The sequence below is a fragment of the Colletotrichum truncatum genome (genome assembly GCF_014235925.2).
Source record: "Colletotrichum truncatum strain CMES1059 chromosome Unknown Contig_0004, whole genome shotgun sequence".
Lineage (NCBI taxonomy): Eukaryota > Fungi > Ascomycota > Sordariomycetes > Glomerellales > Glomerellaceae > Colletotrichum > Colletotrichum truncatum.
The window spans coordinates 1-230,154 of NW_027222401.1; the positions used below are offsets into that span (position 1 = coordinate 1).

General features: G+C 48.1%; 66 protein-coding genes across 66 annotated transcripts; 27 read left to right on the forward strand and 39 right to left on the reverse strand.

The window, feature by feature from the left end:
* Window positions 1-221: 221 nt before the first annotated feature.
* Window positions 222-605, forward strand: CTRU02_206781 (uncharacterized protein; the record flags this gene model as incomplete). The annotated part of the gene is made up of 1 exon (XM_070204774.1): window positions 222-605. One exon carries the CDS (start codon window positions 222-224, stop codon window positions 603-605), a length of 384 nt encoding a protein of 127 aa, XP_070061307.1.
* Window positions 606-4,577: 3,972 nt separating this feature from the next.
* CTRU02_206782 (uncharacterized protein) lies at window positions 4,578-4,889 on the reverse strand (the record flags this gene model as incomplete). The annotated part of the gene is made up of 1 exon (XM_036732996.1): window positions 4,578-4,889. One exon carries the CDS (start codon window positions 4,887-4,889, stop codon window positions 4,578-4,580), a length of 312 nt encoding a protein of 103 aa, XP_036575227.1.
* Window positions 4,890-4,973: 84 nt separating this feature from the next.
* Window positions 4,974-7,171, reverse strand: CTRU02_206783 (uncharacterized protein; the record flags this gene model as incomplete). The annotated part of the gene is made up of 3 exons (XM_036732997.2): window positions 4,974-4,993; window positions 5,050-5,102; window positions 5,886-7,171. The coding sequence occupies 3 exons, from the start codon at window positions 7,169-7,171 to the stop codon at window positions 4,974-4,976; spliced, it is 1,359 nt and encodes a 452-aa protein (XP_036575228.2).
* A 1,942-nt stretch (window positions 7,172-9,113) lies between these two features.
* Window positions 9,114-9,359, forward strand: CTRU02_206784 (nudix domain-containing protein; the record flags this gene model as incomplete). The annotated part of the gene is made up of 1 exon (XM_036733000.1): window positions 9,114-9,359. One exon carries the CDS (start codon window positions 9,114-9,116, stop codon window positions 9,357-9,359), a length of 246 nt encoding a protein of 81 aa, XP_036575231.1.
* Window positions 9,360-10,357: 998 nt separating this feature from the next.
* CTRU02_206785 (major facilitator superfamily transporter) lies at window positions 10,358-12,089 on the forward strand (the record flags this gene model as incomplete). Its single annotated transcript, XM_036733001.1, has 2 exons — window positions 10,358-11,756; window positions 11,818-12,089. 2 exons carry the CDS (start codon window positions 10,358-10,360, stop codon window positions 12,087-12,089), a joined length of 1,671 nt encoding a protein of 556 aa, XP_036575232.1.
* Window positions 12,090-13,291: 1,202 nt separating this feature from the next.
* On the reverse strand, window positions 13,292-14,415 carry CTRU02_206786 (uncharacterized protein; the record flags this gene model as incomplete). The annotated part of the gene is made up of 2 exons (XM_036733002.1): window positions 13,292-13,744; window positions 13,894-14,415. The coding sequence occupies 2 exons, from the start codon at window positions 14,413-14,415 to the stop codon at window positions 13,292-13,294; spliced, it is 975 nt and encodes a 324-aa protein (XP_036575233.1).
* Window positions 14,416-14,939: 524 nt separating this feature from the next.
* On the reverse strand, window positions 14,940-15,332 carry CTRU02_206787 (uncharacterized protein; the record flags this gene model as incomplete). The annotated part of the gene is made up of 1 exon (XM_036733003.1): window positions 14,940-15,332. The coding sequence occupies one exon, from the start codon at window positions 15,330-15,332 to the stop codon at window positions 14,940-14,942; it is 393 nt and encodes a 130-aa protein (XP_036575234.1).
* A 1,987-nt stretch (window positions 15,333-17,319) lies between these two features.
* CTRU02_206788 (uncharacterized protein) lies at window positions 17,320-17,664 on the reverse strand (the record flags this gene model as incomplete). The annotated part of the gene is made up of 1 exon (XM_036733004.1): window positions 17,320-17,664. The coding sequence occupies one exon, from the start codon at window positions 17,662-17,664 to the stop codon at window positions 17,320-17,322; it is 345 nt and encodes a 114-aa protein (XP_036575235.1).
* Window positions 17,665-25,670: 8,006 nt separating this feature from the next.
* Window positions 25,671-25,938, reverse strand: CTRU02_206789 (uncharacterized protein; the record flags this gene model as incomplete). The annotated part of the gene is made up of 2 exons (XM_036733006.2): window positions 25,671-25,839; window positions 25,907-25,938. The coding sequence occupies 2 exons, from the start codon at window positions 25,936-25,938 to the stop codon at window positions 25,671-25,673; spliced, it is 201 nt and encodes a 66-aa protein (XP_036575237.2).
* Window positions 25,939-27,809: 1,871 nt separating this feature from the next.
* On the reverse strand, window positions 27,810-31,178 carry CTRU02_206790 (reverse transcriptase domain protein; the record flags this gene model as incomplete). The annotated part of the gene is made up of 1 exon (XM_070204775.1): window positions 27,810-31,178. The coding sequence occupies one exon, from the start codon at window positions 31,176-31,178 to the stop codon at window positions 27,810-27,812; it is 3,369 nt and encodes a 1,122-aa protein (XP_070061308.1).
* Window positions 31,179-31,201: 23 nt separating this feature from the next.
* CTRU02_206791 (reverse transcriptase domain protein) lies at window positions 31,202-33,904 on the reverse strand (the record flags this gene model as incomplete). Its single annotated transcript, XM_036733007.2, has 1 exon — window positions 31,202-33,904. The coding sequence occupies one exon, from the start codon at window positions 33,902-33,904 to the stop codon at window positions 31,202-31,204; it is 2,703 nt and encodes a 900-aa protein (XP_036575238.2).
* A 1,658-nt stretch (window positions 33,905-35,562) lies between these two features.
* Window positions 35,563-36,405, reverse strand: CTRU02_206792 (HpcH/HpaI aldolase; the record flags this gene model as incomplete). The annotated part of the gene is made up of 1 exon (XM_036733008.1): window positions 35,563-36,405. One exon carries the CDS (start codon window positions 36,403-36,405, stop codon window positions 35,563-35,565), a length of 843 nt encoding a protein of 280 aa, XP_036575239.1.
* Window positions 36,406-37,213: 808 nt separating this feature from the next.
* CTRU02_206793 (sodium p-type) lies at window positions 37,214-40,675 on the reverse strand (the record flags this gene model as incomplete). The annotated part of the gene is made up of 5 exons (XM_036733009.1): window positions 37,214-37,822; window positions 37,906-39,344; window positions 39,396-39,570; window positions 39,645-40,352; window positions 40,421-40,675. The coding sequence occupies 5 exons, from the start codon at window positions 40,673-40,675 to the stop codon at window positions 37,214-37,216; spliced, it is 3,186 nt and encodes a 1,061-aa protein (XP_036575240.1).
* A 5,219-nt stretch (window positions 40,676-45,894) lies between these two features.
* On the forward strand, window positions 45,895-46,513 carry CTRU02_206794 (uncharacterized protein; the record flags this gene model as incomplete). Its single annotated transcript, XM_070204776.1, has 2 exons — window positions 45,895-45,955; window positions 46,017-46,513. The coding sequence occupies 2 exons, from the start codon at window positions 45,895-45,897 to the stop codon at window positions 46,511-46,513; spliced, it is 558 nt and encodes a 185-aa protein (XP_070061309.1).
* Window positions 46,514-47,315: 802 nt separating this feature from the next.
* CTRU02_206795 (TAP domain-containing protein) lies at window positions 47,316-50,639 on the reverse strand (the record flags this gene model as incomplete). Its single annotated transcript, XM_036733011.2, has 6 exons — window positions 47,316-49,013; window positions 49,066-49,355; window positions 49,404-49,780; window positions 49,832-49,945; window positions 49,996-50,226; window positions 50,275-50,639. 6 exons carry the CDS (start codon window positions 50,637-50,639, stop codon window positions 47,316-47,318), a joined length of 3,075 nt encoding a protein of 1,024 aa, XP_036575242.2.
* Window positions 50,640-52,530: 1,891 nt separating this feature from the next.
* On the reverse strand, window positions 52,531-53,351 carry CTRU02_206796 (short chain dehydrogenase reductase family; the record flags this gene model as incomplete). The annotated part of the gene is made up of 2 exons (XM_070204777.1): window positions 52,531-52,841; window positions 52,892-53,351. The coding sequence occupies 2 exons, from the start codon at window positions 53,349-53,351 to the stop codon at window positions 52,531-52,533; spliced, it is 771 nt and encodes a 256-aa protein (XP_070061310.1).
* Window positions 53,352-53,807: 456 nt separating this feature from the next.
* CTRU02_206797 (fungal specific transcription factor domain-containing protein) lies at window positions 53,808-56,252 on the reverse strand (the record flags this gene model as incomplete). Its single annotated transcript, XM_070204778.1, has 6 exons — window positions 53,808-54,275; window positions 54,333-54,747; window positions 54,813-55,241; window positions 55,297-55,546; window positions 55,574-56,073; window positions 56,164-56,252. 6 exons carry the CDS (start codon window positions 56,250-56,252, stop codon window positions 53,808-53,810), a joined length of 2,151 nt encoding a protein of 716 aa, XP_070061311.1.
* A 658-nt stretch (window positions 56,253-56,910) lies between these two features.
* On the reverse strand, window positions 56,911-60,085 carry CTRU02_206798 (glycosyl hydrolase family 35; the record flags this gene model as incomplete). The annotated part of the gene is made up of 6 exons (XM_036733014.1): window positions 56,911-57,098; window positions 57,154-57,903; window positions 57,970-58,275; window positions 58,336-59,885; window positions 59,935-60,002; window positions 60,071-60,085. The coding sequence occupies 6 exons, from the start codon at window positions 60,083-60,085 to the stop codon at window positions 56,911-56,913; spliced, it is 2,877 nt and encodes a 958-aa protein (XP_036575245.1).
* Window positions 60,086-60,921: 836 nt separating this feature from the next.
* On the reverse strand, window positions 60,922-61,353 carry CTRU02_206799 (transposase; the record flags this gene model as incomplete). Its single annotated transcript, XM_070204779.1, has 1 exon — window positions 60,922-61,353. The coding sequence occupies one exon, from the start codon at window positions 61,351-61,353 to the stop codon at window positions 60,922-60,924; it is 432 nt and encodes a 143-aa protein (XP_070061312.1).
* A 494-nt stretch (window positions 61,354-61,847) lies between these two features.
* Window positions 61,848-63,053, reverse strand: CTRU02_206800 (transposase; the record flags this gene model as incomplete). Its single annotated transcript, XM_036733015.1, has 1 exon — window positions 61,848-63,053. The coding sequence occupies one exon, from the start codon at window positions 63,051-63,053 to the stop codon at window positions 61,848-61,850; it is 1,206 nt and encodes a 401-aa protein (XP_036575246.1).
* Window positions 63,054-63,550: 497 nt separating this feature from the next.
* Window positions 63,551-64,618, reverse strand: CTRU02_206801 (arabinogalactan endo-1,4-beta-galactosidase; the record flags this gene model as incomplete). The annotated part of the gene is made up of 1 exon (XM_036733016.1): window positions 63,551-64,618. One exon carries the CDS (start codon window positions 64,616-64,618, stop codon window positions 63,551-63,553), a length of 1,068 nt encoding a protein of 355 aa, XP_036575247.1.
* A 1,773-nt stretch (window positions 64,619-66,391) lies between these two features.
* On the forward strand, window positions 66,392-68,143 carry CTRU02_206802 (MFS monosaccharide transporter; the record flags this gene model as incomplete). Its single annotated transcript, XM_036733017.1, has 3 exons — window positions 66,392-66,930; window positions 66,983-67,116; window positions 67,182-68,143. 3 exons carry the CDS (start codon window positions 66,392-66,394, stop codon window positions 68,141-68,143), a joined length of 1,635 nt encoding a protein of 544 aa, XP_036575248.1.
* Window positions 68,144-70,395: 2,252 nt separating this feature from the next.
* Window positions 70,396-72,000, forward strand: CTRU02_206803 (uncharacterized protein; the record flags this gene model as incomplete). Its single annotated transcript, XM_036733018.2, has 3 exons — window positions 70,396-70,539; window positions 70,828-71,029; window positions 71,165-72,000. The coding sequence occupies 3 exons, from the start codon at window positions 70,396-70,398 to the stop codon at window positions 71,998-72,000; spliced, it is 1,182 nt and encodes a 393-aa protein (XP_036575249.2).
* Window positions 72,001-72,269: 269 nt separating this feature from the next.
* CTRU02_206804 (cytochrome p450 oxidoreductase) lies at window positions 72,270-74,167 on the reverse strand (the record flags this gene model as incomplete). The annotated part of the gene is made up of 6 exons (XM_036733019.1): window positions 72,270-72,464; window positions 72,548-72,797; window positions 72,857-73,024; window positions 73,084-73,319; window positions 73,379-73,741; window positions 73,823-74,167. 6 exons carry the CDS (start codon window positions 74,165-74,167, stop codon window positions 72,270-72,272), a joined length of 1,557 nt encoding a protein of 518 aa, XP_036575250.1.
* A 1,117-nt stretch (window positions 74,168-75,284) lies between these two features.
* Window positions 75,285-75,890, forward strand: CTRU02_206805 (uncharacterized protein; the record flags this gene model as incomplete). The annotated part of the gene is made up of 1 exon (XM_036733020.1): window positions 75,285-75,890. One exon carries the CDS (start codon window positions 75,285-75,287, stop codon window positions 75,888-75,890), a length of 606 nt encoding a protein of 201 aa, XP_036575251.1.
* Window positions 75,891-76,567: 677 nt separating this feature from the next.
* CTRU02_206806 (MFS drug efflux transporter) lies at window positions 76,568-78,635 on the forward strand (the record flags this gene model as incomplete). Its single annotated transcript, XM_070204780.1, has 6 exons — window positions 76,568-76,729; window positions 76,792-76,872; window positions 76,933-76,985; window positions 77,059-77,316; window positions 77,397-78,217; window positions 78,286-78,635. 6 exons carry the CDS (start codon window positions 76,568-76,570, stop codon window positions 78,633-78,635), a joined length of 1,725 nt encoding a protein of 574 aa, XP_070061313.1.
* A 1,583-nt stretch (window positions 78,636-80,218) lies between these two features.
* Window positions 80,219-81,262, reverse strand: CTRU02_206807 (mitochondrial enoyl reductase; the record flags this gene model as incomplete). Its single annotated transcript, XM_036733022.1, has 1 exon — window positions 80,219-81,262. The coding sequence occupies one exon, from the start codon at window positions 81,260-81,262 to the stop codon at window positions 80,219-80,221; it is 1,044 nt and encodes a 347-aa protein (XP_036575253.1).
* Window positions 81,263-81,793: 531 nt separating this feature from the next.
* CTRU02_206808 (O-methyltransferase) lies at window positions 81,794-82,694 on the reverse strand (the record flags this gene model as incomplete). Its single annotated transcript, XM_036733023.1, has 4 exons — window positions 81,794-82,005; window positions 82,066-82,196; window positions 82,256-82,439; window positions 82,490-82,694. 4 exons carry the CDS (start codon window positions 82,692-82,694, stop codon window positions 81,794-81,796), a joined length of 732 nt encoding a protein of 243 aa, XP_036575254.1.
* A 1,706-nt stretch (window positions 82,695-84,400) lies between these two features.
* CTRU02_206809 (bacitracin synthase 3) lies at window positions 84,401-92,182 on the forward strand (the record flags this gene model as incomplete). Its single annotated transcript, XM_036733024.1, has 3 exons — window positions 84,401-84,677; window positions 84,758-90,853; window positions 90,909-92,182. The coding sequence occupies 3 exons, from the start codon at window positions 84,401-84,403 to the stop codon at window positions 92,180-92,182; spliced, it is 7,647 nt and encodes a 2,548-aa protein (XP_036575255.1).
* Window positions 92,183-93,061: 879 nt separating this feature from the next.
* Window positions 93,062-94,246, forward strand: CTRU02_206810 (Dimethylglycine oxidase (FAD dependent oxidoreductase); the record flags this gene model as incomplete). The annotated part of the gene is made up of 1 exon (XM_036733025.1): window positions 93,062-94,246. The coding sequence occupies one exon, from the start codon at window positions 93,062-93,064 to the stop codon at window positions 94,244-94,246; it is 1,185 nt and encodes a 394-aa protein (XP_036575256.1).
* Window positions 94,247-94,523: 277 nt separating this feature from the next.
* On the reverse strand, window positions 94,524-99,321 carry CTRU02_206811 (sulfite reductase flavoprotein alpha-component; the record flags this gene model as incomplete). The annotated part of the gene is made up of 11 exons (XM_036733026.2): window positions 94,524-95,006; window positions 95,053-95,379; window positions 95,427-95,935; window positions 95,993-96,920; window positions 96,971-97,518; window positions 97,655-97,970; window positions 98,027-98,266; window positions 98,317-98,388; window positions 98,440-98,623; window positions 98,694-99,136; window positions 99,187-99,321. The coding sequence occupies 11 exons, from the start codon at window positions 99,319-99,321 to the stop codon at window positions 94,524-94,526; spliced, it is 4,185 nt and encodes a 1,394-aa protein (XP_036575257.2).
* Window positions 99,322-101,310: 1,989 nt separating this feature from the next.
* CTRU02_206812 (MFS alpha-glucoside transporter) lies at window positions 101,311-103,074 on the reverse strand (the record flags this gene model as incomplete). Its single annotated transcript, XM_036733027.1, has 2 exons — window positions 101,311-101,381; window positions 101,466-103,074. 2 exons carry the CDS (start codon window positions 103,072-103,074, stop codon window positions 101,311-101,313), a joined length of 1,680 nt encoding a protein of 559 aa, XP_036575258.1.
* Window positions 103,075-105,148: 2,074 nt separating this feature from the next.
* CTRU02_206813 (L-amino acid oxidase) lies at window positions 105,149-107,177 on the reverse strand (the record flags this gene model as incomplete). Its single annotated transcript, XM_036733028.1, has 4 exons — window positions 105,149-105,758; window positions 105,819-105,863; window positions 105,953-106,716; window positions 106,770-107,177. 4 exons carry the CDS (start codon window positions 107,175-107,177, stop codon window positions 105,149-105,151), a joined length of 1,827 nt encoding a protein of 608 aa, XP_036575259.1.
* Window positions 107,178-108,216: 1,039 nt separating this feature from the next.
* CTRU02_206814 (Sulfide:quinone oxidoreductase, mitochondrial) lies at window positions 108,217-109,677 on the reverse strand (the record flags this gene model as incomplete). Its single annotated transcript, XM_036733029.1, has 1 exon — window positions 108,217-109,677. The coding sequence occupies one exon, from the start codon at window positions 109,675-109,677 to the stop codon at window positions 108,217-108,219; it is 1,461 nt and encodes a 486-aa protein (XP_036575260.1).
* A 527-nt stretch (window positions 109,678-110,204) lies between these two features.
* Window positions 110,205-110,981, forward strand: CTRU02_206815 (metallo-beta-lactamase superfamily protein; the record flags this gene model as incomplete). Its single annotated transcript, XM_036733030.2, has 1 exon — window positions 110,205-110,981. One exon carries the CDS (start codon window positions 110,205-110,207, stop codon window positions 110,979-110,981), a length of 777 nt encoding a protein of 258 aa, XP_036575261.2.
* Window positions 110,982-112,785: 1,804 nt separating this feature from the next.
* Window positions 112,786-114,896, forward strand: CTRU02_206816 (uncharacterized protein; the record flags this gene model as incomplete). Its single annotated transcript, XM_036733031.1, has 4 exons — window positions 112,786-113,273; window positions 113,336-113,472; window positions 113,494-113,623; window positions 113,675-114,896. 4 exons carry the CDS (start codon window positions 112,786-112,788, stop codon window positions 114,894-114,896), a joined length of 1,977 nt encoding a protein of 658 aa, XP_036575262.1.
* Window positions 114,897-115,349: 453 nt separating this feature from the next.
* Window positions 115,350-117,520, reverse strand: CTRU02_206817 (sulfate permease; the record flags this gene model as incomplete). The annotated part of the gene is made up of 3 exons (XM_036733032.1): window positions 115,350-116,189; window positions 116,252-117,162; window positions 117,199-117,520. 3 exons carry the CDS (start codon window positions 117,518-117,520, stop codon window positions 115,350-115,352), a joined length of 2,073 nt encoding a protein of 690 aa, XP_036575263.1.
* A 3,255-nt stretch (window positions 117,521-120,775) lies between these two features.
* CTRU02_206818 (zinc finger protein) lies at window positions 120,776-123,413 on the forward strand (the record flags this gene model as incomplete). Its single annotated transcript, XM_070204781.1, has 6 exons — window positions 120,776-120,922; window positions 121,020-121,442; window positions 121,513-121,866; window positions 121,934-122,253; window positions 122,362-122,721; window positions 122,792-123,413. 6 exons carry the CDS (start codon window positions 120,776-120,778, stop codon window positions 123,411-123,413), a joined length of 2,226 nt encoding a protein of 741 aa, XP_070061314.1.
* Window positions 123,414-124,431: 1,018 nt separating this feature from the next.
* CTRU02_206819 (ferric reductase transmembrane) lies at window positions 124,432-126,391 on the reverse strand (the record flags this gene model as incomplete). The annotated part of the gene is made up of 4 exons (XM_036733034.1): window positions 124,432-125,488; window positions 125,546-125,797; window positions 125,857-125,977; window positions 126,034-126,391. The coding sequence occupies 4 exons, from the start codon at window positions 126,389-126,391 to the stop codon at window positions 124,432-124,434; spliced, it is 1,788 nt and encodes a 595-aa protein (XP_036575265.1).
* Window positions 126,392-127,325: 934 nt separating this feature from the next.
* Window positions 127,326-127,946, forward strand: CTRU02_206820 (ctr copper transporter; the record flags this gene model as incomplete). The annotated part of the gene is made up of 2 exons (XM_036733035.1): window positions 127,326-127,780; window positions 127,832-127,946. 2 exons carry the CDS (start codon window positions 127,326-127,328, stop codon window positions 127,944-127,946), a joined length of 570 nt encoding a protein of 189 aa, XP_036575266.1.
* A 246-nt stretch (window positions 127,947-128,192) lies between these two features.
* CTRU02_206821 (methylcrotonoyl- carboxylase subunit alpha) lies at window positions 128,193-130,478 on the reverse strand (the record flags this gene model as incomplete). Its single annotated transcript, XM_070204782.1, has 3 exons — window positions 128,193-128,261; window positions 128,313-128,397; window positions 128,452-130,478. 3 exons carry the CDS (start codon window positions 130,476-130,478, stop codon window positions 128,193-128,195), a joined length of 2,181 nt encoding a protein of 726 aa, XP_070061315.1.
* Window positions 130,479-131,207: 729 nt separating this feature from the next.
* On the forward strand, window positions 131,208-132,064 carry CTRU02_206822 (pyridoxamine phosphate oxidase; the record flags this gene model as incomplete). Its single annotated transcript, XM_036733037.1, has 3 exons — window positions 131,208-131,318; window positions 131,420-131,594; window positions 131,652-132,064. 3 exons carry the CDS (start codon window positions 131,208-131,210, stop codon window positions 132,062-132,064), a joined length of 699 nt encoding a protein of 232 aa, XP_036575268.1.
* Window positions 132,065-133,298: 1,234 nt separating this feature from the next.
* CTRU02_206823 (methyltransferase) lies at window positions 133,299-134,557 on the reverse strand (the record flags this gene model as incomplete). The annotated part of the gene is made up of 3 exons (XM_036733038.1): window positions 133,299-133,332; window positions 133,395-133,518; window positions 133,579-134,557. 3 exons carry the CDS (start codon window positions 134,555-134,557, stop codon window positions 133,299-133,301), a joined length of 1,137 nt encoding a protein of 378 aa, XP_036575269.1.
* Window positions 134,558-138,080: 3,523 nt separating this feature from the next.
* Window positions 138,081-139,747, reverse strand: CTRU02_206824 (Type-1 glutamine synthetase 2; the record flags this gene model as incomplete). Its single annotated transcript, XM_036733039.1, has 4 exons — window positions 138,081-138,111; window positions 138,200-138,889; window positions 138,946-139,246; window positions 139,318-139,747. 4 exons carry the CDS (start codon window positions 139,745-139,747, stop codon window positions 138,081-138,083), a joined length of 1,452 nt encoding a protein of 483 aa, XP_036575270.1.
* A 1,754-nt stretch (window positions 139,748-141,501) lies between these two features.
* Window positions 141,502-141,657, forward strand: CTRU02_206825 (uncharacterized protein; the record flags this gene model as incomplete). Its single annotated transcript, XM_070204783.1, has 1 exon — window positions 141,502-141,657. One exon carries the CDS (start codon window positions 141,502-141,504, stop codon window positions 141,655-141,657), a length of 156 nt encoding a protein of 51 aa, XP_070061316.1.
* A 1,612-nt stretch (window positions 141,658-143,269) lies between these two features.
* Window positions 143,270-144,576, forward strand: CTRU02_206826 (short-chain dehydrogenase reductase family protein; the record flags this gene model as incomplete). The annotated part of the gene is made up of 3 exons (XM_036733040.1): window positions 143,270-143,340; window positions 143,478-143,616; window positions 143,920-144,576. The coding sequence occupies 3 exons, from the start codon at window positions 143,270-143,272 to the stop codon at window positions 144,574-144,576; spliced, it is 867 nt and encodes a 288-aa protein (XP_036575271.1).
* Window positions 144,577-144,898: 322 nt separating this feature from the next.
* On the reverse strand, window positions 144,899-146,751 carry CTRU02_206827 (isocitrate lyase; the record flags this gene model as incomplete). The annotated part of the gene is made up of 2 exons (XM_036733041.1): window positions 144,899-146,292; window positions 146,349-146,751. The coding sequence occupies 2 exons, from the start codon at window positions 146,749-146,751 to the stop codon at window positions 144,899-144,901; spliced, it is 1,797 nt and encodes a 598-aa protein (XP_036575272.1).
* Window positions 146,752-147,939: 1,188 nt separating this feature from the next.
* Window positions 147,940-149,490, forward strand: CTRU02_206828 (methylcitrate synthase precursor; the record flags this gene model as incomplete). Its single annotated transcript, XM_036733042.1, has 3 exons — window positions 147,940-147,987; window positions 148,052-148,929; window positions 148,995-149,490. 3 exons carry the CDS (start codon window positions 147,940-147,942, stop codon window positions 149,488-149,490), a joined length of 1,422 nt encoding a protein of 473 aa, XP_036575273.1.
* Window positions 149,491-151,686: 2,196 nt separating this feature from the next.
* CTRU02_206829 (uncharacterized protein) lies at window positions 151,687-152,337 on the forward strand (the record flags this gene model as incomplete). The annotated part of the gene is made up of 1 exon (XM_036733043.1): window positions 151,687-152,337. The coding sequence occupies one exon, from the start codon at window positions 151,687-151,689 to the stop codon at window positions 152,335-152,337; it is 651 nt and encodes a 216-aa protein (XP_036575274.1).
* Window positions 152,338-152,598: 261 nt separating this feature from the next.
* Window positions 152,599-153,848, reverse strand: CTRU02_206830 (aminotransferase class i and ii; the record flags this gene model as incomplete). The annotated part of the gene is made up of 2 exons (XM_036733044.1): window positions 152,599-153,309; window positions 153,363-153,848. The coding sequence occupies 2 exons, from the start codon at window positions 153,846-153,848 to the stop codon at window positions 152,599-152,601; spliced, it is 1,197 nt and encodes a 398-aa protein (XP_036575275.1).
* A 2,230-nt stretch (window positions 153,849-156,078) lies between these two features.
* On the forward strand, window positions 156,079-158,202 carry CTRU02_206831 (sugar transporter; the record flags this gene model as incomplete). The annotated part of the gene is made up of 5 exons (XM_036733045.1): window positions 156,079-156,104; window positions 156,162-156,263; window positions 156,328-156,753; window positions 156,811-157,457; window positions 157,508-158,202. 5 exons carry the CDS (start codon window positions 156,079-156,081, stop codon window positions 158,200-158,202), a joined length of 1,896 nt encoding a protein of 631 aa, XP_036575276.1.
* Window positions 158,203-160,255: 2,053 nt separating this feature from the next.
* Window positions 160,256-161,900, forward strand: CTRU02_206832 (N1-acetylpolyamine oxidase; the record flags this gene model as incomplete). The annotated part of the gene is made up of 2 exons (XM_036733046.1): window positions 160,256-160,551; window positions 160,610-161,900. 2 exons carry the CDS (start codon window positions 160,256-160,258, stop codon window positions 161,898-161,900), a joined length of 1,587 nt encoding a protein of 528 aa, XP_036575277.1.
* A 527-nt stretch (window positions 161,901-162,427) lies between these two features.
* On the reverse strand, window positions 162,428-164,026 carry CTRU02_206833 (uncharacterized protein; the record flags this gene model as incomplete). The annotated part of the gene is made up of 3 exons (XM_036733047.2): window positions 162,428-162,832; window positions 162,881-163,309; window positions 163,364-164,026. 3 exons carry the CDS (start codon window positions 164,024-164,026, stop codon window positions 162,428-162,430), a joined length of 1,497 nt encoding a protein of 498 aa, XP_036575278.2.
* A 463-nt stretch (window positions 164,027-164,489) lies between these two features.
* On the forward strand, window positions 164,490-165,590 carry CTRU02_206834 (aminotransferase class I and II; the record flags this gene model as incomplete). The annotated part of the gene is made up of 1 exon (XM_036733048.1): window positions 164,490-165,590. One exon carries the CDS (start codon window positions 164,490-164,492, stop codon window positions 165,588-165,590), a length of 1,101 nt encoding a protein of 366 aa, XP_036575279.1.
* A 526-nt stretch (window positions 165,591-166,116) lies between these two features.
* Window positions 166,117-166,999, reverse strand: CTRU02_206835 (uncharacterized protein; the record flags this gene model as incomplete). Its single annotated transcript, XM_070204784.1, has 5 exons — window positions 166,117-166,232; window positions 166,295-166,411; window positions 166,463-166,526; window positions 166,589-166,764; window positions 166,816-166,999. 5 exons carry the CDS (start codon window positions 166,997-166,999, stop codon window positions 166,117-166,119), a joined length of 657 nt encoding a protein of 218 aa, XP_070061317.1.
* Window positions 167,000-169,806: 2,807 nt separating this feature from the next.
* Window positions 169,807-171,379, reverse strand: CTRU02_206836 (glycosyl hydrolase family 16; the record flags this gene model as incomplete). The annotated part of the gene is made up of 2 exons (XM_036733050.1): window positions 169,807-170,518; window positions 170,574-171,379. 2 exons carry the CDS (start codon window positions 171,377-171,379, stop codon window positions 169,807-169,809), a joined length of 1,518 nt encoding a protein of 505 aa, XP_036575281.1.
* Window positions 171,380-184,246: 12,867 nt separating this feature from the next.
* CTRU02_206837 (uncharacterized protein) lies at window positions 184,247-184,798 on the reverse strand (the record flags this gene model as incomplete). The annotated part of the gene is made up of 1 exon (XM_070204785.1): window positions 184,247-184,798. The coding sequence occupies one exon, from the start codon at window positions 184,796-184,798 to the stop codon at window positions 184,247-184,249; it is 552 nt and encodes a 183-aa protein (XP_070061318.1).
* A 60-nt stretch (window positions 184,799-184,858) lies between these two features.
* Window positions 184,859-187,990, reverse strand: CTRU02_206838 (reverse transcriptase-like protein; the record flags this gene model as incomplete). The annotated part of the gene is made up of 1 exon (XM_070204786.1): window positions 184,859-187,990. The coding sequence occupies one exon, from the start codon at window positions 187,988-187,990 to the stop codon at window positions 184,859-184,861; it is 3,132 nt and encodes a 1,043-aa protein (XP_070061319.1).
* Window positions 187,991-193,533: 5,543 nt separating this feature from the next.
* CTRU02_206839 (transposase) lies at window positions 193,534-195,189 on the forward strand (the record flags this gene model as incomplete). Its single annotated transcript, XM_070204787.1, has 1 exon — window positions 193,534-195,189. The coding sequence occupies one exon, from the start codon at window positions 193,534-193,536 to the stop codon at window positions 195,187-195,189; it is 1,656 nt and encodes a 551-aa protein (XP_070061320.1).
* Window positions 195,190-196,693: 1,504 nt separating this feature from the next.
* Window positions 196,694-197,624, forward strand: CTRU02_206840 (DUF1275 domain protein; the record flags this gene model as incomplete). The annotated part of the gene is made up of 2 exons (XM_036733052.1): window positions 196,694-196,913; window positions 196,966-197,624. 2 exons carry the CDS (start codon window positions 196,694-196,696, stop codon window positions 197,622-197,624), a joined length of 879 nt encoding a protein of 292 aa, XP_036575183.1.
* Window positions 197,625-200,113: 2,489 nt separating this feature from the next.
* Window positions 200,114-200,868, forward strand: CTRU02_206841 (uncharacterized protein; the record flags this gene model as incomplete). The annotated part of the gene is made up of 2 exons (XM_036733053.1): window positions 200,114-200,789; window positions 200,855-200,868. 2 exons carry the CDS (start codon window positions 200,114-200,116, stop codon window positions 200,866-200,868), a joined length of 690 nt encoding a protein of 229 aa, XP_036575184.1.
* Window positions 200,869-202,567: 1,699 nt separating this feature from the next.
* Window positions 202,568-203,505, reverse strand: CTRU02_206842 (GTP-binding protein RHO3 (Ras family protein); the record flags this gene model as incomplete). Its single annotated transcript, XM_036733054.1, has 5 exons — window positions 202,568-202,938; window positions 202,991-203,080; window positions 203,166-203,215; window positions 203,321-203,371; window positions 203,456-203,505. 5 exons carry the CDS (start codon window positions 203,503-203,505, stop codon window positions 202,568-202,570), a joined length of 612 nt encoding a protein of 203 aa, XP_036575185.1.
* A 3,141-nt stretch (window positions 203,506-206,646) lies between these two features.
* On the reverse strand, window positions 206,647-207,939 carry CTRU02_206843 (uncharacterized protein; the record flags this gene model as incomplete). The annotated part of the gene is made up of 1 exon (XM_036733055.1): window positions 206,647-207,939. One exon carries the CDS (start codon window positions 207,937-207,939, stop codon window positions 206,647-206,649), a length of 1,293 nt encoding a protein of 430 aa, XP_036575186.1.
* Window positions 207,940-208,371: 432 nt separating this feature from the next.
* CTRU02_206844 (cop9 signalosome subunit 2) lies at window positions 208,372-209,978 on the forward strand (the record flags this gene model as incomplete). Its single annotated transcript, XM_036733056.1, has 3 exons — window positions 208,372-208,415; window positions 208,482-208,701; window positions 208,764-209,978. 3 exons carry the CDS (start codon window positions 208,372-208,374, stop codon window positions 209,976-209,978), a joined length of 1,479 nt encoding a protein of 492 aa, XP_036575187.1.
* Window positions 209,979-221,103: 11,125 nt separating this feature from the next.
* Window positions 221,104-223,689, forward strand: CTRU02_206845 (Ubiquitin thioesterase OTUB1; the record flags this gene model as incomplete). Its single annotated transcript, XM_070204788.1, has 4 exons — window positions 221,104-221,113; window positions 221,659-222,083; window positions 222,170-222,233; window positions 222,470-223,689. The coding sequence occupies 4 exons, from the start codon at window positions 221,104-221,106 to the stop codon at window positions 223,687-223,689; spliced, it is 1,719 nt and encodes a 572-aa protein (XP_070061321.1).
* A 1,338-nt stretch (window positions 223,690-225,027) lies between these two features.
* Window positions 225,028-226,035, reverse strand: CTRU02_206846 (lipoyl transferase; the record flags this gene model as incomplete). Its single annotated transcript, XM_036733059.1, has 1 exon — window positions 225,028-226,035. One exon carries the CDS (start codon window positions 226,033-226,035, stop codon window positions 225,028-225,030), a length of 1,008 nt encoding a protein of 335 aa, XP_036575190.1.
* Window positions 226,036-230,154: the final 4,119 nt, after the last annotated feature.

Below are 230,154 nucleotides of genomic sequence, written 5' to 3' on the forward strand. Positions count from 1 at the left end.
GACCTGACGACTTTCTCTAGTACGCCGAACTCGCCATCAAAATCGACAACCGCTTTTCGAACGACGAAAGGAAAGGGCGAAAAACGACAAAACCCCAACTCAGGACGCAAGTACCAGTGGCGCCTCAGCACCAGTTCAACAACCGCGAAACGACAATATACCCCGCAACAACTCTGGAACAACCCCCGACAAAGTACTGCCTAGGTCACCACAGTGGACCAATGGACCTTAGTGCTACACAGAGAAACGACAAAAAGAACGACAGTTGGAAGAAAGATAGACAGTGCTATAACTGCCAGAAGATTGGACACCTAGCATACGAATGCAGGTCACCTAAGAAGGAACGCTTCCAACCGTACCAGAGAAACGACAAGCGAGTATCGCCACGAAGACGATCCCTCATGAACAACTCAACTGGACCACCTGCTTCGATGACAACTGCCATATCCACTCTAGCAGTAAGGAACACGCAGGATGGTACCCCCAGAAACCTCAAGAACGATCTGGTTACGACACCACCAACGCACCTAAACGGACCCTCGCTGTGGGATATAGAAGCAACAGCAAAATCGAGCGCAAGACAATCGAACAGCTCGACAGTATGAACGACAACGAGGAATTAGAACAAGACAATCAGCGAAGACTGAACCTCCTCTACGCAGGACGACAAGCCAACCTGCAGCGGATTCAACAGGACTCACAAAACCCTATGTGGCAACGACAACTCGGTGCGCTGGACGCACACATCGAACGACGACAACATGCACAAGGAGATCCCGCACGGATCCGCCAAATCAACCAAGAACTGGAAGAACAGGTCGAATCAGAAACGACCAAGAACACCCCCAACGACTCGGAACACCTCGCGATGTTGCCCGCCAACATGCCCAACTGGAAGTCGCCTTTGAAGTCGCTTCAGTCAACGACACCAGCTCTGGAGAGGACTCTGACGAAGAAATACAGTGGTATCACTGCTACCAAGACCAGCGCCGAGTCCACTATATCAAGAAAGAGACGAAGCATGGAAGAAACAGCAAGAAAACGACGAACAAGGAACGGACGAGCAGTCAAAAAACTAGACTCGCCTACCGAAGACAAGGGACAACGACAGGCAGTCCAGACAAGGTCCCTATGTAGCGCAACGACGCCCACGACACAACGACACGAGCATGTACAAGTCCAAATACAGCTCAACGGAAGAACAGCTACCGCCATGATCGACAGCGGAGCCCAAGGAAACTTCATATCACCAAGAACGGTGAATGAAAGAAAGATAACCTGGAAAAGAAAAGCAGCCGAAGACTGCTACGAACTCAGCACCGTTGAAGGAGAACAAGTCCAGTACGGCGGAGGACGCATTGCTATGGAGACAGCGCAACTCCCTTTGCAGATCCATGGCCGGAATGAGCGACTGAACTTCGATATTACGGAGATAGGAGACAAGTACGATGTCATCCTTGGAAGACCATGGTTATACGACAGTAACCCACGGATAGATTGGAGAACAGGCCAACTCCATTGGGACCAGGATTCAGTCACTGAGAAGCAACCACGGAACGGTGCCTCAAACGAACCTCTCAAGACTCCTGAAGCGAAGAGATTTCTAGCATACCTACGGATAAAGGATGCAAACGCCAGGACGTTATCAGCAACAGACATCGGCAAGGAAGACCGACTTCTGTCTATCCCAGAAGAATACCGGCAATACCAGAAGCTATTCGCCGAAGAACTCGAGACCGGACTCCCGGAACACAGCAACTACGACCACGAGATACCCCTTAAGGAAGGGAAGGAGCCAAAGCTAGAAGCAATCTACGGACTCAACCAGAAAGAAATGGAAGCACTCGACGCTTACCTCAAAGAAAATCTACAGAAGGGATACATCAGACCCTCTACATCACCAGCGGGATACCCAATCCTGTTCGTACCAAAAAAGAACGGCAAACTACGACTCTGCGTCGACTACCGGAAACTCAACGACATTACGATCAAGAACTGCTACCCACTACCGCTCATCTCCGAACTACGAGACCTGTTGCACGGAGCACAGTGGTTTACAGCACTCGACCTAAAAGGAGCCTATAACCTGATCCGGATGAAATCAGGTGAAGAATGGAAGACAGCGTTTCGAACACGCCGAGGACATTACGAGTACCTTGTGATGCCCTTCGGACTCACCAACGCACCCGCGACATTCCAGACGATGATCAACCACGTCTTACGAGAATTTCTAGATGTGTTCGTCGTAGTTTACCTCGACGACATCCTAATCTTCTCCAAGACTCTGGAAGACCACAAAAAACACGTACACCAAGTACTGCGGAAACTGCAAGACGCCAAACTCCTAGTGGAACCCGAGAAGAGCAAGTTTCACGCCAAAGAAGTCGAATTCCTAGGTTTTACGATAGCCCCAGGAATCCTCAAAATGTCCAAAGACAAAATCGCAGCAGTACGAGACTGGCCTACACCACAGAACGTTAAGGACGTACAATCCTTTATTGGATATGTGAACTACTACCGACGGTTCCTAGAAGGGTACTCAGACAAAAACGACCCTCTCACGAGACTCTCGAAGAAAGATGTTCCCTGGCAATGGGAAGAAGAACAAGAACAAGCCTTCAACGAGATCAAACAACAAGTCACATCGGAACCAATACTTGTTATACCAAACCCCGAGAAACCATTCGAAGTCGAGACCGACTCCTCAGACTACGCTATAGGAGGACAACTAGGCCAACGAGACGACGAAGGACGACTACACCCTTGCGCCTTCTTCTCACGCAAGTTACACGGCCCAGAACTCAACTACCAGATACACGACAAGGAACTTATGGCAATTATCGAGGCATTCAAAGAATGGAGACCGCAACTCTCAGGAACCAAGTACGAGGTCAAAGTATACACCGACCACAAGAACCTCGCACACTTCACCACATCGAAAGATCTCAACAAACGACAAATTCGATGGTCCGAATTCTTGTCAGAATTCAATTTCAGAATCATCTACCGGAAGGGCAAGGAGAACGGCAGGGCCGACGCCCTCAGCCGACGACCGGACCACGAGGTCCAGGTACCTGAGGAAACCCGAGTTATCCTCAAAACAGACAAAAACGGAGACCTTGTGCCAGCAGCCAGACTCTTAATGATGGCCAGAAGAGACAGTACCAGCACGCCTGGAAGGATGTCTCCTGAAGCCATTAGGGAGATACACTCCGCACCCGCACATGGTCACCAAGGCGTAACCAAAACGTGGAAACGCATCCGTCAACACTACGACAAAACGGCTACACGACAAGAAGTATCTTTAGCGATTAAGGACTGTGAGGTTTGCGCAAAAAGCAAACCCAGCCGACATCAGCCTTATGGAAAGATACAGCCGCTCCCAGTGCCGCAAACCGCATGGGAATCCATCTCGCTGGACTTCGTCACTAAGTTACCTAAGTCCCGAGAACCGATGACCAACGTCCACTACGACAGTGTCCTCGTCATCGTCGACAGACTCACAAAGTACTCATACTTCATTCCGTACATGGAGTCAAGCACTGCAGAAGACCTCGCCTACAAGTTTCTGCAGGTGATCGTAAGCCAACACGGAATGCCGAAGGAAATCGTATCCGACAGAGACAAGCTGTTCACTTCCAAGTTTTGGAGATCCCTGATCTCGCAGCTAGGATCTGACCACAAGATGTCCACCGCTTTCCATCCGCAAACCGATGGCCAGACAGAACGAATCAATCAGATCATGGAAACCTACCTACGCTGCTACGTCAACTATCAGCAAAACAACTGGGTCCAACTGCTACCTATGGCCCAGTTCGCCTACAACAGCGCAGTAGGAGAAAGTACAAAAGAATCACCATTCTACTTGAACTACGGATTCAACCCGACAGCCTATGGACAACCCCGACAAGGCCCAACAGCTCTGAAAGCTGTGGCAGATATCAACAAACTCAAGGAAATCCAACGAGATCTTCCCAGAGACCTTGAATTTGTGCGCGAACGCATGCGCAAATACGCTGACAAGACAAGAGTTGAGGGACCAACTCTGAAGGAGGGGGATAGCGCATACCTTCTCCGCCGGAACATCAAAACAAAACGACCAAGCGATAAGTTGGACTTCAAGAAACTTGGACCCTTCGAAATCACGAAGAAGGTATCCAACGTCAACTTCAAACTCGCACTACCAGACACTATGAAGTGTCATCCAGTTTTTCATATTTCACTTCTCGAGCCAGCACCAAAAGGATCACGAACTATGGACCACATCGAAGTCGACCCGGAACAGGACTACGAGGTCGAAAGGATCCTCGATCACATCGATCAGCACGATGACACAGAAATACAATACCTAATCAAGTGGAAAAACTACGGACACGAAGAAAACACATGGGAACCCGCATCAAACTTGGAGCACGCACAAGAGGAACTTCAAGAATACTGGACGCAATGGGAAACACGACAGCACGCCAAAGTCATGCAAAGACCAACACACAACCCTCGCGTCAGAAACCCTCAACCCAAGTTTCGACCAACCAAGAAACCCCAGGGCAACAAAACGTTTCTTCGCCTAGGAACACCTAGCCCTGAGTAGCCGAGGAACCTCCAACACTCCCCGCACCCGCGCCATCCACCAGAGGACCCAAACCCACAAACTCGTCACCAAAACCAAAAAGGGACCAAGGAGGATCATTCCCGAGACCCACTGCCTGGAGGTCACTAACGACGAACCTCTCGTAAGCATCCAAGGCAGGTAGGACTTCGTCGTCCGCCAGGACGCCATCCTCCCTGTCAACCTCCTGCATACCACGCTCAAAAACTTCGGTCTGCCGCTCCCGAACCATCTTACGGACCGTCCGAATCCGTTTCAGACGACCCGCAGCATCCGCCATTTGAACTTGCAAACGAGCAAACTCTTGATGAAGCGCGAATAGCTCCTCACCCGCTTTCTCTTCTTTCTCATCCCACTCCTTTTGCTAAGAGTTCAACTTCTGAACTAGAAGCAAACATTAGCAACCCCCAGAACAGCGAAAACACAAAAACACGACTTACGAGTAGACGCCACGAGGACGCCGTCACAAGGTTTCTTCGCCTCGATGCAAGTCCTACAGCGTGTAGACTTCTCGCCAAAACGACACGGGACCTTTGCACGGAAACAACGAGTGCAAGGCATGTCGCTAGCAATCGATCGGGACTCCACGTATTCAATAAGCGCAGCTCTCTCACGATCTTTTATCACAGTCAAGTACGACTTTGTCTTTCGAACGCGACCTGACATGGTGTCGGCATCATGAAAAACAAAGGAAGCAAATTTGTGGATCCCCAACCTGGGACCAACGACCTACCTATACTCAGGTCTCGAGGACAAGACCTTTAAGAGGGGAGCTGATGTTACGACCCGACAGTTAACAGACCACTGACGACGACCCCGCAGGGGCTCAGCGGTTATAGGGACGGCCGTCAGCCGTTACGTCGTAACAACCCCCACGGAACGGAAGAACTAGGATACAGGTCACGTGACGATAAGCAGGACCGACGGACGATAAGCGGTCCTGGGACAGGACCGACGGTGCCAAGGGCGGTCCATGGCGATGGACCGACGTCCTGGGTGTCGGTCCCCCAGGATCAGGAAGTGTTCAGCATGGAACCAGACTTGTATATAGTTGGGACTCGAGTCCTCTCGAGTCCTACCTTTCCTAGTTCTTCAGCAATCAACTTTGTGATTACCCTAACCGGTACTTTCAGCTATACCTAAGTGACGACTACTCTACGACTCTTGTTGAGGCCTTGACTGATCACCAAGACCTTTGAAGATCTACGATCTATTCGACCAGGACCACGGAACGACTGTTACTACTCTCAATCCCTGGCTTACTGTTAACACAAACCCACTGTCAGTTAGCTGGCCGTAACAATAGTGCCCACTGATCATGGCGGCGACGATGCCACGAAATAGCCCGCAGGCATCGCCCACCACCCAAACCGGCGCGTCGAGAAGCCTCAGATTGCCGTCGACCTTCGGATACCATCCGACTCCCTCGAGAGTTGGGCCGATCAGCGTCGCCTCCTCGTCATCTCCCAAGTCGTCGTATGTCCGCGCAAGCCGCCGCAAGCCGTCGGCCATCTTCCCGACCAGCTCCGGGCCGTAGACCCCCTCCATCGCCGCGACAACCTCAGCATCGCCCCGCAGCAGGCCCTGCGCGGGAAGCTCGAAGTGCCCCTCAGGCCGAGCCATCGCCTGGAGCACGCGGTCCAGCGACCTGCGCGCCAGCTTCTCGTCCAGGATCCGCGTATTGAAGCCCGAATTGGAGCGCCCCGTCGGAGCGGGGCAGTCGGACCGTCCCGAGACGGTCCATAGTCCATTTGTCTCCGTCAGGCACGTCTCGCCCTGGCGGCAGACGCAAAACGTGCGCCACTCCACGCCGCCGTCTGTTTCGCGCACGCGGAGCTTGGGGTCGTGCTGCGGCATGGAACGGAAGAAGGCGCGCTCGCTGCGCTGTTGGATGCGGAAGCCAACCTCTAGACGGCGGAACTGGTGGTGTGCAGTCATGTCGCGCAGGCTGACCTGGAGCGGCCCAAAACGTCCTGTTGCTACGAGGAGTCTGTTTGCAGTGAGTCCGGTGATCTGGCCCGTAGCGCGATGCTCCACGGCGACGTTGAAGGAGTCTGAGTCTGGGTGGTACGTGGCGCTTCGGACATGGCACTCGTTCATGACGGCGCCGTCGATGTCGGCGACCATGTCGGCGACGAGCCGCAGGCGGGCGTCGAGGGGTAGGTAGTCCGAGGGGTAGTCTTTAAGCTTCCACTGTTCGCTCTCCACCATGCCAGCTACGGAGTAGGCGTCCGGGTTACTAGGGAAGGGGGGCGTGTCGAGACCGGCGCGGTTCAGGACGTTGCATGTCCAGTTATAGGCCTCACGCAGGTCGGCCCCGCGCGGCAGGGACCAGAGCTCTGAGGCGGATGGGAAGAAAGAGAACTTGCCGTCGGAGAAGAGTCCTGCGCCGCCGTGGCCGCGGGTAGCATCCTCGGGGAGGTGGCGATCGCGGTCCTGCACGGACTTGCCGCCGTCGACGATGGTGAATTGAATGCCAGTGCCCTTGAGACGAGCCGCGGCGGCTAGGCCGGCTGGACCCATGCCGATGATGATGATGTGACGTTTTGGGCTGATGGTCATCTTCGCAGACACCTTTTGGACGATGAAGGAGATCGTTACGAAGGTGTGTGAAAAGGAGCGAGGTTATGAGTAGGGGAATAGAGGAAGAGAGGTGGAGGGAGAGAAGGAAAGCGAAACAAGAAGAGTAGAGCATGAGAGCTTGAGCTTCCTATTATGGAGAAATTCAGAGGAACACATGACGTCTTTATACCCATTGCCCCACGATTCTTGCGGTCCTTGATCCGTTGGTTGAAGAAAACGCATCGTGGTACAGTCATGCACACACAGGGGGCGCAATCCACAATGTCCAAGGTCCATCCCATCGAGACATGACATGTTTCAACCGGGGACTGCGTCAACTGAGCTGACGGTAACGATTGGGGAAGTGTTGGTCATGACCAGGACAGGAGGAGAAGTGCCTCCAACGCCGGCAAATTTGATGATATTATAGACCGCAAGAACGAAACCACTGCAGTATTCTTTCAATATAGATGTTCATATATCCCGAAGTAGCACCTTAAAAAGACGTTAATAGTTCATCCTCTCCAGCAGGGTATGTTAAGACCAGTGATGAGGTGTATGATGGCAGGGTGTTGTGGTCAACTCTGGATGCACGGAGGAATGGCGGACGCCCAAGAAACCCCCCGCAGCAGAACCCATAGCAAAAACATCCTTGCCTCTGCATGTCCGGCGGTCAACACGAAGTACCCTGCGGCATTTTCGTTGCGTAAGTCTGATTACGGAGAGATTTTGGAAGAAAACGGAAAAGATGAGGGCTTGATGCTGTTCGCAGAAGCACACGCATTCCTGTGGCTGGGGTACAGATGAGCGAGCCCTGTCGAATTTGGCGAGTTTGTCCAGATGCGAACGCGGCTTGGACCAAGACACGAGCGGCAGATCGCCGCAGATGGGACGGGCCGACGCCTCCCGTCCCTGCGCGCCTCCTCTCTGTCGGACGTGAGCGGAAGTCGTATACACTAAGCTCCAAGAGGGACGGGGTTTCGTCGCATCTGACCGCAGACTGCATATCACCTCCTGTTCGCCAAGCTTGCTAGGTAGGTGACGAGCCTTTTTTGACCCCAGGGAGCGTTGATGGTCAGTGTTCAGGTGGTCTTGAGTGGCGTGGCTGGGGGACAACTGGTGATCGATTGGCTGAAGTACTTGAGTTATCGCCAAGTCCCAATTTCACATTGGTTCCACGCGCGTATGTGCGGATGCTTCGCACTGCTTGGCCATACAGCTTATAGTACTTTGCAATACATGACAAATTTCGAGGCCCTTCGATTCTTGTAGTTTCATTATGATGATAGCAAAACGTACGTAAATGCTGTACATAGGAGTAGGCCGCGTGAGCCCATAAAGTATACTATATATCAGCTTGTATCTACTATATGTATTACTAGTTTACAAGCTGGCCGGTCGTTACATAAAGTAGGACCTCACAATCCTCTTCCGGAAATTGCACCTTAGACGTTTGACTCCGGCCAGAAATAAAAAAGGGACCAGGGGCCCACCTGTCCCGCTCCCGGCAGGCGACCCACATTCGTCCGGACCACCGACCAGGTGACGACAAAGGAGAGGGGGAAAGGAGGCTGTTGCTCTACACGTACTATACTTCTTCAAGAGCAGGAATTTCAATTATGGGATGTATGGGACCGTCTTTGGACACAAGCACGCTACCTCCTGCCAGTTTGGGAGATGAATGACTCGGAACCAACAAGTGCAACTGTGAACAAGTCGTTTGAGTTGCGAATGTACGCCGACTTTCCCCGGTACCCATCATGGAATTTTCCTTTCAGCGCGTATCCCGTCGCGATCTTGAAACCTCATTATCACCAGCACCAAGTACCATATCACCAACCAACCGCCGTCCATCTGCTCACGCCAATATCACCTCCTCTGCTAACCCGGCAGCAACCCGCGCATCGGCGTCGGCGCCGTCGTCCGCGACCCGGTCACCGGCATGCTCCTCGTCGGGCGGCGCCTCAGCAGTCACGGTCACGGTACCTGGCAGTTCCCTGGCGGTCATCTCGAGCACGCCGGGTCCATCTTCGCCTGCGCCGAGCGCGAAACCCTCGAGGAGACGGGCCTTGCTGTCAGGGTTACTCGGCTCGCCGCCGTCACGAACTCGGTCGTCGTCGAAGTTGGCAAGCATTACGTCACCCTGTTCGTTCTCTGCCAGCCCGTCGACACCTCCGCCAAGCCGTAGGTCCGTATGAGTGCGAGCGCAGGCGTGTAGTTTGTGGTATAGTGAACAATAATATACCTAACCTTGTAAACCAAATACTATAGGCTATGGAGCCCGACAAGGCTGGCGACTGGCAGTGGATGGGGTGGTCCACCATCTGCGACTGGGTCCGCCACCATGACGATAATAGCGGCAATTAGCCTGCGAAGCGTCTTTTTTGGCCATCCGCGAACTGATCGATGGGAATGAGAATGAAACGGCTTTTACGGGTTTCTAGGACTGGCGTGGCATTTTCCGCACGAATAGTTCTCAATTTGGTAGCCAAAACAGCCCTAACACTCTATCTAAAGTCTCTCAAGGCCGCACGGGTGCACTTTAGCTTGCCTGAGGGTCAATGGAAATTTTGTTTCTTGTTGCTTCCCCTTGGAGAACCAAATAGTCAATACCCAATAGAGTTGTGTTAGGAGCTTTACCCAGCTGATGTTAAACCCACGACCTGAATGTAATAGTAACTACATGTACTCTCTTAGGTGGACAAGAATGTAGGGAAATTCTGTAATGACTATTTGTTAGTAGTACCTTCCTGCAGCACAGTCTCGTCTAGCTCGTTGCACCCCCTTACCCTTGACCGTTTGACCACTCTCGCCTGCGGCACGGCACGCCTCTGAGGCATTTTCGGAATACTCCCCGGGTGGGGCCCCGGATGGGGCAAAAGGTGGAGGCACCGGATAGGCCCTGGAAGACGGGGCAACAACCACGTTGGACCCATTTATCCGCGGAATTGGCCGGTCTATCAGGGACCGGGGGGTTCTTATTTCTCATTTTCTTTCTTTGTTTCCACCCCCAAACAGCATTTACACTTAGGGTTAGAAGATGACTCAAGCATCCATCATGTCAACTCCGAGTAACCCTCGCTATTCCACCTTTCTCGCTATCTCCTCTCTCGCTCCCTATTTTTCCTCCCTTCCACTCCCCATCTCTCACCGTTCGACCTGTTAGACTTGATTCGGCTGGCCGATATGGGAAAAGAACCTAACCAGATCATAGAGATGTACCAGCCCAGGGAGACAACAAAGATTTCGGGCACGGATCCGAACACGGAGGGAGTCACAAACCAGAACATGCCCGAGCAAACGGGCGGCAACGTCGACGACCACAAGCTCGCCCCAGCACTACTGGGCCCCGTGACAGACGGTGCCTCCTCCGGCGATGATGCCTCCCCCGACGAAACCGACGTCATGGCCACATACAGCTGCTTCGCACCAAGCCAGCGCATTATCATCATCGCCTTTGCCAGCACCATCGGCATGCTGAGTCCCCTGAGCTCCAACCTCTACACGCCCGCCATCCCCGCCGTTGCTCAGGACCTGCGCGTTTCTACCGACGCCATCAACCTCACCATAACCTCATACCTTGTTTTGCAGGGCATCAGTCCCACGCTCTGGAGCGCCATCGGCGAGAGCACCGGCCGCCGTCCGTTATACCTCGTCGCCCTCACAGTTTATCTCGCCTCATGCCTCGGCCTCGCTCTATCCGGGACCTACCCGGCTGTCATCGCTCTCAGGGCGGTTCAGGCCGTCGGCTCAGCCTCCACGACAGCCATCGGCGCCAGTCTCATCGGCGACCTGGTCCACGTCAGCCGCCGTGGGAAGTACATGGCCAACTACAGTGCCCTCGGCGGCGCCAGCACCGCCCTCGGGCCCGTCGTTGGCGGCCTTTTTGCACAGTATACCGGCTGGCGCGGCATGTTCGTCTTCCTCTCAGCGTTTACCGGCTTCCTTCTGATTTTCACGGCGTTGTTTCTCCCCGAGACGAAGCGCAGCATCGTCGATGACGGTTCCGTTCGTGCCCCCCGGTACCTACGCGCTCCCTTGAAATGGCTCGACGCGCCGAAGAAAACACTGACACCCACAGCCCCCGCAGCTGCCAAATTCCGAATAGACTTCGGCGCCCCCGTACGTCTCCTCATCAAGCCCGAATGCCTGTGCATTGTTCTCTTCACGGGAGTTAGCTACACGGTCTGGCAGGTCACCATGGTCGCCACCGCCACGCTCTACGCCGAGCGATACGGCCTGGACGAGCGGAGCATCGGGCTGACGTACATCTCCAACGGCGTCGGCTCTGTTTGCGGTAGCGTGCTTACGGGGAAGCTGCTGGACCGGGGGTACAAGCGCCAGCTCGAGAGGGAGCAACGGGCGGTGGCAGCCCGGCCGGCAGACGATGGCTCGCCTCGTCCCGCAAACGAAGTACAGCACATAGAGCTTGCGCGTATTAAGCCCGTTATCATCCCCACCCTTGTCTATGTCGCCTCCGTCATTGCCTTGGGCTGGATCATCGAGTCCAACGTCCACATTTCCGCCTCCATCATCGTGGCCTTTTTCGTCGGAGGCCTCAGTACTGTAATCTTGGCCGTCTTCTGTAAGCATCGATATGTCTTTCGTAATGACCACTGTTTAGCTGACGCAAGTGACTGTCCCAGCAACCCTCATCGTCGACATCTTCCGGGCCCAGAGCTTCAGCGCAACCGCCTCGATGAACTTGTCGCGCTGCCTGTTGTCCGCCGGAGGAACGGCCGCCATCGGGCCACTGATCCGTGCCGTCGGCGTCGGTTGGGCCTTTACGCTGTGTGCTGTTGCCGCTCTATTGTCGTGTTCATTTGTCGCGTTGGAGCTGTGGCGGGGGCGAGATTGGCGCGTGAGGCGGATGGCCGCGGCGGCTCAGAGGGTGTCTCGCAAAACAACTATAACCTGAAAAGGATCTCGCAATGTTATAAGACTCTTGAAATGTTTCAGCTCGATGATTTTCCCAGTATCAAAATATGTTTTACGTTAAACTAAAGATTATCTAGTATTACTACACATTGTTGAATGGGCCTTGAACCCTTGGGCAATATCCCATTGAGTGTTGCAAGACGCCATTATCGCCAAGCACTAAAGTTCTCACCTTTAGAGCCACTTTTGCCCCTCACCACCATCAGTATGTAAGCATTCATTTATCCCTATGTTCCCTGTAGTGCCGTCATCATACAAACCGTCATTCTGGTTAATGCTGCGATGTCTTCTAGTAATTGTAATGCCTCTCATGCCTCCGATGCCTCCCGTACCTCGGTACGGAGCACTATTGTTGTTGAGGTCATTCCAGAAGACCTAGCTACCGTGTGTGCTGCTGACTGTACACTGGAGCAGAGGTATTAACTCTTTAGGCATATACTGCGATTTTGGGCTACGCCATTTATCTATCCTGTACAGTTTCAAAAGTTCTCACATAGTAAGTTATAATATCTATAAATAAGGTACTTAGTAAACATTTAACTATATTCTTCCATTGATCTCGTGAACTTTATGAACTTGAAAAATCTTCAGGGAGTATTACAACAGTGAGATGTGAGTAAATAGACCCACTAAACGCATCAGAATCGCTTGAGGACATCGTGACAGTTCACCATGAATTGAAATATTGATTTGGGAATAAACGTAGCCAAAGAAAATATAAAACCGTGGAGGCTGATGACATATCGTCATATATCTCTGTTAAAAAGGGAAGAGGTGGATAGAAAGCTGGGTACTATATACCTGTAGCCAACTAGCAGTCGATGGGATACACTCTTAATGTTCTAGCCCGGGGACCCCGTAATAGTGCTGTGCTCGTTCACTCAGCCCATTTCTCAACAAGGCTCCGAGGGATATACCGGAGATATAGACCAAGCGGGCCTGCTGGTAGTCCCTGTACCTCTCGGGCCCGGGCCGGCACATGAAAGGGAATAAAGGAGCCCGGGGGCCCACGCTCTAGGCCGGACCGTACTATTATCGGTTCGGCAAGTATTGACACTATTGTTACAGTATACGGGAGTTCTTTGCCCTCCATTCACAAAACGGTATGCAGATAAGCACGTGGCCGACTAATAGACAAACTAAACTCAAGAATAACGTCTATGTATTTGCTTGACTTGGCAGCTAGAAAGGAAAGGCCAACTTCGGAACATACAACTCCTCAAGGTACTCCACCTCCTGGACACTTAACTCAATTTCAGAAGCCATAACAGCTTGATCAATTCTTTCACGTGTCTCTAACTCGCAAATGGGTACGCAACCCTTGAAAAGCAACCAAGCCTGGGCAATCTGAGCCATGGATAGACCCTTCTTGGCTGCCAGCTGTTCAACTCTTTCAACGATCGACTTATCGGCGCCGTTGTTTGAGCCGCGGAATAGAAGTTGTAGAAAGGGATCTTTCTGCTCTCGTGGGTCAGTGCGATCGGTCCAGGGGTGCGCGAGGACGCCAGCGGCGAGCGGAGACCACGGGAACAAGCCAACGTTGGTGGCGTTGCAATACGGGTTCATCTCTCGTTCTTCCTCGCGATAAAGAAGATTGTAAAGGCACTGCTTGGAGATGAACTGGTGCCAGCCGTTCTGCTTGGCTACGTTTTGGAGCATATGAAATTCTCAGGCCGCCATCTATTGCATTATCGTCAGCGGAATCTTGAAAAGTTGGCTTGAGGAAATAAGGCTTCTGTATTCTTGAACGAGATAAGAAGATTCGGCGCACTGCAAGTACTTACTGAGCTGGCACCAAGGTATCGGACCTTTCCACTTTCAACAACATCATTGAGCGCCTTCATCATTTCCTCCGGGGGCACGTCACGGTCCATTCGGTGGATTTGAAGAACATCAATATACGTTCCAAGCCGCCCAACACTGCGATACACTGCATCAAGAATGTGCTTCCGAGACAGTCCGACCTGGTTCACCCGAGGGCCTTTGTTGCATGTAAGGTTGGCAGGGTCGATGGGCCCCTTTTCGTCGTCGACAAACTGAAAACATTTAGTCATGATGACCAGCCTCGATCGCGGGATTTTGTATTTCGTGACAGCAGCTCCTATGATTACCTCAGAACGGCCATTGGAGTATGTGTCGGCAACATCCCATGTGTTGATGCCTTTGTCAAAAGCGTATTTTAACACAGGGAGAGCTTCGTCTTTGTCGAGAAGCCACGGCTGCCAGTTCTTATCGCCGAACCTCATACAACCTAAGATAATTTGAGACACCTTTAGGCCCGAATTACCCACACTGAACGAAAGCATTGTTAGAAATATCCCTGGGGTTAAATTAAAACCCTTGCGAAAATACTTGCCGGACGTATTTTATCGATGATTCAGACATGTCTAGTATTATTTGATGATCGGACTTGGCGAGAGACAGAGATGATGCCGGGATAGTTGGCTGATAAGTTTTTTGTGTTCACTCAATCGCAAACCCGTTGGTATGTACACTTAATCCCTTATACGGTATTTTCTCGTGGGCTTTAGAAACTCTTTGATAGCTTATTTTCACAGTTGACAGCCCTTGACCATCATTTCACACGTCGACCGTGAGCTAGTCTGCACAGGTTTAGACCCACAAAGTAATCCAAGTGCATTAGCGCCGTTTGCAGAGTGCCCGGAGCTAAAGACGGGAGATAAGAAAAGATGCTGACAGCCCTGCTAGGCCATTCTCAGACAATTGTTACGCTTAGCTAGAACTTCGCAAATCAAGAGGTGCGTGGCACAGTGATTTTTGCACACCAAGAATTGTTCACAATTGCGTGGAATGTTCTTTATGACCAGTATCATTCTCTAAAAACAATCACCGGCTCCCCGCGTTTCCCTCCCCAGTAATTGGTCGTTTCCAGCAATTCAGGACAATTCCCTACCAGAAATCCCCATTTTTGGAAAAATGCTTCGTTGGCTTCCCAGGCCTTCTGCTCCCATGACTTGCCCCAAACAATCAACGACGGCCTCCTCTCAAGGTCTTCGTCCTTAACCTCCAGGATGTCAGCGCACAGTTCATCATCGAACACCACGCCAGCTTCCATTCCAAGTAAAATATTGTCTCGAAAGGTCGGGAAGGGAAAGAGATCGATCCACGGGTGATGGATTATCTTTCGTTGTAGGCCAGTCGGGCACAAATCTGGGTAGAGACACATGAGTTTTTCATCGAGGCCTGGCTTTGAAGGTCCCATGGAATTATGAAGCGAAATAGAGTCTTCCCGGCAAAGACCATCGGGGGGGGGGGGAATCCTATAGCGACAGCATTGTTGGCCAAAGCAGCAAGGACGCGCAGCCGGATAAGCATATGAAGGGCTGTTGGTCGCGGGCAGTTGAGGGTATAGTCTTGATAAACCTCACTTATGCGGTTGTGAGCAAAATCGAACTTTTGAGGACAAGCTGTAAGAGAACAACCCTCTTGAAGGTTTGCTAGTATGCTATCCTTGCCTGTCTTTCGATTAAGGTTGACTGTCTTTGTTGTTCGCAGGCCCTGGCCATTCAGGCTCTCCTGGATTTGTTTCCTTCTTCTACCTTCTATCAATTATTTTAAGAGTTTTCATCAATCTCATGGTTGATTGACTTACGGTAAGCGCGTTGGTTCAGCTTGTTTTGCAGCTTCTTTCTGTGCGCTTGATCTGAAGTGCTTATCCAGACATCGCTTGGCTCCCAAATATCACAAAGCATCGACATAATAGGCGTAATTTAGACAAGATGTCAACGAAGGCAAGCAATGTTCAGAACCAAACGTTAACGTTGGTCAGGGTCACAGCTCCTCTGGATAGATTTCGATACGTGCAAGGTGTAGGTTGGATGGACCTGCTTTTGTTTAGAGGGAAAAAATCTAAGTCTCAACACGGGGCAAAAAAAAAAAAAAGATACGGGGCTGACTGAGAGCGCCAGCTTACGTCAGGTACTGAGTCGTGCATTCCGTTAGGAGACGAAGCTGCCGCCCCAGCAGGACCAATTTAGGGCGAGGCGAGAAGAAAGCGGAGAGTATAAAGCTGGTAATGAAGGAAAGTAGAGAAAGGAGGGAGATAATTTTCTGGATGCAAGACTAAGTAAACAATATACGCGACACAAGTACTACTCAACCATTACTATGTAAGTGTACACAAAAGTAGACCTATAATTACGGTAGTATAATTTGGTTCACATGCACCATTAAAGCAAGAAAATCGAATATAAAATTAGTTGCTCTTTACTTGTTTGACAGTCTAGTCGCGATTCCGTGTGATCAACGTATTGTAAAATGCATATCACTGACTACTTACTTATTAGTAGTTAACTAACGAATTAAAAAAGAAGATATAGCTGTCTACTAGCCATCTAACATAACTGTGAATTTTTCTCAACAAATATTGTATTCCATGTTAGATGCCCTAAAGCACTTTCACTTTCAAGGGTATTATGGTCTTGTGGGCGCACATGCTTCGCTATACTTGCCTACTGTGACGAACTGGGCACATAGCAATCAGGCTAACAGAGTGACTTGATGTAGAAAAAGGGTATATGCGTGAGGAAGCATATACTTATCCCATCGACTGCGAGTTGGCTACAGGTACATAGCCTGCGGGGTTGTAGCCATTCAGGGATAGACAGTGTAAACCTCCTTCCAATCCCATACCTATTCTCCACGGAGTTTGGAGAAATTGTAGACCGATTTGTGACTCACAATGTACCTGTAGCGAACTCGCAGTCGATAGGATACGTCTACAGTGTGCGTTTCATGTGGCTTACGTAAAAACAACTCAGTCGGTGTGTTTAGTGATCGTTGACAGTATCGTCATACCTACTTTACTACCTAACTAGTTAAGGCTCTAGGTGCCGTAGCTATATAGGATAGAGTAGGGGATAATGGCAACGGGTTGTTATGACCGAACAGTTGGTTGCCCAAAAATTGCGCAAGACACCTGCTTTCTTTAGGTCATATCGCGATCAGACCTAGCCGTATTTACTATATTCGTTTTATAGGAAGCTAAGTTATATTCCTAATAGTCGTTGGAGTAGTAGGTAGCAACGCGGAACCCATTGTCTAATTCCTTTAGTAGGACAAAGTTCAATACATTTTAGGTGCTCCTAGTGGTCATCGGATAGAATAGGCATGTTGCTGTGGGACACTACTATAGGACATAGTGCACTAAATTAGTGACTGGTAGTTATGTAGCATATAGTTTTACCCTGTTAAAGCTCCTTAACATTTTCAACTTGCCAGACTGCTCCCTTACAATTAGGCTCCCTAAATCTTGCCTCTTCTCCTGCCGAACAATGGTATAGGTAGCCGCTGAAATTGGCGCATCCAACTAGAACTGTTGAATCGACTTTGCCAGCTCGGAGCATAAGCTGGCTCTGCTTGTGGACAACAGTAGTTCCAGAATCGCCGCAAAAGTAGACATTGTTTTGTTTTAATACGCAATTCGACACCCTTTTGTATTCCCCGTTGCCATTAAAGGTTCCTTGGCCGCACTTAGCAGATACCTCCCACAACAGGCAGGCCAAGGTAATGATTGAAGCGGTAGAGATATACATTGTGAGTTTTTTTTTTACGTAGGATATGCTGAAGATTGCTTGTAGACATTAATACAATGCCTCTCATATGTCTATGTTGAAAGATAACTCACCTCGTTTAAGTCTGAAATTTTGTCAAGGACTCTTTAGTTTTTTGATGAGATTCAGGGTTAGGCTACACTTCTATTTAAGTTTCTTAGGCACTATTATTAAGGCATGGCTTAAAAGCCTATCCGAGGCATCCGAAGAAGAAAGGTTTATTTAATTAAGGCCTAGACTATTAAAGCTTAGATTATCGCAGTATCGTTTCCTACACCTGACATTTGACTACAGACTGCTTCCATGACTCGTACTTAATTTATGCTTGATTAAAATCTTCTGCAATCTCTAGGGAAGGAAATTAAACTGAATAAAGTACTCATGGGGCAGCTGTCACTTTCGATTACGAATACGATAAATTAGTGTCAATTGGCAATTAATTTAACAGTCAAAGCCTTGAGGGATTCAACATTGCAGTTATCTCGTTCGTCCCTTAGCCCGTCGGACTCGGACTCGGTCTTAGCTACCGAAGGAAGAGGAGGCGCAGAATCGTGTAATAATTAAAAGAAACTTTAAACGTAAAGTACGCATCTATTCTAAGCTACCCCACTTGTAACATCTTAATTCAGTAGACTTGCTCTGCTCTTATATATGCTTAAGAGCCAACACCATCTTCACCACAGGAACAGTTCCTTTCTTAGGCATTTTAGAAATACTTACTTACTTACTTTATTTTAGTTAGCTGAAAACACTTCTAGTTGTTACGAGCTATGCCTAGTTGATAGCTATGCTATTATCCTACTTAAGTATAGCTAAGCAATAAGTATATAACTTATTATTACGTATCGTTTTAGGCGTTTAGCTTAACGGGGTAACACCTCTATTATTATTTTATACTAGAGGCTGGTGTGCGGCTGCTACTGCAACCCTGTAGGGGGGGTCTGACCCTTCACACTGAGTACCAGTTTCCAAGGAACACGTGGTTAGGCAAGAAATATAAACATAATCTAAGTATAACTTTCGTCTGCTCGAACCAGAATCATGTTTAATGTACTAAAAAGACTTTGTATAAACAATGCTCTGTGTTTAAATTGAGTATATTGACTTAATCCCCTACGTGTTACTAAGTCACTGTGTTATTGAAACGTGGTTAAAAGATGTATCTAATATAATAATAAATCTGTCTCAAGTGGTTACCTTTAGAGGCTCTTATTTATATAAACTTCCCGTTACCTCTCGGCGCTTATATAAAGACCTATAGTTTATCTAGGTTAGTAATAAAAAGAAAGATAGATGTTGATTTTGGATCTACACCTAGGCCCTTAGGATAATAACTATAGGTAAAGATTTTTTTTTATAATTATAAGACTATAAACTTAGACCATCTAGAATTTCTAATAGCTCTTGCCTCTGCGTCTATATTAATAACCTTGGAAGGAATTCTCCTGAATTGAATACTCTCTACTCCTAAGTTTTGATCTAAAATAGAAAGAGTTAAGATGTAGATTTAAAAAGTTTATTATGAGGAGCTTTAATTCGTCCGTCAGTTTTGATTAAACAGTAGTTATATTCAAAAGATTCACTAATTACGATTACGACGGTCCTAGAGCTAATATTACATTACCATTATTATCTACCAGCTTGATCTCGCATTAGTAGTAGATACTGCTATATTTTTTAACTTGCTAATCTATTCTCTTTGACACACCACATGCTGTTGATATCGCTCACCCCGCCATTCCAGCACCCCCAAAGTCCCTTGACAAATAGGAAGAAACGAAGACGTCAGTGTTACGACCCGTTGGACATGGTCGCCAACACGACCCCGCCTGGATCCCGGCGGCTAACGCAGGGCATATGTAACCCAGCCGGACAGGTGTAACCAGGGATCCTCGGAACGGAAGAACTATGGACAAGTCACGTGGCCTCGGGGATAACGCGGGGTAAGGACAACCCGGGCTGGATATGTTGGATATGTCAGATATCCAACCGATCCCCGGATATGTTGGATATGTCAAATATCCAACATAGCCAAGATAAGGAGGACCGTTCAGGACTTGTATATAGGATGGACTCGAGCCGGGCTCGAGGACAGACTTCCATAGCTCTTCAGCAATCAACTTTGTGATTACCCTAACCGGTACTTTCAGCTATACCTAAGTGACGACTACTCTACGACTCTTGTTGAGGCCTTGACTGATCACCAAGACCTTTGAAGATCTACGATTCAATCGACCAGACCCCAGAACGACTGTTACTGTTGTCAATCCCTGGCTTACTGTTAACACAAACCCACTGTCAGTTAGCTGGCCGTAACAGTCAGCTTTGGAAAAAGCTCTCATCCTTAGGTGCAGTTTCAATAAGCTCTTCGCGCAAGTCAAGGTCCAAGGCCCCTCGTGGCGTCGATAGCCAGCCTTCGAAAGAAGTCTTGTTGCGTCCCAAAGAAATAACCACAAGCCCTTAGTTACGAATTATCGATGCTCCCAATCATGTGAATAGGCGCAGGAGAATCATTTTCCTGCTTCCCTCCTTTTGCCACCCATTCCCAAGCCAGAATGGGTCCTTCGTCCTCTTCTGCTCTGGACGAACAACATTGGACAGAACATGCATAAATAATGTTTATCCCATTCGGTATGGAGACAGCAAGCCGACAAATTTCATCGTCGCCATCTATTGCCCTTTGCAGGAAGGCGGTAGCGGCTAGAGGACATGGGACATTTTGACCCAAAAGGCGGTACCGCTTGTCCCAATTATCGGCGCGTGAAACTTTGTAGATGAATTGGAGTCCTTGAGAAAGCAACTCTTCCGTGCACAAATCATTGTACTCTTCAGAGTATCCTGCACTATACTCTCCCCACTCGATGTTGTGAACAGCTAGGTCATTGTATGCTATTTCGAAGGTCAAAAAAATTCATATGCTCAGGGTCAGTAGCAAGTAAATGGTACGAGCCAATGCATCCCTAAAGAACTTTAGGTAACTTTTACTAACCTGGAGCAACTAGCCGCCATAGGCTTTCGTGAACACAGCTCGAGCTGCTCGTTTCCCCACGGTGTCGACGCGGGAAAAAATAGCATTTGCGCTGCTAGAAAATCGTCGTCTGTATCCCATCGACCACGGCTGGACCTCATTTTTGCCAAGCCCTCAGATTCCCACTTTTGAAGCCACTTTTACTCCTCACTACACCCAGTACATTAGCATTATGATCTTTCCACGCATCTTCCCTAGTGGCTGATATATAGCTGTGTACCTACGTTAACTACTGGTACTTCTAACACACTGAAACTTGTCGGGAAACGATGTACTCTAAATTTCAGAACATTAGTTAACAAATCTAGGAAACATGGGAGCTCTAATTGGCTATACCATACCCCACGCAAAAATGAGGTCTAGCCGCGGTCGATGGGATAGTTATCTGGAGGAGGAAATATAGTACAGTATAATTCAAATCGGTACAAGGTCTGCTGTACACGCAATACCTCTGCCTTTGAGACTGGCAAATTGCATGTGGTTTGAACGACAGATTCCTAACGTGAGAGATATCCCTCTGCGATTTCTTCTGCTAAAACCATGATAATCTTTTGAAGGTGTATCAAAGCAATACCTTCGGAGAGTGTCCAACGATAGGCGGGTAACTCTTTGCTAGTTCGGTTAAAAAGCTGTTGAACTGCGGCTTGTAAAGAGCGATTTTTGTTATGGAGCTCTCGGGCTACGATGGTACGAACTGCATTGGGCAGAACTGTAGGATGAACCTCTTTTTGAATAACATTCGTAATGATTGGGGCTGGGAACGAATGAAAAGCGTCATATATCGTCCGGCATGATGCGGCAGCAGCCAAAAGGCTACCGAGATCGCATGACCTTGGAAGAATACTGCGCAGAATCTCAGTCGGCAGGGAAATAAGAATTGGCTTGCCACCAGAAGAAGACATTTTCATCGCGAAGAAGTACTTTGGCTTTGCGCTACTTGAAAGTGGAAAGACTTTTAATCCTTTTATGTTGGTAGGAGTTCAACAAGGGAATGTACTCTTTCTCATTTGGGCGCTCAATAACCACCAACCATACGCCCCGCGACTGAACGAATGGTACTTGGAGACGGCCACACCTCACCATTAACTAAGTTAGTGTCCGTGCAGGGTAGCTGTTTTCATAATGGGTCGTCATTAGCTACCCATCACAGGTGCAGGCGATCTTGGACACCTACAACCCTGACCCGGGTTAGGCGTATCGCTCAGCTTGTTACGCCAGCGGCAGTCACTAACCCTCAAAGTAATTACCATACGCAGTATAATTGCGAAATCTGCTGTCATCAAGTGAGTTTAAGGTCTTTACACGCCTAATGTTGCCAGCAGACGTGCGGCCGCAATGGCAAAAAGCGTTTGCCTCTGCTGTGGCCAAACCAACGTATGGAATAGGAAACGTCTCCATGTGCGAATTGGACATTGACGACCATTCAGGAGGTAGATGATTGAAGTATTTAGGTCTGAAGAATGTTCCTTTCAAATTGGACACACGAAACCAAACTACATGCACCTTTAATTTCGAATCCCTTTAAATTACGTTTTCTATTCCCACAAACAAGTATTGAATGCTTTTTGCTGTGCTGAACCAAGATGGGCTCCGCAAACTCCAAAAACAAGACTCGGGGTCCTAACGAAAAGCATGTCAAACCGACGCAAGCCGGCGGCTTCCCCCTGGAGATCCTCTCACAGCTGCAGTCGCAAATACTGGTTCTGCTCCAGTGTGGACTGGTTTCGGCGCAAGCTAGCACAATGACCACTAGTTACCGTAACTCTTCCGCCAAATACCGAGACTCCAACACTGGAACTCTAGAAGGGGGACGTTTGTCTGAAAATGTTTGGTTCAACAGTCAGCATTTACACGGCAAGTCGCTAGATGAAGCAGCCAAAGTGAAGGATCAAACTGTCAAGGCATTCTTGAAGACAGCTGGCCAGACGAAACGTAACCGGGCTGAGCCATATGGCGGCAAACCTGAGGAGTCTCGATCTTGGCACCACAGTGCAGCCGACCAAAGGATACAGGCAAGTAATAGCTGGAATGAGTAGGTTTCTATACTTTCAACAACATAGCTAGATTCTGACCGTACTTTACTCGAAGGTCTGCAGAGGCAAGACAGACGGTAGCAAACAACTTTGTCGGCTACGATTCTCAGCAAGGACATAAAGGTCACCGAGAGAGGATAAGGACATGTCAGAGAAACGCAAGTGTTCATGAGAGGAAGATAGAACCTCATCTTCAACGGCTTCGGTAATGTATAAACTTAGGATAAGATTAGCTACCATTACTTTTTGTTATTTGTCTTAATTAACTCTTTGAGGACGCACTATTATTCTTAAATTTTACGCTTTGTTACCAACATGTAAAGTAGAGTAGAATGGTGAGTAGACAGAGTATCTGTCACCATACAAGATTTAAGGCTGGGATTGCAAATAGGAGTTATTCAAAGCCTGGCCGTATTTAAATAATGTTTAATAAAGTAATAAAAGTACGGAGTGGAGGGTAGTCATTTAGGAAGGGGATTTCAGGGCAGCTACATGAAGGTGTGGGACGTTACCTAGTGGAAATAATTAACCTACATACAAATTTTGAGTTGGAGCATGCTAAATCCCAGTCCGACGGAACTAAGCGCAAGCAGTCTGGGGCTTCAGAACTACTTCGATAATACTCAGTTGGCTTCCTAGTGGCGTAGTAACCGTTTCCACGACCAAACGCTGGTCGACGGTGGCGAACAGACGCTTCCATTCCTCCATGCTTCGCTCCATTCCATTCATTGCCTGTAGCATAAATACATCATGTGCGCGATCTATTGCCTCTTCTCTCGGCCCAACATCCAGGCGACTTGGATCGGAAGGCGGATTTAAAATTTTCGACATGATCAAAAGCCTTGTTGATTTGGGCTGCATCTCAAGCGAAGGCACCAGGCTTGCCAAAATCTGTCGTGCATGTTCGTCCGGCCAGTTTGCCAGGACCTGACGCATAAGAAATATCGTTGGTTGGGAGCTTCCTTTACGGGTTTGTGGCTGGAAGAAATTGTGCGCCTCAAATGTCACGCGAGAAGCGATTGCTGCAGGAAGGTTGGCAGCGGAGAGCTTGCCTTTTTCGACAGGCCCAGGTAGATCTTGAACGATAAAGGAAAGATCCGGATGTGCTTCAGCCAAAGCAATGCTAGCGTGACCCAGGGAGCCACCCATCTGTATCCCACAAGTCAGCAACACACAATCCACGACATTAAAAAGGGGATACTCAGTTGGAAAACGGGGACATACATCAACAACCACTGCTTTGCCAGACTTGGCCCAATCGTAGCCACTCACAAGATGTTTGATATGAAGCTCCTCGCTACCGCCAACGAAACGCATTGCTCCAGCCATCTTAGCCATGACTCCGGGCGTCTGGCTTAGATAGGAATAGAATGATAGGTCTGTGTTTCTGGCTAGGTTGTGTGCCGTATGGATAGTCGACCCTGAACCGTTCCACTTCTCCGTCATATCAGCAAATCGCGCCGCTACGGGTGCGTTTGAATCGCCCATCCACTTCATGGTGGCTGAAAAATCTGGGTTTGTGCAGAAACTCGCTGACATGTCGTTGTGAAAAACTTCAATGTTGTTTTTCTCACTAAAAACGCCGTTGGCAATGGCTAAGCGAACAGCCCGTTGGAGATGGATAACAGGAACCCGAGCCTTTTGTGCTAATTTATCATAGGTAATACTGCCAGTCAGAGGCACATGTTCGGGGATATCAAAACGAAGAAGCCAGCTCAAACAAGCCATCATTTGGTACTAGAAGGATCTCGTCAGCGGAGTGACAATTTCTGCTCTTGACGCACTAACATTGATAATCATTTCCTGATGGAATTCGACTGGACCGGATACAAGCTGACGAAGTTTCAATGCGCCATTGAGAATGGTGTTTTTGGCATCTTTGACCTCAGCGGGCAGAGCTGCAGATTGCCTTAACAATGCCATGGTGTCCGTAGTAGACGCAGATGCATCCCTTTCATGTTCAAGGAACCGGCTGATTGCTTGCGCTGCATCAGAAATGTTCTCACAAAGTTGAATAAGAGGATCGGACGACATCTTTTACTGATTCAAAGTGGTAATTTGTACCAATGCCTGATATTTTCAGGGAGGGTCAGCTATTTATGAACAATGAGCTTTGGGGCTGAAGCTGAAAATGGACTATTTCTAGTGAGACAAAAGTTCCAAGACATGTGATCCAACATTGGGCCAATATTACACAGCCTTCGCTAGTTGAGCAAACGAGGCGTAATCTAGACTTAGTTAGAAATTGCTTTTTTCCGTTCTCCTCGCAGTTAGGCTGTGGTTTGGCCGCAACATTTATTTTTCGACATGTCACTGATCCACGCCTTCAAATAGTATTGTGAGAGTATCATTCGGATAGTGATAATGGCCACGCGGCCGTGGAAAATAACTTGACAGCTCCACATGGCATAAGCAGACGTTGAAATGTAGACTACGTAGGAAATCGCCGACCTACATATTCTATGAGATTGTTCAATAAGAGCAGCTCCCTAAAAAGAATTATTATAGTTAATAGCGTTAATAATTAATCGCGGCAATCAAATACTTTTAAACTACTCAAGATAACTAAATATTTTTAAACTCCTTATTATGGATTTTCAAGATTTATACTAATTACGAACTTAGTTATACGCTAGTAGACTAAAGCTTTAATAGCTAGTATATATAATATTCTAGTAATACCAAGTAAAATAATGGGATACTTTATATAATAAAATAACTAGCTTTAGCCTAAGAGGTTTGATTTACTTATCCCTTACCATCTTTAAGTTATTTATGCGGATCGCACCACCCATCAGTGCCTAAAACCGTTTTACAATGAGATATAAACAATGGCTCGTTAAGATCAATGATGATGTTGCATGTTGTGGCTCCATTATAAGCCCTAGCTAATGCCGGCAAAACCCAAACAATCAGTCGTTTAAAAATTATATGGGAAGGTGGCTAAATAAGTACTTACCAACAGAACCATAGAACGCACAGGCAGCGCGGGTCTTGGTAGGATCGTTACCATTTAATTTATGAACACCGCAGTAGCAATCTTTGATGTCATCATATCCGGGATCGGCGGCGACGACGGCAATACTGGAGAGACCCCTATAGAGGTATATAGTTAGCCAAGTCGCTCCTCGAGATGGTATAGGCTTTTATATAAATAACAGACAAGAGGGTCATAACAGTAGTATAGCAGAGCATTGTAATTGGGTTGACCAGTGAGATGATGAAGGCAGAAGTGTTTAATAATTATTCTTGTGTCGTGGGAGCCGGAACCCCGCTATTTTATAACTCTGGCTTTCTTAGGACTGCTTTTAAAGGAAAGTTTATATAAAACCGCTGGTATTATCTGCGCTTGCATTCAATTAACATTCAAGACTCAAATTTCCGGACAAATCTCCGCCTACTTAATGATTAGGTCGTCACTACTAATCATGCTGGCTTTCCTAAAAAATTATAATTAAGTTTAAACGTATTGTTTCAGGCTAGTAGGGTAATAGAGCTTAAACTAAATATAATTTCGTACTAAAGGTACTAGTTATACTAGTATAAGGATCTTTTATGACTCGGGTTTTTAATACTCGATAGGGAGCAGTGGTTTCTCTTCCTATCAATTTGCTCTATTATCGCCGAAAACTTACCTAGAGGTTGATCAGCAACAATAATATAATTAGCTTTAACTTTATTTAATATTCCTCCCGTTGTGAAAGGTTTAATTATCTATCTACGGCATCTAAGCTTTCACTTAGTTCTACTATTCTAATCAGTTTATTTTTATATTTAAACCTTCCTACAGGCACAGTAACCTTCTCCATCTGTAGTAATAAGAAAAAAAAGGGGGTGTCAGCAGGCTACATTAGCTACGCTGCAACCATAGCGCCCGTCATTACGGGAGGCCGTCACGACGATCGCCTTATAATCTAGGATTTAATCTAAACTTTTGTTAGTATAAACCTTCTTTCGAAGGTTGGTGTTACGGCCAGCTATCTGACAGTAGGGTTCTGCTAACAGAAGGTGCAGTAAGAGACTAACACTGGTTCGTAGAGGTCGTTCTGGTAGATCGTAGGGTTAGGGTAAGGTGATCAGTCTTACACTATGGTAACGAGGTTCTTAGTATTCACAATACTGAGAGGTAAGCTGAAAGTCATTCGAGGATGAATCACAAGTTGATTGCTGAAGAACTATCTAGAAGGCTTAAGCAGATGCTCAAGTCCTGGTCTATATACAAGTCCCGTTTCCCAATGTCTTAGAGAGTCTATAGAGTCGCTCGTCGACTCTATCGACTCTCTTCTGATTGGTCCTTTACAGGAGTCTACAGAGTCGCTCGTCGACTCTGTCGACTCTGTCCTGATTGGTCGATTGTCACGTGACTTGTAACGTAGTTCTTCCTTGCCGAGAGGTTTACCCTTGTTCCCGTGATCCTACGTACATATGTCCTGTCGTAGCCGCCCGACCCAGTGGGTCTGTTAAGTGCATCTGACGGGTCGTAACATCAGGTCTCCCCTCGATGGTCTTGTCCTCAAGGCCAACATAAGTAGGTCGTGGCTTCCCAGGTTGGGGAGTCGTCAATCGTGCTTCCTTGTTTATTCATAATGCTGACATCATGTCAGGTCGCGTTCAAAAATCCAAATCAAAGAACCCTGTGGCTTATAAGGAACTTAGCCAGCTTGTCGATTTGTTCGGGTTCATCATGCCTGTCCCTTGTTCCGGTTGCGCGGCTGCCGGTGTCGACTGCGTCGTTTCCGAAGTTAATTCTTCTCGTTGTTCGCGTTGCGTTGCCGATAAGCATTCTTGCGACATTCACGGTCCTTCCGCGGCTTCCCTCATTCGGGTTCGGCAACAGAAAATAAAAATTGATGATGAGCTTGAGAAAGCTGAAGAAGAGCAGTTAGCTCTTATGGCGAAGATTCGTCGTTTACGAAGGCGTCGCAAGGACATCAATCGTGAGGCGACTGATCTCATTCGATCTGGTTTGCGGCGTGTGGAGGAGGTTGAGAATGAGTATCGTTCCGAGGTTCTTGGTTTGCAGAGTGCTAGCTCGGAAACTGTGGGTGCACTTCATTCCCTGGGTGCTATTGGCGTCGTGGATTGGTCTGGCGTCGGTTTGGACGACTGGGGTCCAGAGACGTCCTCTGGTGCCAGTATTGTTGGAGTTCTTCCTGAGCGTGTTCCAGGTTCTTAGCTGGTTCCCACGAATCGTCTTCGTGTCCATAGTTTTTCCACTTAATGAAGTATTCTGTTGTTTCGTCATTCCTCCGGTGGTCTAGAATGCGTTCTACTTCGTATTCGGTGTCATCTGTTTCCACAATGATGCAGTCTTCGGTGTGTATACCGTCCGGTGCTGGTTCTAATAATGAGACGTGAAAGACTGGGTGACATTTCATTGTTTCCGGTAGTTTCAACTCGTAGTTGACTTCGGAAATTTTCTTCGTGATTTCGAAAGGTCCTAGTTTTTTGAAGTCGAGTTTGTCGCTAGGTCGTTTCGTTTTGATGTTTCGCCGTATGAGGTAGGCGCTACCTCCCTCTTTTAGGGGTGGGCCTCTCACCCTATGTCGGTCGGCGTGTTTCTTCATTCTTTGCCGTACGAATTCGAGTTCTTGGGGTAGTTTTTGTTGGATTTCCTTAAGTTTCTTGATGTCTGCTACTGCTTTTATCGCGGCAGAGCCGGTTCGGGGTTCTCCATAAGCGGTAGGGTTGAATCCATAGTTGAGGAAGAAAGGTGATTCTCGCGTGCTTTCTCCTATTGAACTGTTGTATGCGAACTGTGCGGTTGGTAACAACTTGACCCAGTTGTCCTGGTCGTAGTTTACATAACTCCTTAGGTACGTTTCCAGGATCTGGTTGATTCTTTCCGTTTGTCCGTCGGACTGCGGGTGGAAGGCAGTGCTGAGGCTGTGCTTTGCTCCGAGCTGCGAGATCAGGGATCTCCAGAACTTGGACGTAAAGACTGATCCTCTGTCTGATACTATTTCCTGGGGCAGGCCGTGTTGGCTGACAATGATCCTGAGAAAGGTGTATGCTAAGTCTTCTGCCGTGCTTGATTCCAAGTATGGTATGAAATACGCGTACTTCGTGAATCTATCCACAACCACTAGTATACTGTCGTACTGTACTTTAGTGAGTGGTTCTCTCGATTTTGGTAGTTTGACGATAAAGTCTAGAGAGATTGAGTGCCAGGGTGCTGGTGGTGCTGGCAATGGTTGTAATTCTCCATATGGTTTGTGTCTGCTGGGCTTACTTTTTGCGCAGACTTCGCAATCCTTGATTGCGTCAGCGACGTCTTTTCTTGTTACTCGCTTGTCGTGGTGTTGTCTAATTCGTTTCCAGGTTTTCGTAACTCCTTGGTGACCGTGAGCGGGTGCGCTGTGTATCTCCCTGATCTGGTCGTGTGTCATTCTTCCAGTCGTGCTGGTCTTGACACGGTCGCCGATCATTAAGAGTTTCGCGGCGGGTACGAGGTCGCCATTGTCTTTTTTGAGGATAACCTGAGTTTCTTCTGGGACTTCGTCCTTGTAATCGGGTCTTCGGCTGAGCGCGTCTGCTCTGCCGTTTTCTGATCCTTTCCTGTAGATGATTCTGAAGTTGAATTCTGAGAGGAATTCTGACCATCTGATTTGTCGTTTGTTGAGCTCTTTCGAAGTGGTGAAGTGTGCCAGATTCTTGTGATCCGTGTACACTTTTACTTCGTACTTTGTTCCTGATAGTTGGGGTCTCCATTCTTTGAATGCGTCGATAATTGCCATAAGTTCCTTATCATGGATCTGGTAATTCAGTTCAGGTCCTTGGAACTTCCTTGAAAAGAATCCACAGGGGTGTAGGACTCCGTTCTCGTCCCTTTGGCCTAGCTGCGCTCCTTCAGCTTCGTTCGAAGCATCCGTTTCGAGCTCGAAGGGCTTCTCAGGGTTCGGAATCTGGATGACGGGTTCCGATGTGACCTTGTCCTTGACTTCTTGGAACGCTTTCTGTTGTTTGTCTGTCCATTCCCAAGGTGCATTTTTCTTAGTGAGTTCGGTAAGAGGCAATATCGTTTTGGAGTAGTCTTTGAGGAATTTTCGGTAGAAGTTGACAAATCCTAAGAAGGATAGTATGTCCTTCGGGTTTTCTGGTGTAGGCCATTCTTGCACAGCCTTGATTTTGTTAGGGGACATCTTGATTACGCCTGGCGTGATTGTGAACCCTAAAAATTCTACTTCCTGTTTGTGAAACAGACTCTTCTCTGGTTCCACAAGTAGCTTCGCTTGTTCGAGTGCTTTGAGAATCTCGTGGACATGCTTCTTGTGTTCTTCCAACGTTTTGGAGAATATAAGGATGTCGTCGAGGTACACAACAACAGACTTGTCCAGATATTCCCGTAGTACTTGGTTAATCATAGTTTGGAATGTAGCCGGTGCGTTGGTGAGTCCAAATGGCATGACTAACGTTTCAAACTGTCCTCTTCTCGTTCGGAAGGCTGTTTTCCACTCATCTCCTTCTGCAATTCGGATAAGGTTGTAGGCTCCTTTAAGGTCCAAGGCTGTGAACCATTGGGCCTCGTAGAGTAGGTCTCTTAGTTCCGATATGAGGGGCAGTGGGTAACAGTCTTTGATCGTAATATCGTTGAGTCGTCGATAATCGACACAAAGTCGTTTCTTCCCGTTCTTCTTTGGTACGAATAGTACGGGGTATCCTGCGGGTGATTTCGAAGGTCTGATGAATCCTTTCGCAAGATTTTCGTCAAGCCATTCGTCTAAGGCTTTCATTTCTTCTTGGTTGAGTGGGTATATTTTGTTAAAGGTGGGTTCGTGTCCTTCCTTAATTTCGATCTTGTGATCCCACTTGCTGTGTTCCGGTAATCCGGTCTCGAGTTCTGGTGCAAAGAGTTTGCTGTAGACCCTGTATTCAACAGGTATCTTTGACATTGGATCTTCCGTGACTTTGTCAATCGTCGTGGCTGCTAGCGTCCTAGTGCCAATGTCTTTTATCCTTAGCATCAGGCGTGGTCTTGCTCTGGTTGCTGCTAGTAATCCGCATGAGGCCTTCGTCGAGTGCTTCTCAGAGGCTGGATTGAATTTTATTCGGCCGGTAACCCAATCGATTTGTGGGTTATGTCTTCGTAGCCATGGAATTCCGAGGATAACGTCGTGGTTTCCTATCTCCGTGATGTCGAGGCTGATAAGCTCCTGATGGCCATGGTAGAGCAAAGGGAGTTGCGCTGTCTCCTGATCAATGCTGCCTCCGCCATACTCGACTTCTTTCCCTTCCACATTCCTTAGTCGGTAAGGGTTTTGCTTCTGATTCCATGGTATTTCTCGCTGTTGCACTATTCGGGGTGCGATAAAGTTTCCTTGGGCTCCTGAGTCTATCAGGACCTGTGTGGTGTATCCGCCCAGGTTTACTGTGATCTTCATTTGTGCGTCGTCGTCGAATGTAGCACATAGGGACTTGCTGGGGGAGCTCGCCATGTGTCCCGGACAAGGCGGCTCTCCTAGTTTTTTGAGTAGAGGGCCTTCTCGCCCTTCTTTCGGTCTCTGCCGAGGTTACTTTCTCTGATTCCTAGACGAGGTGGGCTGGGCGTCTCGCCGTCCTGTCCTTGCTTGTCTAGTTCTTGTTGTCGGAATCTCCAACTTTCGCTTTTTGGAATGTAGTGGAGTTTGCATAGGTCTTCCCTGCAATTCCACCAGACTCCCGTGAAGTGGTTCACACACTTCTGAGGGTATTCGACGCTGGGTCGTAGGAATGCTATTCCATTGTTGTTGGTTTTCCATTCTCCGGGTTCTCCCCGTACTTCCCAATATGAGAGTTCTTGTTCCTCATGGGCTCTGCGGATTCGCAGTTCTTCTTTTCTTTTGGGGTATAGTTCGTTTTCTGCTTTCTTTAAGAGATGGTAGGCGCAGTGATCGAAGATGCAGTAGATCCATGCTATCTCCTTGTGTTCTCTGTGCTGTGTCGTAATCCTGGGATCGTCTTCCAAGAATATTTCTTCATCCCGGGTTTGTGTGATTGTTGTAGGGATTTTGTTATGATATTCTTCTGCATGGAAGGCGATCTGTTGGCAGTCGTCTTGGGGGTCGATGTATTTGTATTCTAGTACTTCCTTAATTTTTTCCATTCTGTCGAGATGGTGTTCTTCTTCTGCGTCTTCCGGGTCGGTATCGTCTATCGACGTTCCTTGTGGACGTACTTCCGCCGAGGGTGGTCCGTCTGCGACGTCTTCAGCCCATTCCGAGATGGGTTGAGGAGTAGCGCGGGTTCTTTGTGGCAATTCAAAGGTCGAGTCGCTGGCTACCGTGGTATATGGTGAGCTCCATCGTTGGCTTAGGTTGTCCTTTGCTTGGTATACTCGGGTCTGGGTGCTGGCGTCCCTGAATTGTTGTTGTCTCAGCATTTCATCCAATTGCTCGGTGGCTTTGCGGGCGTATTTGCTGGCTACCGCGAGGGTTCGTTCCGTCTTTCCATCGTTTTGGGGTCGGTAGACAAATTGGGTTGCTTTGTACTTGAGTTGATACTGTCCTCGGGTGTTTCCGCGTAGTGCGATGCGGCGGTCTCGGGTTTTCCGCATGTGTTGGAGGGTGTCTCCAACTTCGCTGTTGTTTCGAATTTGCATCGTGTAGTTGATGGCGTCTTGTATCCGTTTGATGGCTGTCTCGTTTTCTTCTTCGAGTTTCCTGGCTTCTTCTTCTGAGAGACTTTCCGGGGTGTTTACTTTATTCGTCTGTCGATAGTTGGCGAGGCGTGGGATGTCCCATAAGAGTCCCGGTTGGTACACAATGCTACCATCTTGGAAGGCGTTGTTGAGTTCCGCGGCCTTCTTCGCTTGTTCCCAGTCGTCGAGTGGCTCTTGTCGCTGCTTAGTGTAATCCGGTCCACCGGTGTATCGGTCTATCACAGCAATGGCCTTGGGTATGTTGGTGGTGTCGTATCCCGATCGTCCTGCTGGGTTTTGAGGGTACCATCCACTATTCTCTTTTGCATGCCTGTGCGTAGTGCAATCATTGTCATAGCAGGCTGTCCATCCCTTTTCTTCGTGGCTAGGGATTTTGGTTGCAGCGTTGGCTTGCTTAGGGGTTGCCGTAAGTTTCTTAGGCTGTATGCAGTGTCTGGCCATGTGTCCTGGCTTGTCGCAGTTGTAGCATTTGAATTCTCTGCGTCTGGGTTTGTCTTTTTGCGCGACGCTCAGGTCCATGGGTCCACTGTGTTGTCCATGTGCGGTGCTCTGCTGATTGTTGTTCCTGTTGTTCTGGTTTTTGTTGTTGAACTTGTGTTGAGGTTGCCATTGGTATTTCTTTCCTGAGTTGGCTGTTTGACGTTTTTCTCCTTTTTCCTTGCGTCGTTCAAACAGTCGGTTGTCAATCTTAATGGCGTATTCGACATAATCAAGGAAGCTAGGTGGCGTGTCCACTTTGGCCATTTCGTCCTTGACGTCGTCCTTGAGACCCTGGTAGAAAGCGAAGACTTTGCTTTCGTCGGTCATGTCGAGTCTGGCTGCGAGTCGTCGAAATTCTGCGGCGTACATTGTAGCTGATTTGTTTTGTCGTAGGCTCGCCAGTTCTCTTTCTGCTTGTCTTTTCTCATCGGGGTCTAAGAAGAGAGATTGAAGGGCTTTAACATATCCACTGAAGCTGAAAAAGATGTCCTTCACTTCTTGACTGTATCTCTCGATAGGGGTGTCCAGCCATTCTTGTTGGAGGGGTTCGAACCAAGCGAGGGCCTTCCCTCTCAAGAAGGTGGCGGCGTGGACGACACGTTCGGTATCGTTCTGGAACGTGTTGATGTGGAAGGCTTGGTAGGTCCGTATCTGTACCAAGTATCCTTTGAGCTGTCCAGGGGTTCCGTCGAAGGTGGTAGGGGTGTTGAGCTTAAGGCGTTCTCTTCCTTCGACAGGAGCTGATATGACGTTCGCGGCAGCTCGAAGGGTTGTGACTTCCTTCTCTAGTTCTTTGGTGCGGCGGGCTTGTTCCTGTAGCTCCTTGAGGGCTTTGACGTTCTGGTTGAACAGGTTTTTCATTTCCCTGAGCTCGTTGTTGTTCCGCTCAAGTTGCCGCTTAAGTTCTTCATTGTCGTCATCGCTATCGGATTCCTCCTTCATTTCCTGGTCTTGAATCTCTTGGGCCAGATTCTGGGGAATACGTCTCTCGGACGTGGACGAGGTTCCAGGAGTAGGGTTTTCGGTAGTTCCGTGCGAAGACATCTTGTCTTATACTGTTCGTTAGTCTCAAAGGGCAACTTACTGAACAGGAGCAATCAAAGTGTTACGGCCAGCTATCTGACAGTAGGGTTCTGCTAACAGAAGGTGCAGTAAGAGACTAACACTGGTTCGTAGAGGTCGTTCTGGTAGATCGTAGGGTTAGGGTAAGGTGATCAGTCTTACACTATGGTAACGAGGTTCTTAGTATTCACAATACTGAGAGGTAAGCTGAAAGTCATTCGAGGATGAATCACAAGTTGATTGCTGAAGAACTATCTAGAAGGCTTAAGCAGATGCTCAAGTCCTGGTCTATATACAAGTCCCGTTTCCCAATGTCTTAGAGAGTCTATAGAGTCGCTCGTCGACTCTATCGACTCTCTTCTGATTGGTCCTTTACAGGAGTCTACAGAGTCGCTCGTCGACTCTGTCGACTCTGTCCTGATTGGTCGATTGTCACGTGACTTGTAACGTAGTTCTTCCTTGCCGAGAGGTTTACCCTTGTTCCCGTGATCCTACGTACATATGTCCTGTCGTAGCCGCCCGACCCAGTGGGTCTGTTAAGTGCATCTGACGGGTCGTAACAGTTGGTCGCAACATCTTCTTTACGTTGAGATCTATATCACGTGAGCGTATAGTCTCTTCCTATTCTATAGAGTTATTTTTGCTTTTGTGAAACTTACTTCTGATCCTTTCGCAGTGGGCACATATTGCTGTTATGATTCTGGTTTATGTAATTAACCCAGAATCAGCAGCCCGGTATATTTCGCGTGGACATATCGGAAGGGCAAAAGCCGCCTTACGAAAGCTTAACGGTAGTGTGCCTCGTTATGACGTCGATTGTTATTATCGCCCACTCAACCTTGCAATTGAGCATGAGAACACCATTGCTGCTGAACAACGTAAAGAGAACTGATATGCAATTTGTTACTGACGGCCGACGGACCTTGAGAGCCCTCTGGAACAACCTCTCTCATCAGTTTATTAGCTTGAAGCTTTTTGGAACGTCTAGTACCCATTTCTTTCAACAAGCAGGCCTTCAGAATCCGTTCACTATCAAATGCATCACGTCGTCAATTAACATTGTCACAATTATTGTGACTGTATTTGTTGCTGACATAGTTGGCCGGCGTTTAATGCCTTGCTTTGTCACGACTTTGTCCTGGTTCTATTGCATTATTGTTAGTATCTTAGGTGTAGTCCCCCAGATTTAGGAAGCAAAATATCTTTGTGCTTTTTGCCTCTTTGTGGAGTCATCATGGACGTGCTGGTCCCTTAACTATATGATCAATGCCAATAAAATAGGGTGGGGCTTCAAGATCGGGTGGTTTTATGCTGGCATTGGTCTTCTTGCCGTTGCTGGCATGTGGTTGCTTATCCCAGAGACGGCTGGGTAAGTTTCTTTCCAAGTTACTAAATCCAGTTCTCGAAATACAGCTCTACACTGACTTTCGATAGTGCTAGTGTAGCCGCAGACTAATGTGTTGTGTTCAAAAACGGCGCACATGATAGAGTTGATCAACTTACATCCGCCAAGTCTAGATTCACTAATGCTTGCGACGTGTTTAATTGAGGCATGAAAGACTTCCCTATTTTCGAACATTGAAAAGTTTGCTTTGCAGTTTAGTTCATTTAATCCAATTCATTTACAACGTTCTCGACTACTACGTCGCCCTAACTTTGGCTACGCGCTCTCCAATTGCTCGGTAGTCCTCGCCAATCTTTTTCATACCCGCCTGCAGCACGCCCATGTCTTGACCACTAAGCGACCAGCTCGCGCCCATAGCAAACCATTTCTCCAGTAGGTCCTTTCTTGGGCCGATACCACCAATGCCGATAGGCTTGCCGGCCTTCTTACCGGCCAGCACAATCTTAGTCACGGCGTCCTGATACGTTGGGTTGTCGTATTGTCCCGGGATGCCCATATCCGTGGTAAGGTCGTTGGAACCGATAAGGATACCATCGACGCCCTCAATGGCTAGGAACTCTTCAACTAGCTCTACGGCGTCCGGAGTTTCGATCATAGGTATCAGCATCGTTTCCCTATTGAGCAACTCGTTCTGTGCCAGTGTCGGTACGTTCTGGAAATTGAGAATAGGCTGCGCATTGGAGCACCCGCGGGCGCCAATGGGGGCGAATTTGGCATACTTGACGAGATCGCGCACCTCCGCAACAGTCTCGACGTGAGGGACGACAACCGCCGCCGCTCCGCAATCAAATGCCCTGCTGATGTGCCAGTGGGATTTGGAGGGAACTCGCACAATAGGGGAGACGCCAACGTAGTTGCAAGCGAGGACTAATTGGCCCACATCTCGGGCGTCGAGCGTGGAGTGCTCCATTTCGATAAACATGCCATAGATCCCAGCCATTTTGCACATCATTGCTATCTCGTTGGAAATTGCCATTTTAACCGTCATGACTGGGCAGATTTCGCCCGCTAGGATGCGGGTTCTAAACGGGTTAGACAGCATGTAGTTTGTCGCGTTGTGACTGCCGAGTGAGCCCATGGTGAAAGTATGCAGGTGTGAGAGGTGATATACTGAGATGATAAGATGCAAGAAAAGACAAGATGGAGAGGCAGGCAAGTGGATTGATATATAAGGGGTTGATATCTGAGTTGGTATAGAAGAGGATTTTCTGATCTTTCGCAACTCTTTTGAGATAATAAGCCTCTTACCAGACAAGGGCTGGCCTGCAATCAAATAACAATAACCGAGGATACTGGCGATCTGAGGCGCAATTGTAATGTTCACTGGGCTTCGGCCGACTCCCGTCAATTAAGTGAGAGCGTCGGACGACGTCCGCGTCAATCGGACGGCATCCGGTTCAATCGGACCAGGTCCGGGTCTCTCGGACGTGCTCCGGATCTGTCGGCATATCCGACGCCGCCCAACAACGGCACGCTTACACTGAGGTCGACGGATAGCGAAAAATGCCTTAAACTTGAAGAGCCTATAAAACAATGTGCTCAAATAACACAAACCAGAAGTATTTGTTACCTGGGGCAGGAGGTTTACCGTTTCCGCACGGTGAACCTGCCTACAATGGGACGCCCTAGATCACACGGCTCGAGGCCAGTCGTATTGTACACTAAAGCTGTTCCTTGTTGAGCGACAATCCGGACAGAAATAACAGTTACATAAACACCTCACCAGTCTGTTCAAATCTGAAGATAATGTGATGGATTTTCCTGCGGCATGCCGCATTCTCCGCGGATCCTCTGGTATCTTAATGCTTCGCTATAAAATCAAATCTCTCCATCTATTTCAATCCCCCTCCAAAAAGCCTGTACTGTCACATCGATATTCTCATCATCTATTTCTCTTGCGAGCTGTCTTCGCTTGAGCTGTAGAACCCATCAAACGTCCTCTTCTCCAAGTCCTCCTCGGTCAATCCTGCGCTCTTCCTGTGCATCATGCCGTGCCTCCTCAAGTACACTCTCTTTGCCCACTTCCACGCTTCGGCGCCTGCGAAGAATAAGATGCACATGCCAAAGACGATACCCCATTCCTTGTCGATGCCCGTGTGCATGAATACGACGTGGTCAATGACAGGAATGTACAACGTGGGAAAGACGATGACGAATCCAACAATGACGGACCAAAAGAGGAATGGGTTGCGCCACAGCCGCGTAGCCCAAGCTTTTGTGTCATGAACAGCGCCGAAAAAGAACGAGCGACGACTGTCGACAAGTTCCCAGGCGAGGAAAAGAAAGACCCACATCATTGTGGTGTAGCAGGTCGACCGCGCGCGGAAAACGGACTCGCAGGAGCTGGAATACCTGATGTTACAATCTGTGCCAAAGCGACCATCGTTAATGCCAAAAAAGGCGATTGCGAAAGATCCGAGCAGACATGCAGCCATAATCAGACCATAGGCGAGAATGTCGGCAAGGAATTCGGGGGTGAAGACACCATATTTGAGCTGCAAATTGTCAGTCAGTTCCTTATCTCCCTTCTCCTTACATTCATGTTTTTGATAGTGGTAGAATCACAGGAATGACTTACACTCTGAGGTGGCCTGTTAAGAATATCAGGCGAGGCAGACTCGAAGCCAAGACCAGTTTCGGTGAAAGCGCCGGCGACGAGTAGCATGAACAAAATTTCGACAGGTGTAATTTGAAAAATTGACGTCTCACCCGAGTCCTTGTAGATGAGTCCAATCATGAGAGTAAGAACGAAACCAACATTGGCAGCGAGGACGTGCAGCATGAACTTTTGGATATTGTCGAAGATGCGCCGCCCCTCCTCAACAGCGTTGAGGATACTGGCAAAGTTGTCGTCACTAAGCACGATATCCGAAGCTGACTTGGCGACGTCGCTACCATTGAGACCCATGGCAATGCCAACATCGGCGCGCTTCAGACTGGGACTATCATTGACTCCGTCACCTGTCATGGCCACATACTTCTTCCGACGGTGCAGGGCGTCAATCATGCGGACCTTAGTCGACGGAGCACAGCGAGCCACGACCAAGGGCAGCTCTGGGAGAGCATCGATTTCTTGGTCTGTCAGCTTGTCAAAGTCGTGTGCGGTCATGACAAGACGTTCAGTAATATCGGCGCGCAAGAGGTGCATCTTTGATGGCAGGATTCCTACTTCCAAGGCAATGGCGCGTGCAGTTTCAGGGTGGTCACCCGTCAGCATGTGGACGCCGATACCTGCTTGATGGCACTTGAAGACACTGGGGCGAGATTCGGCACGGGGTGGGTCGTAAATTCCAACCAGTCCACGGAAGACGAGGTTCTGCTCGAACTCATCCCGCTTGAGCTGACCGTGGCGGGCCTCTTCGTCCGAAACCGCTCTCACACCGGTCGCGTTGGCCAGAGCTAGCACACGAAGTCCACGCCGGGCAAGTGCCTCCATGTTCTCAAGAATGGTCGCCTTGATGTCCTCGGTCATCTCGGCCACACCAACAGAGACAGTGATGCTCGTGCAGCTTCCGATGACCCTCTCCACGGCTCCCTTTGTAAAAACACTGACTTCTTGAGTTTCCTCGTTCTGGCAAACCACGGACATCTTCTTGACGGACGAATCGAATGGGAACTCGGCTAGCTGCTTCCAAGGGGCAGACAAGCCGGATCGTCCAAAGCGGGTAGCAAATACTTGCAAGGCAATTTCAGTAGGATCGCCGTGTGCTTGCCATTTGGCTTCTGATGAGTTTTCAGCCACCGTTTTCTTAACTGTCGCTAGGTTGGCGAAAGCTGCGACGTCAAGATAATGCTTAAGCGCGGCATGAGCCTCTGCCTCCTGGGCTGGGACTACAGAACCACCATTCGAGCCGCGCATGTCTTTTGGTTGATTCGGCGTAAAGGTGATTTCGCCGACTTCGGGGTCGTAGGGGTCATTGCTGGTGTCAATGGAATAGGTACCATGCTCGGGCATCCAGGCCATCCTGGTGACCATCTTTCCCTGAGTCAGAGTACCAGTCTTGTCGGAACAAATGTCTGGAACTCTGTTAGTATTGCAAAACAGCAAACAACTTTCGGTATACTTACTGGTAACACCGCCAAGAGCCTCCAGAGATCGCATGTTCCTCACAACAACATGCCTCGCGACCATAACCTTAGTTCCGGCAGCCATGGTAATGGTGAGCACAAGAATGAGGGTGACAGGAAGTGTGCCAAGAGCAGTGGCGACAGCATAGATGATGACATCGCTACGGCTTCGGAACTGCATGCGTTCAGTTAACCCTGGGTTCAAGAGAAGGGGAGAAAAAGGGAGGCGGGAAGTTTCCAGGTGCTTACCTTGTTGGCTCCCAACACAATGATGGCACAGACAATGGCAAAACAAAATACATAGAGAAAGAGTCGGGAAAGTTTGCGTTGCAATGGTGTGCCGACGGTCAGTCCGAAGAACTCTCCCAACCAGTCCCAGAGCTTCCCAATTGCAAAAGCGAAGTAAGCCCCGACGGAGGCCTTGCCGTCCGCATCGCGCTTAACCACCCGCTTGTCGCCGCCCTGGTCTTTCAAGGCGGTAGCAATGGCGCCGATTTCAGTGAACATGCCAGTTGCGAAAACAATGGCACGGCCGCGACCCTTGGTAATGATACTGGAGGTGAAAACAATGTTGAGGCGGTCACCAGGCCCAACGTCCTCGTCGCAGACCTCTTGCGGGTCTTTGCGAGCGGGGACGCTCTCACCAGTGAGCAGAGCCTCATCAGCTTCAAGGTTGACACTTTGAACAAGACGCGCATCAGCTGGGACGCTGTCGCCTGTTTTGAGCTCAATAATGTCGCCGGGCACGAGACTGGTAGCCTCAACAGTTACTGTTTCGCCGTTTCTAACCACGCGAGCGGTCGGACAGTTGAGTGATTTCAGCGAGGCGATAGTCTTAGCTGCCTGGAGGTCTTGCAGGAAGCCGATGACGATGTTGATGAGGATAATTGCGGCCAGCACGCCACCTTCGATCCAGGCTTGGATAGCGAAACTTGCGGCAAGGGCAAGGATGAGAATCTAAGCGTCGACATGAGTTAGACTGAAGTTGAAGAAACTAGTCGCTTGGTGATACTGGAAGCACTTACCAGGGTCATGCAATTGGCGACCTGAGCTATAAGGATCTGGATAGGCTGAACGCCCTTATCCTCCTCAAGGGCGTTGGGCCCATATCTTGTAGTTCGACTCGTGGCTTCTTCTGTTGACAAACCTCGAGTTGCGTCTGTTTCCAACTCTTGCGCGACTTCCTCGAAAGTCAAGGCATGCGCCGGCCTTGTAAGAGGCTCATTGGCCTGGCCTGAGACGGGCGCCTTATTGCCCTGTTGAACGTTTGATTCAGACATGGTTCATGTGGCGGTTCTCAAAACCAGCAGGGCGCCAGTGACAATAATTCAGACCAGGCCTCTTGAGTGTTCTTTGCAATGATCAAAAGACAGTATAGTGAGAAAAAAATACCCATCATCGGCCATCGACCCTTTTATGTACTGGAAGAGAAAGAAGAAAGACAAGCTTCATCCCCACACTTAATTGAAAGCATGCAACAACAAGAGAGCCGATCCGCCATGGAATTCCCCCCAAGTCGATGTGTTCCCACAAGGCTGTTTGGAGACTGTCCAATCATGAGCGTAAAAAGTTGCCGTCGAACTCTGTCGAAAATCCATGGAGTGTCCCAAAAAGGCAGCCAAGGCTCATTCAGCACGGATCACTCTGACTAAAGTTGGCCATTACGTACGTGCACTGTCAAATCGAAGGTAGGCCAAGAGTCAGTTTGACTAACAGATACTTCATAACTTGTCGCCGCCACCATTACCATTGTACGCACTTCTGCGTCAATCAATCAAAGCAAGGCCAGGAGGCATATATGAAATTTGGGACATTCAACGGGCCGATGATCAAGTTCTGAGCTTGGACTGTTCGCCGCATTCGAATAACTAGTCCAGCAAGATTTTGCGCTTCAAGTTGTGTTTTCTCAAAAAAGGAAATACACACATACGTTAAGAAAAATCAAAGACTAGGAAAGTGTAGCTCAAGCTCATCAACACATCAATACCGACGGATTCAATGCCCTGGTTTTTCAATGTGCATCACTTCTCACGTGGGTTTGATGTGCAGCAGCGACTCCTATTCGCCGAAGGGCTTAGGAAGAGCCTCCGGATGTGTTTCGGACAAGTGGGCGAAAAAAAGAGTGCAGGTGAATCACTCTCCCGCACCTAGCGTAGGCTCGGGTTCGGCGGCACTCTTTTCTTTCACCCATTTAGGAACTTGCCCACAGATAAAAAAATCGGGGTAATTAAATTCCAGCAGGATGAGTCTTTGTGTTACTCCACAGGCTTCGGGGCTGGTCTAGAATCGAGGTTGATCGGTGGAGTGGGCTAACCAGAAATGGGCATTAACGATCGAATCGTGCATATTCCGCCCCATTGCATCGGGATTACGGATATTGTAGCACTTTTTACCTTTGTGTCTTGAACATCCGACCCCAGGATCCCGAAATACGATTACCAATTTGTTCTTCTAAGTTAACGGTTTTAGTTTTCTAGCAATGGTAACATCGGAAGCTCCCAGAACCAGGATCGGGTAGCATTTGATCTTGCATTATGCCTGAAAAGACCAGTTCTCAGCTTTGACCATAATCGTGATGACAATGATGAGAACAACGTTGAGGCTGCTAACGTGCCCATTCTACTCTGCTCATTAGGAGAACTATTACTATGGAGTTTAGCCAGTCATGCTCCCACTAGAGTTTTCTACTCAAGGTTCACCACATGCTGGGTTGCACAGCCGGCATCCTCGTAAGCTTCCGCCAAAACCTACCTACAGTTTCCGAGTGCATAATTATTACGCCCCAACCAGAGTCTGCTATCGCATGCTGGTAATGTGGTAGGAGGCGTGATACTTGGCCGACTCGTATTGAACTTCAAAACAAACAATCATAATTTCCTATCAAAACTCGTTAGCGGCGTAGCAATACTCGTGCCTCGGGTTTTACTCTTCTACGTTTACATGTTGAATAATTTGCAATCATCCGAGAATCGACTGGTTACCACCTTGCACCGAAGCTCGCACACCACTATCTAGATTTGGGGACAAAACTTGTACGTTGAGAATCGCGACACCATGCCGAAGATTCAATATAGATCGCGTAGCCATTATTATTGCCAGTACCCCAAGTCTACCAGCAGAAGGTGGCGCAGCTAAAATTTCTCATCAATCGCTCACTCAAACTCTGGGATACATGCGTTTAAAAACGATACTAGCGGAACCCGATTGTTCTACAGTCCAGACGCTTTAGTAACTCCTGGACCCGCTACAGGGGATACGCAGACTTTCTTACGACTAAATGTGGATGACAGCAAACTTACCAGCCTGGACCCGTTTCCCCCGCACCAGCGAGGTTCTGCCTGAGAAACCGCCATGGACTGACCTTAGTTTTGTTCCTACGCCTGCGGCCTTCTGGAAGCGACCATCCCTTGTGGTGCAACGATCTCAACACTGCGTACCTTGCTTTACTGGGATCACACTGTTAGGCCGTGTACTGATGATTGTGAAACCTACGCGTGTGTGTCTCAACGCAGGTTGCAGCCATACGAAGGGTCAATGACCGCGCTCATTTGACATCTTTACCAATTGCACCACGAAGTTTTATGAGCAACGACAATGGTCGGCCGCAATTAAACATAGGGCTGCAGACACAGGTAGCGGCTTGTGGCAACTGACCCAGCAACACACCGAAGCCTGAGCCAGACAAAAGAACATGAACTTCCATGAATCTGGAATTCATTTCCGCCTTTGCGGAGCACCTCCTGTTGGAAAGATCATGCGAAGCTTAGCGGCTGGAAGGATCAAAGATGATGGTATCCTGAGGTATGAAAGCCGTAGGAATGGTAAGTTTTACGGGAGAAGTAACACATAGGGGATCATTTCGCGCGTGGAGAGAGGGGACTTGTAGGAACTCTGCCTCGATCCCTAATCTCACATATGAAGCTCAATTCGCACCTAAATGCAACACGGGTTTGTTCTGAACCGACATCTTATCCAAACTGGAGTTGCAGTGGCAGCCGCACAACACCAGTTTTCAGCATCTGTCAAATACAGAAGTGCCATAGCATTTAGTTGAACACGCCAAATAATTTGTAACAGCAGAGTAGTTCTGGACCTATCTTAGCTAGAAATGACTGGGAGGCCCCAAAAGGCAGGGTGACACTACCTGTTTAGAATAAGATCAAGCTAATGTATTGACGTACAAGAGGCTTCTTCATCATGTTAGAGAGGCAATCGGAGACTCGAGTACGATTTAGTTGGGTGGACCATTGTTATGGTCTTAAACTGGCCATAGCGCAAGTAATAACATAAAAAGTTCAATAATACTGGACTTATCAAAGCCTCGGCGATTTAATTAAATTGATAATTTTTTTTTTTTAAATCTTTTTAATTAAGTAGAATTGAGGAAACCAAGTGCCCTAGACCTCATTTCACACCCACTTCCATGTCACTCTAATGCGAGCGCGAACATGTGTCCTTCTGTGGGCATTTCTCAAGGTACACCTCTTTTCGCCTTTTTCATGGATTTCTGAGTTCATAATCTCTTCTGAAGCGATCAATCGTTAAGACTTACACTACAAGCACCATAACAAGAAGAATTGTAAACCTCTTGGAATTTAAGCCAACCTTGCAATTTCTCACTACCTGTCGGGATCACATAGTACTCACTCAGGCTTAGGTAGAGTAACTTCTCACAGTCGTAGTTACTTTTATTGTGTTTGCAATAGAAGCTATCCTATCCTATCGTGTGCCGAAAGGCAAAAGGTACATCATATCCATCTTCACCCACTTCTTACTCCTTACAGGAGATAGGTAACGGTATATTTTCGACCCGCCTGTTCTACTAGCTGCGTTTACAACCACATTTGTAGTTCAGAGGATTTTTAGTGCCTGCTCCATATTTGGAATTTCTAGAAAATAAAGTTACTACAATCCAAACTCTTTGTTTCGCTAGAAATTTCTTTACTACAGCTTGAGTGGCTAGTTTACATCACGAGCATAAACCTTTTGCCGTTCAATCCTCTATAGGAATGGTAAATTTGAATTATATGGGAAATATATCGAATCCATTTACCTGTCAGGTGGGGAGATGGTGTCTTCGACCTCGTTGATGTACGGTGGTTGACAGCCACTTAACCGGACGGCCAGTAAGTCACCTCGATGTATATCTATGAACAATGTAGCACTACGTCGTGTTCTCATCTTTCCAAGATAAGGATAACAGACAGCCAGAATGGACCTATGGCAGGTAACATGACTAATATCGCTACTTAGCCCTGCGGCTGGTAATACCCACATACCCAGGTAATTAAAGAAGCTTAGTCGACTAAGCTTAAGGCTATGGCTGACGTGTTCGCTGGTCCAACGTGTCTTGCTAGCTCTCAGCGTTTGTAATGAGTGGTAGTTCTAAATTGATTTGTAAAAACCTGTCTTATACGTCCTAAGCCCGGTCGTCTATTCAGGTTCCATACAAATGATGGAAGACCCTCTAAGAAAGGTTTCCCTCTTGGATACCTAGTAAAAGCAAATGTCGCACAAACAGGTTACATTTCAGTGGCCCCTAACTACTCCCCTCGAATAGGCGATCTCTATGCTACCTGGAAATACCGTCGAAAAAGTCGGTGAATGAGAAATCGTAGCATTTGATCAACCTCAAATAAAGCAATGTGTTATCGCGCGACTCATCCTGCGAAACATATTACTCAAAAGACAGAAACAGAGCCCATAGGAAAGAGCCGGTTATTTGAATTCTCCACTGAGTTGTTTTGCTTCCAAATAAGATCCTTTTTGCCCTAGTCTTTTTCCATTGTGGACATTGATACCTTATCACACTAAACTCAGTGTAGGTAGAGGAGAATCCTATACTGCAACTCAGTACTTAACCTTTATAAACTTCTCCTTTTTATTGTGGGGTTTCTATGGGTATGTCTAGGATTTGTAATTGGTTTACTCGGACTCTGATATGCTGCTGCCTATCGATTTAGTCGCTAAAGGGCAGTTGTGGCTATTCAGTCGGCTCGAACCGCCACGGCTAAATGCATTCAACGGAAGACGCTAGCTTGGACTCTTTTGACAATCCATCGCCCTGTCTAGCCCCTCCAGTTTCCTATGGCACATGCTTGTGAACAACTGGGCTGATTGGCGGACGGCAGCAATATTCCTTGCCCTGGTCTCCGTGCGAGCATGATCTTGAACCCAAAGTGCCCTGGCCATCAAATTCATACCTTCCAAACAAGGCAAAGTAATTATTCCAGACCAAGTCGATTCAGAGCCTTTATTAAAACAGCTCACCTCTCAGACTCCACTTGTGGTATCATGTTGCAACCAATGACGAAGGTGGACCGCCCGGTTATGGTCACTATGAACCCTCTTAGATTAAAGAGGAAAAAAGCATAAAGACGAACAAATAATTCAAAAACGTATTATAAATAGACGTCCCTTCTTCTGTTCAAGTGGAATGTTACTCAAAGCTCCGCACCATCTTCATACGTTCGCATCCTCTTAAGGATTGATCAACACAATGCATTTCTCCACCGTTGGAATCGTTGCACTCCTTTGTGCTAGTGCAAAGGCTTGGGAAGGTATGTTTAACTTGTTTCCCACAACTCGTTCTGTTTCTTACTTTGATTCTCTTGATACTAGTTACGGCCTATGACAACGTCGCCAACTGCGACGCCAACGACAACACTCGTTACCGCATCGTTTCTGGAGCGAGTAACAACGAAAGATGTTACACCTTCGACTGGGATATGCCGGGCACTTCTTGCACTGAGTTCCAGAGAGGTGGCGCCTCGAAGGGAGGTTGCGTTTCGGGGTCGCTCCTTCCGCGGTCAGTTGTGTTCAAGGGCGGCGCTTGTTCTGCCTTCAACGAGGTTAACTGCCAGGGTTCCAAGTCATCGCACACTGGCGAGATGAATGGCAGATTCGGTTGCTCCAGCTTGGAGAGGTATGGCTGGGGCCCTATTCGATCCTTCAGGTGCCGTGGTTGTAAGTTTTTAAGTTTACATCAAAGTCACAATTTCTCAGCCGCTAATATTCACTACAGAAAGGAGGTTTCGGAAGCTTCATGGGAGGTTTTCCCCCACATAAGCGACCTAAACAGTCTAATATCAAGTGGAAGCAAAAAGAGTATACTGTAGCTTATTCTATATGAAAAATTGTATAAGTTAAATACGTGTCATACTTTCTACTGAGTCTATAAGCCTATTGAACGTGAATTTTCAATACTCCCTCGGAGAAATATTAGCTAGTTAAATCGAACTTTGCTACTAATCTGTAACATCGATAAATTGCAGATGACATCGGATGGAAATATAAATTCAGTCCCTTGTTAGACACTTCTAATAGTGTTGTAATGCAGTATTTTGGGATTGTCTGGCTGGAAATTCAAATGAAAGCAACTAGAACTTACAAAGGTAGGTCGTCGCATTCTGTGATAACCAGACAACCCGGTCTAGATACCTTTTTTCTCCTTTTAGGTTCCAAGGAACTGCACTAGGGCGATTCAGATTTGCCTTTTTTTTCAAAACGCTACATGTTTCTACCAGTGCAGGTGGGTTTGTGTTGTGTCATTAGTGAAGACTACGAGCCGCTAAAGGCCGTTTCCAAACCATGTTTGGCATTAACCTGCACTTAGGGTACATTGGACTACCACCATCATAAGAGTCATTCTTTATTCAATTTAACTAAAACAACTTTGCTATCAAGAAGTCTTCATAAATAAAGAGCTTGGGTTCAACTGAATGTTTTAGTTTATGTCACTTATTTCATTCATTTGACATATTTATGCTGAATGGTAAGCTTTTATTAGCATCCTTAGACCTCGACCCAAGGCCACACATTCACACGAATAGCGCCACACATATCTTGCATTTTATCCACATTTGGTTGAATGGTGATCAGCCCAAGATTCTTGATTATAAACTAAGTAAGGATCGAAATTTACAACAAGAAGAAAACTCCTGCGAGAGCAGCAGACATGGTGAGTAGCAACTCTGCATTTCCAAGGGCGGCAGCCCCAGCAATTTGCACCTTATTGGTCGGGACTGAGGATGCACCACCCGTGGGCTTAGTCACAGGCTGCGATCTATTGACCGGGATCGAGACATATTGCGTGGGGATGGCTGGTGTGCTGGTAAGCTTCGTACAGACGGTAGGTTTGTTGGCAGGTTTGGTAGTGACGACAGATGTGCTTGCAGGCTTGTGTGGACGTGTTTCCGGTGTGTTCTTAACACCCGGTGCAGAAGATGGCTTCTTATTGCATGAATTGCAATAAGTAACGGTCACCGCTGACGGTGTAGCGCAGGCGTCACAGTACTTTACAGTAGTAGTCCAGCCTTGACGAATACCAGTTGGGCGCGCAGTACAACCAGCCTTGCATGTCTCAGTGACGGTAAGCGTTTTCGTGGTCAAGCCGGTCGGGCAGACATCGACGACTTTGGTGACAAAAACGGTTGTCAAAGGTACAGCATAAGTTCCAGTGATAGTCTTTACTTTCGTGATCACAGCACTTGGAGTAGCTGAGTTCAGTGGGCAGGACACGCTCCTAGGACATTGAGTTATAGTCTGAACCGCTGTGATGGTTGAGGTTCTAGTAACTGGAACAAATCCGGATTGTGAAGCCCAAGTCTCGGCTGAGAAGGCAGCAGTGGTAGCTTGGGAGTCACCATTACCATTGGTCTTGTACGATGCGGAAATTCCTCCGTTGTTGTCATCAGAAGATGGCTTAGATGAAGCATTCGGGCCTGAGTCCTTGCCATCTTTTGATGATACCGAGGTGGGGGTTGCATTCGGCGAGCTGATGTCTTTGTCCGCAGAGATTTTGACTGACGACGAAGATGCAATAGGAAGGTTCGAGGAATCATTCACAGGTGGTGTGAAGGACGCGGGCGATGCTGGCTGAGAAGTTGTTGCCTGTGAAGATGCAGCTGAAGCGACTGATGCAAGCGATGAAGCAGATGCTGGCCCAGTTCCAGGCACGTTAAGAGCGGATGCAGATGCAGTTGACGATTGCGAGTCAAGAGCAGGGACCACTGCGGACGTTGCGGACGTGGCTGACGTGGCTGACGTGGCCGACGAGGCGTCTGCTTGTGCTGATACGTGCCCCGACACAGATGCGGAAGCGTGTTCACTTGACGAAGCAGTTGCGGACGATGGAGCTGAATTATCTCCCAACACATGTGATGCAATGGCTGTTGACGAGGTTGATGAGGCTGCAGCAGAAGGCGGCAGTAAGGCAATGGTTGTGGAGCTTGCTGATGCGACTGAGGGAACAGATAATGGTGAGACAATTGCCGTGGAGCTTGAGGATATGTCTGAGGCTGGAGATGAGGGCGAAACAACAGCCGTGGAGCTTGATGCCGTGCCTGAAGTTGAAGAAGCGGCAATCTTGGTACATCCTGCTGGAATAACGGCCGCATCGGCCCGCTTAATCTCAAGATGTTCTTTGTTGAAGAAGGGGGCTTCCTCAAAGGTTGCATCAACGAACGGACCATCAACCGATCGCTTGTTGACTTCAGAAAAGACATTCTTGACTGTTGGCGTATAAATAATATTCTTATCATCTGGGAATTTGCCTTCGTTCAAATAAGTCTTGATCGCCTCGTTCAACTCGGGGGACTCATTGGCAGTGGAGCAATGCTGTGACAATGTTAGCCCTGGTCTTATCTTCATGCGTGATTGATTCACGTACTCCTACTCCAGTAGACTGTAGAACACGGGCTCCGTTAAAGGCGAGAGCCGCATTCTGCGCTGAGATGAGAGGTGTGACCGGGTCATATTGAGTCTGGACGAAGAGAATTGGGGACCTGGTGGCAATGCCAACGAATGGTTTTTGGAACCTTTCCTTTGCATTTACAGTCCAAGTAGAGCATTGGTAAAGACCACGGATGGATATATCAGCTCCATACTTGCTCGCATACTTGCCTGTTGAGGAGTATACTGCCAGCCAATCCTTGAAGTTCTTCTCAGAGGCAGAGAATCCTAGTACTGTGTCAGCTTGCAACTAGGTTTGGCTACATGATCACCTACTCTCAACCACATCGCCGCAAGTAATGGCAACGAGCGAAGTTGCAGATTTCCATGCAGCTGCCTCTTCGTCGAAAGTGGGATCCCAGTCCAAAGCACGTTTCTGGACGGCTGGCGGCGTCGTGTACCACTTAGAAAGAGCGGTGGCGTACTTCTTGAACGCGTCGGCCTCTTTGAAATAAAGAGTCGTGTGTAGCTCTTGACGGATTTCGTAACTCTGTTCTATGGTAATACTCTTCAAGAAATCGTCAAACTTCTGCTGAAGTTGGGCTCCGGTTTTGCCAGCTTCGGCTACAGCACAGAGGGGTTGGCCTGCCTCTGCGCATTGTTCAAAGAAGTGCTTCACTCCCTTGTCCAAGTCAGCAGAACTCTCGTCACCCCTAAAACAATTGTTAACTATAACTCGGATTTACTTAGGAAGGGATACTTACAATCCGCGATAGTAGTCTGTGGGGTTGATATTGCCGTCCAAAATGACTCGATCGACTTTGGTGGGAAACATGGCAGCCACGGTTGCTCCCAACAGCGTTCCGTAAGAGAAACCCCTGCATTGATTAGAGTTGAGTTTTGGTTTTTGAAGCAGTAATAGTCATACCAGTATCTGATCAAGCCATCTTCTCCGAGAGCCTCGGCGATGGCGTTGATATCGCGAGCTGTAAAGGCCGTACCAACAAGGTCTGATCTATACTGTTCTTTGGCGCATTCTGCTGCCTGAGCGCGTGTATAGTTCAAAGCGGTGGCAAGGCCTTCATCCGTAAAATACGAGTTAGTGCCATCGGCTTGGTCGAGTTGAGGGCACTTGTATAACTCCGACTGGCCGACGCCCCTGTAATGTATCAGCTTCATTCACCAAGTCAGAACTTTTGGGACTAACCGAGGATCGAATCCGACGAGATGGAAGTTATTTCCAACAATTTGCTGATACACAGAGCCGCCTCCCCTAACCATGTTGATACCGCTGGCTCCAGGTCCGCCGGGGTTCATGATGATTGACTTGGGGTTTTCTGTGCCTTCAGCAGCTGGCTGGCGGATCAGACGCAATTTCATCTTCACGCTAGCGGGATCTGTCCAGTCTCTGGGCACGTCGAGCGTAGCACATTGAAGTGTAGACTTTGCGATTCCGCAACTGGCCCAGTTGATCGTGGCTGACTTCTCATATCCAGCTGGACACTCCTGGGCCTGCACCATAGCGGAGGAAGCAGCAAGCCCGAAGGCCGCAGCAAGCTGTAAATTACGCATGGCAAAATTAAAGAGAATTAACGAGTGATAATGACGAGCACGAGGCTCAAAAAGAGTGACTGGAGTAAGGAGAGTGGGATCGGCGTGATCATTGCGAACTAAACATTGCAGACGACCTCATTTTTAAACCTTTCTCAAGCAACTATCCAAAGTGTCGAGGCAACGCACAAGAAGCTAGAGTTGAGCTAGTGAGCTTGCAAGCTAGCAAATTAAGTCTAGTTGAGATGTCAACCAGGCGCTCGGTAGCGAGATGGACGGAAGCACCTGTCGTAGACCAAAACGCCCAATTAGGCAAAGGAATTGACCTGGCGCATGTTTATCGACTCAAGTCTGATAAACTCATTTCGGCATTTGCACCGACCCCAGAAACTTTTTGCTTGGTTGCCTTCAACGGCCGCAGCACGAGACAACCGGAAGATTCTGGAGCTCTATATTGGCACGACGGGGAAATGGAACCAGTGACAGCGTAAACAATGGCGATTTTACGTTATTATAAGAGTCATGTCATCATTCAAAATCGATCAATTGATAGTGAAGGCAAAGACCCCATCACTCTTTCATGTATTTTGAGCGACTTCACGACAATGCACTAACGCTCTGTGAATGACATGAATGACAAGACATCAGGAACGGAACACGAAGGCAACTAGGAACCGAAAGGTCTGGCCCGACGCCGGTGGTCCCTGCGCTCTCCCTCAGCTGATGGCGCTACCCCTTTCCATGTGGTGACGCCCCGCATCGAACCTGACTATGTTTAGGGGGTTGAAGAACCTTAACCGCCTGTGGATAGTTGGGTTTTCCCTACTAACACCCAACCTTAACCCAATTTCCACTGGAACCAAGGGACTAAGACTAACTCTAACCGCTAACTCCAGCCCGCGGCCCCTATGTAATTCCAATCGAGGCTATTTCAAAATATGCATCTTTTTACGATTCTTCTCTTAGAAAAAAAAGTAGGGCTAACGTTCAGTGGCATATATTTTATTAATATTATATGGCTGAAATCCAAAAACGAAAGAAAGATAAATATATAATTGGCAAGGCCGGCATGCGACCCGGAACCAGACTAGATACTGGAAGGATGGTCCCAAGTACAATAAGTCAAGGTAAAAGCCGAAATCAGCGTCTTGTTCTAAGTAATCAACCCTCCAAGAAGTCTTCTTTGCCATTTTGAATCAAGTGCTGGTCATATGAACGCGATCCGTGAGCGCTGCTAGCCTTGGTCAATCAAGGCTTCTCTGCTCCCATAACACTGGGTTCAAATTTCCTCATTCATACTATTCATAACGGCAGGGCTCCAGTGCTTATTTATCGGTCTTCATAGCACACCTGGCTTCCCCGGCGGGTGCAATTGCGCCTTCCCTGAACAAGCTGTCGTGAATAAGCCCTGGAGAGTTATCTAGTATGACATTATAAGCCCTGTGCTAACAGAGCCTTTGACGCGAATTCTCCGGATTGGCTCTCAAGGGAATACTTTGGAGACGATATATAAGCAGGAGTGTGTATCGCGCATATTGTTATGGCTATGTTGCGAGAATTTGCGGTGCAATTTCCGAGAAATCTCAGGCTAAGCTGTGTGTTACTCTCTATTACCCTTTCGTGATGCTCTACCCTAGGCCCTGTCCCAGTTTACCATCTTTTTGAGAACTGTCAAACGGATTGATGTGGAAAAGTGTGTTAGAGCTTCTTGTTAGGATAAAGACGTGAAATGTTTGAAGGAGAATCCAGTATCTTATTTGCATTTTGTTTCTACATGTTTAATCTGCGGCGTTGGTGATTTCGGCGCTTACTTGGCGCAAGGGCTGCATATCTCCTAACAATGATTGAGGCAAACCACATGTTTTGGTTGAATTGGGGATAGCTTCGCCAGGCGAAGTACGCCAAGTCTGATTCAAATCCATGCACCGTCTACTGAATAGCAGCTTCCGCTAACAAAAGAACTCTCGGGTCCCAGTAAGAAAAGCACGACATTCGCGACCTCGTCTGCTTTACCCTGACGCCGGAACGCAATAGGTTCATCAAACGGTGCGTCAACTGGTCTATTCACCTCATCCCAGTACTTTTGCATCATTGGCGTGTAAATAGGACCGGGAGCTACTGCATTGACACGAACCTCTCGTGTCCCGTTTTCTTTGGCAGCAGCTCGGGTAAGACCAAGGACACCGTGCTTACTAGCCGCATACGCTCCATGAAATGCCATACCTATGTGGTCGCTATTAGCTTGGACTCAAATGCCCCAAAGAAAATTATTCAGGTACCATTTGTGGCATGTATCGATGCCATGTTCACTATGGACCCCCCATCTTCGATAGATCGGAGTTCTGCTCTGAGGCAGTACATCATGCCAGTAAGATTTACCCCGATGATTTTGTCCCACTCGTCGTCGTCAAGCTCGGCAACGGGCTTTATGCCATGATCCTTTCCGATGATACCCGCAATATTGGCAGCGCCATCGAGACGGCCGAATTTGGTTTTGATTTCATTGATCCACGCTTCCACTTGTGTCTTGTCTGCGACGTTGACTTTAGTCACCAAGTATGGGACATTTGGTGACAAGGTAGCCAAATAAGCGTCGACATCTTTCAGCCCTGAGTCGTCAATATCGGCAACGCAGACAGTCCCTTCTCGACTGGCTATCTTCTTTACTGTCGCGAGGCCGATACCACTAGCAGCACCCGTGACTGCGTATACTTTGCCTTGCAGAGACGACATTCTGGTGGAAATTCTCGACAATTTGATAATGATCTGCGTTGAAATTCAATCGTGTGTTTGCTCATTCGTTGATTATTCAATTGATCTAATACCATCACAGGGATAAGCTTCGTCTGGTCTTGGTACTACACATCGGTTTATTAATTTGAACAATCTTGTGGCTGCCATAAAAAGGGTTTGGTGAAGTGTACGGATGGATGTGCCAACTATTATGGGGACCACCGCGCATCCTGGCCGGGCCAGGTCCGATATCCTAGAAGCAGTGTTCTGTCCGTCGGAGTAAGCTTGGCCTCAATGTGCTGACCATTTAGGTACTTTTCCGATCCGACGGAGCTGCAGGCCCCATTAAAGCATGCCATCGCACGTGGGCATCAAATGAATTGTTGGGCCGAGCCGAACCGTTCATTATCGAGTAAACCTTCCAAACCCCTAAGTCCAGACATGACCTGGGCGAGACTAGGTTAGCCAATAAAGGTGAATGTACTGGGCTGCCCATACCATAGAGTCAAATTGGCCCCAACCTGTCAGATCCTCCAAGGAGTCACTGGGGCTGACGTTGAAGTCGGGAAATCCTTCAGAGTCCTGCATTTCCGCCACCGTCCGTTGCGACAAAAATGCTTCGTCATGCCCATTGGCACCCGCGGATGATGCCATTACGTCTTCCAAAGCCGCTAGGTTCTGGTTGGCATCTCTCGCTTGATTCTGGGGGTTATTCATTTGTCTTGTTGCCTCAGAACGTAGTTCTTCGAGGATGAGACAATAGCGGGATGTTAACGACCCTGGTTTTGCTATGTTTGCTATCTGCCCTTGGCATCGTTCTGCAGCGTCGTAGTGTGGACGGTAAGTCTGGTCAGGCTTATTGCTATTCTGTATGGTGTAGACATATAATATCACCGAGGCCGAGAATGCGAAGTAAGGCGTAAACTAGAAGGAATGGTTAGCCAACCTGCAACTAAAATGCTGTGAGATCTGAAGCCCAACCCAGAATGCCCGATGAAGCTGTCCGGCTTGAATAATGTCATCGACGGTGCGAACAATATTCATGGCTGCTTGTAAGCATTCTTGAACGCTCGCCTCTGTCTGTGCGCGATGGCTATCATTTTGCACCCGTCCTCTCCGGCTTCTGTTTTTCAGCCGGGCAAAATTGCTCAGCAAATGCGGGCGGTGGGTAAGAATCATGTTATGCCAGTATGCCAAGTTAAGGACGTTTCTTTGCCTCTGGAAGATTAGCACTAGCGGCGCGGCGTTCAAGTCAAGGTCGAGAAAACGACTCATGTCTGAGCGCCATGCTTTTAATTCAGTGGTATATCTCGCAGTGTGGGTAAATTTGGCAGTTAAAGAAGTAGGCCGGATTGAGTATACGTCGTGCAGGATTCCACTTTGAATTTTCGAAAGCCTGGACATGTCAATTTCTGGTTGTATGATGTGTTTTTGCCGCATATGCATAAAGGGAGCACTCACTTGGAATATGCCACTTGCCCAAGCATGACAGACTGCCCTCGGCTAGACCGTGACACCACTCCATTAGCCTGCAGGTCATCATCATCTATTGATGCAGGAAGCTCCTGGTCAATGTCGTCCTCATGAAACGTTCTTGGTCTTCCCAGTGCAGTACTCAAGTAGTTATCAAGGCTGTACGCACTCCAGAATGTGCGGCGACGACATTCTAACTGGATGTGGTCTAATGAGTCCGCAACTCTCCCACGGTGAAGACCGATGGCAAAGGCAAGACGTGCAACAGTTCCAAAAAGGCTCCAGCAATGATTTATCCGGCTTAGAGATAATAACCACAAACATTGCAGAAGCCGTGCTTGGATGCTCTCCAGTCGGACCGTCCCCTGCTCTTTGGACAGTTGCTGGCTAGCTGCCATAAAATACCGGATACTCCTTCACGTCAGCCAGGACTGGTTCGCGTAGAAGTAAGGCTTAAGAAAGTGACACCAACCTCATGTCCGAACATACAGATGTTGGCTGGGCTTCCATGTGCTCCTGCGCTATGGCAAACACCATGAATAGGACGGCCGTGCGGGCGGGGGCCTCGTCACGGTTAAGCATGCTACCCATAGTGTTGTGAAATTCTTCAAGCAGTTTCTCCGTTGTAGGTCGATGCAAAAAGCGGTCGACGGGAACAGCAAAGTCAAAGAACCTTCCAACTAGTCTTGCAGTGTTTGCTTTGTCTAACATAAGAGAGAAGGTTGGGTCAGAATATGTCTGAGGACTTTCTCCAGATGCCGCGAAGTATGGAAGCGGAGCGTCTCCAAAATTGAATATCGAAGATCCCTGAGGAAACGACACAGACTCATCCAACCGCTTTTGAACTCGTAAAAGGAAGGATACACCAGATGATGGACCGACATAGTGTCCTTCAAGGTCTGTCTGAGTGGGTTCTGGAGAGGCTCTGGAGACTGGCTCAGGTGCCGAATTTTTAGAAGGGTGTGTTATCGGCAAGACATCTATGAAAGAGTCACTGTGCTCCCCTACAGCATTCTCCTGCAGCAAGCCGAGCGTCGGGCTGGCTCCTTGTACGATGTCGTTGATTGACCCAGTTGCGTACTCTATGGCTTGTTCTTCAGACCGAAAATGGCCGGGAGTCCCTGATGCAGGCCTAGAAGATGTAACTGGCAGCAACCTTCCTCTCAGATAGGCTGCATTGTAGGTACAGGTTGCCGCAGCCTCATCGCAGAGGCGACAGGGCTGTAGGCCAGTACACCTTGTCTTTCGCCTGTTTCATGCATCAATGTTGTTTCATGGGTCGAAGTATTGATTTGGCATCATGGACCGGCCCGAGGGCTGGCCTGTAGCGTTGACTCACTTTTTGCATCGGTCACAGGCACGGGTTACGCGGGCGCGGTTCGCCCGCCTGGTCCGTTTCTCGGCTGGTGGTGGATCTTGTTGTTGCATTTGAGACGGGGAGCTTCCGAATGCTGACATTGTGGTCGTGTCCATAATGATGTCTTCAACCCGTACTGGATGCTGCAAGTATGTGTGAGAGTGTAAGGATGGATCCTGAAGCCGGATCGGCAAAGAACATTTCCGCTCCGTTGTTTTGATCAATGCCGTCGGAAGAGAAGCATGCACTAAGCAGAGAATGGGTTCGACTTATGTGAGGGGGCGCGAGTTGTACATAGTACAAGTGGGCTGTGATTCGTAAAAACCCAGACTATCCTGTGTGTAAAGCTGACTGTGTCTCCCCACTTCTACAGGGGAATCTGACTTTTCGGTTTTACACCCTTACTATTCCGTTTTCTGATTTTACTGCTTGTATATGATAAACCACAAGTGCATAGGTTCATCTTCTCATCGAGCCTACCACTCAAACATCTAAGAAAACAATATTTAAACACTTTTCAGCTAGGACAATTAAAATCAAAGCAGTCACGGCGTCTTTCCCAAAATGTGTTTTATCTATGATTTACAGATGAAGACCAAAGTACATTTGTCATATTGGTTCAGACACTAGTACCTCATACATAGCGCGTGTACCAGGTCAGGGTAACCCTGCTATGCTAGACTGTGTGGATACCTACAGTATCTCGTTCAGGAGGACTTTAGCCTACTTCTAAGCATACTGACTGCGGTCCTCCCAAGCAGGCCGGAGGTATTCGCTGTCGAATGATAGGTCTAAAGCAGACTGATGGACACCAAGGACCTTCCATTTCACCTCGACAGCAGCCCCCGCCATGTCTTGAGACCAAATACTAAGCCCAATGGTGTTGTCGCCGTGATAGTCAAGGATGCCTGGGAAAACTGGACATCGTTAACAACGAGAAGGGGATCAATGCAGCCATGTTGGAGAACTCACCAGGGAACGTAAACTCATTACCGATGTAAGGTAGGATCTTCGCAAACTGGTACCCGTTGACATACAACTGCGCTCGGAGCTTGGCTCTGTTCGCAGTGTGCAGTTCGAAAGCCAAGCTAATGTCATGTCCTTGGGGCAGGTCCAGGGGAACAACAGTGCGATAAAAGCGTGCATCCGCGCCCTCGAAGCCGTCGCTTGGCAAACCAGTCTCCCATGCGCTGTCGTCAAACCCTGGCAAGTGCCAGCCAAGGCGCTCAGCGTGAAGGCCGCCCTCGTTGTATGTGCCGCGCACCGGCTCAATAAGATGGTTTCCGCCAGCATTTCCTGCGACCTTCCACGAATTGAAGTTGAAGGTTGCGTTTTCAACACCCATGAGCCTCGCGGCCAGTATACCTCGAGGATCAGGGGCAGCTTCACGTTGCTCTTTGCCCATCGTGTCCTGAATCACAAATAGAACATTCTCGGAGTCTGGTAGCAGATTTACCCCTTCGAAGGAGGCATACAGCTCTCCGGTCTTGTTAGCCATAGCCCCAAGCCAAGCGCCGATAAACTCTCCGTTTAGATAAGCTGAGAAGCCGCTGGCTAGACCACCAATAACGCGGAGGTAGACTCCTGAAGGGGCATTGTCGACCGAAGAATTAAAACGCCCTCGCCATAAAATGTTACCGGCTTGATAGCCGTACTCATCAGCGAACAGGACAGGAAAAGTGTCCGGTGGGATGAAGTGAGGGGTCGTGTCATGGTCAGCATCTATGCTCCGGGTATCACGTTAGAGCTGAAGTGGAATAGGAGGGGCAAGTGCGGTGGAGACTTTACCAGTCCATCGAGAATCATCATATGTTGGATCGGTCTCGGGGAGGCCGTCGGCGACCTTCCATTCGGTCAAGGGTGGCAGCTGTGCCTCGACGCTCTGAACGGTTACATCCGAGGCTCCCAGTTTGCCAACCAAGGTGCCGTAAGGGGACTGAATTACATCGAGAGCAGCACCGTTGAAGGTAGCTTTGTTCACCGATTTCGGGGCCCAAATCTCCACCTCAGTCTCCCCACTCCAATCGCCAGTGACATGGATTGTGTCTCCGCTGATGCTAGCGGCTCGCACCAAATATGGGCCATGCACCAGGACTTATAAAGAGATATGTTAGTCTGTATTCGAACGTTCCACAATGTGAGCAAACAGCTTACCAGTAGTGTTTTCCCAAGCCAAAGGATCATTGTCCAGAGTTGGAGCCCAAAAGGCATAAGCTGACTCGCGATCAGCAATGACCGCCTGAATGCCATTGTCATAGTTTACGACCACATTCTTAGACTTGGATACAAAGCTGGTAATGATTCCATCCTTTGAGGGAGTGAATTGAACGCTTTGACACGTCGAGTTGCCTGTTTGCTTCCCAGAAGTCGCGTCTTTGAGCAAGAATTCTCCAGCCTCTCCGCGAGGGGCCCAAAAAACTACTACTTGTCGGTCCCCTAGGTCAGCGATAGTGAGGATCTCGGCCGTCGAGTAAGTGATCTTCTTGTCAGTCGACCCGATACGGAAATCTGTAACTAAAGTCTTGGATTGTATACCGTTAAGGGTGATGGAGTTGTTGCGTGGAATTGTAAGATCTCCAATCTCCGTAGAAACGTGTAGATGGAATTGGGAGAACTCAGTGGACGGGGAGTACTCATGACGAACAACCCAGAATGCGGCATTTGTGTCGGGATTACGAAGCTCGGTGGCAAACACGTCAGGATTAGTCGAGTAATGTGTGCCATTGCCGACGCGTTCGACCTTTGCGAAGTCGCGAGCGACACGCATGAAATAGCCAAATAGCTTGCCCTCATTGAATTTGTCGCCAATCAACCGGCTCTCTTGAATAGGTGCAGAATAGTCGTAGCTAGTCCCAACTTCAGGGAAGCCGATGTTGCCCCAGTTAGTGCCGCCATACAGCATATAGATATTGACCGCCGAGACCTTTTGAGCAAGGTTGTGACGGTAAAAGAGGTTGACCCAGGTTGGGCCAATGTTCTCGCCGCAGCCACCAGCGGGTCCATCCCAGGGGTTAAAAGAACCGCCTTGGAATTCCATGAGAAAGGATGGTTGCGTCCAGGCAACGCTCTGGAAGTGATCGTAGTAATTGAAGACTGTGTAAGGCTCAACGGCACCGTTAATGGCCAGGCATTGTTGGAGGTTGCAAGTCCAGCAGGCTGGGTAATGATCAAGTCCGTATACGTCAACTTCACCACCGACATTACTGTAATCTTTAGACCAGGAACGAGACCACATGTTAGGGTTATTCGCAGTAAAGGGGACGTCGATATCCCATTCGCGATGAGAAGACTCTAACAGCTCCATATAATTGATGGCAGTCTGATTTGGCGTCTTCAAATCGGGATTGGTAAACTGGTTTGGGTATTCATTTTCGAGTTGCCACATGATAATGGGTCCCCCGTTGGTTATAAGATAGGGGCGCACGTAGTCGGCAACAGCTTTGGAATATCGCTGCCAGGCGGCGGTGTATTTGGGGTGATCATCACGGAGTGGCCCATACTCTCCTGTTGTGAGCCAACCAGGAAAGCCACCTCCGTTCGCTTCAGCATTGCTGTAAGGTCCTGGTCGATAGACGATGTAAAGACCAATCTCTTGAGCAACTTCAAAGGCCTTGGCAAAGTCGTGGGCACCGTTTTCAAAATCCAGCGTTTCATTGTTAGGGGCATGCCAGCCCCAATGTTCATAAAGTGCAATGGTATTAAAACTTCGCCAAAATTAGAATGATCGTGAACTTTTGTTTAGGTTTTACTTACCCCGCTGCTTTAATCTTTTCCAGGATGTCTCTCCAAAGCTCAGGAACTGGAATGCGCCAGAGGTGTAACTAGGTATGGAAGTCAATAGGCTGTTCAACTTCTGCATCAAATCAACGTGCATCCATTTCAAACGTACTTCACCAGACCACATAAAAAGCCGTTGGCCGTTGACCTTTACACTATAATGATCCCTTGTGTAGTAAAGTCAATATCATGCGGGTTCAGAGCAGGAACAGAGGCATTCCCACCATTGAACAATTTTGTTGAGCCCATTGTCATGTAGTGGCCATCTTTGACCTAAAAGGGCCGGTATAAGATTGAAGAATATGAATAGAAAGAGACTTTTCATGGTGAAAATTTGTTATACTGTGGTTTACATTCAAAGTGAAACTGCCCATGAACACCCTCTTCTTTTATGAACAGCCCGCAGACATTTAAAGATTTTTTCTTCACAGCTCGGATATCACATTGACAATTTCAGATTGCTCGGCTGCCGTAGTCACTTACACCGTTCAGGTATGTGATGACCAGTATATGCCACTATTCCCGATCGAAACCTCTAGCCCGCATCTCATCTCTTCATATGCAGTCTTTCCCCGCACCTTGGCGGCATGGCTACTACGTTAATGCCCTCCTTCACGAAGGTATGGTGATGACAGGTCGTAGTCTCATCGCAACCTTTTTCCGATCCGTTTCCGTGAAGCCGTCTTGCTTCCGACGGAAGTCTGCGGGTCTCATTTTAGAGGGGGGCACTTTCAACCTTGTGGCATATTTTGGAAATACATTCAGGACGAACTTCACCATAATGTAGGGTCTCATCCGATTTCGGTTTGGAAAAGGGGGAGCCAGGCGGTTAATACATGGGTGTACACCACACAGGGAGGAGAAGCTTGGCTCCGAATAACGTCGCACACCCACTTCTCGCACACCCCCACATTTCGCACACCCATAAATTGGGTCATCATGAGGTATTCATCAACTTCATAACTATAAGTCTGATTCGTCTCCTGCAACTGTGATACTATCGCCAGTTTTAATAGGTAATTCAGGCTCGCTAGATTCATCTGAGCTATCCTCAATTTCGCCAGCCTCAATTTGGGCTTTGTGAATTGCCTCAATGTTGGCAAACTTCGAATTTGGGCTCATTTGGACCTTACGCCGCTTCCGTACCATTCCAGCCTCAACTTCTGCTTCCAACATTGCAATCTTCTTCTCTGCTGTAGCCAATTGATAGTCCTTTTCATCAAATCCCTTTTGAACCTTCCGAAACAACAGTCGCTGCGTTTGCTGATCTTTATCCAACTTGCTGAATAAGCTAAGTTGATCATATAGATCAACTGTCTTCTTGGGCGTTGACCAGGCTACTATGGATGTAGCAGATGCCCAGTTTTCGTCTTTTCCACCATCAGAGGCCCTCATAGGCGTAGAATAGCCTGGCTTTGAGTGTTACGGCCAGCTATCTGACAGTAGGGTTCTGCTAACAGAAGGTGCAGTAAGAGACTAACACTGGTTCGTAGAGGTCGTTCTGGTAGATCGTAGGGTTAGGGTAAGGTGATCAGTCTTACACTATGGTAACGAGGTTCTTAGTATTCACAATACTGAGAGGTAAGCTGAAAGTCATTCGAGGATGAATCACAAGTTGATTGCTGAAGAACTATCTAGAGGGCTTGAGCAGGTACTCAAGTCCTGGTCTATATAGGAGTCTATCTACACGTATTGTCTGTAGTCGTTGGAGATCATATTGATCGAACATGATCCGTTGGCCCCCAACTCTTCTTGGATCATTCTGACCTAGAATGATTCATCACGTGACTTGTTCCGTTCTATAGTTCTTCCGTTCCGAGAGGTTACCTTTTGTTCCCGTGGCCCTGCATACAAAGTCCTGTCATAACCGCCCAACCGAGTGGGTCCTGTTAGGTGTATCTAACGGGTCGTAACATTGAGGGCTTGGAAGCATTCTCAAGCAGTAGAGGGCTCATGAGCGGTCGAGCTATCGAAATGGGCCATAGTCCTGTTGCTTTCCAGCCGCTTCTGATATTCTTGCTTGAAAATGCCATCTGGCGTGCTTTTCCATAGCAGGTAAGAAAGTTCCGTTTGCCTACAACTGTAGAATCGTTGTGTTGAATGAGGTATCCAAGCTCTTTTCGATAGGTCGCCTTGAGAGGCCCAAAGACTGCTTGGTCTAGAGGTTGGAGAACGTGGGATGTATGTGGCGGTAGGAAAAGGAGATATATCTTGTGTTTATAACAGAGATACATAAATTCTGTTGTTTCATGACTGCCATGACCGTCTAGGATCAATAGTCTCTGCTCAGAGGGATGATCAGGCTTAGTCAGAGGGATAAAGATGTTCTCAAGCCATTCCACAGCTGTAGAGTCTGAAGTCCAGCCATTCTCAGTTGCTGTGAACTTCCAACCACTGTAAATATCACGTTTATGGATATCAAGAGGAAACCATTGTTGTTGAACCGATTTCCCTCGATAAATAACAAGTGGAGGAAGCGCCTGACCAGTTGCAGAGACACACTCAAGCATAGTTGTCCAAGCCCGAGACCCAGGCTGTTTTTTTCGCATTGATGAGCTTTCTGATGATCCCAGTACTAAGCCATTTGATCCTCTGCCTTCTAGGATACCAGTTTCATCCATGTTATAGCGATGATGTGGTTTGATCGCCTTGATCTCTGGAAGGGCGAGTTGTTGAAACCATTGCCTGATTACATTAGTTGAGGCCCCATTGACACGCTTAGAATCGATGGCTCTAGCTCTATGAACCTTGATTGATGGATTTCTCTTAATAAAGAACTGAATCCAGTTTCTCCCAAGTGGCTGGGTAGTGCCTCTGATGTCTAGGATTCGCTGGGCAAATTCCTTGAGTTGTTGATGTGTTGGCGGCAGCCCTAACGCCGCCTGGATACGCACCCATTCAGCTAAGTGACTTTCCTGTGCTGGAGATAGCTTCTGGAAGCTAGAGAAAGCTACATTTCTTGCCTGTGAACCCTTTAATCGAGACTGGAGGGTTGATGGTGGAATTCCAGCATCATGAGCTGCCTTTCGGACACTCTGCCCACTTGCAACTGCATTGAGAGCTTGATTGACTTCTGTTTCCGTATACTGGCCCATTAAGCGTATAAGAGTAACTATTCAAAGAATTATAATAATCGCTGTAAAAGTGGTGAAGATATTAAAGAATGTTGAAGAGGGTAAAATTCTACATGAGCGATTTATGGGTGTGCGAAATGTGGGGGTGTGCGAGAAGTGGGTGTGCGACGTTACATTACGCAAGTGTAGTAAAAGGTAAATGACAATGTCAGTCATTTTTACGTGGCAAATTATTGCAAAACGGATAGATTCAAATGCTCATGTGCTGGTTAAAGTCAGGTAGCATTGACTTCATCACATCATGGCTTACCACAGTACTGCTGCGGGTGATGTAATGAGGCCGCAATAAACGTAACATATGATTTCGATTTTGAACTGTGGATCGATCCAAAACTGGGTCAATTATTGAAGTGAATGCAGCAAGACTAGGTACTGATGACAAACTCGGATAACATCAAAGATAAAATCCCTTATGGTTATGCTCCTACGGCACACACTAACGACGGCATATCAAAGGTTCAAATGGTGCCAAATACAGAAAGGCTCTCGTAAGCTTTGCCGGTGGAATCAAACATTGGGTTTTGTTCGCAAGAAGAGCCCAGCGATGGGTTCGAAATCCAGCTAGGTTCCCAGTAATTAAGCCCAGTAGCTCCAGGGACCTGCTTAAGGGTGTTTGCAAGCTGGGTGATGTATTGTACTTGTCCCGCCGGAGTGAGTGGAATATTAAGCTGGTCAGCCGGGAAAGGATAATCCGGGTTTGTGCACTGAGTTGGCCAGTTGGTCTCAACCACCTGCACCTCCTTTCCGTATTGGTTGGCAACACTAGTGAGGGTACTTCTCAGCGCTTCGAATGTTGCTCCCTCCCCCCAAAATGGGTAGAAGGAGACAGCAATTACGTCCCAGTCACTCGTGGAGAGAAGGCCCGTCCCCAGAACCATATTGTAAAACCAATGCTGCACCTCACTGTCATAACCGTGCGCAAGATGTGTAACGATTTTGGTGTGGTCGCCGAGTCTGGAGGCGCGTATGGCACTGGTACCAGCTTTCAGCAAACGAGCCAAATTGTTTGGCTCATCGTATTTTCCAGTTGGCCATAGCATGCCTCCAACAATTTCGTTGCCGATAGTTATAATCTCTGGGTATAGTCCAGCCGCCGCAAATGTCTCGCAGAGATCCGCGGTGTAGCGGTACAATGTTGTTTCGAGGCTGTCGATGTCTTCCGGCCACCCTGTGGGGATATCCTGCAATGATGGGTTCGTCCACGTGTCGCTGTAATGAAGGTTTAGTCCAAAAAGGAGACCGGCGGCCGTGGCCCTCTTCGCAAGTTCGAGATTATACTGAATGCCATAGTCGCCTTCAACAGTCCAGACACGTTGTCGCACAATGTTTACCCCAGCTTCGACGAGGATGTGTTCAAGGGGTAATGCAACGCCCTGGGAGTTCTTGTGAACAATTCCATTTCGTTCTTCGACAAGGATGGACGACCAATCTACGCCCCGATACTGTAAACCGACAGTAGTTGCGTTTGTAGAGAGTGAGTCAATTGACTTGCAAGCTGAAACTGCAGAAAGGGTAACCAGTACCATGAAGGAAAAATGGAACAGCATTGTGGTGTCTGGTAATGCTATTGTTTGGCCGAAAAGGAATGGCAAATTGGCTACAAACGTTTGAAAGCTGGATAGAGCAAAAGTTGTTAAACCCATGAAGGGTTGGTAAGATTTATAACTTAGAATATATAAATGCTACAGACGGGATGATAAGCAGCTCAACCTCGGTTGGCAACTTTGGTGCTTCGGATAATTTCCATCATGAAAATAAGTCTGTCTCAGGTAAGAGGTTTGACACCATTATCAGATAGCTACATATCATCTGTACTCGTCGCAAATAAGATCTCAGGATTGCGCGTAATTTCGGCTCGGTTTCCAGTATCCATCGGAGGCTATGTTGTACGCATATGGGAGACGGTTGATGCGGTCTCGGGTGGCGAGGATGTCGTGATCTGAACCAAAGATAGAGTAGGCCGAAGTTTTCTTGCTTCTGTCAAGCTAGACCTGTGTGGAGGAGTCTAAGCTAAAACTAGTAACTGTACGGCGGTGAATCCTGTCCTGCAGATCGTGATTAAACGGATGGGTTGCATTAAATCTCGATTGAGAATGCTCAAGATTTATGTGTACGCGGTACTAATGTCACGAAAGTACACCCAGGCTTCCAAGTATCAAAATATGGTAATCAACATTGACTGTTTCGATGGTATTGTAGCGTTCATGGGTACTGAGCCTGAGCTGGAAAAGGGGTATTTCTCATCCTCCTAATTTGAATGTTTCCCCGTTAGATTCCCTATTTGTGTACAGTTACTACATACCTCATCCCATTAACTTCAGCATGGCGACCAATCCGAGCTATTCCATTTAAAAGCAAACAGAGAATATCCATGCATATTTTATCAAACACTCCGTAATCTGATGCTCGCCGTTGGAGAGAAAATTTACAGTATCCGTATCCGGTTGGCTAGTGCCCTTAGGCCATGGGCCTCTTGCCATGTCATAGCCGATGGGAAAGAAGGGGCTGTTCTGCATAATTCAGCTGTCTTGAGGGACAGTAGTATACTTATGCTACTTACTGCTAGCCACTAATATTTTCAGCATTAATTACGTGTCTGATGTTGGAATGCAGCAGGCCAATGGATACATGTTGCTTTTGGCCTTTCTGGTTGACGCAATACGGAGCATCCGCCTCGGTGTTTCCTCCATGTGGGCCAGCCGGCCCACTAAAACTGCAGCTTGCTGACAATTCCGTAATTCTATTATGGATACGAAAGCCATGTTTTCTTTACAGCGGTTAGACACCCGTCGGAGGTTCTTTCGGAATCGATGCCGCTATCCGACGGAAGAGCTCCGACCACGTTCATCTGATCTGAGAAATCGCTGAAAGCACCACCAAGCGCAACATAGACTGATCAGAATCTGAATCTTGATACCCCAGACTGCTTGTCAAATACCTTCCCCGCGGGGTAAAGGCGGAATCAGACGGAGTTAGCCAATGAAGACTGAAGCCTTCCCGTCGGGAGCTATTGCATGCAGCCAGGCGGTACGTTATACGCCATTATGCTGCAGGTAGGCGTTTCCATGATCAGGGGATCAATGTGTTTTTAAAGCGTAGTGTATGCGGATACTTCTTCGCATTGAGAATATTAGTTCCTAACTCCCCATTGAACTCTCTTCGTGATACTTTCAAAACTCGCTGCCTTCTCAATTCATCAGAGTTTTACCAGACCTTATACTGCGCTTTGGGGATCTCATTTCCATCTTCAGCAACTGTTTTCCCACATTACCTTCAAAAACCTATTCGCATTGTTCAGAATGGGCACAGAACCTGTACAAGGGACAGCAGATTTATCCAAGATTGAAGCGCCAATTACATGGAAAGCATATCTTATTTGTGTCTCTGCAGCCTTTGGTGGCATTTTCTTCGGCTATGACATTGGGTGGATGTCCGGTGTCTTGGGCATGCCGTATTTCATTGAGCAACACACTGGGGTGCAGTATGACTTTGACGCCGGCGTCCCCGTTGACAATTCCCAGCCCTTTGCTATCTCTTCTAGAGATAAGTCACTTATGACCTCCATTTTGTCGCTTGGAACATTCCTCGGAGCGCTTATTGCGGGCGATTGTGCCGACCTGATAGGTCGCCGCCTAACGATCGTCATGGGCTGTGGCATCTTCTCTATCGGCGTTATTCTCCAGATCTCCGGCAACGGGCAGCTTGTTTTGATGACTCTGGGACGCCTGATCGCTGGATTGGGTGTCGGCTTTGAGTCTGCCGTCATCATTTTATACATGTCCGAGGTGGCACCCAAAAAGATCCGTGGTGCTGTTGTATCAGCGTATCAGTTCTTCATGTATGTCCCAGCCTTGTGAGTTGAAAAAGTCGGAATTCTAACTTCTCAATAGCACAATTGGTCTCTTGCTCGCCAACTGTGTTGTATACGCTACCCAAAACAGACCTGATTCGGGATCCTATCGCATTCCTATTGGGGTCCAATTTCTGTGGGCAGTTGTCCTGGCCGCCGCACTTGCATTACTTCGTAAGGTTTCTTCTATCTATGTTTGAGAAGAGACTGAAAGAGCTAACTCTGCCATCTTTTCTTAGCTGAATCGCCACGATACTTGGTGAGAAAGGGTAACATCGAAGCGGCCACAAAAGCGCTGTGCTACGTCCGCGGGCAGCCTGCAGAATCCGAATACATCAGAGACGAACTTGCGGAGATTCTAGCGAATTTTGAATATGAGTCTGCCATGATTCCAAACCAAGGATACGTCCAGTCATGGCTCGTTTGTTTCAAAGGGCCCATCTCCAAGCCAAGTTCTAACATAAGAAGAACTATAGTTGGAGCTGGAATCCAAGCTACTCAGCAACTATCTGGGATGAACTTCGTTTTTTACTTTGGCACCACGTTCTTTCAACAACTGGGCACAATTTCCAACCCCTTTCTCATATCCTTGATTACAACACTGGTCAACGTGCTTACGACACCTCTGGCATTCTGGACCATCGAGCGCTTTGGACGTCGGCCCTTGCTGATTTATGGCGGCCTTGGCCTATTTGTCACACAGTTCATCATCGCTGCCGTCGGCACCGCCCAACCCAATAACGAGGTGGCAGTTAAAGGAATGATTGCGGTCATCTGCTTCCAAATTTTCTTCTTCGCGACCACCTGGGGGCCGGCTGCTTGGGTCGTTGTGGGTGAAGTCTTTCCGTTACCAATTCGCTCCCGCGGGGTGGCCATATCAACCGCATCCTGTTGGTTTTGGAATTGCGTTTTGGCGGTCATTGCGCCATACATGACGGGAGATGAAAAGGGTGCGGTTAACTTGGGGCCTAAAATCTTTTTCTTCTGGGGTTCTCTCTGCTTCCTAAACACCTTGTTTGCATATTTCTTGGTTCCTGAGATGAAGGGTCTATCATTGGAGCAGGTCGATCAAATGCTGGCGGAAACAACTCCTCGAAATAGTGCAAAATGGGTCCCAACCACAACCTTTGCAGCCGAGATGGGCCACTTGCAGAAGCAGAGGAGTGTCTGTAGTGAGACTGTACGGGAGACAGTAGTGTGATGCGTTGAGCAAAACCAAAACCTCATGGATGGATTTTCTTGTAGGATCAGGGTAATTGTTACGTTGACAATGGTTATATGTGAGAATTTCGTGCGTTTAGTTGGATAGTAGCCAAGCATATTTAATGAATAAGTCTAATTTCTGGAACATATTACGACCAAGATTTGTATTTCTCGTTTTATGAAAGCTGAGGTATCGTGTGATATATTAGCCATAATCACGAGTTGAGTCATACAAAACTTTGGCTATGTAAATCTTTCAGCAGAAGTTGTACCTATGAGGAAATATACGGAGTGGTTGTTTGCTAAATCATAGCAAAGACCACATTACACTTACTTCTTGAACGAACTCGAGGTCAGAGAAGCTCTCATGCCTGATCTATCTTTGGAAACCACCTCAAAAGATGCCATACTAGACGTTAACGCCGCAATAAATGCTCGAAAATACCAACTAAGTCAGTGGCTTTAATTGCCCAGATAAGGGCTGGGGTGACAGATCGATCAAGTCACACAAATGCTGAGATTAGGGTCATGCTACACTTGGGTATCAACCTGTTTTATGATTTGTGGTAATTGACAAATACGACCCTACTTGATCCGTTGACACACATGTCCAAAAAGGGTCAATAAATCTATGGGGTCAACAGAGAGCGAGTAATCCAATGATAATGGCTGATGTCGCACAAACAGCTGCATTCTTGGCAAAGCTTCAAACTAACGTGTCAAAAGCATCGTTCTTTAAGGGTAGCATTCATAGCAATATGGAGATTTAGAAAGGATTTGCTCATCTTGAGGACCATATAGCTCGTCTTTCGGATACAGCCGTCGTTCGAAAGTCAAGCGCACATGAAAGAGCTACTTGTCTGAGTTTACCTCGGCTTGACATCTATGTCGTGGATACCGGTCCTGATATGGGAATACACAAAACGGACAACTTCAATATCGGGGAAATTACCCGGCTTGCGACGGGAGTAAAGGCGGTTTTCTTGTGGAGATGTATATGGTAAAGGTTAGCTCACAGCCTGATAGACTAAGGAATCAAGCTGCTCTTGCAACTCTGCAGGTGGCTTATGCCATGATCCCCACTTAGGCGGTTGTAATCAAGATGTATTACAGAAGATGTACAGACTAAGCGAGAAGACGTTCAACGTAGCCCATTACTGAAGTCCACTCTGGGTTAGGAAAGCGGCACTCTTTTCAGAACAAACACCATAAAACAGGGGGGTGTCACATTTTCTGTGCCCGGTGTAATGTCGTGCCCATGGCCCCCCACACCCTCCTCCTCCTCCTCCTCCTTCTTCTTCTCCTCCTCCTCCTCGAACTTGGAGCTAATGCCGGTGGATTTGGATCGGGCCGCAGCTCGGGGACCAGGCTAGGCTGTCTGCAGGTGCTCGGGGAACGGGAAACCTTACGCAATGCACAGTGTTACATCTGGGCAACAGATCGGCTAGGCTTGGGTCGTGTTGTACTATCAGGGTTTCCTCAAGCATCAGCCCGATACATTACCGTAGAAGCTCCTCCTCCCGGAATTCCACCCGTCCACAAGGACAGATTTCCTGCTGGCTCTCAAACTGCCACCCCCCTGTAAAAAGGCAAGCAGGCTGGCTGGCCCCGAAAATTAGCTACGAATAGGAGAAGCTGCATGTCAAACACACCCAAACGATAGCTCCACAGTGGATTTTTTGCAGCGGGATGAGTTGATGCGGAACGAAGAGAATTGGCTGGGCTAGACCAGTCGTGTGGGGGGCAAGTTTGGAGGTGCATGCATGGCCGGTGAAGGCGATTGCGACATAAAAACAGTACGGAAATGCACTCAACCACTAGCCTTTTGATATTCTGTAACGAAGAGCCCGATGCAAAGCCTATTGGGGCGTTCTGGATGGAATCCCGCCAAACAGAACTATGCGATTGGGCTGACTAAGGTAAGCATGGCGCTGGAGATCGGCCAGCGGCTCCTGATTTATGTGTGTAGGTATGTATGTATGTGTGTATACGCACAATACGATACAAGTAATACACGTACGGTAGGGCGGCATGGGCCGCCCGATCGCGCCATGCCACCGCCACCAGGTGACTAATAAATACAAACGAATCGTCTTTTTGCCCACCACCATTTCGGTTCTATTACCCCGCGGTGTCCACGACTGTGTGCAACAAAACCCCCTTTCAACCAGACCACGACAGCTACTCGGTCTGCATATGGGAAGACCAACGTCGATTGTACAGAGAGAAGGTAAAGAGCGGCACGCGATCATGTTTATGACACTGAAAAGCTCCGGCGATGGCGGTAACGCCGGCATGGTGCAGGTTGCCTCGAGGCACGCCGGTGTGGGCGGGAAACGGACGCGTCGGGGGTCGAGCAAAAACTCCGATTACCAGCAAGTCCACACAATGAATGTAAGTTCTATCCAACGCCCAGCGACTACTACTGCAAAGTATGTTGCTTTGGTCGGACCTTTTGCCTCGTTGCTCTAGCCCGGACCCTCTCACAGTGGCACTTCAATTCTCATCTTGCTACGTTTGGGGGCCCGCTTTCATCCCAACATCCACGTGGATGCGGTGGCTATGAATGTGGAGAAGCGACGCCGAGAGCGAGGGAAAAGAACGAGAAGAAGAAGAAGAAAAAGAGAAAATTGAGGCTCACGTCTTCGTCTCATATGTTCGGAAATATGCTAACCTGCATAGACCCGTGCTTCTGCGCGTCCCGAAGATTCACCCAGTTCTTCCAGAGGCTGTGACAAATGTAGTTCGTGCACAAAGTCTCGCAACGGTGCCTTGGACGACTCCATCCGCAGCTCCCTGTCAGATAACCACAACCACACGTTGGCGACTAGTATGGACCATGATGCAGTGGATGCAACGTACCACCGCAACAACCTGCAGGACGGTATGTCGATCTCATGCAATCAATCCCGTTGTATCACCCAGACACGTCTTGTAGTGGCCAACTTAGCAGAGCTTAAGGCTTCGCTGGCCTAAATTTCACAACCAACAGGGCAAATATGTGCTGACTGCGAAGTAGTTCTCAACTTGTCTGAAGCCGCAGAGACACTGACGCGTTCATTGTCGCCAACCATGCCGACTCCGACGTCTTTCGACAGCCTCCTGGAAGCATCAGAGTCTCCCATGCCGCTATCTCTGTCTCTGGATGAGTTTCTTACCTCCGACACGGGAAGCTCAAACGGCTCCGGAGCTTGTTCCTGCACCAACAACTTGCTCAAGATCGTCCAGCAGTTCGATGACGACGACTTTGGGCTGACCTCGCTGTCGTTGGACGAAGTAATGAAACTGCAGAAGTGGATACTCTTTCAGTGCTGCCAACCTCTCGACTGTCCGTCTTGCCAAGCACTGCCAGCCGTTCATACCGTTCTTTTAATCATCTGCGACCGCATGACCGAGATATTCGAATGTATCGAGAAGCGCATCCGCCGCACAAACAGCCAGCCTCACAGGACAAAAGGGCCAAACGAGACGAATTACATGACAGACGGCATCAATTTTACGTCGGTCGAAGTGAGACAGTCGTCAGGCAACCTCTTTGACGCATCCACGGGCAACGTTGCCGGCCAAATGGACTGCAACCCCCACCTCTTCTCGCTCGAATTCCAGAGGGGTTACTCGGACGAGGAGCAGGTCCACATGATACGGGTGTTGCTGAAGTTGCAAATACGCAACTTTCGCAGCCTGCTGGTACGTGTGCACGACGCCAGTCAGGCCTCGAGCAGGGAAGCGCGCAAGTCCAAGGTGAAGTCGCTCACGACGAGGCTGTCGACGGCTGAGATTGGGATTGAGAACTCATTACGAGACACGCTCAAGAAGATAATGGTCAACATGCCCAATACTGACTTTGTGCGGTAGCATAGAGTTTGTTGGGTGGGGTGATGATGGTGCGTTTTTCCAGCAACAGAGAGGGGGGTGGGGTGGACAATTTGATCGTGCGAGTACAGTGTTTTTTTTATAAAAGGCGTCAAAGGGTTACAAGTGTCACATGAAACTGAATATGATGGAATACAGAACGTCATCGATTTACCGCGTTTTAGTGTTTGAGGGCGCGTGATGTGATTTTCTCACCTGCAGCACACTGCATTGTTTTCGCTACCTTATCTAGCACACCCTCCTGTGTCCCTTTACTGAGCACCGGTATTTCGAGGATTGACAACTACTTCGATCTTACTCTGGGGGGTGAACCAAGAGCCATTAATCTTCCATTCTCCATCTCCGACAACTTCGAGGTCAAAGTTGCGATAAAGCTCGAAAGCAACCTTCCACATTTCCAGTATGGAAATACTTTTCCCAATGCAGCTACGTGGGCCATATCCGAACTTTTGGTAAGGAAGGAGAATGTTGATTAGCTCAAGTTCATTACCATGGAATTTGCAAGACGAATAGTGGAGTCAATACTCACAGAAAATTGGTTTCGCTTCATCTCCTTAATTCGCTCCTCGTCACCTTCGATCCACCGTTCAGGGCGGAACGTGTGCACGTCTTCCCCGAAGATGGCCTTGTTTCGATGAATGACCCACGCGTTGACCCCAACGATGGTGCCCTCCTTAAGATGGACGTCGTGCAGGGTAATGCCGCCCTTCGGGACCTCACGTTCAAGAATGAAACCCGTGGCTGGATGCATCCGCATGGCTTCATTGATGACTGCCGTCCTGATGGGGTGAAATTCAAGTCAGTAAAGACTCTGAACGAATGAAGGATGTGGGCTTACAAGTAAGGCAGCTTGACAGACTCCGCGTAGGTGATGGGGTTGGAGGCTCTCCCCTCACGCACTGCGCTATCGATTTCATCGACAAGCTTGATCTTTTTTTCGGGGTACTTGCTCAAGTAGTAGATGACAGAACTCAGACTAACTGCTGTAGTGTCCGATCCGGCAATGCTGTATCGCTCAATTAGCGTCGCTTTCGGCTGCAAGTTTGAGAGGCTAGGGCGACTCACACGTTTGTAGTAGTTATGGCAATGATTTCATCAAGGGTCAGGCCGTCGGGGTCGGCCTTGTGAGATGCTAGGAGCTGGTTCAGGATGTCTTTGCGCTCAACTGGCTTGTTAAGACGCTCTTGCACCTGTGCGAGGGAAAACTGCAGGATCTTGTTCGTCTTTTCTATGCTGGGGAAGAGCTTCGGAATCAACGGGTTGCCCAGCAAAAACTTGTGGGCGAGGGGGATTTGACCAATCTGTTTATGAAGTTAACTGTTGAGATGGGATATTATGGATAATAGAGGTCGCAACTAACCAGGGACACATAGACCAGGAGACCGCTGATTGCGGCAATGATTCCGTCGAGGTCTTCTCCCTTCTCCAGGAATCCCAAGTCTTTGGAAAAGTTGACTTCACCAAGGACATCAAAAGCAAAGTAATGCATCCACGATACCGGGTTGATTGGCACTTTGCCGTCCTTGGATACCTCACGGAGGCGCTGTAGCAAAAGGCTTACACACTTGTCAACATATGGCTCTAGCCCCACTACGGTATCCATAGAGAAGGCCTTGACAGAGCCACGCTTGAGCCTCATGTGGTAGTCATTGCTCCTTGTAGTGAAAAGTGTTGGGAGAAATTTGCCGCGGTAGATGGCCTCGGCTAAAGGGTAAAAGGCCGACTGCGGAGAGATGCATGATGTCAGAAAACACATTCGACCAGGATAATCATGTTTTGATTCTTATCTGTGGGTGGAACACACCTTGGGGAACACGTTCTGAACGCCGTAAATGGCCCGCATGCTCTTTGGGTCCGCCAGCGAGACATGGTTGGGTCCGATCCTGACAATGTCGCCATAATCCTCATGGACCCGCAGATTCTCTCTGTGCATGTTCTGCTTCCATACTGCTTGCAACTTCCACAAGTTGGAAAAGCTGGCGAGCCAGGGCCCCGGTATGTCCTTCAGACCCTGACGGCGTTTCGTAAGGTAAATTTGCGTGAAAACGATCACTAGCAATGTTACCAACGGGTGGCTTTTCACCCAGGTCCATCCAAGATCCAGGTTCGTGGTAGGGATGGTAAAGGAGTCGGTGGTGTTAGTGGCCATGATTGTACTTGGTGGACCCTTGATAATGAAACGATCCGTAGTTAAACTTGAGAGAGTAAGCCAGTAATGCAAGTCTCAGTATGGCTCTGATTGCCCAATAGGCATTCTACTGCAATTATACAGCCGAGATGAAACAAGACTCCTTTGCGCGGGCAGTCCCTTGTTTTGACTGCTTTTCTGAGAAGTAGTCAAGTAGGCCAATATACATCGCTGTACGGTACAAGTCTGGCAGTGTAGCCTTTCACATGCGCCCTGGCTTCTTCCCCTCCGTAACAATCATTGAATGCCATAGACGGGCGAATCGTATCATGTCCGATTAGTGACATGGCCCTGTAGGGAGTACGGATACTGCATCCTGCAAACTTGCCGCGGGCGGATGCCCAACATAGTTATCAGGCTGCATGCAAGATGGTAATATCCTAGGAAGGATCAGCCGCAGTAGGTATCCCGTCCAATTCAGGGATTTAAAGTTCTCGCTGCAAGGCACGAATCCCACGAGATTGTGGCGCCGGCTCCTGGAGGGAGATGACAAAAAATTCTCAACGACCTAATCGGTCATGTCTTTGCTGACAGAAGTCGATTGCCTAATGAGGAAATGCTTTTTCGGGTAAGTGGGGCTCATTGCAGGGATGAGCCGTGTCTTATTACTAACATCAGATGAGGCAAGTCCTAAGTCGTCCACCCCCTAACCCAAGCTCCCGCCTCTTCCCTTTTCGGCAGAAAAGCAGAGGAGCTTGAGGTGATGCGAAGATATGGTTATTGTACGTGTTTTTTGACAACCCGTTTTGTCAAATACATAGCCCTCTGAATTCTCACTATTTCAGGCAAACTTTCGTCTTTTCATTCCGTAGCCGCCCGATGATTGATGGCGTAGACGCTAGGCAAGAAACCCTGCACAATCAGAAGGGCAATAGGATATGTTTGGGCCGAGAGGTGGGCTGAATATGAACGGGAGAATATTCAAATAGTATATACCTATGTCCAGCAAACAATTTCTTTAGTGTTAAAGCCGTTCTCTGCCATCCATAACCATTCTATTCCATTCTTCTGCTGCTCCACTCAATTTGAGTCCACATTATATTTGCTGCCAATCGCGTCATCGAACATCCAACCCATCATGGGCGACAAACCCCAGAGCTGCCTCGTCCCTTATGTGGACATCGATAAAGTGCCCGCCGAGTTGGCTGCTGCCATTACTCGTCTACCTTACAGACGAAACATCTTTTACCTGCTGGGTCACTCCCATGGAGCATTTCCCCCTCTGATGAGCACGTATGCCTCCTTTTTCGATGGCAACAAGCGCACCTTGCCGCTGTTGGACTGGCAACTGGTTGTATTACGCATCTCGGCCACTCTAGATGCTGAGTACGAGTGGGAGGTCAACAGCCCCGTGGCGCGAATCAACGGTATGCCTGAGAGCAAACTTGACGCACTGAGAGCGACCGCACGGAAAGGTCAGGCCGTGGTGGACGCAGAACAAGAGTTCTCAGTCCGCGATAAAGCCATCCTGGCGCTAGTAGACGAGCAACTTGACACGTACAACAACACCGAGGAAACCGTGGAACACGCAAAGACACTGCTCAGCGTCGAAGAGCTGGTGGAAGTTTACATCGTAATTGGCCTCTACGTACTCATTGCACGCATCACAAAGGGTCTTCGCATCGACCTGGACGGGGAAATTCCAGGTCTTGAAGATAGCTTGAAGAAGGTAGTCACCGAGTGATGGAGGCAAATGCCAGATCCAGTCACTGGGTTATTCGGAACGTAGTATAAATGTCATCAAAGCAGAAGAGAAAGACAGATCAATAGACAGTTGCAATGGCTGTTGTTGATTTCAAATTCGAAAGTTGACAAACAAAAGTAAAAAAGAGGCAGAGACAGCTTCATTATTCATGGTCTCACCCCACTGCCAGAGATTAAAAGTGCACCTGCTTTGGGCCTAGCGCTGCCGGGGGACCTGTGACATCCCGCCCCCACCCCTGTAATTCCCTTATTTGGCTCCTGCCCTGCTTTGTGATTTCTCAGCCGAGCAAACACGGAAACCACAGATTGCTCCTGCCAACGCAGGGTGTATTCAGGAATGGCCAGAACAACGCGGATGGGGGCGGTGAATGGTCCCTTATAGGGAAGGCACACGCCACAAATCGTTGTTGCTGAAAATCAATATATCCTACATCGCCGCACTCTTTTTTCCCTCTCTTCAACCTCTACACACACCTCAAGACGACCACAAGACCCGTGGATTGGAGTGAAAAGCTGAACAGCATCTTCCAGTGTGCCGCCATCCACTTTTCGTCTTTCAGCAAACCTCCGTTCCCGCCCTCGTAAATTCGTCTGGTTTTCTCTCCACCTTGTATCGAATACGACTACATCTTTGACATCCGCGATCTGCTATCCACAATGTCGTCGACATCGACAACAGAGAAGCGCTCGGAGGAGCGTGTCATCCCCGCCAAAGCCGACGAGGAAGCTTTTCGCCAAGAGGGACTCACCAAGGAAGGAGATGTCGACGTTGCTGAGCCAGACGCGAATGCTTCGCCCAGGGATATTCATGGCATTCTCGTGAGCAATGCCCGATCACCAATCGATTGACAAGACGGAAGACTGACACGGTTTGGCTGTAGTGGGCATTGGTTGTGGTCTCCATTCTTTCCAGCATTTTTCTGTACTCTTTGGACAACACCATCGTCGCCGATATCACACCGGTATGTCACCTAACTGCGCTGCACCACTTTGCGACAAAAAAAAAAGCTGATTGGACATAGGCCGTTGTAAACCGATTCGGCGATGTTGTCAAACTACCCTGGCTCTCTGTAGGGTAAGTACGGCCGAATTGAACGAGTATGGGCCAATGAGAGACGATGGGCTTGGACTGACACGCTTTCGCACAGATTCCTCCTCGGTGGTGCCGCTGTCGTTCTACCTTGCGCGAAGCTCTACGGACTTTTCGACGCGAAATGGATGTACATCATTTCCTCAGTCATCTTCAATGTCGGCTCCGCTCTCTGTGGTGCGGCCCCCAACATGAACGCGCTCATCATCGGTCGTGTGCTCGCTGGTGTAGGCGGTAACGGCATGTACCTTGGTGTCATGACTCTCCTCTCTGTCATGACCACAGACAAGGAGCGTCCGGGATACCTCAGCTTTGTGTAAGACTTCCTCGACTATTTTCTTTTTTTTTTCTCTTCCTTTTTGCTGTTAGCAGATCACGATTGCTAACCGCTATCAGTGGTCTTGTATGGGGTATTGGTACCGTTCTTGGCCCCGTGGTCGGCGGTGCCTTTGTCGAATCGAAGGCCACCTGGCGCTGGGCGTTCTACATCAACCTCTGCGTCGCTGGGCTGTTCGCTCCCGTCTACTTGTTCCTCATTCCGTCCTTCAAGCCACAGCCTGGAAGAACTTTCAAGGATCTCATCAAGCAATTCGATGTTGTTGGCACAATCTTGAACTTTGGCGCGATCACCAGTCTCGTCATGGCCATCAACCTCGGTGGATCGCTCTACGCCTGGAACAGCCCTCAAATCATCGCCCTCTTCGTTGTTATGGCTGTTGTTTTTATCATCTTCGCCATTCAGCAGGGCGTCCCCTTCTTTACCGCTCTTGAGAACCGAATCTTCCCTGGCCAGTTTTTCCGCAACATGAACGCACTGTTCCTCTTCATTTGCGCATCCGCCGTCAACACAGCTGGATTCATCCCAATCTACTACGTCCCCCTGTACTTCCAGTTCACGAGAGGAGATAGCGCCATCGACGCCGCCGTTCGCTTGCTGCCCCTCATCATCGTTCTCAGCGCTTCCATTCTCGCCAACGGTCATTTAATGGGACGCTTCAGCTACTTCCAGCCATGGTACGTGGGTGGAAGTGTCCTGGCCCTGATTGGTGGCGTTTTGATGTCCCGTATCACGGCAGGCACGCCCACAGCCAACATTTACGGCTATGAAATTTTGCTTGGTATCGGCACGGGCTGCTACATCCAGGCCGGATATGCCGTCATTCAGGCGGTCATCGCCCCAGCTGACATGGCCTACGGCATTGGTTTCATGATGCTTGGTGGGTTTTACAACCATCCTAATTAACACCAGCGCGTGAGTAAAAGAGACTAATATTCTTTTTCATAGGTCAATTGGGTGGCATTGCACTTGGTCTCGCTGTCGCTGGCGCCGTGTTCATCAATGAAGCACTCTCTGGCCTCTCAGCTCTTTTCCCCGATGTCTCCCGCTCCACCCTGCAGCTTGCCATTACCGGAACGAGTGGCGCCTACTTCAAGTCTCTTAGTCCCGAGCTCCGAGAACAGTCGACAGAAGTCATCGTCGCCGCCATCGCCAAGACTTTCATTCCGGTTTACGTCGGCGCTGCCGTCAGTTTGGTGGTGTCCGTCTGCTTCACGGTGAGTGTGTCCAAATTCTGTTTTATGCGACAGAATTCAACTCTAGAACGGCCGGCTAACATTCGATTGACAGAAACGTAAGCTCTATGGGGACATTGTCGCTATCGCAGCATGATCGGTTATAGATAAGGCACGGGTCAGCTGCAGTCCCGTGAGGCCTTATGGGTTGGACAGATGAAATAGAGAAAAGGCGCGTCATTCAGCAACATTGACTGGTTTGTCTATTGCTTGATACAGAGCTGTTTTTATAAGCCATTTTGAGCTTTTTAGAGGAATGTAATACATTGTGGCCAAGTTAAACCGATGGCATTTCGCAAGTGAGATTCTCCGTCTTTGCGAGGTGAGGGCATGTAGAGTTCTCAACACACACGCCGGGTGCAATGTCCGCTGTAGAACGCATTCAAAATGGCATACTCACGCTAATGCATATATCATAGGCTCTTATTTAGTCTTATGAAGACCGAGGATACGTGCTTAATATATAGTGAAGTATGTTGTTTCTACACGAAACGTACATGAAGGTTATCTTCAGCACCTAACCATAGCTTAATGATTTGAATTGAATACTTGCTGCTTTTGAGAGCGACAATATTTATTGCTTCTTTTACCCCAACAGTAAAATTAATCAAACGGTTTTTCTTTTGTCTGGAAAGAGTATCCTTTACTTAAAGGCTATGGCAACATTCACCAGCATCCAAGCATTTAGGTTGCCAAAAAGCGAAGCAAATTATTGTCATGGTAAGCTTTTCCCCCATGTTGATAGCACTATCTATTATTTTTGACTCGTTCGGCCCTTCTTTGGTTAATTTTTACTTGTGTCTTATGGCGAGTGAATTGTATTATTCGTGGGTAGATTAAAGACATTAGGAAACTACATTTGAATGCTCCTGTATGACTCCACAGTCTATTCTCATTGGCTGCATGCTCTTAAAGCAGTTAGGTAAATGGGTTTTTTGTTAATGTATGTGGCTCAAAACTTGGTCTCTTAATCCCAAAAGCAACATGTTTTCTTTATTTTAACGTCTGCCGTTCAAGTGAGTGACAGTTGAAGCTCTCGCAGCAGCCTGAAATCATATGTTCAAGTCAGTATGACCTTCGATAGAAAGCTTGCAAGTAACTTCATTGACTTCTCCGGCAAATTTGAAAGTCCCCTGGCTACACAGAGAGGCGGCAGATGCGCCAGAGCAATAGAACGTCCATGGCACCTTCTTCGCTTCTAACCGTTACCACAACCCGAATAGTGAGCAGAGCAAGCACATAACTGAAAAGTCTGACTGTGGTCAAAACCTCTAAAATATTGGTTTACAGGACCTTCGGCTGTGAAACGGAAAGTGAAATGTCAGTATCCCAACTGAGAAATGTTATGTCTGTCTTTTCTTCACGTCCAAAACTTAAGTAAAAAGTATTCTGATAAAATCCACAGTGAGAAAAACCTTGTGACTAGCTGTGCAGATCCAATTGAAGAAGTCTTCACCCTAAACACACGTTTTGTTAGAATATCATCTTTTCCAATATTCAAGAACAATCAAGTCCTTCAGTTTTCAGATTTCTAGACCCTTCAGGAGACTATGCTAGGTAGATATGGAACTTAGAAAGCCTTTGACACGTAGGGGGGAATACACTGTATTCAAGCTTTTAATTACTAATTTATCACACAAGACCTTCTATTGAAAGTTCCAGACCAGCTTCTGGTACCCCACATCCTTGCTTTCAGCAGTTTTAAGAGACTCTTGCACAATGGTCTCGAGCGTGGTATGATCGTTTTCCCCTTGTGCCCAGTCTACGATGCGGACATCAGGACACTTAAGGCTTCCATCAGTTAGCAGTCGTGCAATCTTGTGGAACAACGCATCTGCATTAGCGGTCCCGAGTCTACTGAGAACCTCAGAGCTTCTGAATGGCAGTAATGAAAGCCTTCTGTGGAACAAGTGCTTCGTAGTTATCGCGAGACTCCCAGCCGGTCCCCCAAGCATGCCAAGGAGTACGTATTTCCCACCTGGCGAGAGCGTCTCAACCAGTCTTTGGCCTACGTCTCCAAAAACGCTGTCGATCGCCAGCACCAGGTTTTCTTGGAATAGTTCGCCCTCGCGGACCTCCAGCTCCGACTCGGTTATGACCTTTGCAGCACCCAGCTTCAGCAGTGCCTTCTTTGACTCGGACACGCCTTCGCGGTCACGTATGACTAAGATGGCATTGATGCCCTTGCGGCTCGCGATCTGAGCGAGGAATTGCGCAACGCAACTTGTCCCCGCCGATACGATGATCCAGTCCCCTTTCTGTAGGGGAGTCACCTCTTCGAGCAAAAGCCAGGCAACCACTGCGGAAGAGCGCAACAGAGACGCCGCTAGCGGGGGTGTTCCGCCGGGTAGCTTCAGCAGGGATCTCGCGGGGAGGACGGCATGGGTGCGCCAGGTGCCGAGGCCCAGCTCCCGCGGGATGATCACGTCGCCGGGTTCCAAGCTGGGGTCCTTTGACTCGACAATAACGCCACAGCCGTCAAATCCAAGAACCGGCTCCTCATTGACAAGGTACCGGGGCTTGACGGGATACTGGCCTGCCAAAACCATCAAATCGACTCGGTTGATTGGGGCGGCAAGAAATTTGACGAGAACGAAGCCTTCATCTTCCTCGCCAAGGTCGGGTATCTCATGTGAAATGATACCCGAGAGCCTAGGCTTGGCGATTTGATGAACGATACTCCAGGACATTGTGAGGGGAAAGAGATTGTCTAATTGAGTACAGTTCACAATGGAATAATGAGTAAATCTTTGGATGGTCGCCTTTCCTGTTGCCTGTTGGCAATTCTGCGTTATAGTACCTGTTTGTGATTGTCACCTTTTTTCAGAGGAGCTTAGAAGCTTTATAGCGGCATCGTGATGCTTCGCGTGTATTACAATTTTGTTTGACATTTGAAGCATTCAATCTCAGATCACAGCCAACTCAGTGTTAATCAAATTCAGCGTTTATATCAAGTATCCTTTTCCGGTATATCCGATAACGGTATGGCCTCAAATGGAAATAGTGTACGGATCTCAGGGTCTTCATCCTTCAGTAAACCCGCCCCACCCACCTGCGCGACGCTGCATGCATATGAGCACGGCATCACCAGGCTCTGTACTATCCCGTTCCACCTGCCCTATCCGCCCCCTGTACGCGCCGCTATGCAATGTCTAACGACTAATCGCCAAGCCGGGCTAACAAATGTACTGATCCGAGTGCGGAAGCCCGCTCAGCTTACCTTAGTTGGGCAGGTCGCGGAAAGACGGGTTGCTCCACTTGATCTGGGTGATGCCGTCGAAGACGGGAAGGATCAAAACATCGACGCGGGGGTCCTGGACTATGCGAGTGTTGAACTCATGCAAAGCCTCGCCGCAGTTGAGCCAGTACTGGCGGATGTGATCGTTGACCCACGGGGCGCAGTCAGCGCCAATGGAGAGTCCTCGGGCGAAGACTAATGGCATCGACTGTCAGTTTCCAGTTTGGTAGATTGGCGAGACTGCCGCAGGCTTACCGTTGTCGCAGTAGATGATGCCATTGCTGGACAACAACTTGCGGTCCAGAATGGTCTGGACGTACGAGGCATAGCCATCCTTGTTGGCATCGACAAAGATGAGGTCAAACTCGCCCTCGAGTTGCTTGAGACTGCAAAATAAGATGAGTAAGCGGGTACCAAACCCCACTTGCAAGGGACAAAAGCCTACCTTTCATCGGCAGGGCCCTCGATGAGTTTGACACGGTCCTTGACGCCAAACTTCTCGAAAGCCTCCTTGGAAGCTGCAATCATCTTAGGGCTGAGCTCGAGCGTGACGATCTCGGCCTTGGTATCCTTGGTTCCCTCATACCAAGCAATGGCACTGTAGCCACTGTAGCAGCCAATTTCCAAAACTGCAAAAAAGTCAGCTTACGACGCCAGCTGACAAGGAGAGACAACTTACCTCGCTTGGGCTTACGATCCTGAGCTGTGAAGATCATCCAAGAGCCTTGGAGACGGGATGACATTTTGTCCGCGTCGGAAAACTTGCCCCGGGTCCATTTCCAGTGTTCCAAAAGGACGTTGGGGATGGGAGTGGATCTCTCCTCACAGTAGTCGCTGACACGGTCGGCGACCTCCTCACTGAACGGAAGAACACTGCCAAGCATCTTGAAATATGTGGTTTTTTTTTTTTTTTTAACGGGTAGTTAAGTAAATCTGAGGAAGTAACTTCGGAGTCTTGTTCGTTTGATGTCTTGCTATCGATGGTGGTGAAGTGAGTGGTGGCTTTGGAAACAATTCAGTCTTTAATCTCAGGATCAACTCGATTTTATGCCTTTCAAGATTTGCTACGACGTAGCTGACAGAGTGCTCATCTAGAGTTTGTCTACACATCCGAAATCTAGGTTTACACACTGAGCCCGAAAGTGGCAGACGCTTTTCTGGGACATGAATGGATCGCAATACCCGTTAGGAAGGGGAAGGCTACAGGAATCCATGTACGAAAAGTCGAACTCCCCAAAGAGGGAAGCTGGTCGTCAAAGCTCGACCTGATCAAAATGGCAATGCCATCAATCGTCTCAGAAGCGGTTATTTTTTCTCCACTTCCTCAAGACGCCCGGTTCACACCTATTACCGTTTTGAGAACATGAAAACCGACCGGTTCGGATAATGCTAGAAAGTCTGGAAGGTCGAAGCCCTGTAAGGCACGCTGACATGAGGGGCAACCTTCATGTCGCCGATGGCTGAACTTAGCGTCTCGTTAGCCACTCTCGCTTAAGCAAGCATAACGCAAATCGGAAGGCATGTTCCGTAAAAATGTGCCAGCTGAAGAAACCTCTGCTGATAGTATATGCAACTGCCGCATAGGCGGCATTGGAAGATGAGATTATCACACATTGCGCCATTATGCACATGCAGGCAAACGGGACTTTGGTCGACTATCACATCGGGCACCCATTAGCAACTACAACGGTCTGGCTAAGACCGCCAGTAAAGAAGAAACAAATTCTACATGTCTAGATGCGTCTCCAGAAAGTGAGACTGGATATGGACACTGTAACACCCCCGTCGCCATTCTCGGGGATGTAGAAACAGGGGTGCCACGGGCAGCGGCATAATTCATGGGTCTCTACTGGCACAGGTTACGAGCACGAAGTCTTGCAATTTGGGCACTGGGTAGACCTGCTATAACCTGAGATCTGATCATGAGCAAAGTAAGATACTGCCTTCGAGTTTGTTCTCCCCTGGCCAGGCCATTGGGCCTGTATTTTGGGTCTGCCTAGTCTTTTCTTATCCTTACTTTTTACGCAAGAAACTTTCGGGAAAAAGAGGGATGTCGAAGGCTTACCAGAACGTTATGTGACATGCAGGCTCGTAAACCTGCACTGAAGGGGGTGTAGCTGTTGTCAGGCGGGCATGGCCGCTTACACACTAACTGCTTAACTGATGCCACAATAGGCTTTGCATTGTGTGGGCAGTTTTGAGACATAAATTTAGAGCATTGCTTCAAAGGGAGAAGTGATGGCAACTACCTTTCTAAGTGCCGGACAGGCTTGCTTCGGGGCCACCACAAAGATCAGATCAAGGAGTATCCGTTTTAGTCTCTTCATTTCCTCTTTTGGGAATTCTCAGTCTTGATCAATTGCAAAGCTTGAACGTAGGTGGCGTAGGGATATGTTGGCAAGTGTAACGAGGTCCGCACAAGTCAGCACAGTAGGCGTGGAGACATCACCCTATTCATCAGAGATATAGAACAACCGTAATTTGAAGAATTGAATCTACATAAGAATGGGCAGTCACTTGTAATAGGAACATCGCTCGTTCATATGTTGTTTCTTAGGCGCTCTGTACATCAACTGTTAGGAGCTTCAAAATGACCATGTTCATACCACTTACACACGAAGTTGAGGTTGAAGTTGGCCAAATATTGAACGATCCGTTCAAGTCTGTTCCTGGGCACCCGAAAGGATGGTCCGTCTTCCATCCTTCGAAAGTCCATCCGGAACTTGAACGCGTCTTTGAGGCCACCCAGGTTCAGAAGGATATTTGCCAGGAGCAGATCCAATGGGCCACTGCGGAACTCCCTCTGTCGAATCCCCTTCCAAGCTTTCAGACCATCGTAAATTCATGGAACGCTTTGGCATCATATCGTAAGTTATTCCGCTTTACATAGAAAAACAAATCACACAGTCCCGCGCGAGTTCATTCCTCGTTGACTTTTTTGTGATAGACGCTTGCCTCCGATCAAGCCTTTCCACGGACTCACAAACTGGCCACACTTTTGTCCGTGTTCTACGACGCATCGAACACATTGCACCGGCTACCTGGCCTACGAAGATTTCGGATGAAAGACTTGCTCATCTTATTTGGGAGTGCACGGATCAAGGCGACTTCAAACTTCACCTTAACTTTCGCAAAGCTCTTCTCGATGCGAAGTCACTCGAAATCATCAAAACAGACTTTTTTCTTCTTCTCGCTGGCCTTCCTCCATTAGAGAGGTTGGGATTCACATCCTACGTGAATTATCTCAAAAAGACTAAGAATGAGAGCAAATCAAAAGCATTTTGGGCAGAATCTTTTGCTAGGACCGTTCCTTCGTCTTCGTCCAGTGCATTGCTCTTTTCTGCCTCTCCCAAAAGCAATCGCCGTCGGTCTTTAACCGTTCAACTCGATGCATCGAGGTGGCAGAATCCGGAAGACCCTATCCTGCAAGGAACTCAAACATACTCTTCCCGTAGGGCTCTCTTCGAGCTCACTTGGGCACTTGTAGTCAGTGAGCATACCGATACGCAAGATGTTATTTTTGGCACAGTCGGTCGTGATAACGGCTTCCTTGGCGTCGATTCGACAGTAGGGTGCCTGGATCACACATATCTTGTCAGAGTCAATGTGTCTCAAGACTCTATTGTGGGCCATCTGGCCGGGGTTATTGACGAATATCATACTGTCGCAGAAGGTCATGCGTTTGTTGGCTTGAACGAAATTCTACGACAGCTGTCATCGCGCAAAACAGTTGAGTCTGTTCTCAACTACACCCAGGGATCTTCTTTTCAATGCCTTGCACCAGGATTAGAAAAGTTCCCCATCGTGCTGACAGTATGCGACTCGGACCATCCTTCAATGACCTTGACATACCTCGAAAGTATTCCTCATCGCGATGCTGAGATTATCATGGATCAAGTTGTGACTGGACTTCATGATGTTTTCAATAACATTGACTCGGCGCATCGTACGCTTGGAGACGTCAACCTTGTATCGGAGAGAGAACGATCCAGTCTTCTTAGTGGAGCTTTCGTACCACCGCAGATTCATCCTCCAACTCTATCCAGTCTCATTGAAAAGTCCCTCTCTCTTTACCCTTCTCGTATCGCCGTCACTTTCGAAGACAAGGGGTCCATCACATACAAAGAGCTCAACGGTCTTGCAAATGGTCTAGCCAGAGCCCTACAATTGCCCAGGGGTGGGGTTGTGCCTCTTCTAATGGAACGCTCAGTTAACTTGGTTGTTACAATCCTGGCTCTTTTGAAGTCAGGTGTTGCATATACCATCCTAAATCCCGATATTCCAGCTGAGAGAAATGCGCAAGTCATAAAAGAGTGCTCGCCTATCGTCATCCTGGCGGACAGGAAATATTCTCATATGATCCCGTCGGCAAGCAGTATCGAGGATCTTCTCACTGACAGCGCCACCCTGTTTACGCAAGACAATGACTGGAATTTGGGAAATAAGCCTGAGCCGGACGACGTGAGCTACATTATTTATACTTCTGGTTCAACCGGCAAGCCGAAAGGTACCCTGATCACCAACCGGGCTGCGGCAAATGGAATCATGCAGCACCAGACTCTTGAGGATACGACCAAAATTCTTCTTTTCTATAGCCCAACAGCTTCTGCGGCGCAAAGAACCTTTATTTCCACATTGGTTCATGGAGGGACAATTCTTTTAGCAAGCAAAGAGTCGCTGGCTGCCAACCTTGCCGGTGTGATCAACAAGTACCACGCGGATTTCATGGAGATTACGCCAACCGCGCTTTCACTGCTCCGTCCATCCGATATACCAAATATCAAGCAGATCACGGTCGCCGGCGAGAACATTCCGCAAGCTCTGGTGGACACATGGGCGGCCAACAAAGACCTCACCGTTCGCAACAGGTATGGTTCTAGCGAATGCACCCAAATGAGTCTTGGTCGCCGCCTGAGGCCTGGAGACAACCCCAGATTACTGGGCGCTTCTGCTGATACAACTATTACCTATATACTACGCGTTGGTTCCAACGAGCTCGTTCCTACAGGCGTGGCAGGCGAACTTTGCCTCTCCGGCCCACAACTCGCTTCAGGCTACCTCCACGAGCCCGAACTCACCCGCAGGGTTTTCGTCCCCAATCCATTTGGGGAGGGGAAGTTGTATCGAACAGGCGACAGAGCCCGAAAATTTGCCGACGGTTCAATTGAGATCATCAGCCGTATCGACTGGCAAGTCAAGATCAATGGCAACAAAGTCGAGCCAGCCGACGTCGATCACGCTATTGTTCAACACAAGAGCGTCGCGACTTGCGCTACATTCGCAGACAAGGTAGGGGGTTATCTTTCTCTTATTACTGCGGTGGTGCCAGCAGATGAGCAACAACCCTGGAGCAAGCTTCTCCCCATTCTAAGAAAGCATGCTCTCGACTCACTGCCCTCTTACATGGTACCGAGCTTCTGGATGCCCCTCCCAGAACTTCCAAGGAGCGTTAACGGTAAAGTCGACCTGAAAAAGCTTCGGAGCCAATCAAGTGAGCTTGGAGTGGAGGGCTTTGCGGCTCTCGCCATGTCAAAGGACGATCAAGAAGAGGCCATAACCGACGACTTGGAACTAAAGATCGCCACCGTTTGGGCGTCTGTAATTGGCATCCAAACGCACATCATCAAGCGCCATCACTCATTCCTCGCCCTCGGAGGAAACTCTCTTCAAGCAATCAAAACAATATCTAATCTCCGTAGGGAAGGTGTTGTCGTCGGGTTCAGCACTCTTCTAACCGATAAGTCATTGCAGCATGTGGCTGAAATAGCCCGCAATCGAGATTATGATGCTGCAGTCCAAACTGAGCCGTTTTCCTTGATCAAGAATGTTGAGTTTCTAGATCGTCTCAAGGGCCAGATGGAAGCAGCAGATGCGTATCCAGCAACTCCACTTCAAGCGGGACTTCTCCCCACGCTAAACGAAGAAGGCGACCCCTACATATACCGGCGCACATGGGATGTCCACGGCTTAGACTTCATCAAGCTTAAGGCGAGCTTTGAGCGGATTTTTCACTCCAATGACATTCTGAGAACGGGATTTGTGTTACACGATCGCTCGTTTATTCAGGTTGTTCGATCGGATCTCAGCCTTCCTTGGAGCGAAGCCAACTCCTCACTTGAAGAGTACATCCAGGCGGATACAAAAGTTGACCTGCCCCTTGAAGGTCCCCTCTTCCGCATTGGACTTGTGGACGCAAAATGGCTGGTCGTTACTATGCATCATTCTTTGTGTGACTTCTGGTCCCATGGCTTTTTATATGCAGATGTTGCCGCAGCCTATCTCGATCAACCAGTACCAACTCGACCTAGGTTTGTTGAGTTTGTTCGCCATGTCGTACAACAGGATTCACCCACTGCCCGCAACTTTTGGTTGTCATATCTTCAAGGAGCATCAAGATCACGACTCAACTTCACACCAGTTGAGCAAACGGCTAGAATTAGCAAAAACGTGAGTCTCAATCTTCATGCACGAGTCCAACCACTTGGTGTCACCACTGGAGCTGTTGTCTATACTGCTTGGGCAATTGTGCTCTCAGCCCACCAGAACTCACAAGACGTCACATTTGCTACCACTCTGTCCGGCAGAGAGTTGCCCATCCTTGACGTGGAAAACATTGACGGACCAACCGTCACCACTGTACCCCAGAGATTCAAGATTGGTTCCCAACAGTCACTCATCAATCTTGTAAGGGACGTTTGCATGTCTGGGTTTGTAGGAGTGACTCAACATGCCCAGATAGGTATGCAGGGGGCTCTCCGGGCTGCCAATTTGCCTTCTGATCATTTCGACACTTTGGTCAATCTTCTAGCCAAAGAAGATGAGGGAGAAACTGCTCGGAAAGTATTCAAACCTTACGGATCGCGGCCAATTTGGGACACACCGTACACTATGCTTGAAATTGTCCCTAACGAATCAGACACTACTATACGCATGTCGGGCAACATAGAGTCATTGAGACTCCAGTTTCTCTGTGACTCCTTCATCAAAGTCGTCGGCGCTATTCTTGAAACCCCGGAGCAACATGCACTAAGCATAGATGTGATGGGGGATGCGGAGCGGACATACTTGAACAACACGTTGTCTAACCGAGACACTCTGCGTACGCCTTCCGCTCGACTTCTCCATTCAGAGTTCGAAAAGCGCACGTCGATGAACCCCACACACACGGCCATTGAATGGGATGGTATCGAGCAGGTCTCATACGCCAGTCTGAACAAGCGCTCAAACCACTTGGCGAATTTGCTGATCAGACGGGGTCTGCAGCCCGGCGACCGCATTGCGCTGATGCTTGACAAGTCTGTCGAGGCTGTTGTTTGTATCATTGGATCTCTCAAGGCTGGTCTGACGTACGTTCCCTTGAGTCCAGAAAACCCAGTCGAGCGTAACGCCTTTATTTGTCGAGAGACGTTGTCTCGACTTCTTATCCTCCACAAAAACGACGAGAGCTTTTCTTCCCAGGCACCTGATTTGGAAACAATGGTCGTCGAGGATATACCGACCTTAGAGGACGAAGAAACACCAGTAGTTGCTGTCAATGGCGATAATCACGCGTACATCATTTACACTTCTGGAAGCACAGGACAGCCGAAAGGAATCAAAGTGCCCCATCGAGCCGCAGCAGCAGCTATTGAGAGCGGTTCCCGCGTGGAAGGACGGTTTGATGGCGAATGGCGCGCTCTGCAAATGGCCAACTATGTGTTTGACGTCTCGGTGCTGGACATCTTCAATACACTGAGCACAGGTGGCACGCTTTGCATGGCGCCAATGGAAAAGCTCCTGTCTGACATGGCAGGTTGCATGAATCGCATGCGTGTGCGTCAAGCGGTCCTAACCCCCACTGTTGCAAGTCTCGTGCAACCGAGCGACGTCCCTCATCTGGATACACTGATCCTCGCCGGTGAGCAAGTACCAAAAACCGTTGTAGACACTTGGAGGCCCGTCTGCAGGGTGCTGAACTCTTACGGGCCGACTGAAACGTCAATGATTGTTTTCTCCAAGGAAATCCAGCTTGACGGAGGCCCTGCGGCAAACATTGGACGCCCTTACCCCACCGTGATGGCTTTTGTCGTCGATCCTGACGGTGATACCCTTCGTCCGTACGGGGCAGTTGGAGAGCTCTGCATAGCGGGCCCTCAGCTTGCGGATGGTTACCTTGACCGAGACGATCTCACGGCAGCAGCCTTTGTTCAGAGCGAGACGCTTGGCTTGCGCATATACCGCACCGGCGATCTAGCTCGCTGGTTACCCGGCGGTGACCTTGAATGCCTGGGACGCAAAGACAGCCAGATCAAGATTCATGGATTCCGTGTCGAGCTTGGGGAGGTTGAATCCGCCATCAGACAGTCAGGGCTTGTGACGGATGCCGTCGTTATGCTTGCGAATGTCCACGAGAAGCCCCAGCTGGTTGCTGTTTGCATATTCAAACCCTCATCTGAAAGCGCCAAAGACGCTACGTTACAAACGTCCGAACCGTCAATCCCGTCAATTCAGCCCGCAGAAAAGCACCGAAGCAACTTTTTAGCGCTTCAAACTCGACTGAATTCTCTGGCTCACTACATGATACCCAAGGTTGTGATCCCCATGAATGATCTTCCAATCCTCCCATCTCACAAAGCCGACCGCAAAGCGCTCATAAAAATGATTGAGAGCTTGGATGTTCTAGAACTCTCTGCCTATGTTCTCGAGACCGCTGGTCAAGACATTGAGATTGTACCCGCGGAGACGCCTTTGGAAAAAGCTCTCGAAGTCATGTGGGCGGAGGTTCTTAACATTTCTACCACGAAAATTGGACGAGAGGCCAATTTTCTGTCTTTGGGAGGCGACTCTATCGCCGCCATCAGCTTGGCAAGTATGGCTCGTCAGGCCGGCTATTCCCTTGGCGTAGCCACCATTCTGAAAGTTCCGAAACTCAAAGAACTCGCCATGAAGATAACTATTGTTGAGAAAAGCGAATTGCCTACAAAGCCTATATTCGAGGTGTCGCAGAAGGTACGAGATAGTATCGCGGCTACAGGGTTGGTCTGGGAAGAGGATGTCGACTATGGTAAGTCTGCTGTATCCTTTATTTAGTAGATTCGCAGGAGCTAATTATCTTGAAGTCTACCCTTGTCCTCCAGGCCAAGTGGAATTTCTTAACCAGGGAGGTCGAGAAGATCAGCTTTGGGTGTTGCACACGGTCAGAAGAATGCCAAGTGGGGTTGACTGGGAGCGTTGGGTCGAGTCTACAACCGAACTTACCAAAGTGGAAGACATCCTTCGGACTTCGTGGATGAAGCTCTCCGAGACCGAGTGGATAGGGATGGTACTTCGCAGTCCCCAGCTCGATCTGACATGTGTTCGGTGCCAGAACGAACAAGAGGCGGCTTCTGTCATTGAGGCGACTTGGAATGAAAGATTCGTCTTCGGAAAGCCATTCATACGGTACACGATCATCACCTACCCCGATAACTCGTGGGATCTTGTTACCAAACTTGATCATGCTGTTTACGATGGCACGCTGCTTCGCATTTTCGACGATCATTACGGTTCCATCTTGCGAAAACAGCCAATCCCAAGACACACCACTTTCAAGGACTTTGCTTTCTACATTTTCGAATCAGACAAGTCAAGGTCTCTCGATTACTGGACCAAAAGGCTTGACGGATGGGATGCAGCCGTGAGTCTTCATCAAGCGTCTTGGGCGAAGGCCCCAAGTCCCTGCACCGACAGCATCATCAGGCGACCTCTTTCAACGGCTGGCGTCGACCAGGCTGCTAATTCTTTGGGAGTCACACCATCCATTCTATTCCAAGGATCATTCCAACTTTGGCTTGCGGGAGCTACAGCTTCTTCTGATGTCGGGTTCGACTACCTGCTTACAGGCCGAAACGTTGACCTCCCTGAGCCACAGACTATCAACGGCACTGTTGCAAACTTCCTTCCGGTGCGCGCAACAGTTGATCCGGAAGAGCACCTTGCCTCCTTTTTGGGCCGCACACAAGACGACTTCTGGGCTATGACTGATCATGGTGACGTTGGGCTAGACCAGATATTCCAAGCTTCGGGGTTGAACCGACAAGAGGTCGGCAACCGTGCCCTCTTCATATATCAGCCGTTTGAGCCTGCGCCAAAGGATGATCCCAATGCCGACTTCAGATGGCTTGTTATGGCAAAGTGCAAGGTACGTATGCCGACGCCATATGTTTTGGCGGTGGAAGTACACAAAGCGGCTGGCAAGACGCACAGTCTTAAGATTTCGTACGACGCGACTGTTATGGGAGTCAAGGCAGCTGAGAAAGCGGCAGATGAGATTGTGGACATTATTCACAGAATGATCAATCTCAAGGGTGACATGTTAGACAAAAGGATCAAGGACGTCCAGATGGAGGCTTAGTACTAGGTAAAGTCGGCAAGTGATGGTTTTGTATGTTTGCAGTTTCAACGGCGGCGTCTTCCAGAAAAGGGACAAGTTTTACAAATCAGGAATTTGACCAACTAAAATGTTACATGGGGGCGGTATTTGCCGACATTTTCATTTGACATGGGGATCTTTTGTCTACTATTATATCTACTATCATGCATTCTTTGTGGAGTCATTTTTCTAGAAGGCAATATAGGTTGCTGTCCGTCTATGCTATTGTCATCAAAACTTGTCGAGCATGTCCAACGGACCTTTTCCCCCATGACTTGGCTTAGACGGGCCCGCAGGCATGAAGCGAGCCCTTGCGCTGTGTACCCCACACTGAGAGACCTCTACACACACTAGACAATTCACGCATTGGCTTCACCGCAGCTACATGGGTAATGATGAAGTGATTGACCGCTCTTGCGATACTCGTTTCATTTATTGCCCTTCTGAGATTCTTATTTCTGGTAAATGGAGAAATAATAGCATCAAATGTTATCAATTTTAGCTACGGATCAACGTCCCACCTGCAAGGGCGCGCCCTGGGATATGATATAGTCGAGCTTCAGACCCCTTTTGGAGTGTCTCCCTTATGTTGCCTGCACTGCTCCACATTATATCGGATCTCTGTCTATCTTGTTATGGGGATGAGAAGATGCCAATTAGGTAACGGCTACAAGCCAGTACGCCCTTGCGATGACTAGTCTTACATCAGCCCCACGCCTCACGCTGTTCGCTTGACCACTTGTTGACCACTTGTCGAAACCGTAATGACATAAATATTTTGGACAAAACGTGAGGATGGTGATTGTTTAGTCGTGACTTATCAAGAAGCTTTCTGAACCTATTTTCATACTTAATCTAGCAATGTCTCAACCACCTGAGACGATAATCATTGTTGGCGCTGGCATTGTCGGCTCGGCTTTGGCCTATTATCTATCCTCCTCCGACACGACCCGCAACATCAAACTAGTTGATCGGTCTTTTCTTCCTCTCCTTGGTTCAACTGGCCATGCCCCTGGCTTCGTCGGTCAATTCAACGAGTCTGAAGTGCTCACGAAGTTGGCTATTGAGACCGTATCGGAGTACACCAAGATTCCAGGGGGCTTCGAGAATGTTGGTGGGTTAGAGGTAGCTTTTCAACCCGAAGGCGTTCGCCGACTTGAGTCAAGATGCGCATCCGCATTGAAGTTAAATCTTTCGGCCGAGATTTTGAGCATCGAAAAAGCCCATACACTTGCGCCGACCTTGGTTCGTGAATCTCAGTCCGGAACAGCCCTCTTCTTCCCCACGGATGGAACTGCAAACGCAACCAAAATTACATCGTTCTATCAAAATGAAGCCAAAAGCTCTGGAGTCCATCTAATTCAGGGCGATATCACTGGACTTGTCTCTTCAGCTGGTCGAATCACGGGTGTGAAGATTTCCAAGGAGGGGTCAGACGAGATGTTCAACGCCGACAAGGTCATCCTGACAACAGGGATCTGGGCCCAAGATCTCTGTCAAGGATTTGACTTCCCTATGCCCGTTGTTCCAGTGGGTCACCCATACTTATATGGCAAGGCTAGAGATTCGCTGCCGCAAAAGATTCCTTTTGTGCGATGGCCGGAATATCACACCTATGCCAGGGATCACGGAGGACGATATGGGCTTGGAAGCTATGATCATGCACCTACAGGATGCAAGCCGCAAAATGGAACGGCTATCGGGGAATGGATTGCTGATTTCAATACACCGTTGAAATCTGCTATCGATCTTTTGCCAGAGGCTACAGCTGAGGAGTTCAGCAATGGAGAATCTTTCAATGGAATTTTCTCAATGACGCCGGATAATATGCCTCTTGCGGGTCCTGTTCGCTCGATAGAAGGACTCTACATGGCTGTGGCAGTCTGGGTAACACATGCTGCTGGTACAGCCAAGTTCTTGACCAGACTTATTGATAATGCCAACGTGGATCAGGGTACTAAGGCGGCCCTTGACCCCGAGAGGTTTAAAGGTCAGGACTCGGTAACACTGGAGGAGAAGTCTCTCGCGGGATATAATTCAATCTAAAAGACTGTATCAAGCGAAGAGAGCAATTAGACAAAGCCCATAATCCAACAATAATTTCCACTCAAACTATGCAGCATAGTTCATCGAGACATATTCATAACTGTCCAGAGAGTGGGTCCTTTCTTTCAGCAAGTTCATGCACTTTTTGAAGCAGTGATCAGGCAAATCTTAGCATTACTTTGATTCTACTGTGGTAAAGGCTTTCGCAACCCTGACTGCAGAAAAGAAAAGAAGCTAACAAAAAAAGAACCTTCTAACTAATGAATAAGTATGAGAACTAAGGAACCGTAAGTTGCGGGTGATTCTTCATAAGCAGAGACAAGCGTTGCATAGTGTCCTCGTGGATTTGAGCCTCGAATGAGGAACCTTCTGAGTTGGAGGCTCGTGCTATGTAAGCGGCTGCAAGTCCTCGAGGACGACTTATGTGCTGAATATGTTCCTCCATTTTCTTTGCATTCGCTTCCGTGGCGATGGTCTCCTTTGCTCGAGAAATGACTTCTTTGAACTTCACGTTGTTTAAGATTTGACTCCAAGATCGGTAATGGTGCGATTCGGCCCCCATTTCCAATGGTTCACAGAGTATGAAGAAAGATCCATCATGAATCTTGGACCGAAGAATATTCCAGCGAGTGCGTGCGGGGTTGAGCTCGTGCTCCGGTCGTAACAGCTGCTCCATTGCGGTTGTCTGGTAGAATGTGTCCAGTCTGGCGGCCAATCGGTGAAGAACAGACACTAGGAAGCTTGCCAGTTGTGCGTGGTCCTAAACAGTCAGCCGGGTAAGAGATATAATACAAGGATAAACATACCTGTTTGTCGTCACCGTTGTCTTTTTCTTTAATGGAATCAAATGCTTCGAGGCCTGTAGCGCAGTAGTCGCGTAAGCTCTCGAGGAATTCGAGGTCTATTTTTGTGACAGCTTGTGCATAGCGGAGCAGACTCTTGATGTGATATTGAACTTCATGGTTGCTGCAGATCCACTTTCCGATCTGGGCAACTTCTTTGGCTACTCTGTCGCACGATGCAGATGCCTGTGCGCGTTCTACTGTACCAAGAACGTCGGGCATCCGCGTGCCTTTGGCCCCTTTGCTCGCAATCACGTAGGAGATCTGAAGATATATCGCTTGCAACTGGGTCTGTGACTGGTCAAAATTTGTCCATAATAATCTGTGGAAATACTTACCCCGAACAAAATGGATATGCCGCTCTTCAGAAGGCGGGACTGGAATTGATAAAACTTCCGAATGCCACCGGAATCTAGCATTCCGCCGGATACCCACAAGGAAGAGCTTTCGAGTAGGTCCTGGACTTCCAGCCCAAGTGTGGTGAGCAACTCAACGCTTGTGCGCAAATATTGAGACCAGGAATCGTATAGTCCAGAAATATCAGCATCGACGAACTTAGGCGCAGGTGCAAGGTTTCCGATGAAGTACTTCGTCAAGAGACTTGCTACTTCGGGATTGTTGGTGTGAGCGAGGTCATCAAACGTTCGCGATGCATCAATTCCTCCACTCGCAGCGACAATCAAAGATCCGCCGGGGTGGAGCGGAAGAAAATCAGTAATGTCGTAAACGGCTCCATGGACACCTATCCACATCCGAGCATCCGGTTTATGCCCAGTGTTTCTGGCTAGCTGGGCGATAGAGATTACCTCTTGCTTTTCTGAAATCTGTTGAGGAGTCATGAAAATATCTGAAAATTCTTTCTTAGTGTTCTTGATCTTTTGAATCAAAATATTCGAGAACTTACCAAGCATGAATCTCCGTTCAGCAAAAGCGGTTGCGACCAGCTCTTCTGCCTGGGCCTTCGTCACATTCTGGTTGTTATACATCGCTCGTTTGAGACCACTCATGACCGTCTCATAGAGAGAAACAGATCCACAGACGTAAAGATGACCACCCAAACCTCCCTGCTTCTTCGGCATGATCATTTCATAGACAGTTCTTCCATATTCGACAATCGCTGCGTCAATACGTCTCGGTTCGGTGTGCTTCTCGTCCATTTCCTTGGTAGAGGGGTTATACTGAAGACCATTGGTGTCTCTCGAGAATGCGACATGGACTTCCAGCTTTCCGTGCCGGGCATAATTGCGGATCTCTTCTTCGTACAAAAACTTTTCGCGGGATTGTACTCCGAGAAAAAGGATATTCCTTCCAGCGCCTTGGGCCCTGGCCTGCCAGAATCCACGGAACGGTGCAATTCCCGAGCCACCAGCGAACATGACAACCGGTGTTGAATGTGAGTCAGGGAGATGAAAATTCAATGGTTGAGAGATGCCGATCAACACAGGCTCTGCTTCGCCAGCATCATGGTTCAAAGAGTTGATCACGGGGTCCGGATTGAGAAAGTCGCTACTGACACCGCGTCCCTGAACAGACTCGCTTTGGTCAATTACCGAAGAAATCTTGAAGCTGGAGCGTGCTACCGTAAGGTCGATAGTAGATGGCAGCAACTCCCTGGAGAAACTGGATATACTGTAGGTTCGAGGGACTTCAACAGGAATAAGATCCAGCAGCCATGAAATATCTGACAACTGAAATGCCCCATTAGTCGATTCAGCGCCTGCTTGAGGTAGTGCAAGTTGAAGCAGATCTCCGAGAGAACCTCTAACGGGCCACATGTCGCTTGCTGAGACCTTTTCAATGATATCTGATGGGGTTTGAAGCATTCGGCGGACCTAAAGAGATGTAAGTAATTAAGTAAAAACTCCTTGTGCGGTCCGCTAACCTCTGCTACGACAGGTTTCGTCAAAGGGGCTAAATGGCCTCGTCTAAGGATATCGTAGACTGTTAAGGTACCGGAGAACGTTTCACCTTCCACCTTTGATAAGTGTGTCGCGAAGCGTTTCCATTCTTTGTGTGAACCTAATGGAACATCTTGCTTAAGTATGTCTCGGAGGCTCAGCGCAGAAACGACCTTCTCAATCTCAGACTGCGAGTTTAACGGCATAACCGCCAGTCGGTCACCAGGCTGGAACGTAATGCCAGTTTTGGCTAAGTCGAACGTAACCATACCTGTACTTCGTACTGGGTCTCGGTCAATGTGGCTCCTTTTAAGAATGCGTGAACTGAAGCGGCACTCTTCAAATGATCCACGCATCTCATGAGGCTCGACTGTGAGATCCTGGTTGTAAGGCTCTAGCCGTTCTTTCATAGAGTTTGAGAGAAGTTGATGCGTTTCTTGCCATAGTGTTCCAGTTTTGCCCGCCTCGGGGTTGCCGTTGGTACCTGCGCGGCCAGTTTTGGCGGCTATTTCAAGAAATCCATAGACTTTGTCTATTGAGAGTTAGTATGAATCTTCACCCAAAATTGGCAGTCTAGTTGTTTTGGGACTCATGTTCGAAGTGAGAAGATTCTCCCAGCCGGTTATAAGCCCAGAAGTGATATATCAGTACACACACAAGCGACTTACATCTGTGCGTTCCCATAAATCCTCGTTCTCCCGCGTAGGATTCCACAATACCATGAAGAACTCCTTTCAGGCAGTGATCCCCAGAAGCCTTGATATAAGCATGGATGGGGTAGTGATATTCGATAGCAGCGATAAATGCGCGCACATTCATAGGCAGCCAAGAGCGGACGTGGAATGACTCAGAGCCTATGAAGCTGTCGTACTTAACCCTGCCCAGGAAAGCGTCCATGAGTTGAAATAGCGGCAGAGCCAGTCCGCTCATCATTGGCACCCTAGTCGATAGTGGTGCTGCCCACTTGGCATATCTCGCTCCCCACTATTGAGTATTAGCATTTCAATGTCTAGGCCACATTGTGGCTGGAATGTCCATACCACCACGGGGTTTGTAAAGTTTTCTCCAGCATTGGGGTTGACGGAAATAGTTTTGTGAAAGATATGGCTCAACTGATCGATGCAATCTTTGATGCCAATCAAAGCATGAAGTAATCCCTTGTTGTCCTTAAGCATGACTTTCTCTTGACAAGTAGCCATGAGCTCAACAAGCGGCTGACAACAACCAGTGACTTCCACAAAGCAAAGATTAAAGGTCTGCTCGGCTATATCATCAAACACCTAGAACTAATAGTGAGCGCGAAAAATTTATAAGGAGGTTAAAAACCTACCGGCCACATGAGATCCATGTTCTCTCGACGCTGAAGATAAGGATCCACAGCCGTGGCATCCCGAACTTTGTACTATTGCCTTATCAGCAGAGTTTCGTTGCCATGCATACAAGTGTAACTCACGTTGCACATGGTGATGTCTGCCATTGACAAGAATGGAAATGGTCGACCAGCTCGACTGTTGATTTGCTTTAAGGGTATTGCCACACATGGTGGCAGCCCGCTTGTTTCTGGGTCATCATTTGCACCGCCATTTAGTTCCAAACCTATGCCGTCGTAGCCATCATTACGCTCTTCATAGCGGAAACTAGTAGCACAGTTAATAAAAGGATTTTGATGGAGGCGACAATACTTGCGTGTGTGCTAAAATTCCCAACGTGACAACTGCAGCCCACAATGCTGAATCCGGGATGACTTCAGGAAGACCCAAGATCAAAGGCAAGGCTCTAATCTGCTCTCGAACTTTGCCACGTGAGACTACCGCAGGCATTCGCTCACACAAGTCCATCCAAACTCGGCCTGGTGACAAAGCCAGTGCTATTCGTGAATCAGATATATCGGGAGCTAGGAAGCCATGCTTTGAGGATAAATGACCATCCTTCCATCCTGTCGAAGGGCCAACAGCTTCCGCACGAAGCAAAACTCTCCGAGCTGGAGCGCCCAAGGCGGCAGCCAGCACATCAGTATCGCTTGGAATCAGTGACTCCTTGTCAATATTTGATGTACTTTGTTTGGTCAAGGGCTCAACATATAGTAAGTCTGTGATGGTTTTACGTTCTTGTTCTTGCAATCCTAGAACAGATTGGGAAAATTCTGTGGGCTATGAATTCGTTAACAGTGGCCTGCTTCTTTTCTTCAGGGAGTTCCTACACTATCAGGTTGGAAGGGCGCATATTCTGATCCAGGACCCGCAAAAACGCATCCGGTAGGGCGCCTCTGGATTGATCCTAAATCGGAACAGGAGTTAGGGGCCCCATTGTGGGGTAAAAAAGAGTATTCAGACATCGTAATCGCGAAATTGTATAGGGTCGAATTTGATGAGACCTTCACGAACGAGCAGCAAAAGACGGGCCGTTTGCACAAGCAAGGAAGGGCGGTCCGACTTTATAAGCTAGTTCATTAGGAAAGAGGAACAAATCTAAGACAAGAGGAATTAATTCTCCGAAAGGTGGTTGTGACTTCACAGGCTATGTGGCCGCTAGAGCATCTAGAAACGGATCTGGTAGTAGCTGGTCTCGATCTGTTCTGCATTAGGTCCAAAGGTAACTCATCACATGGCAGATCTTAATCTCGCATTTAAGCTTGGTACATAGTTGTAGTAGGGGTCCGAGACAAGCCTAAGTAAGATTCACTCGGCGACTACGGGGATTTCTTTTTTAGCGTCACAGGGCAAAAATACCCTGGCTGGAGCTTGAGGGTGGGGGGTTGGAAGCAACGGAATGAAGTCTAGATCGTCTAAGAGGGCCTCTGCTCCAACACACGTGAGAACTATGGTCGTGCACGTGACAAGAGCCTCTGACGCAGAATTAACCACAGTGGCTGGGAAGGGTTCTAATGGCGACGGACATTTCGAGACTAACAGGTGCGGGAAAGAGCTGTGGAATATCATTGGCTCAAGTGACTTCTAGCCTTATCCTGCCAGTGTGTTGGCACTCTTTCCGATGAAGTTGTTAGTGACATAGTAGTGGTTGTGTTTAACCCGAAGGCGTTGGATTTGAGTCACGGTTGCAGATTTGGTTCCTTAGTGCGGAGGTGGGGTAAAAGAAACCTTAAACCTTATTGTTACTTGGGACCCGAAGTTGCCGCGATAGGCGATCGCAAGCGGCAGGATTTGGTAGGCTGGCAGTAACCACCATTCGCTTCTGTATTTCACATGTCAGTGTATCATAATCTGATCTTTCTATAAAGAGTTAATTCAGTTGCTCCCACTCTCACTTAGGTCTTCAACCCTCTCCAGACCTGATGCTGTCCCGACTGTATATATTCGAATACCAGATACTACTAACCCTAAACTCAATGCCTCGTAGAAGGCATGGTTTTGTATTTTTCACTCATCTTCCTATAATGCGGCTCCACTATACTTATAGTCTCTTGGCCGAAAAGTAGTCACTCATGCACGACACATACAGCTTCATCTATTACAACCCAGTGCTTTACCTCGCTTCAACGCACAGTTGCCATGTATAGATACGGCTTCTCTATATGTTTCACCGTTACTATAGAATGTGGTAGCCTTGACTTTTCCGTTGGCTAATACCGGCCTCATTCAAGCGAATTGCACTGACTACACGAAACCGAGGGTCAGTATAGGCAACGTGCCTGCAGGTTGAAATGTCTTGAAACCGGTCAGGTTTGCAGTTGCGACCTACAGCTGCCTCTCGAAGGGTTTCATCCAGGGTGCCGTGCCGTTATGTATAGCACGTTGGGCTACTTTTCTTACTAAGAGCAGGTGCAATCAACTCTTTATATGCATGTCTATATGCGGTGTCTTTGACTACTACTTCAGTTGGCACAACATTTAGAAATGAGATATTCCCACCTCCAGTCATTAATTTATTTAGCGTTTTGACGCTATATACTTATTTTTAAATTTGTAATTGTACGCCACTATGTGCACTTCGTCAGAGGCCACTGTAAGTATTGGCACAAGTTATTATCATATCAATCCAAACACTTCCAACGTTTTTGATTTTTCGCTTTGCCTTTCAGTTGGTTTTTCCATTTTCTATCCTACTCGAAAGGCTACATTTATAGTCTTTTGGATTCATACGTAGACTGTACAGCCTATTGCGAGGTGATGAAACAAATGCAATGTTTCGATCTTGGAGCACACACAAAGAAAACTTGATGGGCTTATCCTCGTTTTACTACAACTTTTTAGAATCTTGAAGACAATTATATATCCTTAATTACTATGTAATTACTGAACTGTCCTATGCTCCAGTAGACATTTAAGGTCCAAGCTATTATATCATCATATGCCTGATCGTAAGATCAGTCACGCTTCTCTCCTCGCGTATCTTCGACTGGTTCGGCCAACTTGTCACCACCAGTAAACTCGAACACTAAATTAGATTTCAAGTCAGCAATTGTCTTTCAAAGTAATGACAACAAACTCTTGGGTCTTGGTATCGGGGTAAAACACTTACAGTCAACGGTAGCAGTCTCGAACTTGCGTGCTGGAACCTTCTTCTGGAAGAGGTAGTCCAACTCTCCGAAGCTACGGTTCTTTGTCTCGGGCAGGAAGAAGAAGATCCAAACGGCCCAGATCAAGCAAAGACCAAAGTAGAACAAGCCAGTTTTTGCTCCCCAGTTCCAGGCGTCGGGGTTGTCGGTGAGCATGCGAGGGTTGAGCTGTACTACAGCGATCTGGCCGCAGACGTAGATGGCACGACCCAAGACGATGGTCTGGGCTCGGACACGACTCGAAGGGGTTTCACCCACAATAACGTAGGTCGTAGGGCCCAAGGACAGCTTGAAGGTCAAGTTGACGATAATCATGACAACAGCCACGGCAATAGAGATGTTCTTCTGTCCCGGAATGAATCCCAGAATACCGATGATAAGCATGGCCAATCCGATTACCGAGGAACCATAGAAGAAGAATGTTCGACGACCAATCCTTCCCATCAGCATGATAGCAATACCGGTACCCACAATATTAACAGACTGGATTCCCATGCTGAAGTTGAAGGACTGAACCTCGGGCATTCCGGCTGCTTGCAGGAAGAGGGCGGCATAACTGCAAATAGATTGACCGTTGAGGATCTGGATGATCCACGCCATGCAGACGATACCAGTGCGGCGCAAGTTGGTGCCGTGGAAACAATCCTTATAGGTGGCGCCCTCGGCTTCGATCTTCTCCATTTCGTTGGTGTGTCTCATGAAAGCCAGAGTCTGGGCCATGGTCTCTTCGGTATAGTGGTTCTTGCGCGCAAGACGTGTCAGGGACTTTTCTGCCTCAGCCAATCGGCCGCGGCGAATAAGGTACCAGGGGCTCTCGGGCGCAAGGAAACCAACGATGAACAAGGGGACGACCCAAACCCACTGCAGGGCGTAGGGAATCTTCCATCTCAAGTCGCCATCGGGCAGGTCAAGGGCGCCTCGCAGAACACCGGCTGCCAAAAACGAACCGGCACCCCAGCACATAGAAACCCAAGCCGTAAGATATCCACGCAGAGCAGCAGGGCAAATTTCAGCAGCGTAGGCGGTAGTCAGGGTCTGGAAGATTCCCCAAGGAATACCACACAAAACGTTGGCGGCGAGCAACATCTGGACGTTGACGGCGAAGAACAGCAGGAAGATGGTGCCTCCCATCGTCGCCATCGCACCCATGTACACCTTGCGAGATCCGAAACGGGACTGGAGCCATCCGTTCAACAGCAGACCAATGATGCTGCCCAGGTTCTGGCCGTTACCGATTCCAGCCTGCCACGAAGCAGAGATGTGCATTTTGCCGCTGGCGTCAGGCCAACCGAACTTTTCCTTGTAGGCCCTCTGTGCGAAGAAGTTGTTGATCAGACCGACATCCATTCCCTCCATAACCAGAGCCATACTCAGCAGGGTACTGTAGACGACAGCTGGCCAGTAGCGAGAGAAAAGCTCCTTGCGAGGAAGTTTGGCTTCTTCAGTACTGGTTGCTGCGGCTGCCTCGATGAGAGCCACGTCGGGAGTGTAGGCTCCATATTCATTGTGGTCGAAAGACTTGGACCTTGCTTTGGCCAAAGATTGGGGCTGGCCCTTCTCTGTGTCGGCCATGGTGTCGAGAGGGTTGGGTCGGCGACTTGTTGAAGGAATTGTATTGATGTGGTCGATGAGAGAGAGAGAGAGAGAGACACAGAGAGAGAGAGAAATGGAACGATGAAAAGAAGGAATCAAGCAGAAGATAAACGCTTTCGCGTCCATGACCCGAATGTCTGGTAATCCCCTCGCCAAGTTGCCAATCCTTCGCCAAGTTGCATCCACGAATCACCTGTGAACCATGATAGAATGACTCGCCCAATCTTACCCCGAATTTCGTGTGCTCCACGGTACCCCGCATTCCCCATGGGGTTCGTGAGTCCCTTCCTCCCGGTGGGTCCACGAATCCCCTCTTCCTCTAGAATATCATGTTCCTCGTTCTCCAAGCGTGCAAACCAAACTCCAAAACGCCACACGCTTAATTCAGCTCAAGATAGTTGATTAGCTTCGGTCATCGCGTTATAGATTTCCGAAGCAAATGCATTAATAGCCAATTGCAGAGAGGCCAAGAGGAACTATTGAAGCCCAGACTTTTGCCTGCCACACCTCGCCATGCTTGGCACCATCTCCCAAGAAGGGCCAAGGGTGCCAACTCCAGGCATTATCACTCAATTGGGTATTCCTCCGTGAATCGTTGGTGGTGGCGCTTCAAGCTCACCAGTACACCCTTGTGTGTGTTTGATCACCAGGGCACCCAATACTCATCTCGGGCAACCATCCTTTGCTCAAAAGCAGCCAAGCTGAGCTAACTTGCATTTGGGCAAACTCATTTCTTTCACGCAGCTCCTCGGACATATGTTTTAACGGCCCGAACACGTTTTCTCGTTCCAACTGATCGCTGTACACACACCTGCCACCACTCTGCCAAGAGATTCGTGCCAGCAACTCTTGTGAGATTTTTACGTTTGAGCCAAGCATGCATCTCGGCCGTCTTTTTTGCGCACAAGATTACTACACAACGTGTAACTCCAGGGTGTCGCCTCGGATGAGAATGGCGACTTGGCCGAGGAGCTAATTTCTCTGACTGTGCTTCTGGCCAATCCGCGGTTTGCTCTTATACGGTATGCTACGCCACCAAGCTGGGGTTCAGACAAGGAGGGCATGCATTTGCTGCAGCCACTTATCTTGTCGTGTGTCAAACCAGCATCGAAGCCCAGCTTATGTCGTCCAGGGGGCTTTCTGGGCTTCGAAAAGAAGCCGTACTCTAAGCTCTATTCCGCCTTCGCCTTTGTCTTAGCATCGTCATTACTACCCCAAGAGACAACATCTCCCGGTTCCTACATCTCCTCGCAACCGAATGTTCATGTCGGTAATCGGCAAAGACTACTGCGGTCTTCGTGCATTGCAGCCCGAAGGTGGTGTGGGAAAGGGCTCCCTTGCTCCGAGGGCACAGCTCACTTCCTTGGTGATGGCACCACCTATGTGAAAAAGACGAGCGCCCAGAGCGCTTATTCAACAAGTTCATCTGATCATCTACCCAATCTATCGGAATCGCAGGGTTCACGAGCGTCGTAGCGAGATTGGCGCGTCGGGACGCGGATACCACCAATAAACTGCTCTTGGAGGATTCTTGTGAATGCAACATTGCTCTCGTCAACGTTACAATTCTTTGCACCAACAAATTGGTTTTTGGATGTTGGTGCAGTGCGATGCTGGCCGGATGTCTAATACCATGTATTCCGGGACCAATTCGTTAAAAGAATGTGTGGAGCTGATATATGGTGTATGATAGGACAGACCCAAAATTCCTTTAGTCGAAAGCATACACGGATCTAATTTACACTCAAAAAATAAAAAAGTTTGTTTAGTGCAAAAGCGTCCAGTCACCGCACTGGAACATGTGATCAATCAATCGCCGAAATGTGGGCCCGCTAAGGTTTATTAACCGGGGACAAAACAGGACAGCAGGTTAATTAGATGGGTCCGTCAAACCCCAGACTCGCGAATAATTAGTTCTTGTGTCCAAATGGAGTGTTGTAAAAGCAGTATTCAGAATTGAGGTCTGCACATAAACTAAACGCGCTTTTAAAGTTATTCAGACAACTAGGGTTGGTTACAAAACTGCTGGCAATCGTATTTACACTGTCGACACCTAGCCACCAGGCGTCCAATTATACCATCCCTTTTCGACCTCATCTATATCTTTCCACTGTTGGATGAATTGAGCCTTTTTGTCCTCCAGGCCTTCAGTGCACAGAATCTCATATACCGTTCTCCACGCGCTGTTGACAGCACCAATAATCCACGCATGGCCTGAGCTTAGAGCTTCTCCGGCAAAGTGCATGTGCCCCTGGGCAGCTGGCATCATTAACCACGGCACGACGGTACTGTACTGGCCGGGCCCAAAGATGGCGAAAGCACCGTTCGAGTATGCCGAGCCGTACCAGTCGTAAGCATGGTATCCTTCAAATTGAGACAAGATGTACTCGTGAGATACGCCATTGAGTTCCGCAAGATCGCGTAGTGTGAAGTCAACCAAAGTGTCCACGCTGTATGGTTGATACGGCGCTTGCGTGGTGGGGTTATGCGGATTAAGATAGGACCCCAAACGCGAAGAGTCCTGACCCCAAACGTAGCTGGCAATCATGGTTCCGGGGGCATTGGGTATGTCGATTCCGTACGATGGATACACGCAGCGTCGAATGGGTAGGTCGGTGTAAGACTGGCCGCCCTTGAACGGGCCTGTCGAAAGGTTTTCCCACCTTGGGTAAGAAGATTAACATTTACATCCTTGATGAATGGAGGTGCAGGGAGTATCATACCATCGTGACTTGAACTTAAAGCCAATCTTTGTAGAGTGGTCGTATCTGCAAGGTATTAGTTTAGTTGTATTCGCATAATGGCAGTCGAGTCTCTCAGTGGTATGAGAACTCAGACTCCTTCGCTAATTACTCACTGCAGTGTGCGGATAGCACTGTTCTGGTAGTATCCAAGATTCAACTCTGTCATGTTGATAATTTGCAGAGCACCAAGAGGAACTGTTGAAATAACGTGCGCATAGTTAGTCTCCTGGGTGCCGTTGACAAGGACCTTTAAAGTTCCGTCAGAGTTCTTCTTAATGTCTGTAACCCTGCTGTGAAGCTTGGGTTTATTTTTGATGATGAGATTCATTCCCTTCGTCAACATGTCCATGCCGCCGTTGATCAGAGACCAATTTTCTGGATCCACGCTGTCGAAAATCCATTCTTCCAAAACAGCTTGAGACATTGAATACATGTCGTAATGACCTGTTGCATCATTCACGGTTTCAAGCCAGTCTATCTCGCCGTTGGTGAAATTCCTGTCCAAAAGGAACTCTCGAGTAGTCATAGAGTCATATTCCATTAGCAGGTTGAATCCGGCAGTGAAGTTTTCTGATAATGCCTTTGTCATTGTCGCGACCTGTGCAGCCCAGACATTCGCAGCAGATTGGGTAGCGAATGCCTCGTTCAAGACTGGAACATTGTACTTGCTAGGTGAGCCGGAACCGGCGTCCTTCATTTGAGCAGTGATTCCGTTGAAACGCCTAAACGCGTTATCGGCTTTGAAAATGTAGTGTTTCTTTACTACTTGATCACGCTCAGATACACGTGCATTAATGTACGGGATCAGACTCCATGATTCGTTGCCAATGATTCGGTCCATATAGGGCATGTGGGGAAATCGCATTGCTCCCACATCCTAAGTACAAGTATATCAGTGTATATTCCGTTGAGTAGTCATTGCCAACTAACATAGTAGTCGTAGTAAGCGGGGTCGGCTGGCGTTGATTTCGCCCAGCTCTCCTCGTCGAAGCGATAGGTGAAAATCCTTCCGCCAACCCGATCAGAAACCTCGTGGATATCGTAGTCGATGCCGAGAGAGTCTAGCAATATGGCAGCATAGAGACCTGCAGCCCCTGCCCCAATAATGCCGACCTTGAGGGGAACATTGCTTGGTGTTGGTACCCTACTATGGTTGGAATATGGTGAGTTGTCCACGATCTTTCTGAAGAAAGCCGCACGAGGATTTTCTGCAGCGAGACTTCCGTCGTTGCAAACATTTCGGTCTTGCTGCCGTGCTTCTTTGGGGCTGTTAGCGGGTAAACCGAAAGCCTGTGTCAGAAGCGCTGCAACGGCTGCAGTTGGGCGAAAAAGTCGCATTGTGTCGATTTGATCTAGGCGCTTAGGTAGCTGCTGGCACAGGCTTGCTCAGGCTTTGATCCCTTTCCACGGAAAGAGTCAGGGTTGTAGTGAAATCTTATTTATACTAGGTCCCAAACACTCTGTTTGTTTACATTTCCAATATTGCTTGTCATGTTTTTATCGTGATCATAATAAATCTAGCAATGATGGCTTGCCATAAGACTGCAGTGTCTTGGGTTCGGTTGGTATTGCGGTCCAGCCGCATTCTTTATCGGCACTTGTCACTAACTGGAGCTCATGTCCCGCCGATTGGAATGCTTTCCAGCGGCCAAATAATTGCAATACTTTACCACGCGATGACCACGCCAGAGATGAATCGTTCAATAAGAAGAATGTTTCACATGTTTTGCAACGAGTGTTACGCCACCTTAGAAAGCTCTCTCAGCTCTTGTTTCTCGGCTATTTCTTTACATGTTTTCACGCAGACGAATTGACAGCAAACCCTTGGCGCTCTTGGTCTTTGGCCTGCTTCAGTGAGATGAGTGACACATGGCCTGCACAGCAATTCTCTTGGTTATGTTAAGACGACTTATTTTGTCAGTCCGAGACGCTCAAGAGTTGCATCATGCAAGAGTGCTCTCAACAGAGATACGTACTAGAGATCATTTATTGCAGTATCATACTTCTCATCGATAACGCTGTAATTGAAAACAAGTCCATACGCAAAGTCGACCGTTTCTTTATTTCGCTGACCAGGGGCGCAGTATTTTTGCGACCGTTTCTGAGTAGCTCGTGTATGATGAGGTTTTGCATTGCCCACTTCCTCCACTGCTTTCTGAGACCTTCAATCACACACCTCAAGCCACAAGGGAAGCTGAGCTCCGTACTTTTTTTCAGACAAGAATGCATAAGACACGTTAGAATTGACGAGGCACGGCACGAGAATTGACTAGAATTATTTGCCGAATGGTTCATTGAATTTGATTAAAGCCGATGTTCGAGTATGCAGACATCTACTAGTCGTACAGGTTTGGTATTTTACACACACGCTAGGCTTTTATTTTGTCCAGCCGTTAGGTCCGGCCCAAGTACCCTTAACCATGGAGTTGTAGTAGACCCACGGGAAAAAGTCCTTCTTCAGGTGGTAAAAAGCGCGGCGAGGAACAGCTTGATCAAAACCAATCAGATCCCCAAAGGTCTCCTTAGGTACGCCGCCGTACTTGAACTCAGCCAGAAGCACCTTACCATACTCAGTGGTAAGAGGGCAGGAGGTGTAACCGTCATACTTGGGCTCAGGTGCTTTACCATCCATAGCAAGCAGCAAGTTGTTGACAAGGATTGGCGCTTGCGACGTAACCGCCGCTGCGGTCTTGGACGTGGGCAAACTGGAAGCGTCACCCGAGGACCAAACATTGTGGTACTTGGTGTGGCGAGTAGTAGCTTGGTCGACATCCACAAAGCCTGCCGCGTCCGCCAGAGGACTGTTCTTGACAAATGCGTGGGGACCCATCTTGGGAACGACATGAAGGAGGTCAAACTTTCTTGTCACTTGCTCCTTTCCATCAGGGCGGGCAAACACGGCCGTGTCGCCCTCAACAGCGACAAGGTCGTGCTGGAAAAGCCCCTCAACGCCCCTCTCTTTCCTCAGCTCCTCAAGCTTGGCGCTATACTTAGGGACACCAAACATGGCGGGGATGCCCGTCGCGAAGCTGATCTTAATCGGCGAGGTGGAAGGGTTGCTGGGGTTGTACAGACCTGCGCGCTTCCAGTAGTCCAACGCAAGCCACATAACCTTCTGCGGGGCACCGGCACACTTGATAGCGCCAGCAGGTTGGGTGAAAATGGCATTGCCCTTCTCAAGTTTCTCAATTGTACGGAAGACCTTGTCACAAGTCTCATAGCCGTAGATAGTAGACACTAGAGAGTTGGGGTTCGCAAGGGCCTCGGGTAGGCCCTTGATGCTGCCATAATCAATCTTAATGCCAGGAGCGACGACAAGGTGCTCATAGCCAAGCTTGTCGCCATTGCCCAGTGTGATGAGATTCTCTTTTGGGGCAAAAGTGCTGACACTCTGTTGATAAAGTTTGAGCTTAGGGTCGACCAAGGTATCCAGGCGTCTTTTGAGTTCCTCCTTGTTCTTGAGGCCACCACCAACGAGGGTCCAGCCAGGCTGATAGTGATGCCAGGTCGCAGGATCAACAATGGCGATGTCGTTCTCAGTAAATCTGCCAGTGCGGAGGAGCTGATGGCTGATGGCCAAGCCGGCGCTGCCGCCACCAACAACAACAACTTTATGGCTTCGATCAGCGGAGGTCACTTGGGGTACTGGCGATGCTGGAGATGAAGGAGATGAAGGAGATGAAGGAGATGCAGGAGATGCGGGAGATGCAGAAGATGCAGAAGATGCGGGAGATGCGGGAGATGCTGTTGCAAGATGGCGGGCCATCTTCATTTTGTACGCATTGGCGCCCAGGCGGCGACCTTGTCGGGCCGCCATCGTCACACGACTTGAGAACATTGCGACACTGAGAAGAAGGTGAAAGGCAATACAGCAGATGGCAGTAATGGAAGGAGTAGGTGCAAGACAAGTTTAAACGATGGCGCAATCGGGAGGCTGAAAATTGGGGAGCGACAAGGCTGGAGAAATTGATAACGCCGAACCGACTCTCCCAAAAACGGCCTGATATGTGGGGTTGTCTCCATCAATTGCCGCTCCGAAAAACGAAGGAGATTGGTCAATGACTCAGCCCGCCCCGACAACCGATAGCCGCTTGCCTTGCCGATGAAAACCTACTCATCCCGTAAATGACGTGATAAATCGATCGATTACCACCTCCGGCGGGCCGCGCGGTGTATAGAATGGTCGCCGAGCTGGACTGTAGATCCCCGATCGGTATGGTTAATGCCGGAACACTGTGGAATTGTTTAACCTCCGGTAGTCTTTTTAATAGCGTTCAGATTCCCTAAGCCTACCGTGCTCAGATAAATCATGTCCGTAAATTCCTCTATACGGATCTAGTCACTGATTTCCCTTACCTCGGTATTATGAACCCATTACAAGTACGTGCTGGCCCTCGACCAGCTCCAGCAGATGTTTTCTTCAGGCTTCTTTCAAACACCCCCCTATCCCGTCAATCTAGTAATAAGGCATTTTACGCCACCAAATCTGTGTACGATGTGGTAACGCGCCACAGAACGCCAAGTGAAAAGTGCCCTCATCACAGGACCTCACTTGACGTTCAGAAGGGTCGACCCCTTGCACGCAGGTCCAGACACTGTTCTTATTCCAATAAACTAGCCTCATTCTACAGCACAGAAGCGTGCGCCGCAAGGCAACCAATTATCCACGATGTATTCGAAACTGGAACCGGTACATGGCAGTACATTGTGGCGGATCCTACCACGCTTGACGCAGTCATAATTGACCCAGTTCTTGATTTTGATCGGGAGACTCAGACCATCAAAACAGTCTCCGCCGACGGGTTGCTTCATTTAATCAAAGAAAAAGGCTACAGAATTGTCCGAATCCTCGAGACCCACGCTCATGCTGACCATATCACTGCCGCGTCATACCTTCAACGGTATTTGACATCGAAAGTAGGTTACAGACCTACCGTTGGGATTGGAAAACGCATCGGGCAGGTTCAGAAGTGTTTTAGCCCAAGGTATGAAGTTCCTGTGGATGAGTATGAAGGCGTCTTCGACAATTTCTTCGAAGACGACGAAAGTTTTAGCATTGGTCATCTCCAAGCTACTGCCATCCATCTGCCCGGACACACTCCTGATCACCTGGGCTACAAAATTGGAGGTAATCCTTCTTGAAGCTTTTTGATAGCTCTGAATTTTGCTGATCTTACTTTTAGACAACGTTTTCTGCGGGGATTCCCTCTTCCACGTGGACATTGGCACTGCACGGTGCGACTTTCCTGGCGGCAGCGCCAGCAAGCTTTACCACTCAGGCCGCAAGCTCTTGAGCCTACCTGACCACGTTAAAATTTGGACCGGCCATGACTATCCACCAAAGAGCCGAGATAGGCCTGTGTCATGGATGACAGTCCGGGACCACAAGACGCAAAATACGCATCTGAGAGATGGCACCACGGAGCAACAGTTCGTGGCCCAGCGCAAAGAGCGAGATGCAAACCTTGGCGAGCCAAAGTTACTTCATCAGTCATTACAGATGAACATTCGAGCGGGACAACTCCCCAAGCCAAGTACATCAGGGCATAGAATGCTACGATTACCACTAAAACTCGGAGAATTGCAGTGGTGAGGTCTGCTTGCACTTGGGGATGGCGTAAAGAAAAAAAAACAAGAAATGAAGATGACAACATAAGAGAAACGGAAACAGATGAAGGAAGTAGACTATACCCTTGATAACCAAATTATGGGTTCATCACCGAGTGTGTGGATTTTAAGAACAGTTTCGAATTTGAACATAGCACCCACCTCAATTATTCAACAACTATGTGTCTGTGGACCATCAACATTCCCATGTGTCATAATTTACGGGACTCTTAAATCCTCGGTACAGCCTGACACACGGAAGACGCGATGATCGCATGCCACGTTGGAAATGTCAATGCTAGACAAGCGATGAACAGAAACCTGTGCCAGGGGTTGATTGTCCTATGCCGTGCATCCATGTCAAGTTTACACCTCTTCAGCCCATTTTAAAAAGAGAGGAAAAGAAGTTGTCGACTCAGCAGTTGATTTCCATTGATTAACTAAGCCAATTCCCAGTCTTTCTTACTAGCCTGCAGAGTCGTTTGGCTTCGATGATAGAATTGACACGAACACACATCGGTTCCTGCAGGCATATTGCCAAGTCCCTAAAGCAACCTTGTATACCCAAGGTAATACACGGCAAACTTCCGACAAAAAAGTGATGCTAACGTGAGGATAGGGCAGGAACATGGAATGATAGAGTTGTGAACATGAAGTTCGTCTCACCAACGGGACATTAAGAGTCGCGGACTTGTCAGTGATACCAGAGAACGCGAAGAGGAAACTGACTATTTACCGGGTAATCTGTCGCAGAACATAGGCCGAGAACTCTCGAAACGTCGCTTTGCCAATGCGCTACAGATTTGCTGAAGCTGAGCTGGGGCCGCTCCGACCGCCGCAAGCGTTTCATATGCCGGCCCAGACATCAGATGAGAACCGATCACACACGAAAAGACTCAGTCATCATCCATGCGCCGGCTAGATTGCCGGGGGATGGAACCACAGGAACATCGGATAGCACCAGCTATCCTCGAGTTTGAATGAGATGGACACGTCATGCTCGGTACAATCACCCAAACAAATGTCCGGGCAGATAATGTAACATGGCGCGAACAAAACCCCGCCCAATTGTTCTTTGACAGCCCCTCGGTCAAACCGCACAAGAAAAACACGCAGAGAACCATACAAAGACCGATGCCATCGGCTTTGGCGAGGAGATTGGTGTCGAAGGGCGATTTACGCCATCAAATGCATGCCGGCCAGCCATAATTGCACACACTACCAGTGGTTGTTGATCAACTTCGAGGATCGCATGCTTGCACACACGAAAGCACCGACTTTTGACGACCAGTGCGAAGGCTAAGAAAGACTTAGCAAGCCTTAATGGAATCAGGAACTAATGAACCGGAATTATGAAGGCGCGACGACTCCCGTGGCGCCGCTAGATTCGTTGCGGAAAACGCCTCCGCCAAAAGCAGCGCAAATCTATCCTATTCTCTCACTTCTGTCAATAATTCTACTCTTTCTTTCGGCTGGAGCCGGAATTTCTTTATCCGCTATAGTTTTATTTCTCAACCTCGAATCAACTGAGTATCTTGATCCTCTCAGCCGCGCTGTCTTCTTCGTCGCCTCTTGCGTGAGCCTCATTTACGTCTTGACGCACATCATCGCCGCAAGAACTGCATACACCAAGGGCTACGGATCAACCAAATTCTATGGAAAATATGTTGCGGGCTTTGCATTTCTGCTTGCCCGGTTGGGTCTCCCAGTTTGGGTTGCGGCAATCACCCTTGCCATCTTTGTCGCGGTGAATGTTGGATTGGACCTGTCAAAAGGTATCCGGGAGAACATGCCATGGCTTAACGTCATAATCAGCATTTCTTCTTTGTAAGTTTGACCAAAACAATCTGTTTGACGATTTTGCCGCGAGACTACTAACAAGCAACAAGATTCTCATTATGTGCTGTACTTGCGGTGATCGAGATGGCGGACAGGCCATTTGCGACAATAGGGCTGTCACAAACATGGTTTATTCGCGGCGAAAACCCTTTCGCTAGACATGAATATGACGACGCGGAAACCGACCTTGTTGAAGTCTTATCTATAGCCAAGGATGAAAAATTAATGTCTTACGTGATGGAAAAAGATCGGAAGCAACCAAAGCCACCCAAAAATGAAAAGCGAAAGAGAAAGACCTTGACGAAAAGGAACCCATACGAAGGCCAGCATAGATCCTTGTAAGATCATCATATTTCAAGAAGCCTCTATCCAAGCTAATTATTACATAGGCGCCACGCAAGGAGCATGTCCATGCCGGCACCTTTAAATACGGTCTTTGGTGATGACGCTACACCTCAAATCCCAGAGCTCCAATCATCCCATACTGCCTTTGCATGGAAACCACCTACAAGAGAGGGCACTCCAAGGCCTGCAGGGGCACTTACCTTCGAGGATCTTGATTCTTGGAGACAACGAAACAGTTTGCGTCATGTAGCGTCAGACATCTCAACAAATGCTTCGGCGCCCTCGGACGATGTTATACTTCCTTCGATGCCCCGTCAAGTGCAGTATTCTCCTCGCAGTCAAGCTTTGCTACTGGAACAGCAGAGAAAGTACGACTCCAGGCGATGGACAGCTATTGGAACTCAATCACCACCGTATGACGCGGCGTTTTTGGATGCCCCTTTCAGAAGACCCCGAACACCTTTAATGGCCATGGAAGATGAACGAAGAATAATGGGCGGCCACAGACCTTCAACAAGGGATAGTGAATTGCTGTCGAATTATCACTCAAGCATGACACACGACGGCCGGTCGACAATGTCACATTCGTCTAGAGCATCGAGAATAGTGAGGACGTCACAGGCCGTCTATACGGTCCAAGACGAGCCTCCATCGTTGCCACCAATTGCAACTACTTCTACATGGAGCATTCCAAACACAAACAGCATTCTAGCTGAAAGTGACACCCTACCAAATGTCGGTCGAAGGCGTCGCAAAATCTCAAACTATAGTGACAGCCAACGCCTCACACATGGAACAGGCAGCCGCTTGCTGTCGGAGACTTACCGTCCATCGAGCCAACATCCGTCAATAGTAACGCAAGAATCACCACAACTGAGTCCAGTCTCGATGTCGAGATCTGAACTGCACAACTTCTCCAGGCCACGTACATCTGCAGCAGCCAGAATGCAGTCCAAAGTTTCCAGGCGCTTACGTGCAATGAAGCAGCAACAAGAGACTCCTTCTTCAGGCTATGGAAATGAAGCCGTGCAAGCACCTACCTCCCCCAGCACACTCAGAGCAGCTAGGGCAGCGGCTGTGAGTAACTTGCAAGAGAAACTTGGGCAAAGGAATCAGGTACAACAGTCTGCAGAGGATCAGCGCCCGCCATCCCCGGAAACCCCACGTACGACGAGGGCCATGGCAGTTAAGACCCTGCAAGAAAGGATTGGAAAACGAATGATGCGGCGTAATGAGTCTGAAGCAGCCAGCTCACAACTTGAATAGACCTAACAAATAATAATGGCTTACATTTTTTCATTTCAAACTACCGCTTGAGTGGATTACCTCGCCTGGGAGAATATGTATTCTATTGCAACTATCGTGGGCAAGACATGAAAGGCGGTAGCATCGTTTGTCCTTCTAGGAAGTGGACATCTCGCTTTGCTTGCTTCTTATTAAATAATTATTGGAACACTTAGCTTTAAAATACTCTTAATTTGCCCAACTCTAGATATTGATTCTAGCAGGCTACCCTAAGCTAATGATTGACGTATGGGCCACCAGGGCCTCCCTATAAGCCTGTGCAATGTGCATCCGAAAGCATGTTCCAAACTGAAGAAAATTGATCGAAAGAAAACCAGGTGCTTTGATGGAAGAACTAGATCCCGGCAGAAGGTCACAGACCCCCTCCTATCCCCCACCCGCGAAGCTCAGCTAAGCCTGTACCAAGTATCAGCCTTATCGCTGGGGCTCATCGCTTAGACCGTAGTACTCCGTCTCCCCCAAACCAACCTTCTCCTGCTCCTTAGGATTGGTTCTATCCCAAAGGGCTGACCCTAACTCCTCATATGCAACATCTATCTCGTCCGACACTTCATCGTCGATATCGCGGTCATTCACAACTTTCCACCCGGCACGGGCAAATCTGCGCCGTACTTTGTGGTTCATACCGACAAATCGCAAGACCATTTGCTTCCCAACGTATTGCTTTACCTCATCCTTAATCTCAGCCATTGTCTGGACTCCTGTTACGTCAACAAACGGCACTTGTGTAAAATCCCACACCATGATCGACATTGGCGAGCTTGAAGCCACAATTTTGTTGCGCTTTCGCAACATTTCAATGCGCTTTGCTGACGCAACACTCCAAGAACGGTCCGGGGACTTGCCTTCGGACTCGCCTACTGTCGCTTGGGACTCAAACTGCACCTTGACAGACTCAATGACGGATTTTTTGACACGACCAGCGTTGGGGAAGAAGATGGAGTCTGTGAAACTGACGAGCATAGCGTCGTCGGGGATCAGAGCGTCTTTGGGAGTCGTCGATACGGATTTCTGGGCCTGCAAAGTCGTATCATTCCGTGCACTCATGGCAGAGGATACTTTGACTTTGGGAAACGCTGAGCGAACGAGAGTGTATCCGATGCTGAAAAGAACCGCAAATGCAATGCCCATCTCTGTCGATACAAAGAGCGTAACCCAAAAAGAGAGCATTGAGGCGACAAAGTCTGGGAATGAAATTCGCCAGTAACGATAAAAGAGTGATGCTGGGCCAATGATATGTATAACAGCCATGATCTGTAACATACCTTGTCAGTCCGGCCTCTAAAAGTAGGGGTGGTCGGTGATTGGATACGTACAATTATTGCCGAGAGCGTCGCCTTTGGAATCCAAAACAGAACTCCCGATAGCTTGTACAGTGTCAGAAGGATGAATCCGGCTGTGAAGGCGCCACTCATTGGGCTCTTGACGCCACATTCGGAGTTGACTGCTGTCCTCGACATGGCCCCTCCGACACTCATGGCTCCAAACAAGCTGTTAATCGTGTTTGTAACTCCTAGATAGCATAGCTCTTGACTTTCATCGATAGAATATTTATTCTTTCGACCGAACGCTTTTCCGATAGCCAAGTGTTCGAGAGCTGCTGCAACAAGAGGTGCAATTGCTCTGGTCGTGACCTTGGAAACCAAGCCAGCAACAGGTATTTTTGGGGCCTGTAGTCCATTTGCCTTGACCTTGCTAATCGCCCATAGAGGAACGCTTCTGTTCCTGTTGACAAGGAAGCTAATTGTCGTATAGATGAACAGTACAATGACCGCACGACTGCTGCAGATAAATTTGATCACAGAGCTTTTCTTCCCCCACTTCTTTCCAATGAACTCCAGAATGTACAGCATGACAATACCGCTGAAGCCAATGGCAATGGTAAGGGGCTCCATCTCGGGGATTCGAGAGAAAACGTTGTTGATGATACTGGCCGTACCTGAAGGTACATTGCTGAGACCAACAAGAGAACCAACTTGGCCAAGAAGGATTGTAATGGCGGCTGCTGACAGGAACCCGGACAAAACTGGCACAGAAATGTAATCCAGAATAAATCCAAGCTTCAAAAGCCCAAGAACCAGCGAGTATATGCCGACCATTAAAGCTACAGCTGATGCGATTTCCTCAGGGGCGAACCCATCCGTCTTGAGATCACTGATGATTTCTGCGGTCAAAAGTCCCATGATGGAAGTTGGTCCGGTAGAGAGGTCTAATTGTGAGCTTATTAGTTTCAGAGGGCCCAGTAGTTTTATAATAATCTTACCCTTGGAAGTTCCCATGAAGACATAGATCGCAGCCGGAAGCCAACTAGAGTATAAGCCAAACTCCCCCGGAATGGTGGCAATTTTAGCATAGGCTAGTGCTTGCGGAATCATCATGACGCCAATAGTCATGCCCGCAATGAAGTCTGAAAGAATCCATTTGGGCTCGTAGTAAGGCAGCCATTGTACGATAGGGACTTTTTCGACCAGATACTGCCCTGTTGCGGAAGGTAATCTGGGTAAGGCAGAGCTGACCTGTTGTCGTATAGTATTGATGGTACTGTCTGTTTGGAAATCAGACTTGGCCTTCTCAATAAACTTCATGGTGAGTGGCTTATTTTTGAAAGCTAGGTTATGACAGAGAGTTTGAAGAATTTGAGAGCCATCAGACAACAAAAGCCGTGAGCAAAAAGAAAGTCGATGTTTTGTATATGGGTGATTTGAGAGAGACCGTAGGACATCATTCCACAATTCTGTCGTGAGGCGAATGCCTTTTATCTGAAGTCGATTTTACAGGCCTTCCTTGTGCTGCATGCGATCAGACTGTTGCTGACTTAGCTCGGTAGATGTTAAAAGCTATTTGTCGGAAGGGGCGGTGCATTCAGATGATTGATCTCATGCATGAAACTTCAAAGTGCCAACTGCGGGAAAATGATGACAAGGACATTCCTCGTCGATAATGTCAGTCTTATGGCAAGCTGTTAAAACCAACTATGAGCTTGTTTTGTTAGTTGTCTTTTGGTAGGTTTGTAGCTTTCGAAACTAGAACGCTTTCCTTGCTACAGGCCATGCATTCGGATAGGTAGAATGCCAGAACATACTTCCGAAACTAGATTCGTTAAAGGAACTGCCCCAATTCGTTTTGACCAGAGTAATTGCCATATAATGTAAGAGATCTATCTGTATTTGGCCGAGTTGAGATATTAGCCCGGGCGTCACAGTTTCGCCGAAGCTATTCGCGCATGGTTTATCGCTCGAGGGTCTTTCGTGGTAGTGACTGTACCCCAGGTGGTAGAACAGCTTGATTGGCTCCGGGATAGAGATAACCGACCACTAGAAGAGAAGAAACCGCTAAGGGTGGCGTTGATTCAAGCGGCAAATGCTTAAGTGGTGGAACTATCGGATGAAACCAGGAATCCATGCCAACCGACGGAGAGCAAGATGTACCCATCCGCAAAACCCAACACCCCGCTACCCACCACAACCATAAAAGCGATGCACAATGGACTCATTCCAAACAAGGCGGGGTTCTTTTCAGCTGCGATATGTAGCCATATTAGAATAGAACGGCTGCCGTTTATCCTTTGACTAAATCGATTCGCGCTGCATCACTACGCTACCAGGTGTAACTAAACAGTTGAAGCAAATAAGGCAAGGATGTTAATTTTAGGCCAGTAGAATCAAGAAATTTCTCATTGGCCGTTACAACGACTCAAAAGTAGCACTAAAAGATGTTTTGAAACCATTAGGTTAGACATCTGACCTAGGCCTCCCAAATATTGGTATTAGTGGCAGATGCGGTGCCATTAAGTCAATTCTTTTGAGATTTTTGCAAGAGGGCTGATTCTTTCCGTGCACAGTCGGTATGAAGAGAAGAAGTATGGCTTTCGGTAGCTGTCTACATCTCTCTGAAAGTTACATAGGTATTAAATGTCCATTGCGCGTTGTGTGCATTTAGCTCTCCATTGTTTATTGATAGTTCAGTCATAATTCCAGACTTATTCTTTTTCGACATTTCGATAAACTTTCCGTTAAATGCTTCTACATCATGTAACAGGGGGAAAAACGCATTTAGAACATGTTGGACAGGTTATAACATCTTCACAGAACCTTACCCAAACAAAGGCTATAAGGGGCTCATGCAATACCGAAAAATCACCGTTTGGCCGACTTCAGGGTTCAGGATAATCAGCATACTAGCCAATGATGTCAGTTGCCTATGATTGCCGAAGGACAACTTCAAACTCGATTCTAGCAGGTGATTGACGCTATGGCTTCAAGAGGTTGACAGGTGGCAAGCAATGTAACGCTCTGGAGGCTTATCCCTTGCATTCAAGCAGTGAGAAATGCTGACAAGGATATGTAGCTTGATTTGTAGAAAAGGTACCCTGCCATTACAAGCTAGTGTCTGGACATGTAGCCTCACTGTCCAAGCGCATAACTCCGATGTACATGGTTAGTGGTACTTGTTTGGTTAGTGGTACTTGTTTGGTCATTCACATTTCTTTACCTTCTGTGAAATCCTCTTTGAAGTCTTTAGTGCTTTAGTAAAATTCAACATCAAGACTCGGAATCTCCAACAAGCAGTCAGCAACTCAAATTCGGTGTGCGTGTTGCGATGAACTTGTCAACTAACTATGCACTAAAGTTCTTGGCGATCTGCCGTGGCGTTGACCGACTAGCCCCACAAAGTGTTTTCCAGAAACCCCTCATGTTGAAACAATCTGTCGCTTCTCCCAAAGGCTTAGGTACCTCAGAAATCTGTGGTCATGGCCAGAAGTGATCTACTAGAAAAAGTTGCCAAACTTCCTTAATAGGCTATCGTTTTACATTCCCCTAGCAGAGAAACAGTCGGAATTATATTCGAAGTCCTGCGGAACGATTCCAAAGCCTACCTAAAAAAAGATTGTTTTCCAAACAACGCACCTCCATCGTCCATGTCAATCCTGCGCAACTTAGCTAGTATAAAAATTCGTAGCATAAAAGGCTTAAAATTGGCTCGTAGAAGTGATACACAGTTGGACCAGCGACAATCCGTGATTGACGTTCCTCATAATGTTTTTTTTTTTTTTTGATACGACCAAAGGCGCCGAGAACTGCGCTTAAAAATGGTTACCTGGCAGGCGCATTGGGCCCGGTAGGAAACTCGGTAAGAAGAGGGATACAACTTGCTGAGCTAAGGCGCTTTAATGTATATACTGCTTTACGGGGTATACCATATGGAGACATAAATTCATAAGGTATATGTATATGACACATACAGTATAGTAGCCCCTATTTGACTGTCAAAACTTTCATTCTCTCAAATGGCAATAATCAAGCAGAAAGTTTTTGTAAAATTCAATTGTCTTGTTTTGACGTGTGGCTTAGTGGTGGTGGTCCTGAGTTATGTTCATTAGGGGTTGTGAAGAACGTTCGGCAGCATGGAGCCCTTACAGACCCATTGTAATAGCCTGAGATTGGATCAACCGTAACCAGCTTGCACAACAGCGTACCGTATGCCAGCAGGCACTTTTACCAGAAAACTTATCGGATGGAAAATCGCCTGCCATCAAAGAATGGAGTAAACAATGTGTTTTGTTATCATATTGTGAGACTTGCGATGGGGAAAGGTGTGTCTTGCTTGACGATGGCGCTTGGACAAGCCATGACGATAGCTGTCACGTGAGCGGATTTAGGACCGAGCCAATCAGATGCACTATACAGCGCGGCTCTCTTCGTCTCCTGTACGAATGAAGTTCTGTCATATTCCCCTCCCCGGCTATCATCATTGTCCATCAGTTCGTGTTTGTAACTGGTCATCATGAGGTCTTTTAGTGTAAAATCTTTGATATTCATCTAAAGCCGACAGACCCTGCGATGATGCCGAAAAGATTGGCTCCTCTCCTCCCAGCCGAAGATGGTTCGGAGCCGCCCCATTTTGGTTCCTCTCGGGAGGATGTTTCCAAGAGGAAACGCGTCGGCACTGAAGTTGCCTGCAATGCTTGTCGACGAAGAAAAACCCGCGTAAGTTTCCTTGCACCCTATGCCCCTCTATCGGCGTTTTGGTCGTCTTGTGTGCGCTGCAAGTGTTGCTGATACTGCCTCGTTGTCCTCGACCTAGTGTAACGGATCGCGCCCAGCCTGTGCGGCCTGCCTAAAACGATCAACCGAGTGTATATACGTGGATAAACGGGACGTCACGAGATCTGGACAATCTTTGGAAGTATCCAATGAAGTGCTTGAGCTTCTAAAGTCCGTACCAGAACCGGAAGCCATCAAGATACTGCGTTTATTAAGGGCCAACGGCGATCTTGCTTCGGTTCTTTCCATCGCCAAGAGTAACATGAATGGGGCACCTAGCTCTTCCGAGCAAAGAAATCCTCGCGCTCTCCGCCCTTTGCGGTCATCTCTCGAATTCGAACTTATGGTCAAGAATCCTATCGCGTACTCGCCTGTACATGACACACCTTTAACGGCTTTGGAACGTGATGGTCTTCTCAGCCCAAACAAGAGACCTCGGTCTAAATCTCTCGACCATCAGTATGTATGTCCCATCCATAATCCGCATGCCCCCACTTTGGAAAACACTAACATTCAACGGCTCGCCTTTGGTAAAAGGGAATGGGCAGCAGGCGAACGATTTCCACGGCAATAGGTTAGCCAAGGCCCCGTCCGACGGTATGCCTTGTCCTGAAGCTTGCCCGTTCTGCATGACTGCATTTGTAGACCAGGATCGAGGCCAAAACCCGGATCTCTGTGATCCTCGTCTCCAACAGCTCGATGTTAGTTTCTGGACCAACGTCCCCATCGCCAACGATTATGCCGCTCGAGTAATCTCATTGTATCTTACGACCGATCATCCACTCTTAGGCATCTTTGACCCCGAACTGTTTGTTATGGATCTTGTCCATAAGCAGGCAACGCATTGTTCACACCTGCTCGCCAACTCAGTGTTGTATTGGGGATGTGTTAGTTCAACTTCCCAGAAGTCACGAAAAGATGCCGTTGACAAAGCTAACAACTATGCTCGTACAGCAAATGTACACTGCTATTGATGAAGGGGCAAGCGAACTCGCCGACCAGTTTTGCAAAGAGGCCGAGAGGCTTTGGCTGACGGAACAAAATAATGATACCATCCTAAATACAGCCAGCGCACAACTTTTAAGCTTGGCTTATCTTGGCCATGGCAAAGATCACTACGTCCTTAAATACCTTGCTGCAGCTCTAGGTATGGGCAAAAGACTCTTCTTATTTGGCGTGGAGCCAAAAGAAGCTTTGACGCATCTGCATCCTATGTCTCCAGAAATGCAGAAGGCAGTTGCTTACACTGCTTGGGGAGTCTTCAACTGGGGTGTGTGAGTACATCAATATTTTAATTCCGTTATTATCACCCTTTCTCCGTATACCAATGTCCCTCGCTCAGCAGTCTTGGTATCTCGCAGAACGACTTGCTGACTTTTCAGTCTAATTACACTTTTTTACCAGCAACCGGATCTGGACTACCCAGATCATCCCCCTGTCTTACCGATACCCGGGGAAGCGGTATCCGGTCAAAAGCATGACATGTCACCAGGCTTTAGCTCCGATATGTCAGAGGAACACATCCCGTTGTACATGGGCCGAACCTTTCCGACATTATGCAGATTCTGGCGCATTATACACGAGGTCACTCCGGTGTACTATAAAGGACGGCAAAGCCCTTTACCCGATGTTTCTCTCGACTTTGCCGAGTTTAAATATCGTGAGCTGCTTGCTTTGATGGATAAACTTCCGTCGGATCAAGTATTGAGGGACCACTGCCCACATCATGTCGTTATTTTTCAGTATGTTGCTGCTTCTACCATCATTGGTGCGTTTCTCCGCCCCTTTGCTTCGTGCTGACAGCCGTCTTAGTATTTGGTTTCACGCTGCCATTCTCGATATCTTTCGTCCCTTCATGCGTCAACCACAGCACGGACAGCTTCACCTCAAGACGTTTTCCGCCCGCAGATCCACTCCTGACGCCGCCTTCCATGCATCAGTCAACCAACTAAAACGTCTTGTCATCAAATTTCGCTGTAACTACGAGTCGTCTACCTACACACTACTTTGGCAGACTGCCTTGATATATGTGGCAAACGCCGTTTTACATGATACAGACAATCCTGAATGGCGATTCTATTTTCTAGTGTGCATATATGGTTATGAAGGACTCAGAAAGTCATATCGAGTTGCGGAAATTGTTTCTCAAGGTCTACTGACTATGACAGTACGCGACGGAGATATATCTAGCAGCGAAGCAAGGCAACTGCTCAATGAGATCAAGGAAGTAGAGGGCAGTCATGCTTCAGGCGATGTCAGAGCTACATTCATGGTCGATCTTGATCTGGCCATGGTAGACCCAGAAGCAGCTAGGGTGGAGAACTTGGCAGAAAGGTTCGAGGACATTGCTCTCTTCAGAGACTTCACGACAGTGGAAGATGAAGAACACACGAGACGCCGAGAGAAGGCAGAGTGGAGTGGTAGCGATAAATGACTGGCGCCCACGAGTACGAGGTAATGGACACTGTGTTATGGCTGTTACGAGGTAAGCTGAGCTATGATTAAATGGACAACTACCATGTTCCTGTTACTTGGAACATTCCGGGTAACTATTCTCTCGGCAATGAATGGAAGACTCGGATGGCCCTAGCCCAAATCGGGGCTGCTTCATTAGGATTCAACTTGGCCAATTTCTTAGTGGGCAAAACTCCTTCTTTGGACGATTCTATCCAGGCACAATCAAGGCGATGGCACCACAACTGTTTCCTTATACAAAGCGCCCGTATATTGTAAATATGCGGCAGTAACTGGGGTTGTCTCAGAATTGCCACTTAACAAGAGAGCCATCGGTGATGTCACATGCCGATGTCATGTGCTAAGAAGTTCAGGAATGCAAGGGGCTATTATGAGGGCTATACACATAAGAGACTTCGAGATCCTATGATAGCTATAGGCCAGAGGCGAAGGTAGTGCTTTGAAACACCTACCTAGCACAGCATCTGACACATGATGCTCGCTTCGCAATTAGAGAAGTAGGGAAAACGATAGTCCACTCAAAATCATGAATGAGACATGAAGATTTATGAATTACAGATGCCCAATTTCAAGTTTAAGCACTTTGCTAGTGAAATACACTGTTCGGCGGTGTTCAGTCGTTGCCAACAAGGCAAAGAACTCACAAAACATGGCAAAAGTAACCACATCGGAGCGAAGGTCAAGTTTCGAACAAGTGAGCCACAAATCCATAACGCCTCGCATTGTGAAGAATCAACATGCCACAACTAATGGCATCTGAATAAGCTCCGTGAGAAACAGAGGGGAAAATATTGATTATTTGAGATCAGTAACATAATAGAGCTGCGTTAACTTATTGCAGCCAATCAAAGATTTATCAACTTAGTGAAGCGAACGTGCAATAGGCTTCGCCAAATCTGCAAATGATACGAGGTAGCTCTAGAAACTGCACCACGGAGTCAGTGAACCAGTTTGAAAACACGAAGAAGATTTTGCCCTTACGAGAAACTTTCGTTATAAAACCAAACTTCGTTCGCACCAGCTTCCCCGATTACAATTGCCGTTTGCGCTGCAGTGGCAGATTTCCTCAAGTCAAAAACCATAGAAGCAGGGCCGCAGACCATCAGCCCCACCGTGCCCTGTTTCTCGGTTGTTTCCTGGGCTATTGAGGGGATATCCGGCCGCCCAGGCAAAATTTGAACATGAATAGCACCTATGGTTATCGAGCTCTCATTCAAGCTATTGGGGGTGCTCTCCACGGCTTCTTTACCATCCCCTGTTTCCAATGATATGCCGCCAAGACTGGATGCAGGATTCGATTGATGATGGCCAGTCTCATGAACTAGCACAGATATATGGGAGTTTTTGGCGCCTTCTGACATCGACTGCCTGTCAGTAATGTCGTTGAGAACTTGCAAGTACCATGATCGGAAACCAGGGTCATGAGATGCGACAACAACTGTTAGTTCAGAACTTTTCGCTCGAGACGTCAAAAAGTTCTCGATGATGGGCAGAGAGAACCCGGCTCCAGCACCTCCAACGACGACCAAAGTTCTGTCGAACCCCAAGAACCACCTGCTGGTCACCCCGCCGTATGGCCCATCTAGGAGAACAGGTATCGATCTACCAGGAGACTTTTCAGCGATCTTTGCGAGCCGACCGGTTGTTCCTCCTCTCGGCCTGATATAAAAAACCATGTCGCTTTTTTGTCCATGCTGCGGCACCGAAGCAATTGTGAATGGATGGGCTGTAAGGGTATGAACACCACTTGTCAAGAACCTTAAATAGGCATGTTGCCCTGGCATCCATTTGGTATTTGTCTTGATGGCGATCTTCAAAGAGTTCGGTGTCTCGAGTGATAGAGTTGCATAATTCAACCCGTGTTCCAAATAGGTCCTGAATTGAGAATAAAACCAACAGAGAGAATACAGGACAGCCGTCGCAATAAAGTAGTCCCAGGAAGTAAGGCGAAAATCGCAGTGTATGAAGAAGAAGATGAAGAAGATGGCGGCAGCAACGAAATGGGTGGCTTTGAAAAATTCGTAGTATCGATCTCTGCCTCACGTTCCATTCATTAATATGAGTCCTGACTGTTTAGGTAAAAGCTCTTACCGGATCCAACGAATGGACATAAAGGTTAGCCAAGCTTGTGCCAACAGGGCAATGACTCCAGTTACCCATGTTCCACCATCGTTCCATGACTTTACAATATCGCCTTTCCAAATGTGGAAAATGATGAAAGGGAACGTATGAATCAGTGCAAGGACAAACATGGCCCAAGCAACCCAGTTGTGCCAGACATTGAGTTTTTCGTGCGATATCCCAGTCAAAGTCGAAATAGGATTGGATTTTGCGCCAAGGACACTAATTATTCTATTAGAGTACACTCTCAAATCTTTTGCCTCTATTTTACTGTTACTCACAACAGGAACGGCATGCATGCCAAAGCCAAGTAACCGGCTCGGGTTGCTATAGGTGGGGAGTTACCAAAGCTCAAGTCTTTAGTGTTTGGCCAATAGTACGGACGAGGGCCCAGTGTCATGGCTAATCATACGTTTAAATCAGTAAGTGTTATTTCTTCTGGCTGGAATTTTATTTACCTGCAAAGAAAGTAATCCCAGTTGCACCAAGTATGTAGACTGCCAGCGACTGGGTATTCCAAGACCTAAAGCGCCAGCTTTTGTACGACAGGAATCGACATAAAGATAATAAGCGCAACCAGAGCGCGTTGCGCCTTACTTTCATTGGTGCGTAAAGTCCTGCAAGATTACCGATGGAAACAACAAGGATGACTGCAAGAAAGAATGCGGTAGTTGGGAGGGCATATCGATGATCAGCCTCATACCAGAACACCCAATATCGAGATTTGTAGGCGCACTGTTCTGGCGTCATCGAACATTTTCCAGAATCACGGCTCGAGTGCAGCATGACGGGTTGATCCAACCACGGTAAAGACATCTTGAAGAAAAGATTGGTTGAAGAAACCTGTTAGCCAGTTACAGATGCACATTTGCTCTGGTTGTGTGAGCGAGTCCAAAAGGTTGGCGATTATTGACAGCTTCGGAAACGGCGAGATTAACAAGCCTGGTGCTTTTGGGAAGGAATGTACGTAGCGTCAGCGGCCAAATAAACTTACAAACGCTGAGCGCGTTTTTTTCTTTCCGCTCTGTATCAGAACCACCGCGATTGTTCACGGGCGCGTATGCGTAAGCCCTTTTGATCCACTGATCTGAGTGTCTCGATATAACTATCCGGGTATTGAGCGAGTTTGAGCTGATTTAGAAATATACTTCGGCACTGGATAGCCGGGCCCCAGCCAGTTGATCCTGAACTGATCAAAACCGCAGATACTATTGGGCAATGCCCTAGTTGCGGGCGATCGACAACGGACAGAAGTGTATTGAATGCACCCCCACAGTTCTGTTTCGACCCCCGAACGGAGGTGAAATGCCGAATCATCCTAGCAGCGGAAGAAAACTTGCTCATGTTGTGCTGCGGCCCCGTCTGCCGGAAACAAGCTTTGAAGGAGCCGCAGTCGCTTCCTAGGAACTAAGTAAACAGAAAGCTTGACTTTTCGCCTTAAATAAGAAGACCCGCTACAAAAAAGCCAGTCATAATCCAGGTTATTTATTCCCATCAAACCTTCACGATCAAGAGTCGCAGCCGAAAAATAACGACTGCTAGCGTAGACCGGACGCTTCCTCTCTTCCTATTATTCACCTTTTTTTTTTTTTTTTTTTTTTTTTTTTCCATTGGTTATCTACAAAGTTTCTACGTCAACGACTCTGATATTCACAAGCCAAAAAGGAAGTTTTGCTTGGTTGCTTCAACAGGGGGTATCCGTCAGCAAACATAATTCAGAACCCTGTACCGATACAAAGAGCTGGTCAAGATGATGGACATGAATATGGCAACGTCGACTGCCATGGCTATGTCTACACCAACAGGCATGTCCGGTGACATGTCTGGTCACATGTCTATGTCGATGGAAGACATGGCTATGACATTCTTTGAGGCTTTTCAAACCCCACTATTCTCTCAGGCTTGGACGCCGACCAACAAAAGCGAGTACGCGGGGACATGCATATTTCTTATCATTCTAGCTTGTATACTCCGATTACTGCTAGCACTGAAACCGATACTGGAGCAGCGTTTCTGGATGAACCATAGCACTTACGAGTCGGATAAACGGTCTCTCATCCCACCCGGAGACGATGCAATCGAACCGGGAATGAAAGTTACGGTGATACGCGGAGATGTAGCTCGACGGTGGAGAGGATGGCGAGCCAGTGCTGCTGCTGCGAGAGCAACATACGAAGTCATCATTGGAGGGGTTGGATACCTACTGTAAGTGGGCTCTTGCAAGTATCCGACAAGTACTGATTCTTGGACATTTAGAATGCTCGCAATCATGACAATGAACGTCGGCTATTTCCTTTCCGTCTTAGGAGGCATTTGGCTTGGGACGTTTCTCTTGGGTGGTCTTGCCAGTAGCAGCGCGACGATATGTTAGGTAATTAGGCATTTATAGCATTCAAATCCATGGAGTCGACCATGGACTAGGATTATCTATGGTGACATCCACTGTGTGCAATGTAGAGACTGACATCAGTAGAAAATATTATTGCGCAAATGAAGTACTTGTACACAGATGATCGTAGCAGAATTTCAAAGTTTGGTAAATTTTCAAGTATTGTAAGCATCGCTAGCCAAATCTACAAATGCTCCGTCATTTAACTGTCGTCCTGTATCAGAATTCTCATGATGTCTCATTTTTGGCAGCCTCTTCTTCGAACAATACAAGCACAGTTCCAGCCTTGCAGATATCCTGTTTTTGGTCAGTCATTGGCTTGTAATTCAGGAGGGCTGAGAAACTTACACCCTCTTTGTGCGCCAATCGCTTAATGATGCCTCTCTGGGGCGATCGAATGACTGTCTCCATCTTCATGGACTCGATACTATCGCTTCAAGTCAGCATTTAATTCAGTAGCGATGGCACGCCTCGTTTATATACTCACACTACTAGAGGGGCTCCCTTCTCCACCTCTTGTCCCTCCTCAACCTCGTTCTTCAAAATCTTGCAAGGCATAGGGGCCACTACCGAGGCAGTAACTTCCTTCAGACCGAGTGCCTTCTCAAACCACGTCGGCGGCAGAAGAGAAAGCTCAGTCTTGACGCCGTGCTGGAAAACGATGATTTTGGTGTCTTGTTCGCTCAAGGCATTCTGCACAACGGTAGACTTCACTCGCTCCGAGGGGAAGTATGTCGTTAAAGCACTTGTTGTCGATGTGTTTGACAGGGTTTTGCTGACAAGGTTCTCGAAAACCTCAGGCGATTCTTGGCTCTTCCTCGAAACTCGAGTCGTAAACAGTTGATGCCCTGTTTGTGTGATGCTAACCTCAACCACCTCTCCTTCTTGCTCGCTATAAGAGTCAAGCACCTTGAAAGCGAACTTTCGTTCGCCCAGGGTGCTAGCCTCGCCGAAACCAAGGCTGCCGCCATGAGGTCCTTCATGAACAAGCTGGGCCGATAGAGAGCCCAAGGCTGCTTGTACAAAAACTTCATTCTCGATTGGCCGAGGCTTAAACAGTTCTTCCTTCCACTTCTCGATGAAACCTGTCTCAACATCGCCCTCAATAAAGGCAGGCGACCTACATAGCCGCTTGAGGAACTCGATGTTGGTGCTGAGGCCTACTACTTCGTAGTCCCGGAGGGCCAACTCCATCTTGCGGATAGCAGTTTCTCTGTCCTTGCCCCGGACGATGAGCTTGGCAATCATTCCGTCATAAGCTTCCGAAACAGTATCGCCTTGGACAAAGCCGGCATCGATACGTATATCGTCGTTTGTCTTGGGGGTAGTGAGGTGAATTAGTTTACCTGAGTCGGGCATGAAGCCCTTTTCAGGGTTTTCGGCGTAGATGCGAGCCTCAATGGCCGCGCCATATTGCTTGATGTTGTCCATGATCTCTTGCTGCGTCAAGGGCAACTCCTCACCAGCAGCGACGCGGAACTGCCACTCCACGAGATCAGTCCCAGTGACCATCTCACTAACAGGATGCTCAACTTGCAGGCGGGTGTTCATCTCCATGAAGTAGAACTCGCCAGTGTCTCGGTCCAGAATGAACTCGACCGTGCCGGCGCCAACGTAGTTGACTGCGAGCGCGGCTTTCCTTGCCTTCTCCCAAAGGTCTAGACGCGTCTCGTCATCAAGGTTAGGGGCTGGTGATTCTTCGAGGATCTTCTGGTGACGTCTCTGGACACTGCAGTCGCGCTCTCCCAATGCAACACAGTTGCCCAGCTTATCAGCAAAAACCTGCACCTCGACATGGCGCGGCCGGACGATATACTTCTCAACGAGCATAACCTCTCCGCCCTCACCAAATGACGCACGAGCCTCGGCTCTAGCACTGCGTAGCTGGGCTGCGAACTCGTCCTCCGTCATGACGATGCGCATACCCTTTCCGCCACCGCCTTTGACACTCTTCAGCAGCACAGGAAACTTGATGTTCTTGGCATGCTGCAGAAGCTGCTCTTCGCCTTGTTCCGAGCCGTGATATCCGGGTACACACGGTACGCCAGCAGCGGTCATGATCTCTTTGCTCCGCGCCTTATCTCCCATGTCTGCCATGGCCTGTGCTGGAGGCCCGACGAAAACGATGCCTTCCTGCTCGCAGCGCTCAGCAAACTTTGAGTTTTCGGATAAGAAGCCATATCCGGGGTGCAGCGCCTGAATTCCATGCTTCTTAGCCAAGGAAATGATGCGCTCTCCGTCGAGATACGCCCTCGGCTCGCCTAGGGCGAGCGAATGCGGGGAACATGCGGCGTGTTGGCTGGAGCTGTCGGGATCCGTATACAGCGTTGTTGTCCGGATACCGAGCTTGTCTGCAGTCTTGTGAATTCGCAAAGCGATCTCACCGCGATTCGCAATTAGAAGGGAGGTGATTGGGGTGATCTGGCTCGAGGCTGGGATGGACTTCCCAGCTGCCGAGGAAAGGAGGCGAGGGAGGGGGCGGACGAGCCGATGCTTCGCCTTCATTGAACGCATGATGAACAGCTGAGATGCGAGCGCTGGATCTCCAATTCCGGACGTCAATTGAGTGTCTACAGAACGAAAATGTTAGGGCCAGGCAGAGAAGAATGGAGAGAAGTACTGGTGATCAAAACGGCTCGAAGACAAACCGAGGTGTTGAAGGAGCTTCGGTTCGTAGCGTCTATCCATGCGGTGCCGACAATAGCCGTGGGCGTTGAAAGCCGCTGGAAGGCGTCCCCAGGCCGACCCCAGACTAAGCCCGGGCCGCGTCCATCCATACCTCAGCTAGAGTGACATCTGAGGGTAGAGAACCGCCGAGCTTTGCCCTCATGCAATCTTTAATTCAGTCAGCGTTGGCTTGTTCACACTATTATTTCTTAATTTGGTTTCAATTATAGCTCTATTTTGATCAATTCTTGGTTAGAAGTAGAAGGTAGCGTAAATCTCGAGAGGTTGAAAGCTCAACTCATCCACTAATAGTCACTGAACGACCGAAGGCATTGGCATCACTGGCAGGTTTACAGCGCATTGGCCAGCCAGCTGATAAGATAAACGAGTGAACAGTCTACGTCATCCTGTTTGGTCAAGTCCCCAGGACCTGAGCAATGGTTCCATCTGCCCCGCATTAGTCAGCGTGGATGGGGCTCGCATCTGCCCATCTTTCCAGCCCAGCCGATCATTCCAACAGAGCTTCAATTGGGAAAGCTCACGATATCAGCAGCTCTTCACCACAACCAACACAATATGGAGCAACAAGTACCGCTCAACTACGAGGCTTCGGCCGGCGACACAAACAAGCAGGTCACGACTACTCTACCGCAAGAAGTCGTGCAATGCCTTGAAAATGCGCGATTCGTAAGCTCCGGGCTGCCCCTCCCCCTCCATGCCATGAAGCTTCCTTCAAGAGTCCTACCGCTTCGAATTTGAGCTAACTTGGACTTGACCGGGCCTTATAGCTCCACCTGGCAACATGCAACGATAACATCCCCAATGTCTCGCTCATGAACTACACCTATCTCCCTTCGTCGAACTACTCCAGCGGTCCCGTCATTGTCATGACCACGAACCCCGCTTCCAGGAAGACACATAACCTTCTTTCGAACCCCAACGTCTCTCTCCTGGTTCACGACTGTACACTTCCCCGAAAGTAAAGGTTGGTGTATTGTAGCATACACTAACATTCTATAGGGTCTTCCCACCGACCTCCGACTTCCGGACGACGCCCCTCAGGCGGCAGCCCCGGCCCCGAACACCGCTCCAGCTTAGCCTCGCTACTCCTTAACCTAAACACCGCAGCAGTATCCAGCATCAGTGCCACGATCAACGGAACCGCAAGGCTGGTGGATAATGGCTCTGACGAGGAGAAGTTCTACCGCGAGGCGCACCTCGAGAACAACACCTTCGACGAGGGCCAGACGTTCAACCCAAGCGTGCAGGCTGAGGATGGCGGCAGGGGATGCTTTGTTGCTGGAGAGGAGGTACGAGTCATTGTTGTAACGATCAAGGAAATGAGGATCAGCGATTGGAAGGGTGCGGTGCGGGATTATGTCCTTGTGGAAGGAGACCCTGCCATTGCTCCTCAGGTCAACGGCGTACGGTAGGATAGTTCTACAATGACAAAACGTGAACAACAAGATTTGGTGTTCGGTATATCGGGTTCGACTACCTTCAGGTGACCGTACCTTATGCTATCGAAAGTTTGCTCGTAAGGACAACCTGGATAAGGTGCTTGCCGGTGGACACCGACACATACCTACCCATTCGTAATGTTTGACCAGCTGGATATAGCCCAGTTTCCCAAAGCAGCAACATCCACCATCCACTACAAGGAATACCTAAGACTTTTACGATTGATAGGGTTATCCGCGGCTAGGGGCCCAGCATGGCTTTTTGGGATAGAAATGCCCAATTTAACGTACGCTGATCAGCAGTTAAGCCTTGCGGATTAAACGGAGGCACTACACACAAGAGGAAAAAGTTTCAGCATTGTGCAGCAACGGGAGGTGAATCGCCGGCGAAGAAGGCGGGCTAGGAAATCCGTATTACGGATAAGAAGCTTAAGGTTCCGCGTGATGGTGCCGGGGGCGGGGGGCATCTCCAGCATTCTCCGTCCAGCCCCTTTCTTGAAAATGCCAATCCCCTCTCTCTCACGGCCGCAACATGTACCACGGGAGGCTAGCGGGATCGACAGATTGATCCCGGGAGTTTGGGGAGTGTCCGTCGGCAATAGAACCTTTTAAAGACATGACGGCAAATTCAACCTACCACCTACTTCTTCTCGAATCCCAATGGGGTGATTTCCGGCGGAAATGAGGGGAAAGAAGGTCTAGGAGACGAACACTAAGGGAGATCGAGGACATTCAACCTGCAATCCCCAACTACGTTACGGCGGCAGGCAAGGCGTGAAACATTTCAGGGATGGGCGTTCGGGGTTCCCTGCAGCAGGCTGACATTCGGCATGTCATTCGGAGCCAAGTTCAATGTTTAAGCATACAGTCGCCAAGGAGAAGCTGCCTAGGTTCGGGGGGAAATGGACAGGCGACATCGGTTGGGGCCGAAGAAAGCCCGACTTTGTTCGGCTCTTCAAACGCCGGTCGAGACTATACGGCAAATGATACCCCGATAGAGGTTATCACGCTGAAAAGGCTGATGTGATTCTGCGGGTTAGCATGTGGTGGAAGAGAATTAGCAGCAAGTCTACGTTTTCAACATCACATAACAGGGGTTTGGTCCGAATCGGTTGCATGAGTCTATTAAATGTTTATGTAGTATTGTTGTCGCTGGGACGCAAGTGTTGATAGAACGCTAAAACAAACTGCGGCAAAAAAAAAGCCATCATTGCATCGGCTTCCTAGCCGTTACAAAAGATCTAAAGTAATGCGTCAGACATTATGATCATAACCTCAATCGAAACCGTCTTGGGCAACTTACACCTTTCCGTAAGCCTCGTTTGCGGGATCACGCGATTCCTTGTGGACTCTCTGCAACAGGGCCCGGGTATCATTCTCATCCCATCCTCCCTTGCCAAACACGGCCAGCGAGTAGTTCTCCAGTCCTGGTAGCCATTAGTAGATGAAAACCGTGGAATCGGAGAAAACAGTTTAGGGTGACTAACCATATTCAAGCATGTGAGCAAATTCAGCTCCTTTCCTCACCATCTTCTCATCATGACCCACAGCCTGGATGGGCACCAAATCTGACCAACGGCCAACCCTCTCGAAGCCCACATCCGTAAGAATGGCAGGTATTTTAGGTATAGGGTCAAAATCTACACCCGCAATTTTGGCCATTTGCCCAAACCGCACCTCAAACTCACGGCAGGCCGTCATGGGTCCTTCTTTATCCTCTTCCTTGGCCCGCGTCGTAGGCTCGTCCCCGCTGCTATCGATGAGGTCGAAGTACCGTGTCCTCACTTCCGAGAACTCGATTAAACCACCCGGCTTAAGATGCTCGTATGCCTGCTGAATCACGACTTTCCAGTCAGGCACGCCACCGCCAACAAGGTTGCGCATGTGCACGAAGTCAAGACTGTCCTTTTCTCGGGCCCAAGGGTCAGTTGCGTCCTCGACTTCGAAAACGACGTTTGGCGGGACGTTTGTTGGTAATAATGCTGCCGACATGTCGACACCCATAATCTTGGCCAGGGGATACTGCTGGGCCATTTCAACGGCCCAGTTCCCCGTGCCAGCGCCGATATCAAGAATGTTCAGCGGTCGATCTGTCGGTAATTTAGTTGCCGTCAAACCGCCCTCGAGACAAAGCTTGAATAGTTGATGCTGAATCTCCAAACGAGCCCGCTCGGACTCATCGTTGGGCATGAGAAGAATACCGGATCCGTGGTAGGTGTGGCCATAAGCGCGGATGGGTGGGAGCTCATCCACGGAGACGGAACTGTAATCTGAGCCAGCATCCGAGTCGTCATCATCGTCGTTTTCATCGGTCACAGAAAAAGCCTGGGCCGCGCTCTGCCGTGAATGCCGCCTCCGATTCTTGTGATCTTCCCGGTCTCTCGTCGAACCAACACAGTCGGCCCTGCGCCTGGCGCTTTCGCCAACGCTGGGGTCTCCCGTGACGGCATCCACGTCCCTGCCCATGGAATTGTTTTGGTGACTGTTGTTGTTGGTTCAAGAGTAGATGGATCTTGTGGACAGATGAATGCGATAGCGAAGGATGCCCGTGCCAACAATCCGTCAATGATTAAAAAAAAAAAAAAATAACTAGTTGCCTCTCTTCTGTTCTCCCTTTTCGGGTCTCTCGAGATGGATGTACTGCACTAATGGACTTTCGCAATTCCAAAAAAAGCGATCGTGGGGCTTGGCGTACGACGGGAGCACGTGGTATGGCTTGATAATTTCCCCGAAGAGAGAATGGGAAAGAAGAAAAAGAACGATCCCCCAGTCCGTGTGTTTGAGCGCGGGGAAGACGGGTTTGCGTAGGTCGAATGATTTGAGGGCCAGCGGATCCCTTTGTAATTTGACCCTTGATAGATAACTGATGGTAATCAGGGAAGGGGTCTGGAGAACAAGGACAAGGGAACCCCGTTTAGTTTCAATCCTGATTGTGTGGATAAAGAGATGTATGACAATACACACAAAGGAGCCAGGGCCACGGACGCGGTGTATAGAGGCAAGCAAGAAGCAAAGAATAAAGCTAATGAGCACCTAGTTGAAAAAAGGGGAGAGGGAAGAACGGCAAGAAATGGACTGGACTGATGCAAGCGTGACTGGCTCGCCGCGACTGGATTTGACTTGACTGGGTTTGGTTTTGGCCTTGGACTTGGACTTGGACTGAATGTGGATGGGCCTCCACGTTCTTCGTTTTTGGTTGCCGGGACCTGACGCCATCAAATCACACTCGGATCCCGGTTGAGTGACTTATTCCCCAATGAGAGTGGTGATCTGAGAAGGAAGCGGGAGTGGACGACGCCCATGGCTGAAATGCCATGGATGGGGGTCATGGAACGTTATTGCGTGTTTGCCGCCCTGGAGGCACATGAAAATCAACCATGGAAGTTTCTCCGTACATTGGTTGACATGGGGAAAAGGAAAAAGGAACTGAAAAAAAAAAAAAAAAAAAAGTTCGAGAAAACCCCCGCTCGCAGAAGGGAAGAAAAAAAAAAGATGTACATTGCACGTATGTATTGAAAGGAGGGGATACAAAAAGAATGGGGCGGTTAGGCTGTAGCTGGCACTGGATGCAGTGTACAAGTTTGCAGGAGAGCATCTACACTGTAACCTAAGCGGAGGGAACCTAGGAGCGGCATCTTACCTGCCCTGTCCATTGCAAGGATACGATGCAGGGAAGCAGAGGGGAAACGAACGACAAGACAGGGCAAGACATATGGCGTACTATGTGTACTATGTATCCGTAGAGGCGCCTAAAGCTAGGGTCTGTTGGATTTGAATAGGATCGCCAGGGCAAAAGCCTCAAAGCCTGAGAGAAAAAGGCAAGGAGGAAACAGACAAGAAGGAAGTCTAATCAAATCCCGTGGCTTTCAACGGCTAACCATGTCTCTTGACAACCTAGAAGAGAAGACGTGGACTGGGCGGGCACCTTGTCCGGATACGTACGCAATCCATTTCATCTAAACCTTCACACTTGTTATCCGTACATGGGATCCCTCTCTTTCGTACTGGTGGTATACTATGGCAAGGTAGACACCGTATAGTTGCGTTCCATCACTTGTGTGTTGCTTCATCCCGGGCCATAGCAAGGCAAGGCAACAATAGCACCTTGTTCCAGCCTCGTAGCGTCTAGCTTCCTTGCTCCAAGGTGGTATGAATCGACCCAAGCTCAACCAGGTATTCACATCATGATCCCACCCCGTCTCGGGGTTGCCCTCCATGTGCACTAATTCGTCACCCCTCAACGGCCACATACCACCGAATCCAGCCTAGAATATTCCTCACTTCCTGGCGGGATGCAACCTTGGTCGGCAAGGCCATTCTGACAGGCTTGCTTTAGTGGCCGAACAAAGAGGGACGACAACCCTGCTCGTCAAACCACAAACCGAGCTGTCCCGCAGCGAAGATCGCTGGTTGTTCCCCCTGTCGTAATTCTGCAGGACAGCCCGGCCCGAAGCGGTGGACCTAACGCAGCTGTTGAAGGTATCTTTAGCTATACTAGTAATGCGATTACAGCTTTCTAGCGGTCTCCTACGCCGAGGGCGTCACGGCCACTCACTCACACGAGTTTAAAAAAAAAAAAAAAACGACAAGGGGTTAAACTTGTCTATCTTGGAGGTCTTAACCGCCCAGGGTGCCACGCTACGTCTACTTGCCAGGTAGGGTGATGTGATGCGCATGCCATTCGAGAAGCCCGGCACATGAGGAAAAAAATGAAATTTGACGAAATGAATTATGGGGGTATACCCAAGACGATGCGGTGAGGCAGATATTCAATAGTTTCAACTCCATCAAGGTTTCTTTCATTTTGCCCCCCCCCCCCCCCCCCCCCCCCCCCCTTTGTTTTTCCCCCCTCTGACTCTTCCCTCCCCTTAATTATTTGGGTTGTTTAGTTGTTTGTTCCTCTGATTTGTTTTGATTCCTCTCTTGTTTTTCTTACAATTTTTTTTCTCAAGTGACAGACAGGGGTTGAGTTATGGCGGCTTTGGCAGGGCCCCGGTTTCACGCTGTCATCCACCAAAAGAAAATATCTCACGATGGAGCTTTCTAATCTTGGCATCTGCCAACTTGTTGTGCGTTCCATCGCCCATCTATTCGAGTTCCCCGAGTTGCTCCCCTAACGGCCGATATTGGTGGCAAAGACCAATTCCCGTTGGGCCGCGGTGTTTTTTTTTTTTTTTTTTTTTTTTTTTGGATTGATTTTTTAAATCAACGCACCAGAGATCCACGTTCTTTGAGGGGCAGTTTGTGGTTACACTGCTTCTGCAGAATCAACCAACACCAAGCTTGAGCCTCTCTCTTGACTCACGTATCCGAGTTGCTGCGGTTGCTTTTACACCGACTTGACTGTCGTAACCAATCAACGATTCCCTCTCCCTTTTGTCGCCTGAAGAAACGGGGAACAAAAGCGTTCAATGTTGCGTGCCGTCACATCATTCACATGTGCTAGTAGTAAGAGCTCGGTGGGATGCCCAAATGCGTCTTTACGGTCCTCTCAGGGCGGCTCAATACTTGCATTGGGTCGATGAATTGCTCACTCGTAACGGGGCCTGCATCACGGCATTCACTCGTCACAAAAAGGCGCATCCGAAGGGCCAATAAGACTTATCTCCATGGCTGCTCATCACACGTCGGTTTGTCCCTCTTGTTCAGGCAGAAACCAAGGGGGCCAAAGTTGGCATATGACACAGGCGCTGCTGTATCTATCGATGGATCGACATTCCATGAGGGTATCTAAGATAGGGTGCCTTACACGTAGTACGGAGGGCAAGGTAGATAGGTAGGTAGGTAGGTAGGGATGTGACAGCCAAGATGTAGTGGGGGACGCCAGCTCATCTCCCCCGCTTGCTCCAGTCAAAACACGGCAAAACAGGCGAACTGAAAGCTCCATAATCGCGTGGCTTGACGTGTTTCCGGGCTGATCCGACATAATATGAAATATCCAAAATCCTAGCATTTACTGAAAGAAGATACTCCGCCAAATCGCGGACGTTTATACAGTTTCGATGTACCGCTTCACTTCCCTGCACGAAACAAGAGTTAGCAAATCTCAACAAAACAAAACAATCCCCGCCCATGGCTCTTGAAGATTTGTCAGGGGTGGGTACGCACCAGTCTGTCACAGCCTCCTCCCAAAGGCGAATTTCGTGGTCTCTCGTTCCTCCAAAGTGGTCTACGAAGTCGTCACCAAACACCTCTCTTGCTATGCTCTCCTTGCGGGTGAATCGGTCATTCGCCTCACGCAGACTCTTGGCGAGTCTGGTGCCCTGATCGCTCTTGCCACCGATTTCCTCGCCCTTGCCCAGTGGCGGGCACGGGATCTCCAGCTTCTTCTCAATGCCTCGCCATCCAAGCGCAAGAATAGCAGCCAGAACAAAGTGAGGATTAGTGTCAGCTCCGGGAACACGAACTTCGAAGCGAGTCGCGCCGGGTTTGGATGTTGGTGGAGCGATAAGACGGATCGACGCGGCGCGGTGCTCCAGGCCCCATGAGACGGTTACTGGCGCCCAGAAGTTCTCGACTAGCCGCTTGTACGAGTTGATTGTAGGGGCCAGGAGAGGCATGATGTCTGGAAGACCCTCCAGGAGACCGGCAAGGAAGTGGCGACCAAGGTCAGAAAGTCCGGCCACATCAGGGTAAGGCGGGTTCTCGTCTGTGGTCTCTCTGGCGAAAAGGTTCTTGCCGTACTTATCAACGATGGAAACATGCATATGACCGCTGTTTCCAGGCAAGCCTTGCTTCGGCTTCGCCATGAAGCACGGGGTGATGCCGTACTTGGTCGCGACGGATTTGACAACGTATCTGCAAAGGCGCCGGTTAGTCAGGTTGCAAAGTGTGGCTTGCCAACATCAACCTACTTGAACAAGCTGGCTCTGTCCGCCATCTGCTGGATCTCGCCAAATTCAAGCGCTGCCTCGAACACACCAGGGCCACTCTCGGTATGCCATCCCTCGATATCGCACTTAAACTGGGCGCAGCTCTCAAAGACATCGTAGAAGTAGTCCTTATTGTGTACTGTTCTGGTCAAGCTGTACCCAAACATGCCCTCGGTCAAAGACGGCAAAGCCTGGGGAGGGTTCTCTTGTAGGTATCCGGCTGTGGAGCTCGAGGACTCGGAAGAGCGGGTGGGCGTCTTAAACTGGTAGAATTCGTACTCGGCTGAAGATGTGCAGTTCTTGTCAGCTCATTTCGCGATGGCGCGGCTCTGCAAATCGTGTTGGGCAACTCACCTCCCGCCATGGCACCGTAGCCCTTGGCTTGCAGCTTCTCCAGCGCCCCCTTCAGCAGGCCACGGGGGCACGCACAAATGGGTTTCTCAGTGTCTGGGTCGTAGAAGCTGACGAGGAAGAAGGGCACGTTATCTTCCCAAGGAATGCGCCGGAAGCTGGAAAGATCAGGAATCGCAATCAGGTCGTGATAGCCGTTCTCCGCGTTGCTGATCTTGAGCTCCCGAATGTACGTCATATCGTGCATATCCCAGCCAAAGATGACGGAACAAAAGCCAAAGCCCGACTTCGCGATGGACAAGAACTTGTTCTTGGACACTAGCTTGCCGCGCAGCATGCCATCGACATCGATGCCGGCGAGCTTCACCTTATTGTCATGTTTGAGAATCTCTGGGAGCGTCTCGATAGTGACGTTTTCGTGGTGATGCGACATGGTGGATGGGGACGAGAACAGGAGCTGTCAATTGACTTTGGATGACGCTGGATGGGATGAATGACCCTGGATTTAGCAGATCTGGCGGGGTAGCAAGTCGCTGCCTCTGTCTGTCTTTCTCTTTTTTCCCTCTGGATGTGGAACAGAGTCAGGTTGAGGTAGAAGTTTTAGGTTGAGGTTTCGAGACTAGACGAGCACGAGAGGAGGATGATAGCTAAACTGAGCAAACAGAAAAAGAGACAAGACGATGCAAGACAAGATACGAGAAGGCCGAACCGGACTGACTGATCGCGGGGCTTGGAAGCGTACCGGCGTAATACGTATGGGGATTTTGGGGTATTGTTTACTGGGATCCCAAGGTCCCCCGTGCTTGCAGCAACGAATGTGGATGCTTCACCGATAAGAGGGCGTTACGGCCAATGGAATGCTGCGCTTGGGGCTGGGTGACCATGATATCGGGCCGGACAATGATACCAGGGATTCGCGGGTGGTAGAGTTTGGCCCAAAACGACGTGCTGTACAGCAATAGCTACCAGCTGCTACAGCAGTTTTAAGACCTTGTTTGGGTAGTTGATGACGCTGTCAGGCTGGTTAGCCTGTTTCCCCCAGCCTGTCAAGCTTCCTTGCTGTCTGGTGTTGTCATGGGGCTTATTGCGCACTGTGAGTGTGAGTACCTTTAGCTACTAGTACTCACTGACTGTAAAGCGGTCACTAGGCCAGATCCAAGTTCTTGCTACCGTACTACGTACTACGTAGGTGCACCCGTTTCTACCCCTCGGTTTGAAGCGGGGAATGCTTGTTACAGAGTACGGCGCTGAAGTGTGCATCTCCATAGATAGAATACTATGGATACTTACCTACCTGCTATATAGTGCGGCTACGCACTCCAACAAGACGGCATAGGACGGCACAGATGACTCGAGGCGAGGAAGTGGACTGAAAATGGCTGGTGCAGAGGAGACATGCGTCATTGCTGGTTGGCAGCACTGCACGGACCACAGTACGTACCTGCATGATTGACCCACGCTGAACGAGTATTTGACGTTTCCGATAGGCATAGAGTGACAAAACACAGGCGGGGAAGGCGAATTGAGAGACCAACGTTGTAGTGTGCGGATACACAAGGGGAGAGAGCGCTGCTGTCAGGAACTGTGACTGCCGTTTGGTGTAGGTAGCTAGACTGGACTGTCGAGGCGACAATACAAAAGTGTCTCAACCAATAGACGATTCAACTAGCTTGCCGGTTTTGGGGGCGAGGAAGAGAAAAAAAAATCTTTTCATCGTCACCGTTTGCTCGCCTCTCTTACCCAGGTCTTTCTTCGCTTCTTCCCCTCTTCAAACACTTGGCTTGGCCTCCCCGAGTCATCGACCTACCTACATTACACAATGCACACACGACCAAGCTAGGGGGGCTGACGGCCTCAGCTGGCGGCTCGCCTTGCCGCACGTTCATACCTGCGACTTGCGGCACTGCAGACGATGGAGGGGCCCAGATCGACTTCAAAGGAACATCCCCGAAGCTAGGACCAGATCGTTTGGTCTTGTGTCCAAATGCTCCCCCCATCCAATGCCGACAACGGGATGATGATGGAGAAGGACCCCTTTTTTACATACCCACAGTCACGCCCGAAGCAAGACAAGATACCGAGGTAGACCGTTGGTCACAATGCAATACGTGCAACGTGTGCTGATTATCCCTCTTCCAGTTCTTGTAATTTGCCGACTGCAACGACATTACTCAGGTCACAGATACCATGTTCATCTTCACATCTCCGCCCATGGCGATACTCACCGCTGCTGTCATCACCAGGACATCAAGCGCATTTGGCAACGCAGCTCATCGCGCCTCCGGGAAGCAAGCCAGGTTTCCAGATGCCGGGATCCACGAATCGCGTGTTTGTGAATGGTAATGGATTGGCCGGCCCGTTCGGATTCAAACACCACATGAACGATTGGCATTCCCCGTTGCGAGCCAAGCTGCCCACATGACGATGGGAGCTGAGAGGGGTGGACGGTGTGTACTATGTAGGAACGGGCTCGACCTGGCCGCCGCCCTCGCCTATGTATCCCTTACCGGCTGCTACTCCATGCACTCTGTCCCCCGGGTGAGTGGCGGCGCATCTGATCACTTAGAATGAGTATGTGCCTTTTTTTTCGCGTCACCTCTGCTTCTAGCCCGAGTCTGCTCCCTTGCTGCTATTGGTCTGGTGCCGGCTTAGCTCAATTCCCAAATGCACTGTCGGATGCACCAAGGGTCTTTGCTTCTTTCTTCCCTTTGTTATCAAAATGGAACATCAGCATCCAAAGATAAGACTTCAAAAAAGACGACCAAGAAACTTGCGAGGTACGCAGTTTTGCCCCAAAATAAACATCTAGGGTACCCTTTCCTCACGCTTTCGTCCATCCTCCACTGGCCCCCTCTTTTATCAGGACGCTCTCTCACATTGTGTTCCACCCTTCTGTAGTCCCTACCCCATACACCCCTCCCACCCCTCCTTCTCCTCTATCAGAGACGGAGGGGTTGGTTCCTGACCTCACCTCCCGTCACGTCCGTGTCCCTGGCCAACCGGGATTCAATGATAAGAGATAACGCGATATCGGACTTGCGGCCGTCAACACGTTTCTTATGCGCCGTCTTTGGCATTGTACCATGCTTGCAGTGCAGTCACTTTGCGCATCACGAACGAATGGTTTGCGTTTCCGACAGACATGACGGGGGCCAGGCGGTTCTCGATCACGATCTCTGCGGATCTCGCGATATGAAGTTGGACAAGCCAACACATCCTCCCATTACTACTACTACGGCTTGCTACAGTCTGCTACAGTACAGTCTCCGGGGGTTTTTGGGTTCTTCATTCTTTAGACGGTAATCGGTCACGATGCGTCTCTGTCAGAATTATTCGGCCTGCTCGTCGCACTTGCTCTCTCAAGGGGTTCAAATCCGCCCGGGGAAGGCGAGGAGCGAGCTAATCGGGAGCTACTGTGAAGGAACGGCGAAGGCTTATATGTATCCCGATAAGTATCCAGGTCCGCTCCCGCACGCGCCTTCCCTTGTATCCAGTGCCCACTCCGTGTATGTTTCTGTGTCCACATCTCATTCGGAGCAGGAGCTAAGGCAAGAAAGAAGGAGGGTAGATACGGTGTATCATCTACTACTATCAGACTATCGTAAGCCATAAAAGTGGCAGGGGCGGGAGAGACGGTGGCCTGGACCCCAGATTTCCTTGACTCATCTGTTACCTACCTGACCAGAAGACCGTCCTTCCGTCTCTGCTTTCCTTTTTGCCGTCTCCATTCTACTAATCCAACCCCGTGCTGGTCTGCTTTAAACTGTTCTCTTCTTCGTGTCGTGGTGTTTATCGAATCTTCTTCCTCTTTTCATCTCAAGATCTTTCAAAAAAAGAAACCGATACCCCAACGCTGTCTTTGCCCTACGGACTTCGACTCATCCGTTTGCCACATCACATACTCACGACTTGCGATTTTACCACCACGATCAAAGCACCCTAAACAACCAGCCAAATGGGTTCCGTTCCTACTGAAATCGGCGGAAGACTCGCTGGCAAGAATGCCATCGTTACCGGTGCCGCAGGGTAAGCAAATTGTTCCTCTACCAAGTTGCGAATTCGCCTTATCGTGGGTGCCGAATGTCGGCAAGCCTAATGGCTGGGCATTCACGACTTGCAACGAAGAATACGAGATGCTGACTTTTTTTTTTCTCCCATGACAGTGGTATTGGCCTCGAGACGAGCATTCTCTTTGTGAAGGAGGGTGCCAACGTTATGATGGCCGACATTTCTGCTCCCGCGCTGGACAAGGCTAAGGCCAAAGTTATCCAGCTCGTCCCCTCGGCCCAGGTCGACACAAAGGTACGTTCGTCTGCGCCTCCGTCAACGGCAAGCGCACGTTCTCTCAGTGCGAATAAGATGCATTGGAAGATTCCATTCCCGCCCCTCCGATAATCCGCCGAGTCAACCACAAACACGTTGCACCACACCACGCCCAGAACAGAATTGTCTTGCATCCCGATAAAACTACCCCGCCATTGCCCCGCCATCCATCCGTCAATTGCGCCTTGTGACATCTTCCCGCCCCCCCGAAACATCGCGACACTACAGTGACTAGGGAAGAAAATCAATTGGACACATGGGCTAACTTGCCACCACCACCAACAGGTCTGTGATGTTTCCAAGGAGGACCAGGTTAAGGCCCTCGTCGAGTCGGTCGACCCCTGGGGCGGTGTTGATGTCATGTTCAACAACGCCGGCATCATGCACGCCCGCGACGATGATGCTGTCAACACCCCCGAGGAGATCTGGGACCTGACCCAGAACATCAACGTCAAGGGTGTCTGGTTCGGCAGCAAGCACGCCGTCCTCGCTCTTCGCCGCGCCGGCAAGAAGAAGGGCTCTATCATCAACACGGCCTCCGTCGTCGCTCTCGTCGGCGCCGCCACCCCGCAGCTCGCCTACACCGCCTCCAAGGGTGCTGTTCTCGCCCTCACCCGCGAGCTTGCCATGGTTCACGCCCGCGAGGGATACCGCTTCAACTCGCTCTGCCCGGCACCCCTCAACACTCCTCTCCTCCAGGACTGGCTCGGTGATGACGTTCCCAAGCGCATGCGCCGTGAGGTTCACTTCCCTACCGGCCGCTTTGGCGAGGCCATCGAGCAGGCTCAGGCTGTCCTCTTCCTTGCCAGCGATGAGGCAAGCTTCGTCAATGGCCACGACATGGTTGTCGATGGAGGCATGACCAAGGCCTACGTCACCCCCGAGGGTCCCCCGTTGGCCGCTCCTGTGAACAACGCCAGCCGCACCAGCCTCGAGTAAACAAGAGGATAGTGCACCGTTCCGATTTCGCATACATTTACAAGACACTGGAGTTTGTGGCGCTGGGTAAAGAGCTTAGGGGACACGCTTGATGGTCATGATGATGAAACTGTGAATAGAAAATTGAACTTATTTTTACACTTTGTGGGATTTCTCTGTGTTCGACAACGATTGTGATGCATCACGGGTCACACGCGCTAGGTAGGGCTTGGGAGAAGTTATCCAATTGATTTGGTATTCATCCAAAGTGGCTAGATAGATCCTCAACGCCGCCCAATGCTTCCTCTTTTCTCCTTCCCTTCCTCTCTCCCCCTAATGTCTCTCAGTGGAATTGGCTCTCCGTGTTGCCCTCGCCCATACTCTTGCTGCTCGAGCTACCACTTTGGATCGCCCCGAGGATGCCGTCAATGTAGCTGGCGCCACTCCACTTCTGGTGCGTCAATACATCGCAGCCGCCCTCCTTCTCGCGTCTCTGCACAAGGTTCACGTACGCCAACATGCCGTCGGTCTTGAACTCCCGCGCCAGCTCGTTCGTAATGGTTGCGTTGGAATGCAGACCAGCCAGCGAGATGAGCTGCAAAACGAATCCTTCCTTGGCGATGTCCCAGATGAAGCTCTTCAGCGTCTCGTCCGTGAAGCCGTGCGCCATCCAGTTGAACGACGGGCTGAGGTTGTACACCAGACCCTTCTTGGGGTAAACCTCACGGACGGCCCTGGCAAGCTTGGAAGCAACCTCGACGTTCGGGTCACCGGTCTCCACCCACAGGAGGTCTGCGTAGGGGCCGAAGGCAATGGCGCGCTTCGTCGCAGCCTCCATACCGGCGCGGAAGTGGTAGAAGCCCTCGCGCGTGCGGGGAATGTCCCAAGAAAAGAAAACGGGCGTCTTGGTGTGCTGGTTGGCGAGCTTGCGGCGCTGGGTGATGCCGAGGTCCCGCTGCTTACGGACCGTCTCAAGATACGCGTCGATCTTGTCTTGCGAGACGCCTTCCTTTTGCATGTGTGCGACCGCCGCCTCGTCAAAGGTCACAAGCTTGGTGCTCTTGACCCAGTTGGCCTCGAAAGTATCTATCTCAGCACCAGCTGCACCCTTGGCCTCCATGGCCTGGATAGTCTCGGCGAGGGGCTCGAGGGTCGGGTCGGCAACTCCGAGGATGAACTCGTGGTCACGCACGTCAATGGCACTGCTGATGAGCTTGCCGCTCTCGGAATCGGTTCGGGCGAGGACGAGATTTTCGCATCCCATGACGTCCCACTGGAAGCGGGCAGCGTTCAAGCGGTTGATGTGCTCTCCAGTGGGAACCAGGACCTTGCCGGCCAAGTGACCGCACTTCTTGCCGCCGTGAAGCTGGTCCTCGAAGTGCACGGCTGCAGCGCCGTTCTCCGCGAAGAGCTTGGCGAGCTTGAGGACGGCAGACAGGCCGCCGTGTCCCGTGTCGCCGTCAGCAACAATGGGGCGCAGGTAATCCGTATACGGCGTCTTTGCACGTTGCTCCGGTGTAAGCTTCCGTCGAGCATCCCACTGTTTGCGGTCGTGCATCGACTGTGCCTTTGCGAGACGCTGCACTTGGTTTGGTACGGTGTTGTAAGGGTAGTCGCCGAAGTCGGGGGAAACTTCGTTGGTGGATGTGAGAAGGGATGAGCAGGCCCAGCCTGAGATGTAAAGTACCTCTTGATGAGGTGCTTGTTGAGTCATCTGGACGGGGTCAATAGCGCCCACTATCACCACGCAGTTAGCATACGGCCACGTCGTAGCTACAAGTCGAGTATCTTACTTGTATGAATAGGTTTGCCCTCTGCTATGCGCTCCTGAACCAAGTTAAACAGCTTCCTTGCCATTACAGAGCTCGGATACGATTGTTGCTGAGATCCGCGTTTGGAGACGACGTCTGCAGCACTGTAGGGACGCTTGATGCCCTCGTATCTGGGTGATCGCCACCATGCCTCGACCTCCTTGATATGGGCCTCATAGAGCTCATCTTCGGCGGCGCCAGCTTTTTGAGATTCTGGCAGGAGCTGGAAGGCATCGCTGGACGGGGAGGCGGAGAAAGAATTCGTGGGGGCCTGAGCCATTCTGCGGGATGTTGAGATGCAGCGTACAGCGATAGCTGGGGTTGACGTCGGCCGGGGAAGGGGAAGCCTTCGGGAAACTGCTCGCGCAGCAGCTCTTCGCATCATTGTACTCAATTTCGGGGGGTTCGGGCTCGGGGAGGATGTTTGGTAATATCGAGGAGGGAAGGGATATTGGTCTGAGACTCAAGCTCTATAGGAATCTAAGTGATTCCAAGTACAAAAGTCAGCGTTTGCTGTCGTATCGCCGCAGCCGCAGGTCTAGCAGAAAACAAGTCCGAGCGGTACCGGTTCGGCGGTTCGGGACAGGAAACTTACATAAGAGACGGCTTGATGGCTCTGGCCGGCTGCAATGGAAATAACGTGGAAGATAGCAACGCAAAGCAGCGGGTGACAATTCAGTTAGCCGGGCAAAAGCGAGGTTTGGGCCTTGGTAAGCGGCGGCATCCAACCCACGTGCTAAAGGATTTACTATTGGCCAATTGACATCACCGCCCACCCACTCAGAGTTACTGGCTTCGGCTTGCCTCGGTCCAGGCTTTCCCCCTCAATTGCCCACAGTGTGTCAGTGCTTCAGGAATGGGAAAACAGTGCACAAGGGGAGGATATTGTGGGGGCTTCCGCCATTCCGCAGCCAACCAGAAGGTCCAGATAGGTGAGCAATTGCGTACCTTGCTATGGTCAACCCGCAAAGCCCGCACTTGCCCACACTGCCCGCTAATCGTGGAGGAGGAAGGTGGGAAAAGCTGGGGTTCCGCCCCCGTATCCCCCCACCAAGCACATTGTGTCTCTCCTCGCCTGGCAATAACGGCAGGGGAACATGTACCAAAGTACCTGCTGTTCTGTTACCGCCTCCAGGATCTGTAGTACGCTTTGTTGTCAGCGTTCAGCAGGGTAGAAGGTTGGCCATGAGCGCTGCGCTGGCTTACATCCCTTGGAGCGTCAGTGCTTTGCCCAGGCTTCTCCAACCTCGGGTTAAGATGTGTCTGGTCTCGGTCTAAGGTGGCCTAGGTCGGTAAGGTAGGCTGGCCGCAGACAGGCAGGTAGTTCATGCATCTTTTGTCTCTTTTCTCCCCCTCCGTTCTTCCAGTACTTTTCTTCTTCTTCTCCCATACTTTGCAGCCAAACGATTGTATCCATTGACCTTGCAAGCTCGAAGCAGCAGCCACAGCAGCTTAGACGACAATAAGAGCAGCTCATTGTAGTATTATCACTTTCTACCTGCTATTCTCGCCCCGCCATCTACCCCTCCTTTGCTACTGATCTCTCCCTGAACTCCTCCAGTCGCCTGTTACCATGGCCATGAACGTCACAAGAAGCACTAGAGCTCTGGGAGCTCTGCGGGTACGTGAGAAGCTCAGCTCGCGCCTCGAGTAATTCCGGATATATTTTGACTAACTCGTGCTAGCCTTTGGCAGCTCGCTCCGCACTCAATGCTCGTCAGTATTCATCCTCGTCCGAGCCGGACCTCAAGACCACTCTCAAGCAGGTCATCCCGGCCAAGCGGGAGCTGCTGAAGAAGGTTAAGGCGCACTCGTCCAAGGTCATTGGTGAGGTCAAGGTCGAGAACACACTTGGTGGTATGCGCGGCCTCAAGGCCATGGTCTGGGAGGGTTCCGTCCTGGACGCGAACGAGGGCATTCGTTTCCACGGCAGAACCATCAAGGATTGTCAAAAGGAGCTTCCCAAGGGCAAGACTGGTACGGAGATGCTGCCCGAGGCCATGTTCTGGCTTCTCCTCACTGGCCAGGTTCCCTCCACAAACCAGGTTCGCAAGTTCTCTCGCGAATTGGCCGAGCAGGCCCAACTGCCTACCTTCGTGAACAAGATGCTCGACGACTTCCCCAAGGACTTGCACCCCATGACACAGTTCGCCATTGCCGTGTCCGCCCTTAACTATACCTCCAAATTTGCTAAGGCCTATGAGCAGGGCCTTAACAAGGCCGATTACTGGGAGCCTACTTTTGACGACTCCATCTCCCTGCTGGCGAAGTTGCCCACCATCGCCGCCAAGATCTACCAAAACTCGTACCGCGGCGGTGGCGCACTCCCCGCAGAGGTCGACCTCGAGCAGGATTGGTCTTACAACTTCGCTGCCATGCTTGGAAAGGGTGGCAAGGAGAATGAGAACTTCCAGGATCTTCTGAGACTGTACCTTGCTCTCCACGGTGACCACGAGGGAGGCAACGTCTCTGCACACACTACCCACCTGGTCGGCAGCGCTCTTAGCGACCCCTTCCTCAGCTATAGTGCCGGTCTCCAGGGTCTTGCCGGTCCCCTGCACGGGTGAGTCCGTTAAAACATCGGGTTTATAATTTAAAAAAAAAAACAATAAGCTAACTCCACGACAGACTCGCTGCCCAGGAAGTCCTCCGATGGATTATTCAAATGAAGGACAACATCCCTAAGTCCTACTCTGACAAGGACGTCACAGACTACCTGTGGTCCACCCTCAACTCGGGCAGAGTTGTTCCCGGATACGGCCACGCCGTCCTCCGCAAGCCCGACCCCCGTTTCGAGGCCTTGATGGACTACGCCGCCGCGCGCCCTGAGATCGCTCAGGACCCGATCTTCCAGCTGGTCCAGAAGAACAGCCGCATCGCCCCCGAGGTTCTCAAGAAGCACGGCAAGACAAAGAACCCCTACCCCAACGTCGACTCCAGCTCCGGAGTTCTGTTCCACCACTACGGCTTCCATGAAACTCTCTACTACACCGCCACGTTCGGTGTCTCCCGCGGTCTGGGTCCTCTGGCCCAGCTCATCTGGGACCGAGCCTTGGGTCTGCCCATTGAGCGACCTAAGAGCATCAACCTTGAGGGTCTTCTCAAGCAGGCTGAGAGCGCATAAAGGTGAGCAAAGTAGGAACAAAAATGAGGGAGCGAATATTTTCTGCAAAAAAAAATCATGCCAAGTTATGTCGTCTAGATCTAGCCGGAGTTTACCAAGGAGTTTGAATAAAATAGTTACCAAATAGTATGACACGAGTTCAAAGATGCAAATAAGCTCGACGTTGTCCTCGGAGCCCGAGTGGCCACTCATCAGTCTACTACTTAAGAGAGGGCAGGCAGAAGGTAATTTGACAGATATAAAGGTTACAGTCGTGCCCTAGCTCCCTCGTGGTGAGACCTCGTGCTTGCATGCCAGGTGGAAACGGCGCCCTGTAATTAAGCTTGCCAGTAACAACATGTACCAAAAACGCAGAGGTTAGACCGAAAAGCTTGATCACTTAACTCCAGCTGATGCCACTCTATTTCTGAGCCAGTGGCCATTAGCAACACGACGGCATCATATGAATTCACCACCACAATTGTCATACTGGGCTGACTTGGTGCCAGGGTTGCGGTTTACGAGATGGCTCGATATTGCATGCATACCACGGATCAAACGAGAATGTATTTGGTCGATACTACTTCGGGTTGAGGGCCCGCACCACATTCGAATGGACATGCACAATATCTCCCATAATGGTCCTGTTCTTGGGTGCTGTGAATTCAGCCGGTGTCCACAGCCACCTAAATAAACGAATATGTAGCCCCCCCCCCCCCGCAACACCAGCACCAGCAGCACCAGAAGCACTAGCAGCGCCGTGCAATGTCATGGGCTTTCAATTTAAGTATGCCTGAATTTTTAAAGCTTCCAATATTGTGATGAGCAGCTTCAAGTCATGTGAACAAGATGAACCCCGTGTTGGAGCTACAAAAGCGATTCGAGGGGTCCGGATTCAGGTCTGACATGCGAGAGCTGAGAAGCTGTTGACATTAACCGGTGTCGCCCAATAAGATCATATTTTCGGTACAGGCCGGATAATCAGATACTATATATCTATTCGGCATAGTCCCAAATAGCCAAGAAATTTGGATGGTTCTCGGGGCTGATGTATTCTTTTTCGTTTCTGCAGGAAATCTCTAGTGGCCTAGGTTAAAGTCGCTTGAGTTGTCAGCACATATATCCCGCAAACGAGAAAGGCCCAGCCTCATAGAACATCGACCTCGATGTTACATTAATGTAATGAAACTCTATTGACCCAGCATTTTGTCTATGAAACCCAGCCAAATACAACTTCCGTCGTCTTCTTTAAGTAAACGGGAGAGTACTAGCCGTGACTACCTCATGCAACAGCCTTCCGCCCAAAGAGCACATGAAGACTAGAAAACAGTCAACCGAGTATACGATATTTGAGTTTACACTTTCGATGCTGCAGGTATCATTCATAGACGCTTGAGAAACACGCTCATGGCATTGATTCCAATTTGACCCCATGACATATATGTTTAATGAATTGTAATGATTTAAGCATAAACTTGATATTTATAGCTCTCAAGTATGTTTTGTTAGTCTAGCACACACTCTTGGTATGCCTTTGAACAACAAGCCAAGCGTGTTCTGGCTTCACGAAAAAGGTCTTTGCTTGGTGAAAGCTTACAGATCAACAAACCGGGATGCTGGGACCAGATCACAATAACATGCTCAGTGATTCCATAAAAAGATTATATGCAGTCATGTACCCCGCATGGGACGATATTGTGGCTCTCTTCTGGATGGGTAGTCCGTAACAGCTGAGATCTCGCCATTAATATGTTTTCATTTACTTACTTTCAACCGCAAATTGCAAACATCACAACTCGTCCAGCCTCACCGAAGCGAGGTATAGCGACCCAGGGTAACAAGCACCGGGCAATACTATCCGGTTGCCCAGGTACTTCTAATTCTGCACGATTAGTTGGGAGAACGACTTTGTTCGCTGGTAGGTAGCGGCTGCGCTGCAGTCTACTTCGGATGTTCCCTTCCTGAAATCGGATCATCGAGGGAGCTGGGTCCAGAAACTCGGTAAGTCCGCAAGAATAGGATGCACGAACTGATCACACTTTAGACCGCCACATCTACAGAAGTGACTTGAATGCATTGTGAATATAAATATGGCATAGATGGTCGCGAACTTGAAGGCTTTGTTCCATCACCAGCCCACAGTTTAAGAGCTACGCCTCACTCCTGTACTCACTTGTTCCTCATTACCCGCTCAAAAGAGTCATCCCCACCATCAAAATGAAGAGTTTCTTCGCCTTGTTGCTTCCTGTCCTTGCTGTCGCCACGGCGATTCCCCGAGCTCCAACCGGCGCTTCTGACACTCCTGACCCCAAGGAGATCCAGATCGTCAGCGCGAGCTTCTCCGGCAGCGGCTGCCCCCAAGGCTCCGTCTCGACCACGATCTCGCCTGACCGTACTGTGATCACCTTCGGCTTTGATCGTTTCCAGACCTACATCGGCCCTGGTCTACCCGTGGCCGAGCGTACCAAGAACTGTGCTCTGCACCTGAGCCTCAAGTACCCGGGTGGCTTCCAGTTTGCCGTCGTGGAGAGCACCTACCACGGCTACGCTCAGCTCGAAGAGGGCGTTACTGGCGCCTTCTTCTCGACCTACTTCTTCTCTCAGGATGCCGGCTCCACCACCACAACGCAGACTTCCATCACTGGCGGTGGCATTTGGCTCGATGGCCAGGTCTACACCAAGCAGGACAGCATCCCGACTGCTTCGCTGATTTGGGCCCCCTGCGGTGCGACTGGCATCCTCAACATCAACAACCGCATTGCTCTCACCTCGAAAAACCCCAAGGCTTACGGTTCCATCACCGACGACGATGCTACCGTCGCCTTCACCCAGCAAATCAACGTCAAGTGGCAGACTTGCAAGAAATAGACACCTCTGGCGGGCGGCATACCCGAAGGTATTGGTTATGGGACCAAAAGCTAGCACTTTGTCTGCTATTGGTTCGCTTCCGTCGGGGATGCAGCGATACTGGGAGCTGTTTGGGAGACGCAACATGGTGGGAAGGTCTGGAGTGTTTTCCTTGGCAAATTCTCGTTTACTTTCATAGTCAAGACGCAAAGCATAAGTCAATCAAGCCATTACCCATACCATGAAGGCAATATGTTTGTCGAAAGTCCTAAGATTCAACTATTAAAATGTTTGCTCAATGTACTTTCCCAATCTCTCCAAGCCTTCCTTCAACACATCGGTACGGCAGACGTAACCGAAACGCATTTGTCCTTCGAACTCAACTCCGTCACCGAAACAGGTAGAGCCCGGCATGACGAGAACTCCCGTCTTCTCCAGAATCTCTAAGCAAAATTCGCTATCCTTGACGAGCTTGCCCTTTCTCTTGAAACCGATCATCGCGGTAGTTCCCGCAGTTGGCTTGATGACCCAGAAGCAAGCAGATTGGTACTTAGTGATGAATTCCTCCACCAAAACCAGATTTGACCTTGCAAGTTCAATGTTTCGCTTGAGCAAATTGGGTCTAACTGCATCTGAGAGGGCATATGCCGCCACTCTGTCGTCGAGCTGAGAGACGCTAATTGTTGTGTAGTTCCTGGCGCTCTTGACAGCCTCGATAATACTGGGGTCTCTAGACGCGATCCAGCCAAGTCGGATTCCTGCCAGTGAGAATGCCTTGGACATGCTCGAGGTAGAAACTGTCTTTTCATACCCAAAGGAAAGAATTGACGGAGGCGCCGATTCTCCGTCGCGCAAGCTGTGGAAAAGAGGGCGATAGACTTCGTCTGCCAGGACAATGATTCCTCTCGCCTTGGCAAACTCGATAATCTCGGAAAGAACAGACTTTGGCGTTGTGGCGCCCGTGGGGTTGTTTGGGTTGTTGATGATGATCATCTGGTAAGGAGTTAAACCACTGGAAATGAATGCTATTCATCTTGGATACACACCTTTGTATTCTTCTTGACGAGCCCCTCTAGCTCTTTGACGTCGGGGACGTACTGATTCTCTGCTTTCACCTTCCACAGACTTACCTCAGCCCCGAGGCTCTTAGGAACCTCGTATAGCTGTTGGTATGTTGGGTAAATGCAGACGACATGATCGCCCTGGCCGATAAGAGAGTACAGGAGAAGGAAATTGGCTACGATAGCTCCCTGGGTGATGACGACTTGATCACTTGGAAGCGGACCCGAAGTATCATTGTCATACAGGTTTGCAATATTTTGGCGGGTTTCTTCAGACCCGTAGATCGCTCCATATGTCAATCGCCTTGATGCGATGTCAAGCGGCGAGGGGGCTGTCGGGTCGGAGCACAGCTGAATAAGCTCGTCAATCGAGACTGATTCGCAGCAGGTTTCAGCAAGGTTTAGGGCCCCTGGAGTGGTCTCCAAACGGTCCATCCATTCCTCTACCTCGAACGGCTTGATCTGAACCATGATGTCGGCAGGGACTTGAAGTGATGAGTAGTGTAGAATGAAGACTTAGGGATAAGATAAGGGGGGAAGGTATAGAGATGTAGTGAAAAAGTCAAGGTGTGGAAGGATATTGGTTTGAGCCCGGACCGGACAATGTCATAATTGATCGGATGCATATTTAAGTAGGCGGTTGCGCTCCCTTATATAAGTCAGGTATCAAACCGCAAACGCAACCGATAGCTTCTGACCCTGGCATGTGCGCCCTTTGTGGACATCATCCAGACAGCCCCACTTGAGGCGTGTGGTGAAGCAAAGTGCTGAACGTAGGCATGTATTCAAAGTAGTAGATTGAGTGGCTTGTCTTCTCCTAACTACACTATGGAACGATATCGTGCCTAAATATGTTTTGTGGGCGAAGCGGAATAAAGATATTCCGGTCATTCCATTTCGGGATTATCCCCACAGGCGATATGTGGGTCACGTGATGGTGAGGCTGCGCACTTCGCCTCGAAGGCATCACGACAAGGCGTTAATTGGGAAAGAAAGTCGACACGAGACGAACTAAATACAATTACATGAGTCAACATATGCCTCGTCTAATCAAATCGGGGTGTAAAAACACGTAGGGACAAAAGAATTGTATGCAAAATATGGTGTGGAGTGTCTATGGACAACAGTGGAAATGGAGAATGAAACGCTCTGGTGTGTTTCCTTGCAGCTTCTAACTTTGCCTGGAGAGGAAAATTAGGCGTTCCCGCCAATGGCGAGGCCGCAGTGCCCCGCTTTTGGGGCATGAGTGGACTCCTTACTTTATGTTCTAGCCACCGGACTCTTACCGATTTTGGGAGACGGGTTTATCATACGGAAAGCAATCCTTTTGGCAATTGGAATGATCATCTGTATGCCTTACTGCTAACGTTATTAAAACACTAATCCTTTTCTGGTTCTAATCAATCACTTGGCCTTCTGGAACAGACGATGAAGACCAAAGAAATCCGCACTAATTGGGCGAGATTATCATCTTGCGACCCCAGCAGATAGAATAGTTTTGCACCATGAATCAACTTTCACTGACTTTAAGAGAGACTTTTATGTCACGCTACCTGGCTTGCATTCGATCATAATTGTGTACGGAGTTTATTTCGTCATACGTTAGCATCAGATAAAACTTTTGCATATTCTGAGAGACACTAGAAAGGAAAAAGTGACGAGTATCGTTCAACGTCTATCATTTGATATCACGTGCCACATCTCATAGGAGAACCTAAGTCATGGTGGCGATCGTACATGCTGAAAGCCTCAGTACACCTACTACCTTACCACAACAGACCTCTGTTTCGACTAAATATCAATTATATCCCGATAGATCGTAAGTAGTGAGATGAGCTGCTTGGATCAACATAACGTACAGACAAGTCCCTTGTTTAGTCAAACATAAGGTGGATAGAAAGAGATAGGGCTAGCCGTACCATATACTAAACGGGGCCACTGCAATCCTGTTGAGGCTTGAGAAAGCAAATACTAAAGCTAACTATGTTGACTCAGGCCTACGACCAACGGACTGTTAAAGCATATTTTCGAAGTTGAGTAAAGATCTGACCTTACCTCGGATGGCTCTTGCCAGACAGCTACTGCTGGTGTCTACTAGAAGACAATCTTATCTGGTAGATTGTTACATATGATACGTAACATGAGGAGAATTACCCAATTTCCTGTACTTTATGTCCCTGCTCAAACAGCCAGGATACCTCATGACCTTATTTTTGGCATCAAGGTACTCATAATTAGATGGTCTTGGTTTGGTCCTATTTCTTTCATTACCAACCCTGCGTCCCTAAACTGTCGAAGGTACATTCTAGCTTATGCCAAGATTAACAAGTACACAATGGCCGAATCACTCTATTTTCGTGCCGAGGGCCAAATGATTGTTCTTGTGATGTCACCAAAAGCCCTCGAATACCTTGTGTGAACGAAAGCAACGCCAGTTGCGTCAGTTGAATTCAGATTCAAGGAAGCCCCAAGAACCTCTTGGGGACAACCGCCGAGCTAACGAACTCAATCTCGTACTCCGCCGGGCCATATACGAATATGTTGAAAACCTTGAAGGTTTTCGTGAGTATTAATCTAATTTGAACCGCCACCCCAGTCTTGCTACATTACTCTCGTCTGATGGAAGAACAACAAGCCCATACTTTGGTCAAGGGTATGCATCAAAAACGACAAGCAACCGCTTCATTCACTAAAAGACAAGATGGAGAAACCTTCAGGGACTGGGCCGTGAGAACATCGCACCATTCTTCTTCTTTGCTTCTCTTATCGTCTAACTAAAGGTAGATCAAAGACTGGCTCAGACTTAGGCCTCGGTTTCGACACTATCACAGTCAGTCACCAAGAGTCTCAGCAGAGGTGCCATGAAAATGATAAGTCAATAGAAAAGTAGGATTCAGCTTTGCGTTTAAATTGCATTAAGCCATGTAAATCTGACAAGCTTTGGCTACAGTGTTAAGAATCCGTTCAATGGTATTTCCAAAAGTCGCCTGTTGAGCAACGTCTCACACTTTGTTGAAGAGATTGGCCAAAGAGACCATATTGAATACTTCCGCAAGGGCGCGCTGGCCGCTCAAAGTCCAGGTAATTACAGTGAAATAGATGAGCTGACTGACGATGACCGAACCACACTCCGCAACGAAGTTGAGCATCGATGGAAGCATCCCCCGGCACTGTACTTCACTATTCTCATGAACTCCATCAGCGCTGCAGTTCAAGGATGGGATCAAACTGGTTCCAATGGTGCCAATTTATCATTTCCACAGGCTTTTGGTATTTCTGACAGAGGCGACGCCTGTCTTGCGGCCGGTACCTGCGAAAGAAACTCATGGATAATTGGTGCCATAAATAGCGCGCCGTACATGGCGATTTGCCTTTTGTGGGTTATATGCCGCATAACTTGATGTTGAATTTACATGAACTAACTTACAATTAGTGCTTGTTGGCTGTCTGACCCCATCAATGACTGGCTCGGTCGACGTGGCGCCATCTTCCTCGGCGCTATTTTCAGTGTTGTCGCGCCCCTCGGTCAGGCCTTAAGCCAGAGCTGGCTACAAATCCTGATCTGCAGAATCCTTTTGGGAATTGGAATGGGGCTAAAAGAAGTCACCGTACCCGTATTCTCGGCTGAGAATGCACCTGCAAACATTCGTGGCGCCCTGGTCATGTCGTGGCAGCTTTTCGTCGCCTTTGGAATCATGTTAGGCTTCAGCGCTAACTTGGCTTTTGTCGACACTGGCGATATCGCTTGGAGGTTACAGCTTGGCTCGGCAATGATACCAGCTGTTCTCCTTGTTTTCGGCATTTACTTTACACCGGAATCACCAAGATGGCTTTTGAAGAAGGGAAGATACGCAGATGCTTACCAATCACTACTTAAGCTACGAGGAAACAACCTGCTTGCCGCTCGCGACTTGTACTACATCCACTGCCTGCTACAAGAGGAGAAAGTGTTGATTGTTTCGAATGGATTTGACAAGGGAAGCTTTTTCACAAGATGTTGGGAACTCTTTAGTGTTCCACGCATTCGTCGTGCGACTCAAGCATCAGGCATCATTATGGCAGCCCAGCAGTTTTGCGGCAGTATGTTCTCCCTTCTGATTGATATTGTTTCCAACTACTAAGTGTCTCAGTAAATATCATGTCTTTCTATTCATCGACAATTTTCGAACAAGCTGGAGCAAGCAATAAAGTTGCACTTCTAGCCTCGTGGGGATTTGGCATGGCCATGTTCATCTTCGCCATTCCCGCTTTGTGGACCATTGATACCTGGGGCCGGAGAACGTTGCTTCTTGCAACGTTTCCCAACATGTGCTGGACTTTAATGGCTGCCGGAATGGCGTTCTACATTTCGATGCAGAGCCCTGCACATCTTGGCGTTCTTGCTGCTTTCACCTATGTCTTTGCTGCCTTCTATGGTCCAGGAGAGGGCCCATGTGCTTTCGTCTACTCAGCGGAAGTTTTCCCATTATCTCACCGTGAGGTTGGCATGTCATGGGCAGTGGCTACTAACAACTTCTGGGCTGTCATTGTAGCACTTACTTGGCCACCTATGGTGCACATTCTAAAGCCTCAAGGCTCTTTTGCCTTCTTTGCGATTCTCAACATCGCCTGCTTCATAGCTATCTTTTTGTGCATGCCGGAGACTAAGCAGAGGTCACTGGAAGAGCTAGATGAGGTCTTCTCCATTTCTACACGACGTCACGCATCATACCAGTTGAAGGAGGTTCTGCCCTGGTGGTGTAAACGGTACATCCTACAACAGAAACAGGCACCTGAACCAAAGCTTTATCGATTTGAAATGGTAGAGAATATTGAGTCGGGTTAGGTGCTAAGAGTAGGCACAGATAAAGATACACTCAGGAGTAGCTTTTTTACTCTTTTCTCTTGGGATGCCTAATACATCACATTTAGTAGGCTGCTCTCTATTACATGTTACAGAAGAATTTAGCATCATACCGAGTAGTCTTGAACACTTATCAGATCTACTTCTAATGCCAATTCCGTCATGAAAACAAATGGTTGAATTAGTCTACAACAACATACAACATATTCATGTTGAAACTCAAATAAAGCCGATATACATAGCGGATAGCTCACCCTATGGGGTCTTTCACAGCCTGTAAACCTACAGCGTGAGCAGGTTCCGGGATGTCGGACATTGTTTAGTAACGACATGGTATTGAACAGGGCTATTCCACACACTTGCAGCAATGAATTGATTGAGATTCTCTAACTTAAGACTCTCTTTAAGAACCTTCTAGTGGCGCTCAAGGGCTTTACTCGGGGTGTGCTCAAAAGCAAGCCAGGAGTCAAAAACAAGACTTTGTTTTTCTACTAAACACCTTTGTATGTAACGTCCCACACCCACTTCTGGGCACCCCCCACATTTGGGCACCCCATTTACACCAAAAACGCCGTTTTTCGAAATTCTATATTAAACTAAATACTTTACTTATTAAAGAGAATAAATATATGTTAAATAGATTAAGACTTAATTATAATACTTAAGTAGCTATATACTAGTATTATTGATAATAAGTATTATAAATTCAAGGTTTAACATTTATAATACTAATTTACCTAGCCTATATCTTAATATATAAAATAGGTAGAGATATTTAACTAATATGATTAGAATTTTTAAGTAAGATATAGTAGATTTATATATTCTTATACTTAGTAAAAAATTCTTTAAGCTTAGAATAATATTTTAAAATTTCCCTTAAGAAAAGTTTCTATTATAGAATTTTAACCCTTAATTATACTATATTTACTAAAGTAATACTTTTAAATCTCTTTTAGATATAATTATATACTTTTAATAAGTATAAATATTAATTTCCTAGATTTTTTAAATAAGTATATATAAGCGAAAATATATTTTTCTAATGTTAAGGAATACTAGTAAGTTACTAGTATCTACTAACATTTTAAAGCTTTTAGTTTTAAACTTCTATATTATAACTATTATTATATTTAAACCTTTATAAAAAATTAGATGGCTATAATTATACTTAACATAGTTTATATATATTTTCTTTTCTTAGTAAGTATAGTAGTTAGTTTAATATAGAATTTCGAAAAACGGCGTTTTTGGTGTAAATGGGGTGCCCAAATGTGGGGGGTGCCCAGAAGTGGGTGTGGGACGTTATCGCAGAAATCAAGCACATGCAAAAAATCTAAATCAAATTCAACACTATTCAAGAGAATCATTTTCGTGGGGCTAGTGCATGAAGCAGAATGTAATATCCCAATAGACTTTCACATTTTCGCATCGGGAGATTTCAGTGACTGCTATTTCAGCCACTTAATCAGAGGAATCCAAGACAAAACAAATGGGTGGCCTGGGTATCTAAGATTTCGGCATGTTATACCAGCGCTGCACAGAGGCCAAATATGGAGAAAGGCTTGTCCCGAGACCTTCCGTTCATGGTGCGCGATATGGAATTTTAGGGACTTTGTGAAGATCTAATCTTGAACTGGTGCGTTTTCTCGAACAATCAAAGGGCTGAACAAGGTGAGACGGAACCGACACGACAGGGCATGATTGAACACCGTCGAAGACGCGATGTTGGAGGAAATTCCTCGGCCTTTCATCTTTGTGCAAGATTGTTCAAAATAAACAAATGAGGTAGACGTACAGCGAGGGGAATCCGATCATGCACCAGTAATTAAACGTCGTCTAGGAAAGCATAAATTGCTCACATCAATCACTTGGCGAATTCCTCTAAAATTCAGGATAGCACCAGGCCTGAGATAATTCAATCATAATAAGAAATGCATCTGACCTCTGTATTTCGTCATCTATCTTTTGGGCACCGACTATTATTTCCGAGCAATCTCTAAGAGAGCAGAAGGAGACTACTCTTAACCACACAATGTCGAAACTCGCTCGTGTAATCGGCTGGTACGCTCTGTTTGCTTGCTCTGCTCGAGCTGCTCCCACGCCAGATATACCCACAGTTGGCAACAATGGCTGCAGAAAGACCCAGGTGGCTGTACTTGGTGCGGGTGTCGCCGGGATTACAGCTGCGCAGGTTTTGTCCAACGCATCTATAACAGACTTCGTGATCGTGGAGTTCAACGACCAAATTGGTGGGCGCGTGCGCAACCATCCATTCGGTAAAACCCCCAGTGGAAATGGCACATATTTTGTTGAGCTTGGTGCGAACTGGTAATATGAGAAGAATACCCAGCGAAGCTTCTTACGGTGCGACTGACCAGATGAAAAGGGTACAAGGAACCAATAGTTCAACAGAAGAGAACCCCATTTGGACTCTCGCCAAAAAGAACCAATTAATCAACACCTACTCCGATTTCAGCAGCCGCAAAGTGTATAACGAGACAGGAGAAGTTAATATTGGAGATTTGGAAAAGGAGTTCTATCACGCGTTTGAAAGTTATGAAGAGGATGGACGCTATGGTTTGCTCCAGAATCTCCAGGATCGTAGTGCCCGTACAGGCTTCTCCATTGCTAAATGGAAACCTGGTAAAGACCCGCTCGCTCAAGTTATTGAATGGGCTGCAATGGATTTCGAATACGCCAACCCGCCTGAAAAAACGTCTCATCGGTATTCAGTAGTCAGCTACGACTCAACATTTCATCGCTGGGCTGACGAGAACAACTTTGTCCATGATCCTCGCGGCTTCTCTACGTTCGTGAAGAATGAAGCAGCAACATATCTGAAGGAGAACGATCCCCGATTACTGCTTAACACCGTTGTGGAAAACATCACCTACTCTTCTGAAGGAGTTGAGATTCACAATAACGATGGCAGCTGCATATCTGCTGAATATGCCGTTTGCACATTTTCATTGGGCGTTCTGCAGCAAGAAGTGGTAAAGTTCTCACCTGAATTGCCTGAGTGGAAACGTACAGCAATTCATTCCATGACTATGGGGACCTACACCAAAATCTTCCTGCAGTTTCGCCCAGAAGACGTTTTCTGGGATAAGAACACACAATTCTTTTTATACGCTGACCCCATCCAGCGGGGTTATTTCCCTCTTTTTCAGTCACTGGATCACCCCGACTTCGAACCCGGCTCCGGCATACTATTTGTTACTGTTGTCGACCAGCTGTCATTTGCGGTTGAGGCTCAGGACTTTGACACCACCAAAAAGCAAGTCATGGCTGTGCTGCGGCGTATGTTTGGCAATGGCATTGCTGACCCCATTGACTTCTATTATCCCCAGTGGAGCCTGAAGCCATGGGCTTTCGGCTCATTTTCAAATTGGCCACCTTCCCTATCCCTAGAGACGCACCAGAATTTGCGTGCCAACCTTGGCAATGTCTGGTTTGCGGGAGAAGCAACTCACCCGCAATATTTCGGTTTCTTGCAAGGTGCGTGGTTTGAAGGTAGGAATGCCGGCGAGTCTATTGCGGCATGTATAAAGGATAAGGCATCATGTTACAAAGAAAAGTCGTATGAAGTTTTGAATGGGACAACTCCTTCAATGCAATATTCGAAGGAAAACGGGTGGACTGCCAACAGCTTTTATAAGACGAAGAAAGAAGAATAACATGGGGGAAAGGAGTATATACGGTCCACTTGATAGAGCAGAACCAGCAAATGGAGAACTACAGCTCGTTAAAATATTTTCTCGGAAATGAAGGGGATGATTTGTTCTTGGTAACTGACCAAGTGTGCTTTCTTAATAATTTGTCGCAAGATTCAAGGCCCAGCTCGGCTAAGTAGACATGACAACTCATAATAATACTATGTCATCGTGAATAATTAGCTGCGGTATGTTTTTAATTAACAGGTCTTCAAGACAGCCTCGATTACTCATGTTCTGGCATTAAAAGTCCCGTTCATTGATGGCTTCAAAATTCAAGGCTACAACGTCCTAGGTAAACTGCTTCGGGCATCCAGATTATGAAAGGGTTAAATACACACGCCATTTCAGTGTCAACAACGGCATCAAGAAGAGGATTTTGAGACGAAGTTGCCATTTTCGTTAAAGAATTTGCGGGTCCAGCAAATGTAAACACTCAAACTTCTTTTTTTCTCCTGTCAATAATATTACACAACCTAGCATTCATCAGCTTAGACCAGTAAAGCGCTAATTCCTAGTCGCTCCATCGCACTTTTAGCAGCGTGTCTATCATGCCGGTGCCCATCTTGATGCTTCCAGCTTTCTTTTAATATTTCAAGTACTGTGCCACAATTTGTGAACCCGGTGCCGGATATTTCAAGGATTTCTTCGAGGAGACTTCTGAAAAATGGTTGTTGTTCATCTTTGGCCGGGGCCCCAGCCACACACAATGGCCATGTCACTCCTCTTAGAGATATGCCTTTCGGTACCCTCTGTATGGCGTCGATCACCTCCTCCACTGCTTCAAAAACCTCCTTTTCAAACTCATCATCAGTTGCTGATAGTGTCTGAAGTTGGACGAAAATGGCAGTTGCGTAAACGCGGGTGACTGCTTGGCATACTATGGCTGCCGGAGACTAGATTTCGTTAGCAACGACGCAGGTAGAAACAGCAGCATTACGTACCTCGTGGTCATATTTGTTCAAATCCTCGATGCCATGGCGAAGTCTGTGCATTATACCCGACACTTGCTGCGCTAAAATACCGGGGCTCATCTCTCTTAGTTGCGTTTCCAGCACGGCAACATCACCGAGAGCGAGCATGGCCCAGTTCTGGCTACCCATAACACAAGACATATCTAAATCCTCCAGATCCAACCATTCTCGATAAGGTAACTTGGGAGCTTTGCCAGTGGCTACGCAGGATGTTAATTCAAACCACAGTAGCTGCGCCATATGAAACCTTGTGGCGGCGTTTATCATTCTTGTCAGCCCTGGTTCTGCTCCAGGTGAATGAACATCTATTACACTAGCGGTTCCAAGATCTATCTGACTGGCAACCGACACAAGAGCATTGAGATGTGGCTCCCACTTCGACGTTCCTCCTTGGAAGATCTACATAATTCAGTGAGTAAGAATATAGGCGAATGTGGGGCATGGTTTGGGCACCTCAAAGCTGATCAGGAAGGTTCCGCACGTAAGGAATTCGACCCTGTGCTCAGGGTGGTTTGCAAATCCGTCTGGCTCACAGTGACTAAGAACCTGCCGAAGCTCTTGCATTGCGCTTGTATGATATCGTATGAGCTCTGACTCCATAGCTTCCGTTTTGCTATGGGACGTGCTGTGTTGATGGAGGGCGGATAATGTGAAGGCAGCATGGCGTAATGGGCCTCTCTTCGACAGTAGCCAGAATAGCCAGCCTCTGCCTCCAGTAGCCGGTTTGTCGACGTAATATGCATATTGAAGTGGAAATATGTAGTCGAGGTAATGCATAAGCAGTTCTGCTTCTCTGAACTCGTCGTTGGTCGTCGAAGGAGTTGCATTATCATCTTTAAGTGTATTCGCGGCGACGTTCAGGGCACTCTGCGGACTCCGTGCAGCTTGCAGCTTCCGGGTTTGTCGGAAATTCTGTTTTACAGCGTGCTTAATGCGCTGCAATTCTGCTCGGAGCTTGACTGAATCCTTGACCCAGTCTGGCTCTGGTCCATACCCGTGACATTTGATGTGTCGATCTGTGCATTCTTTACACGCTGGGGAACACTCATCGCACTTTCGGTGGCGGATGCGGCACGTCCAACAGCCACCGCTGCTGCGGGCGAATGGCCTAGACATCATCTATGGCTTGTCTGTGCGGGCAACGTCGGTTCTGAAGCCGTTTATGCCTGATTTCCTGATATCTCAATATTACAATTGACCAAAACGGCAGAACCCGCCTGTCTCATTGCATGGTTTCGTTTTCGTGTTTCCGCTGTGTTGTGTCGAGGATGTCGAGGTTCTAGTGCCGGCTATTCCTACCAACCCCGCATATTCTTAGCCCAGGAAACAAATTCTAGGAAGGAAGGTCGAGCCGAGACCCTGGGAAGGAAAGCCGAAACGAGACTTCAAGTGTAAGTCCAAATCCTGTCAACCAGAATTGTGAAGTTCTAGTTTCCGTGAGCTTTTTTCTGTGTCAAGAAGTATAGAATAAATAGGACTCGAATATCCAAATCTCTGCACCATAAAATCTTCCACAAAACGTTGCCAACGCCCGTCAGACTCTCTTTGTCTCCCGCATTTTCCTCCTCAGTTGCACAGCATGAAGTACCAACGTATGCCCATCGAAATAGAGTCGCCCGAGGAATATGGCTATGATAAGATTAAATACAACCTCTCCGAGAGCTCCATTTCCGATCAAAGCTTCAAGTCGCTTGGCTTAGAAGTTCCGAACCTGACACTTTTGTACAACGAACATCGAGGCAGCATACGGCTCAGAGAGTTGATTGCTGCCAACTCCGGTTTGGACAAGGATGACGTCCTAATCACTTCGGGCGCTGCCGGCGCACTCTTCATTATTTCGACTTCACAACTCAGTCAGGATGACCATCTTGTTGTCATTCGTCCCAACTATGCCACCAACCTTGAAACGCCCAAAGCCATTGGCTGTGACATTACTTTTGTTGACTTGGATTTTAACAAAGATTTCGAGATCGACGTCGACTTCATCGCCAAGTCAATTAAGAGCAATACCAAGATTGTATCTGTTACTTGCCCCCACAACCCGACCGGCACCGTTATGTCGAGAACCACTTTGGACCGTCTTGTCGCCGTTACCAAGGAAAAGGGCTGCTTGCTGTTAGTGGATGAGACCTACAAAGACATCCATTTTGGCAGTGAGCTCCCCATAGCGGCGTCTCTTGGGGATCACGTTCTTAGCGTTGCATCGCTCTCCAAATCGTACGGAGTTCCCGGCATTCGTATCGGATGGGTGGTCACGCAGAACAAACAACTGCAGGAAACCTTCCTCGCCGCAAAGGAGCAGATCAGTATTAGCGGCAGCGTCATTGATGAGTGGATTGCCGAGCAAATCCTGGCCGACAAGGCTTCCATTATCAGTAAAACGACCACCGAAATGAAGGCACGTTTGGACGTTGTGAGTGCATGGATTGAGAAAGAAGAATTGCTGGAATGGGTGCGACCAGCTGGCGGCGTTGTGTGTTTTCCGCGTATGAAAAAGGAACCTGTTGGAGGAACGGCGGTGTTCTATGAGCGATTGTTGAATAAATACCACACATACATAGGACCGGGACACTGGTTCGAGATGCCGGATACGTATTTTCGAATTGGCTTTGGGTGGCCTACAAGGGATGAACTGGAGGCTGGACTGAAGGCCATCTCTCAAGCTTTGAGGGACTCTTAGCTAGACTGTTTAAACACTCAGGGGGGGTTACCTTTACTTTCCCAGAGCAAAACATTTCATCTAACAGAAGCTTATTACAAACTCTTCCGATCTTCCAAGTTGAAGCATCCTGTCTATCCAGTGATCGCCTCATGAACCTTATTGGTTAATAGAAATATCAGGTTAAGCTGACGTTTTGATAATGGTGTTAGCTTTTGATCTTTGAGATGAAAAAGTAGGCAATGCCTAGCCACTGTAATCATAATCTTACTGTCATATGTCCAAGACACAGGGCAAATCACAATTTAAAGACTACTGTCCGCGAAGTAAGTCGCAAACATGCCAAAATTCTCAGACGATGTTGTGTGCCATTTCTGTTCACTGCCCAGCCTTGACTTGACCATCATCAAACACCTTACTAGATTATTGCACCACATAGAACCCTTCGAGTAGCTTGTCAACCACTCGACCCAAGCAAATTCACACCAAATTCAAAGTTACCGTCATCCAAATACAAAATACCAAACATTGACAATCGAGTTGTGAATCAAGCAGCCTTCTTGTTGAAGTGGTCTCTCGCCTTCTCCCTGGCTCTGCCTCGCTCGGGGCTGGCACAGAAGACGTAGTTTCCGCGGTCCCTCAGGCACAAGGTATTCTCCCGCTCTGTTCCAAATGTCAGGCTTTTTTTTTTTTTTGGTAGAGGGTTCAATCTGGGCGAAGCTTACCAAAGGTGATGATATCGTTCTCGTTTGCAGCACAGAACGCAATATCTCCATTCTTGCAGTTAGGCGCATCACGCTCACGGCCTCGATCGCCATCGCGACCGTCATTTCGGTCATCATCTCGGTTGCCATCTCGGCCACCACGGTCTCCATCACGTCCATCACGCTCTCCGTCACGGTCACGGTCGCTCTCGCCGCGGCGGCGACGGCATTCTCTATCTCTGTCTCGGTCCCCCTAATTCAACGAGTCAGCAGCGCGATCGTTTGCTAGTGTTTTAGATTGCACGCCACACTTACGTCTCGGCCTCTGTAGCATTCGCATCGGCGTCTTCTGACGTCCCAGTATTCGTCTCGGTCACAAATTTCAATGCTGAGCCACTCCTCAGCCAGCTGCCGAGCGAATTCCTGCTGGTTGCGGTAGGCACAGAAGATTCTGTTGACATTGTCGCTACGACAATACCTGTTGCTAGCGTCTAAAGTCCCATTAGCATCGACTCTAACTTTTATTCCAGTGAAGTTCATACCATAGCGACAGAACTCATTAACACCCCTACCGCAGTAGAGGTCATCCCCCTCGTCACGGCATTCACCCCGGGGGAAGACGTCATAGCGGTCGCGGTCACGGTCGCGGTCGGCGGCTTCAGCCGGCATGGCGGAGACGGAAGAAATAGCCGCAATGGCAGTAACGAAGAACGTGGTATAGTGCATGTTTACGATTGAAAAGGTGCAAATATTATTGTCTGAGACAACTTTGGGTATATGGGTATAGTGTGCTAATGTGAAGGGATTGCTTGCGAGGCTGTCTGGTTGAACGAAATCTGGGAATGTCAAGGGACAGCGTGTCGTACTTTATAGGCAAAGTCTTGGAGAGGCAAGAAGCCCTCTCACCACATAAACTTCTGCCAAGATGGCTCTAGCTGCCAGTGTTCTGCCTGTCTCGACGAGTTCGCCGGATCATTCAGTGACATACTCAAAGGTTGTTCAGTAAGCCAGAGCTCAAGGATGTCTGCTCTTGCCGAAGCATCCGCTGACTATTCCTCTCAATGATTATCCTCTACAAGCCGAAATCTATCGTCATCGGCTTTGATCCGACACTTTTCATTGTGGCCCTCTGGAATCAGACGGCATGGATTGGGAATAAAGTGCGGACTGTAAACCTCTTTGCTGTTACCTCAGCACACATCTGATTGTCCTCAAGATGTAGTTAAGCCGTCCTTCCAATGCGAACATTTTCTGATAAGCGAAGTCAGGCTGAAGCAGTGGTATGCTTGGATTATAGTGACGTTGAGAGAAACAAGCCATGGATTCCCAGCGGACTTGCTAAAGCTTCACGCTTGAAAGGGTTGCCTCGTAGGAAAGAGATGGTGTGCAACACAACTTAAAAATACGCCATCGGGAGTAAGCAGCCACTTCGAGCTTACCCAATACATAGTAAGGCAGTTCCCAACCACCGGAGGCGACAAACACGTGAAACCTTGCCGTAAGGGAGGGGCGGCGGTGACGGCGGGAGTGTTGCCTCCTGTTCTGCCATTACATTATGGAACCATGCACTTGGCAGGTGGGTTACCCTTTCGAATCGGGACACACAGTCATGCAGTTTGCAAGTACAAAGCTAACTGGTGCTTTAACCTCGCATCTTTTAGCATCTTACTCGATGAAAACAGCCTCAGCACTTGCTTTGGTCTCATCACACTAATCGCAGAAATTGCCCTGCCTTATTTTGAAATGAAGTTTTGATTAGACCTTCTCACCATTAGCTTCTAGGTTCTTGACGAGTTGATTAAATAACGAAGATCAACCCAGCAATGCCGACGGGGGCCTTCCAAGGGATTAAGAACACAGGCCGACCAAACATAGGGATGCAACCGGTCGTGGATAGGTAGTCACACCAGCCGATAAGCTGCTTTACATTGTATGGTTGAATCAAGATTCGGCCCAGCTTAAACAAAGCATCGTGTGATTGAACACCACCAACTGAGCTGGTGGTAGGTTCTGACGGAAAAGAGGAGGGATGCGAAGCAGGAAAATCAGATTGTCATGTGGTGATAGCTTACCTCCGGAAGAGCCGCAAACTTTACTTGGCGACGCTTCCAGCTCCCCGAAAATGCTAATCGCAATTAAGCTTCACATTTGATCCGTCGGTAACGGCCCTTTTTAATCTATCTCCTACCTGGCAGAAAGCGAATGCTTGGCAATTTTGGCCATGGAGTAGGCCAGGCCAGTCGAAATTACTGCGCGGTCGTGAAGACAACGTTATTTTGAGTTATTCAAACTTCAAACAAACCATGTGTTTACAGAAGGATTCTCTTGAGAAGTAGCATGCTGCCTGCTCTGGTATAGTACACTGGTTCTCTCAATGAAGCTTTTATGGTAGCGTCCTAGGGATGACCATGTACCTTGTGACTCTCAGAAACGATGCGTCCCAGTAAGCCGAGCCCTATTTTGGAAGAATGGCAGCAGTTACCTAACAAACTGAATATTCGGGGTCACTCCACCCTACACAAGACTTCCTGCCGCAGGGTTGTGGAAAGACTTAAGTTGTGCTCAGACGTGCGCACCGTTGCTCAACAGCCCCATGGTGAGCCCTGCGGGCAACCGTTCCTCCCGAATGCCAGCGCACGCCACACCTTTGCTAAGTGAGTTCGCATGGCAATACTACCGGGGAGTAATCGATAACGCCGGGTAAAGTTTAGCTCGCCGAGTAAGCATGATAATGCAATGACCTAGGTAGATCATCGTATCGATGGACCTCATTTTGGAGCCAATGGCCCAGTTGGCCAAGTTATTACACCCCGTTTCCCATACAAAAGTACATGAACTACGCGACAATGCTGGTGGCTCACCGATAAGGTACTTTCATGCTTGGAGCAAGGAATGAACCGTTCCACGTGGGCCTGCATGAGCATAGCTTCACAGTCGACCGAACGGCATTCCGCCTTGTGTAGTTCCGCTGCCGCCGGCTCAGAGCCCCAAAGCGCAATTAAGGTTGTACAGCAGTGAGAAAGCAGCACCTTGCCTGTTCATGCCAAACGTCTCGCAATCGCTGCATGAATGGCAAGCATTGTTTATGTGCAGTACTGGGTCATGGATCGCCATCGAATGCCATCTTCGAGTTCAGTCGCAATGCAAAGCCATTAGTGGACAGCCTTGTGAAGAAAATGCATGCCTCACAACGTCGGCTGGAAGTAGCCGCATTTTCATCTTAGCGACCTCTCAACGCCAAGTTCCGTCACCTAAAATGGTACATATTTTGAACAAGCCAATCATTTATTGAAGTTCGTTAAGAGTCCCAACAGCGGGACATAATGTGTATGTTGGAACCGATATTGGACAGAGTAAATCGCGCCCCTCAAGGACGGAATCCTCCATATCCTTTCATGTTGTTCGCTTGAAGCGCAGAACGAAAAATCGCTCAAAGATTCATGCAAGATGGGTTAGTGATGGTGAAAAAGTGGCCTAAGAGCGGCTGGTCGAGAATCGAAGACATTTAGGAAATCAGAAAAAGCTATCCAACACTACCGGAAGCCACCCTGGGAGCCACCATTGTTCCAGTACCCTTGATTTGCGCCTCCAAATCCATTGTTGCCGTAGTTTTGTTGGTTGCCGAACGCATTGTCACTGTAACCGCCATGAGGAGGGCTCATGGGCGGAGGACTATGCTGGTCAGGTGAGCCGAGTCTCGAGTAGCCGCCGTGGGAAGCAGTACGGGCTGGCGCCATCGGCAGAGGGCCCGAGGGAGGCACGCTGGGGCTCTGCGTTCTCAACGGAGGGAGAGTAGGTGTCTGGCCGTTCGGAGCATTGGTGTACGAGGGCATGCCACCTGCGGCGCCGGCAGTGATCGCTGGTGCGGTATCCCAAACGGCGCGGTCCTGAGTTGCGGGGACGCTGTAGGAGTTCTCCTGGACCATACCATTCTTGCTGAAATCCTTGGCGTTGTACTCCGTTCCTGTTGCGCCGTTGAATGAATCGGGGTCAATGCCGCTCTTCTGGAAACGCTCCATCTCGAGACGCTCCTCCTCGGCTCTGCGAGCTGCCAAGGCAGCCTCGGCGGCACCACGTCTACGTTGGCGGAAAAAGTACCACAATCCAAAGGCGATGAGGGCACAACCAACACCAACGCTAGATGCGGCCACGGCCGTCTTGGCAGTAGGGCTGAGAGTTTCGAACTTTTCTTTCATGGACTTGCTAGGCTCCTCCAAAAGGGCCTCCTTGACGGTTGAGTTACCCCTGCGAAAAGCGTCAGCCTGGTTGTGACAAGGTGAATGCAATCAGCCAAACTTACTCAGTGATCTTGATGCTCTCCCATGAGCCTGACTTGTCGCCAAAAGAGTACTCCTTTCCAGAGCTGTAATCGGTAACCTGTGCAGACTTGACATACATCGTGTAGGGGCCAGCAGCGTAGTCGGTATCTCCTCCAGCCCACTCCCTTGTACCGGGAGCCATGCGAGGGTCACCACCGGCCCAAATACCGAGACTGAGCCGCATGGGGGTCTGAGGGTACGACTGGCCGTTGTTGGCCTGCGCCGGGAGAAGCGTGCGCACAAGGGCGCCATCCACCCACCACTCAAGCTTGTCCTTGGTCCAGACGGTGGTGTAATTGTGGAAGTCGGAGTGAATGCTTCCTGAAACGGCATGCTCGGCGCCGTTCTTAAAGTCCTCGACACCCTTTCCAAAGAAGTTACTCAAGGCATCATTCTTCACGCCGAGAAATTCCCAGTCGACCTCATCCAGCGTATCACTAAGCCACATCATGGAGCTCACGATTCCCTTACCGGTGGCCGCCCTCAAATGGATCTCGGTACGACCGAAAAAGAAGTAGAACTTGGTGCGGATCGTGGGGGATTCACCCTGCTTGCTGATCGTGAACTCGGCGCCGTTTTCAGCCGTGTACTTGACCGGGCGAACGGTTGTCTCCCAGGCATCAGTCGACGGGGTGGCATTAAAGTTGAAGTTGTAGTCCATTCCGAAGGCCGGGTCGGCAGGGCAAGTGGTGTTCATCGGGTTACATTTAGTTGAAACCTGAGCGACGGCAGGCTGGGCAAGCGACGCCAACAGCGCCACCGCCGAAAGAGTGTATCGCGACAACATGGCTAGTTGAAGTCGCAAATGGGCGAATCGTGGGGAATATGAAGCCAAAGATTCGGGGGTCGAACTTGAGAGATTGAAAAGCCGGGGCAATTCAAATTGTACCGTATACGCGGGGAATCGCAAAAGTCAATTGACCAAAAGCAACACGTCTAGTATCGCAAGAAAAAAAGATAGGCTTGGAACACAGCGCGCTCGAAGCAATTTGGAATCGGTCAAGGAGTGACGAGAGTGAGAGACAGAGAGAGCGTGGGGTCCGTCGTGGACGGCGAAAGGAGTGTTGCAAAGCGCAAAGTCACGGACAAAGGCGCCGGTATTGCCTATTGAAAAACAATATGTAAAGAGAGGAATGAAGGATCTCTCGACGCAACGACCAATTTCTCAAGGAACGGCAATGGTGGGGGTTCAAAATTGAGTTTAAAAGGCGTCCATGGTAAAAGGAGAGTGGATAGATAAAGCGCCAGCCAGATAGCATAGCAGGCTCACTTTTGGATGGGCACATTGGGAAAGTCGAAGCACAGACGATCGATTTGAGTTGAAGGCAAACTCGAGCAATGATAGGAGGCAAACCTCATCTAACATGGGTGAAGTGGAGCAAAAGGGACAAGACGAGCCAGGGGTAGCTGGGGAATGTGACAAGCAAACGTCGTGATTTAAGGGGGTGCCAATGTCTGTTGCTCCTCTCTGGGCTCTTGGAGTTGCATCTGCAACGGGCAGCGTTTCCGCACCAGAGCCAGCTGGGACTAGCGCTATAACTATCGGTTGAACCAAAGAGGGGCATCTCCCCCCATTGCCTGTGTCCTTGGGTGCAGGGTGATCAGAAAGGAAATTATTCCACCGTTCGTTAAGTGACGAGATGGGCAAATGTGAAGACTATCCCGAGATTGATAGTGGACCGCCCCCGTCAAACGCGGCCCTACTGGCCCGAGGGGGGCACCAGAAAATGCTTCCACTCTTGTTGGACACAACTGCGTCATTGGCAAACTTGCATGTACGAAAAGAAAACTTCCGTGGGTTTTGTGGTTCGGATTTGTGCTTGAAACCCCATCAGTTGCCGCCATTCGCCGCTTAGGATGAAAAAGGAATCTGTATCACTGCAACCATAGTAGGAGAAGTGTGGGTGAAAGCGGGGGTGGTTCAGGAGTCGCAGTTTGGATATTTTAATCACCTGCCTGACACAGGCACTTGAGACATCTTCTGCCAAGATGGACGTTGAATCCGCCGGAATCCTCAAAGTTGAATCCGAGAAGCAATGAACATATACTATTGAGCGGTGAAGGCAGATTGAGGCGGAGGCAAATTTCTGGCAACTTGGAGTCAGCTCGCATTGTGCTACTGACTCGGGTTGTTGAGGTTTGCTTGGTCCAAAAATACGACTTGGCAGAATCATTTTTGGTTATCCACGTGATGATCATCGGATGAAGGCCGGAGATACATGCACGAGCCCAGATAAGAACCTGCCTCAGCCTTGTTGTATGAGGGATCCCAAGCTCAGCTTTGGCACATTAGATGGCGCTCGACATAAGGCATCCAATCATGAACCAATACAGAGGTAAACCCTTCACTCGACTGTGGGTAAGCCTCGTGTTGTCGAGAAGCTGGAGAAGATCAGCAGGTTGCAAGGCGCAAAATTGGAGGCCCGGAAGCATGTTGGCGAAACCAGCCGTGAATGGGAGTCAGAGTCGTTAAAATTGCGGAGAAAAACGGCTTAGTAGAGCAGGGTTTGCTTTTATGATATCCATAGTAATCATCGCAATCCATTACGGGTGCTGGATGAAAAAATCTCAACTCATTGCAGATATGAGTTTCATGAGCTGCCACGTGAAGCAACAAGAATGTGGATACCCAAGGGAACGAAGAAATTATACGCCTCAAACTTCAGGGTGACTGCTTGTCGCGCAATGCGACGGAGAAATCTAGATTATAGGGATCAAAAACAAATAAGAAAGGTCGATATTTCGGTATTAGGTAAGCGCTCAATGAAGGTCTGAACAGTGGATAAGTAGTACTAAATCAGCAATATGAGAGAGAGAAGAGATTGTAAAAGAGTGCCATCAACGGGTGTCATGGAAGCTCAGTCATATCAGGGGCTTCAATCGCAACATCATCCGGCGTTAGCGACCATCACGCTCAAGAGCGCAGTTGACCAAGGGGGGCTTCGGGCTGAGGTTCAAGTAAGGTAAACAGGCGAGGTAAGAAATTCTTTCTCTTCTCAAGTAAGTGAATAAGGCAGAGGCAAATCCTCGGGTAACCGGCCCAGCGCGGCCCAAAATTCCGGGCCACCGCTCGGCCAAAGACCCGCATTCTTAAATGGTTGAACTTCCGCTAAAATGCAGGTTTTTCGGCCATAGCCGCTGCTGACACCGCGACAGGCGCCTTGGCTGGGCCGATCTCGGTCCATAGTCAAGCCACGACAAGCCCTTTTCCTGTTTTGCTGTCTCGGCGCGCGCTGTAGTTTAGGGTGGCAGTCAGCCAGCACAATGATGGGGGAAAAGAACATTTCAATGGGTTTGGGACTCGCTGTATGAAAAGAGAAAAAAGCTTGATATTCTTTGGAGAAGTTGGGCAGTTGAAAACAAAGTTAGCTATCCTGCACAATGCCAACACCAATCTCGGCAATCTATCCGGCCAAAGTCCCCATCGTCCCCGAACTTCACCAAACAGAACGTGACTCACGGCACCCAGCGCGCTTGAGGGTGTAGTCAAGGCGACCATTGGGGGGGGGGGGGGGGGATAACCTGACCAATTACCTACTTATTTAAATAAATTATAGGTCTATCTGACTAATTTTATGATTAGCTATATTAAGGTAAAGTAGGTCTACCTAACCATGGAATTTTTAATCGATTAGATATATGGACTAGTTACTAATTACGTCTTACTACTAATTAAGGTATATACTCTATATTAATATTTAAATCTTTATTTTATTCTAATTCTCTTCCTTTTCCCTTTGTAACCTTTTTAAATTATATACGCCTTCCCCCCCCCCCCCCCCCCCCCCCCCTTAGCATACCGATTCCTAATTACTTCCGAATTAGTTTAGAAATCCGATATTATGCCTTTATATAAGGATTTTGTAAGTATAATAGAATCGGTTTAGGATCGATTTAGAACTAATTTAGAATTAGGATGATTATAAGACTTATAAAGAAGGTCTTCTTTAAGGCGGTAAAAATTACTATATAGAAGATCTTCCTCCCTTCGAGTTTAATAAGGTAAGTAATTTAGAAGCGATTTTATAACGATTTAGAAATAGTTTTAAATCGATTTAGGCTAATAAAGTTAAGCTTACCCTTAGCAAACTCTACTACCGCTAAGGTAGTAGATCTAGTAGTATTATATATACTAAGGTAATTTAGAATTAGTTCCGGATTAGTTTAGAACTAATTTCGAATCGATTAGATAAAGTAGTTCTTAAGCAAGTCGAACCTTAAGAACTATATTAAGAAGTATAAGCTTAATAAAGTCCTAGCTAAAGTTAAAAGCTATAAGTCTAGCGTAAACTCTATTAAAAAGAATAATAATATAGCTAGTAAGTAATTCTAAACTAATTCTATACTAATTCTAAACTAATTTTAAACTAATTATAAATAGAATTTTATAACTATATCTACGGTATCGCTATTAGCGCTTATAATAATAGTAAGCTATAGACTTTTTCTAAGAAATAGAAGGCGTAAACCCTTCCCTTCCTTCTTACTATGCCTATACGTAAGCAAGGTAACTAAACTATAGTAAGTAATTCTTAATTAATCTAAAATCTTTTTAAAACCTATTCTAAATCGATTTTATAATAGATTAACTTTACTAAAATACGTCGTACTACTAGCTTCCTTACTAAAGGTAAGTATACTTACTATATTACTATTTATAATATTAGTAAGTTTAGAATTAGTTTTAAAATAGTTTAAAACTAATTATAAATCGATTTAGAATATCCTCCCGCCTTTCGCGATTAGGAATATAAGGTCTAGGCTTGCTTTAAAGATAATAAAGAAGATAAAGCTTAAATTAATTTAGGATCGGTTTAGAACTAGTTTAAGACTTCTTTTAAGACCGATTTAGAACTACTTTAGAATCAATTCTTTATAAATACCTAAGGCGTTCGGTTTTTAAGCTTTTTTTTAAAAAAAAAAGTATTTCTAAATTAATATAAAAATAATTTAGAATCGATTCTTTACCTATCCTATATACTATTAAAGTCTTAATCTTCTCTACTATTCTACTAACTTTAGTTCTTTTTCTTATAGTTTAAGCTTCTATTTTTTAACTAGAAGTTTTCTTACTTCTAATTCTAATCGCTTTTCTTTTAATTCTAAACTTTACTTTTATAAGTTAAAGTTATCTTATTATCCTTATCTAATTTCGTTTCTTAAGTTAGAAATAGATTTTTATAAAGTATTTAACTTAATAACTTTAGAAGATAAAGCATAGGAAAGACAAAAGGATCGATTCCGAATCGCTTCTAAAAGACTTCGGGATCGATTCGGAATTAAGGATAGACTTTTTAAATTAATACCTCTTAAGGGACTAAACGTAAAAAGTCAAGTTAATAAAAGCTTTTTAATACGTTTATTATCTAGTTACTTACGGGATTCCTTTTAGTATTAATATTTAAGTTTTAAAATAATTTAGAAATAATTATTAATAAATATTAAAGTATTTTTAACTTACGTAAACAGCTTATAACTATATTATAACGGCTAATAATAGAAATATCTTTCTAAGAAAGCTAGATTCTTAGTATTATAAATACTATATCCTGTTTTAAAAGATAGCGATCGTATTTTATATATCTAAGTACTTTTAAATTAGTTCTTAACGTATTCTAAACTAATTCCGAATTAATTTAGAAAGGATTCTAAACTTACTTCTAGATATATATAAGTAATAGTATTACGGCTAGCTATCTAACAGTAGGGTTTTGCTAATAGAAGGTATAGTAAGAGACTAATACTAGTTCGTAAAGGTCGTTTTAGTAGATCGTAGGGTTAGGGTAAGGTAATTAGTCTTATACTATAGTAACAAGGTTCTTAGTATTTATAATACTAAGAGGTAAGCTGAAAGTTATTCGAGGATAAATTATAAGTTGATTGTTAAAAAACTATCTAAAAGGCTTAAGTAGGTGCTTAAGTCCTAGTTTATATATAAGTCTTGTTTCCTAAGGCTAACGTTTGCGTTATTACTTGCTGATATCTTAATTGTCGGCAGCCGATATGCTAAAAGTCGTATCTCTTATTCCTTTCTTATTATTACGTAACTTAAATATAGTTTTTCCTTTTCTAGCGGGGCGACCCTTATCCCTTTCGTCGCCTATATATATCTTGTCTCTAGCTGCTATCCTCGAGTAAGGCTAGTTTCTCTGTTAGGCATACTTAATAGGTTGTAATATTAAGTCTCCCTTTCGAAGGTCTTGTCTTCAAGGCTTATAAGTAGGTTAGCTAGTCCTAGGTTAAGGTCTTTCAAACATGCTTCCTTTAATAATATTAATACTATGTTAAGTCGCGTTCTAAAATCAAAATCTGTTAGAAGTATAAGTATATTATACTTCTATTTTACTTATTTATCCTATTTAGTCTTATCTAAGACTTAGTAGGACTTACAAAAGTAACTAGCTAAGAATGGCTGCTTGCTAGTTTAAACATATGACATTCAGATCCCTATGGAATACTCTCTTTAACCTTATCTAAAAGTCTATTTAGTTAAAGAAGATTCTAGTCTGATTTATAAGCTGCTTTATAAGCTAGTTGACGTATATACTTACGTATACTAAACCTAGCTTATAGCTTCCTATATTAGCTATTATAGGCGACGTTATACTACTATATAACTAGCCTAATTCTCTCCCTTAGCTAGCTATTAGTTCCTCAACCAACTCAGCTTCAATATAAGCCTATACATTCTTTACTATTAAAGCCCTACTTCATAAGTACAAGTTCCCTTACTCTAATACCCTGTTATAAGGATATCGTACTATCTACGAGATTCCTACCTACCGTTCCAACAAAATCTAAACAGCTTTGCTTAAAAACGCTTCGTTAAGTAGTTAATAAGTCTTTTATATATTTCGGCGTTATTACGGATATACCTTATACCTATTATTTCCGTGCGAAACGCGCTTATTAATTTGCTAAGGGTGTAAATCGTTGTTAGTTATATGCTTAGTATAAGAAGCTTTGTAATAGTTTAGTAGTAGCTTCGATATGTAAGTTTTTTTTTCTTTAAGCGGCGATGTTTTCTTATTGATTTGGTAGTATTAAAATTAAATTCCTAGCGTAAGGAGTAGGATAAGAAAGAAGAGGAGGCTAGTAAAGAGGTGCTATGGATCTATAAAGAGTTAGTACGTCTTTAGTCTGATATAGCTTTAGTAGTAAGCCGTTTATCTTATATTTGTTAAATTCGAAAGAAGGTAGTAGAGCGTTAGAAGGAGACGTTTGCGTAAGGTATATAAGAATTAGACGCAGAGGATAGCTTGTTGTTAGCCTTGGATGCGTACAAGGCTAGTATAGTTAGTAACCTTCGGTTTCTTAAGGTTCTTAATAACCTTTCCTAGTCTTCCTTTAGTATTAGGGAGGAGTTTGCTAATCTTAGTCTTTTAGTAGGTAATCCTGCTAGGTTTAGTATTATTAAAGTTCCTCCTAAGCATATTCTAAGTTCTTAGCTAGTTCTTATAAGTTATCTTTATATCTATAGTTTTTCTATTTAATAAAGTATTTTGTTATTTCGCTATTCTTTTAGTAGTCTAGAATACGTTCTACTTTATATTTAGTATCGTCTATTTCTATAATAATATAGTCTTTAGTATATATACCGTCTAGTATTAGTTTTAATAATAAGACGTAAAAGACTAGGTAATATTTTATTATTTCTAGTAGTTTTAACTTATAGTTAACTTTAGAAATTTTCTTCGTAATTTCGAAAGGTCTTAGTTTTTTAAAGTCGAGTTTATTGCTAGGTTGTTTTATTTTAATATTTTGCTATATAAGATAGGCGCTACCTCCTTCTTTTAAAGGTAGGCTTCTTACCTTATATCGGTCGGCGTATTTCTTTATTCTCTATTATACGAATTCGAGTTTTTAAGGTAGTTCTTATTAGATTTCCTTAAGTTTCTTAATATCTACTATTGCTTTTATCGCGGCAGAGCCGGTTCGGGGTTTTCTATAAGTAGTAAGGTTAAATCTATAGTTAAGGAAGAAAAGTAATTCTTATATGCTTTCTCTTATTAAACTATTATATACGAACTATACGGTTAGTAATAACTTAACTTAGTTATCTTAGTCGTAGTTTATATAACTCCTTAGGTATATTTCTAAGATTTAATTAATTCTTTCTGTTTGTCTATCGGTCTATAGGTAGAAGGTAGTACTAAGGCTATGCTTTGCTTCAAGCTGTAAGATCAGGGATCTTTAGAACTTAGACGTAAAGACCGATCCTCTATCTAATACTATCTCCTAAGGTAGGCTATGTTAGCTAATAATAATCCTAAGAAAGGTATATACTAAGTCTTCTACTATGCTTGATTCTAAGTATAATATAAAATACGCGTATTTCGTAAATCTATTTATAACTACTAGTATACTATCGTACTATATTTTAGTAAGTAGTTTTCTTAATTTCGGTAGTTTAATAATAAAGTCTAGAGAGATAGAGTGCTAGGGTGTTAATAGTATTAGTAATAGTTATAATTCCTTATATAGTTTATATCTGCTTAGCTTGCTTTTTATATAGACTTTATAATCCTTGATTACGTTAGTAACGTCTTTTCTTATTACTTACTTATCGTAGTATTATCTGATTTATTTCTAGGTTTTCGTAACTCCTTAGTAACCGTAAGCAGGTATGCTATATATCTCCCTGATCTAGTCGTATGTTATCCTCCTAGTCGTGCTAGTCTTGATACGGTTGCTGATTATTAAGAGTTTCGTAGCAGGTATAAGGTTGCTATTATCTTCTTTAAGGATAACTTAAGTTTCTTCTAAGACTTCGTCCTTGTAATCGGGTCTTCGGCTAAGCGCGTCTACTCTACTATTTTCTAATCCTTTCTTATAGATAATTCTGAAGTTAAATTCTAAAAGGAATTCTAACTATCTAATTTATCGTTTATTAAGCTTTTTTAAAGTAGTAAAGTATGCTAGATTCTTATAATCCGTATATACTTTTACTTCGTACTTTATTCCTAATAGTTAGGGTCTCTATTCTTTAAATACGTCGATAATTACTATAAGTTCCTTATTATAGATCTAGTAATTTAGTTTAGGTCTTTAGAACTTTCTTAAAAAGAATCTATAGGGGTATAGGACTCCGTTCTTATCCTTTTAGCCTAGCTACGCTCCTTTAGCTTCGTTCGAAGTATCCGTTTTAAGCTTGAAAGGCTTCTTAGGGTTTGGAATCTAGATAACGGGTTCCGATATAACCTTATCCTTGACTTCTTAGAACGCTTTCTATTATTTATCTATCTATTCCTAAGGTATATTTTTCTTAGTAAGTTCGGTAAGAGGTAATATCGTTTTAGAATAGTCTTTAAGGAATTTTCGGTAGAAGTTAATAAATCTTAAGAAGGATAGTATATCCTTCGGGTTTTCTAGTATAGGCTATTCTTATATAGCCTTGATTTTGTTAGGGGATATCTTGATTACGCCTAGCATAATTATAAACCTTAAAAATTCTACTTCCTATTTATAAAATAGACTTTTCTCTAGTTTTATAAGTAGCTTTGCTTATTCGAGTGCTTTAAAAATCTTATAAACATACTTCTTATATTCTTCTAACGTTTTGGAGAATATAAGGATATCGTCGAGGTATATAATAATAGACTTGTCTAGATATTCCTATAGTACTTAGTTAATTATAGTTTAGAATATAGCCGGTGCGTTAGTAAGTCTAAATAGTATAACTAACGTTTTAAACTATCTTCTTCTCGTTTAGAAGGCTGTTTTCTACTTATCTCCTTTTATAATTTAGATAAGGTTATAGGCTTTTTTAAGGTCTAAGGTTATAAACTATTAAGCCTCGTAGAGTAGGTCTCTTAGTTCCGATATAAGGGGTAGTAGGTAATAGTCTTTGATCGTAATATCGTTAAGTCGTTAATAATCGATATAAAGTCGTTTCTTCCCGTTTTTCTTTAGTATGAATAGTATAAGGTATCTTATAAGTAATTTTGAAGGTCTAATAAATCCTTTTATAAGATTTTTGTTAAACTATTCGTCTAAGGCTTTTATTTCTTTTTAGTTAAGTAGGTATATTTTATTAAAGGTAGGTTTATATCCTTCCTTAATTTTGATCTTATAATCCTACTTACTATGTTTTAGTAATCTAGTCTTAAGTTTTAGTATAAAGAGTTTGCTATAAACCTTATATTTAATAGGTATCTTTAATATTAGATCTTCTATGACTTTGTTAATCGTTGTAGCTGCTAGCATCTTAGTATTAATATCTCTTATCCTTAGCATTAAGCATAGTCTTGCTCTAGTTGCTATTAGTAATCCGCGTAAGGCTTTCGTCGAATACTTCTTAAAGGCTAGATTGAATTTTATTTAGCTAGTAACCTAATCGATTTATAAGTTATGTCTTTATAGCTATAGAATTCTAAGGATAACGTTATGGTTTCCTATCTCCGTAATGTCGAAGCTGATAAGCTTTTGATAGCTATAGTAGAGTAAAGGGAGTTACGCTATCTCTTGATTAATACTGCCTCTGCTATACTTAACTTCTTTCCCTTCTATATTCCTTAGTCGGTAAGGGTTTTACTTCCGATTCTATAGTATTTCTCGCTATTATACTATTCGGGGTATAATAAAGTTTCCTTAAGCTTTTAAGTCTATTAAGACTTATATAGTATATCCGCCTAGGTTTACTATAATCTTTATTTATACGTCGTCGTCGAATATAGTATATAGGGACTTACTAGAGGAGCTTGCTATATATCCTGGATAAGGCGGCTTTCCTAGTTTTTTAAGTAGAAAGCCTTCTTGCCTTTCTTTCGGTCTCTGCCGAGGTTACTTTCTCTAATTCCTAGACGAAGTAGGCTAGGCGTCTTGCTATCTTATCCTTGCTTATCTAGTTCTTATTATCGGAATCTCTAACTTTCGCTTTTTAGAATATAGTAGAGTTTATATAAGTCTTTCTTATAATTCTACTAGACTCTTATAAAGTAGTTTATATACTTCTAAAGGTATTCGACGCTAGGTTGTAAGAATGCTATTCTATTATTATTAGTTTTCTATTCTCCGGGTTCTCCCCGTACTTCTTAATATAAAAGTTCTTATTCCTTATAGGCTTTGCGGATTTATAGTTCTTCTTTTCTTTTAAGGTATAGTCTATTTTCTACTTTCTTTAAGAGATAGTAGGCATAGTAATCGAAGATATAGTAGATCTATACTATCTCCTTATATTCTCTATACTATATCGTAATCCTAGGATCGTCTTCTAAGAATATTTCTTTATCCCGGGTTTATATAATTATTATAAGGATTTTGTTATGATATTCTTCTATATAGAAGGCGATCTGTTAGTAGTCGTCTTAGGAGTTAATATATTTATATTCTAATACTTTCTTAATTTTTTTTATTTTATTAAGATAGTATTCTTCTTCTATATCTTCTAGGTTGGTATCGTCTATCAATATTCCTTATAAACATACTTCCGCCGAGGGTAGTCTATCTACAACGTTTTTAGCTTATTCTAAGATAGGTTAAGGAGTAGCGCGGGTTCTTTATAATAATTCAAAGGTCGAGTCGCTAGCTACTATAGTATATAGTAAGCTTTATCGTTAGCTTAGGTTGTCTTTTGCTTAGTATACTCGGGTCTAGGTGCTAGCGTCTTTAAATTATTATTATCTTAGTATTTTATCTAATTACTTAATAGCTTTATAAGCGTATTTGCTAGCTATTATAAGGGTTTGTTTTATCTTTCTATTGTTTTAAGGTTAGTAGATAAATTAGGTTGCTTTATACTTAAGTTAATACTATCCTTAGGTATTTCCGCGTAGTATAATATAGCGGTCTCGGGTTTTCCATATATATTAGAAGGTATTTCTAACTTTGCTATTATTTTGAATTTATATCGTATAGTTGATAGCGTTTTATATCCGTTTAATAGCTATCTTATTTTCTTCTTCGAGTTTCCTAGCTTCTTTTTTTAAAAAACTTTCCAAGGTATTTACTTTATTCGTCTATCGATAGTTAGCAAGGCGTAGGATGTCTTATAAGAGTCCTAGTTAGTATATAATACTACTATCTTAGAAGGCGTTATTAAGTTCTGTAGCCTTCTTTACTTATTCCTAGTCGTCGAGTAGCTTTTATTGCTACTTAGTATAATCTAGTCTATTAGTATATCGGTCTATTATAGTAATAGCCTTAGGTATGTTAGTAGTATTATATCTTGATTGTCTTATAGGGTTTTGGGGGTACTATCTACTATTTTCTTTTATATGCTTATACGTAGTATAATTATTATTATAGCAAGCTATCTATCCTTTTTCTTCGTAGCTAGGGATTTTAGTTATAGCGTTAGCTTGCTTAGGGGGTATTATAAGTTTCTTAGGCTATATATAGTATCTATGTTGAATGGGCTCTCCGTACGATCGTACTGTCATAAATGTAGGGTGAACCAAAGATTCTATTTTCCGTGATTACCTTTCCTAACTAGATGTTGCCTTCCGTACGAACAGATATATCTCTGTCCATACCTAGACACGAGTCGTGCATGACAGGTAATAAACCATGATCCCTTCCTCAGACATTTAGGTGTTACAGGTGCTAGTCATGCTACCTATACACCCCTTTGCCTGTGACAGCCTTGTCGTACGGTCATGTGATTATCGTTATTCCAACACTCACAACTTTTCTTTTTATGACCGTACGTGCCTATCCTTTGTCCAATTAGGTTGCGCTATTCCAGTTCGTAATAGCTTTACTTGATTAATATGTGTCGTAAGGGTGAATGTAGGAAGTCGTCTCGTACGCCTTCCTCTCTTGTCGGTTGAGTAAGTCGCGTGTCCTACGTGCCTTCCTCTATTGCTTCACCTCACTTTTTCTTGTTTTTTTTTTTTCCTGCCTACTTAGGCAGAACTTTCCGTATTGAAATGATAAAAACGCGTCTTTTCTTCTTTTCCTCTTACTTACCTTTTCTCCTCTTCGTACACCACTTCTTCTCTCTTCTCTTCGTACGTTGAACAATCATTCTCATTCAACGCTTTTTTTTTTTTTTTTCCTTTTATGTTTTCTAACCATGGTCTAGAACGATGAACGTAATGCTCTTGCCCTGCCGTCGCACGACATTGAAGTGCGTATGACTGGCAACATGAGCGTTCAAGAGTTCGTCGCCTCTATCATACGACGCTCTAGTTACTTCATCGCGATCATCATTCAGTCTCGAGGTCGTACGATGCCTGCTTGCGCCAGCAAGTGTGCGACCTCTGGCTCTCCTCGATTCCGGGAGTGTGTTCGTCTCAGGACCCTCTCTGATGGCTCGTGTGCGGAATGCGTCTAGCAGTCGCACGGCGCTCGTTGCTCTCACCGTGGTCAGGAGGATGGTTCGTCCGATTCGTCTGGTGGTAGCAACCATTCCGACAACGATGATGATGATGAGTCTCCCCGTCGCTCTAACTATCGGAAGCCGTACGCCCGTGGCGCTCGCCAGCCCGACCGTACGCCTGGTCGCAAGCTTGGTCGTGGTGTCGGCACCTCTGGCAGCTTCCTTGGCTCTTCTCACAACCCGCAGCTGATTGAGAAGGAGTAATTGGGGGATTGGTTCATTCGTACGGTGGTTATCTATGATCTCAAGGGTCCGGCTCTCATAGACTAACATCTGGTGGTGGATCTTGGTATTGGGGTTTTCGTACGATAGTAAAATCGCACGAGTTGATTGTCATTCGTCTTTTCCCCCAAGTCTATCCACGTACGCTTCGATTCTTATCCTGAGCTTGCTTGTCGTAATTAACTGCTCGAGCGCTGAATTTGGTGACTTCTTTGTGAAAGCATCTGCTGGATTGTCTTTGCCATCGATCCATCTCACTTCTGAGATTTCTTTCTTCTCGTACGACTCCCTCAGGCTCATGATATCGATCATAAGTCTTTTCTCATCAGTAGTTCCTAGTCGTACGAGGCATTCATACAGAGATCTTGAGTCTGTACAAATCACGACTGGAATTCCTGGGAGGTTGAGCGTACGAAGAATCCGGTTCAAGGTACTGCTTAACGATATGCCACTGTCAAAGCCTGTAGTCATTCCGTATAGTTCGCTAGCTAGTACGCTTCGAGTCACTCGTTTGCATTTCGTTGAGCTCCAGTGGATAATATTTCTATTGATCTCAAAGTCTGTCGTCGTACGAGCTGTTTCCTCTGCAAGTACGATGACAAATCCAAGCTGTGATGAAAGGTCTGTATTATTTGCAAATGATCCGTCTGTGAAGATATACATCTTTGTTCGTACGAAGTCGAGTGGAATATATTTAAGACCTCGATCAGGGTTGTCTATTTGCTATTGAAGTCGTACGTTCAGAGCTTCAATGTCCTCTTTACTTGGTTCTTTGATCTGAGCTGCGACTGCTAAATCGTACGATGCCTCTGGCTGGCATATTGAAGCAAGGTATGCGCCCCTTGCCCGCTGCGAAACGTACTGTTGTCGTGCATCAAGTGCATCTATCTCTATAGTATTGAGCTGCTTAACTTGTCCTTTCTGTAAGAAAGTAAAGTAGTCTTCGTACGACTGAATCCTGCCGCCATTGAAATCTACTTCTTGGTTATGTGATAGGATTGTTTTCGGCTTCGCACGAAGGCCCTTCTTCTCCAATTGTTCCTCTTCCCGTACGGAGAAACTTGCTGTTGCGAAACTCATTGTATCGTCTGTTTGCATTGCCGTGATACCAAAGTCGTCTGCTCCTGTCGTAGTATAAAGGAGGCATGGGTCGTACGTTGACTCTATCATTCCAAGGTCCTCCTTGTGGTGTGTAGCGTACGTCTTATACCAGTAAAGACCTGATTCTGCTAATCCGTAGAGCGGCTTCACGATATGTAGGAGTGTTCTTTCTGGGTATTTACCCTCGAGTTCCCTGGGAAGTCGTGCGATAATTGTTCTTTTTAATGGATCGTCCGATTGGGTATATGCCTGCGTAATATCCCTGAGTTCTCCTTGACACTTGAAGTCTCGTACGAGGGTAGGTCCAAGGGCGAGGAGTAGTCTCTGACTCATCCTCTGGATCGTTGGTGCCTGTGTAAGGATTTCCTCCTTTTCCTGGTCACCATATCCTTGGATTACTAGTCTTGACTTTTCGTACGGCTTCGTGGTTTTGTTTTTGATTTCTCTAACCATTCGTGTACGAAAGATCCGTATGTTGGAGTGTTTGTCTGGGTCGTACCGAATAAAGGTAAAGACTCCCTGGTTGATTAACGCGTCGATCTCAATCCTATCCGACTCTTCGTACGGTAATCCTGGTGTTGTGATTATGTTGTCAAGTCGGAGTTTTACTGCTAACTCGTAGTTGTCTTTCTCTTTCTGAGTGAGAAAATGTCTTGGGGATTGTCGTACGGCCCTTCTTTGACCCTTCTTTGGCCGTCCTCTTTTCCTTGGTTGTGGTTGAGGGATTTGCCGTGCGACGTCTGGTTCAGACTCTTCCTGGGGTTGTGTATCGTCCCTATAGTATGGTTTGACGTGTGTCGCCCGAAACTGTGTAGGTCCGTTTATCATGTTCACAGTTACATTATGTCCCTCAATCCCCTGTACTTCGTACGGTCCGGTCCATCCCTTGTTTTCTCTCCATACCATGACTTCGCTCTGGATAGGGAGGGATAAGACTTGTTGAATATTAGGACCGTTCCTTGTATTGATCGCACGGTTGATCTCAACCTCTGCGCGGATGCCTTGAAGTAACTTCCTTGCCTTCTGGGCGGCTTCTGCCTGTTGTACGATTTCTGGTGATGGTGGTGAATCCTTGTTAATACGTGGATAAGTACCGAATACCAGAAGTGTTGGTACGATTCCGTACGGTCCAGCTGTATCGTTTAACGCTTTGATAGCCATCTGTAGGATTGTCTTATCGTCTGTATTATGACTGAGTTCGGTATGAAGGATATCGTACGCTCGCCTTAAGGGAGCGTGAGCTCTCTCGACTTTGCCGACTGCCCAGTGTGCTTCTACTGGCATCTCATCGCACGTAATACCCATAATTTCGGCATGTTTGCGGAATTCAGTAGATGCGAAGTTTGTCCCCGGATCGTGTACGATATGGTCTGGTGGACCGACATAGGTGTTAATCCAACATTTGGTTAACGCATTCCATGTGTCTCGTGCGGAAAGGGATTTTAGGAATGTTGCTCCTTGAAAGCTTGTTTCCGTATCGATCACATGTAAGGCATTTTTGTCCTTCAGTCGTACGACATCTACCACGATTTCGTAATTGAAATAGCTCTCGTCCTTAAGGGAGAGCTTAAATCTCCTTGGAGCTGGATCGTGCGACTGGCAGTTGTGACAGAACTTCTGGACCTTTTCTAAAATCGACTGGCTAATATCGTCGTGTCCAGCGTTTTTCAGAAGTTGGTATAGTCGTTCCGTACGAGGATGTCCAAATCGTCTATGTAAACGCCTTAGTTGTACCTCCGTAAAGAAAATACTTGACTCTCTTTTGCTGAGATTGAAAAAAGCATGGCCCCATTTGCGTACGACTGGAATATGTTTCCCATCTCGTCGTACGATAACATTCGCAATGTTGTTGAAGTATGCCTTTAGTCTATCTGCATCTTTTAAAGAGAATAAGAATGGCGTAGCTGACTCGAAGATATGGTACTTCACTCGTCCGATTGGATTCTCCATGATGATAGTCCCGATTGATGTGTTTAAGCGTCCGTCTCCGAATCGTACGTAGACCGACCCTGGTTTCCAGGATACTTTTGCTTGTGGGTTTTCCCTGAGGTATGCTATGACCTGTGACTTGCCGACTGTAGAAACTTTCGCTGCACCTGTGTCCCAAAGTTCCCCTTGGTAAACTGATGTATATGGGTCTTGTAGTACGAATTGAGTTGCTTCTACTGTCTTTGGAGCTGAGAAAATGTCTTCCCCTGTCGTACGGTGGAAGAATGCTGCTGAAGTAAGGAAAATTGAAACCTCCTCGTCTCCAGTATCATCATCGTCACCATCAGAAATATTTTCAACAGGGTTATCTCCCTCTACTTCTTGTAGATATGCTGTAAAATCATCGTACGGCTCCTGGTGGAGTGTATAACATGCTTGTAGGTATTGGTCTCTTGCATATTTGCGTTCCTCATCAGAATGGTTTGTCGACCAACAGCCTGTCTTCTTACAGATGAAGCATCTTTTGCTTGTGTTCGTACGGGTAGGTTTTCCTTGGGATATGTTCCCTTGGTCTTGTCTTTCGTACGTCTGTCCTTGAGGTCTTCGGTAGGGTTGTTGCTTATGTCTGCTTCTCTGGTTGGAATTATACCGCCTATCGACAAAGTTAATGTCGTACGATATTGTCTTCCTATCGATTGCAACTTGTAGCGAGGCTCGTAAGTTAGAGAATAGCTCCTCACATGTCTGGTCAGACTTGTGATTACTGAGGGCGTTCTCTAGCTCTGGTACGCCTCGGCATGCCTGGATAACTTGCGTGCGAAGCATAATTTCTCCTTGGAATCCTGTACCTAGTGCTCGTTGTACGAGAGATAACTTATCAAATAATGCTTCGAGGACCTCGATCGGTTTCTTGTCTGGTTCCTCACGTTTAACTCGTACGAAAGATAATGTTGTCTAATCTGTATAGTAGAGATTGTGGTTGATGTCTGTATTGAAATGTGCATCTAGCATCTTGTAAATCTCGTCCCACCTCTTTGTTGGCCCGATATGGTGGAGGTAGAATTCCTCCGCACGATCGGCTAAGATGTCTGGAAACACGGCATGGTATTGGTCCTCTGTTATTCGCAATCGTCTGCAGAAGCTGATGAAAATCTTGGCCTTGTCATACAGGATATCGTACGGTTTGCTAGTATAGTTCCTCTCTTTCTTCCATCCCTTCTGAAAGACCGCAATCGTGCTTGGTTCGCACGGTCCATTCTGGACTATGCGTCGTGGTGGAAGATCGTAAATACTGTTTGCTGTATAGATACTTGTTGTACGATCCTGTATCTGTGGGAAGCTCTCGATCTCCTGGGTATATCTTGCCCCTGGGGGTAGATTCTGTGTGCTTGATTGATCTCGAGTATTTGACTTCCTGCTTGCTCGTTCGGTATCGTACGAAGGTTCGATTGACTCTATCGCTGGTTCAGCTAAAGTCTGACGTGTAGTTGTCTCTGGGGTTCGGACCGGTGTGCGTGTAATAATGTTCGTACGGCTTGATGTTCTTGTCTGGGAATTATCCCGGTCGTCCGTAGAATCGAATCCTTTTGCTATGTCTGAGACTATATCGACTAATTGTTCTGAAACCGTCCTTGATTTAGGTAGTTGAAAGCCTTTTAGTTTAAGTAGTCGTGCGAACTCGGTTTTGTACGTCCGGTTAACTAAGTCCTATTGGTATGGCGACTATTGATGGAAGTCCTCGTACAATTTCGTAGTAAGTACTTCCTGTGGAGGGTCTAGGTGTATGATTTCCATCATTACGTAGCCGACGTATGTTGTTAATTGTTTCTCCGAAGGTCCTGTTTCGATATCGACTAAGTCTCCCCAGTATTTCGGATCTGTAGACTTCTTCCATATACTAATAGGAATAGTACTCTTTGCACTCATGTCTTCGTACGTGACCTCATAGTCATTTTCCTCCTCCTGGAGGAGGTCTTGCTGTACGATATCAGGTTCTCCTGATGTCGTCATGTTGGCAACCGTTTCGTATCGTACGGTATCTAGTTGGATGGTTGTTGAAATGTGCCGTTGCGCACACTATTTGCTAAAGTATTGCACGATAGGATTCTTGTCCGGTTACGACTCACCGCAGCGACAACAAGAATCTATCTCGTACGATATTATAACAAACCGTCTTCTCAGGCTAGTTGTCCGGTTACGACTCACCGCAGCGACAACAACTAGGCTAAGGCTCTTAGCACAAGAGATTTCCTAGCGTGACCCCTTAGGTATTCTTTCGAATTTCTCGCCTCGTACTTGCGTACGAGACTACCCGGTAGCCCGGCCGTAAAACCTCGATCTTGTCTCTTCACTCTTGCTAATCTGTGATCGCACGATGCAATCACTCGTGACTGCCAAGCAATCACTGATCAGTGTTGAATGGGCTCTCTGTACGATCGTACTGTCATAAATGTAGGGTGAACCAAAGATTCTATTTTCCGTGATTACCTTTCCTAACTAGATGTTGCCTTCCGTACGAACAGATATATCTCTGTCCATACCTAGACACGAGTCGTGCATGACAGGTAATAAACCATGATCCCTTCCTCAGACATTTAGGTGTTACAGGTGCTAGTCATGCCACCTATACACCCCTTTGCCTGTGACAGCCTTGTCGTACGGTCATGTGATTATCGTTATTCCAACAATCTAGCTATATATCCTAGCTTGTCGTAGTTATAGTATTTAAATTCTCTATGTCTAGGTTTGTCTTTTTACGCGACGCTTAGGTTTATAAGTCTACTATATTATCTATATACGGTGCTTTACTAATTATTATTCTTATTATTCTGGTTGTTATTATTAAACTTATATTAAGGTTGCTATTAGTATTTCTTTCCTAAGTTAGTAGGTTGTTATCTTTCGCCTTTTTCTCTTTTTTACTTATAAAGTCGGTTATTAATCTTAATAGCGTATTCGATATAATTAAGGAAGCTAGGTAGCGTATCTACTTTAGCTATTTCGTCCTTAACGTCGTCCTTAAGACCTTAGTAGAAAGTAAAGACTTTGCTTTCGTCGGTTATGTCGAGTCTAGCTGCGAGTTATTAAAATTTTGCGGCGTATATTATAGCTGATTTGTTTTATTATAAGCTTGCTAGTTCTCTTTCTACTTGTCTTTTCTTATCAGGGTTTAAGAAAAGAGATTAAAAGGCTTTAATATATCTATTAAAGCTGAAAAAGATATCTTTTACTTCTTAACTATATCTCTCGATAGGGGTATCTAGCTATTCTTATTAAAAGGGTTTAAACTAAGCAAGGGCTTTCCTTCTTAAGAAGGTAGCAGCGTAGACGATACGTTCGGTATCGTTTTAGAACGTATTAATATAGAAGGCTTGGTAGGTCTATATCTATACTAAGTATCTTTTAAGCTGTCTAGGGGTTTCGTCGAAGGTAGTAAGGGTGTTAAGCTTAAGGCGTTCTCTTCCTTCGATAGGAGCTAATATAACGTTCGTAGTAGCTCGAAGGGTTATAACTTCCTTCTTTAGTTCTTTAGTACGGCAGGCTTGTTCCTATAGCTTCTTAAAGGCTTTGACGTTCTAGTTAAATAGGTTTTTTATTTCCTTAAGCTTATTATTATTCTGCTTAAGTTGCTGCTTAAGTTTTTTATTATCGTTATCGCTATCGGATTCCTCCTTTATTTCCTAGTCTTGAATCTCTTAGGCTAGATTCTAGGGAATACGTCTCTCGGACGTAGACGAGGTTCTAGGAGTAGGGTTTTCGGTAGTTCTATGCAAAGATATCTTATCTTATACTGTTCGTTAGTCTTAAAAGGTAACTTACTAAATAAGAGTAATTAAAGTATTACGGCTAGCTATCTAATAGTAGGGTTTTGCTAATAGAAGGTATAGTAAGAGACTAATACTAGTTTGTAAAGGTTATTCTAGTAGATCGTAAGGTTAAGGTAAGGTAATTAGTCTTATATTATAATAATAAGGTTCTTAGTATTTATAATACTAAGAAGTAAGCTAAAAGTTATTCGAGGATAAATTATAAGTTAATTGCTAAAAAACTATCTAGAAGGCTTAAGTAGGTGCTTAAGTCCTGGTCTATATATAAGTCCCGTTTCCTAAGGCTGACGTCTGCGTCGTCGCTTGCTAATATCTTAATTGTTAGCAGCCGATATGCTAAGAGTCGTATCTCTTATTCCTTTCTTATTATTACGTAACTTAAATATAGTTCTTCCTTTTCTAGCGGGGCGACCCTTGTCCCTTCCGTCGCCTGTATATATCTTGTCTCTAGCCGCTATCCTCGAGTAAGGCTAGTTTCTCTGTTAGGCATACTTAACGGGTCGTAACAAATAGTAAATACCGATTACTTTAAGTATATAAGGCTTTATATAAAACCTTAATAGTATTTATATTAAGTATAAATTAACTTTAATCTAATAAGGGGATTTTAAAATAGTTTTAATTAAGTCTAGCTATAATTATTTTTTAAGCTTTATATTAAGCTTATGCTTTTATTTAAGGTTTAGCTAAGTAAATTAGTTCCTAAGTAATTCTAAAGCGATTTAGAAGCGATATAAAATTAATCCTTACTCTTAAATACTTAATATAAAGCAAAATAGTCTTCTAAAGAATAGTAGAATAGTAAGCTATATATTTAATTCTATAGAAAGTTAAGGCTATAGTCTTCTATATAGTATACCTTAATCCTTTATTAGGAATAAATTAAATAGAAGCGTATAAAGCATTTAACCTACTATGCCTATAGTCTATACTCTAGGTTATATTCTAAAGATAGATATTTCCTAAACCTTAGATAATTAGTTATAAATCGGTTCTAAATCGGTTTAGAAACTATTAAAAACCTATACTAATAAGGTTTTTATAGTCTTAATTAACTATAATACCTAGTAGACCCTTATTATAAAGGTATTTCTACTTAACTTTATATCTAAATTTCTTATAAAGTAGTTTAAATATAATTATATATATTTACTTATATATTTCTATACTTTTAAAATTAATAAAAACTCGGATAAGTAGAACTACTAAAATAGTTAAGAATCTATTAAGAATCTATTCTAAATCGATTTAAAAGCAATTATATACCTTTCGAAGATATCGAATTATACTATCCCTAAATAACCTTAACTTCCTCCTTTCTAACTAGATATTTATAGTTTATATCTACCTAAAAAGTATTAAAAGCCTTTTTCTTCTATAATTCAGCTTGCTTTATATAAAATATAATATATAGGTATATATTACTATTATTATTAAAATACTAAATATATTATAAGTAAATTAGTATTAAACCTGCTTAGAACCGATTTAGAATTACTTTATACTCGAATTTAACGCCTAGTTTAAGCATACTAGTATTTATACTAAATCGCTAAACATAAACAGCCTACTAGGAAGCTAATTACTTCTTATTTATAAATAATTAAGTATAAGAAGTCTATATTTACTAGACTTTAATAAACGCTTATAATAGTCTAGCTATTATAAGTATTATAAAATTCCTAAAGTTTATAAGATTATAAGAATATATTTAGAATTAATACTAAATTAGTTCTAAATCGGTTTAGAAACGATTTTAAAAGGATTCTTACTTAACCCGTTCTAAGTTAATTAATCTTCTAGACTACTTATTATAACCTAGATATAATACTAGCTAAGGCTTTAATTAGTAGTAGTAGTAGATATAAATAAACCTTATAAAAAGTTAGAAGAATAACTAAGATAGCTTCTAAATTAAGTAAGACTTAGAAGTTTTATTTTATTAAATATATAATTTAAAGAATTATTTTAGGAACGATATAATTAGCATCTAGATTAATTTAGAATTAGTTAGGAACCTATTTAGAATCGATTCGATATTAATTTACGTACTATATCGTATAATTCTCTTCTTATTACTAATAAAAAGATAATAGCTATTAATAAGGAAGCTTTCTTTTATACTTCCTTTTTAAAGTATAGTTTTAATTAAAAGTAAATATAGCTAGAATTTAATTAGAAGAAAGCTAATATAATAGTTTTCTCTTTAAAGACTTTATAACTAGTAGATATAGTAGGCTATAATCTAGGAAGTTCTTAAAATATACTAAAGTAATTCCGAATTAGTTTTAAATTAATTCTTAATTTATTTAGAAAAGCTTTTTACCTTATACTTTATATTAACTATTTTAAGACTATATCTTTTTATAAATAGTCGGTAGGTAATATATTATTAAAAACGTTTTATCTATGCTTATACTTATCTATTTATAAGTATTAGTAACGTACATGATAAGCGAGTGAGACAGACAAGCGAGTGAGACAGTAAACCGCGACCGTCGCACCTTGACGCGACCGGCACCTTTTCCTCTACAATAAATCATGGAATCAGCTAGTATTGAAAGAAGGTTACAAATTGCCCTTCAAGCAATGAGAAATGACCCAAAACTTAGTGCTCGGGCCGCAGGTGCACTCTATACAGTCAGTCACGCAACATTAAGCCGGCGACTAAAGGGAATAGTCTCACGACGCGACAGCATGCCTAATTCACGGAATTTATCAGATTTAGAAGAGAAGACAATAGTTGAGTATATTCTCGACCTAGATGCGCGATCATTTCCTCCCCGGCTGAGTGGTGTGGAAGAAATGGCCAATCGACTTCTCGCAGAGCGCGACGCGCCTCCAGTTGGGAAGCGCTGGGCTTCTAATTTCGTCAAGCGACAACCACAGCTTAGGACGCGTTTCTTTCGCAAGTATGACTATAAGAGAGCTCAATGCGAAGATCCAGAGGTGATTCGTGGCTGGTTTTCGCTTGTGAAGAATACAATTGCGAAGTATGGTATTGCTGATGCTGATATCTACAACTTTGATGAGACCGGCTTTATGATGGGCGTTATTGCTTCTGGAATGGTTGTTACAAGTGCTGAAAGGCGTTCAAATACGAAGATGACACAGCCTGGCAATAGGGAATGGGTTACAGTTATCCAGGCTATTAATTCCCAAGGGGAGAGCATCCCGCCATACATCATCGTTGCAGGCCAGTATCACCTCTCAAGCTGGTATACAGAAACCTCTCTTCCGGGCGATTGGGCTATTGCAACGTCTGAAAATGGATGGACAACAAACGAGAGAGGTATTGACTGGATCAGACACTTCGACATTTATACAAAACCACGTACGTCTGGGAAATATCGCCTCCTCGTTGTTGATGGTCATGAAAGTCACCACTCCGCAGCCTTCGAGCTCTTTTGTCAAGAAAACAACATTATTACACTGTGCATGCCGGCTCACTCGTCTCATCTACTTCAACCCTTAGATGTTGGTTGTTTTCAGCCGTTAAAGAATGCCTACGGTCGGCAAATTGAGAATAAGATGCGGCGAGGCACAACCCATATCTCGAAGGAAGATTTCTTTGCAGCATTTCACGAAGCTTTTAAGCAGTCTTTTACGAGGAAAAATATCCAGGGAGGTTTCCGAGGAGCTGGACTTGTCCCTTTGAATGCAGAAAGTGTTCTCTCAAAGCTGGATGTAAAGTTCCGAACGCCAACGCCTGAGGAGGGGGTCCCTCAGACACCAGACCCTTGGATCTCTAGGACGCCGAGCAACCCAAGCGAAGCAAGATCACAGTCTACTTTTATTAAGAGTCGAATCTCACGCCACCGAAGCAGCTCTCCAGCATCAATTTATAGTGCTGTGAGTAAGCTAGCCAGAGGGACAGAAGGACTAGGGCATCGGGTAGCATTACTAGAGTCAGAGGTTCAAATCCTTCGAGAGGAGAATGCAATATTAAGTCGGCGTCGAAGGGCTAAGAAAACACGTCTACAGAAAGGAGGAAGTCTTACTATATCTACTGGAGAGGATATACAGTCGCAAAGAGAGGCAGACACGCAACTACAAGAGGAAACGCGACGGAGTAGTGGTCGCAAAGTGAGGTCTGAGACGACTCATCGTCGGTGTGGCGTATGCGGGAATACAGGCCACAACGCGAGAACATGTCAATTTATTGAGGAAACATCCGAAGAACAGGAATCCGAGTAGTATTAATCAATCTAAGATTTCTTGTTATAGATTTCGATATTATTGTCGCGAAGGTCTGGTTTACTGTCTCACTCGCTTGTCTGTCTCACTCGCTTATCATGTACGTTATATTATTTCTAAAAAGGTTCTAAACCTATTCAGAATCGATTCTAAATATTTACGAAACTACTTTCCGTTTAAGATTATACTATAATACCTCTATTCATAATATTTTAATACTTTATAAGATTTCTAAGGTAACTTTCTAATACTTCTAGTATAAAAGATTTTAATCGAAATAAAAGTATGCTTTTCTACTTATATAAGTATAAGTTAAATATAAATAAATAGTATTTTAAAAAAATACTAAAGTCGTCTATTTTAATAAGAATTACTAAGTATAGTTATACTAAATCTATAATATAATTAGTTTTAAAATAGTTTAGGATCGATCTTAGATCGATTTAAAAATAGTTTATTTACTATTCTTTAAGGCGATTTAATATCTTCCTTATTTAAAGTCTTTATATTAATAATATAAAAGACTTTATTCTTACTTATTTCTAGATATTTTATAAATATAAGTAGAAAGATTACTTTTTAAGTAAGTATATAACATCTTTAAAGCTATTATACTTAGAACGGGTTGCTTCTAATAAAATAAGTATTAGAAGTATTTCTAAATCGGTTTTAAGTTAATCCTAAATCGATTTAGAACTAATTCTAAAGTCGTTTTTATATATCCCTACTTCCTTATTTACTAGTAAGCTAGACTAGGCTTAGGCTAGTAGTTAATAATAAAGATTTAAGTCTTCTTTAGCTTCTATATCAAGACTAGTAGGTTTTAATAGAGGACTTATTCCTTCTAGGCGAGGGAAGAGATTTTCAATCGATTAAAAAGCTATTATAAATCGATTCGGAACGGATTTAGAAGCGTTTAAATGTCGAATGTTCTTATAAAAAGTATATCAAGGGTAAGGTTTCAAACCACGCTAAGGAATTTCAACCTGACCATAGCTAACTAGCTGACCATAGTCAGCTGATCTCAGGGTAGCCCCATAAATCACAAAATAAGTAGGTAATTAGTCAGGTTATCCCCCCCCCCCCCAATGGTCGCCTTGACCACACCCTCGCGCGGTTCCGATTACGCGGCAGTGGGCTTCTCTAAGACAGTACGCTTACCCGAGGGGTAATAGTCATACCAAATGTGCCAAATTCGCCCTGTCAAATCGCAACACGACATGCCTAGACGCGATAACGCAATGCCAACCCTTGAAGTCTTTAGACGAGCCCGCGGCATGCGGCATCAAGTTTTTTTGCCGCACCCATTCATATAATGGCCTAGAACCCCCTTCGCTTTCGCGCTCCCTGGTCCTTATTGATCACCTCATCATTCCAACAACAATATTGACGGACCACAAAGAGGCCGCCGATATCAGGAGCAAACTACAAGACTCACAAGGCACGCCACAACGACACTGACCCAAGTAACAAACATTGGCCGGCAACCTGTGTAGTCATCAACATGAGCGCAGACAACGCCGTCCGGGTCGCAGACTCGTCGGATACCGATGCCGGCAATGAAGTGCGCACCCCTCAGTCGAAGCGAGGTGTCATCGATTGGCTTCGTGACGATGTTAATGTTCGATACACTGACATTCCCGTCCTTGCTTGCTGCCTGGTCTCCGGATTGTGCGACAGCGTGGCAGTGAATGCCGCTGGCGTGTTTGTCAGTATGCAGACTGGTGAGTTTGTCAGATGATTGTTGGGAGGTGGCGTCCGTCTGACCAAACATAGGTAACACCATCTTCATGGCCCTTGGAGCTTCCCGCCTGCCTGCTGGCGAGCCTCTGCTCTGGCTCAAGTCTTTGAGCTCTATCGCGGCGTTCTGGCTCGGCTGCTTCTTCTTTTCTAAATCGAGACACATCCACCCGAAGCGCAGAAGCACCCTCGCGCTGTCCTTCATCCTCCAGGCATGCCTCATCTTTCTCGCCGCCGCTTTCGCCCAGACGCGTGTTGTCGCCGACTTCGGACTTGCTTCTGTGGAGGGATCCGAGTCCAACCACGAGTTCAAGACGTCCGAGAACCCCATAGTAATGGTTCCCCTCGCCCTTCTTGCCTTCCAGTTCGGAGGTCAGATCGTCACAAGCAGAATCCTGGGTTTCAACGAGGTCCCCACCAATGTTCTGACCAGTGTCTACTGCGACTTGCTGTCTGACCCCAAGTTGCTCGCGCCGCTCAAGGAGAACCCCAAGAGAAACAGAAGATTCCTGGCCGTCGTCCTGCTTGTCTTGGGAGGAATCATTGGTGGTTGGTTGCAGAGGAGCCGTGCTGGCATGCCCGGTGCTCTCTGGATCTCCGGCGCTGTGAAGTTCATCATTGCGCTCGCATGGATGGCCTGGGACAGGAAGGAGCCAGAGGAGAGCAAGCTTGAGAAGGGTGTTGCCAAGTCCTAAATAAACGGTGCGGTAATGGCACTATTTAGACCGGTTAATTTTCTTAAGGAGGGGAAAGAGTGCGAGCATATACCCAGTCAGAAGCTTCGCAATGTTGTCTTCAGTTCTGACTACGAATCTATGTAGCACCAGAACGAGTAATAATTAGAACTATACTTCTACTACCTTCGTTCTCAGGGCTATTCATGTCGCCTTACCTGTCGAGTACCGCGTTTTAGAATTGTTCCCAGCACCAATCCCCCAAATCGCCTAGTATCAGCTCGACGCCTCATCGAATTGAAGCCGTTCAATTACGACTTACTCCAGCGTTTTCTTAGGAATAAGAAGTCGAATTCCATCTTTACAGAGGATGTTTCGAGGTGTCATCAAGTGACGTTCACCCTTGAGTTACATCCGAGATTGACCCAGCATTCGGCCAATCCAGGGGTGCAGCGATACGCACGCTGGCATGTTCGTCATTGGTCTGCCTGTATTCGCTGATGTTGCCGATTGGGTGTTGAGGTAACGACGCTGCAAGTCGCAAATGATGATATGCTTGCAGCTGACTGGCTGTGATGGCGCCGAGCGAATGCAACTTTGAAGCTTTCGCGGCGGATTATCAATGCAAAGGGTTTCTTGGTCTAATCCAATCCAAGCTCGAACAAAATAGCTCGGGTAGTCGTACGACAGAATTAAACATGCGGTTATCTGCTCCAGGACAGTTCGGAAGCACCTTAGCATCAGCTCAAAGTTTAGGTCACTATATTAGTGTCACAAATTTGAAAGCCTCCAGTGTAATTGTGTCTAATTGTTTCATAATTCACGCAAGAGACAGGCTTTTTCAGTCCGCTTGAAGATGTATGGGAATTGAGTGTGAGGAGCGTTCCCTATCTCTTCTTTTGATGATAGATGATCAACACCCGAGGAGAAGACAGTCATACTGAGCTTCGGCACATAACCGAACTGTTACCTACACCCATATAGTAGATTCGTAAGCATAAGGGAACATGGCCAAGGTCTGCCGAAGAAAGAGACTATAATGGTACTCAGCTTTCACTAGCAAGGATGCCAAAAATCAAGAGCAGAGAGGCATCCACTTAACAATCGCAACAAGCAATATCAATGAGACTAAGCGACTATACTCACCTACACGAGCGCTCCAAATATAGGCATAACCTCAAAGTCTCGGCCATGGCAAGTACCATCAAGACCCTCCATGATCCGCTGCAACCGGCCCCAGAATATGATCTTCAGCAAGATATTCAGGGCAGCGTCGACATCCAGCAGGAAACAGCACCAATCTGACCTTGGTCAAAACGGATTCCCCGCGAACATGGTCAGATTAAGCTTCAGGCTATGTCTCCTGCAACATTTAGCCCACCCCGGTTGTAACCGCAACCAATATCACAGATAGGCCGGTCAACGTATTAAGACCACCGTCACGTCTGCCGTTTGTGCGTGTCCGCGGAGAACGGAGAATGCCACCCGTTAAGACCACCGTGCAATGACGGCCGTTGTCCAACCACAACGCCATACCCCAAGCCACAGCGTCAACGGTCCAACTTAGCCTCTTGCAATTACAAAATCCCGACCGTTAGAAACCAGCCAGTCTCAGACGACGGAGGAGCCAGCCAGATCATTGAGCAACTGAGCACACGATCAGGGTCTGACTAGCTGATGCCCGCTGCCCGATGAGCCGTCAAGGCTCACCAATACGACCCCTTGCATTCTCAGCACTGCCCCTTTCAAAATCTCGTCGAGCATTGCTCCTCTTCCACAAGAGACATGTACGATGTCATAATCAATACCTCCCCTTACAGACCCCTGTCATCTGAGCACCACCCACCAACAAGTCTCGGAAGCAGGAAGACGACGGACAAGACATTCCTGAACAAGACCCTGCATGACCCATTCCCCAAAAGCGCCCTCTCGGAGACTGGAGAAATCTAGGGGTCCTGCCAAAAAGGGTTGGGTTGCCGACATGTCCGCCTCTCATTGGCCAGCTGACCTCGAGCGACCGCTGCTTACCTCTTGTCCCCTGACGTCATTAGCCATGGTGATCTCAGCCGCCGATCACCAGCAAACAGGTTTGGGGTAGCACAGCTCAAGACTCTGGACGCCGTTGATGCAGTTAGTCGGTTGTGCTGGCATTCGTGGTAAGGAAGAGGAAACGAGTGCCCATCTTGGCATCATTGTGCAGCATCGCTTGCCAACAATACGTTGGTCAAGGTCTCGGCACGGTGGTGGTTTGCACCAGCGGTGAATAGCACAACAGAAGGCTAGCTAAGTCATCAATGATAATGGCATGACGGGCTGGGAGGGGATACGGAGACTTAGATATAACCCCATATCCTCCTCGCCGAGAAACTACTTATCCGACTTACCCAGCATCCCAAGCTTTCAGTCGTAAGCATCCACGCAATCCCAAGACTCAAAGAGCCAAAAACAAGCCTTTTTTTTTCCCCCACCAAGCCACCCTTGTCCCCTAACCCTTTTTTCCACCCTCAACAATGCCATTCTTCGGAGGCGGCCGTCGCGAACCTTCCCCCGAGCCAGTTCGGGAACCAACCCCACCACCCCCGGAACGTCGAGGCTTCTTCGGGTCCCGCCGTGACCCTTCCCCGGAGCCCACTGTTCACCACCCCGTTCAGGAGCCACCCCGCAAGCACGGCCTTTTCGGTTCCCGCCGGGAGCCCTCGCCGGAACCCGTCGTCCACCAGCCCGTCGCCGAGCACCCCCCTCGCAAACACGGACTTTTTGGTTCGCGCCGTGACCCTTCCCCCACTCCCACAACACGCACATCCACCACTTCTCGTTCCTCGCTCTCGTCAACCACGTACCACACCTCCCCAGATGGTCGCCACAACCACAACGGGGCAGGCGGCGGCGTTTTCCGCCGATCCACGGACGCCTCTTCCGGCCGTCGTGGTCTGCTCCACAAGTTCGGCGGCGCAGGAGGCTCCGTTGAGATGGATCCCAGCATCGTGCACGCCCGCGAGCGCGTCATGGGCGCAGAGGCCGCCGAGAAAGAGGCCGACCGCGCACTGATGGCCGCCAGGGAGAGTGTCGCTGCCGCTAGGGCCGAGGTGCGACGGCTCGAGGAGGAGGCGCGCGAGGAGGCCAGACGGGCCAAGATTAAGCAGTACCATGCCCGCGAGGTTTCCAAGCGCGGCAAGGCTCTTGGTCGTAAGTTTTTTTTTTACCTCTTACCCTGCGTTTCCTCCATGTCCTTCGACGCTAACTACTTCCAGGCCACGGCGACTAAATGCCGTTCCATAAACGAGACACATTTTGATTCCGTTGATTATTTTCCTTTCTTCTTCATGCTTAATTCAGATGTCCATGGCACACGCCGTGGTGTACCGGAAACAGGGTTAAACCGGAAACAAGACACAAGACTGGAGTTGAGACTGAGCGGCTTAAAATACCTTCCAATTTGGGTGTGTTAGTACCGACATATTTGTGTGTGTTTCATTAGCGATTGTGTATTTCGGAGTTTGGAAAGCAGATTTTGTACGACTAGCGAGGTAAATGAAAATGAATTGGCTGGCCACAACTAAATTTCCAACCCCAGCAAGACTGCTCGTTTTACATCGCATTCGATGAATTTGACACGGTGACATTTTGGCGTGATACCGTATTGTCCTTTCATTGTTAAGTCACCAATGCGGTAGCGATAACATAGCAACAGGAATAGTCAGCGCTGGCAGAGGAATGTCGTCTAGTAGGTGTCGGTGAGAACCTGAGGATTACATGTAATAAAGCATGTCAACTGCTCAAGGATGGCTGAAAGGGCGCTGACCGCATCCGTACCCTCCAGACCATTTTGTGAGCCGTTTTCGATGTCCTGAAATCATAGCCTTTGCACCCGCTCTGACTTAACAATGGGAACAAAGATGTTAAAACCCAAAGCCACGACCTCTCACAAAACGGACTGGACGACTAGGGAGGCGTAACGGCACGGCTGTGTAAGATTTGTCTTTTCAGCCCGCCCTGGGCTAGGGTTCTAACCACCAGCAAAAGTGGCTGCTGGCTGGACCCTGATTTTCCGCTTCCCCAGTCCGATTGCAACAGGACCGTCTGCGCTTCGAGAGTTAGTCCAGTCGGGGATATCCCTAGGAGCGTGATGGCAATTCTCTAACCTGACACCTGGCAAATACCACTCATATCCATTTCTTGTTGTCCAACTCTGACCGGGCAGACATGAGGAATCAGTTTGATGCTACTTTTCCGACCAGGGTCCAGATGATTCCTTGCTGGCGATCGCTCCTGCCGACGATCAAACTTCATATCTTGAGTTACCAAGATGTCGGAGACCGGAGACGTGAGATGGGGGTCCTTATCAAAGAGTGGATGACAGATTGTTGAATGGGCGTTTCATTAAGCATCATCTAGGCTAAGAACTTTTGCTTGTACAGGCCAAAGAAAAGTAAAAGACGGACTGACTGCTGCTATTCTCCCATCTGAGGAATCTAGCCAGACCATGTGCATGTGCAACCTCCTTCCGCCTAGCATGCTATGCCTCCTAGCCATGCGGCCCGCCTGTATACATAATTTACGATGAGACAAAGGAAACAAAACCTTCCCCGTACCATATATGCGTTGAGAATCGAAAAGGGGTATTTACAGTTGTGCTCAAAAGCAGACGATACCCAATAGGTATCGAGAACGTCATGTCGAGCCACAAGTCCGTGTAGTGGTCGAAGGCGAAGTAGAGTAGCGTCTGCCCAAAGAGCTGAACGGGCTGCAATAAAGGACGTAATGATGTGAATGGGGCAACATGAGGGGGTGTAAGGTCCAATCCGTGGGAACGCCGACGCCTTCAAAGTGCAAAAGTGAAAATTGGTATTCCGATCCAGTCCGAAACAAGGTCCGCCCGATCGATAGTGTCGTGAATGTAGAGGGTCGATAGGAGAACATGGAAGGTCGAAATGACAATCGAATCGGAATAGTGTCGCTGGCGCTTACATGACAGTGCACTTGGATTCCTCGCGGTCCTTCTTTACGCTGAGGGCGACACGGGCGGCCTCGGTGAAGGCCTCGTTGACGCCGCGATTGCGCATGGCGGAGCACTCAAGATAGCGGAGGGCATTAATGCGGCGAGCAACCTCCAATCCCTGCTCGTAGTTGATCATGGGGCGCTTCTCACGTTGCTGGCCCTCGGCGCCTTCCTCCTCCTCGTTGTCGGACTCGCGAAGGTCGCACTTCAGGGCGACTAGAACTAGCTTGACACCGGGGCAGTTGTCAGCAATTTCGCCGACCCACTTGCTCTCGACGTTCTCGAGAGAGTCCTTGCTGTCGACGCTATAGCAGAGCATGATGAGGTCGGTGTCGTCTACGCCCAAGTCAGCGAAGAACCTCGTATCGAGGGCGGGGATTGTTCCTACCATAAGACAAGCTACGAAGGCGATCGAATTCCTCCTGACCAGCGGTATCCCAGAGCGAGAGCTCGATGTGTACATTGTCGACGAAGATGTCTATGAGCCCTACATCAGCAACATGTTCGATAGGGAAAACGAGGTATCGGGCGCCAGAACGCAAAAGGAGAGAAGTGTCGCGTACCGTGGACATAGTTCTCGAAAACGGTGGGTTCGTAGACAGTCGGGAAATAGCTATTTTGGGTCAGCAAGAAGAAACATCAAATACAGAGGCAAGCCCGCTCTTCCAGCGAGAGCCAGTGAGAGAGAGAAAGAAAGGCCAGGCGGCGTCGGACTTACCCTCTGGTAAAGACGTTCAACAACGATGTCTTGCCGCACGCGCCATCACCACTGCAGGTATCAAATCAATCAGCCAGAGTCCACACGTCGCAGCCAAGCGACACCAACAAGGGGGGAACCGCCGGTTGGTCTTACAGTAGGACCAGCTTGCGCTGAACCGTCTTAGAACCTCCGCACAAGGGCATGGTGGGTGAGATTGGTGGGCTGGTAGGTGTCGTAAGGGTTGAGGAGTGTGAGGTTTGCTAAAGGGATGGTGAGAGCAAGCTGGAGCGATACAGGGACAGGCGGTCCTGTGAAGAAAGCAACGTTTGTTTGCTGGTGATCGTCAATCGGGGGGTTGGCAAGTTGTGGTTCGTCAGAGGTAGCAAGGGGAAGAGAAGCCGGACGGGGTAGTTGTTGTTTGCGGCTGTGCTCTGGGCCGGTGTGCGACGGCAAAAGGAAACGGACAAAGGCCAAAGGCGGAAGGGACAACGGGCTCAGGCGATAGACTTAGGAAGGGAGTAAATTGAATGGTAGCGCGGGAGGGAAGGAACGAGGAGGATGAGCGGGGACAAGGAGGGAAGGCACGCTGCGTTGTGGGACTGCGAGTGCAACAAAGTGCACTACCTGGATGCAAGCCTGCAAAGTCGAAAAAGAGACGTAAAGTGAAAGGCAGGTGCAGGAGTGACAGCTAGTAGGATGTATCTGCAGAGGAAAGTGCCCCTAGTGAATGGAGACGGGATTGGGATTGGATTTGGGTTGGATTAGGATTGGGGACAATGGATGGGGACTGCCGCTGTGGGAAATTGGTTGGAAAAAGGTACGCTGCTCAATTGGCGGAGATGGAGTCAGAAGGGGCCCGTAGAATGGGGCCGAGAAAAAACAGCAGGAACAAGCAAGGCAAGGCCGGGTTAGTCACTCTTGCCAGGTCCAGGTTGGTTAAAAAAGGGACGGAGAAGGAGGGACTGTGCTTTTGGGTGGTGTTTGTGGTGGTGGGCTGCCTGCTACTATGTATGTACATAGATAGTATGGGCGACGGGGCTGGGGCCTCAAAAGAGAAATAGAGCAGGAGGGAGGAAGGGAGAGGCTGCAGTAATTGGATGCTGAAAAGCAGGAGTAGGCGCCCAGTACTCCGTCAATAACAGCAAGAGCAACAGCAGCAACGGGGCCAGGTGGAAAGTGCCCAGGGGGTAAATTGGAAGGCAGGCAAGTGGCCGCGCCTGCCACGATGGGGCTCCTTACCTTAGTTGAAATGACTGGGGCAGCCAAGGCGACGGACGGCAAGAACGCAACCAGCTGCAAAATGTCACTGACTGAGCGCACAGCACAGCACAGCATCATCATCGTCATCATCATCATCACTAACACCAACATACAGGAGGCCCCAGTTCACAGAGTGGAGTATGTCTACTTCCCCGCCAGTCAATTGGCACGCGTCCTGCATGCACTAAAACAAATATCCATCACAACGCTGAGATGTATCCGCAATGTACAAACATCTGCAGACATCACACTCAGAAAAAGCAATCATCATTTCAGCTTCAGCTGCTGCCACCTCCAACGCGGTTTTACAAGACTTCATTAAGACCCGCTAAAATGAGGCTTTGACCCTCCAGCGAGCTGAGCCACGCCACGGGGAAAGAGCCCTGTTGCATCTCACTAAGGTCCTGGTAGCTTTGCAAAATATCCGTATCGAGTATCTATCTGTTGTGTTGTGGTAATTGTCGATTAGGCTTTTTTCGCCCTTCTCCCCCCTGGTTCACCAGTCCGGTGGCGTCAAGAACCCCCCCGGGCCCAGTCCGTGAACGCCGCTCTGGGCAAGACAGCGTGGAGGGGCATGTTGTATTAGTACGCCCAAAGTCTTATGACAGATACAAGGTTGTTTCTTTCCTGCAACATTACATTACATGCACAGATAGTGTCGTGTATTATCCTCAGCTGCTCTCGGCCCTCCTCCGCAACTTGTCAGATCCTGCAGATTCAGATCATCGCCAAAATCCCCGACGTTCTCATTGTCCGTGCCGGTGGTTGCTGAGGTAGTGTATCTATACCTCGTAGCTTACTCGCATCTGCGACCTCAATGTTTGCTGATCTCCGTCTTCTATTTTCTCCCCCGGCCTATCTCAACGAATCCTTCTTGGACGGATTGCCCAGTTTCACCACACCTCATCTAAGCCTCCAGACGCGCACTTTCTTTGCCCTCCTCACCACCAATAACTTCTGGGCAATATACGACTCATTCGCCTTCAAATCGTCATCTCCCAGACCAAGGCACTACTACTAAGTCACACATTGTCAAACCAAACAAACTCCACTACTCAAACGTTGACCCCATCATGAACCAAGGACCACCTCTCTCGAGCAAGCAGGCCTATCCCAGCCAACCAGCCCACCACCTTGCCGAAAGCTTGAGAGGCCCCGAGAGCGGCGGCGACCTTGACGGGACCAGAGACCTCAGACTGTGCAAGGACCCAGACTCGTGTCACTCCGTCTGGCCTCCGACCTGGAGCCGTTTGCGTCCGTCTGGCTCGTAAAATTCTTGCCGAAATTCCGTACATGACTTTGACTGCCTCACCCAGGTAACGACCTCATCACAGTAAGACTACCACCCTGAACCCAAATGTAGGACGACACACAACATTACGAGCTTCCTCATCCATCAGACCTTGTGTCGCAGTCACCAACTTCCAGGGCAACCCGCCGCATTGAGTAGTGAGGCACTGCCAGGGATTTCTGACGCTCGCCGCCCCGCCAAACGCTGGCTTGCCGCTCCATCGTGCTTCGGATGCCCCCCTCATCCCTCCCCTCCGCCACAACCAAGCCCGCCCGATGACTGTGCTCCAAAAGCCCTCCCGCTGCTGGAGTGCTTTGGTTGTGGAGAGAACATCAATGCTCATAGCTGCTGTTTATCTCATTCGCCGATCCAGCCGTGACGTAATCTATGTAAATGGTGGAAACTGTAGTTGCCAGAATATGTGCTTTGTTTATTCTTGAATGACGCATCGTCACTCTGGTTGGGTATTCTATCCATGTCTCTCCTGCCTGCATACCATTGAAAATTATTGAAGCTCTATTGATGATGTGCAGCATGCACCCAAAGTCGTTATGCGGGGGAGAATCCCATTCCAAAAACCCCTTATGGTTCAGTCCCATTCCAGCCTTCCCGTCCGCATATGTAGAATCGATCCCTCCATTGGCCAGTGCTACCCAGGTCCATTCTCCCAAAACACTCCTCCGCGCGCGAGTTGCCCCGAAGGCCTGCCTCGTGAACTCCACAACAGCTTCATTTTAGTGCCATGGCCAATCTTTGAACTGTTTCTGTTAAGTTGGTCATCTGCATCCTCTCCTCAGTCGTCATCTCTCTGCAGGCCTTGTCTGCCCCGCCCAAGCCTCTCCGCCAGACCCATGTTGCCGGCTTTGCGATGCAGTCCGTTGACAAACTGCCTGTCACCACCGTACTTGGAGGACCGTTCCCTTGCCTGATTGTCGGCGTCGCGCGCTGCTGCCTCCTGTGCCTCAAGAGCCGCCAGTCGACGGTCTCGGTCGGTATCAAGATCAGAGGCGGCGGCTTGCATGGCCGCCAACTTTTTTGCTCTTTCCTCATCCGCCGCCGAATCGTCTACCTTGCTGTGTGATCGGCTGTCATGGCCTCTGTCGCGGTCGTGCCTGTGGTTGTCGTAATGCCTAGGACCCCTAGAGCTTGAGTTGCCTGCATTGCGGTCATTCCGCCTGTCGTAGCCTCGTGGTGACCTCTCTCGTCGTCGCACAGCACGGTCTTCATCTGACCCGGGGTCTTGGCGCCGCCTTTCGCGATCATCACGGTATTCGCGTCGATCTCGTCTGTCGGATTCGTCCTTATTTCCAGATTCACGTCTCCGCGGCGATCTGGACCGGGATGCTCGTCTCCGTCGGTGGCTGTCTCTGTCCTGAGAGTCGCTGCGCCGGCGTCTCTCACGTCTGTCCTCGTCTTCGGTGTCACCTCTGTGCCGGCGAGGGCTCCTGGATCGGGAGTATGAACGTCTTCGCTTATGATGTCTTTCATCGTCCGAGCCATCTTCGCGATGCCTGTGATGTCTCCGTTTGTGTCGCTCATGCCTGTCTTCCCTCCTCTTTGATTTGGACTTCTTCTCATCTTCGATGCCCATGGATGCAAGTAGCTGCCTTCGCTTGATGGGGTCGTTCATCATGGCCTCGTATGCAGCCTGCTCTTGTTTCTTAATCGCGAGAAGAGGATCTTCTCGGACCTTTGCAGCAGTATCCCGTGCCGTGTTGGCTGTCTGTAGGGCCATAAAGCTCTCTTGTCCAGCCTGCTTCTCAAGATTCTTGTGTTCCGTGCCCTTGATGAGATTGTCGATGCGACGCTTGCCCAAGAGGTAGCTCTCGCGCTCTTCCGTGGTCCCGGTCTGTCCATCGGTAGGGCCGCTGTATAGAAATTCAACGCGGTCGACCTTTTTGGCGTGTCCGGCAGCCTCGAGCTTCTTTTGCAATTCTTCGCGGGCGCGCTCCTCCTTCAGCTCATTGATCCTCTGCTGCGTCTTCTTTCGCTCTTCCAACGCCTTCTTCTCCTCTTCCCAAACCTTGGCCTGGTTCTTCAGGAGAGAAGGGTGGAAACTCTTCTTCAAATTAAGATCGCCACCCATCTTGTCGGATTTTCCCGCGGGTTTTTGTTGAAGTTTTCAGCAAATTCGAGGGATACGCGACGTCGAGCAGAATAGACGACGGATGTTGTAGTGTGATGATTGAGGATGGCGAACAGAAATGCGACGGGCTGGAACAGTGGAACAAAAAAGTTGCCTCCATGGTCCTGCCTGCCTGGTCTGTGCGTTATCAGACAAGCGTTTGGTGGGTCTCGCCAATCGATAAGCTCCCCCGCCTTCCCTACCTCCGTCAACAGCACCTGCCTGGAAACCAACTTCAACCGCTCAGCCTTAAACATTCACTTCCAGCGCCACGAACCACGAAATCAATTACTCTTCACTTTCTTTCAACCCGATAATTTATGGCGGCACGGTCATCAGAAATCTACCATATAAAGCTGTGATTTGCCAAATAATTGAGCACCAACCGCCACGATGTCCGACGACGAAGACTTCATGCAGGAGTCGGATGAGGAGCAGTGAGCTTCCCTTCATCACGATCTTCTCGACTGGGGTGCAAAGAGTTGTTATTAATATCAAGACAGGTATGACTTCGAGTACGAGGAAGACGACGACGAAGATTCCGGAGATGTCGGCATCGAAAACAAATACTACAACGCGAAGCAGCTCAAGCTTACCGACCCCGAAGATGCAATCACAGAGTTCCTGGGCATACCGCCCTTAGAAGAGGAGAAGGGCGAATGGGGATTCAAAGGTCTAAAACAAGCAATCAAACTTGAGTTTAAGCTTGGCCAGTATGATAAGGTACAGGCAGGCTCTCAGCACACATAAGGCGAAGCAAAGATAGGTCGCTGACATGGAAACAGGCGACAGAACACTATGCCGAACTCTTGACGTACGTCAAATCAGCAGTAACGAGAAACTACTCGGAGAAATCGATCAACAACATGCTGGACTACATTGAGAAGGGCTCAGATGGCCCTAAGGCGGTGGCCTGTGTCGAAAAGTTCTACTCTCTCACGCTCGAGAGCTTCCAAAGCACCAACAACGAGAGGCTCTGGCTCAAGACCAATATCAAACTCGCGAAGCTCCTGCTCGACCGCAAGGACTACAACACCGTCTCCAAGAAGCTTCGGGATCTCCACAAAGCTTGTCAGAAGGAGGATGGCAGCGACGACCCCAGCAAGGGCACATATTCTATGGAGATATACGCTCTTGAGATTCAAATGCACGCCGAGACCAAGAACAACAAGCAGCTCAAGCGCCTGTATCAGCGTGCCCTCAAGGTCAGGTCTGCCGTTCCGCACCCCAAGATTATGGGCATCATTCGCGAGTGCGGCGGCAAGATGCACATGAGCGAGGAGAACTGGGCTGAGGCCCAGACCGACTTCTTCGAGTCCTTCCGCAACTACGACGAGGCCGGCTCACTCCAACGTATTCAGGTGCTCAAATACCTGCTTCTCACAACCATGCTGGTCAAGTCGACAATCAACCCGTTTGACTCACAGGAGACCAAGCCTTACAAGCAGGACCCGCGCATTACGGCTATGACGGAATTGGTGGACGCCTACCAACGAGACGATGTCCATGCCTACGAGAGCGTGCTCCAGAAAAACCAGGATATCCTTGCCGATCCCTTTATCGCCGAAAACATTGATGAAGTTACACGCAACATGCGTACCAAGGGCGTTCTCAAGCTCATTGCACCCTACACGCGGATGAAGCTAGCCTGGATCGCGAAGCAGTTGAAAATCTCGCAACCCGAGGTCCAGGACATTCTCGGTTTCCTCATTGTTGACGGGAAGATTGACGGCAAGATCGATCAGCAGCTGGGTACCCTTGAGATCCAGTCAGATGCCGACAGCGAACGCACCAAGGCCATGTATGAGCTCACAGAGTCCGTTTCGAATCTCTACACCACCATGTTCAAGGAGGGCGACGGCTTCCGGACCACTGAGTACACTACCGACGACCAGAATATGGATTTGATGGGCGGCCTGACACCCAGGGCAGGCGGTCCCCGAGGACCACCGCGAGGCGTAGGACGGAAGGGCAAGGGCGTGATGCCAATGTGGACTTGAGGCTGGACCGATGCTTATCGAGAGGGGGGCGGGATGAGATGGGAATAGCGGCGGGGCAAGCGAAGCGAGTGGGTTAGACAATTGCTGCTGCTATCCTCCCTACATTTGTGGTGGGACGTGACCAAGATGCAACGTTAGAGCGGCTCCTAGGTCCTTGGCATTAAAAAAACGAGGAACTCGGATGGATGTGAAAAGAATTAAGAACAAGATACCAAAGGCGAGGCGAAAAAAAAAGAAAACAGAAAGACGAAATTTTTCACCCTTCCCCTTATACATCACGGGGAGCTACAGGCCCGGGAACAAGCACTCATTCCGGCCTCGGCGATGCGCAGCCGCTAACCAGATACTTTGGAAGCAAGTTTCCGCTGCATGGTGCTGAATCTGTCGGCGTGGCCTTCGTGAAACCCCATGATGTGGAGCAGGAGCTGTAGTCAGTAGGAGCAGTTGATCCGGTGTGAATAGGGAGATCAGTCTAATTGCCCGTGACGTACGATGTACGGAAAGATTATTGATGGCATCGGCTAGGGGGATTCACGAATGGGTCAGATGTTGTAAGCTACGGGTATCATTCCGAGCGGCTTCGACCAATTGTCAGCAACGAGTATGTCAACGGTGTTCGGGAAACACAACCCCGCCAAGAAACAACGAGGCTAAGGAATGTTCTCAGGTTCTACTGATTCCGAATAGACGCCTGCCGAGAACTCGTAGCTAGAGCTTGCGCCTTTGCTTGGACCGGAGTATTCCCTCCTGTCTCGGCAGACAAAAATTATGAGCGCGGCAAAATGGCAAAACTTGAGTTTCCCGTGATAGCAGATTTTTTTCCCCCCTACCAATTCGTTGATACCGCCATCTATGACACAGGGACCTGAAGCTAAACCGCAACGTTGTCAATACTATCCTCGTTTCCCGCTGTTGTTAAGTAGTAGTGCGGTAGAATACAACAAACTCTGCCCGCGCCCTTTATGCAGGCACGGGATACTTCAGATGGTCCCTGACAGCTAAGATTAAGTGTAGTAGTGCTAGTTATTATTATTATTATTATTATTATTAGTATTATTTCATTGCTTTGCTTTTGTTTATCTCCAGCTTCGATGCATCTTAAACAGAGGTGCGCCGTTGACGTGCGAGAGGTTTGCCAATGAGACGACGTCGTTGTTCAGCTCTGCCATGGGATGTACCCCGAATTGCACGGATAATAAGGTTTATTGCGACCTGCGTGGCGAGCATGAGCACAGCTTTAGTGGAAGGGGCCGGCGGGAGAGACAAGCAGAAGGGAGATGGATGACGGGCAATGACGGGAACAGCGCAGGCGAGACTGTTTTCCAACCAACAAACATCTCTAATGCAACCACGGCCGACGTTACTTTTGTTTGGAAGTTTGCCCCGGACCCGTTGCGAGGCACCAATTGCTCCCTATCGGTTAATAAAGCAGGCCAATATCCTCATGCAGGCTCACCCTCGTCAGCCACTATCATAAGAGATGCATTTCAGCAGCCAAGCATCTTCATGGAAATGGATCGCCTTCTTTTCCTTCTGAAAACAGACTTTTTGCTGAGGGGTTTGGAGGCGAACCAATATAGCACCTCTATTGTTATGCCTCATTCCGTACCCCTATCCTGTCAAAGATGTTGCCGAAAAGCGATCGACGGGATCTGTCCACTCACGCGAGCGACACCGGGCGTGGCGTCTGCGACTTGCGTTGTACAACGAAGCAAGCAGGCGATGTGGTGTACGGTTCACTGCTTCCTCTCGCTGTCGGTCTATTGCAGCGCGGGTGTAGGACAAGACGCGGCACAGAGGGAGGCGCTTGCCGTTGATTCGGTCCGCGGAAACGAGTGGTGATATGGCCGCCACAAAGCTAAGTTCCAACAAGATCGTAAATGAAAGTCACAGATTTAGTAGAGCGAAGTAAAGCAGCCAAGAAAACAACCTGCTAGCCTGACACAGTCCGCTGTTGGAGTAGGTCGGTTGGGGAATGTATTGTAACGTATTTGAAAGTTCCTGTTCCTTCGTGTGCTGGCTGGTTGCATCTGGCAATCGTGGTTGAAGCAACCCAAAGGAAACAGAGTCTCAACGAATTCTAACAAATTTCTGGGAGTCTTGCCACGTTCTGTTCGATTCAGACTTGAAAAACTTTTTACTGTTATACAAACCGAACATTTTGAACTCCTAAACGGCTATTGGCTCTGGTAGATCCGACATTTCTTGAATTCCCACGGTGCTTCAGCCACTGGTTGAGCTGCCCAGCGACCGTGGTTCTACAGGCTCCTCAAGCCTAACCTCAGGCCTCTAGAGAAAACAAAATGTCTGTTGGAGTGATCCATATCCTTTCGTCTGGGACACCTCCCGGATCCATCAACCCGTTCGCGCTGAGTTGTGGCGGCAGAGAGATACCGCAACGGTAGCGAGATATTTACCCCTTGCTTTTCATTACCCTTGAGGGCGGACGGCTGATCATCGCAAGCATGGCTCACCGACGCAGGAGACGGCGAGTAGGATACGAGGCCGACGGCACCATCAAACACCGAGATCCACACCGATGAGATATCAAATTTGACGTTTTCTCGGTTGTGGATTTCAAATTCTAGATTTTTTTTTTTTTTTTGGCGTAAGTGGCATGCTGCGCGCCTGAGATTGAGCGATGAGCCAAGTGATTATCCCCAACATGCGCGAGCAGGGATTCATTCCGCTGGAAGTATGAGTTGTCATATCGCCAAGGGACGTTTGTCGCTCTGAAGCCATTTTCCCGGGGGAAAATAAAAGGAATATTTCGTGCAGCGCCAGCTGCGTAGCTGCATGAGAGGTGCTTCCAAAGACGGGAAGTGAGGCGTCGGGAACAAGGACGATGGCGGCGGCGGAGGGTAGGGCCTGGCATCTTCTCGATGCGGGCTTTCAAATCGTCTTCATGCCCTCACCTCCCCAATAGAGAAAGCCCGCGGTGTCCCTGTCTGCTATCCACCCAGCCAGTCAATAAGGACGGAAATGTCGCAGATGTGGGACGGGATGGTATCTTAGCGGGCAACCTAGAACGAGACAATACGACGTCGTTGGAGGTGTGTGGTGTTGCGACTTGAGGCCTTTCCGAACATCCCATTCCCAGCCTCAGCTGGGCTTCTAGCCACAATACGATGTTCTTCTCAAAACAGAACGGGCATACGGGCTCCCACCGCCTTTCAGAAGCCATGATTGGCCAACTTCTCCCCGGGATGTCGGACCTGACGGTGCCTGTTCTTCGTCTCGATCCACCCTTGCCTTCACATGCCTCGTTGTTTGCGCCGATGTTGGGCCATTCCCAAGGCGATTGTGAACACTGGGCTCTCTCGATGTCCTTCAGGCTTTCCTCTAGGGCAGATTCGTAATAGCGTGAAGTAAAGACAAGGGCGTAGGGCTTGGAGTAGCAGCGTTATCTTGGTCCTGTCTCCTTTCATTGTCTAGGATGTGAGCCGAGTTTGGCCTATGAGATACCCTTGCCTTTCCTGCAGCTGCAAGCACCACCGACAAAGCTCATTTGATAAACTTTGAGAAGCGGGTACATTTGCTTTACAGGCCAGGTTGGTTCCTTGATGCGAATCCTCTTTTCCTGATTGTGTTGGCTGACGCTCAAACACGTACATTGTGTTGGCAACATCTGAAGCGTATTTGCCCAAGCCACAGTCATTATCACTGCGTGCTGCAGAAGGATGCAGGGAATCCCTAACAGCTGGATTGAAGTGATGGCAAACTGTAGAATAATCCCTTCGGATTGGTGTGCCTGGCTCCTCTTGTACGAAAACCCACAATGAAGCCACACTGGTAAATTTTCTTTCTTACTCACTAAACGGGCGTGGCTGCGGAGACTCGCGTGCGTAGGGGTATTTGGCGTGTAACGAACGGTTGTTGCGTAGTTGTGTCGTGTGCCAAGACCTTTGGTCTACTGGCGGAATATAAACTTTATTCAAGAGATCTAGGCTCTTCGATTCTACATCGTCCATTTATCCGTTGTTGTTGTTGTTGTTGTGGAATTGGTTATGTACTTGGCCAGTCCCTTAATGGGAGGACTTGCGAGACTTATGGGCCTTGAAAAGTCGTGACAACACATGAACGAATAGATGTGATGAGAATCTGAGTAAGTCGTAGTAGATCTATTAGCTTCCCTGTCATCTCACTTGGCAGTGGTCCATCGAGGGACGGAAAGCGTCGATCCCGATGCAGTCCTAGAACCCACCAACACCAGAAATACCTTTTTCCCCATCTGGTTGTCATCGTCGTGTTTGTTTTCTGCTGGTTAAATCGCGTCCTACAAGGCTTGATTGTGTGCGAAACTGACCGCCTATCTGCTACACAGCTCCAATCAAACACATGTGTTTGTACTGCGAAGGACCTAACTGCCTTGTCGGAGTACTTTACTAATCGAATATATGAGCGAATAGTTGTGAAGTCTTACATGGCACAACGTGCCATCCTCCGTCGCTGCTGGAGTCTCGAAAGACCGGGGCTATTAGGTGCGCTGCTGGTATGCTTCATCCTGAAGATAAATGCGTTGCAGAGTTTCAGTGCCTCGCCTTCCCTTGACGGTTAATAGTTGGTTTGCTTGACTGGGTGCCATTTCAGAGCAGGATTGAAGCCCCTGTAGGATGAAGCCCCAGTAATAAACGGCTCGCTCCAACAGCTCTGCATGAATCCTTGCAAGACCCAAAGGTTCCCCGATGTATTCGTAAGTAGCTGTAAAGCCATTTGATATTCGGGTTTGCAACTTGCCAGGCTTCCGAACCAAAACCGCACCGTCTAGAATGAAAGGCTCATCACGCTTCCAATCGAATAGCCGACTTCCATCTTTGCGGGGCGAATACATAGTAAGACCTGCTTCTTCTTTTCAAGTTATACCCACCGGTGTTTCTCCAATGTGATGGAGCCCGGCGCTGAGCAACCTAGGCGTACAATCCGAGTATTAATGCGGACACCTGTATTCACGCCCCTGGTCACCCACATTGGCAACCTTGCGCATGTGGAACTGTTTAGTCGGGGCCGAAGAAGCGTCGGATGCGAGTCGCTCCATGGTTTGTCCAATCCAATTCCAGGCCACTGCTGAGGTACTCTACACCACACGGTACAATTCAGGTCGCCCTGGCCTGAGTAGTAACCAGACCTTCTTCCGGTAGGAGTGTGCTGAGTACTCATTTATGCGGCATTTGGATGGATAGAACGTACTGCTTTGTATTTAATCCCGTGCCAATCCTTGTGACTGGGCTTTTCACCCTGCATCGTTGAGGCCTTTTGCGTCTCGCCCTGGTTCAGCAAGATGATCGACGGTGCGATGTGTCTCTCAATGCATCAGTATGGGGCCGGCAAAGAGCATCCCCCCTGAAGTAGGATTAATCAATATCACGGCCCAATATCTCCCGTATCAGAGCCTTGAAAGTTGTACTTAGACCCTTGGGATCTGGGTTCGGGGCCTAGCACTGATGCGCCACCGACCATTCGCCTAGATGGCTGAGTCGGTCTTCAAAGCCAAGGCCAATGCAGCCGGCCCCAGTGTCATCCACTTTGCAATTCTTCCTTGATGGTATTCTGTCACCAACCTGCGGCTGATATGACATATGTCCGTGGTTCCTCGCTTGAAGAAGCCTTGAAAAAAACCACCACCAGGCAAAAATGAATGTCACAACAAGCCCCATGATGACCTGATGCTGTTGGTGATGGCACTCCGCGGAGATACGTGTTGGAGGACCGGAACCTAGGGCCTAGTTAGTGACAGGCCTGGGCCACTGCAGCAGCATAGCTTCTGCAAGCTTCCTCGGCTAGCACCCGTCCAGTGAGAACCAGTTAACCGGTTTTACATCACGGTTTCCCGTGGGAAATGTCCGTCTGTTGCAGGCGGCGAACGGAATAGGCCGCCGTCGGTCGTCCGCCTTCAGCTAACCACAAGCATACCCCTTGCAAGGCAAGCATGGCAAGGTGTGTTGGGGCCAGGTCTGGTGTAAGCCGGTCTCGTGGAAACGTTAGTCCAGTCAAATCGAAGCAAAGAACAAGATCAGCAAGGCGATTGGCAGGCCACAAGTTGTTGGGGATATTGTTAGATTGGTGTGCCAGTATGCTGCCCTGGGTGGTCAAAGCATGACAAAAATGTGCAATGGAAACTGTCCACTGTAGCTTTCAGAAGCAGCGGGAGGGGAAGAGCAAACGGGAACAAGTCCACGAGGGAGAGAGATAAGGGGGAACACAGGAAGGAAGGGCTACAGTGACAGCATGAGGGCGGTGATGAACTTTCAGCAGCCACCAGCAACAAACCATTGAAGTTCTCCCGCTGGCTGCTTGTCTTGCCTGCCTGCTTACCACGTTGTCAAACCTGATGAACCGACGAGAGACATAGCTAGAAAACGAACGAGGTGATAGCAGTCTCTTGTTTGAGAGAGCCACATTTAATTGGGCATCTTCGTCGAGCTTTGCTTGGCGGCTCGAGTTTTCAAGGGGTATTCGGATGTCGTCTTCTTGAGTTACTTCCTATTCTATGGGCACCCTTGTCCTGACTGTCGAGGGATGCAGAGGCACAAAGCAGCCATAGGCAGTGCCAGGGCCAGCGCAGGTAAAGCGACGGGCTTCCTTGCAATCTCTTCCAATGGCGCTACCTCGCGCTAGATAGCGTTGCGGTATGGTAGCTGAGGGAGGCCCCAGAAGGGTTGGAGACTTGGAGCAGCATCCGTGCCAGCGCTAGGGCGGGTGTCAGTGGAGGAAAGGTGGAAAAGTGGAAAATGTGGAGAGATCACGATGAATGCAGTTGGATCAGCACTACGGGTACTGCATCAGCATCTGCCCACAGTACCTAGGTAAGCAAGTATAGGTCTGCATGTCTGCGTGCTTGTACGTACTTTCTGGCTTGCCCTTGGCGTCGGCCCTGACAAGAGCAATAGATGGACGCCATTGCATCCCAGCCAAGGACAAATGTTCCATGCTCTCTCTCTCTGTCTCTTCCTGTGCGGTAGACTAGTGCCACAGTCGCCGGGGTGCCACACTTCCCATGAAGGGTGGTGGTCTTGTCTAGCTCGTGCTAGAGCCCTAGATGCTTGTGCCAACCCTGTCGATTTCCCTCGAACAGCTTGACATGCCATGGGCGCACCGCGAAAACCCCTTGCTAGCTCCGACGGTGAATGACAGGCCCTCTCCCCCGGTTCGATTTGACCCTAGAATGCCACCCTTGTGATTCTGAGTCGAGGTAGCCGTCGTTTATGATGTTGCCCCAGCGGTCTTGCAGCATGTAAAGTGAGTGAAGGCGGTGCCAAGTGACTGCTGGCATTAGCAGACTGCGTATCCTTCGTAGGCTGGTCCTTAGACGCCGGGCGTCCTAAAGGATCCTGTGGTTTTGATGATTGCTTGAAATTCCCTCGAGGGAGGTTTTGTTGGACGGCCTGGGGGGGGGGGGGGGGGCTCCTGCATGTTACACATGGCATGCTATCCGATTCCTGACTGACAGGGGTGGTGGAGGCCATCGTAAGGGCGGGAAGGGGTGGAGACGGGGGATGAGGGCGAGACGGGGAAGAGGGGAATGGGACGGTTGGAACGGAGAATGCTGCATTTCAGTAGCATTATCAGCTTGTAGCGTGTAGCTTAAGAGAATGTCAACTTGGCCCAGCGAGACAGTTCGGAGTGTAGGTGCTTGGCCCTTCCAATCTGGGCGAAAGCAATAGCAAGAGCGAGGGAAGAAAGGAAAAGGAGGACGGAACGTCGCTCTTGTCCAGACTTGTGTTCCGCTCCTTTTTTCTTACTTTGCTTTGATACTATATACAAGGATACCAAAATACCTTAGGTGAGGGAGGTAGGAGGAGAGGTAAGAAGTAAGGAAGGTAGGTAGGTAGGTAGGTACTTGCATAACAGACCGGACTGGCAGGAAAGACAACGTTGAAGGAAAGTACCCGCCCTCGGGGAAACATGCAGTTTCCTCAGGGATAAACGTAATTGTCCATTGAAAAACACATTTGCTTTGCCTTGTATTGTCCTCTTTCCCTTTTCTAATCAATTCCATCCTTTTTTCCTCCTTCGCGAAGAAAACAAAATAAAAAAAATATGGCAGCGACTTGATTTATTTCTATGCGAGGTGAGGCTACCCTTGATTGACCTAACCAAAGTCCTTTTCTTACCGTCGATGGCGCGCCGACTTGATGGCACATGAGGTCTGGTAAGCTAGCAAGAAATAAAGGAAGGGACGACGTGACGCTCCTACCCAGACGCAATATCACGATATCATCTTTGTGCTACGCCGCTCAACCCCCCGTTCGCTGGATTCCCTGCTGGCGGATGCAGCCAATCCGTACCTTGCCCTCTGTACCTTAAGGTAACCATCCGCTACGTACTTTGCCTGCCACTTCCCTTGCCTGCCCCGAGGGGGTGCAGCTTGACGACGAGTTGCAGGAAAAACCTGGTGCAGACCAGCCCAGGCCCGACCGAAAGACAAGGGGACCTCTCTCTGGTGTGCTTTCTTTTTTGTCTTCCAGCAAGGTACTTTGTATCTTATGGATGCAGCTGTCCGATGATTGATGGCGCCCCGGTTAATGCTGGCCCGAAAAAGCCTCCCCGTCCTGTATTGGAGGAGAAAGGACAGAGATGGGAGGGGGAAGGGGTAGAGATGAGAACACAGACAACTGGGCGCGAGAGTCTCTCATCTTGTTGTTTATCTCATTGCCAATTTTTTGCCCGCACCTCACCCTCTACAGGGCTGGGGTTCACCATTATCCACACATCCTTGTTTATTACTGTCATCAGGACTGGCGGCGGCGTGGACTTGCTAATTGCTGTGCGCCGCCGTCATAGTCGTTGGTCTTTCAATATTCCCACCATATGAATCATAAACCGTCAACGCTATCATGTCATCCATTGATACTAAACTATATCCAGACAGTCTATGTCCGTACCGAGTGCCATCAACCAACCATCTAGCAGCATTGGTACCCCATCTATCTCCATTATCGCACAATGGAATTCAAACGGTCACTGACACCGTCTTTTCCATTCTTTCTTCTGCGTACCCTGCCATATGGCCTGCCTCACCATGCCTCGCTTTTACATGAAGTAGGCAGGAGTACGTACCATACTTTTGCCCATGTTGCTCAACTGCTCCTCTGCACGAATACATATACCTGACCGAGCTTGCCTACCTAACTACCTATCTACCTACCTGATGACAGTCCTCGCTGCGGACACGGCTGGGATGTGTCTGCACCCTGGGTTAGGTACCACAGCTCCAGGATGGACCCTGGCTTTCATAGTCTTGTCGTCGTTAATGATATTGCTCCTCTTCCTCCTCCCACTCCCCCAGACCCTCTGCGTCTGTGGTGGGTGATCCTAGCACTCCATAGTGGCGGCGATGATGGTGGTGCCGTTGATGTTCTGTAGTCGTGTCATGCTGGTTTCCCTCGCCCGTCTCGGTGCAACCATCGCTACCCTAGAACGACATCTGCGGACACTCATCTGTCGTTTTTCCTGTCTCGCCTCTCATCCTGCCGTGCGTCGACGAGACCCTTTACTGGTCCTCATATGCCCCTGTGTTTCCCTAAAGTAGTTGGCCAATTCTCTCTTCTTTTCTTCTCATCTTCTCTTTCCTTCCCTTTTACCACCTCTCATGCCGCCTTTTCGCCCACATCAATAGGCCGAAGCCCAACTACCCTTTAAAGGCAATGGTAGCTTTTTTGATCTCTCCATCCAGCCTCTCCCAAGCTCAACCGTGATACTGGGCCTTCTCTGCCCTACTGTACCTTACCCTCCGATCCCTTAGCTGCGGCACGGCACTGCACACTCACATCACATCACATCAACTTCGTCCACCTCGGTTGTCATTCGCCAACCACCTGCGGTTCAGCTCGGCTCGTCTAGCACCAAGCATCAGCACCAATACAATACCCAGGTCCAGTTTCTGCCCAGAACACCGCCCGTTCACACCCTCTCGGTCTTAATCTCTCGTCTCTCTACTAGTACCTAGAACACAAGGCGAGAGAGAACCGGCGACCAGCTCCCCAGGGCAAAGAAAATAAAAATTGAAGGGCTATTTTCATTAGGCGAAGGCACTGGACCACCCCAAACCAAACGAGGGGGGGCAGACTATCACCACCAACAACACCAACGCCAATACCAAGATTCGCCTGCCTGTCCGCCGTCGGACCACCTCTACACATTCACACATACACACACACTCACTCACTTAGACACCCACACAAAATAGAGGACCCCAGAGTCGATCGGGCAAATCGCCGGGCTTGAGAGACGCAGGAGGAAGGGACCTACCAGACGCACCCCGGAAAACCACTCGTCACATTATTATTCCTTTTTGGCCCTTGGGGCGGTCCATCGAATTCTGCAATATCGCCCCCTGTATCCAACTTTTTTATTCGTCCTTTTGGCACATTAGCTGAGGTACAGAGAAGTACCTGTTCCGTGGTCGTGCCATTGCACGATATACCTGGTCACTTTGCCATTTACAAGCTGTGCAGTGCTTGCCAGGCGAATCTCCTCAGTCGTTAATTAGCTGACCTGACTGGAGGGCAGGCTTGTTAAAACACAGAGAAGTCGAATGTCCATTTGTTGTTGCTGTCTCGTTGTATTACTTTGAATTTACGCTGCGTCGTCCGACGCCCCCATTTGTTCGGGTTTCCCCCCCTCTCCGCCCTCCCTTTCCCACTCCCTCATCGTCTCATTGATCACCACCCTCTCGTCCTCTTTTCTTTTTCCCCCTGCTCTCTCTCTCTGTAAATTCTTTCCTCTCGCCTCTCATCCCCCTTTTCGCCAATAACGCACTGGAAGTTTTGGGCACAGCGCGCCGCCATCAGCTGTGTCGTCAGCGAGCAACAGCAATCGGCCGCAGTGGCGCCAACAACCCGCCTCTCCTTGCTTCTACTGCGAGAGGACAGCAACCCATAGTACGACACCAATACTGCCTTCCTACACGAACGGGAAGCTAAACCAAACAACTACAGACCGATCAACAGCCAAGGGCGGCAAAGTAAAGGCGCAAGCGAGGCCATGTTCCAGCCTCAGCCCACGCCTTTTGTGTCGGCTCTGCACGTACAATCCCCTCACTCTCATTCTCATTCTCCATCTCACTCTCACTCTCACTCTCAATCTCAAGCCTATTCGTCGCGGTCATTTCACCACTCACCTCAAAATGTCGGAGGGTACGCCATGAACTTAGGAGGAGGAGCGGCAGCAGCACCAAGGGGAGGCCCGGGATTGGGAGGTGTAGGAGTGTTGGGAGGAGAAGACTTGGACGATTACAACTTCCCACCAACCCCGCTGGGAGTGGGTTCGTCTTCGGGTGCAAACTGTATTGGGATGGGCTTAGCATCCGCTGGCCCTCACGGCCACAGCATGGGCACCCCCCTGGCCCACGGCGGCCATGCACTGAACGGTAGCTTAGGGCCGGGCATGGGGGGGATAGGGATGGCGGGAATGGCCATGGGGCTGGGCGCCAGTCCACTGCAATCGCCGTCGCAGCCGCCGTCGCAATCACAATCACGGTCGCAGTCACTGTCTCTGGCCTCTGGTGGGGTCGGGGAAGCTGCAGGTGGGGGTACGAGTACAGGTGCAGGTGCGGGTGCAGGTGCTCCTGCTATTATTGCAATTGCGACAACACCTTCTGCATCTCGTTCTATTGCTACCACAGCGGGAGCAACAGCAGCACCACCATTACTACCGCTACCACCAACAGTACCTCCCCCAGCTGCACAGGGAACGACGCCTCTACCTGCTGGAAACGGCCTGTATTCCTCCTCGCCTTCCCCCGCTGGCCACCGTCACAACCACGTTGCCTCCTTCCACCACAGCCCAGGCGCATCCTCAGTGACCACGTCCTCCTCCCATTCCCATTCCCACTCCCACTTCCACCACGCTGGAGCTTCTTCAACCTTTTACAACTCCTCCAATTCCAACTCCAACTCCGTCACAGCACCAAGCATCGCCAACTCCACGAGCACTCGCCCGTCCACCATGGAGCCCGGCGAGCCTTCCGACCTCGCTGCCCAGGAAGCCGCCGCCCGGGAGTACCAACCACAGCTCGAGGGTCCATTGGTGGGCGACAAGATCACAAGCGATGCCATCACCGATGAGTATGCAAAAGCCGACGATATCTACGTTGCCAAGACCATCGTGAGTTCCTCTCTCTTTCTTTGCCACTCAAACCGCACTGTCACCGAACAGTAACTAAACTGCACCGCCCTTGCGCCGGTTTACAGGCACTTCCACAGACGTATTCGCACTACCGACCGATTCAAGGCGATGGAAACTGCGGCTGGCGAGGTGAGTTTGGATTTCGCGATCACGTCCATTTCGTGCACGCCCTACCCCGCATTACCAGCCCTCGACAAAGTGGGAGGACATTCCAGTAAACGTGACCTCCCAAGTCGGCCACTTTACCTGTAAACTAGCCACACAACGTTTGGCACTCGTGGAGGTCATGAGATGATGGCATATTGCGGGGAGAAGCGGGATTTCCAGTAGTCAGTGGACGATTGAGCTAACTGCTTCTTCTACAGCAATTGGTTTTTCCTACTTCGAGCAGCTAGTCAACAACGGCGACCAGCAGCAGATCCTCGGCGAGGTGGCGCGCATCACGAGTCTTAATCAGTACCTCCTCAATGTTGGCGGCTACGATCGGATGCTGTTCGAGGACATGGTGGATGAGACGATTGCCCTCCTGAGAGACCTGGCACAGAACATCGCCAATCAGCAATTGGCCATGCATATCCTCGTCCAGCGCTTCAATGACCAGGACGCCTCCAACGCAATCATCTACCACCTGCGCCTTTTGGCGAGCTCGTGGTTGAAGGGCAACGCCGATGCCTACGTGCCCTTCATTCCGGGTGACACGGGTATTGCCGGCTACTGCAGTGAGCTCGAGCGCCCCAACAGAGAGATTGAGCATCTCGGCATCCAGTTGCTTGTTCAAGTCTTGCTGAAGCCTGTCAACTTCGTGTTGGAAATTGCCTACCTTGATCGCAGTGCCGGAAGCCAGGTCAACAGCTACCGTCTCCCCGACGAAGCCGCTGGCCAGGACCCCGCCAATTTAGGCCCAATCATCTACCTTCTATACCGGCCTGATCATTACGACATTCTGTACAAATCTCCACCAAACCCGGCACCCTTGAACCTGCAGGTCAATCGAGCAACGTCCTTTTCTCACCGACAGGAGATTACGAGTGTAACTCCGTCGCTGCACTCTTTCACCAACATCGATTATAGCCCCTTGGCTATGCTACCCGGCTTCGGCGGCCCGTCTTCCGGTCTTTCCTCTGCCCTTTCTTCTCTCGGCTCACCCACCACCACGTCGCCGCTGCCGGACGCTTACGATCCTCCGCCGCAGCCACCCTGGCTGACTACGCCCTACTCCGACCACCTACATCAACAACAACAGCAGCCCCTAACTGCTGCTCGTGTGCAGCCGCAAGCGCCACCCCAGTCACAACAATCTACCCCTGCCCCTGGAAAGCCATCACAGCCTGTTGATTACCAGCTGAGGTTCAGCCACCAATGCTGGCACCTCAGCAACTCCGGCTCAGCGCAGCCCTCGATGTTGTCCTCACAGCCAAGTTTTCCAGAGCCCAGCTTCACCACAGCCATGTTTAAGAACAGCCACTTCAACAAGGCACATTACCAGAACCCACATTTCCACCCGGAAGAATGGACGCCCGATGATGATGGCCATGAAAGAATCCCAAGTATCAAGAAGAAGGGACGGCTCAAAGCGGAGCACTAAATGGCCACAATGGGACAACGGCACCATTGAATCGTGACGGACGTCCAAAATGCCTCATTTCCCGGAGGGCGCTATGCCGCCCACACAACATATTGGATGCAGACGTTCGAGACTTGATAGTAAGAGTGTACTCATGGTGTGCGAAAAGGGTAGCGAGCTGCGAAACAAAGATATCCGAGACCGAGCAAACTTTGGGGGCCTAGTGATGGCCAAGGATTATGCATGATTGGAGATTTAAAACTGATTCATTTGGCTTACTGTGATTGTAATTTTCTCATTTCGTTTTTGCTCACGGGGAATGGAATCATGACTTATGATGGGGGGTTATCTTCATGGCTTTGGCGGGACGGCTCAATCCTCAGGTTGATACTCATCATAGCATCGGCGTTGATTCTAATACTACTGAATGTGGATGTAGCGACTTTGGACTTTCCATTTCTCTCTACTACCACCGTAACCTTCAATGCTCGCCACCCGACCGGGCATTAACTGCTCCAATTATCTAGTGCCCATCATGGTAGTATAGGAGACCACTGCTTGCCGGAGACGGGCCTTGGCACGCCTTGTAACACGGGACAGGTATTCGCGTCTCTGGGAAGCAAACGCCGGGACCCGCTGAAGCGGCGTAGACGCGCGCTGATCAGATCATACTGGCATGCCGTGCGTGGCATGGGAAAGTCTCACCTCCCCCCCGTTGGCAGTTTTTGGGCGATGGACCCGTCAAAACGTGTCTCGCATGTCGTGAGCAATGGCGTGCTTCCTGTCTTGGTGCCCGCCAACAGTCTTTTCTTGGTTCGTATCACCGATGGGTGTTGACAGTGGGTTGTTTTTCAATTTATTTCTTTACTTTTACTTTGAATCCCGGCATCGGGTTTGCAACCCAGGCATGTCTAGTGTCTTTTGAGTACAAAAAAGTGGCCCATGATCTGATGGTCAGCGACACATCAGACTTGGTTGTAGGATGCTGCCAAGGCGATAAGAAAATTGGGGGGGGGGGTATCTTTACATGGGTGGTATACATGAATTAGTATGTTACAGCGTTCTCGGCAGTCAGTCCCCCCTCTCCGCCGACAGACGTGGCAGCCTAGGCAAAACAGCTTCGGCCCCGCGACAACAGCGCCATGACCGAGCCGGGGCAGCCCGGAGAGCTCGCCGCGAAGACTGATAACAGAAACGGAACGGAAGGTAAGGTTTGTAAGCGCAGCTTCATGCGTCTCGGCCGACAATGATCAGGACTGCTCAAGATGAGCACTGCATGCGGCACAGGGGGGAGTTTCCGAGCTGGAAAATGCAGATTGTCGAAGTGCCTCCTTCGTCTGCCCCGGGCGAAAACCGGGATTAATCTAGACGGTGAAGCACCGTCCCATTCGCGGGCTGTACCCCCAGCCGCTTAGCAAACTCGTCAACCCACCTCCGCGCATACCACTCCCTCCCAGCCCTCTCGTCCCCAGCAGCTCTCCAGGCTTCCCACGTCCCGGCTCCGACTTCCGTCTGCACGCTTGTGGCCGTCTTCCCCTCCAGCCCGCACGGCACGAACCTCGCCCAAGGGTTCGTCTTCTCGCCGCCGTCGACCACGACATCGACGTTCAACGCTGTGCCCAGACCCGAGATATGCCGGCGGAGGTGGACGCCCATGGCGGCGAGCTTGCGTTCCTGGCCTCCTGGACGCGACCTCGCCGACTCGGCCCAAACGCCCGGGTCCTCTTCTGACAGGTATGTCCCTAAGCCCGGCCCATCCGCGAGAACCGCCTGGGTTGTCTGCTCGAGGAGGCGGGCGTAAGAGCGGACGGTTTGGTGGGGGTAGTATTCGCTATGCAGGTCGATAATGGGCCAGAGCACGATCTGGCCGGGGCCGTGGTACGTCGTTAAACCTCCGCGGTCTGTTTCAATCACTTCCGGGATGTACTCCCGCTCTCCCTCTGTCCTTGTATTTCCGGCAGCGTCAAGAGTGATCGTTAACGGTCGTCTCAGTCTATCCGATTGTTCTCCCGTCAGCAACTTCTGCCGACGGCCGAGAGTGTACGTCGGCGCCGGCGTGAACGAGATGACGAGCGGCGACGGGGCGCGAGCGGTTGGTGCCGACTTCCATTCGAGAAAGGCATGACGGAGGGAATCTTGGAACTCTGACGCCGCGGTATACGACGGGAACGTGCCGCTTGTCGGGTCGGAGGAGATGTGGATGTGCCTCACTGCACTCGGCTCCGCGCCGTCATCGTCGGAGAACACGAGCTTCGAAACGGTTTGCGAGGAGCTCCATCGCGCCTGGGCTGGTGCCCGGTGTGAGGCGCGGGAGAGTTGGCGCGCGGAAGATGCGCAGAGGCGGCAAATGCTTCGAGGAGGCCCCATTGGCTGCGACCGCACGTACCGGCTGTCGAAAAACGATTGGTGACTGGACGAATGTTTGACGAAGGGGGGTAAGTAGAAGGTTGTGCAGGCGAAGTCAAGAGAAAGCTTGGACGGCGTTTGACGGAACGAGCCGGGTTAGGACGGCTCGGGTCAATGTGGGGGGTGCTTCTTTTTGACGTCGGCATCTTATCGATAAGATCAACGGGAAGGCGGTGCACGGACTGTGCTGGAATCAGGGGTTGCGATCCTCTGAGAGTGACATTTACTGAGGGTGAGGGGCAGGTTCTTGGGTCCCCGCTTACAGTTGTCATGGTGCATATGTTGACTGGAATGTCGGATTCAACGGCGCCACTGGTTTTACACGCGGTACTAAAGACGAGCGACGGATAATAGAGACATTGTTGGCCCAAGCACTGGCGCGGCACTCGGAACATGCTGTTCCTCCTGCCAAGTGCAAGTCTTGTACTAGCCGTCTTGAAAGTTGTAGGAAACTAGGCTATTCAGAAAGTTTTCATTGGGAAGTGTAACTTTTCTTCGACGTCAACGATAGACTTAATTTTTAAGGATGAAAGAAACTTTTGTAATGGATAGCAACTAAAATCATTCGCCTCCTTGTAACAACTATAGGTCTGTCGACTACATTCACAGTGTAGGACAGGAATTTTGACGACAACGACCGAAAGTGTTGTTGAGAAAAATGTCAATCGATGAAGCTAAATCATCTAACAATGATTTCAGCATTCTGTTACAGGTCGGAGAGAGAGAGTTGATCGGCATCGCATATCTTTAGTATTTGACGACCTTTCTAGTGCTTGTTGTGTTAAGGGTTGGCCCAAAAAAGCCATCGACAAAGTGTAGGAACACCATTCAAATTAATAGTTGTATGCCATAGAGCGCCGTAGAACAGCATATACACACGTGCCATATGGTCATATCAGCTGAAGCAGATATATTGCTGCGAGAACTGTGTTGAGCTTTTGCGGCAATTTAATTCCGGAAACAAGCTTCATCTAGCATGGGGACTTCAGAGTTGTACTTGCCATGCTTGAAGTTGCGCACATGAAGTTCACACACGAGGGAAGGGTCGCAATTATCCTCTTCTTTACATTTAGCCAAAAAGGAGGAGCATCCGGGCGTCCTGACAACAAACGCATATATACGAGCAAGTGCTGTGCGGGTTGTTGTCATAGAGGTTGCGGTATTAAACTTGTTTTGTTCATTTCACAACCGTTCTAGGTACTTGGAGAGTGTAAGTGCATAACTTTTGTATACGAAGATGTCGAGGTGCAGAAAGCGACTCGCATGCTGTGAGCAACGGAACATCCTAAAATTAGCCTCGATATACTAAGAAGCAACCAGATTTCATCAGATTATAATGGAGGTTTCAAACTTTTTAGTTATCAAGATATAGGGTTAGCCCTCACCACAAGATTAAACGGCCCTGCTGGTTATGCCACCCGAGACGTCGGCTTTCCCTTCCTATTGAGACTGTTGAAGAACACGCTAGGGTATTACTGACAAACCCACCAGGATCTCAGGGGAAAGATAAAATTTTACATGTTCGTGAAGAACACACTCACTGATTGAAGAAGGCCTACTAAAAATCGATCATAATGCTCGTAAGGTAAGGGGTATCTCTTGTTGATTCATAAAAGGTCTCTCCTATGCCATTCAACCGGAGTTTTCCCCTTTCATGATCCCGAAACAGGCTTCATTCCATTTGCTCTTTCCATTGCTTTTCGCACCTCAGGCCAGGTCCCGATCTGCGAAGTCACGTATCAAAAAGCCCTCAGCAGCATATACCTGCAGCAACTAGACTCAATGAGAAGTAGTGACATCCCCCTACTGCTGCTGGGTTCATTGATGAAGAACGTTTAGTATCTGGCCGAGGCCAGCAAGTAATGACATGTGGCGTTGCAAGACAACTGTTGGGATATCTAGTCCCATCTCGAGCTTTGTTAAGAACACATGGAAAGAGGCATACTCAGCGAGAGCAGAACAACGCCAAGAAAAGACTATCTGCAAATCCCCAATCTCCCCTGACCATCAAGCCTGACTTCGTGCGCGGGTGGATTCCTTGAAAGAAAGCATGTCACGAAGCTCGAACGAAACCTCGTCGGCTGACATGAAGTCAACGGCGGTCAACACCAACAAAGTCAAACGGCGACCAACCACGGCGATCCAGCCGGCTACTGGCTTCCGATATCCAGGACTGGCGATCAGTCAGCCCGGCTCGGAACGGCGCTGTGGCCACCGTCGGCATAATCGCTGCAGACTCAGTCACAAAGGGGTCGCAGAGTGCCTTCTGATGTTCGACTACCAATGCTGCGCTCACTAATCTCAACCCGATCCTCAGTGACACAAAGAAATTCAAGTCTCGTGGTTGTCCGGCGAAGTAAACGAATGCCTGAGAATGACGCGGCCATCGCCAGACTATCCATCATGATGACAAGCAGACTTAGCCCAACGCCAGAGACGATGTCATTCGAGGCTCATGGTGTGCCGAGCCGACGCCGGCGCGCCGCCATGTGGGGGTACCGACGAGACCGGCTGATCTGGTGCAGGTATTGGTAGACTGGGCTGACTGGGCAAACATGGGGAATGATACACAGACAAAGGGGCGATTGTTTTATTTGTCACTTGGTTCGACAGATGCAAAACATGCTTCTGGTGGCTCGTAATCACGAGCAACAGGAAAGTCAGAACCGATACCGCAGCATGTCTCTGAAGCTGGCGATAAAAAATAATGGTCTAAAATTATGATACCGTCCCACTCGAGGGTGACGCGAGCACACGGCTCAGCCTCCGTGTGCGAGCTGATTTTCCGAGAGGATAAGCGGGTACGTATTAACTATGGTCAAGCTTTACCACTCTGCAGCTGAGCCACAGTAATACACATCAACACCAGCCAAGGGCCGCGCAATGAATCGCCGGGACACAAAAAAGGGCTTCCCGAGATTAGAGCGTAGATCCTCTCAAAGCCGGCAGAGAGGGGGGATCCATGGTTACCGTGTGTAAGGATTTCGAACATCAGGGTCCTGCGGGTGCTGCGCCTGGCTTTGGAACAGGATGGCAGAAAGCAAGACAACCACTCGTGCTGTACGTACTTCTTTTGCTGCGGGACGGGACAAAAAGACCCTGCATTTTACCACCAAGGATAGAGCATCCGCAGGGGGCAGGGAATGCTGCGGTTGAAGCTTCGTCTCAGAGATGCGCATTCTACACCGTCGGCTTGGACCAACCTTCCGCTTTGGCAGATGAATTGCCTGAGCGGACGGTTGGAAGTAAAGTTGACGTCCGAATCGAGAAGACGACAGGCGAGAACAGACCAAGTCCATCCGAAGCTAGACGGAGCTAGTCCCGGTCATCCCAAAAGTGTCAGTGATTTGAGCTTGTTTCGATCAATGACACTGTTGGTTGGTGAACAAGGGATCCGTAAGTTGGCTGTAAGGAAGCCCGGTTTGTCACGGGACAGAAGGAGCCGACAGAACACACTGAATGCAGTCAAGACCACCCCTCCCCATTGAAGAACCCAGAGAGTGTGGTTGGTCAGAAGGGAATGAGCGAGAAAGGACGGAGAGAAAGAGCAAGAAGACGACGGCCCGCTTTGATCAGAGAATGACGTCGTGAAGGGTGGATGGCTGGGTAGGGTAGGACTACACTAGGCAAGAGGAGGTGGTCCCTGCGCTGGCAGCGAAGCTATCCGCGACGAATCAGTGGCTCAGGAACAGCGCTAGCGGTGCTGTTGCCCGGTAGGGCCGCGGTCATTAGTGGACTGTACCGTATGCGCCTGACTGCACACTATCCGACTTTTGCCTGGAATCATTATCAAAGTACAAAGTGCTATTAGGTGGGCCCGGCAGTGGCTCAGGGTGTCGTCATGGTCGACGATGCGCTGTTCACAAGGTAGGAAACAACGAGCACCCCGGTACCCAGAGCTAACATGACCGCCAAATGGCCCCCCTTCTAAAGCTATCCAAGCTACAGGCCTAAGCCCAGTGACCCGAGGTGATTCTAAGGTGACCAGCATTCGTTTTTTTTTTCTTCGGTTTTTCTCTCTTTGGTAGTCCCAGCCAACGGGCCGGGGGTTTCCTCTGCCTCCCCCCACTAGTTTGGCTT